The sequence below is a fragment of the Netta rufina genome, assembly GCF_964035555.1.
Source record: "Netta rufina genome assembly, chromosome: 7".
Lineage (NCBI taxonomy): Eukaryota > Metazoa > Chordata > Aves > Anseriformes > Anatidae > Netta > Netta rufina.
The window spans coordinates 23,836,906-24,056,291 of record NC_140130.1 but is presented as its reverse complement, the minus strand read 5'-3'; the positions used below and the strand labels follow the sequence as shown (position 1 = coordinate 24,056,291).

The 219,386-nt window shown below is 48.2% G+C and overlaps 3 protein-coding genes and 2 long non-coding RNA genes across 10 annotated transcripts; 3 read left to right on the top strand and 2 right to left on the bottom strand.

Annotated features, from left to right (window-relative positions):
* Nucleotides 1–5,602: 5,602 nt before the first annotated feature.
* On the bottom strand, nt 5,603–8,372 carry LBX1 (ladybird homeobox 1). The gene is made up of 2 exons (XM_084289846.1): nt 7,180–8,372; nt 5,603–6,909 (listed from the first exon to the last, which is right to left on the bottom strand). Exons 1-2 carry the CDS (start codon nt 7,502–7,504, stop codon nt 6,410–6,412), a joined length of 825 nt encoding a protein of 274 aa, XP_084145972.1. The 5' UTR covers nt 7,505–8,372; the 3' UTR covers nt 5,603–6,409.
* Nucleotides 7,232–10,773, top strand: LOC311211244. Its single transcript, XR_014618597.1, has 3 exons — nt 7,232–7,330; nt 8,533–8,616; nt 10,514–10,773. It is a non-coding gene; the product is annotated as an uncharacterized lncRNA (long non-coding RNA).
* Nucleotides 10,774–86,822: 76,049 nt separating this feature from the next.
* On the top strand, nt 86,823–205,742 carry BTRC (beta-transducin repeat containing E3 ubiquitin protein ligase). 5 transcript variants are annotated; one of them, XM_084290385.1, is made up of 15 exons: nt 86,823–86,922; nt 114,705–114,812; nt 135,095–135,172; nt 145,691–145,780; nt 176,403–176,634; nt 180,798–180,984; nt 185,290–185,386; nt 186,272–186,409; nt 186,852–186,970; nt 189,343–189,592; nt 190,255–190,373; nt 194,028–194,138; nt 194,776–194,854; nt 198,063–198,256; nt 199,295–205,742. In XM_084290385.1, the coding sequence occupies exons 1-14, from the start codon at nt 86,875–86,877 to the stop codon at nt 198,222–198,224; spliced, it is 1,818 nt and encodes a 605-aa protein (XP_084146511.1). In that variant the 5' UTR covers nt 86,823–86,874; the 3' UTR covers nt 198,225–198,256; nt 199,295–205,742. The 5 variants fall into 5 exon arrangements, 4 of the variants coding, with proteins under 4 accessions (XP_084146511.1, XP_084146512.1, XP_084146514.1 ...); XR_014618623.1 differs by lacking the exon at nt 194,776–194,854; XM_084290386.1 differs by lacking the exon at nt 135,095–135,172.
* On the bottom strand, nt 150,530–164,708 carry LOC311211577. Of its 2 annotated transcripts, XR_014618625.1 has the most exons (4): nt 164,458–164,708; nt 160,181–160,273; nt 151,771–155,249; nt 150,530–150,855 (listed from the first exon to the last, which is right to left on the bottom strand). It is a non-coding gene; the product is annotated as an uncharacterized lncRNA (long non-coding RNA). The 2 variants fall into 2 exon arrangements; XR_014618624.1 differs by having other exon boundaries at nt 150,530–155,249.
* An 869-nt stretch (nt 205,743–206,611) lies between the features above and the next one.
* Nucleotides 206,612–214,420, top strand: LOC311211476 (solute carrier family 2, facilitated glucose transporter member 9-like; the record flags this gene model as incomplete). The annotated part of the gene is made up of 12 exons (XM_084290209.1): nt 206,612–206,748; nt 208,963–209,110; nt 209,499–209,659; nt 209,741–209,865; nt 210,036–210,181; nt 210,252–210,384; nt 210,667–210,854; nt 210,974–211,084; nt 212,194–212,295; nt 212,815–212,890; nt 213,837–213,964; nt 214,064–214,420. The coding sequence occupies 12 exons, from the start codon at nt 206,612–206,614 to the stop codon at nt 214,418–214,420; spliced, it is 1,812 nt and encodes a 603-aa protein (XP_084146335.1).
* Nucleotides 214,421–219,386: the final 4,966 nt, after the last annotated feature.

Here is a 219,386-nt window from a genome sequence, read left to right as displayed (position 1 = left end):
CCGAGCCCACGGGTGCGCGGCCCCGCGGGGATCACGCCGAGGGGAGAGGAGCTGACGCTGCGCCCACCTTGGGGGGGCGAGGGGGCCCCGAGGACGGTGGTGGTGGGGTGTAGGGGGGCACGGGTGCGCTTTTGCCCGTGGCACAAGCACTTTTTGCCCCCCCTTTGCAGGCACCGGGGCCGGCAGACACGCGCAGGGCTGTCCGGGGAGCACGGACCGGGCGGGGGACACCACGGTACCGACGGCGAGGGGGCGGCACGGCTACAGCTGGAGCAACCGGGGCCGGGAAGTGAACCCCCCCACCGCCGCCCTCCTCCCCCCCGCGCCTGCCCGCTTCGCTCAGGGTCAGCTCCGACGCCACTTGTCCTTAATGATGTCATCGCAAGCGCTGATGACGTCATGCTGCCGTCCCCAGCCCTTTGCGGATGCCCCCAGCCCATAATAGAGCAGGGCACGGCGGGGGAGGCCTCCCTTCCTTCCCCCCCACCCCTCCCCTGGGGCCTTATCCCAACACTGGGAACATCCTGGGGGGGCGCAGGGACTGGGGGCACAGCATGGGGTGGGGACGGGGAGGGGGCCAACCCCTTCTGGGGGGGGCTCAGCCCTGCCACGCGGGGCGGGGGCGATGTTTTTGGGTCCCCCCCACCCCACTCCGCCACCCACGGGCCCGTCCGCCGTGGGCCCCCCCGGGTAGGTGCCGGTGCGCACAGGGGAAATGCCAACCGTCAGTGCAGGAGGCCTGAAGGACACCCAGGGAGGAGGTGGCACGGTCCGAGGGGGCGCAAGGTCCCCGGGGATGGGGACAGGGACAGGGCCGATTAAGGGGCCGGCAGAGCCGCCAGGAAGAAGCGGCGGCACGGAGCGACCCGACGGCGCGTCCCCGCTCGGGCTCGGAGGAGACGCCGGAGCTTAAAGAGGCTGAAGGATGGCTGGGGCTGCGCGGCGCCGAGACGGATGCTAACGCCGATGGGACTGACTGTAGCGAGCGCGGCCCCATCAATAAACTCGGCACCGGGAGCTTTCCTAGCACCTTCCCCGCACCCCTCGACCCCTGCCCGGGTACCCGCTGGACACCCCGGCTCCTCGCTGGGGACACACGAGGGGGCCCTGAGCTGTCCCCGCCGTCGGTGAAGTGTCCTCGCACCGCCGCGCTGCCCTCTCCGCACCCGGGGCCGGAGGAGGCCGGGACCCCCGAGCTCCTTGGGGTCTTTTCCCCTTGTTCCCGGCAGCCAGGAGCCAATGCCGGCCGGCAGCACGCCGGAGCCCCCCCCGGAGACAGAGGGGCTGGGGAGGAGCGAAGGGAAACGCGGCTCGGTGAGCACGGAGGGGCCCGGCTTGACCCGGGCTTGGCTTGGGAAGGACGGCCCGTCTATGCCCCAAAACCGTTCCTCATGTCGCGACATTCATAAGAAGTGGCGATATGGCCGCGAAAGCCTTGTGCCTGCTGCAGGGTGGCGGGCGGGCAGAGCCGCGGGGTGTGCGAGGGGAAGGGGGCAGCGCCCCGGATCCCCGGGGGTCCCCCCTGTGCCGGTCCCCCTGTGCCGGTCCCCCTCGTGTGACCGGGGCCGGGCCCGGGGGTGTCGCAGCCCCGTTTCGGGGCCTTCCCGGGGAGCAGAGGAGTGAGGCTGCGATTCCTGCCCCAGCCCCAGAATCGGGAAGAAAAAGCCTTTCCTTTCAGCAGAGACTCATGCATCAAACTTCAATTTTCCGGACGATTGAATTAGTGATTTTTTTTCTCCTGAACTAAAATACACTTAAGTCTTTGGGATTAATTACCACGTTCTGGTCCCTCAGACTGTAGTATTAGTTATCGTTGCCATATTCGACATCAGCCCTGACACCTCATAAAATAAGGAACTGAATTTCACTGACTCAACCTGCTTTAGCCCTGTTGGATAATTCAGGAGGGGGGCTTTATTCTCCGTCTGGGAGCCCTGTGTGAAGTGAACAAGATCAAATATGGATCTCCTCCACCCTCCACCCCCCTCAAAAAAAAAAAAAAAAAAAAAAAAGAATGACAAAAACCCCCAAAGGGTAGCATTTCCAAGCAGACAACACCCCCCCCGCCCCCTCCCCTCCCGCCTCCCTCCCACCTCCAAACGAAATCCAAGGCAGTGCCAGCTTTGGGGATGAAGGATGGGGAAGAGGGGGCGCAGCGCCCGCTCCGGCGCTTGAGAAATGGGCTTTTCGCCGGCAGGGAAAATCGTGGGCCGGGGTGCGGGCTTGGCCGAGGCCCCCCCCCGGGAAAAGGGAGATGTGCCCGAGGTGGGGGGAGCCTCGCCCCCGGCCCCGGCCCGCTCCCAGCGCCCGCACCGGGGTTCGGACCCACGGCCGCCCGCACCCACGGGGGGTCCCGAGCACCGACGGGGTGGGCACGGGGGGGGGGGTGCAGCCGGGTCTCCATCCCATCCTCGCAAAGCCCCCGCAGTGCTAACACACCCCATTTTTTCCAAACTTCGCTTTTTTCACTTCCACGGACCCGGAGGTCGGGGAGCCTGCTTTCCCCCGGTTTATACTTTTTCCCGGCGGGAATCCCGCGTTCCCCGCTCGAATCCGGACCCTTTTCGTCCCGATTCGTTTGGGAAAAGGGAATCCCCTCCTCGCCCCCCCCCTTTTGCCACCCCTTGCCCCAACGAGGAGCCGGCGCGTCCCGGGGGGCAGCGAGGAGCCGGCCCCGGGCACGGCGCCGAGGAGCTCCGCAACCTCCCGACCTGCTACGAGCCCCTTTGCCGGGGGCCGGGTGGGAAAACGGGACCGGTTCTGCCCCCCCGGGACCCCCTCCGGGTCCGGGAGAAGGCCAGAAAATAGGAACGGCCCCGGGGGGCTCGGGAACTCGGGGACCCAGCTCCCGTCCCGGCGGCTCCCCCGCCGGCGGGCCCGGCCGGTTGTAGGGGACTGGGAAATTTAGGGGGGGGATCTCGGGTGTTGTAAGGTTGTAGGGGGGGTCGGCACGGCCCCCGCCCGCTGCCGGAGCACGGAATCGGCTGGGAGAAGCTGCGGCTGGCTCAGCCCCGCAGGGCCCGATTCCGCGCTGGCTCCGCGTCCCTACTGCTGCTGCGGAGAGACAGAGAGAGAAAGGAGATTAAAAAGAAGGTGAACAAAAATAAAAAAGCCCCACCCGATTCCGAAGTGTGCCTACAATTCGAGGGAGAGCAAACCCCGGGCAATAAATCTAGGCGGCTAGGTAATCCCAGGAAACGGCGCGTTTAAAAATGCATGACAAATGAGGGGCACAAGCCGGCGCTCGGTTTTTAAGCTAAATATATATATATATATACACACACAGACACAATAAAAAGCTTGCTGTTGTTTTTTTTTTTTTCTCTTTTGTTTCTTTTTTTTTTTTTTTCTGTACGCAAATTAACTCACCCAAATCCCGGCTATTTGGAAATAGGGGGCGAGCCAAATGAGCACGCTGCAAATCTTGGGGAGGAGGCATTATTTACCAACCCGCCCCAGCCACGTGTGGCAAACTTCGCCGGGTTCAGGGCGGCCCGGCAGCTCTGCTGTTTGCACACACGAGTCAATAGATGAGAAATCCAAATTAACTCCGAGCCTGTTTTCCATAGACCCAGCCACCCTTTTTTTATTTCTTGGTTATATTGAATTGTAGTGTTTGCAGCCTCATTAAATCCATTCCAAGACAAAAGAATAAAAGGCTGGGGGGAGGGAGGGGGCAGGAGAGGAGGGGGATGAGGAGAGGGAATGGGGAAAAAAAAAAAAAGAACAGATAAAGAAAACAAATAAAGCCCTTTAACTAGATCTTCACATAAATGTCACAGTTTCTCAGCATTTACGATTTGCCTGTTTAGCATAAAAACACTTAAGGACAAGATTGAAGGCTTTCCGAGAGATCTGGACAGAAGTCAAACCTATCAGTCGGAGGAAAAAAAAAAAAAAACAAACAAAAAAAAATAGGGGATGGGAGGGTGGGGGCGGGAGGTGGCGGAAAACAAGTGCTCCTCCAAATAATACTAAAGAAAAGTGGATTTCATTGTAATTCATAGGCTTGTTCCAAATACCAAGAGAGAAAGAGAGAAGAATAGAAGCGCACAGATGCCCCGACGAAGGGAGAACAGCTCTGCTCCCATTGTTGCGGAGTTAAACAGTGGAAGGGAGGGTTAACCTAATCCATCAAATTGTCTGGAAATTGTGAAGAAAATTCAAAAACCATATGGTCTCCAAGCGCTCGCCTTCTCTCTGCTGCGGAGGGGCACGCTTGTTTCAGCATGGCGAACCGCAGGAGGCTGTATATGCTCCATTGTCGCTTGTCACTTCAGAGAAGAGGGCTCATTTGTCCCCAGTTTTCATGCTTTACGCTAAAAATTACAACCCCATCCATTCTCAAAGAGGAGAAAGATTTATTTAGCCTCGGAGAAACTGGACCAAAAAAAAAAAAAAAAAATCCAACCCACAAACCAACCCTGTCTTATCTGGACACTTCTCGGCGGAGCTCTGCCACTGTACACCAGATTTGTCTTTCTCACATAAATTTTGCAAAGAATGGGGAGAAACACGCGTTGCTCGCCTCCAAAAGGCAGCTCACGCTGCCAAGGGAAAACGCATTCAGGGGAGTGTTAATTTTGGAGGAAAAAAAAAAAAAAGAGAGAGAGAGAGAAAAAAAAAAAAAAAGAAGAAAGAAAAAAAAAAGTGAAAGGAAAAAAAAAAAAGGAGAAAAAAAAAAGAAAAAAAAAAGAGAAAAAAAAAATAAAAAGGGGAAGGGGAAGGGCCCCTTTTCCAATTTCCCATCCCCGTGCTCCATAGGTGCCGCAGAGGCAGAGCCTGTGCCCGGGAGCGGTTGGTGCCGGCCGGCGGGCTGTGGGCAGCTCCCCCCGGCCGCACACGGAGCTGCTTTTGTGCAGAGGGGCCCCAGCTCCTTCCTCGCCCCCCCTCAATCCCTTTTTCCCCTTATTTTCCCTTTTTTTTTCCCCCCGGGTGGGTGCGGAGGTGCGGGGCGGCCGCCCTATAAACCGGCCCCGGGAAGGCAGCTGCGCCTCCAGCCTGGCCGCGCACTTCCACCAGGCAAAGAATTATAATTAAAAAAAATAAAAATAATAAAAAAAAAGGCATATCAAAGTGCTAAAGTTCTCGCCCAGGTGCTCCTCGCCCCTCATTTCCTCGCAGGTAACTGCGCTGCAGAAACTTTAAATGCGAACGGGATGGGGGCGGCTGGGGGGAGCGGCGGCCGCAGCCCGGGGCCGGGGGTTAGTTCGCAAAGAAGGACGGTAAAAGTATATTAAAATGGTAAAGATTTTATTGTATCGGAAAAAAGAGCTATCTGTACAATTCTAAGAGACAGTAAATAAAGCGACATTGTCCCTACCGGAACTTAAATAGCAGGCCTTTTAAAATTTGTACAATTCAAACAAAAACAGGTTTTAAATCTGTACATTTTTTTTTTTTAATTTTTAATTTATAGCGTAATATTTAAATGTATTGATCTTGGGATTTGTTCTTTTTATTTCCGTAGCATGCAAAAAATTCTAAAAAGAGTAAAAAATAATTCTAGGATTTTTTTTTTTATTTCTTTTTTTTTGTTACCACCTTCATATCAAAAATACGAAAGGCAGCTTTTTAATAAAAGCACAACAATAGCAGAAAATGGTAAAAATAGCTTTTAATTGGTAAAATGAGGCAGAAATTGCATTGGAGACAAATCTCTATGCTCTAGGAAAAAAAGAAAGTAGATATTTTTAAACTTGCATTATACCCCATCCCCAAGTTCCCAAGATTGCGAAAGGAAAAAAAATTTTTTTAAAAGGAAAAAAAAAAAAAATTACTTCGTGCACATTTGAAACATGCAAGGAAAGAAAAGTGGCTGATTTCGTGTCGTCGCCGTTTTAAGCCTAACTTAAACCTCCTCTAAAGCGGTTCGTTTCGGAAGTCTTTGGAAACAACCGCCCCCCCCCAGACATCTGGTGGGAGCCGAGTTTGTTCCAAGGTTACGCGTCTCCCTTATGGACGAAACAATCGTAACGGATGGATATTTTTTTAAAAAAATAATTAAAACCTCAAAAAAAAAAAAAAATAAAGGGGGGAAGGGGGGAAAAAAAAATCCAATATATACGTTTAAATATTTATACAGAAGCCGTCCGTAATTGCACCATTCCGAAGATGTGACAGGCGGAGGGATAGCGACTCTACCCTAAATTAATTTTCGCGTGACTGTGGGGGTGTGGGGGGGTGTGTTTGTGTGTGTGTGTGTGTGTGTGTGCCGGGCTGCTGCTGCTTATTGCTCTGACCGAGGAGGAGAAGCCGCCGGGCCGAGCCGTGCCGAGCCGTGCCGGGCCGGGCTGGGGTGGAGAGGGGTGGGGGGGGGGGGAAGAGGCCGGTTTGGAGCCGTCGGGCGGGGATGGGGGAGCGGGCTGAGGGGGGCGTGGGGTGCGGGGGGGAGCCCGGCGGCCGCCCCTCAGTCATCCACGTCGATCTCCACGTCCTCCTCCTCCTCGTCCTCCTCCTCCTCGCTGTCCCGGCGGCTGCGGGGCCGTTCCGTGGGGGGCGAGGCGGGGCGGGGCGGCGGCGGGGCGCCGGGCTCCCGGGCTGCGGGGGGCGGCGGGGGGGAGCCGGGCCGAGTTTTGGCCCGACCCTCGGTGCCGGGCTCCAGCTCGGCCAGGGCTACGATGTCCACGGCGGGGTTGGGGCCCAGCTTTTTGGCGGACTCCACGTCGGCCTTCATCTCCTCCAGGTCGCGTTTGAGCTTGGCGCGGCGGTTTTGGAACCAGGTGATGACCTGGGCGTTGGTGAGCCCCAGCTGCTGGGCGATCTGGTCCCGGTCCGCCGGCGACAGGTATTTTTGGTAGAGGAACCTCTTCTCCAGCTCGTAGATCTGATGGTTGGTGAAGGCCGTCCGCGACTTCCGACGCTTTTTCGGCGTCTGCCGCTGCCCGAAGATCGTCATCCCGTCCCTGCCTGCCGACGAGCCGCCACATTGCCCCCTTTCCTCGACGGCAAACCCCCCCCCCCCAATTTTGCTCCTTCCCCTCCCGACCCCTGCCTCTCCGTGGGGAGGCAGCGAGGCTCAGCCTCCGCTCCTCCACCCCCGGAGCCGGCCGTCGTGGCCCTGCCACCCCCCCCTTTTATTCCCCGCTCCACCGAAAAACCCCAAATCCCCGACGGCGCCCCCCACAACCTTTCCTCCACCCCGACCCCGAGGGGACAGCCCCGGGCGCTTCTCCTTACCTTCGGCCGCCTGCAGCACGCTGACTTCCAGCCCCTTGAAGGTTTTGCTGGCCAGCTCCTCCAGGGCGCAGAGAGGAGAGGTTTGGGAGAGCAGCGGCCGGCCGGAGAGGGGCAGCCCGGCCGGGGGGTGCTTGTCGGCGGCGGAGAGCAGGTGGGCAGTCCCGCAGAGCGCGTAACTCCTCCGCACCGACGGCTTGTTGAGGATGTCCTCGATGCTGAAGGGGGTGAGGGGCTTGTTGGAGTTGGCCGGCGGGGGGAGGTGATCCAGAGGGCTCCTCCGGCGTTCTTCCCCCGACGAAGGTTTGGCTTCTTCTTTGGAAGTCATGGTGGGGCCGGGCCGCGCGGGGCTGCCTTCCCCACCCGCCGCGGGGATGCGCTGCCGCGGGGAGAAAACCCCGGCGGGACCGCGGGGGAGAGGCGGAGGAGAGGGCAGCGAGCAAAAGTTGAAGCCCACCTCCAAGGCCGGCGGAGGAGCCCCGGTTCTGCCCGGGGAGAGCCACGTCGGGCGGCCGGCGGGGCGGCCGGGAGCGGAGCTGCCGTCGGTCCCTCGCCGAGAGGTGGTCCTGCCGCACCTCCTGTCCCAGGGTTTCGGGTCGGGGATTTTTCCCTCTCTCTCTCTCTCTCTGTCCTCTCTCTCTCTCTCTCTCTCTCTCTCTTCTCTCTCTCTCTCTTCTCTCTTTTCCTCTTCCCAGCTGCTATTTTAAGAAACACCCCAAATCGCAGCACTTTCCCTGCCCTCCCCCCCCGAAACGAATGCCCCCCAAAATAATGAAAATTTAAAAAAAAAAAAAAAAAAAAGAAAAAAGAAAAAAAAAAAAAGACTTCGAAGAGGGGGAGAGCAGCCCTCGCACCGAGACCTCGGACCGGGGGGAAAGAGGCGAGAAGAGACGGGGTAATTGACTATTGCTAACAAGTTATTGTTGATTGGGAGGTAATCAATTATCTTCAATGACACTTTTCGCCCTCTCTCTCTCTCTCTCTCTCTCGCTCTCTCTCTCTCTGTCCAATGCAGGCTTTTGCAAGTTCGGAGACCCATTAATTAGGAGGCGGTATGTAGGTGGAGCCCAGTTGAATTATAATGCTGAATGCACTTGTCATATTCTGGCCCTGCTATTTGTTTGGACATATATATTTTTAAATTACATTACAAACCAGCCTTTATTGCATAAGGATAATACAGTAGAGTGAAAAATAATAATAAGCGAAAACAAAACAAAACAAAAATCCAGCGGTTTCTTTCCTTTTTTTTTTTTCGGGTTTTTTATTTCATTTTTTTTTTCCGATATATATATATATATATATATATATTTTTTTTTTCTTCTATTTCTCCCTCTTCTTAATTCCGGCTACTAGCTTATCTAAAATGCCTCTCTCGGGCTCTACCCGGAGCCGTTTGGTGTTTTAATGAGGGGAAGAAGGGGAGATGCGTGTTTCCAGGTAAGGCAGACCTTTCCTTTCCAATAAAACCCGAAGATTGCCGCTGATTTTGTCGTGCTCCTCTTTCCCAGCGCCCTGTGCCGGGGGGGTTGCGGGGCCGGGCCCCCTCCAAGTTGCTGCCTGCGGGGGTCGGTGTTCGGGGGCGGGGGGTGCTGCGGTGGGCCCGGCCCGGCTCGGCTCGGCTCGGTTTGGCTCAGCTCGGCCTCCCCGGGCACAGAGGGCCGGATTCCAGCCCCAGGCCTTCCCGTGCCAGCCCTCGGGTGGCTCCGGAGTTGGAGGGAGTGTATGTGTGTGTGTGGGGGGGCGCGGGGTGCTGCAGGGCTCGGCGCCCACACCCTCGGGGAAAATCAACCCGGGCCACGCAGTGGGGGCGAGAATCGCCCCTTCTAATCCGGACCGGGGCCGGAGACAAAGCCCAAAGCCGGGGTGGGGTGGGATGTGCCCGGCTCCGGGGGCGGGGGTCCCGGTCGGGCTGCGCGCAGCCTGCCCGCGGCTGGACGGGGAGGACCCGAGGGGCTCTGCTCGGCTCCGGCTCCGGCCCCAACTTTTTCCTTCCTCACCTCGAGTGGCAGGAGGAGAGCGGCTGGCAGCTCCCAGGCCGCTAGGTACCAAAGAAGCACAAAAGAAGCAAATGGCTTCTCTCCTTAAAGCGCCCTCTTCCCATTTTTTATAGCTCTCTGGGAGTCTCTTTATGCAGTGACCTATTTTTAAAGGCCTATATTGGGTTATTCATCATATCAAATACTGCGAGGAGCTGGGGGGAGCCGGTCGGGGGGGAGCGTATTACACTGATTCTAAATCGCCGGGCTTCTTTGCTTTGCTAGGTGGATTATTTGCTTCGCTTTGCTTGGGTTTTATGAAGTGATTTAAACATATTTTAACCAATTAGAGACTTTCCTCCTCTCCCTTGTGTCCCCTCGCATTATTTTCCAGCGTGGCGTTTTATGTCAGGATCCGGGTTTTATTGAGGACTCAGCCGGGGATGCTGGTGTTATAATTACAGAAATAAGATTAAAAAAAAAAAAAAAAAAAAAAAAAGAAAGAACAGGGGGAAACCAAAAAAAAATCCAGTTCCTGGGTGAGAGTTGGGGCAGGTTGGCCGAGCGTTTTGGGATGCGCCGAGGCTTCAGCTCCACTCGCCCTTCCCACAGCGCGGATGGCAGCGGGGGCGCAACTTGCGCCCCCCCACCCCGAGAGCAGCCCCCTCCGTTCAGGGCAAGGGAGAAACTGTGCTAAGGACGGCAAAGAGCCGCAAAGATTTGGGGTTTTCCCCGTAGTCCCTCCAAACAGCGTCTCCTCTCCCGAAGTGGGGTCAGGGGTCTCCGTGCCCCCGGTGCTTTTTGGTTCCCAACGGAACCAAAGCGGGCACAGCCCGGGGGGGCGGGCAGCACCCCCAGGACGGGCTCTCCGGCCAGGGAGGGGCTTTTTCGTTTGCCTCGCCCGGTCCGTGGCAATGATGCGGGGCTCAATCAGGGCACGGGTGGCTCCAGGCCTGGCGCCTGCCCTTCTCCCCGGCATCCCCAAAATATCACATCGCTGGGAAAAAGGGCAGCCGGGGGGGGGGCTGAAAGGGAAGGGGGCTCAGTGGATGTCCCGGGGGAGGTCGTAGCGACCCCGCTCCACCGTGCTCTGGGCTGCTCGCTGGCGCCTTTGGTGCGTTTGGGTTTGTTTCCTGCGCTCCCTTTGCGCTCGCTGCAACTCTTTCCCTTCGCATCCATCCCCTATACTGACACCCTATATATCTGCGCACCGTGGGGGGGGTGGGGGTGGCAAAATTAAAAGGAGGGACAGGCTGTGTTGCCCCTTCCCTGGCTTGGGGAAAAAGCACAGCATCCCCTTTCCGCACCCCCCGATGCTTAATTTTTTGTTTTTGTTTTGTTTTGTTTTGTTTTGGCAGCCCTCTTGGCACCCGGCCCCGAATTGGAGACCCTCGGTGCCCCGCGGCGGGTCCCATCGCATCTCCCCGTCCTCGGAGGGCCCCGGGGAGCAGGGGGGCACCGGGAGCAGCCCGGGGTCGGATCCTGCCTCCTCCACCAAACTTCGCGTCCTGCCGGGCTCTTCTCCTGCCCGCCCAGCCGTCGGCTCTTCTCTCCCGGTTTCGGGTTCGTTTTGGGGGAAAACCGCCCTTATTCGCAGCGTTTCACCCCGCTTTTACCAGCTCCAGCTCCTGCGAGGGGGGACCCGGCACTCATTCCCCCTTTGGGCACGCAAAAAAGTTTGGGGCCGGACCCAAAGAGGGGGGAACGGCGGCACTGGGGGATGGAGGAGGGGGTCCTGGAGCCGTCGGGGAAATGTCGCGCAGGGTCCCCACCTTCCAGCGGGGAAGAAAAGCGGGTGAGCAGCGGCCTTTCCCGCAGAAAACCCCCGCTGAACCCAAAGTTACCCGGGGGCGTAAAGAAACCCTCCGGCTATGGGGGGCAGCTTTGGAGGCGTCTCCCCCCGCCGCCCCCAGAGCCGTATTTTGGGGTGGCGGCACCGCCCTCCTCCCCCTTTTTTGCCCCCCCCCCCCCCTCCCCGCAGGCAGCCCGGGGGCCGCTCGGGTTTGGCTGCGTGCGGCCCCGCTTTTGTCCAGGAAAATGTCACAGGAATAGAATTAAAGCAGGCGGCATAAATCATTCAAGTGTTGATCACCAAAGTAACTGCGTACAAATGACACCTCCTTCCCCGGCATAGCTGAGCCGTGCATGGCTCCCAGTTATGTCTGCCTGCTCGAAGTGCCCTAAACACGTTGCGGCTCCCCGGGAGAGGCTCGGAGAGGAGCAGACTCCGTGCCCTCCAGCTGCCAGCGAGCTCAGGGGCCTGGCACAGCATCCCACAGAGGGGGGAGCTCGGCAACTAACTGGGTTTTGTCTTAAAGCCCCCCCCTTTCCCCAGATTTGGGGTCGTGAGTGCGCGCAGGCGGAGAGAGCCCGGAGGTCCCCTTCGCCTTCCCTCGCAGAGCAGCCGGGAAATGTCCCCATGTCCCCCGTGGGTGGCCACAGGTGTCCTCCTTCCTCGCCTCCGACGAGCTCCTTGCTCCCCCCGGCAAACAACCGCCCCCGCCTGGGCGCACGCCGGGTCCCGGCGCTGCCGGGGAGGGTCCTGGGGGGCCCCGGGGAGCCCCGCGGAGCTGAGCAGAAGCCCCCCGACAGAGCCCATCTCCGGAGGTCGTTTTGTAGCCGTGTCCCTCTGCTTCCTCCCCTCGCAAGCCGTTCCCTTGCGGGGAAGAAAAAATAAAAATAAATAACTTCGCCGCACCAAAAATAAACCTGACCCAAGCGCCCGCACCCGGCCGGGGAAACGGGGCCAGAGGCAGGGCGGGCGGGCGGGGAGCGCACCTCCCCAAAAAGCCTTCCCCTTGAACCAAAAAAGAGCGAAACCGGGATTTTCCCCAAGGCCACGGGCAGCGGGGATGCGGGGAAGCGGCGGAGGCACGGCGAGGCCCTGCCCGAGCCCCCAATTTATCCCCGAGGGGGGGACACACGAAACCCACCGCCCCAAAACCACGGCTGAACGCGGGGCAGCGGGGGGCAGCCCCCGCTTTTTCGTTTGCGAGCAAACTCCCGGGGACAGCCAGCGGCACCGGGGTGCGTGGGGAGTGGGGGTCGGCCCCCCCCGACCACCCAAAGGGACAATTTGTTTTTTCCTGGCTTTTCTTCCCCCCCCGGCCGTGCCCCTACAGCCTCCCGCCGTCAGCGAGGCCAGGGGAGGGCAACGAGCCTCTGCTCTGAATTTGGGGGAGCCCCGATGTAAGGGGGAAGCTCCCGGAGGAGGGTGCCTGGGGCCTGGATGCAAGGAAAAAGGGGGAGCCCCCCCCGCCCCGTAAGTCGGTCCCAAGCACAAACTAAACGCAGCTCCCGAGGGTGTCCCCATCCCAAACGCCGGGTGGTCCCTAAGCACGCCGGGGGACCCTTCTGGGGGTTTTAGGGGTTCTCGGGGGGGTGCAGAGCCCCTCCGAGCCGCTGCAGGGGGCAGCCAGGCTCGGGGGACTTTGACCTCCCCAGGTCAGGGTGGTGGGGACAGGGACAGGGACAGGGACAGGGACAGGGACAGGGACAGGGACAGGGACAGGGTCGGATCCTTCTGCAGCCGCCGCGGGGACTCCCGAAATGGAGACGTGAGTGCCTGCGGCTCGATGCATTTTTAGCCTTTAAAACTCCAGAATTTTAATATCTAGTCCCAGAAACGCAGCTGGACGCGGGCTCTTGGAAAAGAACAGCCAGGACGTGCCCGTCCCAGGTCAGAGAGAGGCGAGAACTTGATTTATTTTATTTTATTTTATTTTATTTTATTTTATTTTATTTTATTTTATTTTATTTTATTTTATTTTATTTTATTTTATTTTACTTTATTTTTAAACACTTCGAGAAGTGCCATTTGCAGGACCCCCGCAGAGGAGGAGGAGGAGGAGGAGGAGGGAGGCCGGAGGCGGGCAGGGAGGTGGCACGGAGCCACCGGGGGCATTTCAGGCCTCCCGGCCGTGCCAGGCTCTGTGGGCGGCAGAGATTTGGCAGCTCCCGGGCCCTCCGTGCCCCTTCTCCATCCCGGGAGAGGCGAGGCCAGGACAGGGAGCAAATTGGGGCGAGGAGAGCAGAGGGGATGCTCGCAGGACGTCCCCTGCCCCACAGCTTCACTCTGGACAAAACTTTGTTGGAAGGGGGGAGCCAAGGGGAGCATCCACACGGGGATATGACAGCCGAGCCGTGCTGGCTCCTCCGAGACCTGTAATATCTCCTCCGCTCCCGGCACGCGTGAATAATTCACCAGGCTGCCAAATGCAAGTAACGTGTGGCAGCTCTGAAGGAGCCGGGGAGGCGAAGGCTCATTTTTGGGGGGCAGGAGGAGGTGTGGGGAATCAATTGAAACTTAATAAAGGGAGTGGGGGGGAGAATGGCGGAAATAAGCTAGGCAACTTCTTCTAATAACAACTTGGTGTTAATAATTCAGGAGCAGTCATTGGATTATAGCGCAATATCCGAAGTACGCGTTGCCGGCACAGTGCGGGTGGATAATGTAATCGGAGCTCATTTCGCCTTCCAATAAATTACAGCAGCAAAAGTTTCCTGTTAAAGCAGTTATTTGTATTTCTTTTTTGAAGGTGATCCCCCTCCCTCCTCCTCTTCCAACAACCGAAGTGAGAAAATTAATTAAAAACTAATATTTCCCTTGCAAAAGCAGTATCGAGATGTGGAGCGGGAGGCGCTGCCGGAGTTTGGCCGTGATCTCTTCCAACTTTCTGTGCTGCGAGGCTGCTCCTCCCTCCCTCCCTCCCTCTCTCCCTCCTTCTTTTTTTTTTTTTTTCTTTAATTTTTTTTTCCCCATTTCTCCTTCCATCCTTTTCTGCATCCTGCCTTGTAGGACCCCTACACGCTCCCCCAGCACAGGCACCGCCACCCCAGTGGGTGCTCTGCGCCCTGGCCCCCGTCTCCCCTGGGACACCAATGGGACATTTCTGGGGATGGTTCCCAGGGGAGGCACTTGCTCCCCTGCAGCTCTGGGGCTCGGACACGGAGGCCCTGATGGAGCGATGGATCGGCTGTGCCCAGAAGTGGCTCCCCTTTACCAGCCTGGGGGCAAGTGAGAGCCAGGCAGGGCCTGTGGGATTTCCTTTGGGCAGGATTCACCTCTTCCTTCCAGTGGTACGAGTGCTGCTGGGAGTTAAAACCTGACTGTCCCTAAAATCCCTTTGTGTTAGGCTTGCTCTCCTTGTCCCCCTTGGGACCAGACCATAGGGGGTCCTAAGGGGTCCCAAGGTGGTCCCCAACCCTCTCCCAGCCCTCGCTGTGGATGCAGGGCTTTGCTGCACCCCTCTCCGGTGCCAGCAGCTCCCTGCATCCTGCTTTGGGCCCATCTCAGAGCTGCCTTTCCCCAACTTGTCCAAGGTCAGGACAGACCCCTCTGGCGGGATGCTTTGTACCTCGGTTTATTTTATTCTACTTTCTGCCCTGGGAACCTCAGCTGTGTTTCTCTTTCTGTACCCATCGCTGTCAGATCAGGCTGCCTCCTGGCTCCACCGCTGCCTGCTGATGTGAGGATGAGGGAGAGAGAAGAGCTTCCTGAAGCAGGCTGGGCCGAAAAAATCTCTCCCTATTAGGCATCTCCCTAATTCCTGCCTTTCAGGAAATGACTCAAACTCTGAACACAGAAACTTAACATCACTACAAAAACGCCTCATCTTTAGTGATTCCACCTCTGTGCTTGCCAGGGGCCAGCCAATCTCTGTCCTCTGTTCTGTTCACTTTGTGACATCTCGTGGCACCAAATTCCCACGTCCTCCTGCCTGACACCCAGGGCTCTTTTCCAGCTGATGAATGATTATTTGCAACGGTGGAACTTCACTGCCTGGGATGTTTTTTTCATTTTCTTTTTTTTTTTTTTTTTTTTCCTGGGCACTTAGTAAAGCACATGTAGCGAACAGCCTCAAGATTTCTCCCATTTTTCTGCTTGAAATCTCCTCGGGGTCTACTTAGTTCTGCTGCTTCGTACAGGTGTGGAGAGAAGACCTTGGCTAATGCCAAATACGCAGCAACACGTGGGCCTGGATTCTGCCTCCATAGGACACAAGCAGTCAGGATCCCCACACCCGATAGCCCTACACCTTAATGAGGACCCACCGGTCTGAGGAAGAGCTAACGATGGGGAGTGAAACCCATAAAGGGAGGCCCCAAAAGAGGTGCAAAAGTGATGCAGCTGGGGATGTGCATGGGGAAGGGCTGGCGTGGGCATGGCTCTGCCCTTACACCTCACCTCGGGGAGGGTCTGAGGCCTCGGGAAAGACCAGTGTGAGTGGAGGTGAGTCTCGAAGGGACCACGAGAGGGGCTGTAAGGGGAGCCCTAGAGCAGGGGACCCGCGGGGCGGAGGCTGGGAGCAGCCGCTAGAGGGAGGACGGGGAGCGCAGAGGGTGCGCGGCCGGGGCGCGGGGCTGGCCCAACCCCCGGGGCGATTTGCCAGGAGCAGCCCCTCTCCTGCTCCTAAATCCTATATTTTTAGGCTTAGGAAGCACTCTACCTGCTCCCGCGGCTTCTTTTAGTGTCAGCTAAGAGGCTGGCGTCAAAAGGCTCCTGCGCCCTGCAAGTCCTGTGTTAGAGCTCCTGCAGTGTGAGACCTCCCAGGCAAGCAGGGTAAAAAAAAGTGACTCCAATTTCCTAAGGTTAAACACTTGTTGACTGGTAATGTAAGCTACAGATTGCAGCAATGTGTTTTTTTTTTTAGGTATATACAGGTCCTTACACGGTGACCTCCCTCCCCAGAGGGGATACAAGAGAGGGTGAGCAGTGAAACCTGGTGGAGTGCCCAAGGGTCCCCCAGCTATGAAGCAGTTGCAGTGCTGTGGGTGCAGCAGGGCTCCTCGTTTCTTTGGTCTTTGCCCTTTTGCCCTGTGCGTGTGCGTAATCTGCAGCCCCACCGGCTCAGTGTTTCAGAGCTGGGCACGTAGTGCTGCAGGAACACGACCTTTTGCTCTGAAGATGGTAAGAGCTTTGTGCTGGCAGCAGAACGGCATACCCGGTACAAATATAATCATTCTGATAATAAATCACCATCCATAATAAGAAGACATCGTTAATAATAAGTCATCCAGGGGCCTCCTGAGACCAGCGTACAACTTACTGCAAAAATAGCTAGGAAACATGGTGTGATCATTACAAGGAAGATAACAAATAAAAGAGAAAATGACTTTTATAGGCATTTAGCTCTTCTCTCCTTCCCCCAGCTTCCAGCCAGTTCTGCTATCTGTCTGGTATCGGGATGGCTATGATTTAAATTTGGTCACAAACTGAGACTGAATTCTGCAGATGCTGAGCCCTGGGTTCCCAGCACCTGTGAGTTGGCCAGATTGCTACCCGCAAAGGAGCTGCTGGGCAGAAATCCTGCCTTTCTTTTCCTTTTATTTTCTCTCCCCTCTGCTCACAGTTTGATCCTGTAGCTCTCCCAATTTCTACAAAGGTCCTGGATGCAAGCAAGCGCTCCCTGGTTATGATATACAGGAGCCAGCTGAGGCCTTGCCCATAAATGTCGCCTCTTTCTGTACCTCTTCAATTGGCACGATTTGTTGCCTGGCTCACATGGCTTTGTTTCTGCTCAGCTGACGGGGTGACCGGGCTCTGGAAACTGGAGAGCAGCAAGGGGCAAATGCATAGCAAAAAAAAAAAAAAAAAAAGAAAGTTTTTTAAATGAATGAATGTTTGCATTGAGAACTCTCCAGACCCAGGAATATTTCCACATGTAAACTGGCTGGCACCAAAAGGCTTGTGAAAACTGCCCGGTGCACAGGGGCTGAGGGAATTTTTGACACATTTGGTTAAGGATGAATTTGCAAGTCGTGCCTTGTGCTGTTCCATCAGCTCGGAAATAGATTTGCTCTGGATATCAGCGCTGCTTTCTTGCGGCAGAGGGGGGAAGAGGTTAGGGCTGTTAAAAATCTTTCTTGGTTCCTACCCTTGTTTGCGTTTGCCAGGCAAACAATAGCAGATGTTATATAGTCAGTTCAGTTCGCTACTAGTCCCATTATGTTCTATTTATGTTTCACTTTATTGGCTTTTTTTTTATTTTCCTATTATTGTTTCACTCTGGGGGAGGCAGAGGATATAATATATTCATCTTTATTATACAAAATCTGTGTGAAGCATTTAATAAAATGCTGTTTCCACACAGCTAGGAATATTACTGTTAGCTATTCTTAAGTTAATGCTCCTATTAAAAAATGTTTGATGGCTGCAGTGACTGGAACTTGTGTGGACAAAAAGCGCACACACCACTAAATAAGGCACTTGTGGCAATTTAGAGATTTCCTGATGCCTCACAGAAAACTTCTGGTTAGCCAGCTTTTTGCTTACTTAGCATATTTCCAGCACTGCTCTTCCCTGTTTTTTTTTATTAGATGCATTTGGATGAAGAAGTTTTTGCTCTTCCTTCCCCAAACTTCCCCCTGGTACAGGAGGGGTGTGATCCAGCCCCATCCTCAGGTCACCTTCCCAGGCAGGGATTTTGGTAGATGAGCGATGGGAAGGAACCTATTCTTAAGAAAGAAAAAAAACCATTTTCAGATTGTTTTTTCCTTAATGGAGAGCTTTCCAGGAAAGGCACAGACACCCACACCCAGAGACGACGGAGGCTGGCAGATTGATGGGTTTGTTTGCGGAGGCAGAGCTCAGTCACATGCAGCCCAATGCCAGGCTTTTCCCCCGCATGGGCAGGGCTTTGCGATGCAGAATGAGGTTGACGAACCCTCTCAGGATCAGAGGTTTTATTTTTACCTGTCTCATTTAAAGAGCACCGAGGCAGCTCGGGGTGTGCTTGCAGGCGCGCTAATGACAGGCAGCGTGGCACTGATCCATGCCAGCCCTGTGGAGAGAGGCTGGGGGAGGCCGTACGGGGTCTGGCCGAGGTCTGCCTGGCCCCATACCCCGAATCCAGCCATGGCTGGTGGAAGGGTGTGCTCAGGGAGGGGAAAACCCAATTACAGAGTGTATTATTGCCATTATATTAGTGCATTATATTATTAGGATGCGTACCCTAGCAAGTACATGGCATTCTTCCCTGGGATACTTCATCAGCCCCCAGCAGTCCGTGGTTCAGAGATTCCTGAGAAGTGATACTTGGGTGTTTTACAACCCCAGATAGATTGCTCCTCCACGAACGTGTCTAACCACTTGTTCAACCCATATAATCTTTTGGCATCCACAATATCCCGGGGCAATGAGTTTCACGGCTGATCTACAAGCTATGCAGATAAGATCTCCCTTTCATTTGTTACGAGCCTGCCACCAGACAACTTCACTCGGTTCGCACTTGTTCAGGAAGAGGCAACACACGGTTAATCCCTGCTCGCCCCCCTCCCCAGCCTGACAGCACAGATGCCTGTAGTCCTTGGTGTTCCTAATATTCCTAATTGTCCTAAAATTCCATATTCCTAAACTCTGGAAGCATGGAGCTGACCAGGGGGAGTGCGTCTCCTGTAATCCAGGGCTGAGAAGCTGATGGAAAGGAGGAAAAAAGCTCATCCTAGCTGGCCAAAATCCCCAGGGTTTCCTGAGGAGCCAGGGCAAAGCGCAGAGGGAGCTCGGGGCTCTCACACACTCTCCTAGGATAGATCTAAGCAGCCCTGGGTGCTTTGCTCACCCAGGTCTGGCTCTTTCATGCACCAGATATGACAATGAGAGAGAAGTTGGAGGTGCAGGGGGGAGGGAGAAGGGGTTTTCAGATGAGGCTGAAGCCCCCAGCCCCATGGAGGTGATGGGAATGGCTCGATGGCACTGTGGGGGACACCAACCCTGCCAGGCTCGGGAGGGAGCCTCTGGAGAGGCAATCTGAGGGCTTTGGTATGTGACAGGAGTGAGGAGCGAGCCAGATTTGCTTGAAATACTTCATTTTAATTGCAGAAGGCTGCCTGCCGTCTCCCTGCCTGCTTGCTGGGAAGCGTTTCCATCCCAGCCGTGCAACTTTAGGGCTGCCGGGAGGTGCCGGGGTGGGCAGGAATAAGTCCTTGGTGCAGGTGTCTCCCCTGAGCAGTGCTCAAGGTTTCAGCCTTGGGCTCCCTGTGCCCTGCTGAGCAGGCTCCTTGGGCCACCCAGCCTCACTACTTTGATGCATTTTTGCAAGTTTTTCATGTTTTGCTCAAAACCTTGGGGGCAGTTCGTGGGTCATGGGTGGGTTTTCTAACCCATGTTTAGTGGGGAGTGAGGTACCCTTGAAGATGAGCTGATGCTTATGGACAAACCACCCAAGGCAGGCAACAAGGATAAAACAGACAATGATTTTGAACCTATCTCCCTGCTTTTTTTTGGCTGCTTGGTGTTGACAGCACTGAGACAGAGCATGGATTTCCCACCAGGACCTGTAATTTTCCCAAATCCCTCAGTCTCCAGAAGCCATTAAACAAAATCGCTGCCTTCCCTGCGACCTCCCATTGCAGTTCACGATCTGATGCTCTGCACTGCTGTAACACGCAGCCCCTGGGACACCTCCCACACCCGGGTGTCTGCTGAGCACCTCGCAAACCACCCATGGGCTCGGCTGCATCTGGTCCCGCGGTGCTTCAGCCTTGCAGATTCCTTGGCAGGAGGTGACTGACACAGGGGAATTGTTCATTGCAGAAAAGGAAGACACAGTTTTTGTCTGGCAGAAACCGTGGATGTGCCCAGCCCTTCACACCATGAGGATAATTCAGTCCTGTGGGGAAACGCGGTGCCTGCCCCCGAGGTGAGTGACTATCTGCCATTGCTTCAGCTGGTAAGCATGAGAAATGGGCAGGGTGGTGTTTCTTTACTTCTTGGGCTCTTTCTCCTGCTCTTGGTTATGCTGAAGGTAGTTACGGTAAAAACTGCTGGCTGTAAGCTCTGGGCCCCATTTCCAATAAGCAGAACTGGATAATCTCACTCTGTGCCCCAGCTCCCTATACCCAAAGCCCTACACAATGTCCTCGAATTAACCAGGTTTAGACACCTCCATGTCCTCTTCTATGAGCCCCAAAGCTCCCCAGACACCACCAGCAGATGCCGCTTGTAGGGCCGGGGGTTCTACAAGTGTCCCCCTGCCCTGTGCCTGGCATGGGCTGAGCTGGGGGCGCAGAGCAGGGCAGAGCAGCTCAGGCAGCCCCTTCCCCAACCCCACCACACAGGAGGGGAGCAGCATCCTTCCCATCTCCCCAAAAGTGCCCTCTCCTCCCCAGCAAACCCCTTTGCCTTCCCCTCCTTGTGCCAGCACGGGGCAGCAGCCGGACAGGGCAGGCGAGCGCACGAAGGCTGGCGGCGCGGCGCTCTGCTGGCTGCCTGCGTGGTTCTGCATCCCGTTTCCCTGGTTCTGCATCCCGTTTCCCTGGTTTCGCATGGCAGCAGCCCACGTTCGCCTGCGCGGAGCCTTCCTCTGGCTTGCTGGCAGCCGCGCTTCCAAACCCAGCTTGCCGTTTTCCCCAGGGTGGCGGGATTGATTGGCTCCAGCCGGAATGGGCATGGCTCTCCGCTGCTTGGACCGAGCTGCAACCATCTGTTACACCTCTAGTTAAAAGTACATAAAGTTGAGCATTTGCGTGTAGACAATACCACCCCTGATACGCTTTGCACCGCACATCCCTCTCGCGCTTTGGCAGGATCTCGCACCGCGATGGGCCCAGTACAGGAGCAACCGGCACTTCAGCTCTGCTGGAACGAAGCGGCGTGGAGATGGCAGGGGTGTAAATCAGCCCCTTCCTCGCTCTGTTGCAACCATCCGCCCTCGGTTTTGCAGTGTACCATGCCCTGGGCTCGCCCCTTGCTGGGGCTTGGTCCCAGCAGCCCACCAGGCTTCAGTCCTCACTGTGCTGCTGCTGGAAACGGCAGCGCATCACTGCTCACCGGGCACCCATCAGGCAAAATCACCAAGGATAAAAAGGCAGAGACGTAGGGAAATGGGGCCAGCGTGTACGAGAGCTGAGTGTGCAGCTGTATTGCCCACCAAGCCCTGCACCTGCAGAGGGCTGGAGCTGCCCTGCTGGCTGCTGCCAGCCTGGCCCCGTGCTGTGTGCTTGCCTTCTGGATGTCCCTGCGTGGCCGTGCCATGCGGGAAGGGCACAGGAGCGGGGTGGGATGGTGGCTGCCATCCCCTCCCTGCAAGCATTGAGCGTGGCAAGGCCCTGCTATGGGGTGGTGGAGGTGGTGGGAGAAGGGCTCCACGCACACCCAGGGTGCTTCTGAAAGCTGAGAGGAGATTAGGGCAGAAGGGGAGACATCCCAGCTCAGCAGATGGGTTGGAAGGAGCATAACCTCGTGAAAATGCATGCTGTGGTCCCTGCAGCTGGCATTACGGGGCAATTATTCTCAGTGTAGCAGCTCGTTTCTCACTCTAAAGCAATGCGTTCCCATTCCTCACAACGGGCATCAGGGCCTGGGATGGGGCTCAGAGCCCAGGAGAGGTCGGAGCCAGCACGGCCACCATCACGTGCAGCAGCTCCTGGTTCAAACCCAGCAGGCACCCCTGGAACGGGAGCAAGGCTCCTCGGGAAGGGGCTCAGCACGTTGGGATGTGTTCCTCCTACCCCAGCTGGCCTGTGCCATCCACGTCTGGGTGTAAGTGACACCCCCACCATGCCAGGTCCTTGACCTGGGAGGAATTGCTTGGCCACGCCGGCCACCTGACTGCTGGGGCAACCTGCTGCAGTGAGAGGCTTCGGCACAGCCCGGTGCCAGGGTGAAGGGGCTGCTTTGATCCCCTCTCCGGGGGGCACACGATCCCTGGGAGAGCCATAGGATCCACCCGCCATGGGGCTTGAAGAGATGGGAGCTTTGGGGTGAGGGTGCTGGAGGATGTCCCCTCCCTGTCTGTGGTCACTGCTGGGTCTGCACCAAGACCACGTTCACCAACACGTCCCACCGGAGCCTGTCCTTCTTTGGGGGAACATGGGGGTGGTTGGGTGGGCACCCCAACTAATCTAGGGGTCTACAACCACCCAGGGTGACAGGGAGAGGACCCATGGAGGGAGAAGAAGAACCCCCAAAAGGAATGGGGAGAAAACAACCAGAGCAGGTGGCAGAGGAAAGGGAGAGAGGCAGGGGGAAGAGGACGAAAGGAAAGATCAAGGTCCTGCTGCCTGTCAGCCCTTCAAAGGCCGGGTGTAAAAGGATCTCAGAGGGAGCGGAGGGGACAGGTCATGCCAGCCTGCAGCCCGGACAAAGGAGATGATGACAAGCAACTATTTTAGCAGATGGCCTGCAGCCATCTCGCCTCGGGCGGCGCAATCATCCAGTCCCCTAAGCTGAGCAAAAAACAGCCTTGGGTGGGGAGCTGGGTGGCAAAGCCTGGGTGGTGGGATGAGGGGCTGGTCCCCAAGGGCACCGTGAGCTGGCAGAGGTGGGGAGCAGGGTGCTGCCCCCCCCAAGGGTCACCTTCCCAGCCAAGTGTGTGACAGCTTTGGGCTGGGTTGGGGAGGACGGGAATGTGAACCTCAGAGTTGAGTTCCAGATCCTGGCATGGGCCGGGATGTCAGGAGGATGCTGAAGTGCTTGGGGAGCTGGTACGGAGAAAAGATGCTTTGCAATATATTTGCGTGGTTTTTCTTTTTGTTTTATGTTCATTTTTTTGGTCGTGTGGGAGCCAGGCAGGAGCAGCCACAGCGGGAACTGTTGGACAAGCAGCTAGCAAATACCCGAGTGGCTCTTCCACAGCCTCTCCCTGCTGTCTTTGAGGGACCGTGGGAAGATGTGACCCTGCTAAGAGGATGCAGGACGCGATCCACGCGGCACCTGCTTTACTTCAAGCGCAGGCACAAAGCCCTCGGTAGCCAAAGAGATTTAAGCACATGCTTGGAGCAAAGCCTGGCTGTCAGCATGCTTGTTGAATCAGGACAGGGGCTGTCAGACACACATCGGAACTGGTCTGCAAACATGGCTGCTTTAAATTCATCACCCAAACCTCGCGTGTAGGCACCTCTCTGGATACCCCCGGTAGCCAAAGCAGCGCCGCTGGGTCACGGGAAGCTGCCATTAATAGCAGCCGGGCCCTGAGCCGTGCCAGGTGGGTGTGGAGCAAACCCAAGAATCTCACACATTATTCCGATTGAGACATCATTGACAGGGAGGGGAAAAAAAAATCCTACCCAAAGCTCCTAAATCCACCAAGCTTTAAAAAGCCAGCAAGGAGCGGCCGAGGCTGAACTTGGCTGCGCTGCTCCTCCAGCAGGGATCCCCAGGGCACGGCCGAGTCTAGCGTTGCCTCTGGCATTTTTATCCCATTTGATTCATTCTATTTGTTCTTGATCCTGTTAGCTTCATCCTATTGATTTGAGTGCATTTCCATACTCCCTTATGGTCGCCTTCCTGCATCACTTTCAGATTTAGGCGTGCAGGATGGGCTCTTTCTGCCCTGGGAAGCAGAGTGGTTAGCACAGGGGCGTGCTGCTCCAAGGTCCCCAGGTCTTGGGGACAGGGTTTGTTTTTTTGTCCTGCTCAGACAAATAGGTTCATTGCCACTCAAGGTAGGGTGTGCTTCTGGACGTATGCAGAGAAGGTCAAAGGATTTTAACCACGTAAAGGGCAGAAATAGAGCCTGTTGAAGTGGTTTTGGTGCAGTTCAGAGCATCTTTGTGATCAGAGCCATTCTTAAAGGCTGCAAAAATGCCTTCAGGTGGGGATTTATAAACCTGCTCGTCCAAGCTTTCCACCACGCAGAGGTCCTACAGTTACTGCTGCCTTCTGCCATGCATTGGCTGCTGGTGCAGATCTGGAGGTCAGGTCTCCTGGAGGCATTCAAGTCCTCTGAGTTTGCTCTGGGATTTTATAAGAGTATCTTCAGTATTTAGGTGTGGGTCTGCAGCTGAACCCTGAGCATCTTCAGGGTGTGAGGAATGGCACTGAGTAGGGGAAGGAAAGAGCCAAAGAGGAAAAGGTAAAGAGGTGACTCAGGAGCATGGGGGTGTGAAACAGGATTTATCTGCATCCAGACTCCTCGTCAGTGGTTTCTGCTCTGGCACAATCATAGTTGTGTCTCTTTTGGCATCATTGGTGTTTTCCACTAGAACTGGGCAAGCAGGGAATTAGGGCATTTTCATGGGCCACTATTTTCAATAGTGCTTTCCCCAGGAAGCCACCTCCACTCGGAGTGACCTGGGGATTTTTAACAAGTGGATTCTGGTGGATCCACGCCTGGGAGCACCGGGTGTCCCTGTGTGCCTTGGAGCACTCAGCCCTTGCCATCCCAAGGTTTTCCATCCCAGCGAAATCCGCAGAGCCCCGTGCCTTCCAGATTGTCCCTCTGAGCTCAAGACCTGTCTTGTGTCACGTACCTCTGGGCTGGAAAGGGGCATAAAGGCCCTCACTGTAAATAAAGATGAAAACCCAAACGGCATGCACAGCGCCCTGTTCAAAGCGCTCGGCGCATTTGAAATCGGCGGCCCCATAAAATCCGAGTGGGTTCAGAAACGTTTGGAGTCATGGGAGCTGGGGTCCCCCTGGGGAAGAGGGGGCTGGCAGGGGTGGGGGGGCTGCGAGGTCCCCTCCCCGGGGCCGGGGACGCGTAAATCAGAGCCTTCGCCCTTCGCCGTGGCTCTCGGCGGAGGGGTCGGGGGTCAGGAGCTCCCCTCTCCAAATAATCCCGGACAATCAGGAAGTGTTTCTCGTTTGATGAATTAGGTGTATAAAATCCGTGAAGGGCTCACGGATGGACAGACCTTTTCCTTTCTTCATGGGGATAATATTTCATGATTTGGGGAGGAAGGAGCACAAAGGGAGGGGGGGAATAATTAGTAATTTGTGATTAACTCTTTTCACGGGTATTTTATTTCTTTGTTCTCTAATGCCGCCTGGAGCCATTTAAAAAATGACTTAACGACAACAACCAAACTAATCGCTCTTCGTAACTAATGGCTGTGTCAGAACTTGGAAATCAAACCGAGGGTCTTGGACCAAGTTGCAGGGGAGATGCTGAGCGCGGGAGAGGGGGTGGAGAGGAATTCTCTGCCCGGTGTCAGATGAATGGTCAGAAAGGGCCCCAAGATCTGCAGCGATAAGGCAGAAGACAGAAAACCTCTCTGGAAAGCTGGTGGTTGAGGAGTTTGGGTGGTGGGAGGCACGGACAGAGCCCAGGGAGAGGCCCAGTGCTGGCTGTGGGTGAGCTCGGGACCCCCAGCCTTGCCGCTCTGCCTGGCGCACATCAGGCAGCGAGAGCATCACGTTCAGAGCCTTTTGGAGCTATGATTTAGAAAGGCAAATCCATTCTGGCGCCTGATTATGACACTGACATTAAAAGCACCGGGAACCTCTAATCGATGGAGGTTAATTTATTTAGACCGTAAAGCAGGAATTAATTTGAAAGGGGCCGTGGTGGAGCACGAGGCTCCAGCCATCCCCGGCGGTTGGCAGGGACACTTTGGCCGCACTGAAGGTGGACACCACAGCTCTCCTGGATGGGAATCTGTCCGTCTGCCCGACCCCGTGCTGCCTGCAGCCTGGGGAGATCTGGTTACGGAAAGGTGAGAAGTCCAGGCTCAGATGAGGGTTATCTCTGATTTGCCCTGCAGTTGAGACCGTTCCTGCTTGGGCATGCTCAGGGGCCCAGATTAAGCTGGGAATGGAGCCGGGTTTTCTGAAATGTTGCCATCCTTTCTGCAAACCCTCCTTGTTCTGAGCTCACAGCCTGTGTGGCTTTGTCCCTCCAGCATGTACCGGTGAGCTCCGTGCCATGCTGGAGACCCCTTGGGTAGATGTGGCTGATGCCCCCCAGGTCCGGAGGGGGTCCAGGGCAGCCAGCTTCAGGTCCTGGCTCCTGCCTAGCAGAGTGCTGAGGTGGAAGAGATTGCCTTAGCCCGTCACTTTTGTTTTCCTTAGTTATTGTTTAAAATGCAGAGATTATGAGGTCAAACTTTCCCAGCCAATATTTTTCCTAATGAAAAATGTAGTAGGGTACGAGTCAGTGATCGAACCCATGCGTTGAATGTACCACACTACAGTGATTTCCACAGACAGAACTTCAATAAATCTTGTTTTCAGAGAAATTATATGAGGCTGATGCTCTATTTTTGCCAGTTTAAGATCACTTTTCCCCTCTGCTGTGCTCTGCCCAAGTGGAACTTTCCTCCAGCTGAGCTGAGCCTTTGCTACAGCAACGCGACAGACCCTCACGGCTGCAGTGTGAACAGGCAGGGGGATGACAGCAGCCCCCCAAATCCCTTTGGGGTCACCCCACACAGTTGTGGGGTCCCTTTTCCAAAGATGCGCCTTCATGCCTGCAAACACCCTGGGGATGCTCACCGTGCTGTTGGGTGTTGGAAACTCCTTGGACGTCCTCTTTGCTTCGCAGTTTAGGAGGTTCCTCCAGTTTCCCAGCCCTGCTCGCTGATGCTCCCCTGATCCCAGCCTGCTCCCCGTATCGACTCCCCGATGCTGCGACAGCCCGCGTGTGATCCAGCCTGTCCCTGGGATCGATACGACATTTCCATTCGTCATTAAATATGTCGTCCTTACTTTGTGCTGCATAAATCAACCTTTCAGGCACAGCTCCCTGGGTGAAGAGCCGCTCTCAGAGACCACTGACCGAAGCAGGGGGCTTCAGGGAGTGCTTTGTGCTCGCCCCAGCACTTAGGAAGGTACCAAAATCAGTGTCTAGGTTGTGATGGGCTTTGTAGCCAAAACCAGGCTGTTTGTAGCCAAAGCAGGCTGGCATGAGCAAGACTGGCTGCAAATGCCCAGGGAACCCTCTGTGCCCCAAAGCACTGTCAGTCTGTGGAGCTCTGGGTGCAGCAGAAAGCGGGCACCGGTGGTGCTGGGGTGAGCTGCCCCATCCTCCGGGGACAGAGCACGAGCTGTGGTGGTGGCTGCCTCCCCAGGTAAGCCCAGCTCGTGCTGGGAACGTAGCCTCACCTCCCCGTTAGCTGTGACCCAGCAGAGACAGCTCTCTGCTCCTGTGCTTCTCCTCCAAACGCCGATGCCCAGCCCCAAGCCTGCCCACGCTGCAGCGATTCCCGTGGAGATGGGTGAGCGCGGGACTGGGTTTGCTTCACAGCGACGGTGGATGTGTAATGCCCATAGGATGCCCTGGTGGAAAGGAGAATTCGATCTCTCTGCAGCCAGCCACAGCCCTTGGCAGCGGTGTTTCCAGAGGGGAGTTTTCTGGCTGCCTCCCCCCGGCAGCACCCTCCAATCTCTCCCCAAAGTGCGGGCACTGACCCGTGCCCTCCCCACGGCTTTTTGTCAGCCGGCTCCCTTGTCCCCGCTGCACACACACACACACACACTCACACACACGTATTTCAGCACTGTCTGCAAAGCAGTTTGAGAATCGATATTGCAATTGTGTTGTAAGTGAATTAGTTATAGATCAGCTCGGGGTAGGATTAGCTTATAGCTCAGCAGGCTGGCAGGCTGCAGGGAGGGCGTGCAGGCAGCTTGTCCCTGGGTTTTGCAGCGCTTGGAGCAGCAGGGCAAGGCTGCAGGAGAAGCTGGGATAAGGCTGCGCCCCGATCCTGAGCCTGCAGAGGCTGGGTTAAAACCCACAGGCTGGCTCTGGGCCTGGCCTGTTGCTGGCATCCTCCCTGCAAACTCCCATGCCTTGGTCAGAGAGCTGCTGTGAATTTTTAATGCAATTCCAAAAAGCACATAAAAAACCCCAAACACAGTCCTCCCAGACTCCCTTTTACCTTTTCTAAGAGATTGAAATGAACTTCTCTTTTCTAGTTACCATCTGCAACCGGGATGTGAGCATCCCAGTGGCCTCATGCGGAAGCAGATCCCCACCTGGGGATGGGGAAACTGAGGCACAGAGAAGTGAACTGGCTGGGGCACCTGGGCTCTCAGCAGCAGCCCATACACGGCCAGCCTCGTGCCCTGTTTCTGCTGGCACCCACTTTGCACAGTCCCCTTGAGTCCCTTGTCACTGCTCCAGGATATTCTGGCTTCCAAAATTAGCCCCGTGCTTGGACCCGTGTGCAGGGGGTTTCCTTTAAACAAGCCTGAAACTGCTTCGACGAAGCACACTGCAAAAACAACTTGCTGCTAAAATAAACCTCCCCTCCAGCTCCCAGTTTAAACCTGAGTAGCTCTGCATGGTGGAGTGGGGACAGGAGGCAGCTGCCAGAGCTCCCCTTGCTTACAGCACCCCAAATGGGGTGAGGGTGCCTGCTTTAGGTGGTGTTTGCTGGAGGGGAGAGAGGGTCCTGCTGCCTGTCCCCTTCCAAGAGCGTGTGTGGCAGCAGGACGTGGCTGTGTGACAGGATAAACTATGGGCAGACCCCTGAGGAATGCCATATGGGTACATTTATACTCGCACACACATAGGAATAATGTTTTACAGATTTAGCCGTGTGCTTAAAAGCATGTGTCTGCACGGATAAACACCTCCCCTTCACACACATGCACAAACGCGCAAGATTTCCTCCAAGACACTCCATTAAAGGCCATTTTGTCCCCATCTTTCACTGTATATTATATTTTACCCACAAATCACATCTACTAAATGACTTTAAAGGTTTTCCAGTCTGTTTTTTTTGCATTCCCCAGATGTCGGGGGATGTCAGCGCGATGGCTGCGTTACTCTGAATACTCTGGGTATGTCTCCAGAGTGCCCGGGAAGGGGATTTCTCTCTCTGTCTCCTGTTGTATTCCTGACAGCAAAGTAATTTGCTTGTATAGATTCTGGCAACAAGCACAGCGAAAACTCCGGCTGCTCGACATTGTTGCATTTTTTAACTCAAGGTTGAACAATTTCAGCCTGGAGACCTCCAGGATTTGATTCCTGTGCCAGGGCTGCTCGCTGCTGGGATTTGCCCTGCAGTGGCAGCGCTGGGCGATGCTCTGCAGATGGATGTGTGGCACTTTCCCTGGCACGAGAACATGTAAAGGGGGTTCTGCCATGGGCTAAGCCTCAGGTTTAGGATTTAGGGCAGAGCTGGGCTCTCTCCTGCTCTCCCGTCCCTGGAGAGGACTCAGGGGGCTGTGCTCTCACCTGGTGCTGGGGTTGGGCTGGAGGGCTGGCCTGTAAACCAAACCCAAATCCATCTTGCTTCATACTTGGATCCTCAGCACAAAGGGGGCAAAGAGGGGTCTGAGCCTGGGGCAAGAGTTTTCAGGGGCAGACGTGTGAGGGGAGCCTGGTTCGGGGCTGGGAGCAGCCCTGGGTGCAGCACCCTGAGGTGCACCCCATCACCCATCTCCTGCAGCAGCTGCTTAACCGCGCACAGCAACCCTGCGCAGCAGTTTCAGCAAGAGAGCGAAGAAGCCTGTATCCAATTGAAACCACAGGGGGTATTTAGGGAGGCAGAAGGTAATTTCCCGAGCTGGAATATGGCCAGGATACAAGGACTAATATCCTGGCTCTTGGGGAAACAGTCATGGGATCTTTGCTCGCTGCGAGTCATCCTGATCTCTGTTTTAAGTCAGATCTGGAAAAAAAAAAGGGAAAGGAGACAAAGGGAATAACCCTTCCAAGAAGCCAGGGCTGCAGGGCGCAACTCAAAGCTGCTCTCACCACAGGGAAGAGCTCCTGGATGAAAAGCCAGTGGGCAGCCTGGGCACAAAGGTCTGGCAGCTGCCGTGGCCCCTTGCATGTGTGCTCTGTGCCCGGGGCTCCCCCGTGCACCCCGACAAGGCCAAGGAGAGAAGCAGGGTGACAGCACCCATCAGCAGGCTCATGCTGGTTATTGCCTTCACCTGGACCCTGTGCCCATGCTTCCCTCTCCTGGGAGGTGCTCAGAGGGGTGCACAGCAAAAAGGGTTTGGGGACGGAGGGCTGAGCCATCTCCTCCTGGGAAGGACCTCCCATGGGCGCGGGTGGCAGGGTGACACCTCCAGTTCAGGCTATCCTGGGACGTGTGTCTGCTCCAGGAGCATGTGGCAGCCTTGTGCAGCAAGGCCTTTGTTTTTTCCTTCACTTCACAACGCTGTGGGGTTGCAGGCTGACCCTTGGAGGCACAGTGACCCCGTGGAGGGAGGTGGCTCGGCTCTGGATAATCTGCTCTGCGATGCAAATACCCCGGATTAGTTGGCTGGGGATCTGTAAGCTGGTGATGAGAAGCTGGGGCACTGCCTGCACATGCACAGAGCACTGCCTCTCCTCCCTGCTGGCACACACCTCCTCGTCCCCATTGTCACCTGCGGGGAAGGCCAGGACAGGCCGACCCCTGTTCCCTGCTGCCATCGGGATTGGATCCCACCCCTTGCAATGGAGTTGGCAGGAAGAAAATAATGTTTCAGCCAGCTCCCTGAGACCTGCCTGCTGCCTGGCAGTGGCTCTGCATCGTCCCTGTGTCCATCGGCGAGGCAGGGCAGGGATAACAAGCAGCAGCCCTTCTCGCTGCCCCATGCCTCACGGCTGAGAGCTGTGTTCTGACAGCTGCATTTTGTCTCCTGCTTTCTGAGCAATGTGTCTTCAGTAAGTCAGGAGAAGAAAGCATCCTCGGGTGTGATTGAAGACCCAGGGCAGGCAGATCCATCCTGCAGACCACCTTGAGTGATCTGGCTGCTGGGATCTCTTGTCCTCCTAAATCCTACCGAGAGGGAGCAGGACGAGTGCCAGCGTTTTGCTACGCTGTGTGGTTTCGCTGCCTCCACCTCAGTCCCTGCCTCCTGGCAGCCAAGAATGAAACCAGCCAAGCCCTAATATTAACAAGCCCTGACCATTGCACTGTGCTTAATTAGGTTTGCGTGTGTAGCAAGAAGTTCAGAGTGGGAAAAAGAGTTTGCTCTTGGGAAGGGGCTGATGTGGTGATGCCCCTGTGAACACGGCTGGAAAGCTGCAGCCATGCGAGGCCAGCAGGAAAATGTACCCCATGGCAGGGCTTTGGAGGAAGCAGGGACATTTTTGAGACAATATTTTTTTATTTGTTATTTTTTTGGGCAAAGATCCTGCCAGGGCTGATGTCACTGATGTAGTGATGTGCCTCTGTGCAGCAATCCTTGAGCCACAGCCTGCCCTTGGTGCACAGAGCAAAACCCTTTATTAATAATGCTCTTGATGCCTTTTGCATCCTCATGGCCAGCTGTGCCACGTGTGGCACAGCTTGCCCAAGGGACCAGCTCTGTGCTAGGCTCTCTGGCAGAGAAACCATCTCCAAATCTCCCTGCCAACCCTTCGGGGAGGAAGGGGAAATGTCTCCCCCTGTCCCACTGCAGACACAGCCCCACCAGGCTCCGTGGGAGCAGCGCCTGCGAGCAAGAGCAGGACTGGGGATGCAGCTTGCGATTCTCCAAGGGTCCCGGGCGTTTGCAAAAGCAGCTCTGTCAATCAATAAAGAGCAATCACAATAATGAAGCATCAAGTAGAAAGAAAAGATTTCAAGCTTTACATTGTCGGGGGATTGGGGAGTTTCTTTAAATGAGGCAAGAGAGGCTGGGAATGCGGAGCCTGCAGCAGGACTGGCAAATCTGCTTCTCTCGCATGGGACGTGGCAGGACCGCAGCCCCTCTGACAAGATCCAATGACAAGGGAAAGGCTGAGAGAGGACCCTGTTTCTGCAGACACAAAGGAGAAGCCGGTGGCGGCGACTTTCTCTCTGAAAAGTCACGTTTGCCAGGAGAGGCTGTGAAATCCAAGCCGTTCCCAAGAGCTCATTCCCTTCCCACCCCCCCTAGTCTGGGGAAGGGAGTTGTTCTAATTTTGTTTTTATTATCGTTATTCCCTCCTGGGTGAGTGCTGGGAAAGTGGTGGATTTTGCAGCTGCCCGTGAGCCGGTGGGAAGGGGGATGTGTTGGGACACATGCCAGAGCAGGGGCTCCTCTCACCTTCTCCCCAGCTTCCCACGGGAGCGGGCACGGCTGAAACCAGAGCATCCCCTGCTGCCTCTCCCCTCCGGCTCAGCCGGCCCCATGCTCCCAGTTCACCCCTCAGTTCGACCAGTGGATGGCCTGGACTGGCTCGGATGGGGGCTGCTGCTGCAGGAGATGGCTTTTGTGGGTGTCCTGAGCTCCTCATCTAGCTGGCTGGGCTTGGGGCTCATCATGCTTCGGCCTGCTGCCCTAAGGACACACACACCCCTAAATATTGAGAAGGAGGGAAGTGGCTACAGCTCAGGAAACCCCATTAAATGGAAAGGATGCATGTAATTAACTGCCCACTTTGAATATCTTTGAGTCTTCCTGCCTCACAGAACACAGCAGTGCCACCAAGCACACAGGGCTGTGCTGGTAGCAGGATGGGGAAAGCTCTTTGTCGTGGCAGCTTCTGAGACACTGAGCTGGGAGCCTGCAGAAGGTGCTGTGGATGTCGATTTGCAAGGCAGAGGTTGGGAACTCCCTCCCAAAAACATCTGCAAAACTGCCCCATCCTCCCAAGGCAAGGCTGGTCCTAGTTGTGCCCATAGCACTGAGGCAGGCCGCTCAAATCACCCACTCTAATTACGCCTCCCACAAACTCTAGCAGCCTTTACCTGCAGCCCTGTGGTCTCTGGGCAAAACTCTTTCCTGCCATGGAAATATCTATTAAAAATAAATAAAAATAATGAATAAAAATCAAACAGATCTCTACCCAGCAGCCAAAATGCCCACTTGTCTCTTCTCCCATCTCTACCCCTGGCCTGAGCAGTGCCCGGCACAGCCAGGCCTGGTCCCGACAGCCTTGGCAGCTTACACCTTGCTTACACCAGGGCCCAGAGACCACATATAAAGAGGAAAGTCCCCACATTTATCCCGTGTCCTGATGGAGCTGCTCCTTCAGCAGGCAGCAGCACCTTGGGCTTCAGCTCCAGGCTCGAGGCAGGCTCTGCCCATCAGGATCTGGCTGCAGCTCTCCCTCTGGCGTTATTGCTTCTCCCAGGGAGCGTTTGCAGCCTTTCTGCCTTGAGTTTTGGCTCTTTATCAGCAAAAAGCTGGGTCTGGATACAGGGCCGACAGCTCTCCCATCTTCTGTGGGCTTTGTCCTTGTTGGGGAGATGCAGATGTGGAGGGAGAGGAGGTTACAGCTGTACAGATGCTTTCTGGAAGGCTTCTTGCCTTTCTAGGGGTGGCAGGGAGGATAGCAAATACTCCTAAATTCCTGCTTTCCCAGCACAGAAAGGACATTTACTGCTGCAGGTCACCTTTGCCAGATCGAAGGTGCCAGCTGAGCTCCTGGGATGGGGCTGCAGCCGAGCAGCACTGGTTTCATGTCGGGTCTCCTTTGCAGCCCAGAAAACAGCCTCCAGCTCAGGCCACGGGAGGCGGGAGGCAGAAGAGAGGACAGATTTATTCCATGAAATTAATGGAGTGACACTGGGTGTTAATAGCCTATTTACCAACATCTCCTCCTCTGTCTTTCACTTAACCGGGGAAAGTGCTTCCTACCCTCAGCCGTGCCCATCGCGCTTCTCCCTCTTTGCCTCAGATGCCCCAGGAAGGGCCAAGCTCCTGGGGAGCAGGAGGGGACACCAGAGCCCCCCCAAAGACCCCCAACCTGGGGCTGTGCAGCCCACGTGCACTCCTCCAGCCTTGTCTCTACAGGCCGGCAGGGATGATGAAGTTGAACAAACCATTTACACGCCAAGTGGATTAGCCAAATTGCGTTAAGCCCCCTCAGGGACATCCTTGTTCACAGCCTTCATTTGATTTCTCGTTCAAAAGCCCACCAAGCTGAATGTGATTACGGCCTCTTAATCCTGCCCGCACGTGTCCGCGTGGGGTTGGAGCAGTGTAATAGATGCCCTTTGCAAGTGCATGCTGGTGACCAGTGCCACGTGGCTAAACCCTCGAGTCCAGATGTTCAGCAGATGTAAACCCAAAGCACGGACTCAGAGTGCTGCTGCCTGGCTGAAGAGCTGCTCTCACAGCTAAATCACGGAGGGGAGGCCACAGTTTTATCTTCCTAGGTCCAGCCTACAGCCAAAAGGGTTTCTTCTGGGAGTCAGGAACTGGTACCCGAATCCCAGCTCCATCACCTGCCACCCTCATGGTCTACCTCTACCTGCTCTGCAGCCTTTCAGCCCCTGCCCCAGCCCAGGGGTGCCCTGCTGATGGATGGGTTTGCTTTTAGCAGAATTTTGCTTCCCCCAGGGCAGAAGCGACAACCGAAGTGTCAGTGCAGCCAAACGGCAACACTGGAAATCCATCGAACTGCTCAGCGAGTTATTGCGAAGCTGTCCCACTCTGCCCAGCCAGGCATGGGGGGTTGTAAAGCACAGGGGAAGAGATTTAAATCGGTTGCCTTTTGTAAATAAGGAGCCAGGCCAATGCTGCCTTTGGGAAGGGTGAGCTGCAGAAGGCAGCACTGAAAAATCAAGGCAGGGCACAGGGCAGCAGGGCTGGCACTCAGCACGTGCCCTGTGCTTTGCAGCTCTCCCTGCCTTCATGTCAGGAATCACCCAGAAGCATTCACACCTGCACAGAATCAGTCTGTCACGGCAAGATGTGCAAGGTGCTCCATTTAGGGAGAGAAAGCAGCCTCGGCTCAGTCCTATTATCAGCACAAAGAAATATCAAAGACCTCCTTGTCCGGAGACAAGGGGGATGAAGCCACGGGGGGTCATTTCCATAACTCTTTCAGCCAGCATTCAGCGCACAAACTCTCTTTTCTCCGAGTCAGACCGCCTGCCAGGGGAGCAAATCCATCCCCCTGGTATCTCAGGACCGTATCACATAATCCCCTTAATAAAGCAATCAAGTTCCAGATTAAAACCAGTTAGATTTCTACCCCGCTGAAAGGTTTTCTTTCCGGAACGACACTGATAGGAGAGCTCCTTAAAATGTGGTGCTTTTTGCTGGACTGACCAAAAATAAAATAAAATAAAATAAATAAAAAACCCACAACACAACAAGTAAACGGTAAAACTGTTATTTCCCCATGGAAACTGTTGGTTTTGCCAGAATGATATTTTCCATTAAAAATGTTTTGCGGGAGAATTCCCAACAAGTCAGGCTGCTGCATCACTGATTTTAATCGAATACAGAAATTCTCGTTTCTTTTTGTCCTTAAACTTGTATTCACAAGAAGGGGTGACTGCAGAGCCACCTGCCCCCCTCACCAGCAACGTAATGTCACCCATCAGGTGACAAGTGCGAAGAAAGATAGCTATGGAAACCCGACGTGGCTCTTGCTACAGCCAGCGCTCCCCAGGCAGTGGCATAATCGCTCACGAGGCTGCCTCGGCTCTCGGAGCCCCCTTGATCTCCAGCTGCTTTTTGGAGATGCTCATTTTCCTAAGCATCGCTCTAACAGTGAGGCTGTGCTGAATTTACAGATAATCAGGATCTAATTGGATTAGGAGCTGATAATATCTTTGACCTTTTTTAATGGTTTGTCTGGCCTGTCTTTCTGCAAGGCTGAGACTTAATTTTAAGCAAGAGTTTTTTTCCACAAGTGAAGCGTGACCCTGTTAACCTCTGGATTGGAGAGGTGACCTTCCCTCTCCCCAGCCACCGTGGAGCTGCTGGAGACGGCGATGCACAAGCAAGCTTTCACACACGCGTGCACACATCTGTGTGCAAAACCTGCTACAGAAGTCAGACCTGGGCTCTGATTTTTGGCTGGAGCTGGGCTGGTGCAAAACCAAACCCACACGCAGGAATGATGAATGAAAGCAGCGTGAAGCTCTTGTGTGACGCTCTAGACCCATCGCTGCTGCTAAGCGCGTGCTCCCACTTGCTCTTACACTGGCAAAACACAGCGAAAAGCAGAGGTTTGAGTCGAGGTTTGGGTTGTTTGAGTCACCCGCAGCTCACGCCCATGACAAATGTACTGTGTGGCAACACAGGGGTCAGATGGCGGTGCCAAAATCCTATGGACATCTGCATGACAGCCACACTCCTGTGAGCACACCCCACGGGCACAACGGGAGGCACATTTTCTTTCTTGAATCCTCTCCATGCTCCCACACCCTGCCCACACACAACCTGCCCACGCAAACCCCTCCATGCGCTCCACAAAAGCTCCTGGCCGTGCCAAGGCTTTTGGACCAGCCTTCGCAGCCCCTTTGCTGGGGACCCACGGGGCTGAATTTTGGGATTTGAGGAGACGCAGGGAGGAGGAGGGGAGGGAAGGCTGCCTGGTGAACAGCAGATGTTGGTGCTCATCGGGTGGAGCTGTTAATTTAACTGGAGTTTATTGAATGGCAATTAGGTGGGGCCTCATTACTGTAGCCAAGTGGCACAAAGATGCACTGTAAGAAAACAGAGCATGGGGTTGTGCAGAGCACTGCTGTGATGTTTGGGATCCGGAGCCCTACATCCTCTCCCTTGCCCAGGGAGGGGAAAGAAGCCAAATTCAGGGAACAGAGGCTCTAGCACGGTGCAAGCAGCAGTTTGGGTAAGGCAGGCAGACCTCCAGCCCAGCCAGGAGAGGTACAGGGAAGCCCTGAGCACAGCTTCCTCCTACCACAGGGGCCAGCAGTACATGCGTGCACACACAAAGTCCCCCACGCACACGTGCGCACACGCGTTCGCACACTCTTAATGACACCATCATCTTTCATTCCTGTCTTGGGGGAAAAACCAAATGATCCAAGTTCAAACGCAAACAGAAACTTCTGCTAATGAACAAATTGCCGAACTACAGCGCAGCAGGGATTTGGAGGGTTAAAATGTTTGGGATTAATTAACTGATTAATTAAGCCCTCCCATCAACCTCCATCCCCGCAGCCCTGCCATGGCAGGAGGGCTGCACTGGGAGCGCGTGATCCACGTCAGCACGGTGCAGGGATGCTGAGGGGAAAGTGCTTGGCAAGGGAATGTCCTGTATGTTTTGGGGATTGTGGGGTTTTTGGTGTTCGGAGATGGGTTTTTGAATCTTTCTGCGGGTGGTGGGAAAAATAAAAAGCCCTCTGTCTTTAGCTTCTTCCCCTATCATTGTGGACCCACAAAACCAGCAAAAAACTCTCCATGCTGTGGGGTTACCTGCCTGATTTCCATGCCGGGTTTGGAAGGAGTCTGTCCTTCATCTGCTGGCTGGGTGCTAGTGAAGTCTTCAAGAGCATGGGGTGACAGCACCTCAGTCTATCCCACATGTTTTTATTTTGCTGGGTGCTAACACAGAAAGGGAAATGGCAACCAGAGCTCAAAACACTGCTGCTCCACAGCCTCGTGCTAAAAATAAGGCACCAGGCTATTGCATCCACCAAATTCTTCCCCATCTTCTGGTCTATAGCATTGTGTAGCACTGGCACCTCTGGGTTACGTGGTGCTTGCGTTAAAGCCCCGGCTCCTGGGTTCTGTGGTTACATGGAAGTTCTGCTTTCAGGGGAAAACAAATGTGTTAATAGCCAAAATGACAAAAAGGATAAATTAAGATTAGAGTACAGGTGTACCTAAACAGAATGAGTTGACTAATTATGTGTATGAATTTCTTACAGAGGGAAATACGTTTTTCCTTCAATATCCAACATCTCCAACAAATGCAGTTATTCCAGCATCCAGACTACTTCATGGAAAATATTTTCCTTGGTACAAGTTTCTTAATATTCTGATCAGGAGAACCAAAGCAACAGTACAAATCATGCCAGCTTGAAATTCCCAGGCAAAGCAGCAGTCTTCACTTTAAAATGTGACACATCCCAAATCACGCCTCAGCTGGCCAAGTAGAGCTTTTTTTTTTTTTTTTTCCTTGCTTTTTTTTTTTTTTTTTTCCACTTTTTGCATTCTCTGTTTAAGGACTGCGTACGAATGTCAGACTCTTGGTGCTGGCTGCCTGCAGGGCCCCAGTCTGTCCCGAGAGAGCTCTGCGAGGTGCCATGACCGCTCTCCACGGGAGCTCTGCCTGCAGGGGCAGGATGCTGCCCTGAGATAGAAAAACAATTTCCACATCACAAACCCTACAGGCGTCTCTGTTCAAACCAACCCGCACTTGCAATGGAGATAAAACCATGGGGTAAGATGGGTGGCACGGACCCTGCAGCCCACCAGGAGGTCTCTCCCTAGTGTCACACCTTCCCTGTTTGGTTCCTCCTTGCAGCTGTGGCAGTCAGCAAGCTACTGAAGGAGTTCTCCCCTCCAGGGGTGGGTACTGGGTCTTGCTAACATATAAGTGATTGCTTGGAGTGCATCCCTCCCAAGGATGGGTATCTGGCTTTGGTGACATTGCCATGAGTGTTTCTCCTCACCTCTGTTTTATTTGAAGCAGCGCCTAAGCTGGGGCTCTGCGATCACTGAGCAGAGAACAGGAGAGCAGAGGGGGAGATGCTGCCCAAGCGCTCCCTCACCGTGATAACAGTTAGTGGTGCTTCTGCCAGACCTGCCTTAAATTGGGCTTGCGTTATTACGCACTTGGACTCCCTCTATTCAATGAGGATGCCTCATTTCTGCTGCTCTCAGGCTGGGACCCTCCAGTAGCTGAGCTTCCCAGGGGAGCTGGTGGGCATATAGGCTCTCTTTTCAGCCCCGAGCTCATGTAGGAGGAGAAGAGACACCTTATCACTGTGCCTGGAGCTGCAGCAGCACCCGCAGGCTGGCTCTTCCCAGCTGTGCCCCCGAGAGCCCTCGCAGTCCGCATCGGATGATGCCTGATTCTTATTCTTGGTGAGTGTGCTGTGATTGCAGCAGCGCCTGCAGGCCCCCGGGAAACGCAGGGCCTGCTGCTGGAGCCGCTGCGTATCTCCAGGGCACCAGGCGGGTCAGGATCTAAGCAGACAAGATGGATGCACAGTGCAGCAGAAAGAAACACAGTGACTCCCGTTTCAGAGGCGGGAGAAATGGAGCAGAAAAAAAGATTAAGGCCTGGTCTCCTCCGGAAAGTTTTGCTGACAAAAGTTTGAGCACGTCCATGAACTGGTAAATTCCCTGGGCGTGAGCGGAGCAGGCGGCAGGGTCGGGCCTCCCCCTTTGCAAGGCTTGGCTTCATCAGCACGGGGAAATATCTGGGTTCAGTGCACCCCGGGAGGGCACCGAGCTGTGCAGCATGCTTTTGGGCCATGCTCAAGCCTTAACTCCTGCTTCTGCACTGCACCAGGGAGGGCAGAGCCGGCTTTGCTGGCACTGGATGGAGGAAGCCTGGTGCTGTGCAGGCAGCAGGGTGAGTGCTGGGTGCTGGGACAGGGCGGCTCTCCTCCCCTGGTGAGCGTGAGAGTGCCAGGTCAGCCTGGAGAACACGTTTGGGTGCCAGCCCTCTGGCTCTCAGCATGGGGAGAAGGCACAAAAGGAGGCAGCAGGCTGCAGCCAGCCGTGAGCTGGAGCTGAAAATTCAGCAAGCTGCTGGTTTTGGGTACGGCACGACTCTACGTGGGCTCTGGCAGGAGGTCAGAGCAGCCTCCAGAGGATGCTCCAGCACAAGGAGGTCGCACAACCTCCTTCCCTCACTCCATCCATCCACAGGGACCATCTGAGCCTCTAGGGAGCAGGTGACAGCAGACAGCCTGGAGTCAGGGCGCGATTTGGGGGAGAGGAGAAGGGGAGGAGAGCTCAGGAGCTGACGCAAGAGGATGCTGATGTGAATCAGCGGCAGGATGCTCGGAGAGCGGGGCTGGAGGCGGGGGGGGGGAGCTGCCAGCGCAGCCCCCCGGCGCTGAGGGCTGACACTTCTTTTTGTTGGGGCTGACAGCGAGCACCTGGTGCCCCCACACGCGGAGCCGCCGGCCGCGCATGGCGCACACGCACGCGCCCGCGCGCAGCCCTGCAGGTGGGAACCAACGCGAACATATGCTGCCATTAGTGGGAAAATCGCTTCTGCAAACATGAGGGGCTCGCTATTCACGGCCGGCCCCTCTCCCCGCAGGGAGGAGGGGGTCAAGTGCAGACCTTTTTGATTTGAAAGCCTTCCTTCTCGGAGCCTGGAAGGGATGAGGGGGAGAGAAAGGGGGGATGGATTAGGCTGAGAGGGGTAGGGAAAACGGCACAGCAGCACAGGCTAACCTACAGGAGATGCTCTCCTGCCACAAACTGTGCTAAACCTGCGGTGCTGTCTTCCCTTTTCCCTGCCCAGACACCTCCCTGGTGCCACCAGCGTTGTCCTTAGCCATTGCTGACAAATGCAGGAGGGATATGTGAGGCTGGGACCAGATGCCACAATGACGGGCACTCACATCAGAGCCTAGGGAGCTCCCCTTTCCTGGATCAAACAGTGCTGCTGATGGCTGCTAACCAGAACAATTTTGGCAGCTGGGGTGGGAGATCCCAGCCTTCCCCAAAAGCACAGCATATTCTTAGCCCAGCCCCGATGAGTGTGGGCTCTGAAAAGCAGGGCTCGCTGCAGACATCCACACCAGAGCTCCCTCCACTTCAGGCAAGCACACAGGGACTTCTCTGCTGTCCTCCTCCAGGCCACTGCATGCCTGCTGTTAAACACCCCAGGGTGCTTCGCCCCGGGGTGCTTTGCAGTGGGTGGCAGGTTTGGGTTACGAGGCACCAGGGGTCCATAAAGCAGCTGGAAGGGCCCCGTGTGCATCTGAATGTGAAAGGGGACACAGCCGAGAGGAACCAAACAGAGGACACGCCGGGGAACCAAATGGAGTTTCTGGGCCTCCCAGTCATTTGTCAAAGGCTGCAGAGCAACCCCGTGAGATGTCACTATGCTGCCTTGTCAGACCTGGACAGAAAATACTTTAAGTCTGTGGGTCTCTTCTACACATCTGCACAATCCCCTCTCTTTTTGGGGCTGTCCCTGGCTGCTGCTGTCATGCAAAAAATCTTTTACAAAGCAGTCATTTCAGTGCATGGAAAAATACCTCTGCTTCTTTCTTCTTATTCTACCAACCCTGCCCTTGCTTTAAGGGGAGAAATTTTCCTGGCTTGGCTCTTGTGCCCCTCTCTGCCTCGTCTCAAAGCACCTGGCACTTTACAGCATCTCCATTTTGTTTCCTTGCGCTGTCCCAGCCCAAGCACGTGCGCTGAATTCCCCAGCATCTGGCTTTCCCTGATATCTATCTGTTGGAAACTGAATGCATCTCTGATTTGGGAAATCAATCACACTTAATTGAAGGGTGATTGTTTTCACATACGAGACTGCCACATCACTTTCATCTTTATCACATTCCCTTTCTCTCTGGGTTTTGTGTGACAAGATACTGCAGTGCAGGAGGGAAGAGGTCGCCGACCTTGGACCTGGATATAATTGAAAAAAGCAGGGCAGCGTCTCCTTTCTTTCCTCGGGTGGATCAGTTTGCATTTCATTCAGCTGTCGGACGGGGCACGTGTGTGTGCTCAGAGCCACGCTCAGCCCCATGCTGCAGCACTGAGCTGGTGCCCGTCGGGGCTGGTGGCTCTCGTGGGGTCACACAGAAGGTGTGTGTCACAGCAGAGAAGGGGCAATGACACAGAAGTTTTGGGTGCCCAGCATTCCTGGGTGACTCCTTACACCTTGAAAAACAGCCTGGCTTTTTGTTGAGATTTGGGGCCGGTCCTTTTTCTATTCCCTCTTGCTCTTTTGGTCACACCAGAGGCTGTCCTGCACCTGGACTGAGTCTCTTTACAGGTACACCACGATGCTCAGCAAGGCTCTGATTTCCTGCAGGAGCTCCCATAATACAGGAGCAAACCCTCCTGGAGGGCTTCTGCAGGGACTGGTGTCCAAGTCCAGCCCGGTGTGGCTGCCCATCCCGTCACCCCGCTGGGACGCAGCAGCCCCCAGTTTGCAGCACACAGAGATGTCTGTCCATCTGCACCAGCGAGCTGAACTGTGAGCCGTTCCCCAGGCTCCAGTTTGAAGGTCTCTATAGTATTGACTTTCTCGCACTTGGAAGTGCCTCATTTATCTTACACTCTGCATTTGTCTCTCCTGCCAGTGCCGTAGTAAGCGGCTGAAGCTCGCTGCCAGCTTTTCTCCCTTAATGACACACCACGTATGCAGACAAGGGTCTGAACCAGAGCTCTGGAGTCAGTCCCCACTTCCTCGCTTTGGGGAAATATTTCTTAACGCTCTTTCTTCTTTGTGGTTTGTTTCTGTGCTTGGCAATGAAAGAGACCCAATCCCCCCGATCCTATGAAGGCTGTGATCCAGGGCATGTCTCCAAATCTTGGACTCATCTGAAGGCTGATGGTGTCAACGGGAAGGCTCCTGCTGGCTCTGACAGCTCTTGGACCAGGCAGCATTGACTACCTCTGACTTTGGTTCTTTTCCATCGCAGATTTCTCCCTTCCACATGTGTGTAGGGCCATTCCCAGCACAGACCCAACACAAAGCTTCTCCAGACAAAGAGTCTTCTCTAGATAGCATTGAAGGAATTGGGATTTAAGGTTCCTCGGGGTGTGAAACTGTGTGGTGCTTGGTTTTTCTTAGGCACCTCTCTTGCTGACAGGTGCTGATGACTTGCAGCCCAGGCAGACAGGGCTGAAAAGGGTAGGAGGGCTGGAGTTTGTGTGATGGAGCTGTGGGATTCATTGATTTCTAAATAAAGCTTTCATCAAGACACAGAGCCTCACTTCCCTCCCAATTTTGTAAAGCTCTTGTCAATCTCTGACACAGCTGCCAGGGAAAAAAGAAAAAAAGAAAAAAAGAAAAAAAAAAAAAGCTGCTGGGATCATTGTAAACATGTGTGCAAAAGCAGAGCAGTGGGTGGGGAGCTGGATGTCTTCCCTCTGCGGAGAGGAAGCTCAGAGCAGGTCGCCATCCCCTCCTGGATCTTCCTTCTGAAAGCTGGCAGTGATGGCACGGAGCCTGCAGGGCAACCTTTGGCTGTGAGCTGCTCATTTTTGTTCTCTTCTAGGATGGAGCCTTCCCCATCCCTTTGTGGGAGGCAGTGGACCTGCTAGCAGAGGCCACACCAGCTCCCTGCCCAGAAACTGCTACGTTCTGGAGCAGGAGGATGGAGCAATCAAGCCAAAAGCAATGATCCAAGCATTATTTGCCTCTTGCACAAAATTTTGTTGAAAACATGAAAACAGATGGAACATTTGCAGGTTTTTATTAAAAAAAAAAAAAAAAGGCAGCAACAAAAAACAACCCAAAACAGAGCCCAGGATTTTGAAGGCAAATTCATATTTGTTGTTACTCTTTTCAGGCTTTTATTCCCCTCGTGGCAAAAAGAATAGTTGACGACATTTTCCATCACCAAAAAAATTCCCCTGCTGGGGGATAAATATAAAGCCTGCTGTGCTGAGCAGAGCTGAGAGGAGGGACAAATCCTTCCCGTTACCTCGGCCCAGGCCATCAGGGATCGGTGATCACCTGCTGAGAGTCCAGCTCTCTCTGGCAGCTCCCAGGGGGAGCAGGGGCTCTCCAAAGCCCTCCTGAATTGCCAGCGTGTCTCAGCAAGATGGCAAACGCCTGCCTACGTGAGCAGCCGCTGCCATTTGAGGCTGTGCTCGGCCCCAGCAGCAGCCCACGCCGGCTGGCAGAGGGAGCCACTGGGGCTCTCGGGGAGGCTGAGCCTCCTCTGAGCTGGTGGAGAGCAGAAATCCCAGTGGGGTTTGTGGGGTGGTGGACCACAGGGTCTCATGGGGACATCGCCAGGAGAAAGAGCATCCCATGAGCTCTCTGCTTTGGGTTTTGAGTCAAGAGAGAGGAGCCAAACACCTCCACCTTCATCCGTCAGCAGGGATGGAGGAGTCCACGGCCTCCCTCCTCCTTCCTCCACCGCTGTGTGATTTGGCTGTCCACTAAAAAAGGAGCTGTTGGCTAAAACGCGAGCTGCTTTGCCAGCTCCCAGAGGACCCCCCTGTAGTGACCTGCAAGGTGTTGCAATCCCTCTCTGCCACTGGCCTGCCTGGCTTTCACCACACACGCACACAGCGTCCTCCCCCCTTCCACGGTGCTTATCGCAAGTGTTTGGGTAGAACTGCCCTTGTCATATAAATCTAAACATAATTCTCTCTTTCCTGTTAAGCTAAAGAAAATAAACGTGTAGGGCTGTTACTGGAAGCCAAGCTGTAGGACTGCCCTAAATTCTCTTCTTATTGAGTCTGGGCTGAAAATCACTCAATTCTGCTGAGGACACACATCTATGCTTGCACACACAGAGAGGGGAGGCGGGAGGGGGGAGGGCGAAAGAAAGAGAGAGAGAGAGAGAGAGAGAGAGAGAGGACGCGGTGTGTATAAATATCTCCAGCTCTCTAGATAGTCGGCAGATTTATTCCGCTGCCAAGCCTGCAGAAAATTGACTTGTTTCATGGAGGCAGGCTATTGACACATTACCGCAAGGAGGGTTAGGAGAGAAAGCGGTGCGGCTGGCGCCCCTCTATTATACGATAATGTAATCAGCATTGTGGGAAATGACTGTGGGTAAAATGGCATCGCTGACATTTATATTAGAGGATATTGATGGCAGGAACTGTGACCACATCTATCGTACCTCCCGTTTGCCAGGATTGACACAGACGGCTCTTGTTGGCTGGATTTCCTCTCTCTCTCTCTCTCCCTCTCTCTCCTTCCTCTTAGCTCCGCTGCTCGCTGCTGTCACTGCAGATAGATAATTGAAAAATGGATCTCACCTTTCCAGCAAACAGGAGTGGTTCAGGCAATTACTGCAGAGGTTATCTACTCAATCTCGAGGCCTCGTCTCCGAGAGAGATTCAGAGGAAATTGGATTTTACATGGATGTTTTATTCTGCAAGGGCTTTAGTATAAATAGAGGCAAGGAGACACCAGCAGACTGTGAGGCTGAGAATCACACACAGAGGGGCAGAGAGGGCTTTTGACAGGGGGGCTTCTTTGTAGATGTGATGGTAATACCATGCTGTGACCCTCTGCAGAATTTCTGGTGCTGATTTTTTTGTTGTGGTTGTTGTTTTGGGGTTGCTGTTGTGTTCTTTTTTTTTTTTTTTTTTTTTTTTTTTTCCCATGTTTTGGGTATTTTTTTTTTTTAAGGTAGAGGCTAAAAGAGGCGAACCCCCACCCACAGCCTCCTGACTGCATTTTGCCCCTGGAATCTAAAAATAAAGGGGAGTTATTCCCTCAGGAAATAAATACAAGCAGATGGCAAAATGCTGTGATGATGAGAGGGCAGAGGAAAGCGAGATGTATTGAAAGGGCTCTGGAAAGTGTCTGGCTGTTAAAGGAGGGAAATAGCTCCAAGGAAGGGGATATTACCCAAAGGCCTATGCCCCATGAGCATCCTTGAAGAGGATTACGTGTTGAAGTGGCTGGCTGCATGGGAGGCAAAAATATACTCACAGCCCTCTAGGACATGCTGTAATGCCAGGGTTTGGGCTTGGTGGGAGTCCAGCCCTTGAAAGCAATTTGTGGCTCTCAGAAACTGCTGAGCCAGAGAGGTCACAGAAGGACCTTGAGGGTCTTGGTGGCCCAGACAATTTGGTGTGCCAGGATGAGACAGAGCGCTACGTGGTTTGGAGCACACGTGCACACACACACGGTGTGCATCACAACTGGCCTCTGCTTGGAAACCCTCATGGGAATTTGCTTGCTGGATATCTAAGCTTGAAAATAACAGGACAAGGGACCTGTTGTTGTCGGACCTCCAAAACTGCATGGATAAATAAGATATGTCCCTGTCCGTGGCTGACCATCCAGTGCCTTTCACTAGCACTGAATTCAAGTTGAAAAGAGGTTTTAAAAAACTGGAAGGGGTTTGAGATCGGCAAACCTGAGCCAGGTTTTTCTGAGGGGTCTGGCTTATACAGCCTGTTCCCGCTGCTCCTTGGTGAGCACAGAGGAAGGCTGTGGGGTGGCCGACACAAAGTAGGGTCTGCCAGGAAGGGTTTGGGTAAAGCTGATCCCCCATTTGCTGAATTCACTCATCTTTTCACAGGTAATATGTAACGTGTGGGGTGTTAGCACATACGGGCAAACACGTATGTGTGTTCTTGGTGCCATCCAATTGGTTTTAGTCCCAGCCAGCACAGGTACACAGCTTTGCCCTAAAAGCTCTTAAACTGTTATCCCAGATGGGAGCAGGGGGGCTGCTTTTTTTGGAGAAGACATTCAGCACAGCATCAGTCTTGTCAGCCCACGAGGCACCTCTAAGCTCCTCCGTCCCCAGCAGAGACCCGTGTCCAGGCTGCGGGTCCTCCCCCAGCCCTGGGTCTCCGCACCCTGCCGTGCACTGCAGTCCTGCTGCCCATCATCAGCTTTTTCGCACTCTCCTCTGCCTGTCCCCTGATGTCAGTGCTGGAGGTGCTCATCTCTCTTGCTGATCAAATCACTCCTGACACGCACAGCAGCAGCCTTTTCCTTGCTGAAAGTCTGTCTCCAGGGTCCTAGGTGAGTTCCTGTGCTCTTCCCCAGGCAGAGGGAAGGCAGAGATGGGGGAGGGTTTTGAGACAGGCTCCCTCACCCCTCACACCTCCTCTCCCCGTGATGCTGAAAGCCATTACATCTTCATTTTGCCATTGTACACCTTTTTTTGAGTAAAGGAAGCACCGAGTAAAGGTAAAACTGCATTTGAAGAATGACAGAGATCTGCTTTTTGAGCTGTAAATGATGTACTGAAAGAGGGTGAGGAGTCCAGGCATGGGGAAGAGCTGTTTTAAAGAACCAGCAAGCAAAAAAATTCAAATCACGGTGAAATAACACATTGGCTTCATTTCCTTCTGAAATTTTTCATTTAAAGAAAAAGGCAATGAAATGCTGCTGAAATGACATTTTTGACAAAGTGCCATTTTTCAGCATGACCTCTCGGACCCACTCACACCAGTGCTGCTAACTAGTTCTGCGTTCATCAAAGCCTGCAGGAGGGGAGGGCAGCGCACCGTGTGCTGATGAGAAGAAAAGCTTTGGCTTTCTCTCTGCAAGCTCCTCATGGCTCTAGGTCCCGGTGCAGCTTCCATGGCAGATGTTCAGGCTGGGCTGGTGGTATCTGTGACTTCCACAAGGCCACAGAAGAAAATGTGGTGGATTGAAAAGGCTCTCTAGTCACCAAGAGGACACTGCACAGCAGGACCTTGCTTTGAAAATCAGGAGGGGATGGGTGCCCAGGGTGGAGATAGAGACCACACCACTTCCAGAGGTCTTTGTGATGGACCACAGCAGGATGTGAACACCACAAAAAAGTCCCCTAACACACCTCCTAAAAGCCTAGTGGTTCATAGAAGTGTCCTGGTACATTATCTTCTCTATAGTCCCTATAATTGCCCTGAATATGGTATTTGCTTTCATTGCTTGGCCCAGATTGCTGTGGATTGTTATTGCATCCTCATAAATAGCTGCTGTGCTCCACCTTAGAGGAGGCTGCACTCCTCAAAGGTGGTGAGGAGGCTTTGCTGCTGCCTAAATAAGCTTTCCTGAAGTGGGATGGATGCCATGAGACTTAAACTCCTTTAAAAGCGTCAAGCTCCTTGGATGGAGGAGTACAATATTATTTTATTAGTATTACCTCAACTGTTAGCTGTATTACTAATATCAATCTTATTATAGTCATAATATTTGGCAAGGATCAAAAATGATGAAGCTGGACTAGCTGGCCAAGGTGCTGGGTCTCAGGCCACATGCCAAAGATCTCCCCAGTGGGCGCGTAGTGGTTGTCCATCAATGATCTCAGCACCACTGCAGGAGAGAAAATATGCCTTGGAGATCCTGTACAATTCAAGACATGAGTATGCTGTTCCTTTAGAGTTAGTTTTCCTTTGTATTACCCTGCTCTGGTGAGACCTCTGTTCTGGATCAGTGTCCCCCCATGTCTCTCCAGCCTCAGAGCATAACGAGCTGCCTCTGAATTGCTCCCAGCTTAACTTGCAGAGGGAATGTGCTCACAGACATGGTGCTGCAGGTCTTAGGTGCATGCATCCAGCATTCAGGGAACGGCTGAGTGCTCCTGTCAGCATCCATCCCCAGCACCGATCGCTGGGGCATGTACGAGGCATGGAGCTGCTGCAGCCTGGGCACCCAAAGGGACGTGAGAGAGAGAGCAGGGCCTTGGGATGTCTGCTGAGCAAATGGATGGAGAAACACTAAGAAACACTAACACCCCCTCCCTGTTCCCTCCTATATTTGCAGATGCATTTGCTCAGCCGCGGAGTGAACCACATCCACCTGCAGCCCCGATCTGGAGACATTTAAAAGCTCCTGCGCTTCGCTCAGCTTGTGTTTAACCTCCCCCATGTCCTTGTCCTGGCTGTGCCACCCTCCACTCCCCACCAGAGCATCTTCCCAGCTTTCCTTCCCACCTCTCCCGGTATCTGTTACATCCGCCCTGGGACAGGAGGAGGAAGGTGGGAAGGATTGGTGGCATTGATCAATAACTCTTTCCTGCCCAGCCAGGAACCCGACCCGCCCAACTTTATTGCTGCAACCAGATCCCGGCTCGAGGGATGTTACAACAACCGGGCTCGGCCGCGGGGGCCAGAAGAACAAATACCTCCCTAACAGGCGTGACTTCAGCCCGCACATGTCCCGCTCCCCGGATGGCTCCTCTGACAGAGGAAGCCCCCGCGAGGATTTACAAGGGCCGACCACTTCCTGAAATTGCCACTCCTGCTCGTTATCTCGCAGTCCCGTCATCTGCACCGGGTCCGGATCCGCGTTTGAAGGGAAAGGAGAGCCCTGAGAAGGAAGCGGGAGGAGGTGTGTGAGTCCCAGAGATCTGGCCGCAGGGCTGGGGGATGGCGACGGACCCCGACTATGAAATATCTGAGCGCTCTGGCTGAGTCTTTTTACTACCTGCGATGGAAAATGAGTGCCAGCTGCAAATCAGGGATTTCAACAGCCTCTCTGAAGGCACGTCAAGCATTTTATGGCTGGAAATACATTCAAGGTTTATTATGGGCTGCCCACTGATCTTTCCTGCATGCATGCAGCAGCCAGGGCCTGTTCCCACCCTGCCTTCGGATGGGGAGGGGTGCCCACAAATTGATCGGTTTTCGGGTGGCAAATTGATTGGTTCCATCTGCTGCTTCTCTGCTTTTCCACTCCCCAGTGAGGGTTTAACCTCACGTTGAGACAGGCTGGAAGCCGATTCAGAGGACAGCCCGGGCCTGCGGTGGGATGCAGCATATGTTGCAGACCTGTCAAATGTCACACACAGCAACACATGCCCGACAGCTCCCTCTGCAGAAGGTCCATGCTGTGCCCTGACATCCCTGTCCTCCAGCACCCAACATAAACACACCCCACACCTTCACAGAGGAGTACCCCCATCATCTGGACCCAAGCTGGGGTCTCAGAAACTGGGCACAGTAACAGGAGACAGACATCCTCAAGGTGGGTAGCTGCTGTGACCAGGAAGCATTATCATGGCTTTGCAAAACAGCACACAAGTTCTCCTGAGGTCTGTGCACAACAAGTTTTGGTTCAAACGTCTCTCAGTTTCACTCTTAGCCGTGCTACAGACACATCTTTATTGCACTGCATCCTCTCCCAGATAAACTGGAGCCTATCTTCACAGCAGAGCAGCCGGACTGCTCCAGGGAGGACCAGCTACACTGAGCAGCACAAAGAAAGAAGGCGAGGGGATACTGGTCTTCTTTCACAGCTTGAGCTCTTCATCTCAGAGAAGGAGCTAATTTGGCTATCTCCTCTTCCCAAGCATGTATTTTCCTAAATCCTGCCAGAACTTCACATCTTTGAGACCTCCTCCCTTCTGTCAAAATCACTTGAAACTGTCCAACAGTTTCAAAAGTCGTTAAGGAGAAGACAGGCAGGCATACTTGCAAACAAGGTGCCTAAACATCCCTACCACAGGAAACCATGCTAAACCCCAAAACTGCAGCACTCTGGCAGCAACCATATATCACAGACAAATTGGGGACAAAGGCATTGGGCTTAGAGGAGTGAGATATACTGTTAACCAGTGGAATAGACCTGCTACAAAGCCCTCTGGCAGATGGCAACAACTTTGTATATGTGCTGTATATATAAAAACATACATCTGGCTATTCCCAGCAAGTCTTCCTGAAGGAAATCACTCCATGTGCTTGCTGAAATGCTAATACAGCCTGGCTACTGTGCAGCAAAATAAAAGATTCCCCTAGCAAAGCAAGATGCAGGCGATGCTCTTGCTGTTGATCTACCACCCTAACTGCACCTCGCTCCTGCTTGCCTCACCATGATATGGTGTGGATGCCATGGCATGCTAACCTGGGTGTTAAGAGGCTTGCCAGGTAATTACATCCAATCTAACTCCGCTCATTAATGTACCCAGCAGGATTTTACTGGTCTTCACTCTTTGCTCATCTGCAGACTGTGTCTTTTAGCACTGATAGCTGCCCCCACCTGTCCTCTCATCCAGTCTCCTGGTGGATCTGCCTGCTTCTCTCTCACCTTGTGTAGCTCCAAGAAAGATTGCTTTTGTCTCTGCTTGTGAAATGGATCCACGCTCACCTCAGCCACCCGTGTCCTTCTGTTCAGCCGCTTGTTTAATGGCTCCTTTTGATTTTTATTGATTAGTCTCCAGTCTTCCCGTTGTACTCACATCACATTTTAAAGCTTTCTCTGTAATCAGGAGAGTAAAATCTTTACTTTTAGAGCAAATGAAAAAAAAATAAATAAAAAAAAGCCAAGATGGAAATTTCTCTGTGGTGGCCAGTGTCCTGGTGCCATGAAATAGAACAGCTGGGGATATACACAGAGAAGGTGGAAGAATGAAGGAGGGACATGGAGAGAGGAGACAGAGACATGGAATTACGTACAGGGACAATGCCTGTGACTTTGTTGGCTCCTGAGGCAAGGCAGAACAGGACATGAGGTCTGGGGTGGAGGTTTTCAAACAAAACTCGAGGACAATGGGGCAGACTTTAAGGAGGGCTGTAAATCAATTCCTGCAGTGCTGTAGCAGGCATCTTGGCCTGCGCCTTGGCTGCCATCTTACCCATTATCATGGCAGCCATCTTGTTCTGTCCCACTGCTGCCATCTTGGCCAACAGACCCCAGCCGTCTGCCTTGTCCATGAGCACAAACCATGGCCATTTGTTATATGATCTCCCCGCCGGAATAGCACGTCCTTCATTAAGCACACACTATCCATGGCCCAAGCACCAAGGGATGGCTCTGGTGCCCCAGGATGCATCAGCTCTGGGTGCTATTCACTTGGCAGCCATTCTTCCTGGACATTAGCCTTGCTGTGAGGTGGTGACGTGGTGTCCAGCCGGGGGTCCCGGTGTGGATGACCGTCCCCTCATATACTCCTGCTACCATCTGCTGGAAGGAATCAGCCTGTGCGCTCACTCACCGCACAAATCCCATTGGGAGCCATAACATGGCTGGCACAAGGAGGAGGGCAGCACCAGGGTGAACCTGCTCACCCACTGCCTGCCTGCCTGTGCACTCAGGGCACTGCAATGCCTGGGTTTTTACCCTAGAATGTGGCCTCCTGCATGCTGTTTAAGACACCAGCCCTTGGGTTGCTCAGCTCCCTCCATCTGACTTGCTGTGACCGCAAACATTGCCCCTTCCTAGGTAGGTGCCATTAGCTTCACCATGCTCCCACCCGCTTCCCTCCCCACCATTCCCCAAACACTTTGCCCTGAGCAGCACTCTGTACTACAGAAACACATCCGTGCCTTGAGTAGGGCACACGGGCTGCTCATCTCTGACCGTCTGGGGAAAACAATGCCGAAAGCCAAAACACCAGCTCAACACGCTCGCCTGTGCAAGCTGGGCCAGGGACCGGAGACAGTCGGTACAAGGCTGGAAGCTTGTGTGTTTTTGTTATGGGTTGTTGAACAAACCACACAGTTTTACCCTACAGGGTATCATAAATAAGCAATGAAAAAGCAGAGAAGTGAAAAGGAAAAGTATTAGCCTGCAAAAATATGCCACAAAGTAAATGAGTCAGAGGGACTTGGACTGCGCTGTGCAGGGCCGGCTCTCTCTAAAAGCAATGCTTTTATAAGGTAGGGAACATGATTTACGAGACTGCAGGTAAACATGGGCTCCCACGTACTGTTCTGGGGAAAAGTGGCAGAATAAATATGCAAATCCTTCTTATGTGACAGCGAGGATGGTGGAAATGATTATGAAATAGACCTGGGGAAGGCTGATTAATAATTTATCCTCAAATGGAAGTTAATTCTTGGCTGAGCAGTGAGGATAATAAGGCTGAAGAATCAATAAGAACATTTACAACTCTGTAAAATGCATTTACAAGTGCAAAAAGATGGGTTGCTTTGTGGCCATGCCTTGCATGAGCTAGGAGAGAGGGAAGGGAAAGCATCAGCAATGACTGTACAGCACCAGCCATGCAGACAAATCTGGAGAGGGAAAGGGGCACCAGCAGATCTTGGTGGAGTTGAGCATCTTTGCAGGGTTGGTACTGCAACCTGAACGATCCTCTGCAGTTAACACGTGCCCTGACAGTCTGTGGAAGACACATTAATTAAGCCCAGTCATTTATGAAGATTCCCATGATGAATGCAGTGTTGATAGAGCAGTTCATTGGTGTCTTCAGCCAGAATGTGACTGCCCTCAGGGACAGATAATGGAACTGATTGCCTGCAACCCCATGCTCTTGGGTGGCCTGTGCATGTCTGGCCTATTTAATCCATCTCTTTACCATCCCTTCACCACAGCGCAGAAGTAGGGAACTCACAGTGCTCTAACAGAGGAGGAAGCAATGGCAAACAGCATCTTGTGGTGTAAACTCTTAAAAAGATGTCCCTATTAAAAACTGTGTCCTCAGTGATGTCCATTGGGCAGTGGGAGGTTCACTGTTTGTCTGATCTACATGTATCTTCCTGGGCATCTGAGGAGTGGCTGCCCAAACAGCCAGGAACAGGTATCTCTGCTTTGATGCAGGTGAGGTTTGGTCCCTCAGCTTGGCCTCAGATGCTGTGACACTGGAAGAGGGATGAGCCTACAACATACAATTGTCACCAACAGCTTCCAGCCTTCAGTCTGTGGGATCCCAAGAAGTTTCATAAAAAGTACAGAGGAAAAGCCAGTGGAGCTGCAAGTGACCAAAATTCACATTGGCCCTGTCAAGTTTTCCTTTACTATTTCCTCTGGAATTAGAGCAGTGACATTTTGGGGGAGCAGAGGGAGGTGAGAAGGCAGTTCCCACTGGGGATGTGCTTGATACTGAGACCCTCCCTGCCTTCGGCAGAGAGTACAGATAATAGATTCGCACAGATTTCCTCTTAGTGCTGTTCATTCCCTCAGGCCCTTTGGCAGAGTGTCCCCAGTCCCCGGATGGCACGGTCTGTCCTAGCCGAATGGTTCGACAGAGGGAACATGGAGTGAGAAATGTGAGGCTGGAGGGACCCTGATAGATGGTCTTGCAAGACAGCTCTCCCCAAACCCTCCCAACAGATGGGTGCCCAACCTGCTTGTAAATACTGCCAGTGAAAGAGACTCCATCCCTTCCCGACAGCTTGCTCCTGGGTTTGTGTTTGCTTAGAGTTGAAGGAGGTTCCTAACATCCAACTTAAATAATCTCTGCTGCAAATGGAATCTCGCTTTCCTTGTCCTGTCCTCACGCTGAATATGGAGAACAATCCATCTGTGTCCTTGTATAAAAAACTTATATGCTGAAATATTTTTGCTTGCTACCTTCTGGTCCTTTCTTTTCTGGGGCAAAATAAATGCAATTCCTTCAATTTTCCTTCCAAGGTCAGATTTTCAAAGTGTTTATCTCTGTTGCAGCATGATGCCAAGAACAGCACACAGCTCTCTGGATGCCCTACCTGCTGCAAGCAAGGTGGAATAGTCAGCCCTGGAGTGCAGTTCTGGTTTTCCCTCAAAAGTGGATCTAGCATGACATGATGAGAAAAAGGAAGGGGATGCAAGGATGGTCAAAGGGATAACATGGCATCTGTACCATGTTATCCATGCTGAGCTGAGACCCTTCAGCAAGTGAAAGACCAGAGGCGGGCTGGGTGATGGAGGTGAGTATTATTGAACTGGTAAATAAGGAATGACGGTTCGCTCTTTCTTTCAATACAAGAACCAAAGCTGCCAAATAAAAGCAGCAGGAGAACAAATGGAAAGAGGAATTCTTTGCACTGTGTACATCTAACCTGTGGGACTCCACGCCTTGGGGTACGTGGGTGCTAGCTGCTTAAAGGGGTTCAAAAGGGAACTAAAAAAAAAAAATACATGGAAAAAAAAAAAAGAGCTGCTACTACATACAAAGCCAGTATGTTTGGCTTAGGAAATTCCTGATCAAAGATCACTGAAGACTGGGAAACTGTTCTGAAGAAACACCAGGGCACACTGACCCTCTTCTTATTCTTTAATGGGCCCTGGTTAGTAGCTGGTTTATTTCTACAGCAGCTCCTCACAGGGAGCAGTGCGGACTGCTCATTACACAGCTCAACCAGTAGAAGCAGGAGCTGGTGGGACTCGGTGCAGGGCAGCTGAGACGAGTATAAGTTATTTGCTCTGTCCTCCAGCCCTGTGTGTGTCCAGTGGTCTCTCTGGCCCCTTCTGCAGCAGAGATGATGGACAATGTGCTGAGGCAGGGCACAGGCTATCTCCAGGTCACCCAGATACCCACATCTCCACTTCTGGGTGCTCCAAAAACACTGAGGGTGATATTTCCTGCAGTAGTAGGTGTGTAGCCACTCTTTTGAAGGCTGCTGGTATTGTCAGAGAGGAGAAGGCCCTTCCAGAGATCAAAAAAAAAGGCCCCAGCACGTGGACTGAGAGGAAGGGTGAGCACAGACATTGTATTTATTTTTACAATCCTCTCTTTTCCCACCTCCCCCTCCGAGGCATCTTGGAATCCAAGACTGACACCTGCCAGGATGTGAGATGTCCAGACAAAATCAAAATGATCCTCCCCAAAGCTGGAGCGGAGAGGAACCGGCTTCAGCCCCTGCGGAGATCAAAGGGCCAGCTGGGCCTGGGGTTGCCAGGCTGGGCGATTCCCAGGTGCGGGGGACCGGCGAGGTGTCAGTCACGTCCCCCTGCACATGCTCCTGCAGACGCTTGGCATATGACTTTGGGGCAGCTGGTGGCAGCTAAAGCTTGGCCTGCACACCCCCTTCCTTGAGAAGCATGACGGAAGGGATTAAGTGGCTTGTAAGGTGACACGGGGTTGATCAGCGCGCAGTGCTGTGGTGGGAGGGGAGATGCTGAAGTGGCTTTCCATCTCTGTCATTGGTCTCCTGTCCCCACTGGAGCTGGAGGAACAGCAGCTCCTAGGCCTTTCAGGACTCACCTCCATGTCCTTCTCCCTCAGGGAGGGCAGGATTTGTCCCTCCAGCCTCTTTTCTGCATCCCAAGCAGTGATGTTCCTAGTGGGGCCCCTCCAAGCACTGGAGGTGCAGAAGATACACGGGTGCAAGCAGACATTTTTCAAACACGGGTGTGTCCATTTGGTGGAGAAGACTGAAGTCTGAGTTGATTCTGCTGCAGGGACACAGAGGAGCCTGGTTTATCCCATCCAGCTCAGCTCACACAAGCAGCTTAATCCTTGCATGCCCCAGCACCAGGGAAAAACCTTCCAGGGGCCTGAGGACAGCCCTGGCCCGGGAAGAGAAATTTGGGAGTGTGGCCCTATCCCAAGTGTGTGAGCATCACTGGTTTGGTCACCCTAACAGTCCCAGGGAGCAGGATTAGCAGCTCCCCTGGTATCTCTGTATTTCCACATGCTCTGCCAGCCCTGTTCCTCCTCTGCAGCCTCCCCACCCTCCAGCAACACCCAGACTTTCTGTAACACAGACTCCTCTCATAGGGAGGCACCAGAGGGCAGGGAATAAGGATTCTGCATGTGGCTGTCAGAAGCATGGATGATCTTTTCTCACCCCATTCCCTGTCCTGTGTCATCAGCTCTTTCCTGGCTGGAGCGCAGATGCATTTATGGGATTAGTTCATGACTGGTCGGGGCTGAGGATGGCCAGATTTTTTCCATCTAATTAATTCTCATCCCTGCAGCCCCTTTGGACCCCACTGAGGTCAGGCACTCTGCATCTAATGAGTGAATCTTCACTAGCCCTGCAGAGTTTTATATGCAGATGAAAAATAGTGCGTGTTGCTTGTCCTTTCTTTTTTTTTTGGCTGGTATTCTCTGCTGGCTCAGGGGCAGCTGCTGAGCTTTTGTTTCCCAGCAAAGACGACAGCACACATCAAGATGCAGGGGATGTCAGGTTGAGTGGTGGAGCAAGGTGTGAGGCTGCTGGCATGGGGACCATCTCCCACGGTCCCCAAACAAAAAACTTTGTTTGCTGCTAAATCCTTCTAATATCTCTCCTAATCCAGGGTGCTGTGCACCAGCAGTAGGGCTCAAGAAGCAGGGGAAATGCTTGGTACCATGAACAACAGATACCCAGACTCACTGCAAGGCAGGAGACAAGGCTGTGCACTTAATCCTCGAGGTGTGACAGCTTGGCACTGCCCTGTCACAGAGGTTTCCCTTTGTTGCTGGAACCCACCGGTGGAGGCTTAAGCCAATAATTAATGACTGGCGTTGCTAGTGGAAAAAAAGCACCTCTAAGTGGCATCTCTAGTGGAAAATCTGGCATGTTTAGTGGAAAAAAAAAAAAATCCAGGCCAGTTTGCCTAGAGAAGAAAGCTCAGAGAGCGCTGCTCTGCGTAAATATATATCTATCTCCATCAAGGTCCCACAGCGGTCGCATCGCTGTCCTGCCAGAGGTGATGGAGGAGCAGAAGGAGCGGGTGCAATACAGAGCTGGCAACATTAGAGGGAGCTTTGGGAAGGGGTCTGAGAAGAGTCGGAAACAATAACTAGATGTAAATTACATTTTGTGAGTTTGTTTAAATAAGGGACCCGGTTTAATCCCGTAGACTGTTTGCTTAGTGTACAGCTGAAAATTAGCATCAACAATTTTATGCACACTAATAAATTTAAGCCATTACTCTCTCCATCTGCAGCTTCATTCATATAGTTTAAGAATCAAAGCGATTTCCCTGTAAATTTCTAAGGCTCGGTAATTTACTCCAAAGAATGTAAATAGAAAGTGCCTGAAGGCCCAGGGAGATGGTCTTATAAGCCCTCCCTCTCTCTCCTCCTCCTCTTCCCACTTGTCTCAGGCGAAGGCGATGTGAGATGCCCGGATTGGGGAGCAAATGTGGATGTTGAGCTGCAGCCCCTGTCTGCCCACTGGTGACAATCCCGGCTGGCCGTGGCGAGGGCAGTGGAGGAAGGCAGACCTGCAGCGGGGACACTGGCAGCCCTCCTGGCATGGGGACAGCGCCGTGCTCCGGGGCGGCTGCGAGGAAATCAATCATCTTTTATTGTTCTTCGCTCCTCCGGTCAGGGTGGAACATTCCTCCTAAAGAGAAACTTGTTATCCTCCCCGGCGGCGTCCCAGCCGAATTCCTGGCATCGGCTGCTATAAATACCCTGGTACATGAGAAGGGCGTGTGGGCAAGGCTCCCAGGGCTGGCTGGCAGTGGGGTCCACGCTGAGCACACACCAACCCACTGCTTCCCAGTTAAACTGCTGGGAGAGCTTTCCAGACAGCTGGAGAAGTGGTCTCCCCTTTCCGAGCTTAAAAACCAAGGCAAAAGAGGCAAAATGCTGCAAGGAAACAAGCTGGCCGCGGGCTTTAGGCTCTAGGGCTTTAGGCTTGGCCCATCCAGCTGGGGCAGGGGCGAAGTTGGGATAAAGATCTGTATCTTAATGAGTTTTACAGTCTGAAGCCTTGAAACATGGTTGGAATTAAGATTAAAAAGTCTCTCTTTCTCTCTCTCTCTTTTTTTTCTTTTTCTTTTGAGGAGTACAGAAGTGCCCTGTCTCTACTCGGGACAAAACCTCCAAAAGTCACAGGAGCTCCTTTCCCAGAAATCTGGATGAATATTTTTGTATGTGCCACTTTGAATCACTTGGTTTCAGTTTTCATCCTTTCATCGAATTTTATAATTTGAAAGAAAAAGCTCATCTTATGCAGAAAACAGCCACTTTTTTCATCTTATATTATTTTATTTGTTTCAGAATGTTTACACTTTTTATAAAATAGGGAATATGTCTAAACCAGTCCACCGAACAATTTAACTTCAGCAAATTTGGAGACAAAATTAATAAAGCACATTTCTTTTTAGGTAAAATAGAATTATAATCTCTGTTTTACAGTCAACAAATTTGAGGATTATGCAAGGGCTCTGCAACAGAGCAAAGAAGTGTCAGGAAGAGGCTATGGGGTGAGAGGCTAAAATGCAATGAATGCTGCACAAAGATATAGCAAGAAACAGCTTTCTAGGAATAAATCCATGCTAATAAATGAGAAACATTTGGCTACATAGGAACTGAAGCTCTGGGATTTGGACTGGCATTGTGACTACTGTTTTTAAATACTTATACAGCATCAAGCACAATAAAGGGCTGGTCAGAGCTCTGCCAGGCACAGAAGTTTGCAAAATCCAGAGGGGAGAAGGAAGCCTGAGAGTTCCAGATGTGCAACACTTAATTAGAAATGTCCATCTCGTTCCCTCTCTCCTTTCACCACTTTCAAAATGCCTGCAAAGGAAAGTCCTCTAGGAACACTCATTTCAGATCAGATTAATTAATTTCATTTTCATTTCAAGGTTTAACAGTATCATACTTTTTTAATGTTAAAATAGAAAGTCATATCCACACACCAAGCAGAGTTATTTCTGAAAATACAGAAGTGGAGTCATTGAATATTGACCAAGCTTTTCCTCTGGATTTTCTCCCAAACTGGAATCCTGGTAAAATCAGACAAATCTTTCCAATGTCAGAAGAATTGGCCATTTTGCTGTCCAGCAGGAATGTCTTTAGCCATTCAAGGCCACAGAGACCACCCACGCTAGAGATTAGACCTTGGTTGTTGGATTTCTGTGCCACTTTCCTCACTGCCACCTTCACGTACAGCCTGCGGCTAATCCTACAAACATACTTTATGTCTCTGGGCAATAAATTGCAAGCGCTGGCAAACAAAGCAAATGTTGGGGTGATGTGAACACCTCTGTCAAAGTCTAAATTTGATGCATCCTCTGTTTTTCCAGCACCTCATTTTCCCTGCCTGTGTACCAGTTAATAGAGTTGTTACCCTGTTAGTTTAAAGGGCCGTTCGAATCCTATTATAATATTAAATTATCTGGCGTTGTGCTGCTGGCAAGAGCCAGCACGGAGGGCTGTACGTTAGCTTGACAGATAAGCTGTCATTCTCTTAAGTTAGCTACATTTAAAAGCCAACCTCTTTGTTAGATCAGAGGGCAGCAGTGGGTGAAGCAACCGTAGAGGGGACGTTCCTCCTCTCCTGAGGACATCGCTGTGCTTCGTCAGGGGACACTGACCAGCTCTCCAGCCCTCTGGCAGACAGCTTTGGGAGCGTGTCCTCCTCCAGCCTCATTTCAGCCGGTGCTTTCCTTGCCTTCTGCTGCTCTGCCTTTCTCCGAGCTCAGGATGTCGCCTGGGCCTCTTAGAAAAGCCAAGGTGGGGAATGGGGAAGGTCTGAAGGGGAAGCACAAGATGCCACAGCCCCTCCACAAAGCCAGAGAAGGGACCCTCCTCGTGACAGCACCCAAGTGACACCTCTTGTGCGGGACAGACCCTACCTTGTGCACCTGGATCCTATTTCCCTACCAAGGTTCTCCAGGCTTTAGGTTGTCCCTAGAAAAGCTCCTGGAAGTGCCTTTTGCTCAGGGTGACTTCTGCAGGGACGTCTGTCTTAGGGGAAAGGGGGAGAAACAGCATCTATCCCCACTCCCAGCAAGGCAGCAGAGGAGGCATGGGGACGGGGACGGTCTGAATCCGGCCCAGATGTGCTCCCACCTGGCGGCAGAAGCAAAGCAGCTGCACTGCCTCCGTGCGGGATGTTCTTACCACTTCTGGGGAGAGGAGGCTGAACGAGCTCGGCTTGTTTAGCCCAGCATGACACCCGCTGAGAGGGGATCTGATTGCCGCCCATAAATACGTCAACGGGGTTAACAGCAGGGAAGAGCCGCTGAAGCTAAAAGAGGACATTGGCACTGGAGCAAACAAGGCTAAAGCAGAAGGGAAGAAATGCGGGCTGGATATTAGCAGCAGGTTTGTAACCAGCAGAGCAAAGAGAGGCTGGAATAGCCATCACACTGGGCCGGTGTGGGCCAAAGGCAGTGCTCGTGTAAGACAGAGGCTGTTCAGTGCCATGTAACAGAGATGTTGCCACCGTAGGCAGCAGGAGACACCACACACCCAAGACGAGGTACAATTTAGTGGTTCAGGCCAAACACAGCCTGGTGACCAGGTGTGGGCACCTGTCATATACAGGGGTTAGAGCTACCCTGCCTCGTGGTGGTGCTGCCTGCACCAGAGATGTCAAAGAGAATGCAGGGACCTGCCCTAGGAAGATGGTGGCACTTGGCCAAAGTCCTGATGGATTTTGGTGGAAGCCTGCAGTGATTTGGGCCCACCCCATGCTCTGCAGTGACCACTCGAGGATTTAGAGTCTGTGGCAGAAACTCATGCTAATGACTGGCTGGAGACACCTCCTTTGCTCTCACATTTGTCTTACTGGGCTTGAGTGCAGATCTGTCACACCAAATCCTGCTCTGCAGGGCAGCTTCGAGCGGCAGCAAGAGCAGCTTTTGCACCAAAGAGTTGCTGCTTCTCCCAGGCAGCACACTGCAGGTTAACACCTCTGCACGAGATCCCGCAGCCAGACACGTGCATTGATGTGGGTGATGCTGAGATAAATTGGTATAGGTACATTTGAGTGAATGTACCGACAGCAGCACAATTCCCACTGCTCCAGGGCCAGCAGAAGGACCAGTGAGGATGAGCATGGGCTCGGAGGACAGCTCAAACGCTGGGGCTGAGGTCAGGTGGCAGACGTGTTGTCACCTAATGGTCTGGCTGGCCCCAGCCCCACAGCTGGCCGGCTGGATGCTTGCTCCTGAAGTGCCACGGCTCAAAACCCAGCACCGACGCTGCTGATCTCTCTCTGTGCTGATGCTGAAAGCCCGTGGCCCATCGGGCTGGATGCGTTCAGCTGTCCCGGCTGCGGAGGGCAGCAACATCTGGGAGAGCATGAGGGAATGAATGGCTGTGAAGTGATGCCTCACACATGCCTCCCATTCGTGTCGGGAGCTCGGGTGCACCACGCTGACAGCGCCTGATGGACCCAGGCTGCAGCCGGCCAGCTGGAGCCCGGGCAGAGCAAACCGAGGGGGTTCAGCCATCAGCTGGGAGCAAGGAGCCTGGATCTGCTCCGCTTTGCATCCAGCCTTGGAGCTGGGCTAACCAACAGCTCTGCTGAGGGTCCTGCAGTGGCTGGGAGCAGCTCGGGTGCTGCTGGGGTCTGGGGGGATTGGGAATGGGCAGCGCAAGCTCAGAGGGTTTGCACGGGGTGAGCTGCTCTGCCCCAGGCTGGATGTGAGCTGTGGGATCAGCCCCGTAGCTGCCCGGCCCCGGCTCTCAGCTCAGGCCAGCCGTCCCTTTTCTCCTCTACGCCTGCTGCAGCTTGTGTTTTACGAGGAATTGAATTTAGTTACGTGGTTCGTTGAGTCTGTGCCCTGGAATTCCCTCGCCCCCAGCGCCTCCTCCCTCCAGCACGTGCTGGGAATCTGCTGGGAAGCAAATCCCCTCTGATACCCTGCTAATCCTTTCTGTCTCTCTCTGCCCGCCGTGCCCTGAGCTGATACCTCTCTGCCCCTGGGTGAACAGACCTTGCCCCAGAGACCTGCTTACCCGAGCTGCTGAGGCTTTCTGCACTCAGACACATGCCCAGCCGTGTGCAGGCTGCTGGTACGGGTTTTGGCTGATGGCAGCCAGCCCCCTAAAACTGTCCCAAAACGCTGAAGTTTAGCTCCTCGTGCAAACATCTCTCAAGGTGAAAGCCACCTGCAGCAGCAATGCCACCTCCCCAGCCACCTCACCCCAAAGCACCACGCAGGCTCCTGCTGCTGTGTCACCAGCGTCCAGCGGCAATGCTGTCCCCAGCAAATGCCATCACAGCAGCTATGGGGCTGGAGGGAGGGACAGTACCCCGGCCCCAATCCCATCCTGCCCTCCCGGTGCTATGTAAATGTTGAAATATGGCTTTTTTTTCACTTCCAGTTATGAGAGGTGGGTTTCCTGCTCTGATCTGTCTCTCTCATACACATTCATAACATTCAAATTTATAATGTAATCTTACTCGCCGTTCCATATTTATGAGAAGTTTTGATGGGTGTTTCTTTATGTGATAATATCAAGCAGAATGCTAACCCATTGCCTCAAACCACTGTAAAGTCGTTTTCTTACATAATTGACACCAGCATATTCTTTCATTATACAAGATTTAGCATGCATCTGCTCCACCATTGCACGGCAATAGATGACTTTTTCCAGAGTCTCCTATTATCAATTCAAATTAGCCCCATTTCCCGAAGCTACTGTATGGATTTTACAGTTGACAGTAAGGGAAAAACACAGGAGCATAATGACTCTATTAAATTATTCAGGCCTAGTTAAACCCAGTTCGGTCTGAACTGGAGAGCAAGGAAACGGGGAAGAGGGGGGCGAAAGGGGAAAAAAAAAAAAGCCCTAAACTCCACACAACTCATTGGTTATAAAATGCAGCCATCTTTACAGTGAGTTATAGTGTGCATCACCTGCAAGAGGCCTGCAAGTCCTTAATCAAAGGGAAAAGTCTGTCGTATCACAGCACATTCATTTTAGTTAGGGTAATTGGGTTCAGCAAGAGGCTAAGCGGAAAAGTTTGGTGAAGAGACGGACATTTATCACCTTTTATCTCCCCCAAATTTTCCTCCTGCTTGGTTTTCTTTCTGAACTGTCCCACAGGGTTTCCTCCTTCCCTTCTGCTGTTCATGACCACCTTCCCCCTTCCTGGCAGCCCAGCGCCTAGCTCCTTGGCCCTCTTGCACCTCCAGGCTTGGCTTAGAGCTGCATAAACCTTGAGCTCTGCAAGTGGAAAACACCATCCCAGGGCACTAGTGGTGCTCCTGCTATTTCATCTGGGGTATCAGTGTGCCCTGGTGCCTGTCTGTGTCCTGAAGAGCCAAGCACAGTGGAGATAATAGCAATTTGAAGCTTGCCCAGCTGTGGGTTAACAAAAAACACCAAACCCACAGCACTCTGTTCTCATCCAGACCCTGCCATAGCCCCACGACTTCCATCTCCATGAGCAAATCCTTGCACTAACTCAGGGCTGTGAAAAAATATCCCCTCCGGTGTACTTTTCTTGCAGCTGCTGGAGGAGCAGGGGTGATGCAGAGCCTGTTTATTTTTCCTTTTGGGGACAGACGGAGGCAGAGAAGCATCAGAGGACCAGACAAGGGTCAGAAGGAGCTTTCTGGGAGTCACTGCGCCCAAGTGAGCGAGATGGCAGGACACACACAGAGGCTCCCCACAGCTGTCCTCCCCGCTTGGGTGTGCTTGCCCAGGTCGGAAGCAGTGAGCCCAGCACAGCGCACACTTGTTGCCTGACAGGTTGATAGAGTGCAGCATGTTCCCTCGCTGCTGGTGGCTTTATCTCACACATCGGCTGCGGGGGCTTTTACAGAGTGGAGATTGTCCTGCGGATCCCAGGGCCCCGCGCTGAGTCCCCCCGTGGGGCTGGGCAGGGAAGCGATACTTCCCGTCCCGCGGAGAAGCTCCCCTTCCCCGTCCCTCTTACAAACAAGTATTTTTGGCAGCCCTGAAGCAGTAGCCCGCCCCCCTGGAAAAGTTAGGGGAGATTTTGTGTGAAACTCGGTGTGCTAAAAGCGAGCACCACGGGACGTGCCTGGCCCGGCAGCTGGGCCCTGTCAGCCCCCCCAGGCCTTCGGTGACAGCTGAGGCCCAATGTATGGATTCCAGGCCTCGGCTGGAAATGTCTGTGTGGAGAGGAGTGAGGTGGGAGCTGGCGTCACCCTGGGGATCCCGGCCGAGGCGAATCACTCTCCATTAGCAGGAATTAGCCTCTGGGATCAGGAGCTAAATGCTGACGGAGAGCAACATTACCCTTTCTCCCCGCGGCGTGCTCTGAGGAGCTTGTGGAGTTGACAGAGTCTCATTTTGGGGCTTCCTCTCAAATGGGGCCTTTCTCCTCTCCTTTTTGTGTGTGGCTTTCCTCACTTGTCCTTCTTCATCCCTTGCTACCTGCTCTGGCAGCCGCTTCTTGCTGTCTCTCAGCAGCCTGTCTCCAGGGGCTCACTGAGGGGTTTCTTTCCTTTCCCTTCAGGGCAGCAGGCGATAAAACCCACAGAGAACCTATTCCTGGGAAACTGTGCCCAGTAAAATGCTGTATGAATTGGGTAAGAATCCTTTAATAAAGCAGGGAAGTGACTGGATCAAATCAAGGGGCAGTTGAGGAGCAGCTGATGGAGCCAGACTGAGGACCCGTGCCCAGGTTCCTGCCACCTCCCTTTGCTCATCATGTCCCCAAACATTTCAGAGCCACGTTTAGTGCTGCTGCCCAGTTTAACAAGCCAGGGGAGCTGTGATAGCACTGGAGATACAATCTCCCCAGCCACACGTGGGTGCTTTAGCCACTGGGAGGCTATGGGCAATGTCCACACTGAGCTCCCCATGCTACAAGCAGCGCGGTGCTGAGCCTGGCTCCTGTCACCACCTGCTCTTCCATCCACTTCTGCATTTCGGGGCAGGCTGCCCTGACCACCCCCAGTCCGGCATCGGGGGCTTCAGGAGCCCAGCCTCGAATTCCCCCAGCCCAGCTCACGGCTGGTCTTTTCAGAAAGTTTGCGTCGGAGGGCGAAGTCTCCGCATAGCTCGGCAGCAGCTGTTTTGCCTGATTTATTGGCTGTTGCAAAGGCCTGTGCAAATGTAGCAAAGTGGTTTATTATCGCAAGATAGATCCAGTGCCCCCTGCCTCGCAGATGACTGATGACCTGATCCAGCAGCTTATTTAACACCTGTTCAGTTTTAAGCACGTGGGCCCGACCCTTTGAAGTCCTCTGGGAGCAGTGGCAAAGCACATGCGCTCACGGCTTGAGTGTGTGCTTCACCATTTGCACGAACGGGGGTCCTCGTGGGGCTTAGCTTTGAAAATACCAAGGGGTGGGACAGAAACTGATCTGCGTGGAGGCTTTTACCCACTTACGGGGTACAGAGAATTGGGTGGGATTAGGGGACACATGGACAGAGGCTTAGCTCTTCGTGCCAGTGTGGAGCAGGGTCATGGCTGAGCATGCGGAGCTTTCTGGCTTGGCTGTGCCTGGCATTGGTAGTCACCAGCCATCAAACTCTAACCAAGTTTTCACGTGGATATTGGTAAATCAGTTCAAAGCCTCTAATGGGAATATTGCTTAAAAAGGTCAAAGTGTCGCCCTGTGGTAAGCTCCGCAGAGGAGATGGGGATGGGGCAGAAACAACCTGAAACAATTTTACCCCTCCTGCTCTCTTCGCTTAAAACTGGCATCTTCCATCTAAAATATCGGCCAGGATTTGAAGAAGGATGGGAAAAGGTTGCAGGAGGGGCGAGTTGTTAAAAAAGAGATGGAGCTGTGAGTCCTGGAGTCAGCGATAAAGGAAGCGTGTTCTCGATAGGGTAATGAGAACAGTGTGACCCTGTCACCCAGCTGCAAAGTGGGCTACCATTCTCCAGCAGTGATGCCTGGTGTTATGACAGCTCTTAATTAAGCTCCCTGTTAATGATCTGGGAAGAAGCTGCTTCATTCCTGAAGCCTGTAGGTGGTAGTAAAGGCAGGAGCACATAGTGAAATGACACCAAAATATTTAGCACCCAGTTTCGTTCCCAGTGGGAGCTGGACAGGGCCCACGGGAAGGCTGACCTGGGGTTTGAAATAGCAGATGAAGGTCAGCTTGGGAAAACACAGCTGATCTGCAAAGGGGAAAGTAACAGATGGGCCCCATCAGCTTCATTCCAGCTCCCAACCCAAAATACCCAGCAGTGGCTTGGCTTGTTGTGGGGGAAAGAATCCTGCTCCCTTTTCACCTGCTTCACTTGCAGTGTGAGTCACCACCTCTTGCCTTGTGAGCCTAAAGGCAAACAAGCTCGATTTTATTTTTTATTTTATCAAGTGGAATAAACAGAAGTAAATTTTATTTTATTTTTTTTCAGCCCACGTTGGTTCAGCTGGTGTTGGAGTCAGGGAACAGCACCCTTGGGCGCAGCCCAAGGCTGGTAGAGGGGAGATTGCCACTGGAAAGATGCCGATATAATCTGGGACTGACCACGGACGTGCCGAGGGAAGGATCAGCCCTCGGGCAGCTCTGCCTATGGTCCAAGTAGAGGCACGAGGGTCACTTCCAGGCCTATGACCCGAAAGCCGCTGGCACGATTGGAAGACGTTCAGGAAAAGCAATGAAAGCAAGCAGAGGTGCAAAGGGAAAGATTTACAAGGAAAGATTAAAGGAGCGAAGTGCAAGAGCTTAGCCTAATGATGACTCAGTGAGGACACGATGATAGCTTGCAAATATCTGAGGGGTATTAGCACCAGCAGCACGGCCTGGGGGGATGAAAGAATATAATTTAGAGGGACAGGCGGCAGGGAAGGGAGGCAAAATAGAGAAGGATCTTCAGGGAAGCTTCCTGAAAGCCAGGAGCATCAGGAAATGGGATGTGCTCATCCAGGCAATGGTGGGACACAACCGGGACACAGCAGCACCTGGACGAGGTGCTGGGGAGCACACCTGGAGTGAGGGGTGAGCGCGGGGTGAGCTGCTGGGCTTTTCACATTGCTGGCCCATGTGAGCCCTGCCGTGACGGGCTGGCACGCTGCTGGGGAGCAAAATAAAATGCTGGGCACAAGAGGCAAGCATTCGTGGAAGTGCCGGGGGCCCGAGCCAGCCGGGCATGGCTGGGAGCCGGCTCAACGCATGCCGCGGCCGCGCTCGTGCGTCAGTCGGGGTGCGCAATCCAGGCCTTCGGTGTCCAGCCCTGCCCACTGTGCCCGTGCCCTTTGTGTCTTCTGCAGCTCTCCCAGAGCTCTCCCAGCACCAGGGCTCTGCCAGCACTGCTTGGGCTCAGGCACCCTTTGATGTCCCCGAATCCCTGGGCTCTCCCTGTACCCCTGGGGTTGCTCCGCACCCCAGCTTTCCTCCCAGCCCCTGCTAGGGGAGCTCTGCACGCCTGCAGCACCACAGCAGGGCTGCCCTTTCCCACCTCTGCCCTCCCAGCCCTCTGTCTTTCCAAGACAAAGACTCCCAACCACCCTAACCAGCGCACACAGGGACCTTTCCATTTTTTGTGATACCGAATATCCGCTGGCAGCGGGCTCTGGGGAGAGCCAGCACTCTCTGCCCACCTCCCTGCATGTCGCCGTGTGTCGTGGCAGTGGCAGACACAAGGTCACCTCCGGGGACGGGGTGCCACGTGGCACGGAGATGTGCCAGCCCCGTCAGCTGATGCAAACACCGCTCCTGCTCCTCGGGGAGCGGTGCCAGGCGAGGATGCAGCTGACTGCGGGTTGCTGCAGGGAAGGGAGGGGATGGGGGAGACGGGGGAAGGCAGACCACAGGGCCTGACCTTGCACTCAGCCCCCCAGGGGATGTGCCAACATTGCCCGCAGTGTGGTTCCTCAAGGAGGGAGGACGGCTTCTCTGTCTGCATCCCTCCTGGATGGGTTTGAGCCCAGGGATTTGGGGGTAGGAGCCCCTCGTCCGCGTCTTGCGCCAAATTCCTCCGGCGGGTTGGGTTTATCCAAAAGTGACGTGCATCTGGGCTGGGGGTGGGGAGAGGGGGCTGGCAGGGGACTCTTGTGGCAACAGCTGGGACCAGGCCTAAACATGATTAATTAACAGTGTAAAAAAAAAAAAAAAAAAAAGAAAAGAAAAAAAAAAAAGAAAAAAAAAAAGAAAAAAAAAAAGAGAGACAGAAAGAGAGAAAGAAAACCCAAGTCGCAGACACAATTAAGATTTATGGGCCCAGAAGGATGAGGAGACTGGGGATGGAGGAGACGAAGAAGGGAAGGAGGAAGAATGCCAAGTAGGTGGATTATAATTTAGTGCTTCTTTGTGCTCAAAAATGACACGAAGGGACCGCGTGGCAGTCCCCGGGGTGGCGGCTGCTGGAGCTTGGCTGGGCAGGGCTGAGGAGGCAGTGTGGGGGCGTGCAGCCTTGCTGCACTTTTTTGGAGGGGAACAAACATGTCCCGAGCGGGATGCCACCAGGGGAATGTGCAGGTTTGATTTACAGCCTCAGGACACGCTGCCCAGCCGCACCGTGCCAGCATTTGGCTGGCGAGGCCCTGATGCCATGGGACCCCAAGAAGTGTGGGGTCAGGAGGGGGCCGGATCCATCCCTCCGGCTCTGCAGGGCTCACACAGCTCCTGGGAAGCAAAGGAAAAGGCAGAAAAAGGGGAGATCAAAACTGGTTGTGAGCAGAAGCGAGGCGCCGTGGCCAGGCGCCCAACGCCCAGGAGGAAGCCAAGGTTGAAAGCGAGAGGGAACAGGAGCTGGGACAGGTGACCCACTTTGGGTGAAATCGGAACCGGCTGGGACCTCCTCCCAAAACCGCCGACCAGCCCAGCTTCGCTCTGCCCCCCTCAACTCACCCGTAATTTATGGATCAGTGGGTACATGATCCCAAACAGCCCTCTTACATCTCTGTCTAAGAGCTGTCTTGTACCCGCTGGGGCTGTGACATGGCATTGACATTTTCCTTCTGCCTCTCCGGGTTTGTGTGCGACTGCCAATGGCTTCGCTTTTTTTTTTCTCCTCCTTTTTTTCCTATGGATGAGCGGCTGGAAGCAACCCGTCCTCTCTCTCTCTCTCCCCCTAAATCAGCTTTCAAAGCCAAATTTTGTGTTGGGCTTTCCAAAAATCAAAACAAACCCCTGGTTGTCATTTTTTTTTTGCTGTTGGTTTCTCCTTGCTGAGAACCAAATTGGACACGAGGGCTTTGCGGAATCATAAATAAATAACAAGGCGATTTCTACTGAAGGGAAAAGTTTCTGCAGAAGGGCTCGTGTGCTTTAAGGATCATTTTGCCCAAAATGTCACCCAGCTCCACCAGCATTTGCTACGGGCACAGTGTTAAGGGTGCAGCCTTCCCGTGCAGAGCTCGTGAGCAGGGTCATCTTGCCAAGTTCCCAGCGTCACCGGCGCCACCAGCTCTCTTTTCTCTCACCTCACGAGGAAAACGAGGCTCTGACTCCACTGACTCCATCCAAATAACACGGTGCTGCTTGCACCAAAGCCACCTGCGGCATGCGAAGCCTTTAATGGTGGCTCATTAGGATTTGCACAGTGCTTGGGGGAGATGGGGACTGGTCCTGCTCCGTTTCCCCAAGTCCTGACACACCCAAACCCGTTTTGGGGTGCAGAAGATCAGTGCAGAGGTCTTGGTGGCTGATCTGCCTCCTGCAAAGACGCTGTCAGAGGTAGGAGAAGGGGAGCACAGCCCCAGGGGTATGCTGTGCCTGGCCCCGAGGGGACGGTGCCCTCGGGGTGTTAATGCTGGCTGCTTCCCCGCAGCCCGTCCTGCCACGCAGAGAGGGGTCGGCAAGCCAGGCGCCAGCAGAATGGCATGAAATCCGTGCCAGAAAGAGGGAAAAGTGTGGAATAAGGAAAAGTTTGGGGTGTTTGGTTTCAGCGCAGCAGATGGGAAAGTAAATTAATATGAGGAATTTGGGAATTTACACGGGAACCTTGACTGGACCCGCCATCCATCTGGGCTGCCCTTCATCCATCCCTCCGTTCACGGAGCTCCCGTGAACACCCGTTCATCCGCTGGGCTTCCTCTTCCTGCCCGCAGTAATTGTTGGCACAGGGCGTTGCGCAGAGGAAACCAGCTGCAGAGCACCATGTCAATTCGTGTCGGTGCTAATTCCCCAGGAATGATGCTCCGGGGTCTCGCGGGCCTTCTAGGCGCCCTTTTTATCCGTGAACTCTTTGCAGAGAGCAGGGCAGAGCTTACGTGGGGCTCGCTCAGAGGGGAGCATCGCACCCGGTCTGCTCCCTGATAAAACAGGACACGGAGAAGCAGGGAGAGGAGGGGTGAGGCCAGCAAGAGGAGCAACCAGAGCGGAGAGGGAAGCAGGGAGTTCGGGGCCAGCTTGGTTGGGTGCAGGCTGATAGGGGATTCCTGGTGGTTGTCCTGGCTGGGAGGCTGCCCTGGTGCCGCGTTCGGTTTTGGGGAGAGGTGGAGAAGCTGGGTAGGGTCTGGGGTCAGGGATCGTGGCAGGGATGTGGAGGAAACAGCAGATCGGGTTCTTATTGCAGCACCCAAGTGTGACCCTGTGTTTCTTGGGCCAGCCCCACAAGCCACCTCAAGCTGTTATTAATTTGGAGCTCGTGTGAACCCTCTCTGCCCCTTTGCTGGGCTCTGTCCTCGGGTGCCTCTTGTGGACTCCTGCCTCTGACCCTAAATGCCAAGCTCAAAAAAGGGGTTCAGGTGCCCTGCTCTCCTCCGAGCTCACAATTTGCTCTGTTTGGGCAACTCACTCACAAACTTGCTTCAAATCCAGGCACCTTTCCCTACGCCTCCCTCTCTCCCCTGCAGCACGGTGAGCCCTGAGCACACCGGAGGCTCAGGCAGACACTTCCAGGCAGGAAAAAGCTGCGGTTCCAGGAACCTTGTAGGGAAAAGAAATGGCTTAATGCTTAACTGCCCTGCCCGCCGTGTCGACACCTTCCTCCCCCCGACCTGGCGTGTTGTAGCGAGCAGCAGGGTACCCCAGGGAGCTCTGCTCCAGCTGCACGCTCATCAGCCAGACGGGGAGCGCGCAGCGGTGCCTCGCCGCGAACGCTCGCCGTGTTTAATCACACATCTGTGGGTTCAGGCAGGCTTCGCCAGCGCGGGAAGGGACGCGCCAGGTAGCAGCAGGTGACAGAAGTTGCTGATTCTGGTTAAACCGTGACAAACGGAGGAGGCGGAAGGGAAAGGAGGCGGCAGCGTGGGAAGAAGGGAGCTGTGGGCGTCGTGGCGTGGAAATTTCGGGTAGCAAAGCACCTTCGTGTGCACCCGTATATGTGAGTGTGCACGTGGAGATGTGCAGACCCGCACGCTGCTTTGATTGCTGCAGGGTATGCAGGGGGTGCTGCACCCTCTGTGCTCGCAGCACCCAGTACACCGTGGGTCTGGGGTGTCCCCAAACGCAGGTCTGAGGTCCTGGTGGGTTCCTGTGCAGCAGAGCCCCACGCACAAGCTTTGAAGGAGGAAATCTCGAGTTTCGTGGAGGTGTTTGCTGAAGTCTGTGTCTGCAGGGTGCTGGTTTATTTGTTTGTGTGCAGCAGAGATAAGCAGGGATGCCGTGTGTTAAGCACTGGGGGAATCAGGGCTGGGAAATGAGTGTTTTTTGGAGCTTGGCCTCCTGCTTGCAGCACTACGTGCGTGCCTGTCCGCCCCAGGCAGGCAGCGAGGGCGTCCCACACCCACACCTTGTGCAGGCTGCTGCGTGGGGTGCATCTTGGGCTGTTGCAGAGCCCGAATGGCAAAAAGGTGGCACAAGGTCCCCGCTCGTCCTCCTTCCATCCCAGCCTGCCCGCTGCCCGACACGGGGGTGTCTTGGCTGGCAGCCCCGCCGTGCCGGCAGGCGGAGGGGACAGGTGGGGTCGGAGGCAGGCTCTGCTCCGCGGCATGGCACAGCTCGGAGCCACATTTGCCTCCCTCAGCGGGAGGGAGGCGGGCGAGGTAACGGCTGCTCTTTCAGGAGCCTGAGCATCCATCTGGTGCGGCGAGGGCACAGGGGGTTGGCACCCAGGAGCTGGCTCTGCCACCACGCGTCCTTGGAAGGGCCAGGGCTGAGCTCTGCCCGGGGAGGGAAGCTCGTCCTTCCCGCTGACCTTGGGGCCGAGCCGTCCCTGCAGAGCACGCAGCATCCCCAAACACGCAGCGTCCCCAAGTCCCCCTGCTCTGCTGCAGCTCCCCACGCAGCATGGGGACGGTCCGGCCTCTGGGGGATGCTGCTCTGGTCCCTGCTCCTTGTGCCGTTCCTTGCACCAGTGCAAAATGCGGCAGAATCACCTTGGAAGATCATTTCGTGCTCCCAGGATGTGTTTCCAAATCGCTGCACATCACACCAAAGGGTGACGAGGCTGGAGGTGTGCAAGAAATCCCCACCACAGCACCGGGCCCTGGGCAGCAGCAGCGCGGGATGCTCGGTCACCTGGCACGGGGAGAAACCAGCTCAGCTCCTGGCTCTGCTGGAAACCTGCAGGAAACCTGCTGTGAACCTGCAGAAAGCGGGGCGCTCCCTGTGGATGCTCCCCGTGGGGTCGGAGGAGAAATGGGAGGCACGGGGCAGAGCTGGCTGTGGGGAAGGCTCTCCAGGGGGAGCAGGGCACATGGAGTGGCTTGCCACAAACCCTGCCAAAACTCAGCAAGGAAACGGAGAGGCTTTAGCCCATTCCTCTGCTCTTTCCCACTTTTTCAGAGACTTGCCCTCACTTTTCTTTTGCAACACTCTTTTTATTTTTCTCCTCTGCGGTGTAATAAATACACCCCCATTTCAACCAAAACTGGATTTTTATTATCCTCCCCGGCGGACCCCAAAAATGGGAGACAGAGGCACCCCTTGGACGCAGGCACAGCTCTGCAGAATGGGAGCCTGCTGCAAGGTGTGTCCTTGGGAGGAGGTGGCGGGGACGCGGGGCTGCTGGTATCACCTCCGCCTTAGTGCTGACAGATGCACGGTTAATGGTCTGTCTGCTTAATGCGTGTCACTTTGGGATCTAAAAACCCAAACTGGTGAACAGCAGACCCCTTGCGACTGCGGCACAGTAACCAGACGGGAGCCCCAGGCCTGGCAGAGGGAAAGGTTTGGGCTTGGGGGTTTCAGAGCTCCTCGGGCACCATCCGTTTCTGCAGGTGGGTGTTTGCCACGAGGATTTATCTCCGTCCCCACTACCACTACCTGCTGCTGCTGCTGCTCAGGACCCCCCCAGGTGCAGCCGCAGAAGCCTGGGTTTGGAGCAGGAGGGTCCGAGGCCACAAGAAGTCCTTGGGGGCTGAAGGGGGATTTCGGATGATGGACAGGACGTGCAGCATCCGCAGGTTGTCCCGCAGATCCCTGCCTCTCTGAAAACACCCAGAGGCATCGCCAAACCCCAGCCCCATCGCGCCTGCAAGCAGCACGGCGACGTGAGCATCGCTCCCCCTCGCTCCTCCGCTCCTGGCATCGCCGTGCACCCCCAGAACTGGGACGGCGGCTGGGTTTCCCCCAGCACCACCAGTAAGCAGAGCTGGGGGGCCGATGGATGCTCACAGGCATCGCCCCCGCTGCTGCCCGCGCTCAGCTGCCCCGGCTGCTCCCAGCTTCTCCCTACTGAAGAATTATGTAGCATGAAGAAGCAGGCTCCACCATCTTGAACTGGCAGTGAACTTTGCTTTCTACATATAAATACAGATAGCAATCACACCCCAATCAGCACACAAGCTTCAGGGCATCATCACGGCAACTCTAACTTTCCCATTACGATAATGTGATTTTCACTCAGTCTATAATATCACCAGCCATGAATAAAACAACTGGCTTTTTCTCTCTCTCCCTTCCCTCTCTTCCCCCCTCCCTGCCTCTCTCCTTCTCTCTCCCCCTCTCGCAGATCACGGTCTTTGCATACTAATGATGGCTGAGCACGGCTTCCAGGGTGCGATCTCTGATGGAGGGGGGAGACGAGGCTCTGGGTGGATCCTTGGTCCCTGCACACATGCTTTCATCCCTCTTTTATCATCCTGGAGATCTGACGCCCGGCCAGACAGACAGACAGACGGTCTGTGGCTTCCCCACCTGCATCGCGCATGGAGTGGGGCAGGGACATGCTGTGGCTCACGTGGCTGGGTAAAGGAGGGGTCCTTGTTACCCAAATTCCTCAGCCCCTTTCTGGAGCCTCCCCTGTCTCTACTCCAAGGCTCTGGAGCACGGGAAATGTGCCAAGCTGGGACAAATCCTACCCCTGGCACCCTGGCAGCTCCCTGTGTGCTCACCCCACTCTGCTGGCCCCAAGGATGCGCAGAGGCCAGGGCAGGGAATCAATCCAGTTAAAAACAACCCTATTGGGAAAATAACAATAATTCCCAGTGGGATTGGGTCCCTGATCCGAGCCACTGCACTCAGTGGGGCTGTCCCAGCACTTCCCAGGGATTTTCCCTCTGAAAAGCATCCACTGGTTCCCGGCAGGCTGTGCTCTGGGGCAACGGGAGCATCGTGTGCCCCGTGCTGCACGCCCTGCTCTGCCTCCAACCCCAGCAAACTCCCCGCGCCTGCCGCGCAAGCCCCTGGCACCAGCTGGCATGGGGATGGAGCACAGGGGAGCATTCCCATACACAGGAATGCAAATGATGATGTATTGGTTTGATTTTTTTTCCATTTATTCTTCCTCCGGTAACTGTAAAACCAAGAGAAAACCAGGAGCGTGCATGTTTGTGCTTTCCAGAACACGCTGATCCAACGTGCAGAGCCACACTGGGTACCCACATCCATCCCCAGTTGGTCTCTGCCACCAAAGTTTTCAGTAAAAGTCTTTTTTTGGGGACACCGATGGCTTGGAGCACTGTGAGATCGTCCAGCCCTGGCCTCCCCACCCAGTGCTCTGGGCCAGGTTGTTATCTCAGGGTGAGTAATTAATTCTCCTGAACATCAGCAGCTGGCCCTGGGTGGGAGCTGTGCTGGGGAGAGCTGCAGTTGGGTTATAAGATGCGAGAACACCTGTCCTTACCTCTCCTTTTCTCCCTAAAATCTATAAAGGGGGAGAGGGGAAGGCAGGTGCCTGGGTCCTTGCCCAGGGAAGGTGCTGTGGGTGAGGCTGCTTCTCCTTTTTGCAAGGTAAAGGGGCACGTTGAGCAATAATTGTTGCCAAAATGTCCATTTTCCTGTCCTGTATTCCTTGCTGTGTTAGGAGAGGATGGCACAGAGCTGCTGGGGGCTTGCAGGATTGTGGAGGCAGCCCCACAGCAAGGGCTCTCTGCTCTGCTCTGGGGTTTGGTGGAGGAGCAGTGACAGTACGCTGGTGACACGGGTGCAGCAAGTCCCACCCCAAAACCCCATGGAGGCAGTGGGGAGGTCGGGGCTCTCCCCTTCCCAGCAGTTTCCTGGTTGTCTTTTGTGCTTTGCTGTGCCCACGGGAGTGGAGCTGCTGGCTTAGTTTGCTGTGGTGGGGCTGCTTCCCTGCTGAAGGGCACTGCAGGGTGAGAATCAAGATAATAGGGTCCTTCAAATGGTCCCAAAGCAGAAATGAACAGGAATCAGGACCAGAAATGGGTCAGAGTGCTTCCTGGGCTAAGCCTGGTGCATCACCAGAGCTTTGTAGACAGTGGCTGTGGGTGTTGTGATGTGGAAATGGAGTTGTGTTGCTCACCTGCAAGTTTTGAGTGCCTGTAGGGGAGGAAAAAAACAAGTCAGGAAAGCAGTGGATGGAGTGGCAGCATCCTCGCTTGGGCTGCAGGGGTGGCACAGGGCAGGTGCTGCTGCTGTGCTGTGGCTGACCTGGCAGGATGCGTGCACCCAAACCTAACCCCGAGCAGGCAGCCAGGTGGGACTGTGCCCAATTTTCTGCTCCTTGCTGCTTTGCTGGGGAGCTGGGAAGCTCTGTGCTTCATCTCCAGGACGGGAGGATTTGGGAAGCTGTGTGTTACGAAGTCGTGCAGCAAAACCTGATGTCAAGCTCTTCTGGGTCAGCTATACCAAGGGGTGGCATCACTCAAAATGAGGCTGGGACAAGCTGCCTGCAAGCAATTGTGGCTTGTAAGTGTCCATATACAAACCCAGCTTGTTCCCCTGCTAGTGGCAGTCTAACTAAAAAATCATGCTGGGGGGAGCCACTCATCCTTTCCCACCCCTACCAGTGCTCTGCTGCTGGGATCTGGGGTGCTTTGGGGGGCTCTGGAGCCAGGCAGGGCTCAGCATCACAGAGGCTGGAAATGGTTCCCTCGCCTTCCCTGCCATAAAAAGAGGGGCAGAGGTGCTCCAAAAACTGGCAGGCACCTCTGCCCACTGATCCCTCCACGGCGCTTGCCTTGCACAGCAGGGGACGTGTCCCCTGGTGGGTGACAGAGCTGCCTGAAATGGATGGGGCCGTAACGGAGGTACCTGCCGGCAGGGCTACCTGGGAGATGCTCTTATCTGTCATCTGATTTATCCAGGTTAAAAGGCTGCAATCAGTCACCAAGGTAGATTCATTCCCCAGTAAATAGTGCCCGAGGGCTTCCAGGACCTATTTTACTGCTAAGCACTCTCTTTCCAATGCTTGAATACCTTTGTTCCCAGTGGAGCTGTTGCTGGCTGATATATATATGATATGGGGAGTCCCGGTGACTTTTTTATTTTTGCTCTGCACTGCTCCTGGCCTCGTCTCGACTGCGTCGGGCTGCAGGATGAATGAGCTGTCCAAGGCTTCCTGGCGGCTGGGGGCAAATCCAGGCGAGAGGCGACTCTGGGCTCCAGGAGGGCTGCCCTGGTGAAGCAGGCTCTGCGAGCAAGGAGAGGTTTGGAGGGGAGAGGTGGTGGGTGTGGGATGGGTGCTGGCTCTGCCCCAGCTCTCCTGCCCCTGTTGCTGCTGCTGGGGGGCTTTGGGAGGGGTCCCGAAGTAGGGAAGGCAGCGATAAGGCTCTGGGGGTGATGCCCACCCAGCTCCTGGAGCTGCCTGCCTCCCACCCCGAGGGCTGGGGGAATGGCTGCATCCTGCCCCCTGCTCCTTCAGGGAGAGCTCAGGAGCCCTTTTCTCCTGCACCTTCTTCCCATACCCCTTTCAGGCACTCATCCTGCAAACATCTGAAATTTGTCTGCTTTTACTCCTTTTCCTGTCTTCGATGCACCTCATGTATTTCATCATCCCAAATCAGTTTAACTTCCTCCCCCTCTTCCCCATCCCTTCCCATTCCTTCCTCTCCTCCTCCTCCTCCCCCTAATTGGATTTAGAGAGAAGGGCTAATGGAGAATTGCTGCACAGGGCTAGGCAAGCTTCCCAAAGTGCTTACCGAAGGGGAGAGCACTCTGACTAATAGATGTGCATTAAGGCTCCGCATCCTCATGGTCCTGAGAGCTGGAGGAGAGGGCCAGGAGCCCGGAGCAGAGCTCCAGATCTCGGTATTGTTGGCTCTCTGGGTTTCCTGCTGGTGTGTCCAGGCTAAATGTTTTATAGCTGGACTCCTACTGCTCTCAGATGCACCTCTAGGGTTGGGTTTCAAACCTAACTTGCCCTTTGGTAACACCTCAGCCTGCTGGATGTTACTCCCAGTAAAATAAACTGGCCTGGGGAAGGAAAGCTTTCCAGAAGCTGGGTTTGGAGAAGCCACGCCATGGTGTCCATGAAACACGGTGTGGCCAGGCTCAGGGGACCCCGATGGCTGGGTCTGGAGGTGACAACAGGGGACAATTTGTGTTTCTGAGACTCCTGGTTTTGCCAGAGACACAGACCCAGCACGTGCACGCATCCAGCCCCATGTGGGTTTGGCTCAAGCTCTCCAGGTGTTCCCAAACCTCTCTGCAACGCATCTGGAGCCTCCCTTCTGGTACCCGTGGCCTCCTGGAAATCCCACATGAGGTAAGTGCTGGCTGCCTGGGGGTTGTGGGGTGGTTATGTGCCCCTGGCGTGGCTCCCTGAGTAGTAGTAACCCTATAACAGGAGAGATAGGACATTGGAGGGTGGGTTCAGCTCATCCAGCTCCGCTTGCCCTGATGTCAAAGCCTTGTTCGAGTCTCCTGAGCTCCTGGTGTCCTCCATGAGGATGCCCCAAAGAAGCAGCATGGCCAAATTGAGCCTGAGCATCGGTGTGTGAGGAGCCTGCAGGCAGTGGTGGCCAAGGAAAAGATAACAGCAAACCAAAATAATGATGATAATAAAAAAGTGCAGATATGATGACTGAATTTGGCCTGGCTGCAGGGTGGGTTGCAGCCCTCAGAACCACATCCCTGGCTCTCCATCTCTGAGCTTCAAGTTTTTGAGTGCTGGCATGGAGAAAGAGAAATCCAATGTATTGAGAAGAGCATCCCCAGGACAGCTGCCTTTGTGCATGCGGGGGCAAGACGGGGGACACAACACCCTGTTTTTATAGGGAAGGGGGTCGCTGCCATCCTGCTACCCACCATGAAGGGTCTCCTTCCACCGAGCTCATCCCGGTGCTGGGGAGGAGGAATATTGGAGCTCGCTGAGCTGGACACGGCTCCCTCCCTGCCTCGGCGGAGGCGCGGGGTCACTCCGTGGTGCTCCCATCAGGGAGGAAGCCTTCCCGCGCCCCGGCAAACCCCTAGTGAAAGACAATCAGGCTCGCTGTCACCGAGCTAATTCCGACGGCATAAAAGCAGTAATGAAATTCACGGCAGGATTAGCCTCTCCATCCAATGGGCCGGCGCCACGGTGACATATCGTGCTTCTTGCCCGAATGTAACACACCATCTAATTTACGTCGTGTAGCGAGCGGGAATGAAATGTTCATAAAGAATTGCTGAATCTTGTCACCTTAACTGCGGCCCCGGGCTCTGAGGCATCTGTCAGGGAGAGGAGAGCGGAGAAGGAGGCTCCTGCCTCGCCGAGCTGCGGCCGGGGCTTTGGGAAAGGGGCGATGGCTGCATCAATCTTCTGGGTCTGTGTGGTGGAGACGCAGCGTGTGGGGATGGGATTTGGGATGGAGGCAGCCAGGCTGTTGGACTGTCTCCCCTACAACCACCTGGGGAGGGATCTGTGGGGTGGGAGTCAGCTTTCCTGGAGGTCCCAGTGCTTGCAGGAAGGTGCACGTTCCCAATTTCCATGCTGCACCCCACACACCCATCACAACCCCGTGTGTGCACCCATCTCGGGAGGTGTGAGTGTGTGAGAGCATCCCTTCTGCTGTGGCTCGGCAGCCCTGTTCCCCCCCACCTCTCCCCTCCCCAAATGTTTATTTGCAGTTAATTTTCATGGATCCTAATGGCTCGCATCCTGCTAGGGGGGAATCACGCTTGCCTCTTCAGTCAGAAAGTTTGCAGAAAAAAATAGCCCTTTCCTGTTGTGTTCGGAGTAATAGCGTCTTGGTGTCCGGAGGGGAGTTGGCAAGGAAACAGGGAAGTTTATTAAGAGTAAGAGATTGAATTCCACCGGGTTTAATTGGAAGTGCTTGAACAAGCAGGGGAGGCAGCCGGCCGGTCCAGCCCCAAAAAAGCAGCGCTCTCCTGGGGGGGCTGGTTGCTCCCGGGGCTTTGCCATCCCCTTCTCTGCTGGGGATGCTGCGAGCTCTGGCTGGTTCGCTTCCTCGGGGTGCCCTGAGCACCCCAGCCTCATCTTCCTCCTCCATCTCCAGGTAGGTTCCCAAAGGGCTCTGGAAATGCTGGCTCAGGGGGGATGTGGGTGTGAAGCAGCTGGGATAAGGTGGGATTTGGGGCCGGGTTTTGTTTTGGAAGCTGGTTCAGCACACGATGTGTGTGAGTGGGACTCGGGTCCTGTCTCTGTCGTGCTGACCCGTGTCATTAAAATGTGTGTTGTGTCCTTGGGCAGGGGGAGCACAGCCTTGGATGGAGTACAGGTAGGTAACGTGCAGCTGGGATACATTTTGGGAGAGTTACCTAAATCTAAGAGGCCTGTTCCCATCTCCCATTTCAAAGGGAATGGGAAGTGAATCTGCTTCTGGATGCCAATCCCCACATTGTTCTTCAGGTCACAGAAAAGTCTCCAAAGCAGATTCCAATGGATGAAACCATCCCTCCACCACGGGATGGTCCAGGTACTGCCCATGGGATGAGCCACAGCACCTTTACACCTTCCCAGCACTGATAGGGGTGTGCAGGGTGATATGGAAATGTGACTTTGTGGCTGCAAAATGAGCCCAGTGCCAATGCCCTCCCTGCTCACCCTTCTCCTGTCCCACACGGAGCTGAGAGGTGGCAGACACTTTGCTCGTGAAGGTGAACGGGGGCTCACAGAGACGTTTGGTTCACCTTCAATTCAGCTGAAAACAAAAGTTCCAAATTAAAGAGCAATAAATAATTTATTACTTTATTTACTTTAATTCGAAAAATTGCCTCCCCCCCAAATCAAGATATATTGCTTCAAATTAAGTGTTTCATTAAATCTGAAATTAAACTTTTGGGGGCTGGGGAAAGGAAGACTTTTTAATTTGGCCGAAACCCTGAAAACTGCCTTTTCCCATTGCTTTAATTACAAACTCTGGAACAAAAGCGACAAACTTTACAAAGTGCAGTTGTGCTGCTTTGGTCTCTGCTCCCACTGCTTGGAGACCAGTGGGTTTTTTCTTTTTTTTTTTTTGTGCTCCCCAAGACAAGGGTGGCACAAGGGTGTAGGCTTGGAGCTGCAGCTCCAGAGGGAGCACATCTCTAACCCAACCCAAACCTCGCAGGACTGTGCTTTAATCGGAGCACCGTGTGGCTCTTGGCCTCTGCAAAGTTGTGTTTCTCCACAAATTCATGGGCAAAATTGCCAGAGGGGCTGGCTGTGCTCCAGCTTTCACCTCTGAGATGAGAAGTGAGACTTTCCAAGGCATGACTCTTCCCAGCCTTGTCCCACTTCGTGTGTAACACGCTGCCCTCTGTTTTATATACTTTTTTTTTTTTTAATTTCCCTTGGATGATGCCCCACAGTGGGATTTCATCTGTATGCTCCATCCCTGTCTACTGGTGTAACCTCATCTGTCGTCTTCTGGTCTTCTCCACACGGTTTTTCTGCAGGTTCTCACTGGTACGATGGACACATAAGTCAACCCTGGGCATGTGGAAGTCCATGCAGACAAACCAACAGGTTTGCTACTTTTCTGGGCAGAATGATCTGTGGTGTTCTTATTGCAGCTATCAGGGCTGAATCTATGACAAGATGGGATCTCTTCTTCCAACTGTGCAAGAAAACACAAGCTCTGGGCTGAGGGCAAGCTGAAGAGCTGCAGGTCCTCTGAAGTGATGCTGGGGAAATGTTCTTCCTTATCAGAAGCATCCCAGGGCAGCTTTGAATGGCGAAGCAGAAGAGCCAGCTGGGCATGGCCACATCCTTCCCTGGTGCCATTTCCTCCTCCTGTGGGTGCAATGTTACTGCTGTCAGTACGTCCTTCACTTCTGATGCTATTTGCCACAGGTTTGCAAAGCTGGGGCTGTGGTCATCTTTCAGAGGTGTGTTAGCACAACCCAAGAGTGTTTGGGGCATTTGATGGTGTCCAAAGGTGGGAGATCATCTTCTGATGTCCATCCTGGGCTGCTCACAGCAGGGCTGGTGGGAGGCAGGGAAGAGGCAAGGCTGAGTTCTGCACTTTTTGTTGGCTTTAGAAGGATCGCTTGAGGAAAACCTCTCCTGTGAGGGTGCCTTTGCATTCAAGAATTCCCTAGAAAGTTTGCTTTTGCAGATTGTCCTTGCTGTATGGCAGGGACATGTCCCCTGGGGAAGACAGCACACAAGGTGTGGGAGTTGGCTCCATGGTCCGGATCTCAACCTGAATGATGCTGGAGAAGGGACCTCAGAACCACTGTCAGCACCTGCACCACGGGTCAATTGGGACTTGTTGGGTCCCTGCCAGGTTCCTTTTGGACCTGTGAATTGTGGCACCCCTCCTGAGCCCTCTGAGGCACGGGGAAAGTGAAGATTGCCGCAGCAAGCGGGCATTCGCCAGGAAAACTCTTATGTACTTACTATGTAAGTCAAGAGTATTTACAGGAGATCTTGCTGCCTGTAACTTAAAGCTTTAGCGAAACAAATTGGAATTGCCTTCTGGAGGCCATTGTTATAAATTACAGCCCCAACATCTGTCCACATCTGCAGCGTCTAGACAACCCGTCTCGGGGAGGGGAGCGGGCGGGGGGCTGCGAGCGCAGCGGGGAGGGGGGCACAGGATGGTGCTGGGGCCGTGCTGGGCACCCACCTCGAGCTGTCCCCTGGCCTTAAAGCACAGTCGGGTCTGCCCCAGCCACGAGGGACATCCAGAGCATCCGTGCTCGGGGCGGGAGCCACGCCTGCCTTCCCCCACCGCAGCCCGCGGCTTGACACCAGCAACAAATTTGGCCTTTGGAAGCCTCGACCGCCGTGGCCTTATTTATTGCACATTGGAGGATGCGAGGGGAGGCAGCGCCTCCAGGCAGCCTTCTTCTGTCTTCCCCGGGCCCCTGTGCAGCGCTTGCGATAAAGAGGCCGGGCCCGTCAGCTGAGCGATTGTATTTTTTTTTACAGTTCCTAGCGCAAACCTTCTCATTTATATGTAAAGTAGCCATTAGTCATAGCTCTGTTCCCTCACACTGCCTGATGTACAATCACATTTTGCAGTGGATGAATCTTTCCACACAGCTGCTCTGCTATGAATAATCCGTTGCCGGGCCCATAAATCAGAAAAAAATCATGCACCTCCTTTGCCTGATCCTTACACAAAGTCATATATTTTACATGAGGACAAGCTAAATATTCATGAGGCTTTCAAAAGCTTTTCTGACTGCGAGGGACTTGTTGGGGTGGGTTTTGTTCGCTTGGGTCGGGTTTGGTGGTTTGGGTTTGTTTCTCAGCCTCGTAAAAAAGAAATCTTCCTCCCCATTTCACCATTAGCTGGGCAGTGGTGCTGAGCCCCCAGCGCTGCTCCTCTGGTGTTCTGGCCTTTGCCAAGGACCTGATGACTTTGTTGTTGCTGCCATCCCAAGGACAGGCTGCTAGAAGATGCTGCAGGCACCGGAGGATGCGTCCCAGCAGTGTGGGGGTGTCCTGTTGCTGAGGCCCTGTTGGAGAACGTCGATGTTGCCCTGATTTCTTTCCAACTGTATTTTAAAACCAAGCACCCGCAGAGTCTATGGAGAGGGCTGGGACTGGGGCTTCAGCATCTCCTGCTTCCTAGTGGCAAAGCAAATCCAGGGGGAGAACCCGCGACGTGCAGCCCGAGTGGTAAGATGGGAAATCCCTGCTCAGCATCCCCAAATCCCAGGTTTGGCTTTCCTGAGACATCCCAGCGCTCTGCCGCAGCCATCCAGAATCCCCAGTGGCAGCAGCGGTGCTATGTGAGCAGGGAAGGCTCGACCCTGAGGGAGGAGGTGTACCAAGGGACCCTGGCATTGTGAAGACATGAGGTTTTTCACCTGGTATCTGTGAAATTAGCACTGAGAAGGACCAGGCTCATCCTGTCCTCCCGTGCCCTGAGGAGCAGTTCCCACCCGCCCTCGCAGCAGCTCTGCGATTTTTCTGATCACAAGGAAAGCCAGTTTGGCTTGCCAACAAAGAAATGCTTAGTTTGTACCTCCTGATTATCATTCTTCTGTCACTGTAGTGAATTAAAACAGTTCACTCTGCTAGCAAATGAGCATCAGAGCTGGCAGAGGCTGAAAGGTGGAAGCACGTGGCTGGGCAGAGGGAGAAGAGGGGATGCAGCCCCCTTCCAGCAGTGTGAGGTGTAAATTCAGCTGAACCAGTACTGTCAATCCACAGCCTCACTGCTCTGAGGTCAAGCTCCCTCTCCAACACTGTGCACTTGGCCACCTACTATCTCCTCCACACATCTCCTTAGTACCAGCTGAGGGGCACTGCCCCATTCCAGCCATACAGGGACTGTAATTCACACCACAAGGTCTTGGGCTCTGTCCTTTTCCTCTTGTACAAATGACTGGCCATGCCCCTTAGCCCTAAAAAAGCCCCTTTGCTCACAGGCTGCAGCAAAGCTTCCTGCCCTCCTGATTTTCCCCAGGCCACTGCCAACAGAGGGATCTCTGTGAGAAGCCCAGGTGAGCTGGGATGGGGAAGCTGAGCTGCACCACGGGGACGCAGGACCCCTCTGCTGTCTGGGTGGGGGTATCCTGCCTCTTCTCACAAGCTCTTATGCCTCTGAGTGCTGTCTGCGTGCTCAGTGCTGTGCAGCACACCGCAGTGACGGCTGCTGCCGCTGCAAAGATCCTGCAGGACAAAGGGAACAACAAAAGGTTCCTGCACCAGCGCTTTCCCCTCTTTTCTCTTTCCTTCCCTTTTGCCGCAACTTGGAAAGAGCGAAGTCGAGGGACTGCCAAAGCAGAGGAAAACAAGGCCAAGCGCACACAGATGGTGAGCCCACAAATTTAATTTAAAATCATCCTTTATTATTCAAAATATTAAAATTCAGGCAATAATGCCCAGAGGAACAGCACTGATTAAAGTTCCCTAATGTTTCATGGCCAAATCTTGCTGCTTCTTCCAAGGGTCACTGGGACAAGAAGTGAAACCCCTCTGGAGTGCAGAGAGAGGCAGGGCTGTACCTGCTGTAGATCGTTTACCCAAACAGTTACTTACTGACCCAATCAGCTTCACTTAAAGCAAAGCACCAGCTGTTCCTTACCCAATTAATGATTGCCACAGCAAATTAACATGGCGTTACACCAGGCGTGGATGTGGTCCGCAGAGTCCGGAATGCACAGAGCAATATGCTATTGCAGAAATAATCACAGTAATATCTTTACCGTTAGGTAGCATCCTTCATCTGGAAGGATCGCAAGCTCCCTGGGCGCTATATGGCTTGCTTCGTGCAATGTGCTCTGCAGCGAGGGTGCGGAGGGCAGGAAGGAGGGTACGTGGTTGCTGTCTCAAGGCAGAATAAGAGGAACAGCCAGGGCAGCTCTGCTGTGGTAGAGGCAGCATTGACCACACACGTCCAGCTCTTGGGTCCTGCAATCCCCATAAATTGTTAGTTCAGTGGTTGTAAATCTGCTGGACTCAAAACGTACCTTGATCAAGCACCACAGACCTCTTTGATGCCTCTGCCCTGTTGTGTGATGTGACATTTTGATAGCCGGGGGCTGTTGCAGGGATTTTGAGGCCTTGGTCAGGGTCACAGATCAGTGTCAGAGCTGATCTGCTTTGAGACGTGGCAGATGTGGCAAGCACAGAGCCAGATGCCCAGCTGCAGTGAGCACCCCTGGGTGGGAAGAGGCCACAATGCTGGGCTGCAGATGTGGGAAAACCAAGCAAGGTTCTTGTGGACAGATGTTGCCTCCCTGCTGAGCATCCCCAGGTCAAGTGCTGCCTCTACAATTCCTTCCTTGGTCCCTCTGTGCTGTGGGACACACGCACAGACTGCCCCTTGCCCTGTCCCTCTGTGGTGGTCCTGCATTGCAGGGACCCAACAGCAGCAGAGCAGAATAACTGAGCCAGTCTCTTCTCCCACCAAAGTCCAGTTTACACAAAGGTTAAGTCCAGTTCCTAAATACTCATCACAGTTTTGGCTCTGCTATGAGCCTGTGCCTTTTATGACCCAGATACGTTAACCCCCTTTAAGTTACCATCCAGATAGATCAATCAGCCTAGAGGGCTTTGGGACAGCGGTGGCTAGTGTTGAAGCATTAAACTTTCCAATTTTCCTACAATTAAGACGCCATCAAATATTATTGACAAATTAAGCATGCCATCAAAGCCTCGAGCTGCCACGCTGCTGCAGAGGGGATCTGACATCCCAGCCCACTGCAGGATGCCCCTGGGGAGGAGGCAGGAGAATCGTGCCCTCAGCACTGGCGGCCCCCAGTTGCTTGCAATACTGTTACAGAAGCCGTCCCTTTGTAATTATAAGACTCCCTCATTATAATTACTGTTATTTATATAATTGTGGCAAGTGTTTTCAGCTCTGTCAGCAGTCTGGAAAATGCCCAGGCCGATTACAGCCAAGCATTTCAGGCTTTTCACTGCCGAGCGCCCGGGCTTGAAGTACGATGACCAACAGCGTGGCTGGGACAGGCCAAGAATAGCAGCCCATGTCCTGGTGACCTGAAAGCTTTCTTTGGAAGATTTCTATGCCTTGGGACTTCAGAGGGAGGACATAAGGTTATCCTGCCTCTGTCTTTCAAGCCACACTTCTGGGAACATGGCTCATTCGGCAGCGTGGCCCAGCCCCGGGTGAGCTCATGTTCCCCTGTCACCTCCGTGGGGGAATTTGCTGGAGGACACGCTCCTGGCAGTGGGTCAGGAGCCACCACCCAGGTCAGGCGTCCCCGCAAGGAATGCAGTAATGGGCATATTCTCCGCACCGTGTTCTCTCTGATTATCTCACCTTAAAATCTGGAGGAGATGGGGGGTGTTTAGAGAAAATGAGGGGCAGGGCTGGCGCAGAGATGCTGGCACCATACCTGCAGCTTGAAGCTTCGCTTTGTTGGTTAAACACAGGGACAGAGAGAATGGGCTTAAGTTGTGTGTTGGCAAGGAAGGACTGCTGCTTGTTCCTGGCTCCTTTGCATCTAAATTGGAAGAAATTCAGGATAACCCACTTAAGGTACAGAGTCGTATGTATAAGTGCAGCAAGGAAAAGAATCTGAGTGTTTTTCTGGATCACAATCTGCACAGGAATCAGTGTTACGCTTGCCATAGAGAAAGGTTAAATTTTATCAGGTTCTTATAAATAGCACTAAAGATAGAGGAGGTAATTCCTCTCTGCTCCTCCATCTGAAGTGGCTCCAGCTTTTGGGCAGACTGTAGGAAATGTAGGCAAATTGGAAAGAGATTAGACAAAATTAACAAAACTGAGAGGATTAGGAGCAGTGGCTGCCAAAGAGCGAGCCGCTCTTGTTTGCTGTGCTCCAGAGGAGATTACAGAGGGCTGGGGGGCTCTGACAAACACCCTCCTGCCTACACGCAGCCATTCCCAAAGGGCTGCTGGTTGGTTCCTTTTTTTTTTTTTTTTTTTTATTTGTTTGTTTAGTGCTTTTATTTTATTTTATTTTATTTTATTTTATTTTATTTTATTTTATTTTATTTTATTTTATTTTATTTTATTTTATTTTATTTTATTTTAGTGCTTGACACAGAAGGGGGACCTGATGGGGCTGCACATCTCTCTAGGTCACGCTGCACTGCGGAGGAGCAACAATGGCCCCCTTGGCCCAACTTTCTGCCCATGTTTATGTCTCTGAGTGTTTTTGGTGCTGGTTTGATGCACGCAGTGATGCCGCCATGCGTGGGACTCATGGCAGGTGGCATGTGGGGCTGCGTTAATAGGATTTGACTCCCCGAGGTGTGGGCACCCATCATTATCCGTGTGTAGGGCACTGATTGGATACTGTGTATGGTCATGGCATGGGGGCTGTGGGGCGATTTGGGGCTGAAAACGCCCCAAATGTCCCCAAAGAGGGGCCCCTTCTGGGGGCCTCCCCTCAGCCCTTGCCCTCAAGTTACACCGTCACCCCCTCCCCGCACTACAACTCCCAGCATGCCCTCCTCCCACCGGCAGCGCACGCTCCAGCCGGCTCCCGGCGTGCCCCCCTGCGAACTGCCCTCTGGGCTTTGTAGTTCCCGTCCCCCCTCACCCCCTTGCCGGCGGCGCGGCCGGGGACTCCATTTCCCGTGGGCCCACGGGCGGCGCATGCTCCGCGCGGGCGGGCAGGGAGGGAGGGGAGGCTGAGGCGGAGGGTGAAGCGGGCGGGGGGGGGCAGCGCAGGTTCCTGTGTGCGCTGGCTGCGGCCTGGCACCGGGGCGAGGAGGAGGAGGAGGAGGAGGAAGGGGCGGCGGCGGGCCCGGGCCCGGCGCAGGACTATGGACCCGGCCGAGGCCGTGCTGCAGGAGAAGGCCCTCAAGTTCATGGTGAGGGGCTGGGGGGCACCGGGGGGGAAAGGAAGGGGGGAGGGGGGCGGCCTGAGGGGCCCTGAGGGGGCTGGGGGGGGCTGTGATGGGGCTGTGAGGGGACTGTGAGGGGCAGGGGGGGGAATTCGAGTGAGGAGGGGGCTGGGGGGGGTTGTGGGGTTGGGAGGGGTGTTTGGGGGCTCTAGGGGGGGTTTGTGGGGCTCTGGGGGGGGGTTGTGGGGTTGGGAGGGGGTTTTGGGGCTCTGGGGGGGGTGTTTGGGGCTCTGGGGAGGGTTGTGGGGTTCTGGGGAGGGGTTTCTGTTTTTTTTTCTCTTGGGCTGGGTGCTCCAGGCAGCGCTGCTGTGCCGCACGCCGTCCCCCCGCAGTTTTATTTTGCCTTTCCCTGCTCTGAGAGGCCTGAAGCAGCGAGCCGCACGTTGATCTTGTTGGTAGCCACCCGGTAGCCACGCTGAGCGGCCAAGGTCTGTGAGCTGGCCGTCGGCCTTAGGGGTACCAGCATCCATGCTGCTCCTCAAACGTACCTCCTTAACTTAGATTTGAGGCCTGATACGCTTAAATTCTCTTTTAATTCATTTTTTTTTTCTTAATTGTTGGTATTTCTAAGCCTTTTGGCTAGAAACACGAGATGTAGGAATGAAACCAGGCGGGTGCCAACTGAACCGAATGTAAACTTTGGGTGCCCCACACTGCTTTCCCTAAGGATGTCATTGAAACGACTGGCAACGCTTGCTAAAAGTTTGTTTCGGATTAGTGCTTCCAGTTGTACAGAATTAAAGCCAAGCTCATCAAGAAGAAGCGATTCTGTTAAACCTCACATATGCCCAGAGTGAAACTGAGGAAACGCTCGCTGCAGATTTTGGTTTTTAGTTGAGCTTCGCAACGCTTGTTTGGCTTCTGCTTTTTGAATCCTGTAGAACTTGTTTCTCCTGAGACTTCTTGACCCTTTTGCTAGCAGTCCTGAAGTCTGTCAGATTTATAGAGCCTCAGCTCAGCGGAGTGAGAAAATGCTATGGATACCTAAATGGGCAAGGTAGCAATTAGTAATAACAACCCACCCTCGTTGGTGTGCGATTGGCCAAAGGAGTGCCCCAGATCCTGTTGTGCTTGTGTTTGGCCAAGCTTGGTAATTACAACCTGCATCGAGATAGCGAGTTTCGTATCCTGAAAAGTTTCTGCAGAAGTTTCTGCCTGCAATGACATTGCGAGCGTGTTACACTGACGTCTCCTGGGCTGCTTTTTTTCACTCTCTGAGCTTCAATTCCCAACCTAAGGCCTCAGTCCAGGCATTTGAGATCTTCATCAGGTACCAGGCCCTATCTCATGGGATTCCCTGTCTGTCTTGCAGCTGGCTGTGCTCCGCCCGCACAATAAAGCTCCCTGACACTAGGGAGAGACCTGAGCGTGAGAGAAAGCTGCTCTTACAGAAGCTGCATCTCTTAAGAGCTCCAGATAAAGGGAAGAATTACCAAGGATCAGGCTGCACTGGGAACTAAAAGCTAAACCAAGTTCCTTAATGTTTTATTTAAATATGCCTCGAATGCAAAATGCATGTAAAAAGTGCAATGGAAGATGGAGCTTCCTTCCGTCCCCCGTTGAACTTTTAAGGTGTAAAAAATACAGGTGAGGGAAGAGTGAGAAAGGCTTTTGTTAACACATCTCAGGCTTTTGCTTCAGTAAATATCCATCTAATCCACGTCTCGTTTTAATTACGTTGATGAAGAAGGGTATTTGTCAGACTCGGTGAGGCCTTTCGTTGTTCTCCTTGCCGTACGTGGGGGTGTGGCAGGCAGGTTGCTCTGCTAAGTGAGATCCTATCAGCGGTAAATACCAGCCTGGCTCTGCTAGAAAGCCTCTTGTTGTGTCTGCCTCGCAGCAGTAATGGCAGGGGCACAATTAGCTGCGTGGAGGTAGCAGGTCTTCGCAGCTAGTGCTGAATCATTCGCGGAGAATTACCCGGCTGCGTGATGCGCTTCATGCTCTGCTTCCTTACCAGGTGGTTGCAGCTTGGGTTGAGGTGGGTTTTGCTGTCAATTACTGAGTTTTCCCTGAGAGTTTCCTAACCGCCAGGGTGCCACCCATGGCATCCTAGGGAAATATTCAAACCTCTTTTGTAGGCGTGAGGCCTATTGTCTTTCCAGTTTCTGGCTTTGTTTTTTGTTCTGGATTTGCGCTAGGCTTCATTTCATGTTGAAAACCAGCCCTGTAGGTGGTGTTATTTTGGGGCTTCTCTAGCAAATATTACTTTTTCTGCTTAAAAATGTCAGTACCTAATTTTTGGCAGTGCCTTTGAGCATTTCTCCTGAGTCACAAGATATCAGGCAAGACAGACCTGGTGATTCAATTTTTTCTTTTAATGTCTAACGCTAATGGAAAAATGCCACTTGGAAACTTCATCCAAGTATCTATATTTGATGCCTTGAAAGTCAAACTTGACTGTGTCTTTCCTGCGTGCTTGTGTGTGTAACCTTTTTGACGAGACTAAAAGAAGGCCTTGTTCTTCCTGGCTGGTATTTGCTTGCTTACTGGCCGGTGAAGTAATATTTCTTTTAGCTAATAGCTGCTACCAGCTCTCCAGTTGTGTGTTCAGCTACAATATATGGAACAATATATGGAATATATGCTTTCAGCATTAAGTAATTATTCATTTGACTTCATTTGCCCGCTCAGTTTGCCCCTGTGTTTCAAGGAGTTATTTCTGAATCTAAACTGCTGTGTATTAGCATTATGCAATACTACGCTGCTGCTCACCAGGGATGACTGTAGCTGCTGGTGAATGAGTCTTTTCTGTCATGCGGTCCACATGCCATCTTTCAGAGCTGCTTTTGAGTGAAAGCCAGCTTACAGGTTTAAACTATGTTGTTATGAGTTATATAGTCCACTGTTCTGCAACTGCACCAAGGATTTTACTGGAGTGGGATCTGTCTCACTTCATTTGGGCGCCTTTTCACGTTCCTAAAACATTATAGAGACAAAACTACGCTGTTCGTAAAGTACAGTGTTTAAGAGAGTGATGCACAAGATAAAAGGAGAGACAGATATGCCCATTACTTTAAAAACAAACAAAAAAACCCCGACAACATCAACAAAAACATGCCTTATAGAGCTCTTTTTTTATTCTTTCAAGAATATGGGATTTCTCTTGTCATAACCATTTAGAGAAGTGCTAGGAATGAGGTGCTCAATAAGTAACTTCCATATTTGAATGAAGTGTTTAAAACTGTAGATACAGTATTTAAAGCCTGAGTGCAATAGGCTCAACTGAGACTTTGATTAAATGTCATATAAAGTAAACTACATATGCCTGCATAGAATAGTAGATATTTTTTCAAAGTAGCTTCAAATGGTTCTGTTAAGTGTACGAATGTTCTGATGATTATCTTTTTAATTAAAATGAGAAATCTTTGTTTAAAGTGGCATTCTTTTTTACGGCCTGTTACAGTCTCTGTAACAATCATTTCTTAAGTCTGAACGTTTTTAATTCCAGGAATCCATTTATATAAAACTATGTTTAGACTTAATTAAGGAACGATTCTTACAAAGCTTGTAAATAGCCAGGAAAAAAGGGACAGAAAATAAAACTGACATTCACACTTAACGGAATGATTGTTATAAGGTATGTAATATGCTATAAAAATACAATAAAGCCCTTTTTATAAGAGTTCATATTTTTTGTTCCTCATTTTGAAAGGTATTTAAGAAAAATATCAAGGCTCTATGAAACAACATCTGTTTTCTTGAATGGACTAGTGACAACTTCAGCTGTGTTTAATTAGCAGTGCTGGGAGCTGTACCTGACCAGTGTGGGATCCCAGCTAGGGTGGTTTGTCAAGCAATAACCTGATATTTAATGCAGTTTCACTTTCTCATTTTTTCTGAATGAACTGGTTTGCAATACTTCATTTAATTTCCTGGCTTGTAAATAGGAAGATGTTGATAATAGTGTTCTTCGTGAGGCTCTTTTTCCACTTCACCCATTAGTGTTTTCCTTTTATTTCTGGGCAGTGTGATTCTAGGAAATCCTGATATTGCCTTCCAGTGTCACAGAAGAAGCAAAAGCAGTGTTTTTTTAAGATGCATCTCTTCTTTTTTTTGTTTGTGAAGGCCCTTAAGTTCCTTAGTTTTGGTATTACCATGCTTGCAGGAGCTTCTGATTTACTGGAGGGCAACACAGGAAGGAATAATCAGTGTAGTTGGAGGCTGAAAGGTAACAGGCTTGGAATCCCTGGTTTATTTTTTTTTCTTCTCTTTTTATTCATATACACATATACATACATATATATATATATATATATTATATTATATATATGTATATATATCATATACATATACACACACACAGAACAGGTAGACAAAAGCTTATACTTTCAAGTGGTTCCATTTGCACTGAACTCAGATGATTTATGGCATCTGTAGGACTCAGATTTTAAAGATCTTGGGCTTGTTAGCGATTGTTTTAAAACTGCTTTAAGAATCTTACCACCTTCCTAATAGCATATTTGTGTTGTGGTAACTTTGGCAGAGAATCCTGAGCACCCAAAGCAAGGCTGGCATGAAGGCAATGAGAGTAATTTGGTAAAACAGCTGGGATAGCAGAGAGCTACTTCCCAAATATGGGGTTTCAAATGCTGCTTGAGTATTGAATATATACTTAGTCCTTTTCTCCAATAGACCTGAAATAACATTTCCTTAGTTTGAGGGTTTGTTGGAACTAGTATATTGTAAAGATGATGTGGATTTCTTTTTCTTCTGCCCCAAACTCTTCGTGCTGTAGGTTTTTCTGCACCTGGGTTAGGCCTTTGGTACTTTGCTAACTTTGGCCTCGCTTCTCTGGTAATGTTTCAGTTCAGCCACTTTGCTCCATTAAATGTGTGCAATTAGAAAAGCAAATGGCAAATTTGCTATCGCATCACTGAAGTATTTAGTTTCATAGACTTAAAAAGCAGAATTTGTTGCACCGTGCTCTTTGCACTATTATATATACTATAAACATCAGAGAGAATAGGCTGACCTTAATATTTGCTTCTCAGACTAAATCGCCGCCTTGCAGCAGTTATTTCCCACTGAATAAAAAGTTTAATTTCACGCCCTGATTAGTACTAGTATGTGCAGGTGGATATTTATTTTATGCAGCTAAACTAATCTGCCTTGGCAAATTATTTGCCAGTCAGCAGAGCTATAATTCCTCATGAGTATTTGGTACTAAATTATCATTCTCATTAGTGAGATAAAGCAGCCTGTTCTAGCCACAGAGTTTGGTTAGGCAAAGGTTTTCCCAAATAATCCTTAGAAGATACAAAATATGGGCAGTGGCCTCAACATTCTTGATACTTTATAGTGGTTTGGGAGATGGCACGATGTAACGAGGATTTCCGAGGAAGAAAATAATTTCATTCTGTAGTTAGGTATTGTCTCCAGAGGTAAGGTAGGGAATATGCTGTGTTTGGAGAGCAGATCTTTAATGAGAGAGGAGGGGAGGAAGCAAACCCAACCCAACAGAACCTGATCAGAGCATTTCCAGCGGCCAAACAAGCTCTGATCTGTGGGCAGTAAGTGAGATGAAAAGGTAAAGTTACTCAGTGCTTTCCCATTGTTTGTTTTCAGTCTGAGCACTTACTGAGCTGGGGAAAGTGATTTGAGACTAGAAATTAAATGGAAGGAGAAGCTTCATGTTCTAATCTGATTTAAAATTCACGTCAACTATAAAAACATTTAAAGTGGAGAGCAGAAAGTGTTTGCAGTGGTACAAATGCTGACTGGGTATCTTGTCAAGTGGATGTGCTCATCCACTTTCTTTTTTTTCATTTTACTCTGCTGGTAGTTGTTTGTACCATAAAACTTGCTAATGAAAAGTCGTTTTATTACAGGGAAAGTCAGTTATACCTAAAAATTACAAAATTTCACTGAGTTGAGTTATGGGATTCCACTGACTTGTCTCCCCTGCGTAGATGCATTTCATGGCATATTCATTCTCTGAGTGATCACTACAACAGCATTTAAGGTATGAATGACCACATGTACAACCAGCAAGCTGAGCCACTGGATTTTATTTTATAAAAGTTGTCATACTAAATTCAGCAATGCAAGTGGAATAAGCTATCCCTGTTTCCTTGCTTGTCTGTTTACATTGTGTCACCTCAAACCTCTGTGTGTGCTGCTGAGACGTGTGTAGTATTTAAGCATGCTCAGTGGCCAACTAGTGTTTCTAATGCTCTGTATTTTCTCTAGTCTTCCTCATTTCCTCCTTGCTACAACTCAGAAGATGCTCAACAAGGCATGTTATTTATATATTTCAAGTGCTTTTGCACAGAAGTGTTGCAGGAAGCAAGGGCCAAAAGCACAACAGACACTAGTATGGTCAGATCATGCTCCATTTTATTGCCCAAATAGCCTAACTTTTATAGTGAACTTAACAGGGGCGGACAGTGTCTCACACAAGATTATTGGTCAAAAGCACTCAGACAAACAACTACAAGAAAACAACCCCACCTGCAAGAAAACAACCCCCTTGTGATTAGCAGTCACATAGACCTTGTCCTTGAAGCCAGCTGCTGGTAACAATATAAATTTCTAAATTCCTCAATTGGGCGATGTGGGAACACTGTCATGGGAACTTCTCGTAGTTGCCCTGGTAGCTTGGTTTGCTCAGCTGCAGCAAGCCATGGGATCTTTGCTGTTTCAAAAAAATCCCTCAACGCAGAAGGGCTGAATGCAGCATTTGTTTAGCTGTGGAAACAGCAAATGAGTTGCAGCACAGCAGAGTCCAGTGGCTGCAGCTAAATGGTAGGTGCTCAAAATATAATTAATGGGCGATCGAACATGAAGCTGTTTACTTGATGGAGATGCTGATTAGCGCTGAGAAAAACCTGGTTCCACAGCAACTGTTGGGAAATAAACATCTTGAGATTTACATTGAATGCGTCCTGTGTATTAAACAACTCTACTTTCTTTTTTTTTTTTTTTTTTTTTGTCTGAGTCCTTGAGGAACTCTGGTGTTGGCCACATTACTACCCCTGCTTTGCAGAAGAGGAAACTGAAGCTCAGAAATTTGCCTGGGGTCATGACCGGGAGGAATTTGTGTAGGGTCATACGGTACCCTGATAAGAGTAGGAAGAATAAAAAGAAACCAGTAGTTCTAATAGCTACCCCTGTGCTTCTAACCATGTTTTGGTTAATTTTACAATTGGCTAACCACCTGTTAAGATAACACATTTTATCATTAAACAAAATTAATTTTTAAAATGGCTTGAAACTGTCTGTTTTTAATGGGATCTGAATATTCTTTGTTTTAATCTGCCTCATGAGGCTTGTCTTTCTTCTGGGAAGTGCACTGTTACATCATTAAAATACCATCCCCTACTGAGAGAGAAATCGGTCCCATTCACTAAATGGCGGTGCTGAAACAATGACAAGTATTTCTAAAAACTGCATTAAAATTCATTTTTTCTCCTTCATTTGCAAGTTCCGTGGTTCCATTCACCAATGGGTGCCCAGCCTGCTTGCAGCTCTGTGTGTGCAGCCCGGGTTGGTAGCTGTGATGGCAGAAGCTGCAGTGGAGGCTTCTTCTTTTAAATTCCTTCACTTTTTCACAATGATGTGTTCAGAAACAAAAGATAGTAAATTTGCTGATTTTAGTCCTCTGCGCTAAGAACTGAAAACATCTGATTTAATTTTCCTTCTCACCACTGCTGAAACAGGCTCTTTGCATCATCTTGGTGAGAGCAGCAGGAAGGAGAGGACGAGGAAGAACAGGGAAGCGTGGCGAGGGGTCTTCTCAGCCTTGCTGAGGGAAGGACAGGAGCGTTTACGGTCTGCGAGCAGGAGCCATGCAACCTCTTGGCAGAATCTACTGGAGTAACCAGTTCGGACTGGCAGAAGCAGAGAGCTTTAATGCTGGTTTCATTTTCTTCATCCCGTGATAAGAAAAGAAATGTTGCAGGAACAGACTTTGAAGGGATGAATTTCTGAAGTCCAGACGTACGTTAGCAGGACAGCATGAAGCATACCTCTAACTGTAGTCTGGCTGTCCACGCCATCCTCTTTGGAAGCATCTGTAGCAAAATTGATGTGATGAAGATTGTAGAAAGGGAATTTGCTCTCCCAAATTCTAGCGAGTGCCGAATTCTGGTGTGGCTTTTTCCATCACCTGGCTTTGTGCCCACATGTGGATTCTTGCAGTTTGTAGGAGTTCTCCCTTGATTCTTGCATCTAATGACATCTTACAGTTCATGAGTTTTTTCAAATGTAGGAGGATGGACTGAATGCTCAGGAGAAAGGTGAAGGTGGGCTTTGTGTGGGTACAAAGCAGGGCTTGACTGCGTTCTGGCTGGAAAAGGAAATCTTGATGTTTCCAGGCTTGCCCCATTTGGCAGCCAAAGCAGTCTCTAGTTGCTTCAGAGAAAAATGGTCTAGTGTGGAAGTCTGTCATACAGCACAATCGCTCCCTCTCCACGCACATCATTTGTAATTTATTGTGAGAGCGATGCAGAGCAGAGCTGTGGTTATGTGGGAGTTGCTTTTAGTTTACGGATAGCTGGCCTTCAAATTCCTGTCTGATAGGAAGATGCTGTGGTTCTCCAGAGGGGTGGTTCGTTGGATCTGCTGAATGCTCTTCCTTCTTGTATGCCAGAGCTCTAAACAGAGCTGCGGAATGCAGCCAGCCGTCATTCATCTCCTGCAAATTAGAACAATGAGAAGTGGGTGTAGTCTCAAGAAGCAGGGATCAGTCTCGTTTTAGAAGATGCTTCTTGGAAGCATCTCAGCACTTTTCTGAAGAAACCTAGACAATGTTAACACCCTCTTCAAGTATGACAGAAGGTGTTTTCTGTTGCTAATAGGTTTAAAAGAAAAATCTACGTGCCCTCTGCATTTTTGGTAACTTTTTTCTTTTTTTTTCCTCTTTTTGACTTGAATGACTCCAGTATAGTGCATTGTTTTTGTACTTTGTCACAGCTGTTTTTATAAACAAGCAGAAATGTCCTGAGACTTTTCCACTTCCAAGAGGATGTTCATATATATCCATATCTCACTGACCTTAAAAATAAGACTTCATGCAGAGGCAAAACAGTACGGAGCCTGATAGTGACAGGAAAGATCTCCATGTGGTGTCGGAGCAGGTTTTGTGGAGCATGGGTTCAAATCCCCTGTATTGGCTGTACTCTGTAGTTTCTTTTGCAACCTACTCAGAGCAGTTTCATAAATGAGTAGAATTTCCTTTGATACGGTATTGTAGGGCTATTCCAAACTGCAGCACTTGATACCTAGAATCCTCACTCTTATTTTCCAGCTTAACTTCATTCATGGCTAATTCATTCTTGTTGGTTCTTGTGTCAGTGTTCTTGAGTTTAAACAGCTCTTCTTGGTCCTCTGTGCTCATTGGGATATGTTTGTGGGGAGCGGTTGTATCCTCCTATTCTCTGAGATGGATTTTTTCTTCCTTTTGCTTTCCCTCATGGGATGTTTCATATAGCATCTTATCATCTTAGCAGATCTTTGTTAAACAGCTGCAGAATTTGATTAATCTACCTGGAACAAGAGTGGTCAGAGCTATACACAGTATTCCAGAGAGAGGTTTTATGGGTTCCTTGTACTAAAGCATTCATACTAATTTCTTTCTACAGGGATCTTTCCATGTTATACATCCTGTAGTAGCATTTTTTGTTTTTGTGGCTTCGTCTCAGTGATGAACCATCACTGTCTAATGAATCTGAACATACCTCTAGGCCTGTTCCCCTCTTCTCAGTTGCTGAGTGCCTAGGGAATAATGGGAATAATGTTACTTTTTGATTTATATCCATCTTGTGTTAGTTGTGTTACTCAAATCTGCAAGATGCCGTGCCCTACATATTATGATGCCTCTTAACTTTATCAGCAAATTTCATCAGTGCACTGGTAATTCTATTTTAGCGATTAATGAGAATATTTGAACGTTAATTCTAAGATTAATAATTGATCTCAACAAGGATCAAATCGTACAGCGTGGTGGTTCCCCTTTTCAAAATAACCTGTGATCCTCGACCCTCTTTAGTTTTTTATCCTCCTTACCACTCCGGTATTAATCCTAATCCTCTCCATTTTAACTAGTAACTTCCTACGTGTCATCTATCAAATGCTTAACTACTTCTAATTTGTCTGGACTTCAGTGATCTTCTTAAAGAAGAAGATTGGGTTAGTCTAGCACTAATTCTAATTTGTTCTAAATTGGGAGTAGATTTACTTCGGCCTCCCATGGCAAGTTCTTCATTTTAGCGATAGCGATCAGAACTTGGTCTTGGTAGATTTCCTTTCTTGGGAGATGGTATGTACTGTTTTTTTTTTTTTTTACTATTATTTTTTTCTAAAGGTTGGTCAGCCAATCCATGTTTCAGACTTGTTCTGGTTAGCTTTTTACAGGTATTTATTCTGCATGAGGATGCTGCCAGAGACCACCCATTAGGTATCTTCAGTTACTTCTGCTTCATTCTTGCACCATAACCATTCCTCCAAGACAATATATTTCCTTGGTATCCATTGTTTTAAGGTAGCTTTTCCTCTAGTCAAGCCAGACAAAGAAGCTTTTGCATCTTGTGCCAGTCTTGAGGAGCTGAGAACTGTCATGGAGCTGACCTTAGTACAGGGTGTTTGGATTAGGAAAGGAGACTGAATACATCCCGGTATATACTCTGAGCAAGGAGTTATGGGCTCCAAGTTACTTAGGAGTGAATAGGTCCCACGATGTAGTCGTAGCAGTGCTTTGTGGGGGGAATTAATTGGGACAGAATGGCCATTTTTGCAAAATGGAAGTTTTTTTGGATTATTTTATTGAATGGAAAAGCATTTGGCTGGAGTGTTGTGTATTCAGAGGACTGACTAGCTAACCAGAATGTTGTGGTTGAATACTGGATTCTGTTCTCAAAAGTGTTTCAATTTCTTTAGAAAAAAATAATTGTAATCCTCTTAAAAAAAAAGAATTGTCTGCCTAATGAGAAATGCACGTTTCTTTGCAGGATAGTTGGCACAGATCTCTAACCCATCTCTTCTGTATGCTTTTTTTGGTCTGCTACCTGGATTTGAGTAGGGAATCAGGAAGGTAAAAGTGCTAGAGGTTCTTCTACTGTTTATGGAAATCATAGTTTTCCAGACGTCTTAATGTTGTTCATTTTGGCTCTGTATTTTTTTTTCTGAAGCACATTTTTTTTTTTTTTTATTCCTGATGTTCTTGAGTCATAGTGAGAAGTTAGTATCCAGGATGAGCTTTCTAGCTTTTATATGGGTTTAGGAAAAAGAGACAAGATACAGCCTTAGAAGGTACCGTCTTCAGTTTCTTGAGATTTAGACAAGCTTCTACCTTCTGTTTTGTGCATAATGGGTGCCACTATTCTTGTTGGATAATCCGCACAAGTTCAGACAGTAATATGAGACATGTAGTTTCTCTTCACCGTAGGTTTTGCAGTCTTGGAGGGGCTGAACTTGAATTTCAGATGTGAAATGTCAAGTGGTTGCGAAATCAAGGATGCTTTTATGCATGGGCACGAGGAGGATGTCTTTGTGCTGTGATAGCAAGCATGTTCACAGAGCTCACTGTTACTTTGTCCTAAGATTAATGGAGTGTCATCACGGATCTCCATCTGGTTTTGAGTGCTGTAGCTTAGTATTCCTGGGAGCCCTTAAGAAGGTATCCTGATGTTTCATGTTACTGAAGTAGCTTTCCCTGTAGCTGCAGCCCTTGCAGGCTATAAAAGCTTGTCTTCTTATCTGTCAAGGAATATAAATACGCGCTTGCCAATAAGTTGGTTTTGAACATATCCTGGTCAATACACTCCAGACAAATTCACTGAAGAACTAGAGGAGCCGTGCTCACCGTGTGCGGTGAATTCATTAAGCTTCCAGGCAGAGGCAGAGCCTGCTGCTTGGCAGTGCTGTGTCCCTGAGAAGGAGTTCATGCATCGAATTGTGAGACCTACCGACCAGCTCGATGTCCTTCATCCCTTCTCCAAAATCCCACAAACTGCACGCTTAAATGTTAGCAGCATGTGGTCTTAGTATCAGAGAGTTGTTGGATTTCTCTCCTAATAATAATGAAAAAACCTGAAATCCTGTCTGTTTCTGTTGAATTGGAGTCCAGAGATTTAATGGTGCCTTATCCTGAGCGGTGCTTTGGGCAGGGGAATAAGGTATCTGTTTGGGCCACGAGACGGTGTAGTAGGAATCCAATTTATTGCTGTAATGCATACAAACTCATTAACAAGTTCTAGGCCACAGGGGATATTTTCCTTTACTCTGAAAGTCATCTCAACCGGACAGTCTTCAGTGCAACTGGCCGTGCCCTCCCATGTCAGTGAGTGACAGATCTAATTCTGCCGTTGTAGCCACGAGCCTCTTAGTTAATGGAGTCGTGAATATTGTTACTCAGAGGCAACCTTCAGAGTATTAAAATGCATTGTTCCTCTTCTCCACTTGGTATTTGTCAAAACAAGGTGTTGTATCTAATGAATGCAATGTTATCTTCGAATAAATACTTGGGTGTAGATCATAACTTCAAGGGAAGGAAAATAGAAGCAGCTTTACAGCTGCGCTGCGGTGACAGAGAGCGATGGGTTTAGCTTGCCTGCTTGAATGGTACGTGATGGAAACCCAGAGCCGGTGTCCTCTTTGAGGGGGGAAGGAAGCATTATGGGTTCTATGATCAGATTCATAAAATCCTTAGTACGTACATATATTTCATACGAGTCTCATTTCCCCCCTATTTCTTCTTACGTGGGAGCAGATAAAACGGAGAGGCAGCAGTACTGCTCGGCACGTACCATAGTAGGTTTCACTTTATAATTATCGCTCTGACATATTTATCTTTTCTTATGGAAGTGAAGATGCAGATATTTAAGAACCCTTCTTGCACAAAAAAGCCCAATTTCCGCTCAGTACTTAATTAGCACTTGTTTATGACACGGCATCTGATTTGATTTTCAAAACAAATTGCACAGTAAAGAGGCTGATATTTAAACTGTATAGTAACCACAGCTCCAGCTGTGACTCAAATATTGTAAGCCTTCAGGGGTTGTGTTTAGGCTTAGAAAATAGGAACTCAGGCCTGTAATTAAATGTCCTCTAAAAATCAGCCTTTTTAGGGAAGGGAAGAGGGTACCGCTGAATATTAAATGGCTGACTTGTTCTCAGAAATCATTCTGTTGTTCTAGGCCTTGCTGGGGATGGCAGAAATCAAATGGATTGAAAAGGGAAGAGTGGATTACGAAAGGAAAGAAGTCAGTTAAGGGTTGGAAAAAACAAGATAGAAGTTAGCGGTAAGAGTGCCTGCCAAGTTACTTCTGAGGAAGGTGAGCACAGGGGTGGGTATTGAAAAAGAGAAAAAAACATAGCAACCTAACCTCTAGTCATGGAAAATGCTGGAGCAGACACTAAGAAAATAATATTACACTTCTGAATGATATTGCAATCATGAACATAAACAGTGTGTGCTCATGAAAATCCAAAAATGAGCAGATCTTGCTGGGCAATTAATTGTGTCGCTGATAGAATTGCCTTGAATGGGTCGTAACTCTGGAGGATTTTAGCGTTGATTGATAAAATACTACAACTTTCAAACAAGATATTTGTCAGTGTCCCAGAGCTTTTAAAGGCTGGCAGGGGAAGAAGGATGATTTATTATTTTTTTCTTAATTTAAAGGTTTAAAAAATATTATTATTTTTTTAATAAAGGTACATGTGGGTTCCTCTGCTGTCACTTGGACAAAGAAATGCAGAAAGGTTTAACCAGATGTACTTACTTGCTATATGTGCTGAGGAAGACATCCCTGGGGTCATTCACAGTGTGGCTATGAGAACCAAAAGGCAAAACTTAGGAGGCTGGTTGTAAAATAAAGTTTAGCCAATGGTGGGTGTGTATGAATTAAATGTTGATGAGCCAGAGCTCCAGAGATTTTATTTAAGTTATGCTTTTCCATCAGTACTTGCATTCGACGTGAATGGGGGCTCACCTCTGCACATATCTCACTTTAACAGAACAAGAAGCACGTTTGGGTAGTGACATACCTTGTACTGGTGCGATTTACTTCTCTTCTGCATAGATTATTTTTAATTAGTGGGGAGAAGCTTATTAAATGTAGAGGAGACGTGCCTCACTGAGGTGCTTTTGCAAGTACGTTGATGGGTCTTGGTTTCTCCTGTTTGTGTATTTAAGTCATCAGTACTGAAAAATAAATCAAGTTTACAGTAGCTGCTAATCTGCTGAAAGTCCTAATTACTTTTACTGCTGGTGCTCAAGCAATGAAGTCACAAAGAATTAGTGTTGCTAAGAGTTGTGTAAATAAAACTACGGTGTTATCTTTGGTGGTGGAGTCACTTCTGCATGGGAGTAATCCTGGTGGTTGTAGAAGATCTGTTAACATACTTACATGTTTGCAGCACCAGGATCTTCAGATTAAATGGTTTAAATCATTCTTAAATCAGTTACTCACACTGCTCGGGGCTGCTGGGCTTTACAAACATTAAGCAGCCTGCCAGTCCTAAGAGAAAGCTTTACTCTTATCCTTTAATTTGCAGGCCAGGTGACCGAAACAGAGAAAGAAGCGAGGTCATTTTTCACAGCTTTGTTGTGTGAACCTGGGCAGATCTGAGGCTGGTATTCAGGTCTTTACTCCTGACACTGATTTAACCAAAAGGCCATTATTTCTGCTTGTTTATGAAGGCTGTTTTTTCTTCTTTTTCCCCTTGTCAGGTATACCGTGCTGTACAACTTTGAAAAAGCAACCGAAGCACTTGAGCCAGGTGTAAATGTGGGTTTCTGTAGCCTTCTTGCTAGAGATAGGTAGGACGTCGTGTAGTCCCTTCCATTTTCAAAGCACGTAGGAATGTCAGCAGTTCCTCTCAGCAGACCTGTGAGGTGGGTTAAATAAGTGTTGTCCTCATTTTACAGTAGTAGAGAGACTAACCACCCATGAAGTTAGTGCTGAACTAAGGATTAGGTCTTGGAGCATGATGCTTCTAGCTGTGTAAGGAGTCCCCTAAAACATGGTTTGTTAATGTGTTAAGCATTGCAAGTCCAGGCTCAGCAGGTGAATGCCATAACCAGATGTACTTGACTTTAATTTATCAGCACAACAGTGGTTATTAAAAATCATGTTTAACCGAGTTTACAGGCTAGGACACCAGGGCATAATCTTACAAGTATTTTGAAAGATTTAGGAGGATTTCAATTTCAGCTGGAGAGAAGCAAAAATAACTAAGGTTCAAAGTATATTTTGAAATCCTGTATGTGTACTTCTCTTTATAGGGAACATTTTAGTGTTTTCCAGTTCGTGTTTTTGTTTCCAATTCCAAGGCTGAACTGCCTCCCCGCCATAGCTGTGAATATTAGTCATTCAGTGCTGACGCATTTTTCCTCTCTAAGCAGTTCTAATTTTTACTGTTACAAGCACCAAGGTGGACGCAGTTTGTACAGACTAAATCTTGGGTTGACACAAGAACAAATGGGAATAAACTCACCTTGAATAGATCTTTTCTGAAAGTCAGAGAGATGTTTCCAGCCTTCCAGGAGGAGACGTGGGGACATGTGTCTGCTGTTGTAGAGGGAAATTTACAGTGAATTAAGAAAGGGACTGCGAAGTGATTGCCAGGAGTAAAAAGGATGGTGAACTTGGTGTCTGAGTGCATCCTGTCTGGTCCTGTGGCTCAGATGTGATTTTAGTTCCTAAGCATCTCCTTTTTTTGGGGGGCATGGTTAAATTCAAATAGTTTTTCCAAGTTTGTGAATCTTTGAATTGCAAATGAATATCATGACAGGTAATGTTTCATTTTGTTATGTTTATTTATTTGTAAGTTATACTGTGTGTTTTGTGCTTCCAGAGTGACTGGATATCTTGCCTTTTCCTCAACCCGATAAGCATGGGATCAATAAGAGGGGAGGAGTTTATATTTGCTTCTCAGTTTGAGGAATAATTTATGATAGTGAGTGAGTGTGGTTTCCTGTTATTCCCATGTCAAGGCTGTACCTTTCCAGAGTTTTTCCATAATCCTTTCACACTGTCTCGTGTCTGGTCTGATTGTTGAGTGACTGTAAAAATGCTCTCATAGCCTGACTGCTGCTGTTTTGGTACCATTTAGCTTTACACCCTGGCAAAAGCAGTAAAGGCTGTTAGTCTCTGGTGCTGCACCCACCACAGCTGCAGCGCTTATCCAAGTGCATTTGTGTGGGAATTTTAAAGGAATATCTCTGTGTACCCAGCTGAAATGTAAAATGGTGGAGATTTGTTTTTTTATTAAAAAAAAAAAAAAAAAAAAAGAAAAAAAAGTGGTGGATTTGTTAGGAGAGTGTTCCTAAAGCAGCTGATACCAGAGGTAATAAATGAAATCTGGGGACTAAAACATTTGCATTTTTTTGGTAAAAATAAATAAATAAATAAACAATGCAGATTTTTTTATTATTATTATTATTTAAAATACTCCAGAATTTAGCCTTAGGTTAGCTAGGTCCCAGTGTAAAAGGAGGTCTCTCTCTATGTCTATTCTCTCCTAGCCCCGAATACACATGCCAAAAGATGGATTCCAACTTTTATCTTCTGGATACCAAGCATGGCTAAAGCAGGTTGGACTGTATTATTGTTATTCATCTCATGTGAGGGACTGTGTTGGACACCTGTGCTTGTCTCATTAGTGAAGTACATAAATGAGGGTATAATGAAGTTACGGTGCCATGTTAGCTGATACCCTCCATAGCCATCACTGTTTTGTGTTTATGCATGCTGTGTTTGTATAACATTTTCCTCACGAGTCTTCTGAATGTGCACTCCTTGTAAATAAAAGTTCAAAAAGCAGTCACCTGAAAGCAGAAAGGATCGGAGCCCGCAAAGAAATCTGCAACAGCAGCTCAAATTACAGAATTAAAACGCGCCTTCAAACACAAAGCTGCGTGGCGGCGGCGCTGGTAATAATGGCGAGGCCAATGGGTTAAAACACGAGAGAATTGCATCGAGCGTCTAATTCAGGTCTGACTGGGTGAAACAAGTGCGGACACTCACTCACATCACATAACAATTGTGCAGTTTGACACAATCTGACACTGTGGGGACTCCCCACTCAGAAGCGGCCCGGCGCTATATTGCTCCGGCTGTTATTAAAGGCCAGGCTTTAGTTGTCTCAGCAGTCTGCCTCTAGCAATTGCTGTCAGCTTTTTCACTTTTGCGAGTGAAAAATTCCCCCTTCAGAAAAAAATGGCTTAATTTACAAATTGCCCGTATCAATCTCTTCATCATACGTGTGCCTTCACGAGAGAATCCGGCGTCCTTCCGAATACGGGGCTTAAAGTTGCTGTTTCTGTCGAAAGCCAGGAAGATTGTGTTGTTATGGCAACAAAAGCTGGAAATATGAAAACAGCACAGATAAGCTGCATCCTGTTGTCGTGGCAACTGGAGTTGGGAAAATGATGAAAAGTGGTGGTGAAAGGATCCGTGGTGCTGTGAGCCCGACGGAAACAAAGGGACAAGTCACCTGTGTGGAGCGGGAGAGAATTGAAACCAACAGCAGCACAAAGCCTTGAAACACCCGAGTTTCACTGCAGGTGCTAACAGGATGGCTTTGAGCCTCTCCAGTCTTGTCTCAGTGTCTTCATAGTAGTAAGTGGTGACGTGTTCGTGCAGGTTGCTCGCAGCTCTCAGTTTACATCGCCTTCTGGGAAACTGAGCAGAGCTCGAATGCTTATAAAAAGTTGGGCGTTGAGTCCTGGAGTCCATTTGCAAAGCAGTGCTTCAGATGAGTGATGCCTCACAAAGGCAAAGCGTGGTTTGGAGCTTCTCTCTGAGAGCCCATCCCTCTCTGTCTGGAAGTCCCCACTAGCGAAGGTCAGCTGGGACACCGGAGCTGATGTTCTCTTGATTTAAACTTTGCTGAGCTGCAGGCAAGGTGTCTCAGAGGAATCTCAGCTCTGCAATTAACGTCTCTCAGAGCTCAAGTTTGTTGACCTATGGGGCATGGCATCAGTTCTTCTTACGTGGTAGGTTGCGAGAACAATAGGGAGAGGACTGTGTGGGTTTTCTGTTTTCTTCTGAGGCAAACAGAGCTGCATCTGTTCATGCTACGTTTTGTTACCAGTGCTCTGATGCAGGTGGGATACGGGCGTTTTTGCCTCTGAAAAATACTCAGGGAAAAAAAAAAAAAAAGCAATGTTCAGCTAGCGAATTTCACATTAGGCAATCTCAAATAATAAAAGAACCTGCACATTTGTTATGCTTTTCTGTGTGGCTGCTTTCCTTTTGGTGTTTGGTTTACTGCTATTGGTCCTGAAGCCTTTATCTTAAATCTCCTTACTCCTCCTTGATCCAAGCAAAAGTTAGAAACCTGAGCTCGTGTCACCAGCAGATGCTGTCTTGGAAATAGCTTTACTGTTCCAATTTGAGGGCTGTGATTTCACCACGGGAAGTATATGGGTAAGGGAGCGGATACAAAGGGTGGCAAGTCTAGATCAAAAGGAAGAGCTCTCCTAATAAGGGAGGTTAATTTTTTGAGGTCAGACTGATTTGCTGTAGGGTATATATACAAAGGCCCTACCTGTGAGGTTCTTTAAAACCATTTATCATGAAGAAAGCCACTTTTGATTTATTTAAAAGCAGCAATCTACGTATGCATCCAGATGGAATGCTGTCTGTGCATCAGGTTTATCCCTCCTGGTGTCTGCCTTTTTAAAAGGACTCTAACATAATGATTTTTTTTTTTCCTCGGTGTAGCTGAGTATTGATCTGCTGCCTGGCTTACACAGAACGCGAGAAGTATCCCAGTAACACATTGTATTAATGTGGGCTAAAAGCAGTTTATATTACAGATGAGGTGGAGGAAGATGGAGTTCTGCAAGACTGGACACATCCTATAAATATCCATAAAACTGACAATTTTATCTAAAAACAGAGCTGGCTGGATTTGCGTATTTTCAGCCTACTTAAACTGGAGATAATAGTTGAACACTACCTGAGCATGGGTCGCCCACACTAATGTCATTACCCTCTGCCCTTTAATGGCAGCTTTTTCTATTTAATGTTGCTGTGCTGCAGCCGAGAGCTGTGTTGTGCTCATATGTGGGCTAGAGGAAATACAATACCCATGGCCAGAAATGTGTGTTGCTTTAAGAACAGGATTTTAAATAACCTGGAAAGCTCTCTTTACACCAGCAGCTTCCTGGGAGTTTATCCCTTACAAAAAGGCAAACACCTACAGTTATTTTATTTGGCCTTGATCTTCGGTTAAGCCTTTCTTCAGATGGCTGCGTTGTGCTGCTGGCAGCCTGTAATGTCCCGTCCCCTGATCTTGACCCTTTGAAGACAGGCTGCCGTTGACTTCTGAGGGAAGGACAGGGGTAATTTTAGTGTGCAACTGCAATCAATAGACATGTTCCAATCCCTAGGTGATACTGATGCCTTCTATGATTTAAGCCAAAGTGAGAAATTGGGCAAATTAGGCTCTTAATTAGCTGAAACACTTGCAAAACATTATTTTGATTGCCTTAACAGAAGTATCATTTGAAGTGGCTTGTGAGATGTGGTAATTCAGAGTTGAAGCTAATCCCTTCCCTTCGTATACTATTGTGAGCAAGTGTGCATCACATAGGATATGTAATATAATGTGTTCATCTGAGCCTTTCTGCCTCCCACTGTCTTCTGGAGTGGAATTTTTAGGGCCAAGTTATAAACCTGTAAATGTGTTTTATGCTGGAAATTCTTGGTGCTACCTTAACTAGATTGGTACCAGCAAAGGCCAGCGTAATCAAACAAGGCGTTTGAGATATTAATGGTCTGCACTTCGGTCAAGTCAGCTGGAAAACAGAGTGGAAAAACCAGGAGTGGGGTGAAAAGAGGATTCTTTCACTAGAACTGCGCTTTCCTAGGAAAAAAAAATGCAATGATTGGAAATATTTTGATTTTGTTCTAGTGGTTGATTTCATTGTTTGGCATCTACTCTTTAACTTCAAAAGCGTATCTTCTATTTTTGATGGTCCCATATGCTTTTTACAATCCAGTTACTAACTCCTTGGGTGGAAAGTAGAAATAAGCTTTCTTTCTGCAGTTTGTTATTAATACTTGGCATTCGTGTCGTATTTTGAGAATGTCAAGTGCTTCAAAGACATACCTGTTATCCTCGGAAAGCTTTTGTGTGGTATGTGCATAACATAACAATCCTGAGAGTTTCAGGAATTACACAAAATTGAAGATGGGGGAAAATCTAACAAAACATCCATTTCATCTCTCCGCCGATGTAGGATTCTTCTCTGCAGTTCTTGTGATGGAACTCCAGACCTGATGTATAGAAGAGTCTCAAGCTGAGGAGGCTTCAACTCATTTCTTAGTAGTAGGTTTTAGGGATTTTTTTAAACCCCATAGATGTTCAGGTTCAATGATGCTTAAACAGTCAGTATAGTGCTCTTTCTGCTTTTTGTTACAAAAGTGATTGCTGTCTTCTCCACTCCCTGATGTTCAGTGCTTGGTGTTTGTGTCAGAGCTGCATGTTAAGGACCCGTTCTGGTCCCTGACACCTCTCAGGCAGGGCGGTTCTGTTGTCCGTGCTGTGCAAATGTGGAGCTGAGATGCTGTGTTCCTCTTTACTCCAGCACATTAAGAACGCCTGTTCAAAGAATTAGATTTTGGGTCTGCCGAGTCTCAGGCTGCCTCTTTCATCCTCTTCCATTTATCTCTTGTGACATAATAAGATTTGAAATTGTTAGAAGTTCCGACAAAATCAGGCTTTGGACATGATGGGGCTTAATAGCAACTGTTTCTTCTCTAAGTAGACCAAGAGCATCTCCATTGTAACCCGTCAGATAGTTGGCATGCTGTAGACCGTGATGAGATTGCTTTGAGTAAGTTTGGGTAGGTCTTGGGTTTAACAACACCATCTTTGTTGCTTAAAGAAGCATGCACAAGTCTCTACATGTACTTGTTACACTCCTTAAGGACGGGAATGGCATCTGAAGCAATGCTCTGCAGGTGCACTGCTTTAGATAAATCAGCTTCCCAGATTAAAGAGCTGTAATTATGGAGACATTAGTATTGTCTAGTTCAGATATGATCTACATGAGTTCCCTCTAGCACTTGGCAAGTGAGGATCTCATACACCTTATAGCTGGGAAGTTGGCTCCTTTCTGGGGCACGTAAGTTCTGTTGATCTTGAATCCCAGAGCTCCAACAACTCCAGTAACCACTCTTTGAAGAAAACATTTCTTCACAAACATTTACCTAAAAGCTGTGATCTGATCCTCCCGGATCCAGTTCAGGTAAGAAAATATTTGGATAGCCTGAATATGTAATCCCTTGTCTACGTACCTTATCTTTGATATTTAAGAGCAGTTAGTGAACTGGAATCTCTTGTAAAAAGTTACTGTAAGCTAGGGAGTTACCAGAAGATTAGAGAAGAGTTTGCATAATATGTGTGTTCAGGAAAATTTACGGAGCAATTATATGAAAAGTGGGAGGCTAAGGGAAAAGAAATCATTTCCAGTGGTTTGAGCTGTTTGTGCACAGCAGAGCTTGCAGAATGCACTGAGCCCACGAGCCTTAGGGTGAGTGGGGAAACCTCTGCACTGAATTCAGTCATCAACGTGGGTGTAAGAAGCCCAGCACCTCCTATGCTTGGAATAGAGGAAGAGTGCTGGGCTTGAAACCTACTACCATGTTTCTACATCTGATTTGTGAGACCTGATTGTCCTGAAGAGCTCTGCAGGAGCTAGGAACATATTCTCTGCTCTCCAATAGTGAGGAGTTGGGTTGCTTGTTTTGTAGATGGTGAAAATGCTTTGAGGTCCCTGAGTAAGGTAGCTCGATGACTTTTCTTACAGCAAAACAGCAACAAACAACTTCTGATAGTTGCCATATGTGTGACCTAAATGCCTGAACACAATAGAAGCTGAGAAATTGTGAAAAGTGCTGGTTTTGACAGCAACAGAGTGTTGCCCTTCACAATTCTGGTGCAGTACGTACCAGCTGGAGGAGCTGACAGCTTGTGGGCTGGTTGAACCCTGGGAGATCCTTCTCGTGGTCACACTCTGAGGAGTGCTGTAGTTTCCTCTTTATTTTATAACTTAATCTTACTGTGGAAAACCAGCCAAGAAGTCAGCGATGAAAAAAGTCAGCATTATTTTAGATGCAGAGAACCAGGGGTCTGGAGTATAAGGAGGTGTAAATTCTAACTCTAGGTTTTGGTTTAATTAAGACTTACAGATTTAAAAGCTTTTTCTAATATATATTTTCAAATGAAAAAAAAGACAAACTTTTGGAGAAACTTATAAAAGTATTAATTTGCTCTGAGCCACGCTAGTCTCTTTGGTAAGTTCATAATTAGGCAGGATTTTTTTTTTTAAATGGGTATTTTTGTCTCTCAGGTATATAACTGCTCCATAAATGGTAAATCTGTATTCATATGTTGAGGGTTTTTAAAGGCATATTATTTACACAATTCACTGAAATGGCTCCTCTGAAAGCTGGGTGGCTCTCTCATGTAATTACGTATTTAGCATGCCTTGTATCCACAGTTCGGATAGGGGGGGAAAGAAAGAAAAAATAAAGCCCCACAAAGAACTACTAAAAATAATTCTTGTTCCATTTTTGTGGATTTTTTTGAGGCTGTATCATACAACTTTTTCACAGTTAAAAACCCAACAAGATCAAGTGCTACTGATGCTAAAAAATGAAATATATTTGACAGATTTTTAATTGTGAAAGCATGCAGATTGCACCAGGGATTTCTTTTCTTTATATCTATGTCATGTATTTAATCAAAGGCAATACCTATCTGAACAGCAGAGAGGAAAAAAAATACAAGATGTATATTAACCTTTCTGTATATATGAGAGGTCAAAAGGATGAAAACTAGACCAAAGAAATAAACCCAAATCACTTCTAAGCAAGAAGCAAATTTCTGGGATTAAGTTTCGTGACACCAACATTTGCAATGTAAATAGCAGCTGCCTTATCTAATATATTTTATATGATGTATTGCATTCTGCAGTGACAGGAATAGTGCACATCAGACACAGTGTGAAAGTGCTGTGTGTTGTATTATTGGCACTGGCTTAGTTAAATATGTGGCCAAAAAAAGTCCAAGAGGAACTGAGTGGGCATGAAGGGTTTGGGGTTTGTCCTCCTGCTTTTTGTGTTGTGTTCTAATCATGAATATTAAGGATCCTAGTAACATCTTAGCATTTATTTGATAAAGCATTGTAAAAGATCAAAATTCCCAAGGCGTACTTCCTACAAAAGGCATGCAGGAAGCAGTGCTCTGAAAGAGACTTCTTCAAGGAGAATTGTACTTCCCAGCCATCCCGTATTTGACTTTTCAAGAGATGAGATGTGGAAAGACCTGTCTCATCACTCAGGCCTGCTGTATCAAGTTTTATTATGTTTTCAAGTTTCCCTTTATTTTATTTGCTGCAGTTTGCGTGGTAGAATTTCCAGTACTTCTCTTTGCCTCTGGTCCCGATTTTAGTATATTTACAAATTGTGCCCTGTTTCTGTTTCTGTTTCTCTTTGTACAACCCTTTCCAATTCCATCGCTTATGATCAGTCTCATCGCTTATGACTAAACAGCTAAAGCCCCTTTTCTCTGTTTTTAAACTCTTCATCTTCTCTTGTCGACACGTCACATTCTACTTGTGCTCCTTAATGAAATTATTGGGTGAACAGGATCTTAATCCCCATCTCCCAGGAGAAGAAGAAATTAATATTGGTTTATCTCAAGAGCTGAACTACATGAAGCACTGGACAGTGTGCTAGAAGAGGAATAATTCTCAACTAGGAAAGGATTGAGATAGATATGGTTAGCAGCTGAAGTTAGTCTTTTGTATAGTTGACCAAAATTAGCAATTGGGGAAAAAAAAAAAGGGTTTCCTTTTTGGCTTTGCCACTGACTTGTTATGGTGTGCACAAATGTATGTTATGTTGCCTGTACATCAAAGGCATTTTACATGCACAGGTTATCACAGGGCTGAGTGCAGGGTTCAGGTAGGTTATTGCCCTTTAGTATGGAAAAAAGGGGCACAATTAAAGGCATTCATGCTATACTACTTTTAATTAAGATCTCCAAAGTGTTTATAAGGAAAATATCCTTAAACTAGTGTTCAGCTTTTGTTGTTGCTTACAGTGAGCTCAGTACAGTGCATTTGTATTTTCACACCTTCTGTGCACTATAGTTGGAAAGTGTGGTGGTTCAACAACTGCAGTTTTTTTTTCTCCTCATGTAGAACCAGTTAGTTTTGGAGGAGAAGGTGATACATTTCTGACCTGTAACATAATTTACTAAAACTGTGTTAGTTACCTGTAGTATATTGTATTTGCCGAAGGACCAGAAGAGAACAAATTTGATCAAAAAGCAGCCTGAAATTGCAGCGTATAATCCTGTAACGCAATAGGAAATAAAGTAAATCACAAATTTTTAGCAGTGGCAAAAGTTTAGCCAATGGATGTGTACCCAGATTTGTCTTCAGGACATCAAATAATTGGAATAGAGGGTAAGCTATTAGTGGCAAAACATCTGATGTAGTCCAAAATGTTCCTGCAGTAGAGTTACAAGAAGAGTTGGGTAGGTTAAAATACGGCTTCCCTTCAGCTGGGTGCCACTGCCCACTCAGCTCAGCCTATTTGAATTCAAAGCAAGGCGAGCCCATTTAATCACCGGTGGAGCAGCTGGTACCAGCCTCTGTCAGGAGGATGCTGAACTTGCTTCCAACTCTGTTCTCTGCGTTTCTGCAGTGGGAAAACATATTTCAGAGTTCAGGGAACGGAGTTCGCGGCGAAAGAAATGTGTATTTCATCAAATAATTCCTTATCTAATGCTACTTATTGTCTCCTAAAGATGCTTAGCTGTTATAAATTAAAAGCTTTGCACCACCGGGTCAGGAAGGCGCGCAGACACCCGCAGCCTTAATGCAATCGGGAGAAAGGAAGGTGGAGAGGCTGCTGCACCCCGGCCCAGTACTTAGCAAGCAGTATCAGCGTTCCCATTTGGCCGTGGTCCAACCTCGGTGCCTCTGTATCTTTGTTTTGAAGAATCGATGCGGATTGACTGGGAGTTCAGGAGAGGATTTTGTCAGTCAGCTTTCAAGCAGAGAGCACAGAGGCCGGTCCCTCGTTTGTGGAGCTGACAGTACAAAAGTGAGCATTTGACACGTGGCTTGCTCGGTGGCTGGGGACAGAGGCTGTTGAGATTTTCTGAGATCAGGCTGTAAATGAAGTTGTTCTGTTGGGTCACTCATCTGATTTACACACAAGCTGTTTCTATTGAAGCACCTGGGGCCTTTTGTTCATGCTTGTGAATAAGCCTCTTTCAGTCAGCAGCAGTAATTTAGAGTCTCTGCTTCCTTCAATAGGTAACAGGCAAGTACAGCAATGACATTTTCTCCCAGTGTGTGTGCATCTTCACTTTTTTTTTTAAGCTGGGTAACAGAACTGTATCAGTAATGTGAATTTTGGTACATACCGGAGCAGATTCAGAAGTCACCTGAGGTGTTGGTAATTGTTTACTGTGTACTTCCTAGTTCTGGAATAATACTAAGCAGTGAGGGCACATGAGTGAGTACCAGTGTCCTCTGCAGGTGCAGGGCAGAAAAGACCCTCAATGTTCTCCTTTCTGGTGGCAATTTTAGAGGAACATAGCATTGTAATTGCCCTGGCACAATGGAGAGCCCAAGCTGCTGCTTGTAGTGTCTCCATCTGACTGGAGCCACCTCTCACATCAACTTTGAGGCAACATGAGTGAGCATTGCTGCTGACAGAGTGGCCCTCCTTTTTCCTGCTTCTCTTTCTGTGCTTTGCTCAGTACATATATTTAAAATGACCTCTTTTATTTTGCCAAACCTACTTTATTGGCAATCAGGTCTTCATCTAGTTCATCATTGCAGGATGAAATATTGAGTGAGCCCAAGGAACGGGACAGCCAGGGAAGAGGAACTAAGGCTGCGGCAAGACTTTGCTAACAAGTCTTCATGCACACACGAAAACATAGGATAGTTATTGTCTTTTTTTTTTTTTTTCTTTTATTTGTATCATGTCCTGAATCTTAGGATGGCTAACGGTAAACAGCTGATGCTTTCCGAGTAAATTTGCTTTATGTCATCAGGGATACCACGTTGCCCTTAATCTCCTTTGTTACTGTGATGTTCTTGGAGAGTGTTGACAGCCAGCTTTGATTGAAGTAAATATCAAATTGGATAAAAAGTAAACTGTAGATGTACACTTATTTTTTTCTAAGGCTTACCATTACAACAGCTTTGATAGCTGGAGCCATACACGTGACACTGCAAAGAAAAGATTGCTGGCATTTGGAAGGTGTTGGTATGTGGGAGTGAGTGTCTCCTGGAAGGCTAGGGTGGCAGACAGGGAAGCATGGCTCAGTTCTGGTGCCTGTTACAATACTGTGGCTCTAAGTTTTTGTCTTCAGGAAGGGCATTATCTCATGTGAGGATTAATACTACAAAGTACTCATGTTCTTGAGTTCCCATGTCTTTGTAAGATGAAGAGGTTTTAAGAGAGAAAATGAGGTGGGGAATTTATTTTAAGGTACCTTAAACTTCCAGAAAACACACTTGTATAGGTTCTGTACCCCAGTAATCTTTTAATACTATTTCTGGAACAGCAGCATAAATTGCGACAGAATAAACCAAAGAATGTGGTGATAGACAGGGTTAATCTCTCTCTGGCTGTCTACGCACTGCCGAATTATGAATGTTGACCATCACCTTTCTGCTCAGAGATGGGTTTTGTTGCTCCTACGTAGTAATCTAGTGCAAGATTTTCCAACCCTCTTACGAGCAGCAAGAAATGGTGGCTCAAAAGGCAGCTGTCATTTCATACCCATTCCAGCTGCCCTTTCCACTCAGATTTCTCCCCTTTTTAAGGGGGATGGGAAGAAAAAAAAAAGACTGGAGGGTTGCAAAAAGGAAGAGTGCAAGGGTTTGAAACCTCTAGCATCTCATCTGTCACATCCTCCAGTTTTCATAGCTAGCTGCCCATTTACAATGTACTTGTTTTTCCCTGCCTTACCGGTAATTAGACAAATGCAGCAGTGCTTATGGCATCAAAAATTCTCTGGCTGGTAAAAGCAATAGCTGTCATAATGCATCCCTAGATTTAGCAGTAGCGATTTAAAATGAACAAGCAACTCCCTGTATTTCAGGAAGTAATGGCTTTAACTCTACAAAATGGTTAGTATTTTCCTTGACCGGCTGCTTTGGCTCCTTTTTTTCTTTTTTTTTGTATTTGTGCTTTCGATGATCAGAATTTTTGTTGTAATAATCGTATTTTATTTCATGAATAACAAGGCAAGCAGAAACACAAAATCCTATAAAGTGTCACCAAGTTCCTGTTCACCTTGACCTGCAGGTTTTTCCTTCTAAACCCCAATGTACAAAAAGCCTGTTCTTTCCCTGCCAGTATTCCATTTAAAGTTGTCATTTGCTTTTCTGCTTCCCTTGCAGAATTGCTTGCTTTGTGCTGTTTTGTGCCTGGAATGTGCTATGCATGGGGAAGAGGTCTGTTTAATTGGAAGGGAACTTTTTTTTAGTGAAAAAACTCGCACATTGGTGTAGAAAGCTGATCAAAAAATTACTTTCCTGATCCATGATGCCTTTTTCTTGCTACTCTGACATCCGTAAAGCCTTCTCGAAAGGAAAGTGTCACCAGCAGTTTGTGTTCTCTTAAAGATGTCTCAGTCTTTAAGGCCAGTTGCAGTCGTGTTGATGCCATTTGGCTAAGCCTTGAAAGTTCCTGTAATCTGTGCCATCCTGTCTCATACAGTCCCATCTCATAGTTGTCCTTTCTCTGCAGTGCTCTATGCCCAGATCTCTGTGGCTGGGCTGCTCCAGCCTGGCGGACAGCATGCCCTCGCTGCGATGCCTGTATAACCCAGGGACTGGCGCACTCCCAGCTTTCCAGGTACTTTCTGTCTCTCCACGCTCCTCCTTTTTCTCTCCACCCATGTATGTGTGCATCTGCTTCTTTACTTCGTTTGCTTTACCTTCATTTATCCTGCTCCATACTGTATGCCTCTCCTTTGTCATTCAGAGCTCCTCCAGTATTTAAACCCATCTTGCGTAGATTCAGGGTGGCTCAGTACTGGGGCATTTCCATTTCTTTGATTTAATACAATTATTTTGTCTAAATTGGCTTGGTACCATCATCTTTTTCCATTGGCTTTCAGTTGTGTCAAAAATACAGCACTTAATTATATTTGGCAACCAGTACCCATCACACAGTCTCCAATCTGGCTGTTCATCCAGTGATTCCCTTCCTATCGAAATTTTCTGTGTGCCATTTGGAGGACTGAGGGGGTGGGTTCATTGCCACAGTGATAACTGATGCCAGCTTTTGTTTCCTTCAAGTTTGTTAGCAATAGTCTGGACACTTTGATTATAGAAAATTTTTGTACGAGTAAGCTGTCAGTCAAATGGCAAGTAAAGGAACCTGGTTTTCTTTGGCCTTTGAATTTTAGTCCAGCTTTTCTCAGCCATGAGACAGCTTTTTGCTGGACAGGGTTTGTTCAGATGCTTTAGGTGACCAGTGACTCTTACAAAATTGAGTTACTCTCCTGTGGGTGAAGCAGCTGGTAGCTTAGTGTCTAGAAATCTAAAGCTCAAGATCATTGCAAGCATTTTATGCTGGCAAGCGGGTACAAAAAGGAGACCAGAGGAGGCTGGACTGCAGAGATCTGTTCTTGTCAGATGCTCTCTCTGGGTGATTGTGTGTGAACTGCAGTGACTGGGGGACCTTAGAAGTATTTCTGGAGAGTGCGCTCATTCGAGTTCCTGGTAGGATGAATGTTTATTTCCAGGTTTGTACTGCTGGATTTGTTGACTGAACCTGTGGCAGAGAGTTTTATTCACCAGCATCTTGCAAAACCAGGCATAATGAATAGGCTAGAATTGTCCTGAAAAATTCTGAATCATTTTGTTGGGAGTTCGTTACCCGCTTCTAAAGGATAACGTGCAAAGATAATTTTGAATTTGGCTGCCTGCTTCCAGGACTAGGAGAGTACAGTGGAAATAATCGTCTCAGTCTCAGGGGAGGCTTAAGTGTATTACATCATTTTGCTGCAACTCTTTTTGCTGACCCAGCACCAGCACTGATGGACTCTGGAAGGTGTCCTGCCAGGCCTCCTCTGCTAAAGCAGCAAGCTTTTAGTGGAGCTTTCCATGGGGGAGGGGGAAGAAGACTTTTTATTAGTCTAAGAGGACTCTGGAGACAACAGGCAGAATTTAGAATCCTACTTTTAATCCTGATTTGCATAATTTGACTAAATCGGATGAGCCTTATTTTTTGGGCTTTCTGCTGTTGAATAAATCTCAGATCTCTTTAAGCTCAGGTTTTAGAGAACCTTAGCAGTATATTGAAAGCAATTTATAAACTCAGATTGTGACTTCTTTCTACTTGAGTTATTTTTGATTACTCACATTAAATGTATATTACAAAGGGGAAGGGGAACTTGCCTCTTTTAGCTCAAGATGTTCTCGATAATGATAGCTATGTACAGTAACTTTTCTGCTAATATGCTGCGTTGATATTTGGGGTCAAATGAGTCAGAAGCTGAACCATTTACCATGTATTGCCTTCTTGGAAGTGGATCAGGACTTTGACGTTTGCATTCCTGCAGATTTAGCAAAACATTTCCATGGGTATTTAGTGACTATGGGAATTGGGGAAGGCTGCCTCCCTTGCCATCTAAAATGGTATACCAGTAGTCTGCATAGCACTGACTCTGCCGAGGAATTCATTTAGTGCCTATTGAGAAACTAAATGCCGATAACAGCTTCTGCAGCAATGAGTCATCCATATTTCAGCCCATTTTTTTTCAATGGGCTTTGATCCCCATTAGCTTGCATGGTCTGCAGAAAACTCCCCTCCAGGAGGCATGGCTTCTGCATTTTCCAGTGCAGTAGTCTAAATGGGAGTGGTTTGAAGCCTGCTTGAAGCTGTGATATTGAAATATTTCATCGTTCTGTAATGCTTTCTTTGGTATTGAATCTTCAGGAAAGCATTAAAGACTTCTTTGTACCCCAGCAAATTTTCCTCATATTAAGTTATTTTATTTTTTTCGCTAGCAAGCTTGAAGTAACTGGAGAAGCATATCAATGTTCTTTGCTTGTGGCAAAAGAGAAGGTGCCATCTGGAAGGCTACTTAGTCACTGCTGAATTTGTCTAGTTATTTACATGCTTACCTTCAGATGCTCAGACAGAAATGTGGAAACAGGCTCTTTTTGAATAGCTCAGTTAAAGCCCTGCTGACTCCTCATGGGAAACATTGGCAGATAGTCGATTTAGAGATGATTCTGTTAATATGTCAGATAACTTCATTTTTCTTCTTTGTGTGTTTTTATTATCGGAGACACTTCTGTGAAAACAGGATCTTCTGGTTCCTTAGCTCCATTTGGCAATCCTCGCACAGTGGGAAAGGTTTTAAGGCTAAACCCAGGAATGGGGGATTAAGGAGCTAGAAACAGTTGTTTTTTTAAACATCTTTTATCTCAGGGCTTGGCAACTGATAGTCTGTTGTGTAACTGAATTTCATAGAGATCATGGTGAAAGAAGGCAGCAAATTGGAACATGAACTCTGATAAGGCTTTGTGGGAGGGGGTTAAAAAGGGTGCTTAAAAAAAGAGAAAAAGGCCAGCCATTTCATTTTCGGTGTCTTGGATGCTGTACTGTCACTCTGCAAAACAACTGAAAGCTAGGTTGCAAGTAGATTCTCCGAATAATAAAAAATAAACTTATGCAGAGTATATTTTTCCTAGAAATCCATGTTTCTGAAGTTTCCAGATGTGCCAACAGGTGCCTGTTTTCATGACATTTTTCATTTGAAGATAATTACTTTCCCCCTTTTAAAATATTTTCCATGCATGCTTACGGGGCTCAGCTTATGTTATTTTTCATAGTCACAGTTCTTTGAAAATTCTGATTTACAGTTACACCCATCAACGATGCCAAGAAAATGACTGCATTAAACCTTTCAGGTTTGCATAAGACCATAATATTTCCTTTAATTTATTTCTGTAGGCTACTGTGTGAATGCAGACTCTTAAGGAGCAATTTAAAAGTCTTGCCAAAGGTTATGTATCAGGGTAATCACGGAGAGCAGTCCATCATCTCTTCATTTTTACCCAATTGACACTACTTACAAATATTGGCTCCACTGTAGGTTGTAAATGTTTTGGGACAAGAGTCATGCATTATTTTTATTTTTTATTTTTTTTTGTCTGGAGCCTAGGCACCAGTGAAAAAGCAAAAAGTAGTCTAATCAGCTTTATTTTGCTGGATCCGAAACTCTTACTTCTCTAACGGGCTCTTGTAATCGAAAAGGAGAATTGACTTTCTTGTGGTGGAGGTAGCCGCCTCTTGTTGAATGAATATGGAAGTGCTTTTCTCTGGAATGCCAGAAATTCACATTTTGCCTTACTTGAAGTGAAGGCTTTGATCATAAAGAATGGCTGCATCCTGCTGCATCAGTCAAATTGAAGTAAACTGCAGGGTATTTAAGGTTCTGCAGTATGGGTGTGATTTACACTGCTCCTCTTCTTTGGACAGAGACCGCTTTTGGAGAAGGGTGAGTGTCAAAGATGTAAACAGTCTGGTGTAATGGAAGCATGTTGCACCCATGAGATAGAAATGAATTAGTTTCTCACATTATTTTTACATCTATTTTTTTTTAATTGTTAGAAATGGTCATTCTTAGTTTCCTTCAGATTGCCCTTGCCTCTTACCTTAAAAGTTGGCATTTTACTGCTGAGAAATGCAGAGTAGATGTGAGTAGTAATAGTAGTACTTTATTTATGGCCTTACAAGGAGGTTAAAGCCAAAGTCTGGCGGGGTGGGCAAGCTGTGCACGCTCAGAAATGCGTTTGTGAGAAATGAATTTGATGGATTTGGAGGAAGACCTTCACTGGTAGGTGGAGATGGGTACCTTAATGAGGAGAGAGATGGGGTGTCCCGTCCACACACCCCACCAGCCTCAAGATGTGGCCTCCCTCGCCCAAGGCTGCTTTGTATTCCCCCCTCTCGTGCTCTCCCAGCGGCTGTGTGAAATGTGCCCGTGGGCTGTTTACAGGGAGCCTCTAAACCAGAATGGTAATTTTGGTGGCTAATAGCCAGAGCTTGTGGCTGCAGCACCCCCCGGCTGGCGGCAGGCTCTCCCCTGTTTATGATCGTAGTTAGGTGGCCCCCAACTGTTTACAAGACAGCAGAGGTGAGATCTTTGATTGACAAGTCAGAAATGCATTAGATCATTCCCTCTGCCAGTCTCTGCTTCATGCTGTTAAAAATGTCAGCCTCTCCAAGTTTGAATGGCAGCCCGAGGGCCTCAGAAGCTTTTTGTTTTCTGAGATGGAAACACAAATTGGATGTGTGCCTGAGCGCTTCATCCTGGGCTGTAATTTCATCTTTTAGCTAAGAACCACAAGGTACATGAGCAAAGCACCCTGTAAACAATAATACTGGGGAAAAAAATAAACAAGGTCGTGTTTCTGGTACGTTGATCCACCGGTGTCCTGACCTCTATCACGTTGAACATCTCCACTCTGATTGCTGTTCCCTTTGGCATTACAATGAGAGGAGAGAGACTGACACGGGAGGCAAAGATTTAAAGTTGCAGTGTTGTTGCACATTCCTTGTATTGGCTATGAAATATTGAACTGCCACAATGTGACACCTGGTTTTTTAAGCAAAGTTTCTTGTTGGAGGTGTTCGGCGTCGGTTTCTCATGTTTCTCCTCATCTTACCACCTGGCAGGAGCGATTATAAAGGCATGAGAGGGGATAAGAGAAGGAGCAGAAACGAAGCCAAATTTAATTGCGCAATTTTTGCACTTGGCTCCAGCCCTCATTCAGGGGCGTAATTTTAGGAAGACCAGGAGAGGTTATCCGAGGCTGGGATCTTAGATTTTAAAGAAAGTAAAGCCACTGCCCTGTGGAGAGAGAAAAGGTTTGGTAAAAAGAGTTATTTAGGGTTTAAATCTGGTGACCTTGATGTCTGGCAGCAGCACTGGGCTGGGAAGCACACAGCTCACCTGGCCTCGGGACGGAGCTGCGAGGTCTCAGCTCCAGCAGCAGCAACACAGAGCCTTCCCCCCATTTAGGGGGCAAAGTGGAGACTTTTGGGGGTGTGTAGTAAATGACAGTTTACCAGTTGGGAACGGCATTTATTCTTTTGCACTTTTTTCTGTTAATTCCTCAGGTTAGGTGCTGAGCACTCAGTGCGAGATGCTGCCTTTGCTTAAGGGCTTAAGCCACTGAAAATCCCCTGCACCCTGGTCTAGTTTCTGCACCATGGGCTCTTCAGGGAAGGAGAGGGCAAGGTCTTCAGTGCACTGCCATTACTTTGGCCGATTGCTGTGGAAAACAGGACCAAACTCTGCCCACCAAGCCCTCCTTTCTCCTCCGTCCCTCGTTAGGAGGCAGGGCGGTGCGCGCAGGCTGCCTGCCGCCCGCCATCCAGGTACTTCTAAACCCAGCTCCAGCTCCTAAGGATCGCGAACATCTGCTTGGAGGTACTGCGGAGCTCCACAACGCGCTAATTGAATTACTCTTTTTTTTTTTTTTTTCTTTTTTTTTCCGCAGCCTGCGCTAATTGAATTAGGAGCAGGCTGCGCTTGCGAGGCGCCGCCTCAGCGCATGTGTGAGGCCTGGCGCGGCCTGTGCTGCTCCCCGCCGGCCCCGCCGGGTACTGCACGGCCTCCCGTCTGGCGTTTTTTTTTCCTAAATAAATCCCCAATTAACGTTGTAGTCACCCCTCCTGGAAATACCAGAAGTGTCCATCTAATCGTAATCGGCGCCGATCTGATCGTAATCTGTCTGGCTTCAGCAGGAGCAAGGAGGGATTCAGTGCAGCCCGCTGCGGTCCCCCAGCAGAAATAATAAATATTTTGGTGTGTTCCTAAAGGAGTTAGCACGGAGCAGGCTGTGAAGTGCTCACCACGGGCATCCTTTAGGGTTTGAGGACTCTGTGAGCAGTGCTTCGGAGGCAGCCAGGTGTCCCAGATCAGTTGTGCTTATTTCTGCAGAACTGCCACGGAGCCGTTATGTCAAATACAATTTTAATTAAAAAAATACAGAATTTCCCCATGAATTTGGGGAAGGCACAAAGTACTTTGTCATCCAATCTTTAAGCCAGTGCTGGTCAGAATTCAACGACCCTTGTAAAACACAACATACAGAGATAGTCCTACAGAACTTTAAATGCACGCATATATAGGGAGAACAAAATTAAATATTTCTTCACTGAAATCAGGTATCATGCTGGTTCCATGCAGATTCCAGGGGGGCAAACCCAAATCCTCAGAGAAAAATACACTTGCTCAATCTTAATAAAAATACCTTTGCTTCTATCTAATTCCTAGCTTGGAGAGAGAGGTATTTTGTTATACTGCATGGGATGGGTTTCTTTTTATTTCTTCGGTTTTCTGTTGACTGCTACTTATTTCGTGCACAAAAAATAGTCAGACATTCTTTCTTACCTAGAGATCCCAATCACTTTATTTCCATAAAATTTTAGCTATTCCCACTCAGCTTTTTGTTGGTTTGGTAGATCATTTTCTCTGGTATAGTTTGTGAGAAAATATGTTATTTATTTTACTTTAATGGTTTTTCCTTAGGTTTTGTTACTTTTCAAATAGACCAAAATAATTAACTAGCATTCTCTGCAAACTAAGTAAAATTAGACTGTGCTTGTCAAAATACATAAACAATACTCTGTGATGTGTGTGATTCTTTATTATGCTCGTATACTTGCCCTGTGTCTGGTGATGTTTAACTGGGCTTCTAATTACTGCTGAGAACCAGCAAAGTGCTGCTATACACAGAACTTCTGGATTTGCAGTTTCAATGAAATCTCTTTAACTGGAAAACAGGTTTCTTTTTGTTTGGTACAAAATAGTTGTGTTGCTTTTTGAGGACAATTCCCAACTAATTTTATCCATTAAATTGGGTTTGATTTATTTACATTTGTAGTTGGTTCTCCTTGACATTTATCAATATATCTTACATATTTTATATGTACAATGTATGTATAAAATAATCAGGTTGTCAGCCTCCTTGGGTCCCTTTCCAAATAGCCAGGCAGATTGCTTCTAGCAGACATTGCAAATAAAATATCCAAGTAACTCATGTCGTGCCGAAAGGTTTACTTGGGGTTCGTGTTTAGTTCTTAAATGATTGCCAGTGTAACTTGGCACCATAGTGGAATTTGCTAAATTGTGGCCGCATATAGTATGATCAGCTGTCAGGTTTTTTTCTACCTTCTACAAAAAAAAAAAAAAGCAACGCTTGTGATTTATTCTCTTAAAATACAGCCTTATATCCAGCAAACAAAGGAAGCAACTCTTCGTTCAGCCAATAAAGCTGCATACGTTTTTAGTCTTTCAGCAATATGCTTTGCACTTCTATGGCATCTTCAGAGTAATAAACTGTGCAGCAACCTTTTGATGTAGGTAATAACATTTGACCTTGCAACAGAATACGTTTCCTTGTTGAAATGAGGACAGCTAACACCTTGATCTTTTGGGTTGTTCTTCATTTAAAAAAAAAAAAAAAGTGTACAGTTTAAGATACCTACCTGCAGTGCCTTCTTTTGGTAGAATTCAGAAGTGAAGGTGGTTGTGTTGTGGGGATTGGGGTTGGCACCTACAAAATAAAGTGGGGGTGGAGTTCAGTGCTGCCTTAAGAAGCTGTAAGTGGGAAGGAATCCATTCCATCCAGTGTATAAAGTGCTTTTAAAAACAATCTATTTCTAGAACCTAAATTGTCCTGGGACCAGCTCTTGATATAAAAATTCATAGAAACCTGTTTTTCCGAGTGTGGTAACTTCTTGCCATAGTGCTGTAGTGTTAGAATTCACATTGGCCAGGTTGTTCTGTAAATTAAACAGTGACAGCTTCCCTCGGGGGAACAGCCAATGTATTTATGATGATGTGCTGATTACACAAAATACACTGCAAGCAGAAAACAGCTGCAGAGAACAAACCTCTTAAAAGAATACAATTACAAATAGCACCCTCAGTATTTCTAGTGGTGAGAGTAAAATACAGCATGCTAATGCAGTCTTCTAGTTTGCTTCCAAAGAAGAAAAGAGAGCCGTGAAGAAGAGGCTGAAGGATGGTTGGATGCACATGCGGTGCCAATATGGAGCGGCATCTAATCCCTTTCTGAAGGTGAAGGGCAAGAACATACCTCAGGCCTTCTTGTTAGCTGGCCTTATTTCTTAAAATTCCTGTGACTGCAGCTCCAACAATGCTGGCAAGCAGAGTGCTGGGGCCCTGCAGCTCATCAGAGGTGTGACCACTGTGGTTCCTACCCTCTGTCCTGGTTAAAAATTGAGATGTGATTAGATCAGTAATAAATAATTTGTGCTACCAGTCTTAAGTATTTTGAAAAAGGTCCCTGGTTTAAGGCTGATCTTTTTTTCTACTGCTAATCCTCTGCTTTGAGGGAACTTTTAGAAATAAATTGCAATTGTTGGTTTTTCCTAGACTGCAGCGCTTCATTTTTAAAATGGTCCCTGGGTCGTGTATGTAAAGCAAGGTCTTGAGCAGGCCAAGTTAGGATCCAGTTTACGATCTGACAGTAAAACTTGAAATAAAATACTACTGGGAAGATAGTGAGGATGGGACTGCGCTCATAAACTGAGGGCTCAAACACCTAGGAGGAATGGTGGTCCTTTGAACCTTTCTTCATCCAGGAGCAGAAAATGCAAAGTACTGGGATTTGCTTTGTGTACTGTGGCTGAATGCAAGAGAAGCCACACTGGGGACTGCTGTAGTGGGATTTTGCACAAGGGCTTGTGAAGATTTGGAAAACGCGGTTATGGCAGCTCCCACAGTTGCTAATGTTTTGCAGCCCTCCAAAGCAAGGCAGAAAATCTCCAAAACCCTTAGAACATGAGGTTTTTAAGTCTGAGATGAGCTGTCACCCTGTAATCATTAAAACGCAGCATTTTACTTATGGCTATATCATGGATACATGCAGGAGAATTCAAGTACCGAGAATACCCTTTCCATCTGCTTTTTGAGAGTCATTGATGGATAAGTACAATGCCTTTAAAAGTCTGGAATTTCTTCTGTTTGGTGTCTGTTATGTTCCAAGATCAGTATCAATAAAACGCGTTTCAAATGCTGGGGAAGAACTTGTCCATTTAAAATGAAGGGTTGCCCTTTCAACGTATAGATCTGATTTCAAAGCAGATGAAGTAACAATGTCGGCGCTCTAATTTGGGAGGGCTTGCTTAAAAAAGAAGAGCCAGGTTTTCCATCTCTGGATTGCTGGCATGTACTAATAGATGGTTATTCATCTGTCTGTGTTTTCTTCAAATCGTTTTTGAGCCTCCCTGTGTTGTCCTGCTTTGCTGACATGTATCCCATGTGGCAAGAAGGAGTTTTGTATAATCACCCTGCTTTAATCAATAGAATAATTGATAAACCAGATAAGATTTAAACTGATTACCTCCCCGAGTAGAACTCCCTGAGGGCCTTGGACTCTCTTAATTTTGACATGTATGTTGTGTACCCCGTGGATGAAGTGCAGTTTGAATTATCTGTTTTTATTTGCTTAATGACGGGGAGGGTGTTAAAGTCAAATGTTTAATTAACCCAGCAATGGGCTGCGCTGTCACTTACACACACATCCAGCTGATTGAGATATCTCACCGAGAATACTGAATAGGAATGATAATGTGGCACTGAGACGGAAGATTGCTTTTTCAATCCATTTGCTGGGTCACTGCTTTGAATGTCTTATTGGATGAAAGGCATTCAGCCTGGAAAAAAAAAATCAGCATTTAAGTACATTTTGTTTTCCTGGCCCTTCTCCACCAAGAAGTTAACTAAAACAGATATGTTGTAGGTTTAATAAGCCATTCATGTTGGAGCGAAAAGCTGCAAATAGTGGATCTCACCAGCTGATGGTCTAGAGCTGTATAATTTCCTATAGGAACAAAACGTTTGCTAGCCCCGAGGTATCTGAAGACGCGCTTCTATCTACACCTTTATCTTTCATTCTTTGATTGCTTGACTACCCACTTCATTTGATGGTCTCCATAGCAGGTCCAACTCTTCATCCTTACCCAGGGCGGTGAGATTTGCAGCGACGTTTCGTACCTCCTTGTTCTATTGCTACAAGAAAATGGGGCTTTGGAGTCGGCGTGATTTTGTACTTACAGAACCTAACGGCGAGCTTGTAAATTGAAATGTTACAGGAGGGATTTGTGTTACCACATTTAAATTGGTGTAGCCAGATTGGGAGGACCTGGGCTTCTTTCTTGGGTGTTAGCTATCGTAAGGTCACAATGCTTGCTAGCAAAATATTAAAATGTGCAGTGCCTGGTCCGTAATTTCGCATTCTTTTATTAGAAAAAAAATATATATTTTTTTGCTTATTGGGGATGGGAGGTTAGGACGCATTCAGACTTGCACCTTTTGGTATATTGGCAATTTAGGTTTTTCAGCAGTGCTGTATGGAAATGGATGCACCATGTGTTGGAAGTTAACCAAATTTGCCCCACAGTCCCGTGGTGGATGATGCTTCCTGTGCTGAGCGTAGCTTCAGAAGGTAGACAAAGCACTTAGACCTGACTGGACAAATTGCAACCATGAGAAACGTTGGGAAGTTGGAGCTGTATCACCCAAATGGCTCCGTGGTAACTCTCTAGTACTTTGAATCTTTTTTTGATGCAAAACCAGGTCGCTTTGGCTGGAGGCTCACCTGGCAAGCATTGTATACAGCATAAAGACACGAGTGCCCTTACGGGCTGTGGTGTAGATATATGCTGTGAATTCCCATCAGTTTAACACTGCAGTGAATTCGTTGAGCAGCCCTTTCTTTAAACAAGTGAGCTGCATTCAGTTAATATTTGGGGGAAGAAATGTGATTAAAAAGTTAACGCAAGACAGAATGTGGGATTCTTCCTTCATGCTGCCATTTTGACTTTGGCAATGTCTATTTCATGCTTTTTTTTTTTTTTTTTTTGTATCTTTTTTTCCCTTTCCTGAAATGAAAAATAAGAAGTTAAAAGGCAAAGCTGACCAAGAAAACCATGACACAGTGCAGAAAGGTGAGGGTAGCATGGTTGAATTAGAAGTTTGGGAGTGAGCAAGCCAAGAGCTCTGAGGAAAAGGTGCAGTGAGTAGTGGAAGTATTTTGGTCTACTTGCCAGCAGAGCTCAGAATGGGAGATTTCAAAAAATATTAAAATAAAGAAAGGAGGAGATGACCAAAGGTTGGAGGGGAAAGGGCTTTTAGAGTGAGACTGATGAGACTGCATTGGTCCTCTGAGGGAGGTAGCTATGAAAAGTTAGAAAATCATTCTTCAAGAAGGAGATGAAATCTACAGCAAAACCAGCCAATTTTACAACCCAGTTCTCAGAGCACTTGCGGTTCCTATGCAGATGAACCTGTAATAAATATTGTACCAAGAAAGTTAATCTGTATCTAGAGAATTTTAATAAATAAAAAGTTTTAAAAAACTCTCCCAAGATCTGTTGGCTCTTGCTAACTCTTGTTAGTAATAGAAATACGTTTTTGACACCTTTTTTGGATGATGGCTTATGTTCACAGCCTGTAAAAGCAGACTTTGCTTCTTTTTCCCCCTTACACGTAAGGGAAAATCAAGTAAACATCTTTTTTGAAGATGTAAAAAAGCAAAAAAGCACCGATAAAAGCTGTGATTCGTGGGAGGGAAGGGGAAGAATCCTGCAAACCGAGAATGAGTGTGTATAATTTCCAACTTCAGTACTTCAGCGCCCTGAGATGAGTGTTGAAAATGAATTTTTGTGAAAGGAATGTAGCAAAATGAAACCAACAAAGAAGCGAGAGTCAAGCCGTGATTGATTCTGTTCTTCTTTAAAAAGCTTCTGTTGCATGCGAAATCTGTCTTCCTGAAGTATGTGTGGCACAGTCCTGCAGTCTTGCAGACAAATTAACCTCTGCCGAAACTGTTTAAACAAGAATTCGAGCAAGAATTGAAAAGATTGGAGAAATTGTTAAGGTCCTAAAGAACAGAAATGGAAGAATGCTTTTTTGTGCAGCGTGGGGAGCAGAGATGCAGGGTAGCGTGCTAGGCAGAGGCAAAGGGAAGCCCCGCGATAATCAGATGCAGAACAAGTCCTGACACCAGCCTTACGTAAGTGGCCTGGTTGGATATTTGGAGGTATTACCCATATTATGTGTATCATAAGGTTAATTGGATGTTTTCATCCATGCTTATTGGAAATGTGTGCTTTCTGGTCCTCGAAAAGATGCAGACAGCTTTGAACTACTATAAAATCTTGGAGTATGAGATATATGCTGCAAAATCACGCATAGAAAGCGCTGGCTCTGAAAGCATATGTATACCTGTGAAGGTGCTGATCGATCTGTGCTATTTAGGAAAAGAAATTCTGAAGCAGAGCTGGCTGTGAAAAAATGCAAATAATAAAATTTAGCTAGAGGTCCTTAAGGCTTCTTAAGCTCTAACCTTGTTATGAAGAATGGCGAAGTCGAGCTGCCTAATGCAGATGTCTGAGTTACAAAAATAACCAGATGTCCTGATTAGCAGAAGCAAATGTTCTTCCCTTAATCCACGTGAAATTATATTCAAAGGCTCTCCGGATGTAATGCTTGTGTAAATAAGGCACCAACAAACATTGGAATAGAAAGGGCCATTGGCCAACTAGCTTGCAAGGCTTGAAAGCTTGAATATTAAAAACAAATTTACCACTGCTGACTCTCTTAAATTCACAGAACAGAAATGTTAAGCAGGGCTGCTTCCCGGGGAACGTGGAAAGACTGTTCTCATTAGCCATATTTTCTCTCTCTCTTTCTCTCTCCCTCTCGTTTGAGAAATGTCTATAAAGTGAAGCTCTTTTTTTTAAAGAATTTCCTTAAATGGCTAGTTCCCTGCACCTGGATTTCTGCTGGATTTTTTAACTACAACTCAGATCTGTGCTCTTCAAGATGCCTGTTTATCATGTCTTTCATGTTTTAACATTAAACTGAATATGCTGTTCTCACAATGTTAAGACTCCCCACACCTTTTAGTTATTCTTTCTAACAATCCGATAATTAATAAGTTAAATCAGCTCCGTAAGAAACTCTTCCTGCTGTCACAAAGCTCCATTATCATCTCATTGCTTTGAAAACGTGCATTTTTTTCTAATCTGCAAATTATTGATGTGAATGAAAAGTAAGGAAAAATACGAAGGCACCATTCAATAGGTTAAAAAAAGAATCCTCTCCTGCTTTTTATTTGGGAAAAAAAAATTAGAAACTCTTGTCGAGGGCTGCATTAACCAAACTGGGACTTGTGCGAACATGTGTGTGTGTGTCTGGCTGGGGGGGCAGTGCTGTGCTTTTCCATTTTCACTGCTGTCAGAGCTTCAATTATAAGAATTCAGTTTCTGGTAGGTACCTGAGCTGCTCGGGCACGAATTCGAACTTCAGTTCTTTAGGCACCACGTAAACATTTGGGAAGGGTGGGCAGGGACAGAAGTCCTTGTGAGGAGTTCATAAATGCAGTGGAGGAGAAAAATATCCCGAGCAGGATCCGTGCAGCGGGATAATAGCTGTATAATCATGGTATAAGCATGCATGCCAGTCTGCAGAGCTGGAAGGCCAGTCGTGCTCGTTTTCCTTTTGCTTTTCTGATAGCAAGTCGCTGCAAGACAGGCTGCAGCGACTGCTCGCTCTCAGTCATTCTGATGCTGAGCCATAAACCCCGTGTAAAAGTACCATTTCACTTGAAACTTGGAAGGGCTGGGAAACTTGTCTGTGCCTTCATTCCGGGCTGAAGTCACCCCCTTGTGCCTACATACTGCAATTTATGGTGTTCTCTAAAAGGATCTAATCTCGGGGAATGTTCGGAGCAGCAAATGCCAAAGAGGAATGGGCTCTAATACTTAGCTCTGCATTTTCATTGCTGTGGATCTCCCTGTGTGTTACAGCTGTCATTTTTGTTTTATCTACCGAACAGGCAGAGAATTGCCTTCAAACCTGATGTTTTTACACTTGTTTTTTTTTCCCTTCAACATTACCAATGTTAAGGACCGCTTTTATATAGTGCAGTGACTTAGCTAAATAAGCCTCAATTTGAATACTTCAGGCCTCATGGGAGGCGAAAAAGGAGAAGCTATTGTTAAGTGTTTTTAAGTGGGGGTTAGCCCGGTAATTTTTTTTTAACAGTAATACCGCTTTCAGGCGGACATTGGCTATGCCAGGATTCATCCAGGCACTGTTTGAAATGGCTGAGATATTTATAAACTGACAGACAGCATTTATAAAATCAGGATGCTGACAGTCCCTTAACGATAACAATGGGCTTGGACTCATCTATCACTTACAAAGGTTATTGGAAAGGGAACGTAAGGCTTATATGTGCCTGTAGTCTTAGCCTGGCACTTATTTCCACACATCTCTCTCTTTTCTCTCCTCCCTCCCTCTCTCCTCCCCTTCTCAGTGCACTCTGCCTGACATGGGCATCAGACAATTGCAGCTAATTCCCCCCGTGCCTTTACCCAGCGATTCCTTGTCCTGTTTCCTGCGATCAATGATGCAAATTAGGAGACGGTTTCGTAGCATCTTGGGGCAGCAACCCGCCCAGACCAAACAAGAGAAACATCTGGGCTGCTGGCAGGCTGCTGGCGTGAATTGGGAAAGAAGAAGTGTGCGGTGACTGACAGGCTTAACCCGGGGCTGGGCAGGGGTTAAGCAGGCCTTCTGCTTCGTTTTCCTTTCATCTAGCACCAGTCTGCAGGCAGAATGCTGATGTACCTCCTTTCTCAGCCAGGCAGGAGCCACCCAACGCGGTCCCCCTCTGCCCTTGGTGAGGAGGAGCAAGTGCATCGTGGGGACGCTTCAAGAAACATTAAAGAGGATGCCAGTGATTTTCCAGCTCTGCAAAAACATCCGAATGCACCTAGGAGCCTGAGGGTCAGGTCGTAGCAACAAGTTCGCACTGGAAAAAGGGAAAAGGAGTATTTCACTGGTGTGAAAAGCACCTTTTTTTAGCGTGGCAGCAAGCACCGAGGTGGCTACGCCTGGTGTCCGGTTTGCCCTTGAAATATTTACTCTCCCGTACCCGTTCGGACACACTGTTCCCACTGTATTATTTGCTTAGAGACCTGAAATACCCAAGTAGATTTCCTCCACGCGGTTGGATCTGCTGGTATCACTAAAAACACACCCTGCCCCGGCTTCTGCTCCAACTGATGGATACGCACGCGATGGCTGGAGAGAGGCTTGGCTGGCTTGAGGGGGTCTGTTTATCAGGGAACTCGATTAAAATACAGACTGCACATGACATCAAATTTGTAATCATTTTTCCACAGCAAGCCAGCGTTTTCTGTATTGGATGCAGGTGTTTAAAGCAATAGTGTGTTTTAAGGGCCAGTGCAGCACAAATTCTGGCCTTTGGGATAATGACAAGTGTTTTGCCTGCATAAACAATATATTTTTTTTCCCCCTGAGGTCCGCGCACACCTAGTTTCCCTCCAGCTCATCATCTCTGTCAGGTTAATCAATAGGCACCGTATGGCAGAGGGTCAGTAATCAGTGTCATCGTGCCTTTAAATCGTGTTGAAAATTTGCTTAAAGCCTGGGCCAATTAACATCGAGATGATGAATGGATGGGTAGATGGGAAGAGCCTGGCGCTCAGGGGCTTTGTGAGAAGGAGATGCTCAGCTGTTGAGCAGCAGACACCAGCGAATAAAATCAGCCATTCATGTGAGCTCAGTCCACCCACTCTTAATGATAATGTCAATCTAGCAAAATATATACACATTGGAGTTGTCATGAGTTCATAAATCAAAGGAGTTTGTCAAAGGCATTCAGATTAACGAGGCAGCAGCAATAACAAGTCAAATTTGCATAGAGAATTGCCCGAATCTCAGTAAATTATGATCCTGTTTTTCATTTGATTATTTGCTAATGTCTCAAGAGGGAGAATGATTATATTAGCATGCAAAATCTACTCCAGAAGTAGAAATCCGAGGTATAGCAGACCAGCACACGATGACAATTAATCAGTTTCTGCATACTAGCATAAACGCGCAAGGCCCAGAAATGAACTCCTTTTTTTATTATTATTTCTCCTTGCTACTGATCCAAATGGTTCAGCTTGACAGAGACTTTATATTGCTTTAACAGTGTTCTGAATTGTGCCTGCAGGCAAGACATAGTTATGCAGCTATAACCAACCTATCCATCTGCCAACCAGATTGGAATTCTCCTATCCAAGGCTTCCATTAACCCCCACTGACAGCTCCAAACAGGATTAAGAATTTGAAAGCATAAAAAATAGTTGTGCTCCTCGCATAGACACACACTTCTCCCCCACCCCCAGCTCCCCGCACTCGGAAAAAAAAAAAAAAAAAAGAAAAAAAAAAAAAAAGGCTGCATCTGTACAGTTTTATAATTAGTGCCGGGCAGAAGAGCCCCAAAGAAAGCCTCCCCCAGTTGGCAGGGCTTTGATTTCCACCATGACGAGCGAGGCGGTACTAAAGGTAGCTCTGCCCAATTGGTAGTCCCTGGGAGTGCATTTATCCACGTATTATAGCTCGTTCCCAGCAGTGTTTTGCTGGGCTGCGTACACAAAATGCTGCGTGTCATCTCCCATCAAGCGCTTCAGTCTGGGGACTGCGTATGCGTTGTAGCATGGTGTGTTCAGCGGCGGAGGAGGCTTCACGGGGAGAGTTAAATAGTAATAATTTCGTAGTGGTCTTTAAGACAACCTGCCTCGGAATTATATTCTGTTAATTACAGGCTGAAGTTTTAAATGCAAATCAGATTTAAAAGGCTCTCGTTACAGACAGGAGCCATTTTAGGAGAAACAAACTATGGAGGGCGAAGCCCCTTTTCGCAGGAACCTCCTGCTAAAGAGAAATTGTGAAGGTTACGAGAAGTAAGCTTGGGTTTGCTGCTTCCTCTTCCCAGCACTTCCAATGTCATTGTTTGACCTTGGGCAAATCAAAACCAAAAAATTTGTTTTGCCTGTCTGTGGAAACCGTGTGCGCACGTACACGTTACTGATCTCACCACGACTGATTTGGAGACTTTGGCACTTCTCATCTTACCTTTCTCATCCTTGTTTGAAATAAAAGAGCCTTGAGTTCAGTGCGAACGGTTTTGGCCAGTCTGGCTTTAGTCTGTGAAGGAAGGTTATGGGATTTTACAGTTTTTCCTGATGAAAGAGAGTTTGTATGGCTTTTCAGCTTTCGGTCTGCACTGGTTTTCCTTGCTCCTTTCACCCTAATAAATTCCATCATTCGTCTACTACGTATCAAGCATAATTGCTGCAGATCTTTAATATTCCCGGCGAGTACACCCAAAATACCGTCTGGATACCAAGTGCTCCTTTCCGGCTCTGTGCCTGAGATGTGCGTTTCAGTAACCACGAGAGGGTGCTCGGAGCAGCTCCTCCCTTTGTCTGCCTCTCTTGTGGCAGAGAGCATCGCCCAAGTCCTGCCGAGGCAAACCTTGCTCTGACCTCGCGCATTTTTATCCCTCCTCCCACCTTGTTCAGCAAGGAGAAATATCGAGGTGCCCCGTTTCAGCCGATTATCTTGTGCTCTTCCCGTGGCCGTGGCTAAGCGTTGCCCTGTCGAGTGTCACTCCCTTCCACGCAGCCACGGTTAGTCCTGAAATACGCAGGGTCTTGTACCTGCCCCTGGATCGATGGCTTCCCTCTTCGTGAGAAACGAGTGGGAGTTACAAACATCTGTGCTTTTTTTTTTTTTTTTAAAGTGTGATGACTTTCCAGTCATTCTGTCTTCACCGAGCGTAACTTGCTTGCCGACAAAAAGTGCACGAGCAGCGCTCCTCTGTAATGGGCTGCGCTTGGAGCTGCTGCGTTGGTGCTGTAGAGTGGGGAGACGCCAAGCTGTGAGCCACCATATGCACTTGGCAGTCTTTGTCTGGTCTTTGTTCAGCCAACCTCTTAGCCTTGCCACCTATAAAGATAATGAATGCAAAATGGTCCTCTGCTCGCTCTTAAAATCGGATGCTCGGCTTAAAGAAAAAGGAGATAACTTGATGCTTTGCAGTAGCTAGGAATTTCCCACTAAGGGCTGGTGATTCACCGTCAGATTTTCTTCCTTTTTGAGGTTTTTGGAGGGAGAATCTTAAATGGTTTGAAAGGCAAGAAGAAAGCAAGCTGTCAGTTCCATAGAAAGGATTCTTAGGAGTGGGAAAACATCTTAGCACTTGCAGTAGGGAAGGGGATGACTGGTGGAAAAGCATCCAAGAAGAATGAACAACCCCGTGAGTCCAGGAGATGCACAGCGCCCACCTCGAGTTCTTACATTTCTCTCCCTTGGTCTTTTTCTCCAAAGCACAAAAATCAAAACCCTCTTTTGAATCCCACCACTTGCTAAACTGTATTTCATGAGTAGAAAAGAGCAGTTTTAACGTTTGCCATTCCTTTGTGGAGATATGTGATTCTAGCTGGAGTGTTTTTACGATCACAGTCCTTTCTAGGCTGGATTTAATGTAATAACTTGGTCCTGGCAGAGGCCTCACATGAAAACTTTTAAAAGCTGGCCTCTTCCAGCGATTTATCAGGCCTGTTTAGGATTGATTTCCATTATAAAACCCTAGTTACAGCATCCCAGATGTCATGGTACCTTGCGAGCCCTGTATCTTGTTCAGACAAACAACCAAAAACCAACAAAGATCAGTAGCTGGTCTGCAAGCCTCGACTTCCACCCAATCCTCTTGACCAATTGATGACATCCCAAGAGTGTGTGTGTTTGTTTTCCCTTCCCTGCCTTTTCCCAACAAACAGCTTACATCCCACACCTCCTGGCTGTGCCTCTTCTTCCCCTTCAGCACAGCTGAGTTGCCTGGACCCCGGCCGATGACCGCGCTGCAGCGGGCACCCTGCTCCTCTGCTCGCCCTGCTTTGCCGTGCTGCTGCTCCTCCTTTTACCAACAGACACCACTTCTGCCTCCCGAGCTGCTGGGCTGGAAGCTGGTTCTAGAAGAAATCAGGCAGAGCCGTGCTCTGCAAAGGACAGGTTATTTTGGGGGCAAGGAGGCACAAGCACAAAACGCACACTTCTGCTTGAAATCCTGCGCTCCGGAGCTTGTCTGCGAGCAACTGGAAAACCACCCTTTTCCTGGCAGAGCTCTCCCTAAGCAGTTTTTCTGTATCTCTTTAAAACCTGTTTAGTTACTCACTACTGAATGCGTGGGAATGTGGCCTAAGGCTACGAATACTGTGGTGATCAAACTGATTTTAGATGTGTATGTGGGATTCCCCCAAAGCTGGCTGTCATTACTCTGTCAGCGCAGTAGCTGAACCCGTGCAAAGAAACTGTCTTCTGGAGTAGCTGGCTTTGTCAGCGAGGACAGGGTTCCCCCCACATACCCAGCACTTTTTAACCAAATGTTTGCTAAAGATTGTACGCGTCTTGAGATAAACAATGTCCTGGCTTTACTCTAAAGCAAGTAATAATTGGCTTTAACGGCGAGGTCAACAACAAAAAGCTCCCGGAGTTCTTTCTTATTTGTGCTGAAAAAGCCCTCGTATTTCTTTTTTCTTCACCCCCTTCCCTCGTCTTTCCTGATGCTCTTCTCTGGAGGTGGTGGCTTCAGTTTTGCAGCCTCAGTCTTTCTAGAAACGGTGTTTGTGTGTGCAGCTTCAGGGGGCAGAAGTGAAAAACATAGCCACGGTATCATTTGCTACCCACAATTTTTTATTTTTTTTAAAGGACCTGACAACCTCTTACGCAGGAATTTAGCTTAATTAAATTTCTCTATGATTTTTGGCAGCCCAGCAGACTCACTACAATTAATAATTGTTGGACAGATTAAAGCATAGGGGCAGAGGGAACAGTTGCACCCATTCCTGGTCTTTTGTTTTCCTCAGGTTCTGCTGTTTTAAATAGTTCCGGGGTGCTGGGGAGCACTGGTGTTACCGTGCTGACCCAGCCATTATTTCAGCTTTTCCAAGAGGCAGTTCTTGGTAATTCTGGAATAAATCTCCAAAGCACAGTCTTCTTCGATAGGCACCTGCACAGTGCTGCATTGCTGTATGGAGGAGAGATTCTTTCTCTGCCATAACAAGCTGTTTGGCTTAAAAGTACAAGTTAGCCTCCGGTGTGCGTATACATAAAATACTGTAGCTTGCATAGTACAAATATTCTGTTTCTTTTCTCCTCACAGAGTAATATTAGGGATAAGAACTGAATTAAAGCTTACTTTCTTTCACAGAACTCCTCTGAGAGAGAAGACTGTAATAATGATGAGCCCCCTAGGAAGATCATTCCCGAGAAGAATTCACTTAGACAGGTATGTGATCAGTCTCTTTAAAAATGCAATAAAACTTTCTAGCTATTTGAATCCTTAAATGCTTTTGGAAGCTGAAGTCTGACTTATGCTCATGGAAATCCTTTCTTTTCTCCCTTGAAGTCTGAGCTAGTCACAGTATACCCAGGAAAATCAGACACATGGATTTACCTTCCAGGAGAGTCGATGACTCTTTCTAAGGAAATCTAGACTTCTGCTCTCCAGTTCTCCCTTTTTCCAGTTGGTATTCATCAAGTGCTCTTCAGCCTTTTCTTCTGTTCTTGTTCCTGCCTTGCTTGTAGTATGTTTTGTCTGTGCTCAGGAATTTCAAAGCATTCTAGAACAATTAAGTTTTCCATTACCCTTGAAGGTGGATTTTCTTGGAGGTGTTGTCCGGGTTAATAACCTGAAAAATGACCAATATTCTCTTCTACATTCATGTATATGCCTAGTGGGTAGAAAAGATAAAGAGAGGGCTGCTAAACCATAATATCTCAGCCTTTTATGTATAGTAAAGCAAATTTCTTACCAGTTCGTCAAAAAATGACATTGTTCACAGCACGGTGATTAGCTGTGTTTCAGGGTATCAGAGCCTTCATCTTTATGCCCAGTCTTCAGTGTGGCCAAAATCCTTGGGTCTTCTGGTAGCTATATGGTGCCTTAGGTGTTGAGAACAGTGTTTGTGGATAAGTTCAAGCTGTAGCCTTAAAGCAAGTACCTTCTTGTCTAGATCATACGAGGTGGTTGCCCGAGATTTTGCGCGTGTTGTAGAAGGAATTTAGATTCTTTGTGTAGGCATCAATAGAAACTATCAAAGCATTTTGGAAGCTCATATTGCTCCTTTTTCTCTATTAATGATGGACAAGAACAAGTTGGGAATTTTCCAACTGTAGAGGAAGAAATCAGACACAGATACATGTGCTTTTTTCCTTCCTAATCAATGAGTAAAGTGATGCTTAATGGAAAGATCTGCATCTCCTAGAGGAAGGAGCGATTACCCTGTCTCACATCTGCGCATATTTTGTAAAACCAAAAAGATCTGTCCTGCAAATGCTGTCAAAGCAGTAATACTCAAAAAGTGCTGAGTGCGGTACTAGTACCTTAGTGGAAAGATGCTAACTTGGTAAATATTGAGTGTACGACTTCATATTTTCTGTCCCTCCCTTAAGACACTGCTGTTAAAATTTCATTATTGGGAAACGTGGACCTACCTGCACAGAAGAATTGAATGTGTATGTGTGGAGAGAGGGGGAGGTCTGTCTACTTAAAGTGCCTTTCTAGTGAAATTTTCTACGTATTTAGTCATTTTTGATTAGTTAGGCATTAGCCATGGCCATAAATGTTTCCTCAGGTAGGTTTCCGGAACAGATGTAGTAGAAGATGGAGGTAATATAAAGGTGCAATGGTTACTTAGGCTTCTGAAGTTGTAAACAGAAGCTGAAGACCCCCATAGCTTAGTGCCGTGGACCTCTCTAGGAGAAATGTAATTTTTCTGTTGACTGTAATGGCTTTTGTAGGAGGATATCTTCAGAAGTCTCAACAAGTGGAGCTGTGTCCTTAGCGTGCTGGCAGGAGGAGGCACGGCTGCTCTGAGGTTGGTGAGGGGCAGCAAGGCAGAAGAGATGCGGAGATCAGCACTGGGAAAGGAAACAGGAACAGGCAATGAACTTGACACTGAGCTGGAACAGTAAAAAGATCTAAGCTATGACAGATTTGGAAGTACGGATGCAAATGTTCAGTTCTTGTTGAGTGCTCGATCTGACAAAATTAAATTTTGAAGGGGAAAACTGAAAATCACAGTATGAAAACAGACGTCAGAAAAAACAATGACAAGTGGCAAAAGTTTTTGGCAACTTTATTTAAGCTAACAAACGAATTTTCACACTGCAAAGTTATAAATTAATTTTAATAGGCTGATCCAGATGGTCCATTTGGAAAATGGATAGCTTGATCTGTTGAAAATTAAACTAAATTTATCTCTCTCATACTTCAAACTGAAGTAAGCGTGAGAAGAGTGCCCATTAAGTCCGGCTCATACAGATGGACCGGCAGGTCACACATGGGACTAATCTGATTCATTTTAAAAATAAATGCATGAGTTATTGAATCAGGTTCCTGTTTCAAGCCCTGCGTGTGAGCGTGTGTGTGTGTGTGTGTGTGTGCCGCCCTTTCAAAGGGACTCGCAAATGCTTCAGTGCCTTTTTAACCTGTGTGTTTCCATTTTAATTCAACTTCCTTGCCAAAAAACATAATTAGTTTTCAGTGCCTATCAGTTAGTGTTAGGCCCAAACACTAGATTGATTAGGTCAGGCATTTGTTATTTTAAGGGCTATGTCTCCATTCTTCATTTATGAAGAACACGAGCTCAATAGTCTTGGGGAGAGAGCCGGCCTTTAGAAACCGGGCAGGGGAAGCTCTCTGGGGGCCCCTCCAGCCTTTTAGCTTCTGGGTGTTTTTAACAGAGCCATGAATGCAGATTTGTAAATTTATTGCGGTGCCATCTGTTTTTTGCCTTTTTTTTTTTTTTTTTTTTTTTTTTGCAGGAACCGTATTATTGTTGGCTCGTATCTGTCTATTGTGGTGGTCACTCCCCGGGAGCCTGCCCTCATAGTCCCGAGGAAAGTGATGAATAGCGGGGGTCAACATGAATAGGTCACAGGGCAGCTGTCCGGGGCTGCCCTGAACTTGATTACCCCGCTGGTTTTTAAAGAAGACGGCCACAATGCAGCTTGTTTAAAGCCCTGCCCTCCCTTCTCTTCAGCGGAGCAATAATGAAGTGCCTTTTGCCGCCGCGGTTTGTTCTGCGGGGGGAAGCCGAGGCGAAGGTGGCCTCGTGGGGAAGTGCTGGCAGCACACAGCGAGCCTGCCGCCGCGACCCTCCTGCACACCTTGCTTCGGACCCCGCTGTCTGTCTGCAGGCTTCCAGATGGACGTCCAGGGGAAAAAAATCCCCATTCTAACGGGCCCCGTAGCGTTTGCAAGATCTTTCCCCGTTAGCGTTTTGGCACGGAGCGTTACCTCAATTCACTCGTATGGGTTTGAGACCGTGTTGTAAAATTACATCTAGCACCTCAAACGTGCTCTAGGCGCTGTTGCGGTGTTAAAGTAGAGGCACGCTGCTCGTAAGGGTTTAGAGTCAAAACAGAAGCCAACTGGAAGAAGCAGAAAGCAGGCAGAGAAGGTAGGGCAAAGCAAAGCAAAGCCAAAAAGCAGATTGCTGGCAGCTGCGGCCTCGTCCCGCTGCCTGGGGCTCTTCTCCAGGCACATATCAAAAGTTCTCCAGAAGTATTTCTGCTGTCCCCCCAATGGGGATGGTTGCACGGTGGGGAGGAGTGAGGGGCTTCAGCCTCCTCCCTTCCCCAGGGGAGATGTCGAGGACGTACGTACCAGGTCTGTAATGCTCACAGGGTTAGCTCTTCTTTTACACTGTTAATGCTTGCTGGTGAGGAGCTGCTGCTTGAAAAGCCTTCTGAAATTGCTAGAGGCACATCCTGGTCTTACTTGTAATAATATTCTTTGTTTATATAAAAATATATATATGTATATATAAATACATAAATATATATATATATAAATATATATATTTCATCTCAAAGAAAAGAGAAAAAAAAAATCCATTTCCATCCCTCTGTAGCTCTTCATGCATGTTAAAAAACTAGCCAACCTGGGTTGTGCTGGAGCCTGAGTTACAATGGGAATGCTGCCTTGTGGCAGAAAGGCCACTGGGCTCTTTCAGCAGTCGTGCTAATAGGAATCTGTCACCCTGCTGCATTTCTGCATTCCTCTGTAATTGAGTAAATTGCAAGTGTTGTCTACTCCCCCCTGCCCTTTGTGTCCGTGTCCACTTACCATCCGAAGAACGTGGGCAGTGATAAATAAAGCGCTGAACAGGGCTCTCAACTCTTTGAAAGCAGCGTGTTGCCAGCCCCCTAGTTATATTTCTTTAAGTGTTTATGTTTTTCTGTATTCTTTCTCTTGTGTGGCTGGAACCCTGGGGATCCGAAGCCATGAGAGAGGCCAAGAAGCTAACAAAGTAGCTGTCCCCTTGTTAGCTTGTTCCTTTCTTCTTTAAAAAACAAGATGAAAACCATCTGGCTCAGGGCATTACATTTTCCTCCCCCATGCACCTCTATAGATGAAGAGTTTCACCTGCAGTGAGGGTTTACATTGATTAGGGAGGGAGCAGTAATTCAAGCCTCCATCCACTTCAGTGGTACTTTGCAGTCTTTAAAGGTGCTGACCCATTGAGTTAAACTGTCAAGGGAGGATAAAAAAGGAGCTTCATCCCGGGAGGTAACAGCTGCCAGGTTTTCAACACCTTGCACGCTGCTGGAGAAATGTCACAAATTGTCAATGGGAAGAAAAATCGCTCGGCTGCCATCTTCCCTTAATGACGTGCCTTATAAAATGAAAGATTTAAGGGTTGAAAAACCAGCGAGTGGCTGGCGGGGAAAAGAAAAATCCGGAGGGATTTTGAACAATGGGGCCAACAAGATTGTGCCCTGAAAGACTGCGAGTGCGGCCTCCCAGTTGGAACAAGGGTTCAGACGGGGATGGCCAGTTTGGCACGGTGGCACAAGAGGCAAGTGAAAGCAGCAGCAGCACTGAGGTCTAATATTGCTGTGTCCCTATTAAAAAAAAAAAAAAAAAAAAGTCTGATTCATAAGCCAGTGAACTGAGAGAAGACATACTGTATTTCTGCTCTTTTGAGGACAATTTGTTTTCAAGCAGCTACCAGATGGCTAAATACCACGACATTTCCTCCTTTCTTTTTTTCTTCGTTATTTTAACAAGAGACGGAGTTCTCTTTGCTCTTTGTTTTTGTTTGTTTTCGTGCTTTTACTTGGCTGAACAACCCTGTGGTGGCTGGGCATTGTGGCACACTCCCCCCCCCCCCCCCCCTTTGCCCTTATGCATTGATGGATGAGGAAAAAAAGATCTCCAGCTTTAATGCAATTTCAGATAACAGGCAGATTGGAGTAAGGCGTATTGTTTGTATCTTGAGTGTTTTTTTGTTTTAGGGGCTTTTTCTTTTTTTCCCTGTTTGTTTTAGGTAAGTCATTTTAATTGTACTGAGTAATTAGAAGGTACACACAGCCAAGGGAGCTTTGTTATGGTAATTGCTCAAAAAACCCACTCCCCAACTACCATTGCCATGTGTTGAGACACTTCTTCCCTCTAGTGGCAATATTAAGGACTCTGGCTTTCGCAGTAGGCAAGGTGTAATTGCAATATGACAAACTGTGCTTTAGGGAAAATGCTGTGAATGATCTAGTTTTTTTGTTTGGCTGGTCTTTATTATGTCTTATGGCTTTTTTGTGGAGGCTACCCTTCCCAAAGACTGGGCTCCAGATAACAAAAATTTAGTCTTAAGAAAATAATTGCAGCGAATCATGGGGAATGTTTTACAGCTTGACTTAATTCTAGTCTTCTTTTTAATTACCTGTTTATAAAAACGTTTTTAAATTTGCTGAGATTACTTAATTCTTTCAGAAGAAGCACCTCATTTGAAATAAATAAATAAATTGCATTTATTTTAAATAGTCCATGTGAAAGACCTTTAAAGGGTAATTAATGCAAGTCTCCTAAGACTCTAAGTAAGATGAAAGCGATCTTTCCAAATCTGCTGGAGTGATTTGTTTATATAACTTCCCACTTCTGCTGAATTCTTCGGAGTCTAATAACTTTTTTTCTAACCGTTTGGCAATTTGTGCTTAGCTACAAAAGCCCTTGTTCAAAAAGAACAGTTTAATAATCTTTTCCCTGAAAATGACTTGAAGGGAGGGTATGGGTTTTGTCTTTTTGCTGCGTTTTTATTAGTGTTATCTTTCTCTGATAAATCATGTAATTATTAACTATTGGGGGGGGGAGAAAAATCTTATTGAGCTCATGGGCTGCAGCTTCTATTAAAAAGTGGAGTTTTGTTCAGGGACTGGGGATTCGCTGGATAAATGGCCGAAGAAATGGATTGCAGTTGGCAGAAAAGCTGCACACGCAGCGCTGCCTTGGGTTGGAGGCTTCAGCTTGGCATTGAGCGTTCATCCACAGCCGACACAAGGAGAAATGTTTACATGTTTGTGTCAAAGAGCAGGATCGCACTTTCTTTAAAAAGAAAAATGTAACCAAAGACACTTACGGAATGAGATCGGATACAGCTCTATCTTTAGTGAACTATAGGCTAGCGTCTCTGTGGCATTTTAAGCCTTTGGCTGCGAGTGAATACAGCTTTGTGGTTCCCCTGCTTCTGACATGATTTGGGGTTGCCATATATCTGTAGGATTTTTTTTTTTTTTTTCATTAGAGCTTGTTTTGCTATAGGGCTGCTTAACACTGTTCTCAAACGGCTTTTGCAAGGTTAAAGGAATGCAGCTCGGTAACAAGTTTGTGTCATTTTAAATATATACCTCCTAGTAAATAAGGAGGAGCCTTGCAATCAATCCCTTTTAGTGTGTTATATGTTTCACCTGACAACTAAACCCTCTATTGATTAACCATTACTTTGTTAGATAATCTCGTGTCATTGAAGCCTCTGTAAAAATTAAACTCTTTAAAATGTTTTACCCTAGCAGCAGTGCGAAAATTGAAAACTTGTTCAGAATTACAGCCGGCTTCCACAAAGAGGGTAGTTTTCCCCAAACTGGTTTATGTTTGCATGCTTTATATGCAATATAAAAACATATTAAAGCACTCCAACGCAAAGCTATCTGCCTGTGGCGTTGAACCAGGCTACCACTTCAGCCTGCTTTTCCTTGGTGAAGAAGCCTCTTATCTTGATGAAAGGTGAGGAGAAACTCGAACGGTTTTGGCGCAAGTTAGATGAGATTCATAAAAGGGTCGAGCTGTAAAGGTGAGCTGAGAAATTTGCTTTTCTGTGACTTGGTTCTGGTTTTGATTTTCGTATTTTTCTTCCAGATTAGTCAGTGTTCCCATAGTCATCGGAGCTGATGAAAGGAGGTGCTCTGGTGTTGCAGTGTAACGTGAGACACCATCCAGTGTTTCACCTAAACGTAGGGCTCTGCAGTATTATTTCATGATATGACAGTCATTCTGCTTCCAGTTTTGTCTTTTTCACTTGTAGCTGTTAGTGTACAGACACAATACGACCATACCAGGTGAAACCACATCTCCATGTACAGCAGTGATCTGGTGTCTTATTGCTGCCTGCAGAGAAACAGTAGAAGACAACCTCCACACTATATTCTTCCAGCTTCTCATGGCTGGACTTCATGAGCCAAATGCAGCATCTTTTCCACATTATCAATAGATTTCCTTTGAGACCTACTAAGTAGAGTGACATGACCTCTTTCCCCCCCTCCCAGACGGTAAGGGAGAACTTGACTTCTGCATTTTTGCTTGAAGTTTTTTGGCTGAATTATAGAATATGCATCTTCTGTATCTCCTTTATTCATCACACGTAGCTAGTAATGCATTCTTCTCTGAGAGTATGAAAAGAAGAACAGGAGAACTGTACAAACATAGTAAGGGACACTGAGCCGACAATCGCTGTTTGTGTGTTTTATTCTCAAATCTGTATCCCAATGGGTTGATTCCATTATACACACTCCTTTTAATTTTCTTTTTTCCCTTTTTATTGGGAAACAAAGACCTGCTGAAGGACTAAATGATTGGTAATCTGGTGCTTACATAGGTCTTTACATAACAAAATTACTGTACAAAAGTTCTTTCTCACAACAAAAATAAGTTCTTGTCTCACTTCCGTGGCTGAAAAATTTGGGAAGGAGAGATTTAAATATCACTGGCTAGTGGTCCAAGGGCAGAGAGGTGTTAACATGGGAATGCCCAGGTCCATCTGCACTGTCGGTGGGAGATGCTATATAGCGAGAGCAAGGAGGTCTGGCCTCTCTCTGCTCTCCATTCCCCTCCTGCTCATGCAGCCCCTACAGCTGTTGCTCCAGGGGATATCCCTGCCAAATACTCCATGGACGTGCTGTTCCTGAGTTCGTTTAATCCCCCTTTCCACTTGCTGATGTTGTTTCTCTCTATGGCATCCTGTGGCAGCAAGTTCCAGAAGTTCACTGCCTGCTCTATGAACTGTTTCCTTTTAGCTGCTTTAAATAATGAAAATAAAGAAAAATAAAGCAATACGATGGAATATGTATTTGTCTATATTCTGATGTGCATCCAGCTTTTGAGTAGTAGTGTGGCGAGCTTCCTTCTCATAAAGTTCTCTTTTTTTTTTTTTTTTTTTTTTTATATATAGATTCAGCCTGTATTATTTTACATAGTGTGTAAGTCTGGCTTTTAAAAAGCTGGCTTGTACCAAGGTTTTTGCATACCTGTCCTGGGAGGAAAAAGACTGAAAAGATGGGAGTTTGGTTCATGGTTCAGTTCATGAAGCCACAAGCTACCGTGTTTCTTTCAGTGAATGTTTTTGTGGCTGAGCTTTCCGTCTGCAAAGGGGAGTTAGCATTAGCTTTCTGTGAGTCAGGGCCTCATAAAAATTACAGTACATGCGAGGTAAGTTGTGCAGAAACACTGCTGCTGGAATTCTAGGAATGAGACTGCCAATGAGAGAGATCCCAGATTTACAATAAATGGGTTCAATTACATAAATATAAAGAACAAGCAAGGAACTTAATCAACTCTTTGCAGTTTTTCACCTCCAGAGTTGTCTGAATGTCAGTGCAAAGCAGATGGCGCCAACTTTTCTGTCCACCAGTTGAGCCGCTGCATCTAAGCCACAATTTAACGTAGTTTATGCTACCCCGATCTTTCTTCTGAAGAAAAAGTGCTGTGCATACCAGAGTGATGGTTTTATGACACTGGCAAATATTTGCGAGAGGCTGAGTTGAGTCCCTCAGACTTCTGTTTGCTTGTGGCCTAATCCCGCTTTGAACCTAACCCCCCCTTGCTGAAAGATGCGCTCTGTTCGGCCACACGGCGCTCTGACAGGGTTCGTGTGTTTGAATTTTTCAGGCTCTCCTTCTGGATCCGGAGTCAGAAATTGCTAGCTGGCTGCCAGTCGCAGCAGATAGCAGTGTTAGGGCTTGTAAGGAGATCCGCTGGAGCCAGGGTACTCTGCATTCCTGTCTGTCACTGGCAATTTTCTGGTTAGAGAGCTCACGGGGAAATAAAGCGTAAACTGCTGGAGCAGTGGAGAAAATAAGTGTGGTTTTTTTGTTGTTGTTGTCCTCCTTTTTTGTTTCTGTTTCATGATGGAGTTTGAAGGGGGTCTGTAAAGAAGTCCAGTGGAAGGGACTGTGAATCCCTGAATTTCCCCAGGAGTGTCTGTACTGTGCCGGACCAGTACAGATCGACCTGAAACAGAAAACTGTTTATCCAGTGTGGGCAGTAATGATGTTTAATGAGGATCAGAAGAACTTAGGTGGATAATGTGTGATGCTTGCTGTGGTTATAGGCACCCAGTTCCCATCGGTTGGTGCTTGCCATCCGTCTGAGCTGGAGGCTGCATCAGGAACACCGCGTTTCTGAACGTGCCTCCTATTGCTTAGCACAACCTCCCTTTAATCTCTCTGTGTTCTTGCTCCTGACATCCTTGGCAGCATGTTCCTCTGCTCTGTTGGGTGCTGCTGGCTGTACTTTGTCCAGCCAGGCCTGTGGCAGAGGGATACAAAGGGGAGGACATTTGTGTGGCACTCGGCACAGGGAGCACTCAGCGAGGGCCTCTGGCTCCATGCAGGTGTTGCCTGCAAGTTTTGTGACCTTGTACAGGGCATATTTATTGTCTTCTGTTAGTACTAGGCCTAGCAAGGTGGTTTTTTTTATCCATTACTGGAGATCTTAAGTGCTACTGTCCTCCTCCTTCTCCTAAAAAAAATTTGAGCTTCATCAGGTAGTAGTTAAAATGGTGTTGAACGCAGGTCAGGGAAAGCCTCCATGAGAAACTCCTGAGTTCTTCAGGCATCTTAATTTAAATAGTCTAGTCATCCAAAGTTTGATTTTAGGCACTCTTAATAAGTACTGCCCTTAAAAAAGGGACTCTGAGCAATGTGCTTGGCAAAGACTCCCGCCTGAACATCCCCTGTGCAGGGCAGCATATGGGTTAAGATAAAGTCATTCTGGTTCAGAAGAACAAACTTCCCAAAATCGGGGAAATGAAATACAAGTGAGGTGTGCTCTGCCTTTTTTTCACTTCTCATTATAACCCTTTGTACTCTCCCTATGTATTTTTACCCGATAAAGACAGGAGATGTTTATTAACATCTGCCTTGCGCTTTGGTAACGAGTGTACAGAAATCGCCTTGCTTTAGCTGTTCAAAGACTGAGATAAGATTTTTTTTTTCACTTTCTCAGAGGAAAAGAGGAGAAAAATCTCTTCAATCTAAGTATCTCAAACCATAAAACTGTGCATCGCTTCCCAGAGAACATGCATGCCCTCAACAGAGGTTTTTGCTGCAGATTGGTTTATTTTCGTTTGAAACTTTAACACCTTAGGAAAAAGGAAATACGGTAGCACTGTTGTGGGTTCTCGTGCCAAAAATGTGGTGCCTGAAAGAAAATTGTGTTCTTCTATTCATAACCATTTTAATCTTTCTGCAGACCTACAACAGCTGTGCCAGACTGTGCTTAAACCAGGAAACGGTGTGTCTAGGAAGCACGGCTATGAAGACTGAAAATTGTGTGGCCAAAGTAAGTAAAAAGAACGTCTTTGGTTTGCAGAGTTATTTGTTGTATTGTTCACTGTTATTCAAAGAAAAGTTCTTATTAAAAATTACACTTCGAAAAAGTATTTGAATAGTAAGTATTTAATTATTTTGGGTAGGCTTTTCTGTCCTTCAATGCAGAGTTTTGAGATGTGCTGTTTCCCTCTGGTGGAAATGATTACTCGAGTTCTGAGCTATCTGGAACTGAAGGGTTTATTCTCCTCTACAAGTAATAGGCTTTTCCAGTGGCATGACCTATTCCTGCCATGTAATTAGCTGTGGCAACTTCAAATGATAAATGATCCAGATACATGCTAAAATACTTCATGAGAACTCTTTATATCATGTTTAGGGGAGGGGGAGGAGGGCGATACGGCAGTTAGAGCAGTAAGAAAATGGGTATCTGAATGCATCAGAGAAAAGACATTCCTTGAGAATTGTGTTAGATACGATCAGAACAAACGAGGTGCCAGCAGCCACCCTCTTTTCTTAAAATTTAGCATAACTGCAGTAAAATAGGATACATGCAGGGTTGTTTGTGGGTGGAAAACATTTGAACCATGATGCAATAAGTATAAAAAGGCTGTGTGAAGGATCTGCTTAGCCTTGTATAAGCTTCGTATTTCCACTGAAAGGAAGTTTAGAATGGGCATGCAGGACAGATCAGTGCACTCAGCCATCTGTTACTGAAACCAGCTGGCATTTTGTTGCTCCTCTGTCACCACAACCTGACCACTTGAAAGCCTGTTTTCTCTTTCGTTTTTTCAGTTCCTTGATTTTCTTGAAGACCCTTTTGTGTTTCGTAACTCTGAAGGTGCCTTGTCCCTTTGGGACCCTTTTTTGTATTGACCTTTAAGATAATCTCCCAGCTAAATCTTTGCTTTGGGATTTTTCTGGTGAAATGTGGATGCTTCATTATCTTTGTTTTCTGATAGTGAATTGGCCATCATAAGTTTATCGTGGTGCATGCAGGTGGCTTAGCACTTGTAAACTGTGCTTGACATGCAAGGTTGCCTTCCAGTGAGGAGGCACGTCAGAGGGAGGCTACCAGCCCTGCTACAAAGTGGTAATATTTAATACCCAAACCTTCATTCCTAGCTTAAGATCAATGGTATTGCACATTGCTTTCTAAGGACCTTTATGATGCTAAGTGGGTGAAGCACATATAGCATATAAGCATATAGCACTATTTTGATGCCACGAGCAGCTCACAGCAAGCTAGCTAGAGCAAACCCACTCAACCCCATGTGCTTCACAGCACAGGGTCTTTTTGGACCTGATCACCTTACTAAGGAGCAAGGATGTGCAAGTACAGCTCATTTAAGTCATGCCTCTTTTAACTTAAATGATATACCTTTAACATCCAAATGCCCCATATAATAGACTCTCCTAAAGCATTGTGTTCAGTGGGGATCATGGTAAGACTTCTTTCATGTTATTGGGATGAATTTGAACTGTCATGGAAAGGTGTATGTTCTTAAGTATTGCATCTATATGCTCTATGACTAGATATGTATAGTCACACCTACTGTATATACTGCTATATGGCTATACAGACTATACATACTAAGCTATACGATATATATATACCCATATATATAGTCCTTGTGAAATAAAAATAAGGACTTTTCTGGGGATATATTTCCCCTACTATTAGCTTGTCTGGCTCTTACACCCCCTTCCCCTTGCCTTCTAAACTACAAACCAAAGTGAAATAGGTTCTAAGAAATTTCACATTCCAGAAGTGTTGAAGCATTTAAAAATCCAGTTAGCTGGATGCAGATGGCTCAGTGATGGCATAGGCAAATGGCACAACTGTTAAATGTTCCCTCGGTGCAGGGCTTAAACGGGATTTAAGGAGTTCAGAGGCCTTCTCCTAGCCTTACGCACATGGCGAGTTTTATCCTCCATGATTGATGTGTCTTAGGGCTTTGGACATTAAAATGTTTTGTCAGGGGGGTGAATGCTGGAAAGCATGAGCGTGGGTTGCTTTATCTGCAGCACTTTTCCAAAAGTATTCTAGGGTTTTCATTAATTTATTTTTGTTTAAAACCAGCAGTGGAAGGCAGAAAGGATTACTTTGGAAATTATGATTCACCTTTTCTGATTCTGCAGTGCAGCATCAGCCCTGACTGGGAATCACAGTGAGTGCTGTCGTGTCCTTGTCAGAGCTGTCAGTCTGCAAGAGACGAGTTTTTTTCTGAAAACTGGATTTCTGATTCTGCATCTACTTGCAAGCAAAGAAAACTGTGCTCTTCTATGATTACATTAATGCCATTTGCTGATCATGTGTTTGATGTTTCAGAAGTCTGTTCAAAGAATGATTTTTTGTTTCTCTTGAGGCCATGCACATCAATATTGAGATATCTTTTTTTTTTCAGACTGAAGCACTGCCCATCCATCAAGCTCTCTTGTTAATGAGTACTTCTGTACAGGACATTCAGGTGCAACCTACCAAGCTGACAAAGATCAGCTTTGTTTCTAAAATGGTGGAAAATGAATGTGTGTGTGTATATATACACACACAAGATTCTCAAGTATGCAAAGTAGCATAGGGTTACTGGGTTTTCAACCACTCAAGGAGCTCTGTGCTAGTGAGTTAGTCTGCCCAGTCGTCTGGATGATGCCAAGCTGACTGTCCACAGCCAGGTGCTCAGTGGTATTTGCAAGCCTGTGGATTATCTAGTTTTATTCAGGCACTTAAAAATAGAATATCCTGTTCTGATTAATCTTTGCATGTTGTACTTAGCCTTGCTTTTCTGGTATGTTTGTCCTCTGAAACTCCCTTGTTGGGACCTGGGCGTATGTGGTTAGAAGCAGATAAGGCACAATAAAAATTGTTTCAAGTGTGCACATGTTTTGACTGAAGAGGAGGGATCATAAATTAAAAGCTATATATTTAGGTGCACAGATGTCACCTGCGTGATCTGTAACAGCAGTTCTTTCATCCTCAGGAGCTCTTCCATTAATCTTTCGGCATGTCGCTACCCATTGCCTTTGAGTGATCAACAAGTGCGATGTATATTTAACCTAATGTCTTTGAAAAGTAAATGTACTTTCTAATTGTGTTTTTACATATGTACACACACACACAAATCGTCCTGCTTGGTCCTTTTTAGAAAGCAGAAAATGTTTGCAAGAAGATTTCTTGTTACGACGCTGCTGGTGTGCAACCACAAGCGGATGGCTTCCTCAGAAATTTGTGCTAGGTGCTTAAATAAGGTAGAAATGTAGCATGAACCTGAGCTCCAAGGACAGGGTGTTTGGTTTTAATGAGGCTTATTGAAAACTGGCCAAATGAGCATCTGTTCCCATTGTTTATTCCATATTTTGTAAGCCAGTATCTTCAGGCCAGATAATGGTGTTGGTGTGCGTTTCAGCCTCAATTAGAGAGGGCCACAGTTAAAAATCCCCTGGCATCTGGTCTGTCCCTAGGACTCTTGTGATGCTCCTGGGTGTGCAAACAAGTTCCTCTTCTGTTCTGTGCCTGGGACCGCTTGCTTTCTGTGGTGACCTTCATACGCTGCTCTGCAGCGAGAGAGGCTCTGACTGTCTCCAGTCTCCTTGGCTGAGTCTTTGGATGGATTATGTATGCTCACATTTACAAAAGGAGATCTTGCCTTGTCACCCTTTTATAATGTGGGCTGTCTTAGGTTTGAGTTTTGCTGTTCGTTTGGAGTCTGTTGGATTTTGTACTTCCTTGGATGTTGGAAATAACCTCCTGATTCAAAGTGCTCTTTTCTTTCCCAGCAAGAGATTAGTGTATAGTTGATGTTATGGGGTTGTACAGCCAAAACCCATTTCCTATGCTCATTAAATAGGTCTTTACTTTTTATTAACTAATGCAGTCAGTTCCACTTTGTCTGCATCTGCTACGTAAGGAAGTGTTCTCACTTTGTACATTTATTTCTCTCCTTTATGTGCCAGAGACAGGCAACCTATGACACACCAGCCAGCACAGACACTTTTTAAATGGCACACAGCATCCCCAGGTTTCTGCTTAGATCTGAGCTCAGCAGCACCTGGGAGAGGTTCTCTGTGTCTTTCTCCAATTTTGTTCACCTCAAATAAAGAAAAATGCATCTGAGAACTCCTTGCTACCCTTGTATGATCACTGGTCCTGCCTCTTAAGGTCCCAGCTAACTAAGAGGCTTCTCAGGTCTTAGCATGAAGCATGCCGTGCCTTTTAGGGAATTCTTGATTGCTCTTTGTTGTATGTTAAACTTCGCATTCTGTAGTGGTTACACTATTGAGCTAGGAATCTAGAAAGGATACATACTCTTTATTTCCAGCACTGTGAGTTTATCCTCTGTGGCCTTGATAGCTCTTCTTGCTCCTTTTACAAAGGGAACTGAATCGTACTCTCCTTGCAGGAATGCTGAGAGATTTAACTGCATGATACTTTTGAGATCCTTTTATGAAAAGTTCAGCATAAGCACGCAGTAATGTGCTGTTTGCAGTATACAGGGGAACAGAGCTATGTTCTGGTCAGTTCAGAAATGCAGAACAAAGCTTGTCACTTCAAGCATGCTACCTGAAATTTTCTTCAAAGATGCATAGTGTTACTGAGCTATAGCTACACTTCTACATTAAAGGATGATTCCATAAAGCAGGGAGTGGTGGAAGGGGCTGGTAATTGCAGTCTGCTTTCCTTTGTGAGTGCTTTCTGCATCACTACTTCAGAATTTTTAGAATAAGGATAGTCTGCACAATAATAATAACATCGAGCTCAGAATTTTTATATGAATTCAATGGCGAAACCACAAGTACTCTTTAAAAAAGAGACATTTAGGGTTCCAGTTTGGCAGTAGGACAAATGGATCTGAAGAGTGTCCCTCTTGTACTCTCAACTCCCTTTATGTCACAGATTGATGGCTCCTCTTTCCTGAGTGTCCCTGCATTTACTTTGCATGAACAACTCAGCCAGCTCGGAAATCTGCTGTGATACACTGCTGAGTTGGTATATCTTCAGATAATGTACAGTTTGCCAGCGCTTCTGAAGCCTTTCCAGTCCTTGAGATTGATACGTGTCATTTTACGTGTCTGTTCCAGGTATCTTCTCTGTGAAAGAGAGCAGTGTGAATGCCTTGTATTGCAGGGGCGTTGCTGAGGGTTAGTTAATGTTTAAAAGGTGCTTTAAAACATGAAGTCCAGCACTGAATTCTCAGTATTTAGACAGCACAAGCAGAATACAGAATCAGGGGGTTACCTAAAAGCTTTGACCTGATGCTAATCTTCTTTCATAGCAATATGTCTACTTTCACCTTAATTGTGAGTTTCTAATTTTTTATTTTATTTATTTTTTTAGGTCAAGATAATCTTTATCCTTTAGCTTCCCCTCAGTCTAATAACCTTTTTGCAAATGACTGAGAAAGAAATGTGATATTCTGCTCCCCCACCCTACCCTACCATACACATTCTCCAGATTTTGATAGACTTGTTTTATTTATTTCCAAAATTATATCCGCAGGAAACAAGCTGTTTAAATTCAGATTATGCTGAAGCAAAATGGTCCTGGTATGAGAAGCAACGTGCTGTTTTATGAGCGCAGAGTCCCTTTTCTCATAACTGATTGATAGTAAATATTTTCCTGAAGAATTATTGCCAACCATGAACAGTGCAACTGTTTCACTTTTTTTTTTTTTCCGTGCTACTTGCTGTACCAGCCATTGTCTGTAATTAAGATCTACAATTCACAATGCAGACGTTTGCACTTCCTCTGGGTCTGAGCTATTTATAAGGCATTTCAGCTGTTCAGAGTTTCTTTTGAGTGTTAAACTACATGTAAACAGGCTTCTTTAGTTTTCAGTTATGCAAACACTATGCTTGTCATTTCTGCTTCTCTTCCCACCCGAAATGACTTTGTGTGTCAATGAAGCCACAAATTAAAAAAGAATTACACTTGTGTGTTTGTTTGTTTTTTTTTTTTTTTTAAATGAAAGCGAGACTTTGAAGAAATATTACTATAATACTTACTTCTCATAAATTGCTTTATAGCTGAGGGTCTCTAAGTGCGTTCCAGAGATCAGTTCTCAGAGCTCTGCAGTAAGGATGCGCATGTGATGTGAAAAATCTCGATATGAAGAATTATTTCCAAATTGCAGTCAACTCGGTGGAGATGTTTTTACTTTTTGGAGGCCCAGTTTGGAATCTCAAGAAGCAAATAGTAAAGCTGAGTTCAGGAAATCTTGAAAGGGCTCTTATACAGGTCTTAGAAACTCCCTCTCATGTTTGACTGGTCACAAAGCAAAACTTTTTCGTGATAATGAGCATCACCTGGAATAGGTTGCCTGGGGATGCTTTGCAGCTTCCATTCGTGGAGGTTTTAAAGCCCTAAGCTACGTGACCTGACCTTGCTTTGAGCAGGAGGTTGGACTGGAGAACTACCGAGGTCCCATCTAAACTGAGTTATCCGATAACCCTCCAAGTATACAGGTAATGAAGATGTAATATAAAACTTTCAAATTAGGCAACACCTGGCGTCCTTAATCAGAATTGCCCTGCACATTTATTGTTTGCATTGTCACATGCTGTGCTTCCACCCCAAATGTTTGCTGCGCTTTGGTGATTGATAGTCTGCGTGAAGAGTTGCAGTCATGGGGTCTTCGTTCTGGTCCTGCCACAGCAAGCTTGTAGGGAGTGTTCACCAGGATAAAAGTATGAAATAAAATGGGCTCGCATTTTTTTGGGGGGAGCTTTTGTGATGGGAATATGAAACACTTTGGAATCCAAATCCTTGATCTGGATTCTTGATTTGGATCCTGCAGCGGCAGCACCCTCAGATTGTAGGGCAAAATACCATCATCGTGATATTACCTAGACATATCTTCAGTGTTTTTCAAAAGCAAGAATTGAAAAGGTTGATTGAAAATTAAGTCCAATCCTTGTGCTAATGATTAAGATGTTAAATGTTGGAATAATCACCTCGTACCATAGCCCGCCGGACAGATGCCACTGGTGTGGTCAAGCATCGTGTTTCAGAAGGTGAAACCGGCCCTGAGTTTAGCCCGGCAGAAGAGGTGACAAAAAGGAGCTCGTTTTTGTAGCCAGCTCCGGATTAATGGTAGGCTCCAACGTCTTTGCTGTCGGGGAGCAGACGGGGAGGGGAAATGGCATGAGGCGAGTTCATCAGCAGGCGTGTACTGCAGCATTGCCCACTGATGCATGCCGGATCACCCGCACGCCGAGATCACATGGCTCCTCCAAAAGTCAAACGATCAATTCGCCTCGTTTTGGCTCTGTACTTAATGCACAAACAGTGCGATCTGCAGGGCTGTAATTGCATTGTTAGGGCCAAGGAACAAGCCTGTGCCTTTTCAGCAGACAGCTGGCAGGGAAAGAGGCATGTTGTTAGGAAAGAGAGAGGCAAGGCAAATAAAATTACTGCTAACGCTCAGAGATCGGCAGGAGTCCTACTTGCCTAATCTTACCGGTGGGAGCAAGCGGCTGTTGTAATCCAATTATAGCAGCATAAGCAATTTGTTAGACACTCCGCATAATGTAACAATTTCCCAATAAACTCTGACTTGTAATAACGTCGGCAAGAGCCCACATAAATCTGCCCGAATGGTGGGGGCTGGAGTGTTCGGCTGGGGGCTTGTAATTTGTGCCATCAGCACGTTTCGTGGAGTGTGGTGCGGTGCAGGCTTTCAGTGCAGGAATTTTAAGGAGAAAAGCCTGGCACGCCCCTCCAAGAGGAAACCATTAGCGAGGGTCACAAGAAACACCAAGCGAAGCTGGGAGGCAGCTTTTGCTGGGAGGGAGGGAAAAATCGACCCCCAAACACAAGGCCCTAGCTGATGAGGGTTTAAAAATATTTAAAAAGCAGTGCTGCAAATTTGTAGTGTTTTAAATTACAGCAGGGGGAGGGAGGGGAAGTGGAATTACATCTGTTTTGGAGGGGGAGGGAGGAGAATACCCTTCCTTATATTTAATCCGTTTAAATATTAAAAAAGAAGCTCAAGTATTGAAAGGGATGCTCTGTGCTTAGCAGACAGGGAAGCCACAGATCCTGTCCCGAGCAATTCATAATCTACAGAGGGAAGAATTAAACCTTTTCTGGTATCCAGTTACTCTCCCGTTGTCTTTCTTGCAGCTCCTAGCTGGCTTCATGCATATTGGCACAGCATCTTGATGATGTGTCTGAGAGATAAAACGTAGGTCTAGAACCATTCACTTTGAGCGTACCCCAGTGAATTTAACTTTTTTGGCACAATGATGAATGTCCCCTCTGGTTCATGCAGATCTACACAAAGAGCTAATCTAATTTAGATATTATTTAAAAGTAAAATCAGTCTGCTGCGCTCTGCCTGTCAGTCGTCGAGCACATTGCGAGTTACAGCATTGTAGACTCCGGTTTAAGGTTTATGTTTAGCAAGATTTAAGGTACCATGTTTCTGTTAATCCTTCCATTTAGCGTTTCCCTTTGCTAAGATGCAGATAGGCAGCAGCCAAAATAATTTAGGTCCCTTTATACAGAACATAGAGACTGTCAGCGGTCCAGGATTTTGAATGTAGCTCTTACCACTGCTGCAGTGTGAAAATGCCTGACTTCATCGCGCTAACAATACTTTATTCATTTCCTAGCTATGGGATCCTGCGAGGCTCCAGCGTGGAATGACATTTCTGCTCTGACTCATTCCCAAGTTGTGGCAGCACGATGCTTTTTTGTAGGGGAAAAAGAGTTCCTGGCTGTACAAAACAGTTTCCCTTTATCGTTCAGAGCTCCTGCTCTCAGTTCCTGTGTTTCGATGCTGGCCTCCACAGGCTCCTTTGCTTAGCAGAACAAAACCCAAACAAATACCCCAACCCAAATTGTTGACCTTGTCCGCACAGCTCCCACAGTCGTGCCCATAGCAGCTTTGTCTTGGCCGTATGACAACATTTTGTGTGATTCGGGGCTGTATTTACGTATTGTACCTGTCGTGCTCGGGCTGAAACGATTTAATTTATTTAAACTGTAAAATAACGGGGGAGATGTGCAGGCAGGCTGCTGCATATTTTGCCCTTCTTTATGTGGAAGTCAAGCCTATTGTTCTTCATCTTCGCCGCACGCCAGCGTATCAGGATAACAGGCTGAGACAGCGCGTCTTGCCACAAGTATCCTAATAAATATTTTCTTTCAACATAAATACACCCCCAAAAAAGTGTGTTTAAACAGGGCAGGTATTATCGTGGGGTGCAGAAGCAGCATCAATAAACCGCAGCGCTTCTAATAAAGCCACTCAGTGTCTGGGTTTAACTAATGGCTGATTTTCACGGCTTTGACAGTGAGCTGTGTGCGTTATTTTCTCCTGATATTGTAAAAATAATGAGAGCAAATTAGAACAATCAGTTTACCCAGATAGCTGCTGATTGGAGGTGATGGGCAATATGGCAGCGGGTAATCCATCTTCGGGCTCCTGTCACATTAACTTCAGCAGCGTGGAAAAGATCAGGCGGAGCGAGCGGGAATCCTGCCCAATCAGAAAGGCGAAATTAATGAGAAGAGCATTGTTCTGTGATCAACCTTTTAATTAGCAAGAGTGGAGACGGAGGGAGTGATGAAGCTGGCAGCACAGCTGCACAATGCTGGGCATGTTTTCGGCGAGGGGGAGGAAAAACACGGGTTTTAAATTACCCCTTCTGTGCTCCCTGTACACCGGCAGTGTGTCTTCATTCGAAACCCCTTAAAAGATCTTAATAAACAGCCGCATCCAGGTTAATATTGCAAACGTGGCTGTTACTAATGAGTAGTTTAGAAGTAGGTCCTTTCGGGGGTCATTTAGGAAAATGTTGATCACTGTGTAAAAAAAAAACAACAGAAGAGAGAGAGGCAGGGTTTGGTGTTGGATTTAAAGTTTCACTGCATCAAGGAAAGAAGAGGAGGGAGACGGATAAAATTAGAGTAAGGGACTGCCTGTTTTATTACTCCCCTCCTTATTTAGTATATGTTTGAAATAAGATTCCTTGGCATATATTTGAAACGAGACTCCCCAGTTAAAAATACTGTGCATGCCATGTGTCTTTCAGCAGCAAAAAAGAGGAGAGATCAGATACTGCGTTGCTTTCCTGACTCCTTTTTTGTTTTATTTATTTATTGTTTGGCTTGTTGTTTTTTTGCCCCAATATTTCTCAGTTTATTCACTTACCACCAAATTATAATTTGAGAGGTGTGGCAGCTGGGTTTGCCGAGAAGATTGACTCAATTGTTTGTTTGTTTGTTTGTTTGTTTTGTTTCCTAGAGGTTTGATAAAATAGCAGTTTACACAGGTATAGTCTAAAATCCTAAATGGTAATTACTGACTGTCAGATCTGAACAGCAGTCTTTCAAAAACTGGTATTTCTGTAAAGGCAAAAAATAATTTTGGGGGGGAAGAGTGGTATCAGGGGGTGACTTCTGGGAAGAAAAACCAGAAATGCTGTGAAATAGAGTTCATGCTTGCAGTGCAGAGGAATCCAGCTACTTCTGATTAACGTGGTTCTTGGTCTTCCTTCCTTGCTCTCTGCGTTGTTTTTCAGGCATCACCTCTCTCCTTCCCTGTAATTGCCAAAGAAGTTTTAATGGTTGAAGACCGAGGCTCTGTCACTGTGCACGCAGCGCCTGTGCTGCTTTTCGTTCATTTTTCCCATCAGGATGCTCGTGCAGGCTGCCTTCCCTTCTAGGTATCCCTCTTCTGACACTGAAAAGCCAGCAAAACCTTTTCAGCTGGTGAGAGAAGCCCGAAGCCAGCGTGCTGCACCCAGCTAGGTGTGCGGGCTGTGCCTGGGGCTCCCCTGCAAGCGTTTGCTCAGCCACCAACTTCACGTTGCTAACTTGTAGGTAGGGAGCAGGACAGCAGATGTGCTGGAAAGCAGGGCTTGTGTGGGTTTTTTATTCCTTAATTCCAGGCAGAGCTCCCCATCTTCGGCTAGCGTAGTGTTTTGATCTGTGTTACAGTGATGGAACCACTCCCCTTCCCCTCCTATAACAACTGGGGGAGGTTTGTGAGAATTTGGTGATGTCCCCCTGGTTTTTACAGCTTGAACGACATATCTGCAAAAAGTTAACCTGATAAATCACAGGCCCTTTGCACTATCTAAACCAACTGCATTCGTGGTATAATCTGTAGTGTGGTTTACCCTTTTGGCTTAAAGTTGTCTAATATTTTGCTTTATAAGAATCCGTTTCAGTTGTCTGTAACTGTGCTACTATTTAACCCTTTGAGGTAAAATTTTATTTCCAGCTCAATCTGCTTCCCCCGCTCCCCGCAGCCCGAGGCAAAAATAAAGTTTGCTGTGGGATGAACAGTATTCACTTAACGAACAGCTGCTCGATATTTTATTTTATTCATGTTGTTTGGTCGGTGCCCCAGGCTGTATTTATTGCGTGCCTTTCAAGCCCTGGTCAGAATATGGAAATAGGAACTTCCTCCTGGGGCTTTCCCTGTAGTCTGAGTGCTTCACAAGCCTTAATTAATCCTTCCAGTCTTTCTTGGGACGAGGGCCGGACTCATAGCATCCCTTTCCGTGGAGAAGTTCTAAAGTTCTCTTACAACCAAAATCCAGGAATGAAGCACTTTATTTATAATAAGCAACGAGGCCTCACGGGAGGCATATTAGATGAGGAATTAAGGCTCCAGATTTGGAGGCATCTTTTGTCTTTGTCACATTCTGTTTTTCCATCTCAGTCCTTCTGTCCGTGGAACGGAATAACGCTGCTTAACGTTTCCTTGTTGGATGTGTGGGGATCTGGAAATGTGATACCACAGGAAGCATGTTTTGTGCATGAGCATTACGAGTGTTTACATGCACCTCATGCTGATTTGAGCTCCGCTCCTTTGGCACTTTCTCTCTTCCCCAGGTCTGCCTGCATTTTGGGAAGTGTTAGACACGTCTTGGGAAGCTGGTGCCTCCCAGCCACCAATGGTTGCAGTCAGGTTTGCAATCAGATGCAGTCCTCATCAGAGGCAATGGCAATGTCTAACAAAAAGTGGACGCTTTGTAAAACCAAACATTTCTTCTTGTTGCATAAAACACCGAAAGATGACAAAGCTTTTTTTTTTTTTTTCCCCTCTTTTAATAAAACATAAAGTCAGGAAAATATTCTGCAGCTGCTTAAATCAATTTGTCAGCTCCCTAAGAGATTCCCTCGTGGGCTGGAAGCAAATGGCAAATTCCTGCCCAAAAGTAATCTCACTGTGAGAGAATAACAGGGGAGAGGCGATGTGTTGCACAATTCCCAGCCTCCTGACACCTTAAGTATGGAGCCGCCACCGTGACTCTGTAATGGGATGTCCCAGCATGGGGTATAATATCAGAAATAGTGTGAATACGCCACGTGTGAGATAATAGGCAGCCTACAGGCCGTTGGTGCTTACATACGTGTTAAAATGAACATACAGCAAATCTTAATTCTTTATTAGCCTAATATGATGTGTTTTGTTTTTTTTTTTCTAGCTTCTGGTTAGGTTTTGTAACTGGTTGATTTTACCAGCAGTAGAAGTTCTTGGTGGTTTTTAGAATCCTATTTTCTGTTAATTTCGTTTAAAATGTTCAATGTATTTTTTTTGCATCCAGCTCTCTATGTTTTGCATTTTCTCAGTGCAGTTTTCCAGCCTATCTCTTCCCACCCCTCTGCTCTCCCCGCTCTGTCCCCTCCTCCCCTGAGACCTGGGGGAAGAAGTCCTTCTCTGGGGTGCTCTTCACCTTTGTTGCCTGATTATTCTAGAGCTTTTCTCTACCGTATTTCATGATCAGAGCTATGTGTAGAGTGTTGCTGTTTACTGCCTTCTGCCTGAGGCTCAGTCAGCTTTGGGAACGTTCCTGGAAGCCTGCAACACCCTGAGAAGTAGCTGCAGAGCATCGCAGGAGGAAAGGAGTGGCTTAGCCAGGATCAGATGGAAGCCCGAGGAAAGACAGGAGTAGAAGTTGCCCTCTGGCTCTGCTGACAGCTTAGTCATGTGTTTTAACAGCCAGTTCGCCTTTCCCAGAGGTATGTGCTCAATTTCTGGACTCCCCCTGGTTTTCACCACAAGTTCAGTAACCATCGTCTCTCTTCTTCAAACTCTCTCTGAAATACTCATCTGACTATAACTTTCTGAGCATCAGGACTGACCTAGAAGGGAACCCCACTGATCAATATGCCTGCTGTAAGGCTGGCAATGATCTGAGGCCACCACAAAGGCTTTGGTGTACAGCCAGGTTCTCAAACAGTGCTGCGCGTGCCCTGAGCACAATACGGCCCCAGTGGCTTCCCTGATCCAAAGAGACCCTTACCCGGTGAGGACTCTTCTGCAGAGAAGAAGCTTTCAGCTTTGACCAAGCTACCCAGAAGCTCTACACAAACTCTTGCAGGGCATGCTGCAGGGCAGAAGGAGGATAGATGCCTATCGATCATGTGCTGCTGGTTGACAAGCCAGCCTGGTTTGGATCTGATAAAGAAAATCATTAAGTAATTAGAGCCTGTACTGGAAGAAATTTTCACAGAACTCTTCCCTCTCTCTCCCTCTGCCCTGTAGCTTTCAAAGAGCTCCCACAGCCTCAATAAACACATTGCTAGAAACAAACACTCTGGCAAGCAGGCACACACCAGACTGTGGTTAAGTAACAAAAGTTCCCAAAACGTTTCACCTAAAATGGCCCCAAGCAAGATAGTAGACTTCCATGGATCCTATACCCATGTACTTTCTAGAATATTACATGCTTTGTCCAACACAAAAGCCTCTCTGGATACTGTTCATGAAAACTGTTTTTGTTCTGTATTAGAATTTTTCCTACCTCCACCTAAACTCTCTCTGTGTTTTGCTTATTGAAGTTATCCATTTCTTTCTGTGCTCTGCAAGGACTGGCAAACTTTCCGCTTGCTGTTGACAGAACGTTAGCAACATTTTCTTTGCAATTTCTTTCTATTTTTAACAAAATAGGTTAAACTGGGTTACAGTCTTCAGACTCAGAAGATTTTGTTTGTGTTTGAAAAAGTAATGGTAAGGTTCGTGTACCTAAATCAATATTACCATTCCCCAGAAATCCTTCCTCACCTAAAAATTATAGTAGAATCTTTTTTATAGGCAAAACACATTAAAGTTCAAAAGAGACAAAGTTTTCACATGATTTTAACTGTCCCCCTTTTCCATATAAACAGTGTGAGTCACCATGTGATGCAGGGTAACTTTGTTTCTTGAGTTATGCAATGTGGTATCTGTTCTATCAAATGTATGTACATTAAACTTTTATGAATAATGTAAAAACACAAGGAGAACATTTGTTTAGAGACAAATCATTTAGTGAGTTCAGCTATTAAGTTTTTAATAGGCAGTTATTCATAAACTATTACAGAATATAGTTTCTCTTTAGAGAGATTAAAAAACCTTACCTCTACTAATGAAATCAATACGTGTGGTGTGAAGTGCTGATCCCTAAAACATACCTTGTTCCCATGGAAGGGGGACAGAGAAATGTGAACTCTGAGGTTGCATGGATAAGTTATAGGTCAGGAAAGTCTGCAGTCTCATCTCCAATGCTGTTTAAGAGAATAAAACAGTTTTAACTGGAGAACTTGATGTCTTACCTTCAGTTTACTTCCAAATACGTAATTGTCTGTACCTTCAGTTCTGACCATTTGTCACCACAGTAACTTCTTTGGATCAAGTAATGCCAGTAAGAATCCCTTCTGATTTGAAAGACCAGATCCACAGGCTTCAGATCCTGTCCTTGGCTGGTGTCACATTTACCTTCAGAGCTTCCTGATATTAAATTAAAGAATTCCTCATCTTATGAGGGATCTGAGGTGACTCAATGTAATTAGTCTGGAGGTCAGATGCTGGCATGCATCATTCTGTTTCTTGCAGCAGATCACCAGCAGCTGACAGGCCAAGTGGTGATCCTGCTACTGGTAAGAATGGATTTGGAGTCCTACTGGGCTCTAGCTGGTACCTGTCTGAGTTTCTGCTCTTTGTGGTTCCAACAATCATCATGAAATGCCTGAAAGTGTGTGCCAGATAGCCATTGCATCCTACGCATAGATAGCTGATCAGTTAAAGGCACAAGCTAGCAAAAGCTAGCAGCAAAGTTGCATCTTTTCTTCTAGTTATAGAGACAATAGACGATTATCCGTGGAGACAGTAGAGTTCATAGTCACTACGAGCAGGTCACAGCCTAGCCTGTCTGGTCAGTGATAAGAGACTTGAGATAACTCCTCCCTGCTCCTCCAGCAATAGTGCATACGTATCAGGGACTCTGAGGTCACTTGCTTTACCACCTGCCAGATCCTATCTTCATCTAACATCCAAACATTACGTGAACGAGCAGCTTAAAGGTTTGCCCCAGTTTCTATGGGAGTTTACCTGGAGGCAGTGAAAGTATGAAATGAGATCTTCTCTGCTCCTGTGTAATACCTGTGTTATAAATGCTCTAGAGACTAGCAGGGATATCCTGTCAAACCAACTACAGACACAGTGAGGATAGCCTCAGGGCAGTCTGAGGTTACCTACAAATCTCCTGGAGCTGAGACAGATGGGTAGAAACATACCAGAATAAATAGTGTTCCTGTGTGTCATGTGGAACTCAGCAGCTCGGTACCTCGTGTACCTCAGCACCTCGTGGTGTAGGTTGGACACGTCATAAATCTCAGGTATGCTCAAGCTCAGATTGAAAATTGACAGCTCTTTTTCTGGCTGATGGAGTGGCCCATCATCCACGATAGAGGAATCAATATACCTTTGTATATTTAATAGAGTGGAGTCCTCAGTCCCTTTTATGTTCTCTACTCACTGAAGGTCAGTTTGCTCAATTACCAGTCAACAAGTTGGCATCTGTGCTGTCTCAGGTGTTCTCTGAGCTACAAGGTGGTGAATGACCTCTTGCAGAACAGGTTGTTTCCTGGTTTTTACCATTCTACCTGCTGGGACCTTTGAGGTCACTGGTTCCAGCCCCTTGCTTTTGCAGGTACTGTGTTGTCCCTCTGGTGAATTTTGAGTTTCCCCTTACAACCAGTTAAAGGTTGACCTGAGGACTTTTTCCATTCTGTTTCCATCAGAAGATCATTCCAGAACCTGGTTGTTCTAAAGACTGGAAATCTTCTCTGAGTTTCCAAGCTAGCTTATTCATACTGAGACTTTAGCATTGATGTTTGTGCTTGTTTCTTCCTTTTCTATTAATAGGCTCTTCCCTTTTTGGTGTTCTTCCAATATACATATATGTTTATCCCATATATGTGTAGGGAGCAGTCATGCCCTCTTTGTATTTATTTTATTAGGATAAATTGAATAGGAGTGGCTTAATTTAAGAAAGAAAGAAGAGGAACAGTGAAGATATTTGAGCATTTGTGGTTGAGGAGCTTGTTTCTTGGAGGAATTAATTTGTTGCTTTCCTGATCGCACTCTCTACAAACACTATTTAATAATTGTCCTAAACTTTACCGCATCAATTAGCGCTCGCTTTCATGTTCATGCAAAGATCTGCTTCTGGCTGATGTGAATTTATAGCTTAACTGTCATGTTAAGGCAAGGACACAACCTTCAGTTCGTCTGAAGGGAAAAGTAAGCTTGGGCAAACAACTGCATGCTGCTTCTTGTTATTGTCTGGTGTTCTGGTCCCTTAGTCCTCCCAGAACATTGCTCTGCCCTTCGCAGCATTCAGCACGCACTACTGTTCGGCTGGGTCAGATCTCACCAGTAGTTACTGCCACTAATTGGCAAATTTTTAAATTCAGAGTTTTCTCGGTGGGAACCTAGGATGGGAAATAACTCACGTTGCGCAGTAAAACAAATTGTTCCATATTTGCCTTCATGTATATTTAACACAATTTATAATTTACAAAAAGGGGCTCAAATTAGTCCGCCTGTAGAAGCTCATATCCGAGATAACTTCAACGAGGCAGGCAGTCCCTTGTTGCATGTGACTGACGGGCTGAGCTGAGGCTGCAGTTTGGAAAGCCGACTGTATAGATTGCTGAACCTCACTGTTGAGGAAAATTAAAAACGAGCGAGCAGATAATTGCTCTCAGACTTGGAAGTAGCATTCAAAGTAGCCACTATTACTTACCCTGCTGTAATAGTGAATCTTGACAGGGCTGTGTGTGCAACAGGCAAACTTACCTTCATGATAAAGCATGCCCTGAATTTGTGAAAGATTTAACCTTCAGATTTAACTTCCTCATATCCATCCTCCACTTGCTGCAGAACACAAAATGAGAGCCTTGCGACAATGGCCGCAAGCTGAGTTGAAGTAGGTGATTATTAAAATATTGCAGCATTGTCTTTTCTGACCCCGCTTCTGTCAATTTTTAAACAATAGCTTTTGTGTTCGGAGTCAGTTCCCCTATATAACATTCATCTGGGGGAAAATAAAAGTGAAAAATACTTAGCAGCTACGCTATGAAAAAAATTAGATTGTTAATTAAGTAAGACTTGTAATTTCTCAGCAAAGAAAGCCCTCTTTCTGGCAAGTAAACCTTCCTTGTAAGTCTTTGATTATAGGTAATAAAAATGTTGCTTAATTTATGCCAATTATGTGCAAGTGTTGTTTTCTTTTAAGTCCCTGGATTTCACAGAATTGTGTGATTCTGTCGAATCAGATTATTCTCCTAGCATGTTAATTGAGATCTGCCAATCCTGGGCTTGATCATCATTTCTAATCTCAGCCAGTTCAGAGGTGGGTTGCAGTGTGAGTTTAGAAGACTCTGATGGTGATTAAGCATTACAGTCAATTAGTTTCTTGTTTGAGACCTGAATTCTGCAATGGGTTTGGGTTGTAAGTGAAAATATATGTGTAGTATAATCATTTGTGGACAGAATCAGCTACAGTTCTGAGACAACCCATGGATTGGAACAAAATCAACAGTTTTTGAAAAAAAAGTAAAACAGTTGGAGGGACAGAATTGGAAGTCAAGATCAGATTTCCAAGCAGGGCCCTTGAATCCTGTATGCTCTCCACTTGCAAAAGCAGAAGTGCTCGCATATCTACAGAACTCTTTAAGAATCTGGTATTTGATCGCTGCAAAGAATGAATGATAAAAAAAAGCAGTCTTGTGAAGCCCAGAGCTGGAAAGCTTTAAAAAAAATAATTCTCCATGAATCATCTTTTAAATAGAATTTCAGGTTTTGTTTATAATAAATGACATGCATTGACATTAGACAACTGTATTTTGGTTTCAGCCAAAACCTAAATACCTTTTTTTTCCAAAAGCCTGGGACGTGTAGATGAGCTTTGACCCGAGGTATAGAAGAGAATCACAGCTTAAGCTGGAAGAGACCTTGGGAGGTCCAACTTCAGAGCACAGTCAACGTTGAATTCATTAGTCCCAATTAATGTCAATGGTGAGGTACCTGCTCCTCCCAAGTTTTGCATACACAGAACTTCTGCCCTACAGTTCAAGACGCAAGTCTGCCACAGCATCCACAGATCTAGCTAATGCGTGGAGTATTTCATGTGTTTGCAGGAGAAGGGCTACGTTTGGCACTAGCTGCCTCCCCTTTGTTTCCTAAGATAGCACCGAGGAAGGGATCCCTCATGAAGGGATGCAAAGGAACACGGGCACAAGAGCAATGGCTGCAAACTGCATCCTAAATGAAGATGGGAGAGAGGTGGCTTCTAATATTTAGCAGTGATCAGAGATCTAGAAAGTCCCTGTCCTTGGGCACGCATGTGTAGGAAGATATTGCTGATGCTGTGGCTTGCCACCGTCCTGCCAGCACAACCACGTACCTGTTTCTGATCAGAACCGAGCCACCATCGTGCGTAGGCGCTGGGGAGAGCAGCTGGACTGCGTTGTGGATCCAGGGAGCTGAGTACTGCCAGCATCGTCAACTGGACTGCAGCGGGGTAGTCTTGCTGTCACTTCACATGCCCTTCCACTCGCGTTGGACAGGTCAGATAACTGCCTGTAATCCTCTCCTGCCACATGGGAGAGGTGTGGGGAGCGGGAAGGAGTTGCCAGCGCTTTTCTCCAAGTCCTCTTAAGGGGATGAAAGAACCGGCCTCGGATGCCATCTGTACCACGAGAGGGACGGTCTGGGTGTCAGGGTTTGGGTGCAGCAGCAGGACCGCGTACAGAGAGTTCGGGCCCGGAATGGCAAGGACAGCTGTCAGCTGGGACTGAGGGACACAGGCAGGTTATGCCAGGAAGTTTGCGTAGTGTTTGTCAGGTGCTTCTGTCATCTCCTCGGGTCTGGTTACTTCTAGGCTTTCTTACTGGACTTGTCAGAGAAGCGAAAATGTAACTGGGGGTAGCCTAACATCCTATTGTGTTTCTTCGTCTCTGTCACACACTAATATTAAAATTGCAAACTTCTAAAGCCGAGCAATGTTCCGAAGTCCCCTGGTGGTTAAATATTGAAATTGCTGTGGTAAGTAATGGAACTTAACTAAAGTGCACCCTCTCTAGGGCACTCGTGTTCAGGGAGCGTACTTGTTTCCACATTTATGTTGGTATCTGGTATCTGCGTGCAGTGGCTCAGTTTGAGAAAATGTAATTTTTTCTCTACACCTGCGAATTTTGAGTCTGCTTTGAGATGCTGCAAAAATGATAAATGCAGCTGCATTTTTTTCTAATTGATAATGTCTAGGCCATGCCATTTCTAACAAGTTTTTTTGTTTATTTTGTAAGGGTCAAAAGTGTTTGCCAGCGCTTGAGGGGAAAGCTTACATTTGTGTGCTGTGGTGTCCTTCAGTGGTACTTGCCCTTACCTTCCATGCAGTGGCCTCCCAGGCCTTTCCCAGCATCAAGCCTTGCTTTTTTCTCTATGTGGCTTGTATTAAGACACATACATTTAACAGAGACTCATGAAATGAAGAGGAGTGACTTGCCTACGGCAACTCAAGAAAGCAGTGGGAGAGTTAGGAATAAAACTTGAAAGACTCGGCTCCCATTTTCCCTTCTCATTTTTCCGTTGTACTGCCAGCTTTCAGTTTATCAAGAATTAATAAGTAATAACCTGTGATTAAAAAAGGCCTGACGCTCCTTCTGTCATTAGCTGTTTCTCTGTCTTCAGCATTGTGCAGAACTCAGCAGGGTTACACCTTTTGAGTTTCACTTAAGCTGAGTTACTCAATATTTAATGCTGAAGCAGAAACAGCTAATTCACAACTGGAGGCGAGCTGTCAGCTGCCTTAGGATGTTTGTCAGCTGTAAGGTAGGGTGAGGCAGCAAGACTTTTGTACGCTGGGAAACTTGAAATTTTCAACAACTTTTTCATTTAATTTCTTGCTACATTTCACGTTCTGCCCACGGCTGACATGAAAATCCTTCAACTGCTCTTAAATTACATTTTAAAACAGAGAACAGTTAATTATAGTAATCTGGGTATTTATAATCACTTAGAGAGAGAATTTCTTCTGACACTTGTTTCTTCTGAATTTCAGACAAACTAGCGGATGTATTCTGAATTATTCATGTGGCAGCAAAAAGCAAAGCAAATAAAAAGTATGGACAACACTATCCAAGAGTGCCTTGGATGAGACCAGATAGTCACATCTTAGCATCTATGGCTCTTCTGTTCTGAGGGTGCTAGAGGGAGCTCTAACCCCTCGATCAAAGGGAGCAGGCTGTGAGTGGTGTGTCTGTCTAGCTTGGTCTCTGGTAGGAAATCCTGAATTCTCTTAATATTTAATTTTATTTTGCATCAGAAAGTTGCATATGTTTTTTTTCAGGCATGATCCCAAATTGCTTTTTCTAGATGAGAAGATGCACATAGTGTATTTTCAACTATACTAATACTAGGCTAAATACAGGCTATTGTGAACTCCCTGAAAATACAGGAAAGAAATGAGACGTATCACTGAAGTGTTTAACAGATAACATACAGTGGTAAAGTCTGATGTTCCCATATACTTGTTTTCACAGAGGACAGCAATTCTCACCACAGAAGACCTATTTATATTTGAAGGAAAATATATTGAAAACTATTGTAAGGAAAAACTACTTCACTCAGCATGTAAGTGGGTTTTAGATGTTTAGCCAATTATTATAATAGAAATTAAAGGGTTGGTGATTATTAGATAAATTTACAATGGGATGCATCGAGGCAATGAGGCTGGAAGAGATTTGTCACATGATACACTCAACGCTGATTCCACTCTTGATGTGATAGGAAAGTAACACTCCAAAGTGGGATGAAAGGATGCAAAAATACTGGGAGGCTCCCTCCCTCCTTTACTTTGAAGGTTTTTCTGAGAGATTATTGGCAGCTGAGCGGCGAGCCAAGGAGGAATCCCTAGTGCAGTAGGCTGTGACTTGGATTCTGGGCGTGCAATTTGAGTATCAGCTGGTAGGGACCCAGTCTGCTCAGCTGTGAAACTGAATGTGCCTTGCTGAGGAGCTATTACAGTCTGAGCTGTTTGCTTGGGGTTGCAGAGGATACTGTTTCTCATCTTTCTTCTCTCATGTACTTTCACTTATCAACAGCGTCTGGCCTAACCCAACCCTGTGTGATGTGTGAAGACACAGAATTCACTAGAGAATGTCCTTGGCTTCTATTTTTGCTGTCTGTTGCTCAGATAACGAATCTCTTACAGATACCAGTGAAAGAATGGACCAGCCTAGTCTTAAAATAAAAGTCACGTAAAGCTTTAAGCTGGGATGACCACCTGGGGGTCTCCAGTCCGACTGCCTGTTCAGAGGAGGATTGCCTTCAGAGCCAGCCCGATTTGCTCAGGACTTTGTCCACTTGTGCTTTTAAAATCACTCTCTTAACATCCAGTGCTTGTGCCCATTGCCTCTTTTGCTGTTATTATGCACTTCTGCAAAGACTCGGTCTCAGTTTCCTCTGTAACTTCCCCTTAGGTAGTGGAAGACTACAAGGTACCCTCGGCCTTCTCCAGGCCAAACGCATCCTGCTCCTCTAGCAGTATTAGGCATCCATGAATCACTCCAGTTTAGCAAGGTAACATTTGACTGCACGGTTAGCATAACAGCTAGTCTCAAGAGGACACTTATTAGTGGGTGAGAGTTGTGTGATTCACCTTGTAGGAGGCTACCAGACAAACCTGTCAAGATTTTGGCTACAATCCACTGGCCAGCCTTGACCCTGACACCGTGCAGGAGTATTTCATGGGCTTCTCCTCTTACAGCTGCCTCTGTGGTGGCTGCTGACAGCAGGAGTGTTGGTATCAGTCAGCGTTAACTCACTAGATGTCCTCTTCTAGACCTAGCTGTGCTGGTGGAAAAGAGCACCACGCAGCCTTCATCTGGCTGCTGCAGGTTGCTGCCCTCCAGGATCTGTCAGCAGAACTGCAGATCTGCTTTCACTTAAGATGAGGTGTTTTAGCTTAGACAGTTTAAATAGCAGGTCTTTGCTAACAAGCTTATTTTGACTGAAATAGGTTAGGCAGTGCTTGTGTAGCCAACTCTGCCAGCAGATCTAAGGAGTATGTTTGTAGTGGGAGCAAGCATCTGTGTGACTCTTGCAGTTCTTCAGAAAGCTGCTGCGTTTTTTTTTTTGTTGTTGCATATCTCTAGTATTCCCTGGAAATATCTAGTGTTCTGCTAGTTGGGAAATGGTATATGACATCCCGCATGTATACATGTATTGATGATTTGCAGTTCTGAATCGCTCGTTCGCTTTGCCTTGGCCAGGTTGTTCGGTGTTCTTGTGCCCTCTCGGTTGGTACAAAGAGCCAAGGAGGAGGCTCATGGAAAATAATACTGCTTGGAGCTGTGCTCTCTTGGTAAACTATCTTGGACGGCTTCTCCTTGATAATAAAAGCTTTACATAAACAGACCTGTAGTGTTTTGAAAGTTTCAATAGTATAATTGATAATAATTGCAGGTAATAGATCTCTCAGGTCATTCTCTCCCTCTACTGGGGGGTTGTTCCCAGCAATATATATTCACAGTTAAGCCATGTTTTGGACCACTCGAGTCCTCCTGCCTGTTCTGGCTACTTTTCTCTCTGAGTTAAGGGAGTACTTGGAGCAAAAAGAAAATCAACAGTAACACCCATAAAGAGAAACTTCGCTCAGGCATTAAGTAGATCATGCTTGGGTGTTTTTAAAACAGAAGCAACTGTTCCAGAAAACTTTGAAACTGCTGCTCAGAGCATAGCTTATGCCTTTCCCTGTCATAAACGAGCCCTGTGCTGCTACTGGCCATTACCCGATGACTTTAGTAGACTGGTTCTCCAAGTGATAATGTGCATGTTCCTTCCCTCCATTAGCAGTAATAACATGTAATGGTCCCAGCAGTTCAACGCTGGTTCTGGTAACCATTCTGAGGAAGAAAGCATTTCCTTGGGTGGCTTCCAGGGAAAGTGATTTCTTATTACTGTAGGATCTGCTTTGAAACTTGAGTGCGATCGGTTTGCACCTAATAAAATGTGTGCTCTGAAATTAGCTCTTTAAGAGTGATGATGTCTGCTCCTCCCCGCCCCATATGTCTGGATATGCATTTGGTCAGGGATCTTAGTTTGGGAAAGTAACATATGCCAGTGCTGTGCTGATGCAAGCAGATTTCTCATCAGTGCTTGTTATTTTCAAAGGCAACTTGGAGATAGGGGAGGAGGAGGAGAGGGACTCCCAGTTCACATCTACTGCTGGCATCGGAGAAATTTTATTTTGGAGGTTTTTACCAGCACTTAAAATCTAGATGGGAGACCTATATCAAAGGAAAGTTTACAGTAAGAGCTAGGAGATTCCAGGCAATTAAACTTTATTAGGCTGTCTGAAACATTAAGTATTAGCTTAAAAGAATAGTTTTTTAATCTCCTCTCCCTGTTGCTGTTTACTGTGTAGCAGTGTAGGAGGGGAGCAGCTTCTCCAGCAAGGTGTTATTGCTGCTCTTTATATAGCAGGTGTGTAAGCACCCATGGCTCAGTCCTGCCTCCCCAGTCCCCGGAGAGACTCAGAGCATTACTTCTCCGGTGTCTGCAGCTTTCTCCGGCCCTAAAACAAAGCAGCCATCTCCCTTTCTTCGTGTCTGAGGTAATAGCCTTAGCGAGGTGCCCTCCAGGCTAACACCATATCATAGGTACTTAGATGGTACCTCTGAAAACTATTGGCCCCCCAGGATTTCAGAAAGTGCAGAAGGTTGGACTGCTATGTCCAGCGTAATTCCAGTGATCTTTCATCTAGATGTGTCCTTTCTTATCAAAGTTTTTTTCTGCAGTGTGATTAGAAACCAGATGTGGGCAAGCAGCTAAAAGCCACAGACAGGCAAAACTGCAAGTTCCTTGAGTAACCAGGGGGCTGTTAATTTCAGTATGAGCTTGTATTTTGAATTTTTCTCTTGAAAATAAATAGTAATGATGCCGTGGTTTCTTTCATGGTGCTTTCTTTTGACTCTCAGATGTGATTGATGATCATCTGCTTCTGGGTTATGTTCGTTTTTCAGAATGTTTCAGTGAGCTTTGCAGCGTGGAAACTAATTCAGTACTGAGCGAGTAAGTCCATATATGTGCTAAACCCATGGTTAACCTCACAGAGTCTGTTATGTGAGATGGAGGCAGGCAGAAATGGGTAGATTCTAAACCGAGCTTTTAAAATAAAAGTAAATGGAGTGAGTTGTTTAATGACCTAGCATTGTAGCTTTTCTGTCAAGTCAAACATCAGAAAAGCAGGTTTACTCTGCAAGGGAGAAAAATGAGAAGCCGGCTACCCTTCTCGTGTCATTCAGGTGCTGTGGCTCGTGAGATCCTGCTCTTTACGGTGAGACACCCACTCGTCAACCCCGAATCTCAAAATGAGGGAGCTCTTGGATGGGAAGTTGCCGTTAAGGAGCTATAAATGACTTCCAGCCTCTTTGCTTCTCCTTGGCAGACTGGGAATCAATTCTGTGGCATTTGGTAATTACAAGCCTAAAAAGGAAGAAGCCAGCCATAGAAATTGAACCTGTGTCCTGTTAATTACGCCGTTACTGCCTCTAGGCCATGCAAACAGCCCCCTTTCAACAGGACTCTGAAATACTAGCTCGGCCCTGTAGTATGGAGGGCTGGCATACGGTCCCAGCTCCATTTCAGCCTTTTTATCATCTTGCTATGTCGGAGTGGTATTGAGTGGTGTTTCATCCCGGGCAGGAGCAAGCAGGTTCACGGCCACACAAGTAGCTTTGGGGAAGCGAGCCGTGCCGGCGTTCCCCGTCTGAGCGTGGCTTTACAGGCATCAAACCGAAACATCTCGCTGCCACCCTCATACCTTTTAATCCCTACGCTTTTCCCACACAGCTTCAAAATTCCTGAGCTTTGTTTGTGCTGCTGCTGAAACAACTAGTTTCGTGTTTGGATTCACTGTTGGTTTCTTAATGCGGTTAATCCTGAGGAATATTCAGGATACGTACACAAGCGTGGCTTTGCTTTCATTGTCAAGTTACCATCTCCCCCCACTCCGGACATACACCTCCACGGTACCTTTCTTTGTCATCCAATCGCTCGTTTTTTTCCCCCCGTGTCTTTTATCTTGTGAGTAAAGTTTGAGCAGTACGCAGAAAGTTAACTGCCTGGAGTCTTTTAAATATAAGTAACACGCACCCAGTAATAAGCTGTCGGTTGTTTTTTTGCTGCCTGCAAAGAAACATAAACACAGCGCTCATTTCTGGCAGGTTTTTACTGTCAGAGTTTCTCCTATTATATTTATCTTACAATTTGCCAGGGGGTGAAGTTATTAAGTTTTAGCAGCAGCCATCGATCAAGTTCACAAGTTAACACGATAAAGGCTCTGTGCCGCTCCGATCCGGGAAAATGATGATCCTCACTCGGTAATTAACTAAATGAGAAAGTTAAATCTTACTTGAGAGCTGGGAGAGATGAAAGAGAGGTGTTTGTCAGTTTCTCAGTGGAAATTAGAAGCAGTTTTCTGCAATTCCCTAAGCTGCTGCTCTGTCATATTTTACATAAGCACTGGGAAAACGTCTTGTAATTAGTGCTGTCATGGAGGATTTTTTTTGCTGAAGGATGTTGGAATAATTCATTAGATTATCAAGAAAGGCTTGTGTCCTGAAATGATTAGCACAGTGAAATTTAAACCATTAACGATAACAAGTTTAGAGCTTGCTGCAGTGCAGAGGCACCCGGGGTATGTCTGTGCCTATTTCAATCATTTCTTATAATTAAACATTATGTCCTCTTTTTTCCTCCCCTTCACTAAGACCCATCCAAAATTCCTGTTAAGGTGGCTCTGTCTAGATCAGTGACTTAACCACGACTGGCAGTGCAAGCAGCTGGAGGTGAAATGCTGCAGCTGCAAATAAGCCAAAGAAGACATCTACCTGGGTCGGAGCCCGCAGCCCCAGTGAGTACGGGGAAGAAGGGAGGAAACCCAGTTTGACCTGCTGGTACTGGGTTGTCAAAGGGAACTCCCTTCATTTCGTCTGGAAAGAAGCTTAGTGAGAAATTTATGGTAGTGACCAAAGCTTTCACTCTTTGTAGAGCTCCAGCATGAAGATGTCTGGAAGGTTCAGCAAGTCCCAACCTTGTTGGGATTGTTTAAGCCACACGTGATATTGTAGGAAACAGCTTCTGTTTTTCTTAAAAGAGATCTCCTCTTACCATCAAGAAATGTATAATCTGAATTCATCCACACTGTGCAAAGTGTCTTAATAAAAGCCTCTGCGATAATTAGAAGACATTGTGGTTTTTAATAAAAAATCAAAGTTTTGACCACTAGTATGCGTGGTAATACACTATTTAAGGCCTATGCCATGATCAGAGAATTGTGCTGGTGCTTTTTTTTTTTCTTTCCTTTGCTTCAGAAGGATTCTTAACCCCCCTACTGAACAAAAACAAAAATAACCTTGGTTGTCATACGTGGGTTACAGCTGTGATATACCACAGCTATTTTGTTTTATATGCAAAGCAGCAGATTTATCCAGGCTTTATTTATCTGTGCTGAAATATGGCACCTTCCTATAGTCGCGAACCATTATTTAGATTAAAGCCCTCTCATATATTAGTCCTCTTCTACTTCACTGGGCATACAAATGTGCTTTGTGTTAAATGTAGCCATTTGGAGAAATGGTCTTGTAATTATGGGCTGCAATGGAGCATAGTACATAGATCCCTGAGCTAGTACCAACCTGAGGCAGGCAGTCCCCTGGGTTTCCCGGCACGGCCTACTAGCTCGGGCACACCGCTGGAGGAGGACACCTCGGCTGTCCTTGCAGACAAGGTGGCATGTCCAGAGCCACCCTTAGTATCGCCGAGCCCTCACTTAACCAGGGGTTTGTGAAAAAGCACAAAAACCCTTCTCTGTTCCAAGCTAGTAGTTCGCTGTGTTGCACCCAAACTGTCTCCCAGGGTGCCAGACTACCAGTGTTTCTTCTTCTTTGCCACTTTTGGTGGTGAAGCTTATAAAAAGCATAATATGCTTTATATTTACATTCATGTTTGGATGAATATTGAACCTAGCAGCGTGCCTGGCCTGCGGGGCAGTTCTCGCCTCGTCAGGCTAGGCCTGGCTGTGGTACCAGGAGGAGGAGGACCCTGTAGGCCACTGCATGCTCCAGGAAACACAAACTGCGGCCATTCGGAGGTGGTTTGCAGTGAACTGGAGGCAGCTGATCAGAAAGGTTGAGTCATCAGGGTTTATTAGGAAGCCAAATCGATTCTCTTGCTGCTTGTAACCAGTCCCCCCCCTCAGCGCTTTAATAATACAGATGCTTGATGTCATTGTTTTGTTCCCTTTTTTTTTTTTTTTTAATAACAGGCCTTTTTCATTGAACCCCCAGTGGGTTTTTAGGACTCTTCAAAGTGAAGTTTTGGAATTTTCTTCTCAACTGTAGCTGCAGACGGTCTGGGGGAGGCATGGGTGCATGCATTGTGGTCGCATGATTTTGGAGCCTTGTGAGTTCATCTGTTGTATCTGCAGAACCGGTGTGATTGTGGTCGGCCCTGTCTGCCTGGTCCTCTGCTTGTACAGACCACGGGACCTGCTGGGCATGCCACAGCCAGCTGTGGGCTTGTCCCAGCTCCTTTCAATGGCAAACTGAGACGGGCAGGGGTGCAAGCAGTGTCTGAAACTGATACTGTTATGTGTGGCCAAAGTAGAGCGCACAGAACTACAAGCACATCGTACTGCTCTCCACTAATTTGGACATACTCACTGTGACACATAGAGTGCATTTCTTAGCAGATCCACTCTATCAGCCTAGAGTTTGACTTCGGGTTACAAGTTGGTCAATAGGCTCTTTAATTTACTCATTATTCCTGCCCCAGAGGCCTGTATTCACTGGGGATGTAGGCAAGATGACTTGCTCCCACCTAAGCCATCTGTTTTTACACACACAAGCCATTAGTTGATTTTTTTACAGATGTTGCAGCTTCTATTTGATACCCCAGGCTGACGTTTTAGAGGTAAGCAGGGAGCTGGAGGTGGTGGGGAGAAGGGTGCTCTGGAGGCAAGCAAGGGCCAGAAGCTAGTGCCACCCCATAAAAGCACAAGTTGCCCCTTTTGTGGTCTGTGCACATCAACTCTGTTGCCAGCTCAGCATCATGTAAGGCTTAATCTCTCACATTAAAAGGCAGAGGTATAGGCTTTTAAAAAATGTTTTGTTGAGACAGCCTGTTGTGAGATTGACTTCATGGCAAAGAAAAAAGAGGAATTCAATGACATCAAGCTTGTAGAATACAACATCTCTCCACCGTCTTAATCCAGCATTTTTATGGGGGTGTCTGTTTTGCAGGCAGCTTAACTGCAGTAGAAATGACCAGAATCCCCTAAGACCAATGTTCAGGGCAGTCCGTTGGTAATCGTTTTTTGCCAGGCTGTTGCCAGCTGTGGACTTTGCTAGGAAAACTCCAGTTTTCACACCAAGGACGTCATTCCCACAGTCCTTTAGAGATTTCTCTATATAAAAAGTTGGCCCAAGAGGAAGTGTTTCTTTCCTGATGTCCAATACTGGGTTTGTGACTCACTTGCAGTCATTGCTGTCCGTGTGGTGGCCAAATGAAGTAGTGTAGATCAGTCATAGCCTGTGTCTTACGTGATCTTACTCAACACACACGCAAGTCCGCAGGGAGGAGTGGGGATAAAAGTAATGTTGAGAACACTGAGCTGCACAGTTGAGCATGGGTGATATGATCTCCACCTTTCAATTCATAATACCAAAATAGAAAAAAAATGCTTGTTATAAATGGCAGCTCATTTTTGTACAAGAAAAAATCTGTCCAGATCTGCTGGAAATGCTGAAATTTAGGTGGATTTGCACTATAAAGTGAAATGTAAATGATGAATAGTTAGGTAGATTTTCAAATTACAATGTTTTTGGTATTTTGAAGTCAGGATTGCTAGTGGGGCAGGGGGGTTATTGAAGTACAGGAATTCTTTTCTCCGCAGCAACAATGAAATCTTGCTTTCTAAACCCAGTTTTAATAACTAGTTTCTGTGGTCTCAAAACGTGTTTCAGCACTTGCTGGGAAAAGTTGTTTGTTCTTTTTTCTTTTTCTGTAAAATGAACTAATCCATATATTTCTTTTAGATATCATTGCAAACATTTAGGAATTTGTTTTTTCCTTTGAAGTCAGTGAAGTCTTCTAGAGAGGTTGCTGCCTGGAATTGTCATCATAAAAGAGAAATATGGCACCCCTAAATCAATGGTTGTTGTATTCTGGTGTCTGTAATTTGTTTCTAATTATTTGATAATTAATAGAGAATTTCTAAATATATCTTGCAAATAAAAATGATGTAATATTATTGACTGGTATTACAACCCTGTTTGATGTTAAATATTGGAGTGAAAAAGAGAAAATCATGTTTTTGGTGGGATAATCTATAGTAGGAAAATGAGAATTGTCAGGGTGAGTGCTGTACAGATAAGTCTTTGCAGCAACTTTGGACTTGCTTTGGCTAAATATGTGCCCATAGTATGTATTCCTAGACTGGGAAGATAAAGAAGTGAGCTTGTATGGTTAATGAAGAGAAACCTAAAAAGAAACAAAAGTCTTAATTTAACATTTAATAAGCTATCCGACCATTATGGAAAAAAATAATTTCCCAATAAACGGTTAATGTTTATTGGACAAAGGATATTCCTGCAATGCAAAATGGGAACTTTCCTTCCAGTTAAATTGTTTAGAAAGCAGAAATTACATCCTGCTATCAAGTAGTAAATTGAAATGTCAGTGTTCTGTATTGTCCCTGAAACTCTTTGAGCTGAGCCTTTCTGACAAGATATTAACAATGCTCAGAAAGTTTAAGATCTTTCATTCTGTGAAAGAAGTATGCCACATATATCAGAGTGTGTTTTAGCTGGCTTTACTCTCAAGGTATAATTTTGTACTTGAAAGAAGTACAAACCATTTCTTTCTCATCCGTTTCAGGCATTCCCTATGACTTGTAGCAGCAGTCCATTCTTCAGAAGAAAAAAAAAATACAAGTGCATTTTTCTGTTAGTGCATTGACATAACAGGTAACCACAGCTGAGAAATCCAAATGCATCGTACTGTCTGCAAGGTGTAAATAAAATTGTTTTTATTAAATCGGCGCTCATGGTTTCCCATCTAACCAGTCCTTTATGTGCAGCTCAGACATGAACCAGTACCTTGTCCTGCAGGGGTTACGGCTCACTGTGACAGCACTCCGACTGACAGCAGCAAATGAGATACACAGACTTGGCCAACTTCATGTATCAGAGTGTTTTTCCTTCTGTTATGTTTTTTTTAAAAAATCATAAAACCACCTGAGCTTCTTTTCTTATTAATGATTTGGGTTTTTCTTTCCTTTCACAGACAAAACTTGCCAATGGCACTTCCAGTATGATTGTGCCCAAGCAAAGAAAACTGTCTGCAAGCTATGAGAAGGAGAAGGAGCTCTGCGTCAAGTATTTTGAACAGTGGTCCGAGTCTGACCAGGTGGAGTTCGTGGAGCACCTCATCTCCCAGATGTGTCACTACCAGCACGGACATATAAACTCATACCTCAAACCCATGTTACAGAGGGACTTCATCACTGCACTGCCAGGTATTTTTGCAGGCAGAGGAAGCTTGCTCCTCCATTTTGTCTTCCAGAAAACTGTTCCACTTGGCTTCCTGTGACTTTGGCCATCCCTACTGACGAGGTTTCTTCAAGGGTCAGCTTGCAAAATAGATGATAGCTTTTGAATGAAAAGCTCTGTACTGATGCAAAACATAGGAACATTTAGTTTTGTATTCCTACCATCTCTTTAGGCATGATCTAATACCAACATGGTTTGGCTAGGAGTAGCTCTTATCTGTATCTTAAAGGAAAGTCATCACAAGCCACAGGAGAGGTAGTTGTGCTCATAATGCCCACAACAACTCATTAATGACAAAAAAAAAATTAAAACTACATCGCTATGTGAAGAGAGGAGTTTCCATTCGTTTGATCATTCTTCAGAAGGGATTTCTCAGCCTGAAATTTAATAAGGATTGAAAAAAAAAAAAGATGGAAAAAACATGTTTAACTGTGAATTGTACAAAGCATAAAGGTAGTGCAGGAGTTTTGCTATGACTGACATTAAGTATGTAGACTCTAGATTTTTAAGCTCATTGTGGCCAGTAATCAAACGGTTGTTGTAGCATTAAAAAAAAATCTTAGTTATGCTAAGTACCTTCTTTATGCTAGTTTTTAGTAGTCCAGTGGCAATAATCTCATGTACTTAGAGCAGCATTATAACTTGTGGAGCTGTTCTGTTTCAGGAAAACAGAGAGTACTTTGAAAGTGCATTGTTTTCCCCAGTTTTAAAGTGGAAGTATGCATACAGTTAGTTACACCATTTTTCCAGGTCTTACTCTGCCCAACTCCACCAGAGCAAGCTAATATATCTAATTTTCACTTGTTTAATTTCATCCTGCTACCCTTTTTGTGAACTTTTTGGGGCAAATATTAGAAATACTGTCACAGGCATCCAAAATTTCCCAGCCATACCATATTTGTTGGTGGTCTTTTCACACTTATTCAGGAGGCAGCTCTAGCTTTGAATTTTGCTATACCCAAGTGCAGAATAGTTAAGAATTAGGCAGCTAATATCTGAATATATGAACAGTTGAGGGAACTGTGTGCTTAAATAAAGCACGAGCGTCAATTTGCATATTTGCAAAGTGCTAATGTCCTAGTGAGTATAGTGAATATATATACATGTAATTCTCTCTAAGGGAGAAAATGAATGACAAAGAACTGTACTGGCTCAGACTGCAGTCTGGGAGGTGCAGAATGTCCTTGGTATAGGCGGGTTTCCAGTAAGGGTGGTGGGAAAAGGGAAAGTTCAGAAACTGCTGAGGAAAGAATGGGGAACCTAAAAATTTGAATTAAGTCAATAAAAAAAAAGACTGAACTCTTTAAGTATTTTGTAGCTCTCTGAAATGTGCAAGTGTTCAGTACTTTGGTTTAATTTTTACACCTTCATTCTCTTTCCTGCTCTCCCCTCAAGTAAATAAAACAATAAAGATACTCCAAAATCATGAGGCATCTTATCTCTGTCCTCCTAGCGCTGTCCCACAGAATGACCAGAGGTAGTTTTAGATCATGAGCAGACTTTGCTTATATAGAGGAAATTGGCTCAGAATATTTTCCCAGTGCTTAGGACAGAATTAAGGTTGTTTGAAAAACACGGCTTAACTGCGTACTTAACAAACTTTGTTCCATTTCTAAAAAAAACAACAAGGCCTTTGCTTAGCATTTCCAAGCTGTTTAACATTTTTTATGGGCAAAGTCATTTTAAAAGGGTTTCATGTGTGAAATAACTGAAAGATTCTTTTAACAGTTGGTATGGAGGACTGAAGGGCTAATCGTGTTTCACATTAGTTTAGCAAAAGCTTTTGTGCAAGGAGATTTTTTTAAGGAAGCGATGCTCCAGCAGATATATGGCTCACATAATAATAAAATTATTTTTGTTTGCTGCCAGGCCAAAATAGCTCTGCCCTTCCACTTATCATAAATGTGGGAAGGGGAGGCCAAAACATCAGTATTTCTTGTCTGCAAAGGATCTGTCTAGGGTCAAAAGTGTGACTTACAGTGATGGAAACTTATTGTAGTTATGACACCTCACTACAAATGGGTTTAAAGTAAAACTCCTGAATATCCAGAAGGGGCAGGTGGGTCAGAAACACAGTTGTGTGTGTGGAATATTGTCCCCACTTCATGCAGTGTTCCTTGCTTCCTAAAGCCACTGATCTGTTCCCCGTATCAAATAATTTCTTGCTGTTTTGCTGCTTACACAAAAAGGCAAATGTGGATGCTGCATGGGCAGGCATTTTTAATGTCCTGGTGGGTCGGTGTCTGTTTCCCCATTGGAAGCAACACAGCTTGGGAAAGCAAATATGCTGTTTCCACCCAGGAGAGAGCTCAGGACTGCAGGCATCAAGGTGGGGAAGGAAGGGAGCACAACTGTCCACGTCTGCCCTACCAAATTGTGGAATTCCTGCAAATTCCGCTTCAGCTCCACCAAAATACATCTCTCCTTCCACGAGTTGCTGTAGTGTCAATCTAAATTTACAAACACTTTTTTTTTAAAAGAGAGTGTTTCCTGTTAATGGCTGTATATATCTTTTCAGATTAAATACATAATAAAGGCTGCTGATGCTTTTATTTTGCAGGTTGACATCTAATTTTGCACCTATAAAGATAAGAAATGTCAGGCTTCTTTCTGCTCTCTCTGGCTGTGCGTGGAATCATTCCCGGGCTTTTTCTGCTCCGTGAATGGACGCAGAAAAGGCTGGGCAGAAAGTCTCACCCAGCGTGTTTATAAACTCAGGATGTTTGAAAGGAGTGAGGAGATGGGCTGAGTTTTCTTGTTTTCATGCACCAGGAGCTAAGTTTGAGATCTTTCAGTTAATGAAACCAAACAAAGGTTGGGCCTTTTGTTTCTCATGAGCTCTAATAAGAATCAGCTGATTGCACCCAGTTTGGGCTGCTGATATATGAATATGCGACCGTACAACTGCGTTTGCTGCTTTTTATTTGTCACTGACAAGCAGGGCCTGGTCTTTGAGGCCATTGCTTTGAAAGCAAGAAAGGATATTGTCCTGGATGTGAAGTGGAAGGAAGACGCATGTAATACTGATCTCCCATGCTTCCTTTTGGGTTGGTGTGGACATGATGCCTGAGGGGTAGTGGGGTCTCAACTACAACTTTGACAAAGCCTCCGAAATGCGACCGGTGAAGTGGGATGACGTCTTGACACTCTGTCTCACTCAGGAATTTAGCAGCCTCAAAGACAAGTTATATTTACGCAACATCTCATTTAAAAGGCATCTTATTTCTCTGATGTCTTGCTGGTGATTACATCTGAGGGCACGTTTTTGCTGAACCCATCCCTCTGGTTACGAAGCAGAGCATCCCCTTGCTGCCCCCAGTGCAGCGATGGCTCCTTGTGCTGCTAGGAGCTACCCAGGCTACAGAGCCATGCCCTGAAATTGTTGCTGCTTGGTGTCTTTTTACTCATCTGCTCTACCTTTTACTCCAGCCATGTTGAAACAAAGCCAGTCCTGGTATCTGCACTGGAAAATATTTGCAAATTATATAATGTCGGTGCATATTTTCCCTCCACCCACTGAAATGAATGAAGCCAGCAAACCTGCTTCACTTTCTCCTCAGCCAGCCTCTTCTTCCCTCTCCCCTTCCCTGTGCATCTGCATATCTTTCCCTCCCCCATGTCTAAAGGTACCACTACCCTTCAGGGCACACATTGGGAATATATATTTTTTTCTTCATTACGTTTAAAAGCTACTGCTTTAGCAAAAACAGCTTTTGAGCCGTTGGAACATGAGAACAGCTGTAGCAGTGAGATGAGAAATGGTCCTAATATAGAGAGATTTTGGGGGCTGCGTCGCTGAGTTGGAAATGCCATCCATAGAATATCCCCCTAGTGCTAAAACCCATCGAAATAGATTGGAATGACTTCTTGGATTCTTTATTATTTTTAATGACTTGTTGTGTTATATCCAAAGGAAGTTGGAGAACGCTGTTCACTCCTGAACTTAGCCACAAATGCTCTTCTGTGCATTAGGTCCAGCTCTGCATGCAGAAGAGTAGAAGAGAAAGGGATGGGGAAGAGAGGGCATCTTTGTACTAGTAAGGGGAGTTGTTTTAAACTGCACATCTCCCAAACAAGTAATGCTTTTTTTCTCCTTTTTTTTTTTTCCTTTTTTTTTTTTTTTTCCCAGCTCGGGGATTGGATCATATTGCTGAGAACATCCTGTCCTACCTGGATGCCAAGTCGCTGTGCGCCGCTGAGCTGGTGTGCAAGGAATGGTACCGTGTGACGTCGGACGGCATGCTCTGGAAGAAGCTGATCGAGAGGATGGTCAGGACAGACTCGCTCTGGAGGGGGTTGTCGGAGAGGAGAGGATGGTGAGGGAACTGCATCTTCACCTCTTTTGCCCCTATTTAAGACAGGAGGTGCCGTGTGTTTCAAGTCACATTTGGAGAGGCGTGCGTAGCACCCTGAAACGTCACGTTGGTCCCAAACCCCACAAACACCTAAACCAAAATTCAGGGGCTAGGGAGTCGGGGCATCATTTGGCTGTGCAGGCAATGTGGGGGCTTGTTCCTCACTTTCCTCATCTGATGATGCTCTTATCCCACTGTGACAAGTGAGATACACAGACTGCGATTTTTACGCCCAGCTGTCATTCGGTTCAAATTAAGAAGCTGTGTACGCCCCGGGGAACACTAAACTAGTCAGCAGTTCAGAGCAGAAGAGCTTTTTTAGGGGTGGCAGTGGGGCAGCATGTGCTATGAATTAGTTCTTTCCTGATAGGTCTGTTTGTTTTCCTCAGCAGATTTTCACTATTAGATATCTGTTTAATTTTCAAACTGGAAGCTGAGGGTAGGTACCACGGAGAATAGGGGACTTTAGAAATGCAGATAGATTAGTTAATAATCAGCTGGAATAGCCTTACTACAATGTGGGTCTCACTCAAGTTTGAAGCTGCTCTGTTAACATTTCATTAGAACTTTCCCTCTCAGGGGTACGTCCTTTAATACATAATTTTCTTTTCCAAGGGTGTCCCTAGGATGTTGGCAGAAAGGAAGCTGGGTATGAATATTTCATAAACAAGATAAAAGTGACAGCTCAGGCATTTTGGTTGCCATTAAAAAGAAAAAGATACGGAGTTGCAAACAAAGACTCCCATTTCATGCTTAGTTTTGTTCTACTGTTTGTCTCAGGGAGTAAAGGCAAGTAAATCAGGGTTGTGAAATGTCTTTTAAAAATAAACACAATGTCGATCAGCTTCCAGTAGTGTTATGTTTATAAGGAGTATAAAATAAACACAACCATGACAGTGTTAACTTTTGCATCCCTTTTAGTGCCTTGCTTTCTTCAGGACTTCTATTTTTGCTCTGTGTTGTTGAGGTCAGAATAAGTCAGAAGAGGACCTTGGGAGGCTATTTAGTCCCTCCTGCATCCCAAAGGCAGAACGAGCTTTCTTTAAGTCATTCGAGAGATGTTCATCTAACATGTTCTTAAAAACCTTCCCTAATAGAGATCCCCTGTGCCTTGCATGGGCAAGCAATGTCACTGTTTCACTAACATCACTGTTTTCCTAATACCTAGATTTTCCTAAAATCTAGGCACAGTCTTCCTAGTTACAGTTTAGCACATTATATTTAGCCTACAGAGACACAGAGGACAATTTCTTGTTCTCCATGTTGTAGTAGTCTTTTATATGATTGAGAGATTGTTGCTTCTTTTATATGGGATGCACTAACCAACCCTCATCCTCTGTTTTCTTGTCCTCTTGTCATTCTTGGTTGGCTTTGCTGAAACTCACTGCAGTCACTCTGCTCCGTTTTTGGAGCCTGGAGCTGCACCCAGCTGGGTACCTTCCTTCTGCTGAGGCATCACCAGCATCTAGCAGTATGGGAAGGACTGCTTTCCATGCCTTATGGAGAACACTCCATTTTCTGCTTTCCAGTAGCATATGTGCTTTTTTAAACAACAATACAATACTTTCATATAACTTTTAATTACCTCTTCTGTGGAAGTTCTGCTCAGCTATTATTTCTCATCTTGCATGCTTGTGATATTACTAAGTGGTGAACCTGGCACTTGTCCTTATTGAGTTAGATTCTCTTTACTGCTTAGCATTTCTCTGTTTTGTCAGGACCATTATGAGTTTCAGCTTGTCCTCCAAAGTGCCTGTAGTTTCTCCCAGCTTTAATGTCTCTGGCCATGTAGTAAATACGCTCCCTGTTCCATTCTTTGTCATTACTGAAAATGTTTAGTGATGACAGATCTAGGACAGACTCTATGCAAGATCCCAGTCCAGTTGCCTTCTTTTATTTTTTGAGTGCACCATTGGTAAACTGTGCGTGCCAGCCATTTGTGTGTCCACCCTTGAGCACTTCCACCAACATCGTACTTCTCTAGCTAACTTAAGGGAATGGCTTGTGAGAAGAAACTAAATCTATTTGACATGATTTATTCTGGATTGATAAATTTGGCCATTGTCTGTCAGCTTGTCATCTCCTAGGAATTCATCTAATTGACCATGTGCTGTAGTACCAGCAGTCTGTGATGTTCAGCTGGACTGTCCACCATTTCCTTGGGTCTGCCTTATCCCCCTTTTTAAAATATAAAAGCTACAATTGTCTTTTTCTTGTTCTCTGGAAGTATATTCATTCTTCATGTCTTGGAGATAATAGCTGATAGTTCTGAAGTTGTTCCCTCCATGTTGCAGAAATAACATTAATGACATTACTAGTCATAGAGGCTGACATTTAAAAAAAAAAAAAAAGTTGCAAAATCCTTCTTCTTATCTCAAAGGACAGTCACACCAACCTCTTTCTCAGGTTTTTCTGACCCTTCTAGAGTAAGTTGTGCCATATCTTTCAGACTACCCTCAGATTAGCTCTAGAAGATACAGCCAAGGCATGGAAGGGTGGTAGATGACTGGTGTTACTTGCTTAGACCTCCTCACTTTGCATGTGGACTTGCTAACTGCAGCATTTGCAGCTTCTGGTTTACAACAGAAACACCCAGTTCTGCAGCACCTCGCTGACATCTCGTCAGGGAGCAGTAAGGGTTACACAGATTTAGAGAAAAATGAAACAGAAGCCCAAAATCTGGGTACTACTAAGCACATCTGAATACTTGATTGAGTTGGCCAGTCACCAAAAACTGCCAACAATAGTTCCTTTTGTCACAGAGCCTTAGCACAGCGGTCACTGGGATGCCGTGGAAATTCCAAACGGTGCCTTAGCTGACCTCGAAACAACTGGCTCTACATGCAGCAAGACATAGCTTATAGGTAACAACACCACCTTGTAATAGTAAGGTTGGAAAAAACTGACAGGTTTTCAGACAAATAAGCTTATATATAAATTGTCCTAGACCTATGCCAAGCCTTCCAGGATGTGCTGTAGGTATTATCCACATCTCCAAAGCATTTTTGGTCTCCCAGGGCCAATAATTTTAATTTTCTTGCATTCATTTCCTGACTGAATTGTGTAAGGATCCATTTTGTTGGTGGTTTGCCTGCATCCAGGTGTCCTTTCCTCACATATATTTGCCCCCAAATGAGGGGCTGATGATGATTCCCTTGTCCAAAGTAGAAAGCAGCTTTCTCTCAAATTGAACTTAAGGTAGTTTATATAAAAAACTGTCAAAAGTTCTGTTCTTTAGCATTTGTTGTTTTGTTTGCTCAGTCCTATAGTTTACCTACCCACTTACAACCTAAGGGTTTCTGTTCACTGTTGTGATTTCACTGGTACAGATTTTACCCAAAGTACAGCAGGGCAGCTAAAGTACAGCCTCTCAAATGAGTTTCAAGGTATACTGCATGGAAAGAACAAGAAAGAAATGCACAAGGAAGTATTGAGCAATTAATTATGCCATAATGGAGCAAGGGAGGGAGAAGCGGAGAGCTGGCCCAGTATAAACTCGGTGCCTCTGATGCCAGGATTACACTCGGAGGCATTTGTGCCTCTCTCCATTTTGTGAGGCATGTTGCCAGGCAGAACAGCAGTTACTACGCCCATGGTGGGGTTTACTAGCTTCCACACCGTGTTTGGTGGCTTCTTAACTTCAGGATGAGGAATTAAAGTTTTTTACACAGCAGGTAGTGATTGCCGTTTATGGATTTTTTTTGTAGCAAAAATCTAGCTTGGGATATGAGTATTCCAAATCAGTGTTGAAATGAGGAAGGCACCACAGATGAAGTGTGTTGCTTACCAAAATGCAGCAGTAGCAGTAAAATGTCCGTGTACCAAAACTGTTTCTGCTGCTGCAGATCAAAGCTGGCCTTGAGTGCATCGTGAGTTTGAGGGTTCCTTGGCTTCTCTCATTTTCTTTGTATGCTTTGTTTGAAAGGTGACCTCTGATGTGGTTATGTGCATAGTGGGTATGAGCCATTCTCACCTCCTATTGAGTCAAAGGGATTCATGTCCAAACTAGATAGTACATTTTCCTTCCCTGAGTGAGTAGGAACTGCTTTTCCATGAATTTTTCACTGTCTAAATGTAACACGAACATGTTGCAAGGCAGACAAACAAGGAACCACCCTGTCTTGCTGAGTAAATGAAGTTGGAATATGAATGTTTGTGTGCTTTTCAACAGTGGTTACATAACCCATGTGTAATATGCCAGGAAGACCATCCTCCAAAATGCTGAAACGTGATTTCTGTTCAATGGGAGTGTTCTTTGTCTTCCAGGGGACAATACCTATTTAAAAATAAACCCCCGGATGGCTCCGCTCCACCCAACTCCTTCTACAGAGCACTTTACCCCAAAATTATACAGGACATAGAGGTAAGGAATAGCTTCCAAGTGTTTTTTGTTTGTTTGTTTGTTTGTTTTGTTTTGTATTTTTTACATTCTCCCTGATTTTCTCATGGTGCTCAAATTCTGAGTATATTTCATGCTAATGAAATAAGTTTTTAATTAAATATGATGTTTGTCCGGAGTTTGGAGATCTGGGCTACTTATAAATTCCCAGGACTTGATTGCTCCCTTAAGCAGAGGGTGATTTGTATTGTTCAGTGAGCTGTTTACAGGTGGAGTCTGTATGCCTTGCACATCAGATGTTAGAGCAACACAGTACCACCTTGTCTTTCTCTGTTGACAGTGCTGTGCTCCATCCAGCGCAGATGAGATCTTATAAGGTGATACGGGGAGGTATCAGGAACTGAGCCAGGGAGAAAGTGCATTGCTGAAGGCTGCAATCCTAAAACCTAGGGAAACAGGAAACAACTGGGCATTGCTGCCTTGTATTTAGTGGTGGGCAAATGCCAAATGCCAGGTTCTGGCAGTTTCCTAGTGGCAAAAGAGGTGCTCAGGTACTGTTGTAGCAGGTTTGCACAAGCCCTTAGCTGAGACTTTCTCTGCAATTGTTTAGTTGTTAAATCACAGAGTTAAAAGTTGAAGACAGAAAAAAACTTTAGGTCACTTCTCCCTCATCATTCCAAGCAGCACAGATGAGTTCAGCCACAATACGTATTCCAGGCCTCTTTGCCTGTTTAATTGGTTTTATCACATATTGCTTTTTCTGGAAAACTGTTTCGTCATTATATGGGCCTGATTGCAGGAATAAGAGTAAATAAAAATATTTCTTGTCTTCTCAAACAAACAAAAATAAAGAAGAGAGAGTCCTGTGTTGTGTATTTACTTCTTTTTTGTCTCCTGTCTACCCTCAAGACAATAGAGTCAAACTGGCGGTGTGGAAGGCACAGTTTACAGAGAATCCACTGCCGAAGTGAGACAAGCAAAGGGGTTTATTGTTTACAGTATGATGATCAGAAGATAGTAAGTGGCCTACGAGACAATACTATTAAGGTGAGAACTCTCCAGAACGGCATGCTGATGGCACTTAATCAATCTGTTTTTAGTAACTTAGCCTTCTCCTTCAACCACCTCATACCTGAGCAGCATGTATGCCTCTTACATTAGCCTAGAGGCCCTGTTTTCTTCTTGAATTGAATATGCTGGCAAAGTTTTTGACCATTAGTAATTACAGACTATGTAACTGCTGTGTCCTGTACCTTGATAAGAAGGTAAGACCAGTGTTCATAGTAACCCCAGTAATATCAAGGTTGTTAATGTGCTGTACCAAACAGCCCGAATGTGACTACAAAAATCAGCCCATGCCACTAAATATGTTCTATCTGCAATATGGATGTCTGTGTTGTAGAAGAAACAGACCAGTCAGAGCAGTAAGTCCTTGAGGTATGATGAAAAGCTTACTTAGCTGTCTGTTTTCTAATGTTTGCTCTCCTAGATCTGGGATAAGAACACATTGGAATGCAAGCGAATTCTCACCGGACACACGGGTTCTGTCCTGTGCCTCCAGTACGATGAGCGGGTGATCATCACTGGATCTTCGGACTCAACAGTCAGGTGTGTGCTTGTATTTTGGAGCTTTCCATTTGCCTCAAAGAGCTCAGCCTTGCAAACTGCTGGAATTATCTTTTCTTAAACATGTGCTGTTCAATTAGTTCGATGAAGTAGCTCAGCACGTTTGTTCAGGAGTGTACTGTCCTTGTTTATCAGATGTCCATGCAAGTGGCTGTCAAGGAGAAATGAGATCCTAAGCAAAGGTCAGTCAATGTTAAGATGATTTAGGAAGACCATTTGACATTTCACCAAGGTTTTGCATGTTCGGGCACTTCCTGAGAATGTTCTTAAATTCTCCGTGAGAATAACTTGTAAAAACTTGGCTGAAGTTCTCAAAGCAAGTTTGAAAGTTCAGTCATTCGTTGTCCCTTAATTTTAACAAATGAAGTGTGACTAGATCTCCTGTGAGTTTTAATTAAATTTCAGCATGATGATTTTTCCCACTCAGTCTTTCTAACCTTGTTTTCCCTCCAGTCTCCATTAAAAGGCTGAACACTTCAAGTCAGCACATGTGGTGCACATTTTCACTATGCAGATGTAAAGTCCACTAGACATATTACAGGATCCCAGAGAGTTTAAAACCTGCAGTGTAAACACAGGCACATTTGAATTAGTGAGTTGCAATATGAACTTGGACATGAAGGAGATGTCTGTCTTCTCCATGCTGTTAAGTATTCCTCTTTTTGTCAGAGTACCCACGATGCCCATGCAGTGAAGTTACAGATGACAAAAAGTTGTGCCAGTGGCCTTTTAAGAAGCTGTTACCATGTGTTCCTATGGCTACAGGCTGCTCATGGTTATCACCAGGCTTGCATGTAAACTACTACTGTTAAGCTGGTGACCATTAAATTCAATTCTTTACATGTGATGTATGCAGTCTTGTGGTGCTGCTAGATTTTGGGATCCTACCATTAGCAGGAATTCAGAATTTCAGGGTGGGAGCTGCACTGTGCTAAACACAGGTTGCAAAAGGAGATACTTATTTCTGAAACAAGCACTATCACTTTACATCTCAGGCCAGGCAGGCCAAATTGCAGACTGGCTACTTGCCCAGAAATACTTCGTTTCCCACTGTATCTATAAATGTTTGTGCAGACCCCAGAGGCACATAGGATGCATCACTTTTATCCTTGGGTCTCCTCAGGAAGAGGGGCTTCGTCCAATAGGCAGTACAGATGGACTCTTAATGCTTCCGAGATCTCAGGGATGCACTTGTCCAGAGAAGTCAGTAGGTCTCCAGCTCCTGTTCAGTTTGGCAACCCTGTCTGCAAACTGCTTGTATGCTAATGGCTCAGGTCTTTAGTTTGTGATCTTTTTAACTTTGCATTCTGTAATCGGAAATGTACTTTACTTTCTCATTTATAATGCAGAAGTTGATGCACTTCAGCTTCCATACAATAGAAAATAAGACATTAGAAGTCTTTCTCACATCTTGCTTCTTCTCAGTGTATTGGCAGAGGAAAGTTTCAGCTTCTACAGTGTCCCATAAGCCTGTTCATACAGCCATTTTCTGCTCTCACGTAGTATATCTGGGATACAGGTGTGATAGTGCCAAAAGAAATCACATTATGGAGTGTAAAAGAAGTTTACAAACAGAACAGCCCAAAAGGAACAATTTTTAAGGCTTAAAATACCCATTTCAAGTCCTAGAAGTTCTGTAGGAAGCCTTTGTCTGACTTTCACCTTAAATTATCGTTCAGCTGAAGCAGTTGGTTCCAATAATGTCAAATCAACACAAATGCTCTGTCTTAATTTGGGTGTTCAGCACATTCCTAGAATGTAGTTGTGTACCAGATACATTGCAGAGTAAATGCAATTCATTGTGCAACTTGTGGCAGTTACTTATATTTGTTTGAAAAGCATAATCTTGTCTTCTGCCTCTGCATAAATTATCCTTTGAGTTGATAGTCCTGTGAGAGAAGTAAAAAATTAAACCTGTCTCTGAACTTCCTTCTTCACAGGTTGTGTTTAAGTACTCAGTGACTGGAAATGGAGTGTGGTAGGCTGACGTTACCAGGAAACATCAGTCCCTAGGGCTGTCAATCTCATACTTTTCCTCAGCACTAAATTCTCTTAATTAAAGAATGCTTTTTTTTTTTTTTAATGGCTGTTTTTTGTTTTTTTTTTTACGGTGTTAACTGCATTGCAGGGTTTTGGCTGCTGGACTGTCTCAACGTATGCAAAATCAACAGGTTTATATAATATATCTTTTAATGAAATATTTAATAGATTTAGCTATAACTTGTGCTGTTTGCTTCTCTAATATTGCTAGAGAGTTAATTACCTCTCCCCATCCCTCTGTCTCTCCCTCTGCAGAAAATCTGCTGTACAGTTTTTTAACTCTCTCCTCTCTGGTTTGAAATCTGAAACTGCAGGGTGTGGGACGTGAATGCGGGCGAGATGCTGAACACACTGATTCACCACTGTGAAGCAGTATTGCACCTCCGCTTCAATAACGGCATGATGGTGACATGCTCCAAAGACCGATCCATTGCCGTGTGGGACATGGCCTCACCAACAGACATCACCCTGAGGAGAGTGCTAGTAGGGCATCGAGCTGCTGTCAACGTAGTGGACTTTGATGACAAGTACATCGTATCAGCATCAGGTGACAGAACTATCAAGGTGAGGTATTTCAGAGGCTTTTTATTTGGGTGTTTAACAATTAAGAACAGTGACCAGACAGGAAAGATGGTCTTTAGCTGTTATTACACAAATCTTCCTTTAGAAGCAGTATTCTTCCTGCTGCTCACTTCCACTAGTCCCTCTTCTGTTGAGCTTGCAGAACTTGTTTACAGAGCTGTATGGCAAATCAGATCCAAGTGCAGATGTAGTTGAAAAAGGACTATTTTTCCTGGGTGCTTTTTCAACTTGACTGGTTCCATAATCTGTTTCAGCATTGGTCGCAAAAAGAGTTGTCAGAGAGGGCAGCATGGGGGCAAAAGCAAAGGTGAGTGCACAGGAGTCACTTCAGCGTTACTGCTGTGATCCCAAGCTGCAGCATTAAAACTGTGTTCCTGTGTAGACTAAATCATAGCCCAAGAGTGCTGAAGTCTGATTTTGGAAGCTAATTCTAATACAGTATGGCAAAAACCTGTGTACAGTGACCCAAGCTGCTAACAGTTGCAGGCTATAGTCACAAGTCATTGGAGGGGTAATTTTCCCAGTCTTAATGGTCATGTCTCCAATTAAGAACATCCTCAATGCACCTGTATGTCATACAGCTACCAGCTTTCGTTAGTCTCTCAATAATTTTGCCTGTGTGGTTCCCCCCCTTCCTGTCACAGGTATGGAACACTAGTACCTGCGAATTTGTGCGCACCTTAAATGGCCACAAACGAGGCATTGCATGTCTGCAGTACAGAGACAGGCTGGTAGTGAGCGGCTCTTCAGATAATACTATCAGGTGAGAGACACGGTCCCCACTGCAGATTTCTTTGCAAGCACGTTCTCTCCGACTCCCTGGGATGTGCGGAGGTTAGGCAACCAAAGTGCTCTGTACCCTTGTCTTCCTTGAAATATGCTTCCTTTGGTATAGAACATTGGGAACTACTGAAAAGAGATATTAGAAGTCTGGTTTACTGTGTTGTCTTTCATCCTCTATATCTCCAGAGTCCCATACTAATCAACAAGTTGCATTGCTCTGACAATTCTGGTGTATGAAAGAGCTGGCAAGTAGCACTTTCTGTGATGTCCTCTTGTGATATTTTAATTGGGCTATGTGTCTAGTTAAAGGGGTCAGATTTGCTGTAAGAGGCATTTAATCCTCTGCAGAAATCCTCCTGGGCTCTGGCCAAACTCTTCTTGTGGTACTTGGCACTGGGTTAAGTTTGGAACAGCTGGTTTAGAGCATGAAGTTCAGTTTGCTGCCTTTTGCACTTCTCCAGCTGCCCTTGTTGCAATCCGAGATTTAACTCCTTCTGGTATCGTGAGCCAGGATTTCTCCCCACATCCTGCAGCTGCTGGCAGAGGGATGTCCCACTAATCTCTGGGTGTACTGAGCAAGCTTGGATAGTAGCGTAAGTCATGTAGGGGTTGGCTCTGTCATGCAAACAGAAGGACAAGCACCCTCCCTTTTGTCTTCACCATGGCTTTAAAGAACTGTGTGCCTTTTGATAAAATTTTAAAGGTGGACAGGCTAATTAGAAAGCTTTCACTTTCCATGTCAGAAATTATTTCTCCTCAGTGAGTATGATTCATGCTGATGGTTGCCCATGGAGTTTGCTTGCAGTATGCTGCCTCTCCCTGCTTTGCATTCTGGAAAATGGTGGTCCTCTGGTTGTTATTACCAGGTCGTTGTACCAGATTTTAGTATATGGCTGTTTGAGAGCATGACAGAGAAAGCTGGGACTTCTGTCAGTTAATCAGGGGAATCGGTATTAATAGGTTTGTGTAAGAAGAGCACCACGTAAGTATTAAGACCTCCTGCACTTCAAACAGAAACAATAACACTCTGCAACCGTGCTGTGAAACTTGGTTTCAGAATTAGAGTAAGAAATAGTTAAATGCTACACCAGTTAGGGAAGAATCTAAAATATGACTTGTAATACTAACAAAAATAAATGTCAATGTCACGATAACACTACAGAGGAGTATGAGTACTTTTATGCTTACACTGGACAAAATCCCTAGCTGACAGATAAATTGTGCTAGAATTCCAGGAATGTTGGCAGTGAATCCTAATGGAAGTCCAGTTTGGCAACCGTGTGGGCAAGGTGCAAGGCTTACCTGTTCACATAGTTTCCTCTCAGCCATTAGCAGAAGGCACATGTCAGTGGAAGGGTGATTAAGAAGAGGCAGGTTACTAAGTCCTCTCCGTGGGTGGCTTGGTGTTTTGTACGTGTGATTTTAATCCGTTGTAAAATAACAGATGTTGTGTGTTGGCCTTTAGTAGCAGTTGACTCCTGATAGGGAATGTGAAGTTTTCCAAAAACACATTCAGTTGCAAAAACACTTTCTACTGCAACAACACAACTTTGTTTCTCACAATTCTCAAGCCAAAGAGCAGTTTTCTTACAGTTCAGTCATTTGACTATTTAAAGAAGTAAACATTTGAGGAGGTTATCAGATCTGGGGGGTACCTTTGGTATCATTTCTAGATGTATGTGAAGGCCCGTTCCCCACATGGCTAAGGGCTGTGATCATCTCTTCTAATCACAATCAAATTCAGGTAAAAAATCAAACTGGGACCTGATAATACAGGCCTGAATTAGTGTGGTGCAGCTTCCCAGAGCTGCTGGCAACCTCAGGATTGATGGCAAGGAATTGAAACACATGGCACAGAAGTTCCTGGCACAAGTTTGCTCTTTAAACCTTTCTGCGCCAGTTCATTTCTGGCATCGTCCGTCCTGTTTGCAGTCCTTGGGAGGCTTAATGCTCTCTGACCAGCCAGAGCGCCTTTGGCTGACCTTTGCCATGAATTTGCTTGCTCTGACCTTGTCTGGTGTGCTGGTGCTAGTGTGAAAACTACTGGGATCTTCACAGGTTCCTGAAAGGTTAACTTTACAGCCTAAAGAATCATCTTCTGCTCCTCTTTGGCTTCAGATGTGTGCACAGAGTGACCCTTTCCCAGTACAGCAAAGAAAAAGCTCTCTTCATTCCTTGGTTGGCCAAAGTGAGGGCAGCTTGTTGTGGCAGAACAGATGAAATGATTATCCACCATCCTTGTGCACATGCCCACTGGATTCGGATTATTCCCTGGGGGATCCCAGGAGTGAAATGCGTGGGGATGATTTATCTCTCTCTCTCTCAAGGAAAAGTCACCTCACCCCTCAGTGTCAGTGTTTCTTTGGGTTATGTCACCCAGAAAGATCCCACGAACCATGAACCTCCCTCCTATGAAGTCCCTGCCAGCCTGAACTCTGACCGAATGAGTGTTAAAGAGCACGTGTGACTGCTTTCTTTCAGCTGTGTGTCAGAGAGCCTCAGCAGATGCTGCTGCTGAAAGATTGCTGTTTGGCATGAACAGAGCACATCTCACCTGGAGGGAATACCTGTAGACAATACGTGTCAAGAATATCAGTTCTCATAGACAAATAATCCTTCTTAATCCATGATAATCAGGAATCACATCAAAAAGCTGGCAAAAGTATGGAAAGCAAACAGACTTATTTCTTATAACTGTTTCAAGCATTTCTTAGATATTTTTCAAAGTAGTTATCTAAGTGTAAAAATTAATGTATTTTAATTTATTCTCCATACTAAACATCCAGACTGAGTTTTTTACAGTTGCCCCAGACTGAGTTTTTTACAGTTGAAAGGGTAACACGTTGCTCAGTCTGTTACTGGAATATTGCATCCTAGTTTTGGTGCTAGAAGTTTTTATAAAAGATTGGATTATTAGAAACAGGTAGCAGTGAGCCACGGAAATTATTGTAGAGCAAGAAGAAAATGCATTTCAAAATTATAAACACAGACTGCCCATTTTAGCTTATGTATATTATGGTGTTATGTGTATGCCTTGATTACAGAGTAGATATACCGTCAGTGAGAGAAAATGACAAATAAAAGGGGCTTGTGAATTCTTGTGCCTTTCACCACTGTGTTGATGTCTTCATTTGTCTGACATCAGCCTCCAAACCAGAAACAGGCATATAGGGGTACAGAAAGGGGCATGTGCCCTCTGAAGGTGATTTTACCCATTGGAACAAGCTGTCAAAGGACGGGTGAGGCTCCCTGTCTTAACACCTGCAAATCAAAGCTGGATACTTCTATGAAAAACTGACTCCAGTAAAATAAAGTTATGAGGCTGCCTAGAAGGTAGCTGGGATATAGCCTGTGTGTGGCTTGTGTTACTGGGGGAGTAGGTGGTAGACACGACTGGTCTTAAGATGTTTGGATCTCTGAATCATTTCCTATGTGATACCAAGGTCATGTTGAAAAACACACATCAGATTCACTGCAGGAAAAGGAGTGATGAATCTAGGTTGCTTCTCCTTTGTTGTTTTATCATAAATGATATAAATTATTCCAAGTTTCCATTAACGACAAGCAAAGGCCCGATGTTTCCTTGTAATAATCAGTTATTCAGAAATTCTTACTACTTCCTAATCTTTTCCAGGCTATGGGATATCGAGTGTGGGGCATGTTTACGAGTACTGGAAGGCCACGAAGAGCTGGTGAGATGCATACGCTTTGATAACAAGAGGATAGTCAGCGGGGCATATGATGGGTGAGACTGTCAGTGCCATTAATACCTTGCATCCTCCTCTTTCTCCGTGTTTCACATCCCACTTTGCTGGATCTTCCTTATGAAAATTAGGCTCTTTGTCATACCAAGAGGTCCTTTTCATGGCCAGTAAATCAGGATGATGCCACAAACTACACCTTTGTTTTTTTTGTGTGTGTGTTTTTTTTTTATTTGCTTTTTAAATAAGTCAGTGTGATTTGATGTGTGTGGTTCATTTCTTTAGCTTGTAAGATATCTGGCAGACTAGACCTGTAGCATCTTCTAGCTGAACCATTGGAAAGAACAGTTTTTCCCATCTGTGGTTGTCTTCTGGCCCATTTGCCATTAGGGACTAGTGTCTGCACTAACCCTCCCACGTGTTTCTTTTCGTTATTATTACCTGACTTTTATATATTTTACTTTGTTGACAACATACTCTTTTCTCCCATTAAGCTCTGTGAGCTTTACAGAAGGGAAGTGCAAGAACCGTGTCTCGAGAGCAGTATTTCTGTAGTTTTCCATGGACGGCTGTATCAGCTAAGCTGTGCAAACAGTTCTTTTTCTTTTTTCTTTTTTTTTCTGTGAGCACTTGATTCCTTTTTGACAGAGCCATGGTGTTTTTCTATTTATTCACTACTAGGAAAATTAAGGTATGGGATCTTGTGGCTGCTTTGGACCCCCGTGCTCCAGCAGGGACCCTCTGCTTGCGAACCCTTGTGGTAAGAGCTTTTGGTAGGGGTGGTGGAGGGAGCAGAAAAGTGTTCTTGCTCAGGGCTGTCTTGAGCCATGAAATTTTAAGTCAGTTTAGCACCAATCCTGCAGGATCTAAAAATCATTTCTAAGGGTCTGGCTTCTGTGGGCGTCCAACTCTTTCTTTCAATCTTTCAGGCTGTAAAGGATTAAAAATTAACACCTGTGGAGGTTTCATTCACTTTCCAAGAGCTTTGTTCTGTGGTCTGAAGTTAATAACTAAATAATTTTTGAGACTTTTCCTTCCTGAAGTCCATGTGCTGGTGGGTTTAGTTCAGTCTGTATGTACCTAGTGATGTACATGGTGTTGTGAGTTGTTGACAGGAAATTTCGTAAAGAAAAGTAGTACATTCCAAATTGGAGGAGAAAAATAGCAACAAAAGCAACCTTTTCATTGCTTTTAACTGTCTTTTGGGTGTTTAAGGAAACAAAGGCTAAGGACTGGAACAGACAGTGAAATTGCTTCGTCCTTAAACAGTGACTACTGCTTTAATGCTCTCCAGTGATATTTAGTGCAGGTCTGATGATGGTGTGGTAAAAATGTCATTGTGTGAGTGTTAACAACGGGCGCAGTCATGCTTAACAGTGGCTTTGCACTGGTCTTGAAATATTTTGACAAAAATAACAGAAAATCCAAGGCCATGTGGTCTTTCCTATAAGCATTCCTCCATCACGTTCACCCCAAAAAACATGCACTGCTGCTGCTCTGGTAGACTTGCCTGGGGTTAAAGGAAGATCCCAGTCCAGTAAGGTATTCACATTGAATGAAACAGAAAGTACTGAAGTATTATTTTATTTTAGAAAAGAAATTTTGGCATGATGTTGGATTTATTAGACCTTTTCGTGCAGTGGCCTGTGACCGTTGTGTGCTCTAAACCCCTAAAGGTGTGGTTACCTCTCATCAGCTGAGCTGCTCCACCTGACCTTCTGCACAGGCATCTACCACCCAAACTGCTACTGTTGCTGTAGATTTTGCTAGATTTTGTCATTTTTTTTGCATTTTACTTCACACCTTGCATGGGCTATGAGGGTTCCTGTGACTCAGCTGACAGACAGTCGATCATTAATCAATACTAACTCTTCCAGTCATATTTGGACCAAAAGCTGCAGAGTAAGAGCCTGTGAGAGCCTTGGATGCCTGCAGGTACTACGACGAAAAACCTTCTTGGTGGCCAGGTAGAACTGCAAATAATTTCTTGGCCAAAATCCAGAAAACCCCTTTGTCTTCAGCCATCCCGTAGCAAAGTACGGAACAACTCCATGCCCAGGAACGCTTTTATCCCAAGAGTCTAAGACTTCAGCTTGATAGTAGCGTTCTTGCTCCAGCCGGAGACGAATGTGTGCCTGGTAACCTGTAGACTTAATTTAACTGGTGTGATTTCCTCTGCATTTTCCAGCAGTGGACAGCCAAAGTGCCCCAACTAATTATATTATAAATCAGAAGCGGTGGGATGGAAACACTGTAGGAATCTCAACACATGGATCCTCATAAATCCCTGTTTGATAGCGATGGAGGGGGCCAGAAGAGGAGGGGCGGAGGAGGCTGTTGTAGTGCTTTTAGGGCTTTTCATGTTTATGACAACAGGGCGTCCTTATACCCGCTTACCCATGGTTTTTTTTTTCTTCCTCTCTTCCCTCGGCCTCCAAAATTAAACCTGGCTGCACAATGAACATCGTGAGTCTCCTGCTGCTCATGTTCAATTTTCAAACAGTAGGAGGAAAGTGCACAGATAACAAATGCTCGCTGCATGCCAGGTCCCTTCCGTTAGCTGGAACAGCGGCCGCCTGAGTTTGACAGAAGCTTTCCAAGCGCAGAATAAGTGGAGCTTTCCTCGTGAGCTAAAAAGTCCAGGTCCTTTTCAAAACAGTTTTTAGAAGTACCTCTCTCTTGGTGTCCTTGAGAACAGTCCCTCAGTGGATCTGACAGCTGTAGTGATACTTTTAGCAAGAGCTTCTTTGTTGATAATAATATAGAGTCTGGAAGCACATTTCTCTTTTGAATAGGTGGGAAGATAGAAAGTGGTTTTAAGACAAATTGGGGTTATTGTTATTTGGTTAAAAGACCAGGAAGGTCTGAATAGCTGGAGTTTTTAAAAAAATTGTCATAAAAATTGAATCAGACTTTGGGGTGTGTGTTTGTTTGCAGTTCATTTAGAGATTCAGAGATTCCCTTTAAAGCAGCTGTTGGGTTCTCTCTGTTCTTCTCAAACGGAGTTGCATTTTCAGAGTGCTGTGCCATAAGACAGATTTCCCATTTAGTAGGTAGCAATTCTCTTTTGTCTAAATATTTGAAAAAACTCTATTTTTCAATATTAAAATACTTGTAAGCATTTTTTTCCAGACACTGAGCCTCTTCCAACACATAGACACTCCAGAGAAATATATACTGATAGAAGAGAGAGGGCTTGTCCCACCTGTGTAGTTTCTGTTCCCTTCTGATCTAGGTGGATGTTCCTGCTCGCTCTTGCAGCAGTAAGCACCAAGAACAAATAGCCGGCACAAAAGGGAAAGCATAGTGGATTTGCTCTGTGATATCCAGGATCTTGCCGTTACCTCCTGTTAATTACAGGCTGAACTCTTGCCAAATCGTCATGCCATTTCCACTCAGCCTCAGAGCAGAATGCAAACTGCCTATAAAGAATGCCCTTTCTGGTTCATATTTTTAGAACTGCTTAAGAGGAATTATTACGGTGTCACTGGACTTTACAACAGGCTCCTTAGTGTCCTCCAGTATTAAGCTCTTCCCTCTTCTGCAGCAGTAATGGTGCCAAGTCTCGTCTGCGAAATTCTTGTCTCTCTCTGTAACCTCCTGCATCTGGGAGTGCTGTGATTTCAAGGAAGAATTTTGCCATAAAACAAGGAAGAGACTGCTCCCGACAGCCTCACCAGGCTGCTCCCTGTGGTGGAGAGAGCTTGGTTGTTATCAGGACTGAAGGAGTGATAAGTAAATGTAAAATAAAATTCCTGTGAGCCAAGAACACAGATATGGCAGACTCATTTCACTGAAGATGGTTTAGTTTACGCTACGTGATGGGAAGGCACAATGTGTCATATAGAATTTTCTGTCTGAGAAATTAATGTAGTGCTAGAATCCCAGCCCAAGCTTTTCTTTCCTGCTCCATCCTAGGTGCCAGCAGGTTCATGAATTAACATGCTGTGTCTTCCACTTGCTTTTAGGAGCATTCTGGAAGAGTCTTTCGCCTTCAGTTTGACGAGTTCCAGATTGTCAGCAGCTCACACGATGACACCATCCTCATCTGGGATTTTCTGAATGACCCAGCTGCCCAAGCAGAATCCACTCGTTCCCCGTCCAGAACGTACACTTACATCTCAAGATAAATAACACTACACTGTACCTCACACTCGCACAGGTAAAAATACTAGTAATAATGATAATGATAGTAATAATAATTACAGAGGCTCAAAGATGACACTGGACATAATATGAGCATGCTGCTTGAATGCCTAGCTGAGTCTATCAGTATTTCTCATCTCAGTTGCACAATAACTGCAGCGACCTGTGAAAGGACAGCAAGGATTCTGGTACCTTAGAACAAGGTCTTTATCCTAGGATTTGTGGCATGTGGTGCCTGTGAGTTTTCTGGAAGAACTCCTCCTCTGTCCATCATCATCAATAATTAAATCAGCTATCACTGCTGTCCAGAAGGAGGAAGGGTTTCTGCAGAGCGAGCAGAGCAGCTGCTGCCTAACAAGGGGATGCAGATGGCCTGACCCTGGGCAGTTGTAACCAGGCAGGAGTGTTTCGCCAAGAAGTGTCAGCTTTATTCCCTCCCGCTGAAGTGGTGACCATTCTTCTCGCTCTGCAGCAAGCTGATTCAAGAGAACAGTTTGTCTAAGGGGGGAGATTCTGAGGCACAAGACCTGGCAAATTAAATCGAGATGCATCAATATGCAGAATCATTTACTGACAGGGCCAGCCCTCCTCCTTTCTACTACAGCATGGCTGTTAAATTGCTCATGTCAGAGCCTGGCTGGTCTGCTCGTCACCTTACCTTTTTGTCTCGGCCAGCACAACGTGGGGAGGAAATTGTGATTCTTATGTTTGGGTCATTTGCAGAGTGGATTTGATGTCTGTCAGCAGAGTGGGATGGCATCATTGCCCTCTGTGGTGGGTACCACTGCTGTTAGTAGCTTGAGAAAAAAGGCAGATGAGCTGACAGGTTTCTGCAAGGGGATGTTCATGATGACATTTTTCCATGAAAATGCTCTGTCCTGGAGCACATCCTATATCCTGTTTGATGAGTAAATATACAGAGATGCTCCAGAGCTGTCACATCAGTTACTTTGATTTTCTCAAACACTCTGGTCAATCAGGTGTTCTTTTAAATCATTAAAAGGCTTAGTACAAATGGGGTTTGTTTGGTTTGTTCTGTTTTTTTTGTTCCCAGGACTCATTTAAGCTGCAGTATTTAAATTATCTGCCAATGCCAGGACAAAAGAACTATCCACGTAACCAATACTTGCTGAAGAGAGAAGCTCTCAGACTTGTTTCTGGAACAAAGTTGGCATGCGGTTGATCTCAGACAGGGTCTACTCAGCGCGGCTGACTGCTAAAGTGCTGCTATATCAGAAGATGACTTTTATCTTTCATGAACAATTAACATTTTTAAGCCTTCCCATCCCTTTCCTCCCTTGTCCCCATCTTCCCGTTCACTCCTCTCCCCTTTACCCTGTTTGGTTCCCCTCCAAACCCAGTCACAGATGTCCTGTGAATATATTTAAGATGTTGCCAGAATGTGTTGCTTTGCTCTTAAGCAGAAGACTTATAGCCACAGTGCACCCTGCTGGGAGAGTCACTCCGGGGTGGGTGGGGAGGAGGCTGCTACTCTCAGACTGAAATCAATATCCATTGCTAGGCCTTTGTAAAAACATTCGACTCTGAAGAGCAAGAGAAACGCGTGTAACAGCCAGACCAGGGCCCCCCCTTCCCCGCAGCTTTTGGCTGTTTGACTGCAGACCTATTCCTTTGGAGAGAGGACCCTTGAAATTTGACTATTATGAGCTAAATCCATCTCCTTCCTCTCCTGCCTGCTCCGCTAACCCTTTGGAAGCTGGATGTGTATCGTAGTCTCCTTTAACATCTGCTTGGCTGGGGAATGCTGGTCAGTGAAAAGTTAAATGCTCTTCTGCCAAAGTCCCAAGCATGAGGGACTGGGGCCGAGGTCCAGTTCCCTCCATCCCAGTGAAACGTTGTCTGAGGACAGTACTTCACTAGCAAAGAGGTGGTTTGTATGAAGGACAATCTTACCCCTGATGTTCTCCCCGAAGACAGCTGATGGCTTAGGAATCGTTCTGTAAATAGGACGAGGAGGGGAGCTGGGCTCTGCTCCTTTCCTTCCATCCGAGGGTACAGTCTCCTGGCGATGGCAGGTGGGTAGATGACAGCCAATTTTAAAGACAGTGAAGTTAGAAGTGGTTCCAGGACAACTCTACAGCAGTTCCGGGGCTGGCCTTACTAGAAAGCTCTAGCAGGGAGAGCCTTTGGTGTGCTCCTCTAACCTACGTGCATGCTGCGTTGCGGTGTAGGGACACGGGATGATTAGTCCCTTCGCTGATAGCTGAGCTGGATCTTCGCTTTCTGGCCGAGGCTTTTGCAAATCGCTGTTGTTTAGGAGATTAAAATAACCCTGGAGGGGAGGGACATGAGAAACAAACTCTGCCTACCTCCGAACTAAATAGAGAGGTCTGGGGAACATGGCTCTTTCTGGAGAGCTGCAAGGAGTTGCAGCAGGCCTGCGTTTGGGTCAGGGAAGTCTGTGTAAATCAGCCGCTGGCCGTTCCGGGCTGTGCCCACGTCTCCCACTGCAGGTCTTGAATAACCCCACTGGGTTACAGCAGGGAGTTGCTCCAGTCCTGCAGTGGGAAGTCAGGGCGCTTTGTCTCTGGGCTAGGGGAGTTTGAAACAGGCTTTGTAACACCCTCTAAACTTGGAACTTGGCAGAGGGAAAATTATATTCAGCTATTCTCATCATCTTCACTTTGCTATGGAAGCAGTTGCGTTGTTTCTAATTGCTTGGGATGCGCTTTTCCCACCAATGAAATCTTGCAAGGAGCCGGGCCCAGGGTCCCCAAAGAGCAGTTCAGAGGGCTTAAATCATTTCGGTGACAGCCAAGATGGATGAGCAAGCAGTGGAGGTATGGAGGAATGGAAAGCAGGTGTGTAGGGTGTACCTGGCACGGTTCCTGCAGCACATGAGCAGCAGTGCTAAGCACCCAGCTCCCTGGGTTTTCGTTGAGCCTAGAGACTACATCGGTTCAAAAGAGCATCTCAGAGCGTGTGGTGACACTCCTGTTCGAATTATCACTGTAAAAAAGGTCAAACAGGTTAACTCTGCCCTGTTCAGGTAACATTGACAGCGTGACTTATCTCTGCAGAGTCCTAAATGTTCTGAGTGACGATAGTAAGTTCACCCACAGCTAATTTTGACACTACTTCTGAGCTTAGGAAGGCCGTTTGAGATTTCAGGCAGTTACACATATCAGACATAGTGCAGTCCCAAAGCAAAACTGGCAGGGGAGCAGGGAGAATCAAAGTGCACATCCCAGACATCTCTCAGTTCAAGTTCTGCATCTTATTCCTAATATTATTTGAGCACTGTTCCTCTAAGTTCAGTTACGGCCTCGTCTGCAGCATGGTTGCATATCAGTAGGGGATAAACCTTGGCTTCAGATTTAATAGCTACTTCCCTCGCTTTGTCTGGTCATCCTCTGTCTGTTCCATTTAGGTCACTGTAGAAAACACCAGTCTGTTACTCCAGCCTCTGAAGGCTGCAGACTTCCTAATATTTTAACTGCGTCCTTGTGGGTACCGCCTGCAAGGATGCATTTTATTTTATTAGTTGCAAGAATTTGGGAGAACCAGAGGACCGGCTGGCCAAACAGAGCCGCCACCACTGCGGGTTGTCCATGGTTGTCATAGCCCTGCTGCTCCGTGCTGCTGCCCTGTAACTTCTGAGCACTGTTGGGTGCTCGAATGGTGGTTAACCGTAGTTTGAACTCTGCTGTATGGAGCTGTTCAGGGTACAGTTTGTGAGCAACAGCTGAGATCTGGTTTTGGCAAACGATAAGAGCAGTGTCTCACCTTCCAGAAGGGGCTGTCTGGGGACGTGGTACAGAGCTGCAGAAGGGCAAGGCTTCCTACCCCGCTCCCAAGTTGTGCAGATTAGCTGATAGCTAAGAAGGAAACTGAAGTTAACTGATTAACTTGAACTTGAAACTGCCACAGCCTGACATTTGGTGGTGTTCAGTGTACCCCCAGGGAGGAGCAATCTGGTAAGTAGATCTCTCAGTGTCAGCAGAGAGTGGCTTTTTCAAATTCCCCCCTTAGGATACGTGTGTGTGTGTGTGTGTGCGTGCAAGAGTGCATGTGAGAGAGAGGTTTCAGCATGAACCGACTGGGTAATCCCTCGGCTGGGTCGGAGCAATTGCAGAGTTTATCATGAAAAGAGCTAGAATGTGCTTGCTGCAAGGAGATAAAAAGGGGCTGGAAGTGTCTGTGGGCTCTAAGTGTTTGCACATTGCTTTGAAATGAAATGAAATACCTCTGCTGAGTAGAGATCGTCACTTCTCCCACGAGTAGGAAGCTCGCGCTAGCCTTCCACCTCGAACTACGGGATCCAAAGTCCTGGAGGTGCGGGACATCAGAGCAGGACAGCCCGCTGCGGCCACACCGCCTCCTGCTCGTGACTCCTTGGGCAATAGGGCACAGTTTCGCTGCAAATATTTTCTCATCCTCAGAGGAGCACGGCTTGCTTTAAAATATGCAAATAGAGAACGGCATGAAGGGATTTGCAGTGGGAGAACTTGTGCAGCTGTCTCCTGGGGAGCGGCTCCCTCTGCTCCTCACCAACCTTCAGGGACAGACACATCGCTGCTGGAACAGAAGGATTCGGGTGACCAGTCAAGAAGTCATCAGAAACGCTGAAATGCTTTACACTTGTTTCTAAACTGGAAGCTGACTTGGACCACCATGCTCTACCTACCTGCCTCCTGCTCCAAAGGATCCTTTTTTCTTTTTCCTAATTTTTTTTTTTTGGAACAACTCTGAAAAAGCTGGAGAGTATCATGGTATCGTATGCATTTCTCTGCTCCTGGGTATGTGTTTCCTGCCCCTGCCACGTGCTCCTTTCCCAGTCTGAGCAGAGCCCCAGGCTTGGCTCTGAGGTTTTTAGCATCCCGGCTCTGATGGGAAGCACATCTCCAGCCCGGGCTCCTTGCCTAGCTCTGAGGGCACCTTCCTTCAGCACCATTTTAGATCTGACTTTCCTGGCTGGTGATTCCCAAACTGGCATATTTGTGGTTGATGCACAGAACCAGCAGCTCTTCCCGGTTAGGGAAGCTGACAAGAAGTGCTGCCAGCCTTCCTCCTGCAGGCTTGCTCTTGTGGGAGGAGAAGGAGGAGGCAACCCACGTGCTTGAAAGCTAGGAAGGAAGCGTGGGGATGGAGATGGACCTCTACAGGAGTGGGGACAGTGCTGAAAATAGATTTCTTAGCTTGTGTACGAGGCTCACGAGAACAAAGGGTTTCTCTAAGAACATCAGAAATGTCGGGAGGTAATCAGGTGTTGCCTCCAGCTGCTGAACTGCTCGGCTGATGCCCCCTTTTGGGTTGCACTGGGGGCATGAACTGGAAGGGTTGGGCTAAGCTACATTGGCCAAGAGAAGAAGGAACGTTGCCGGGGTCTCCAAGTGGCATGCATGATGCATCTGACATGCTGAGCCTTGCCCTTCTGTTGTCCCCCCAGAAGCAATAAGCAACAGCTTCCCAGAAGGAAGGGGGAACAGCAAGAGCCCCGGCTGTCCCCAGAGGAGGTCTCCATATGAAATCCCTCCTACAGAAGCAACAGGTCCCTTGGGTGCAACCCCAGCAGTGGGCCCAGGGGAGCGGTTGCCTGCTGAGGCTCAGATTTGGCTTCTTCTCCTTTTCCCTTCCCCCTCTTTTTTTTTTTTTTTTTAATTTTTTAATGAGCTATGGACTAACTCCTGGCACATTCCCAAAGCTTCTCTCCCATGGCGAGCCTTGATACCAGGCCAGAATAAATCGTCCTTTGTCTTGTCAGAAAATTCTTCCCGTGACTTTGTGCTTGCTCTCAAAACCCGTTGGGTTTCCCTTTTTGTCCCCGATATCCCCCAGGAGTTGTCACCGCCAGTTAATCCTCAGTGACGTTAAACAGATACTCTGAAAATTAGAGGGATGCTGATGTGTGTAGATGTACGAGCCTTTAATATATCATAACTGACTCCTAGATAGGTCCCTTTATTAATAACCTACTGCCCTAAAAGGTATCCTGGTTCCTGCCCAAGCAGGAAACGAGAGCAGCTGTGGCCAGAAAATCAGCCTGAGACACCAGTCTTCATCACAGAGCACCTCAGCTCCCTACCTGTACACCGAAATAAATTGTCTCACCTTTACAGACAGTGTTTTAAGCCCTGCGTGCAGGAGGAAGGCTGGCCAGCCTGTCCCGGGCTGTTTGCTGGGACCAACAAGGAGCTGGCTGTGAGATTTTGGGGGAAATTCAGTGTGAGAACCTGGAGCTGTTTGGGGAGCAGAAATGTGCTTTCAGCTGCTTTGTCTTTATCACGCGAGGCGTTGCAGGGCTCAGCCAGCCTACCCACAGTTTTAGCATGGCAGAAAATAATTTGGAGCTGAGCAAAAAGAAGCAGGGCTGGTTTCTCCAGCTATTTACCATCGGTACCTTCCTGAGAGCCTGCCAGGCCAGCCTGTGCTGCATCCCTGCCTGCTCAGACTGAGAGGGGAGCGGGAGTGGGAGAGGTGAGAAAGAACATGGTTTCTCCAGAGTTTTTGGGTTGTTACCCTGCTATATTTGTTATCCGGATTCTTAAGTAATGAGTGCTTTGAATTTCGTGATTATGTTACGGTGATGTGTAGTTAATGTACTAATGTTCACTTGAGCTAGGGTCATGGTAACAGTGTGTTTTGTTTCGTTTTCTTTTCTTTTTCTTTTTTTTTTTTTTTTTTTGTTTTTTTTAACTGTTCAGAAAATAACTTAAATACAAAGGTTAAGCTGTGAATCTCTCCTGTTTTCCTTTCGCTGGGAAGGACGCTGTCACAGTATCAGGCCCGTGTCTTTGAGCCCCCCGTGTACATGGATCGCACGTCTGGTACAGGGCACCAGAAAAAAAAAACAACAAGCAAACAACACTTACTCCGAAAACCACAGCATACTTTTTAATTAACAAACTCTCCATTCGTGGCTGATGGCAAATGAGTCCGCCCTGCAAGTCAGGGAGGGGATGTGACTGACGCACCGAGCCCCAGCCGGCCTGCCCATTAAAAAGGGGTGGGTGGGGGGAAACTATAAAGACTTTGTGCTTTTCTGGATCCTCTTGCAAGATCCTGGTAGGAGAAGCACAAATTTGTTTTATAAGCTAATCAGAACCCTGCTGTTCAATAATGAGTGAGTAATTGACATATCGCGGCACCACCATGCAACACAATGGCTGGGGATGCTGACATGCTTGCGGCTCACCCGAATTTCAACGCAAGCACCCTTGGCCCTCCGAATACCTTCCTCTTAAAAAAAAAAAAAACGCTCCGCCGCTAGCAACCCTGGCTCTTTCCATTTTCCTTAACAGCCCCTTTTAAAACAAAAGCCACCGCGGTTTTAAAACCCTGGCTCCTGGGGTGGCCAGAAAACAAACAAGCGCGGCGCCCCCGCCGCCTCTCTCCCTGCTGGCTCCATTCTTGGCAGCCAGCGGGGGACTGGAGATTGCGACGCCTCCTGCTCTGCCGCAGCGCTGGGAGCGGGGCTCCTGTCACTTCCAATCCCCGTCTCTCCTCCTGACAGGATCCCCAGCGGCCGGCTGCTTTGTTTAGCGAGGGTGGGCTTTGTTGTTGTTGTTGTTTTGTTTCGTTTCAAATAAATAAATGCGGATATTTACCCCAGTTTAACCTTTTCCGTTCCTTCCCTGCTCTCTCCTCCCACTCAGTAATAGGCTTTGAAGAAGACTTGGGGTGACAGGCGATCTATCTGTAGTGCAGGATGCAGTTTGGCCTGAGCATCATGTGGCTGCCCACACCCCAAATGAGAGCGCATCCTTCTGGGCATCCCCACCCCATGTCCACCCATGCCCAAGGCACAAACACCACAGCAGGTCCTCCCTGTGGGCTAGTCCTGGCCGTTCCTTAACTGCTCCTTCCCCGTCTTTGATGTCTGAAAGCAAGGCTCAGAATATTTCTGCCAAATTTCGGGGACAGGGCAGTGCTCCGCTGCAGGGCACAGCCTGGAAAACTTCTCCCAGGAATCCTGGCATCGCATCCAGAAGCTCAAGAACTGAAGCGCGCTCCTCTTCGAGGAAGAAAAGCAATCTCAATTGTAAATTTCCACGGGAAAGGAGTGAACGCCAGGACGGCTTATCTTAAATAGATTCAGTGCTTAATTACCCTTTCTGTTTAAAAATGTGTGCCTTATTTCCACTTCAAATGAAGGAGGAAAGTAATGTTTAGCATAGCTTCAAATTAACGGCGTTTGATCAACCTACGGCTTTAAAATGGAATCCTCTGGTTTGGGAGCTGGTTTTGGTTTTTAATATATATACATACATTTATTTATTTATTTATGCACACACACGTTCAAGAGTATAGTAAGCTTGTTTTTGGAAAGAGGAAAATTGGTCGGTTTAGACCTGCTGGGCAAATTGATGCAATTCTTACCAAAAAATGTGTAGGACGATTCAGCAGCCAGATGCCGCTGGGCCTGCACCAGGTCGAGGAGGTTGCATCAGTGGTGCCAGCATGGCCTGGGAACCAAATCCCAATCAGTTGTGCCTGCTCTGGTGCCTTGGTGTCGGAGGAGAGCCGTACAGGTCCTAGCCTGTACAGGTAAATGTCCTCCCTGCAGCTGGAGGATGGAGGCAGGAGATTTCCATTGCAAAACCACAGTTCCCGGGTGCTCTGGGAGGATGGGGCCACCATGATCACAGGACAGTCTCTGTTTCTGCTGATTCAACCCCAAAAGGGCACCACCAGCAAATTGCTGTGACCTTCCAAGCCACGAAGACGCCTGTGAGCAGCTGTGCCCAGGCTGCCAAGCTCCTTCCAGGCAGGGGAAGGATCCATGGCTGCTAAGCCACGCAGCTTTCCACCAGGGTTCATTCAAGCCACATTTTCCTTCCTTGTGGCCTTTATCCTGGCCCTGCCTGGCTGCTGGGTGGGCACGGAGGGGCAGCACCAAAAACCACGTCCTCCGTGAGGGCTTCTCCACCTCAGGCCTGGGGCTGGGGCCCAGGCCGCAGCAAGGCCAGGCAGTGATGGCGGGAGGGCCCAAGGGAGCTCCATGGCAGCTTCCCCACCCCAAGGAGGGTGTTTTTAGCCAGGGAGCCCCTGCACACAGGAACGGGAGGATTGGGGACATCTGTAAATAATGGAGACGAGCTCCCTCGCAGCACGGAGCAGGTCATAGAGTGTCTCAAAGCACCCCAGGCTTCCCTCCTCCTCTCGTCCCCCTTCCTCCCTGGCATGTGTTGCTCACCCACTAAACCTCCGCTCCCAAATGCTGCTGGGGACCGGCACCAGTAACCCCAATTCAACCCCAAATCAATGGGGAGGTGACCCCCGGCTTGGGGCAGCGTCTGGTAAAGGCGACAGCCCAGGGGAGACACAGGGAAACTGAGGCAGGGCAAGACTCGGAGCTGGCACCATCCCTTGGGAAATCCCAATGCTGGCGGGCCGGGAAGGGCTCCTAGTGGGGCAGAGGGCAGGGTAAAGCTCCTGTCTTTATGGGGGGAGCCGGAGGTGAATCCAGAGGGAAGGGGCAGGATCTGGAGCACCCCGCATGGGAGGCCCCAAGGCCATGGGGTGCCCATGGGGCTCTCCCAGCCCCGTCCCGTGGGACCCCCCCGCAGTGGGGCCAGCCGGCCGTCCCCCTCCCTTTTAATCCCTCGGAGCTGTTGCCAGCCCTGCTTAGTGGGGTCCCCATCCTTTCCACTGGCTGTTGGGCAAATTAAGAGCTTGCTATTAGGCTGCTAATTAAAGGCACTTCATTAGCAGCGGGGGAGGCAGCTTCTGGCCGCCGCAAAATTGGATTCCTCTGAGCTGCCGTGAGCCGCCTCTCTCCTCTCCGGGGCTGGGGGCTTCGCCCCGGGGCTGGGGGCTCTGCCACCCCCCTGTCCCACAGGGGCAGCTGCCCCGAGTCATGGCCACATCGGGGTACGTGGGTTACCAGCCCTCCTGCCCCAAATCCCAGCGGATGGGATGACGCTGCCCCACAGCCTGATGTGGTGTGGGAGGTTTGGGGGGTTGAGGGGGGTTTTGGGACCCCCCCTCCACCCCCAGCCTCTGCCTTGGGGGTGATGTAGGGTCTCTGCCCCACAGCTTGGGTGGTGTAGGGTCCCCTCAAATGGCCCCAGGGCCACCCCTACCTGCAAGGTGCCCCAGCGAGGCGGGGAGGCCCCCGGACTCCTCCTCCAGCTGCTTAGGAGCCTCCAATGAGTCCCGGGGACACCCAGGCGGCCTCCCCTTCTCTCCCTTCCCCTCTCCCTCCTTCTTCCAAGTGAAAATGGGAGAGGAGAGCCAGGCAGCGGGGCTGCCTTCCTCCCCTCCTCATCATCCTCTCTCAGCCGATTCCAGCCACAGCCTCAGCCCGACGGATGGAAAAGGGACCCCAGACCCCAGCAGGAGCATCACCAGGGTGAGCTTTGGTGGGCAGGGGGCTGCTGGGCTGGGGGGGCTGCCCCATCCCCATTCCCTATGTGCCCCATAGTATGCTGCCCCTTCCCAGCCCCCCCATTCCCAGCTCAGGATTCCTGGTGGGATTAGTGGGGATTTGGCGTGCGTGAGCCGGGAGCTGCTGGGTGCTGTGGATCCAGCTACTGGGCCTGGGGGGGTGCTCAGGGAGAGACGAGGCTCTTGGGGCTGGGGTTTGGGCACTGGGACGTGCTGCTGCTGCCGGGGATGGGGGCACAAATGTGCTCATCTGTCCTGTGACAGCACTGTCACTGCTGGGCTGGGGGTGGCAGGGAGCTGTGCCCATCGGGGGGCTCCCTGGGGTTGGGGTCTTGGCTTGGGACAGGGACATCCCTGTCCCTCTCCTGCTAGGAACAGGGCAGTGCCCAGCACGGTGCTGATCCCGCATCCTCTCCCCCAGCGCCTCACCTTCCCCCTGCTCTCAGTCACCCTCCTGGTGTCCTTCGGCTCCTCCATGCTCTACGGCTACAACCTGGCCGTGGTGAACTCGCCGGCGGTGGTAAGGGACAGGGCGGCCTTGCTGGGAGCAGGGCACAGAGGTGGGACCCCAGCCCCATGCCAAAAGGCTGGCTTTGCCCTCAAACCTACCCCAGAGAGAGCAGCCCAGGGGCAGGAGCAGTGTGTGAGGGGTGTGGGACCGTGGGTTGGTGTCACCCCCTGGAAGGCAGGGCTGGGGAAGCCCCCAGCAGCTGCTCCAGCTCTATGTGGGTCCCCTAAATCATCCTTAAACCCCACTGGTACCGAGGCTGCCTGAGCAGCCAGACCAGCACACCCCAATCACCCTCACCCGTCACCTGCCTTGCCCTGCATTTCCCCTGTGGGGCTGCCTTCCCACCTCCCCCCTTCCCCTACCACATTCGGTGCCCGTGTGTCCCTCCACCCCGCAGCACATAAAGGATTTCTACAACGCCACCTGGTCCCGGCGCTACGGGCACGGGCTGGCCCCCGGCCCCCTCACCCTCCTCTACTCCCTGACCGTCTCCACCTTCGCCCTGGGTGGGCTGGGGGGCTCCTTGCTGGTGGGGCTGCTGGTGGCACGCTACGGCAGGTAAGGGGGTGGCGTGGCACGGGTGGCCCCGAGGGCAGGGACGGGGCCGGAGGGGCTGCCCCGTTGCCTGTGCCCCCCTAGGAGAGGCACCCTCAGCCATAGCTCTCTGCTCGTCCTCCTGGCCGGCGGCTTCATGGGCTTCAGCCGGGAGCTGGGGTCCCCTGAGATGGTGATCATCGGCCGCTCCATCACGGGGCTCCACGCAGGTGGGTGCCACCCCGCTTACAGCCCTTACCCAGGGCACCAGGGGGGCTCTGTGGGGTCACCTCGCTGGCCACAGGGTCCCCTGCCCCAGCTGGTGCTGAGTAGGGCAGGGGGTGTGCCAGGGGGGTCCCTTCTCCTGGCTGCGTCTCCCATCCATGTCCCCGCTCCCCAGGTATCTGTCTGAGCGTGGTGCCCCTCTACCTGGGAGAAATCGCCCCCAAAAACCTGCGGGGCTTCCTGGGCCTCATGCCCAGCATCTTCATCTGCCTGGGGGTTTTCTCCGCTCAGGTGCTGGGCCTCCCGGAGCTGCTGGGCAAGGTGAGCCTGATGCCCTCAGCCTGCTCCCAGGGCCCCTGCTCTGCTTTTTTTGTGACAAGCCCTGTTCCAGGAGAGGTACTGGCCCCTGTTCCTGGCCGTGGTGGTGGTCCCTGCCTCCCTCCAGCTCCTGCTGCTGCACTGCTTCCCCGAGAGCCCGCGGTACCTGCTCATAGAGAAGAATGACGTCTGTGGGGCCACAGAGGGTGAGCGGGTGTCCTGGGAGAGGGTGTCCAGCTCTGGGTGCTGCTCCAAGGCCTCCTGAGACCAAAGTTCATCCTTGCAGCATCCTTCCACACCTGATAGCCCAGCCCCAAACCTTCCCAGGAGCATGGTGCCCATCACCCCGGTGTCAGGGCATCTCCCTGGGGTAGCTCAGCCTCAAGGGCTCAGGGAGTTGTTCTGGTCAGCTCCAAACCCTCCCAAACCTACCCCGTGCCATTCCTACGGGTGTCCACCCTCCTCCACGAGCCCTGCGCTCCCCGCAGCGCTGCGCCGGTTCCTGGGGACGCCCGACGTGCAGGATGCGGTGCAGGAGATGAAGGAGGAGCAGCGCTCGCTCTCCTCGGTGGAAACCACGTCCGTCAGGCAGCTGCTGCGGGACCGCGCCGTGCGCTGGCAAATGCTCTCGGTGGCGGTGGTCAACGCCGGCATGCAGCTCTCGGGGATCGACGCCGTAAGTCCTACGGGGTCCTCGCCTCGAGACCCGGCTCTGTGGGGCAGAGCTGAGACCTGGCAGCTCGTTGCGCCCTCCCCGGGTGCCCCCCTGCTCACGCCGAGCCCCGTCCCCGACAGATCTGGTTTTACACCAACACCATCTTCGAGAACGCGGGCGTCCCCCGGTCCCAGATCCCCTACACCACCGTGGGCACTGGAGCCATCGAGGTCGTGGAGGGGTTGATCGGGGTGAGTGGCGGACGGACAGATGGACGGGACAGACAGACACAGCTCCTCCATGCCCGGGGGCTTGTCCCCAGCATCCAGCACCATCAAACCTGGGGAGAGGGGGGATGGACGGACCCCAAATACCATCTGTGCCACGGCGCTGCCGCTTTGCTGGGTGGTGGTGGGGACAGAGGGGATGGCAGGGAAATAGGGAGGGAGAATGGGATGGGGAGGGCTCGATTTTGGGGGTCACGGCTAGGAAAGGTGGGAAAATGGGGAGAGGATGGAGCAGGGAGGTTGGGAGGGACGCCAGGCGGGCAGCAGGGCTGGGGCTGAGGGAGGGGGCGAAGCAGTTTGTTCTGGCTCCCGATTTCATTGTCACTTGGTTAGCAGAGCCACACATCCCCATCTGCCCCCCAGCCACGCACCGGCCCGCCCCGGGGGCTGGCAGCCCCTAACCCATCCCGTCCCCCCCCCCCGCCAGCCCTCATTTAGCTGGAGAGTTAGCACTGGGCCAGGCAGATTTATGGCCCTCGTCCCATCTGCGAGTGTCACCCGGGGCCAGCCCGAGCCACCCGGCACTAAATCCGCTCCCTGACAATTAGAGAGATGGATGGGGGGCGGCCGCTCCCAGAAAAAGGGGGGCAGAGCAGGGGCCGCTCCCCTCGCCCCATAGCTCAGCCCCCAACCCCAACCGCCCCCAGCCCCTTTGCAGGGTGCCCCCCAGCCCCTGGCGTGCCGCCCAGCCCCGCAGCCCCCCCAGTGCTGGGGAGCAGCCCCGCCAATGGCCCCCGACGGAGGTGCCGAGATTGGTTATAAAATTGCAGGCATTTGTTCTGCTGTCAATACCCTGCCTGCTCCGGCGGCCGCCGCGCCGCCTGCCCGCATCCTGCATCCTCTGCCCCCAAAAGCCACCTCTGCTCATCCAGGGACCCCGCTCACCCTACAGACCAGGAGCAATTCCCATGCTCCTGGCTCCAAATGGGATGGGAAAAACCCTCCGGGGTGTCCCCGTCCCCTAGTGCCACCAGGAGCATCCCATGCCTGCTGCTGGATCTGGGGTTTAGGGGATGTCCCCGTCCCCAGGGGGGGTTCCCATTGCTCCCTTGGTTTCTTTTCTCCCTCGGCAGTGCTTCACCATCGAGAAGCTGGGCCGGCGGCCCCTCATCATCACCGGTTTCTGCGCCATGGGTGTCTGCTTGGCGGGCATCACCCTCTGCCTGCTGCTGCAGGTAGGGCCCGGCCACCGCTCCTGGGATATGGGGCAGGGCTGGGAATGGGGCCCTGGGCACCTAAATGAGGGCTGGGTGTGATGAAGGGATGGGTTCTCCCTGGGGATGGGGGTGTGCATGGAAACAAGGGCCGAGCTGGCTCTGCTGAGCAAATTTGTTTTCCCTTCGAAGTTAAAGGGAAGGAAAATTCTGAGCAAAGAACAACAACAAAACAAAACAAAACAAAACAAAACAAAACAAAAAAAAAAGGATCAGAAAGATCTTGCTGCTTCTGGCAGCTGCTAAATGCCAGGGCAGGTGGAGAGCTCGGCAGCCTCCTCCCTCTGACTGTCCATGGGGACATCTCAGCACCACTGAGCTTCGCCGAGGCCAAATCCCGCTCATTTTGCCCCAAACCACCCATGACTCTCCTACATATTCTGTGTCCCGTGGATGTGGTCGAGGCCACCGTCCTCCGGGGCCGCTGCTGAGCTGGGGACGTGCCCCGCTGGTGTCCCAGCGCCCCGTGTCCCCTCGCAGACCGCCCTGCCCTGGATGCGCTACGTCGCCGTCGCCTGCGTGGTCGGCATCATCGCCGGCTTCTGCATGGGACCAGGTGGGTCTGGGGTCCCCGGGGGCTGCGGGGCAGGAGCCGGGGCACAGAGGGAGCAGGGAGCAATGTGGATCTGGTTACCCAAAGGTGTAACCCGCTCCCACCACGGTCTGGCTGGCGAGCATCCTGCTGTCCTCGGGCAGGTGCGGGCGCAGGAGCTCGCTCCAAAAGCGAGGAGCGAGAGCTGGACCGCTTTACCCAGCTGATGGATTAGCCGAGCTGTTAGCGGCTCTATCATTCATCCTCAGCCCAGACTTTATTCACTGTAATTACATCTTTAATTAGGATTTTAATGGCTCATTGTTCACAAACAATGATGAATAGGACTTTTAAAACAAAAAAATACATATCTCTATTCCGGGCGAGCTGTGAGTAAGAGTCCATCAGGGGCTCCGCTCCTCCCGGAGTTGTTATCACTTTGCTTCCTTGCTTGATCTCTCCACCACAGAGCCCTTCCTAAGGAGGTCCCAGCCAGCCCTGTCCCCGACATTGGGATCCCACACGAGTCCCCATGGCAAATCCAACCCCCATGTGCTGGGGACATGTCCTACACCCCAAATCCTGTACCCCAGCTAAGGGACAGTCGTGGAGCCTGGGCTCCTGCCTGGGCTAACACTGGCCAGGAGGGGCTGGGTCCTCCTGGGAGAAGTGGCCACAACCTGTGCCCAGTTTTTAAAGCCTCGGGCCATCATTTCGTGGTGCTGCTGTTTGCTTTCACAGTAAGAGCTGGGAAAGGCTGGCTGGAATTGGGCATTTCTGTGGGCTGCAGGAAATTCAGACGCTCGGAAACGTGGTTGTTCCTTTCCTGCCTAAAGCAGGCCATAGCATCAAAACTTTTATCTGTGGGATAGGAGGAAATTTTGTAGACTGTTTTGACCAAGGAGGCTGTCACCCGGGGTGCCCGAGGTGTCCTGACACCCCAACCCTGCCCTGTCCCTTCCCTCCGCAGCCGGTGTCCCCTTCCTGATGACAGCCGAGCTCTTCACACAGTCCCACCGCCCGGCCGCCTACGTCCTGGGGGGGTCCCTCAATTGGCTCTGCAACTTCACCATCGGCTTCATCTTCCCCTTCCTACAGGTACCACCCTGGGGGGGGGGCTCTGGGGTGGGCCGGGCGCCCCCAGGACATCGCAGCACCCGCCTGTCCACCCCATCCCTGCTGTCTCCCCGTCCCCAGATGTCAGCCGGAGCCTTTTGCTACCTGGTTTTCTGCGGCGTCTGCCTGCTGGTGGCCCTCTACGTCCACCTCGTCGTCCCCGAGACCAAGAACAAAACCTTCGTGGAGATCAGCCGCACCTTCGCCGCCCGCCGCGCCGTCCTCCCGGCCTGCCGCGGGGCCACGCTGAAGCTCCGTGGCTATGGGGCCTTGGAGGGCAGCCTGGAGGGATCGGGGTCGGGATCAGGATCAGGATCAGGATTGGGATCAGGATCAGAATTGGGATCGGGATTGGGATCAGGATTGGGATCAGGATCGGGATTGGGATTGGAATCAGGATTGGGATCAGGATTGGGATCGTGCTCCGGCCTTCCCTGACCTCCCCACACTCTGGGGTGCAGCAAAGCCCCGGGGTGCATCCCAAAACTGGGGATACTGGGCAAACAGGGACAGGCACTGGTCTGGAGTGGTGCCCAGTGCCTGCTCCCAGCCCCTCCACCCTCCAGCTGAAGGGACACCGGTGACAGCAGGGTCACAGCTCCCCGGCATCGCCGCGTCCCCCTCCGCCTCCCTCCCGCCTCGGCTGCTCTCGGCAGCAGAACAGAGCGGTAAATATGTGCAGCATTACATATGTATAATGGAGTGTAAATAACCCCAAAAAGTGCATTGTAAATAGACTCCAAGTTTATCCTTTATTAATGAGGCACTGAGTGCCCTGCTGTTTTAGAGCAGCGAGACTTTCATAATATCAAAACCTAAATTACACTTGTGTCTCTCATTCCCAGCAAACGACAGCATCATTTCAGGCCTCTTTGCCACTTGTATTTATTTATCCTGGTATTTATTTATCCCTCCCACCCCGCGTGCTGGGCAGCTCGGGAGATGCCCCCTGCCCTCTGTACGGGAGGGAGCAACCCCCCCGGGAGCAGCCCCAACCCTTGGGTCCCTTCGTGGCCGAGGGACGTGGCTGTTGCCCCATGGCCAAGGGCTGCTCAGTGCTGGCTGGCGAGGTGGGACAGGACTGGAAAACCTGGTAGGACCCCCCCCTGCCCACGGCTTCAGACACCACCAGAGCCTCAGGTCCCCCATTTGCAAGGATAGCAGGTCACTGGCAAAATCCTACGGTGTCTTTTGGGGATATTCAGTCGTTTGGGGACCTTTTTGAGCATGCCATGCCAAGGACATGTCCACGCTCCTTCCATCAGGATCTGTGGGGGCAGGAGGAAGCCCCATGCTCATGGGATGCCAGCTTCTCATTAGCTTCATCATTAGGATATTGGGGCAGGATCTCTGCTTGGGGTTGTCAGTCCAAGCTGGCCTCCTATGGGGCAGGTGTCCCACTGCTCAGCTGGCCATGAAATGTGGGGGCTGCTCTGCAGTCACCTTGTGATGGCCACGGGCAATGTCCCAAGCAGGGACTGGTGTCCTCACGGGGAGGGGAGAGGCAACAGGGTCCAGCACTGCCCAAACCCACAGGAAGGTTTTGGATGCACTCAGAGGTGACCCAGAGGGACGATGTCTCAGGGGTGATGTCTCAGGGGCTGCATCCCCTAGAGGAGTCCAAACACACCTTGAGGAAACGGAGAAACTGCAGGGAAGAGTCTGGGAAGGGACTTGATGCCTGGAATTTCTCCTGACCCTATTAAGTTTTGCAGAATCAAAGGTGAAGATGCCTTCTTGTGATGTGCTAAGGGTGGGGGAGTTTAAGCATTGAGCTATAATATATGGAAAGCTGGAGCTCACCCCAACCAAACTGGGGTAGGAAAGAAAGTCCCAGACACTTTGAAATGTGCTCCTCAAGGAGCTGGTGATGCCAAGAAGAGGTCAAATCCTACAGGGAAGTTTTCCTGCCAGGTGCCTGGCTGAGGGTGAACGCTCACAGCCACACCAGGGAGGTGATGAAAGCTCGCTGGGGACACCCTGGTGTCCCTGTGCCAGTGCTGGTGGCCACAACGAGTGTCCCTGGGGCTCCAGCAGGGATGGGGACAGTGTTAGGGGCAAGCTCATGGGATCCCAGCAGCCAGGAGACCCCAGAGACACTCGAGTGCTGGATGCAGGGGTGCACTGCGTGCGGTTGGGGGCAGCTTATTTATACACCCAGCTGCTCATTTGCGCAGTAAAAACACTGCAGGAGGCTAAAGGCTGGGAGCATCATCCCCTTTGGATGTGGGGTTTGTCCTGCACGAGCCCCTCTGCCCACCCCAGTGCCCAGAAGCTGGGGTTTGAGAGGCTCTGGCCACACGTTGGGGTTGGTAAAAAATGAAGCGATGGCTGGAGCTGCCCTCAGCACCGCGGGGTGGGGGGCTGTGAGCACAGACGGGGGGAGAAAGAGGTAAAGGAGGGGGACAGGGCAGAAGCTGGAGCTGGGGAGGGCAGCCTGACCCTGCTGAAAGGCAGCACCAGGGGTCGAGAGGGAGAGAAGCAGCACGGGGAAGGGGCAGGGTCTCAAGGGGCACCAAGGCAGAGGCTCAGATCACGATGGGGAGCAGAAGGGACCAGCCTGAGGGCTTGCTCGTACACACCTGGACCTGAGAGACCTGGAGAGTGAAGGCTGCGCCCCCAGAATTAGGAAAATCCCTAGGTGAGCCATTTGGGGATGGGGTGGGAGGCTCTTGGCACAGTCCCAGGCTGTGCCTTCCGGCTGGGAAGGGTGATTTTGGCCAGGAACGGGTCCTCGTGGCTGCTGGATTTGTATTAATGCTTGCTTTGCACACCCTGATGGCACGGGGAGCGCGGGCAGCTGAACCCACATCCCCTGAAAGTGCAGAGCAAGCCCCAGCTGAGCCCGCTGGTCACACAGCCTCCAGCCAGGTGCCTTTTATTTGCAAAGAAAAACCTGAAATGCCTAATTCCTTACCGAGATGTCCTGGGTGAAGGGCACTCAGCTGAAACCCAGCACTTCAGCGGGGAGCAAAACACCGATGTGTTTCGTTGAAAGCCTAAAATATTTCCTCGGAGCCAGCCAGCACCCCACCGAAACCCATATACGTGCACAGAAGATGAAATATTTAAGGGTACGTTTAGAAAAAAAGTATTAAATATGGAAAAAAAACAACAAGCATCCTGTGTTATCGGCCGTGGGTCTCCGGGAGCAGTGCCCGTGCCCGTGTCGGGGTGGCCGGGGCGAAGGTGCCCGGCGCAGGGTGCGCGCCAGCAGATGGCACTCCTGGAATTTATTGCTACAGCAAGCTGCCTCTCGGAGAGCAGTCATGTAGGAGATGTCCTATTATATGGGCAGTTGACTTTAATAGTCATTGTGTGCTTAAAGCACAGCAAAACAACAGTGGGAAAAAAAAAAAAAGGAGGAAAAAAAAAAATCCCCACTCCACTTGGATGGCCCTTTTCCCCCCAGCCCTGCTAGTCTATTTGTACAGTAAATTAAAAATATGAATCACTTCTCTCTACTGCCTCCCCAAACACTCATCCTGTCAGGCTCTGTGTTGTCTTCATTTGTATTACCTTAATTTAATGTTAATTATGTTCTTCATTTACAAAGAACAAGCATTTACACTCCCCGTCTGGGGATTTTCCACGCTCGCGGTCTCCACAGACGGGGAGGCGGCGGCGGGGAGGGGGCCGGCGGCGTCCGGGGGGGCTGTGGGGAGCGGGGATGCTCCCGAGCCACCCCCAGAGCGGGTGCTGGTGGCGACGAGGGGCGCCGTTGCCTTCCCGATTTATGGAAGAGCATCGCTGCCACGCTGCCAGCCCCCTCGTAAATCCTTTTTAAAAGGTCCTCGGCCAAGGGAGGGCGGTGATTTATGGAGGGGGTGCAGGGAAAGGGGTGGAAAGGGGCAGAAAGTGCCCGGCACCCCTCCTGTCCCAGCAGCTGTCAGGGGAGATGCTGCGTGCCTCAGTTTCCCCAGAGGAGCTGGGAAGAGCTCTTGTCCCAAAGCTGGGTGATGGCAGAACTTTTGGGGGCATTAATAAAAAAAGTGTGTTTCTGTACAAAAGGGCTGGGTTTCTGAAAAAACACACAAACGCCCCCAAAACCTGACTTTCCCGTGTTCTCTCCCACAGCAAGGAAAAATGGAAATGAACTTAAACAGGAAGAGCAACCCAAAAAAAGCCTTCCAAAAGGATCTGGGACCTCTATGGGACACGGGACATAAAGGGGGGGATGCTCCATGTGCAGTCCCCTTGCCCCCTTCTGCACTCACCAGGGTTTGGGAGCATCAGGGCTCACTTTTGGGTGTGCAAATCGGGCTTGTACTGGGACATCCTGGGTGCTGGGAAGGACGGGGGCAGAGCTGGCTGAGAGACACCACCCCGAACCTCAAAACACCCCCAAAATAATTAAAAAAAATAAATAAATAAAAATCCATCCATTTTTATTCTCTGTTTTTACAGAAACCACAGAAAAGCACAGAAAATCACACCCACTCCCCACGAAAACCCCTTGACCCCAATCACCCTCCGCTGCCCACCCTCCTCCCCACCCCATCCCACCCCTCCCCATTTCCATGGAAACAGCCAAATATCAGGGGGCAAAGCCCAGGGCACCCCTGGCCACCGAAACAGCCCCAGGGCCTGGGGCAGGTCCCATGGGGGACACCGGGGTGTCACCTTCATCCCCCATCCTATGGGGCTGAGGCCGCTCAGCTCATCACACCAGTGCGGGGATCACCATAAGGGGGGGTAGAGAGCTCATTAATAGGGTCCCCTTATTAACACCGACCCTCCCACTGTGCTCACCACCCCAAACCCCATTTAAACGGGTTTCTGGAGCACGCTGTTCTAGGGCCACGCTGTTCTAGGGCCATGGCCCCACACCCGCAGCGCCCCCCTCCCCACGCAGCCACGCGCTCGCATTTTAATTAATGACAACGGCGGGGTTTTTTTCGGTAAGGTTCGGGGTTTTTTTTGTTGTTGTGGTGTGTGTTTTTTTTTTCCTCTCTCCCCTCATAAGTGCTTTAATGCGTGCGCGCAGCCCGGCTGATCCCCACAGCCATGGAAATATTAGGTTGACGGATGTGGTCTGTCGCCAGCGCTCCCTCCACGGGTCCGCCTGTCAGCCCGCCGATGATGACATTAACACGGGAAGAAAGTGATGACAAATGCCCGTTATCAGGGAACGAGGCCTGTGACAAATCGCACGGCGCCTCGCGAGCAGCCCCATTACGCTGTAATAAAAAAAGATGGATGGCTCGGCGCACCGGGGCCCCGCGCTAATGCGATTTCGCCCGGTCTCTCCGGGTTCTAATTAAGGCAGAAAACGGAGAACGAGCAGGAGTCCCCCGTCCCCCCCCCCTCCCCAGACCCCAAAATCCCCCCCTCGCCCCGCAGAGGTGAGTGCTCGCCCTTGGGGTTGCCCCTAGGAGAGGGGTTTGGGTGTGGAGGGAGGAGG

Excerpts from the sequence above, each read along its gene's own strand:
- BTRC (XM_084290385.1), top strand. The coding sequence starts at position 86,875 with ATGGACCCGGCCGAGGCCGTGCTGCAGGAGAAGGCCCTCAAGTTCATG. Across the intron at positions 180,985-185,289 it reads TTGTCGGAGAGGAGAGGATG|GGGACAATACCTATTTAAAA; the intron begins GTGAGGGAACTG and ends TTTGTCTTCCAG. Across the intron at positions 186,410-186,851 it reads TACGAGACAATACTATTAAG|ATCTGGGATAAGAACACATT; the intron begins GTGAGAACTCTC and ends TTGCTCTCCTAG.
- LBX1 (XM_084289846.1), bottom strand. The coding sequence starts at position 7,504 with ATGACTTCCAAAGAAGAAGCCAAACCTTCGTCGGGGGAAGAACGCCGG. Across the intron at positions 6,910-7,179 it reads CGTGCTGCAGGCGGCCGAAG|GCAGGGACGGGATGACGATC; the intron begins GTAAGGAGAAGC and ends GCTCGTCGGCAG.